Source organism: Gopherus evgoodei, chromosome 3 (assembly GCF_007399415.2).
Source record: "Gopherus evgoodei ecotype Sinaloan lineage chromosome 3, rGopEvg1_v1.p, whole genome shotgun sequence".
Lineage (NCBI taxonomy): Eukaryota > Metazoa > Chordata > Testudines > Testudinidae > Gopherus > Gopherus evgoodei.
In genome coordinates, this window is record NC_044324.1 from 102,903,366 (window position 1) to 103,191,723 (window position 288,358).

At 40.5% G+C, this 288,358-nt stretch overlaps 2 protein-coding genes across 2 annotated transcripts; one reads left to right on the forward strand and one right to left on the reverse strand.

The window, feature by feature from the left end:
- Window positions 1-25,576: 25,576 nt before the first annotated feature.
- TBC1D32 (TBC1 domain family member 32) lies at window positions 25,577-189,821 on the reverse strand. The gene is given in 35 exon segments (XM_030556208.1): window positions 25,577-30,113; window positions 45,296-45,484; window positions 49,048-49,188; window positions 50,817-50,971; window positions 52,219-52,334; window positions 54,120-54,189; window positions 77,453-77,536; window positions 91,014-91,139; window positions 105,959-106,052; window positions 107,015-107,123; window positions 109,602-109,724; window positions 128,152-128,240; window positions 131,230-131,346; window positions 132,212-132,330; window positions 137,161-137,248; window positions 137,993-138,131; window positions 140,029-140,111; window positions 151,195-151,396; window positions 155,097-155,224; window positions 156,436-156,578; window positions 156,771-156,863; window positions 157,543-157,680; window positions 159,175-159,274; window positions 163,917-163,984; window positions 165,094-165,230; window positions 167,292-167,353; window positions 167,439-167,542; window positions 167,673-167,751; window positions 169,764-169,889; window positions 170,716-170,787; window positions 172,317-172,494; window positions 179,971-180,132; window positions 186,022-186,176; window positions 189,001-189,066; window positions 189,736-189,821. Coding segments are annotated over 34 exon segments (3,921 nt in total). The 5' UTR covers window positions 189,013-189,066; window positions 189,736-189,821; the 3' UTR covers window positions 25,577-29,993.
- Window positions 189,822-268,258: 78,437 nt separating this feature from the next.
- On the forward strand, window positions 268,259-277,856 carry GJA1 (gap junction protein alpha 1). Its single transcript, XM_030556210.1, has 2 exons — window positions 268,259-268,735; window positions 274,799-277,856. The coding sequence occupies exon 2, from the start codon at window positions 274,815-274,817 to the stop codon at window positions 275,958-275,960; it is 1,146 nt and encodes a 381-aa protein (XP_030412070.1). The 5' UTR covers window positions 268,259-268,735; window positions 274,799-274,814; the 3' UTR covers window positions 275,961-277,856.
- The last annotated feature ends 10,502 nt before the right edge of the window (window positions 277,857-288,358 follow it).

Sequence of the window (288,358 nt, forward strand, 5' to 3'; positions counted from 1 at the left end):
TCATTGAGAAGTCATTGCAGATTTTCTCAGCCGTAGTTTTACCAGACTTCTTTGCTGTAGAATACGCTTTGGCAAATTTTGCGAAATTATCTACAATCACCAGGATATATTCATACCCTTCTTTATTCCTCTCCAAATGAAAATAGTCAGTGCACATCATTTCAAAGGGTGTTGTGGAGCTGACACTGTGTAGATGCTCTGCTAGGTACTTAGGCCTTTCTTGCTTCACACATTTACAAACTCTTGTGATACAGTGTTCTGTGTCCTGTCACATATTAGGTCAAAAGAACCTGCCTCTTGCTATGTTATGACTTTTTCTATTCCCAAGTGTAACCTTTTGAGGTTCACTCAAGGCTGAGGAGTGATTCAGGCAACATATGCCTTGTCCTGTCACATATCCTGTCACATATAGTGTTCTATGTCCTGTCACATATTAGGCCAAAAGAACCTGCCTCTTGCTAGATGTATGACTTTTTCTGTTCCCAAGTGTAACCTTTCGAGATTCACTCAAGGCCAAGGAGTGATTCAGGCAACATATGCCTTGTAACCCTGGGTGTCTTGTGGCTGCGTGCTTTGGTCCAGAGCTCTGACCCCAACAGCCTGCCAGCAGGCCACAAACCTCAACCTGGATTTGCTCAAATTGGATACTCCTTGCAGGCTGGTCTTAGTGCCCTTCCAGACCCAAATTCATCCCCAAATCCTTCTCCTTCAGGTCTCTGTCCCCCTCACTGGCCCCTCACAGAAAACATATTAAGTTCACTGTCTTTACAGTGATAGTGTAACATTTTCACCTGTCAGTGCACTAGAAGCACACACTTTACTGAACTCACCCAATATTGATGATTTATAATTAATACAAAACAAGTTTATTAACAAAAGAGCATGGATTAAGTGATACCAAGTAAAAGAGGTAAAGGTAGAGCTGGTTACAGTCAAATAAAAGTGAAAATGGGCACCTACAAGTCTACAACTTAATCTAGCAAAAAGTATTTATTCAAGATGTTTTTTCTCTCATTCACAGCCTTCTTTCCAGCTCCTTAGTGGCTGGCCTTAAGGCAAAGGATATTTTACAGGTTCACTCCCTGTCTCTTTATAGTTCAGTGAACCTATGAAATGTATTCTTTTGAAGGGAACCCCTAGATAAGGTTCATTAGTTGAAACTGAGTAAAGGTGCCATGAGGTCTGGAGAATGAGGCTCCATTCTGGTTCCTCTCCTGCTGGTGGTTGCAACTATGCAAATTATCTGTTCCTGTTTCAACCTCCAGTACAAATGAATAGCCCATTGAATTTGGCCACACATGAGATGTCAGCCTCTTTCCTTGGACTGGAGAAAATGTGTTATCAATTCTCACTGATATGCCTGGGTTTTAGTCATAGACTTTAAAGCATAATATCAATGAGTAGCCATAATTTCACATACAGCATTGTTACATATATTGTACAATGATATTATTGACCAGTGTAGTGTTAGTTTTCAAATGATGCTTCAGAAGGCATATTTTGTTCAAAAATCATTGCAGTAGGTGTGTGGAGTCTGAATGAATTTCTAGGGTCACACCAAGTACGCCATTGCTTCATCCAGTTGTCTATATACGAGCTCCTTATATTGCCTTGGCAACCCAAGTTGGGTCCCATTGGCTTCCTTGTGCCTCAAAATATCATTGCAGTCAATATGACTTGGAGTCAACTTGTTTAACTCCATCGGATTCCATTTTTCTTTGTTTCTTCAGAGTCAATGTATGGGTGCTTTTCTTTAAGGCTATCATTCTGCCAATTGCAGAATTGCTTGTTTGAGCTGATTTTAATTCATTGAACTCTCCCACCCTAACTACTGAGGTCAATATGTTCTATTCATTGGCTTGCAGAGTAGATAGATTTGTTGAAATTCACTCCATGACCCTTATATTGGGCTTTCACAGAGATATTCTCAAGTTCATCCTCTTATGTGTATTCTCCCATATATGCTTCCATATTTAAAGGTTCCCTGGATAAATAGTCTGCAACAATGTTCATTTTCCCAGGAAAATATTTAATGGCAAAGTTGAAATCTGCATGTGTGACTAGAAGCATGTAGTTTAACCAATGTCATCACATACATTAGGGAGTTATTATCACTGCAAACTGTAAAGGAAGATGCATAGAAGAGGTACTCTCTGAACTATTATAAACCACTTCATAGTTAAGAACTCTAATTTCCCAGCATGTGAGTTATAGTTTACCTATGGATCCTGAACCCTAACGAATGAAGAAAAAACCATGTGAAGTTACCCGTCTTGATGCTGATAAAGGGCTGTCCCTATGTCTACATTTTAGACATCAGTTAGCAAGATGAATGGTTTATGGAAATCTGGGTAGGCCAAGATCGAAGGATTGGACAGAGTGTGAAGCAATTGTTTTAAAACTCTGACATAGTTCTCTTCATACCACTGATTGATTGTTCCCTTGACATTTTTGTCTTTTTATTTTTGAAGTCAGGATGTTTGTTTGGGATTGGAAAGCTGATTATATTATGGTTTTGCTATCTTCAAAAGATTATTTATAAATACTCTGTAATAGATAAGGAACCCAGGCATTTTTTTTAATCTTCCTACACTGTTGCAAAGCCTCTACAGCAGCTATGTCTTCCAGGTTCCAACACACCACCTCACACCAAATCACATTTACTTGGTTTCCATTTGAGACTACTTTTCTACTGGCTTTTGAAAATTTTCCTAACATCTTCCACATGGTCCCTGAAATTTTTGTTGTAGATGAGCACATCATCAAGACAGAGTATTCCTATTTTGCCTCTGAAATGCTCCAGGCATTCTTCCTTGCAGCTCTGGAATGCTTCCAGAGCATTAGTGAGTCCCAAAGGAATGTGAAACCATTCATATAATCCTCACAGTGTGATAAACACAGTCAGGGGTATACTTCCCACAGTTATAAACCCCTGATAGTAAGCTTTATCTTGATAAAAGACAGAGAACTTGAAGCATGAGTTTTGGTCTAACCTGTTGAGGGTCTCTTCAATTCTGGGTATAAGATGTTTGTCTGGAATAGTATTTTTGTTTCATTCTTTATAGTCTAGGTATAGTCATAATGTGTCATCTTTTTTCTGATACAAACCATAGGTGAGAAATGTGATGACTTAGACTCTTCATCCAGCCTCCGGGAAAATCTTTGATATAGCTCTTCACTTCATTATACCATGGTCAAGGGACAGCATTGTGTGTTTCTGGACAGGAGTCTTATCAGTCAGTTTAATGTCCATTTTCAAAGTTTCAGTATACCCTACACTGAAATAATCCCTTGCAAAGGTATTGCACCCTTCACACAACATTTCTCTGACCACTTCCTATTCTTCTTCTGTGAGATGTAAATTGACAGAAAGGTCCCATACTTAACTAGGGATTGGTGATGTGTCTTTCTGCTCAGCTAATGTTGATTGGTTATTGTAATGTTCATTACCTTTCAATGGAGGGTCACTTTCTGGTTGGTGTGCATAGAATAAACAGCACTGAAATGCTGTAAATTGTCCTCATAGACTCAGACTTTAAGGCCAGAAGTTATAGTTCTCCCCATTAGTGTGATATCATGTTTAGTGACATTCTCAACATTTATTCCAATCTGATAAGCATTTCCTTTTGGGAGACATGTTTATTCTATAGGTGTATTCTATAAAACTAGACCTTCAGCCCATAGTGCTATTTGATTTGGAATAAATAGTACTATGGTATTTCCTTCTGTGCAAATTGGTTTTTATTATACATTTCACTTCAACTGCTTGTCCTCTTGGAATAGTGATATCTCTTGCTCCTTTCTTAACAGTGCAAATATCCTATGTCCTTTGGCTGTAGGCTTTTGCTCCATTTGCCTCTGTATGAAGTGCTGAGGTTAAGACTTGCATACATTGTAAGAAATGGGCATTAGCTTTTCCTTGAGTCACACTAATAATCTTTTAAATGACACTGAAGCCTTGCTCCATTTCCCACAAGTCACCATCATAGGAACACATATCTTAGTCATATGACTGTCATTAGGTGATGGCAAGCAGAATTCTATTTCAATCCAATCTTCAAAAGGACCTTCGGTACCATTCACTGCTTTTATATCTGGTCTCCCTTCAATACCTAACAGTTCTTCAATAGGTCTTATGTTCCACTCTGGGAAATGGTCCTTTTTCCATTTTTTTACCAATCACTTATACTTGGGCACCTGTGTCCCATAATGCTGTTACTGTCCTATCTTTGAGAACACCATACTAAACACCATTTTCCAGCTAATTTGCAACTTTTCCTTGCTGTCTGCAAGCAATTATGTTAAAGCTTTCAGTTCCAGGTTTGAGTTAGTTATTACTGTTCTCTGTGGAGCCTTGCTGGCTTCGGCAGAGAGTTTTTTATATTTTCTCCAGTGGTGCATTTGATAATCCTTTGAACAATACATTTCCTGAAGATACTTTAAACACTGCATAAGCTGTCCTTCATTTCCTTTTCGTTGGCAAAAAGAGCAAATATACTCCGACTTCTTCTTTCATCAAATCACTTCCTGTTCCGCTGTTGTTGGCCCTCTATCATTACCCAGTTACTGATATTGATGTTGCATGCATATTGATGTTGCATGCAACCCAGTAAAAGCAGCAAAGAATCCTGTGGCACCTTATAGACTAACAGATGTTTTGGAGCATGAGCTTTCGTGGGTGAATACCCACTTCGTCAGATCCATGTAGTGGAAATTTCCAGGGGCAGGTATATATATGCAGGCAAGTTAGAGATAATGAAGTAGTTCAATCAGGGAGGATGAGGCCCTGTTCTAGCAGTTGAGGTGTGAAAACCAAGGGAGGAGAAACTGGTTTTCTAGTTGGCAAGCCATTCACAGTCTTTTTTTTAATCCTGAGCTGATGGTGTCAAATTTGCAGATGAACTGAAGCTCAGCAGTTTCCCTTTGAAGTCTGGTCCTGAAGTTTTTTTGCTGAAGGATGGCCACCTTAAGGTCTGCTATAGTGTGGCCAGGGAGGTTGAAGTGTTCTCTTACCCAGAGTTCATTGCTACCACACTTGTGGCAGTGATCATATCTTTCAGTTCTGTTTCCCTATTGGCACTTCTGACAGCTTCTCTGATCATTATTTTGGATTTGTCCTTTCTGATCAGCATAATTTGGGGAATTTATTATAGGTCTTCCCTGACCTCTGGTCTTTGAGAGCAGCTATTTCAATTGCTAGTTGTTAAATTGCTTCATTTTTCTGTTCCACCTGAGTAACTAACGAATTTTGGTGGCAAGACCTTTATTTTCTCCTCTCTTTCAAAAACAGATTGCATGACATTTATATGTAAAGGCATCTATTGCCCCAATACTCTTAATTTTTTTGCTGGTGTTTCATTTCAGTGCTACAGGTAGTATTCATTTTTTTCCAACAAAAATCTACATTTAAGAATAGTTTTAGGTCAGCTCCAACAGAGTGTAGAAAGTAATTCTGAACCAGTTCAAGCTGATATTTTAATGTAGGCTCTGCTTTCTCTGGTGCAAAGAAAATGTTTTGATGAAGATCCACTGCACACACCAAGAAATCCAGTGGCTTCTCTTTGGGTTTTTGAACTGACCTAATTAATTTTTGATAGAGGTCAGTGGAATTTTCTTCAAAATAATGTATTTGCAGGATCTGCATTAGTTTGGGCAATGTGAGATCACTCTTGCCCTCCAGATCTTCCATTGAGCTAATGGACTCACTTTGTAAATGTTGCAGAATATTCTTCATCAAACCTCTGTGGCTTTTGCCCCTTCTATTTGTTTGATCATCCCCTGATATTGGCAGCTATTCAGTCACAGTCAGGAGATCCTACTTTGCTAGGAAAAACACAGTTTTTAGTCTCAGGCAGCAAATTTTCAATCTCCACCATTTTGTGGCTTGCTCAACTGCACTTCTTCACAAGCACCCAAACCAAATCATCTGGGTGGGACCTCCAGATCTGTTACACCATCCATCAGGAGACTGTGTTTATTCTGAGATTTCAAACCTTTTTCATTAGGAGCTTCTTGCAGGCAGAGACCTCAATACCGACTTACAGCCTGAGGCCTCCTCTTGCAACTGCATACACTCTGCACACATTAACCCTTCCAGTAGCTTACTCACCCTGCTGCACCCACCTTATTCTTAAAGGCACAGCTCCCATTTCTCCTATTATATATATCACTTAACAAAAATATATACAATAATCCATATTCCCATTCATTAAGCATAAACAATATGAATCTATTTCATAGATAGATAGATAGATAGATAGATATTTGTTCCAGGAACTAATAGCTTAAACTAAAAACAAAGTAACTAGCAATATTACGCAATCATACAGCATTATTTCCAAGAAAGTGGCAAATGAGCATGAGGAAGCTTTAGCAGCTACTGTGTACGATGAGAAGGAAAAGGTAGGCTGTAAAGAAACTGTAGTGCACATTTAGCAAGGGATCTAGAGAGGATCCAAAACAATATAGTCTCATCAGTTGGAAAATATGCCAAGAACCATGGGCTAAACTGGAATTGTTTTGTAGTGTTCCATGGAACTTTCTGCATTCCAGCCTCTGTGGTGGCTTCTCTGTAGGGAGACATTATTCTCCTGTAGATGCTTTTGAATTTTTAAAATCTTTGCTTTGCATAAAAATGGCCTAGTTAAGTTCTAACAGACTCAAAAAGACATTTTCTATCAAAACCAAAACTTTACACTGACAACTCTCTCCTCAGCAGGAGTCTAAGGGTATGTCTACACAGCAATTAAACACTCATGGCTGACCTGGGTCAGCTGACTCAGGCTCACAGGGCTTGGGCTGTGGGGCTGTAAAATTGCTGAGTAGGTGTTCAGGCTCAGGCTAGAGCCAAAGCTCTGGGACCCTGCTGTGGGGGACGACGGGGGGTTCCCACAGCTCAAGCTCCAGCCTGAGCCCAAACAGCAACACAGCAATTTTACAGCTCCTAGTCTAAGCCACATGAACCTGAGTCAGCTGATCCAGGCCAACTGCACCCATGCAGCAGGTCTTGCATTCCAGTGTAGATGCTCCCATAGAGGGAAAGTCCAAGTGTGTGTGACTTCATGGGGCCCCTAGTAGTGAGGGTCTTACAGGTCCAGCACCTGCCTCATATCTCTCCGTAACCATGTGATCACAGTCATGGAGATTATAGTAACAACACTGAGCAGAATGGAATAAAAAACTCAATAAGGAAGGGTTTAATTAAGGGTCAGTGTTACACTGTGCCCATTAGCAGGACATCAGCAATGAGGATCAAAGCTGGGACTCAGGATCTTAATTCATGAGACTCTACTAACTGAGCTAGAAGACCTTGGCTAGGGAATTGTGTAAGCCACACCCACTCTGTGTTGCACTCTGTCCCCCAAGTGGTGGCTGGGCCACAGTAGACCACAGGTCAGTCGTGGGCAACCTGTGGCCTGTGAAGATAACCCGCTGGTAGGTTGTGAGACAGTTTTTTTTACATTGACCATCCGCAGACACGGCTGCCTGCAGCTCCCAGTGGCTGCAGTTCTCCGATCCTGGCACAATGGGGGCTGTGGGAAGTGGTGTGGGCCTCAGGGATATGCTGTCCACCACTTTCTGCAGCTCCCATTGGCCACGAATGGCGAATCTGGGGCCGCAGGTTGCCCACCACCACAGGTTCATGAGCCTACTACAGTCATGGCTAATACGAGGAGGTCCCAGAGTTTGGAGTCAATCACTACAAAGGAAGAAGACCAGTGCAATACAGTGGCAAAAAGATTACTATCAATGAAACTCCACAAACCAGTCAAAAAGGACAAGGGATCCTGAGGGATCTTTTAAAAATGTCACACAAATAGTGGTAATGGCTGCATAATAAATTGCTTTTATCATTCACTTTTCAATATATACTCTTTGCATGAATCTAAGCGCACAGAGACACTCTGACATTCACATTTTAGTGCCATCACAGTAGTGGAACTGTGGATTCTCGTCCTCATTCATTAGAATCAGGTGGGGAGCATGCATCCAAATTCATGCTTCAAATGAGCAGAAGCAAAAGCACTTACCACTGCTATACTCCTATTCCTTTTCCTTTTTTGTTTGTAGACTGAGTTCTCTGTAATCAACTCTCTGTGTATGTGTCATCAGAGGCTTGTGCAGATCAAGTTACTCTGTTACAGCAATGCATTGCAGGGAGAGAAGTAGTGGGTTTACTTGCCATTTGACTCTAATCAGGAAAAAACATTCTCCTGAATAAACTCTTTTTGGCAGTGTGTAGTTAATTAAAATCCCTTATTGCTTCTGGTTTGTGCAAAACCATTTGCTTGGATTATTGGTGGCTTGTCAGTGAAACTTGAAAAATGCCAGATTGAGAAAGAGCAAACTCTTTGCAGCCAGATGTTAATTAGAAAGCAGTGTAGTAGCAAGAGCTAACTGGGATTATCAACCACGAAGGATCAGAAAATCAAAGACAGCAAACACTTAGGGTCCAATTTTCAAACCTCCATACATCATTTAAAGAACTGAGCCCATATTTGGCATCTAACCATCCAAACAGGGCTGCCTGGGGAAAGGTGTGGGGGGCAGTTTGCCCCAGGCCCTGGGCCCTGCAGGGGCCCCCATGAGAATATAGAATTCTATAGTATTGCGGCTTTTTTTTATGGAAGGGGCCCCCAAAATTGCGTTGCCCCAGGCCCCTTGAATCCTCTGGGTGGCCCTGCATCCAAATACAAACATTAAACATTTAGCCCTCATCCAGCAGTGGTCACCTGCTTAAATGCTTTGCTGAAGCAGGACTTTATTATGCATGCTGGGCATGTGTGGAACTGAGTGGCCAAATACTGATGCCCAAGCCTGACAACTGGGCTCTCCCAAATAATCTTGAAAGCTGTTTAATACCAGAAACGTTTTTATGCTATTGTACTACATTTCCTTGCACAGTACAAGAGCAAACAGATGATCCTACCTTCCCACTGAGTAAGGGGGTGTATTGTTTTAATTTGCCTTGGGGGTGGGGACAAGGTTGCTTGTGGGGAGGGGGAGACATGGCCTATACTGTTCCTTATCCATTGGGACTTCAAAATGAAATGCTGACAGATATATGGTGCTGTTCTCTGATTATTTTATGAAATGCTTTATTTTATTCCTTCATCCTGACATACTAATTTGCTAGTTATTCCTATTCTAATTTTTAGCACCAGACTACACTTCATCTAATTGTTTTTTTATTAATGCACTGACAGTTTTAAATTCTAGTGTCTTTGTGTAACTTAAGCACCTGGTTGCCAGCACCACATCTTTGCTATACCTCTGTGCACACACTGTTGACTACTTGTATTTGCATAATGAGGTAATCTTTGTTGGCCAATTACTTTGTGGATAGACTTGAATATTTAACTGATAATAATTGCAGTCTATCAAACATAGACTCACCTTCTGTGGCACATTGTACCTCAGAATGGCACCCTGTAACCCCCATATTCATTATTCATATATGGTAGTGGTATTTCATACAAAGCATGCCATGCAAGGTATATCAGATGTCATGATCTGCTGAAATCGGTTGTTCAATCCAAATACGTGTCTCATTAGTGTGTCTAAAGTTATGAGGTTGGGCTGTATGGTTGTAAGGTTGCTAGTGGCGCGCAAAGGATGCCTGCCCAGATAGCTGTTGACAGTCCATTAATCAACTGTGTGATTCAGCTATGCAAGCATCACACAATGGGAGCTGGTCATTCACTGTGACTCAGAAAAGCCCACCAAAACATGCCTGGGATAGTGTCTGCCAAGCACATGGGCCAAGGGCATAAAATAAAAGACAGTTGCAGCAGGCTGGGGCCTTTCTCCTCTACCACCTATGCTGGACACAATTGGGACGCCAAGAAAATGAAGATCTGAGGAGACTGGTTGAGGCTTCAGGAGGGAAGTCTGTGCATTGAGGACTGTAACATCCAGTGGAGTGAGAATTAAAGTCCTGTTTAGTTAATAGAATACAGATTGAGTGCTTATTTTTATTTTCTTTGGTGACAATCTCTGTCCTTTTATGCCCAGTTAAGACTGCTTAAAATCTATCTTTCTGAGGTTAATAAACCTGTTTTATATTTTACTTAAAACAGAGTGTTTTGGTTGAAGTGTTTGGGAAACCTCAGCTCAGGAACAGAAGCTGGTGCACATCTCCACATTGAGGGAGAGGCAGATTGAGTTATGAATTTACACTAGCCAGGCTTCGGACCAGGGCAAGATAGCAGAGCTCTGGGGTCCTAGTCTGGGGAACTGTGGGGAATTGGCTGGAGCCTCTCTGTTGTTAGTTCATGATAAGCATTCATGTAACTCAGCTGGGTGTGTCCCTGCCTATGGATGTCTGTGTAAGTGCAGTACCTGGAGAGGTTTGCAGTTTGTCAACATCACAGTGTGAAAGGCAGCACCGACTGGTAAACCAGAGGGCTCAGAGGTACCCTGCTTCCAGGTTGCACTCAAGGGGACGCATCACAACGTCCAAGTGACTTCACTGTGTTTGGGAAGAACGTATGTTGCATTTTGTATGAGCTTTAAGGAAGTATCCTGGCAGCTGGTTAGAAATGCTTAACACAGAACTCTCTCAGAAGAACACCTGGGATTTCTGCAACTGAATTATTTTGTTTCGCTGAAGACAATAGATTTCTAGTATCAGAGGGTAGCCGTGTTAGTCTGGATCTGTAAAAGCAGCAAAGAATCCTGTGGCACCTTATAGACTAACAGACGTTTTGGAGCATGAGCTTTCGTGGGTGAATACCCACTTCCTCAGTTGCATGTGGAAATCTTTAATAGATTTCTACAAACTCCTTAATCTACTTTTGTATGTGTTCGAGATTCCAAAGAAATCCATTCAGCGCTACTGTTTCATACTCTTTGTTAAATGAATCAACTGTCATATGTTAACATATAACACATATTTGAGATGAATAGGGGAAAGTACACAATTCTGACATTCAGACAGTCAGCAGATTCAGGCAGAGACCCTTTGCCTGCACTTTTTGCAGATCACATTTTGAAGCTGCTTTCTTTTTTTTGCAACCAAAAGAGCTGAAGACTTTTTTTTTTTGGAGAACTTAGATCCTTTCTTGATAGACTTCATGAGTCTAAGGAATGGAAGAAGTCAGAGGAGCAGAATAGGGACAATGGATGGGTGCATGCCATCACTCGCTAGACCCTCTGTGAAAGCTATGGCAGATGCCATACTGCCAGCAGGTGGTGCAGTACGGTGCACTGCCTGTCTCCTGGTACTATGAATCCACCTCACATGTCCTCTGGTCTTTCTATCTACTTTTTTATCTAACCATTTCCCGCCTTTTTTTGTCTACCATGAACTGAGCAGCACAGCTTCTGCAGCAAACTCTGCTCTCCCACTCTTGCATTGCTAGCTAATTTTTCCATGTTGTCGGTCTTGGGCTCCCATGGAAGCTACAGAGCGCAACAATTCCCTGCCGTTTTTTGGCCATCATGAACTCAGAAGCACAGCTTCGTCTGCTTTTTCCATATTGTTGGTCCTGGGCAACCATGGAAGCTACAGATGGCAACAATTCCCTGCCGTTTTTTGGCTATCGTGACCTGAGCTGCACAGCTTCCACTGCAAACTCTGCTCATGCTTCCGCCACAAACTCTCCTGCTCTTGCAGCTCTAGAGAGCTTCCCAACTCCGTGAAAGGTACAGAAGACAACCATTTACGGCCTTTTATTGGCCATCTTGAACCTAACAGGCCTCCTACATTTCTCGCCCTTTTTCCAAGATTACCCATGCAGGCGCCATAGCATGGCAATCATGGAGCCCACTCAGATCTCCACTACAGTTTTGACCATTATAAATACCTCACACATTATCCAGCAGTATGTGCAATACTTGCAAAACTGGGCGAGGAAGTGACGACAGTGCGATTACTATACTGATGAGGACGTGGACACAGATGTTCCTAGAAACACAGCATGTGGTGATAGGGAGATCATGGTGACACTGGGCCAGGTTCATGCCATGAAACGCCAATTCTGGGCCCAGGAAACAAGCACAAACTGGTGGGACCACATAGTGTTGCAGGTCTGTGATTATTCCCAGCGGCTGCAAATCTTCTGTATGCGTAGGGCCACTTTCATGGAACTTTGTGACTTGCTGTCCCCTGCACTGAACGCAAAGATACCAAAATAAGAGCAGCCCTCACAGTTGATAAGCGAGTGGCCATAGCACTGTGGAAGCTTGCAATGCCCGACAGCAACCGGTCAGTCGGGAATCAGTTTAGAGTGGGCAAATCTACTCTAGGGGCTGCTGTGCTGCAAGTAGCCTATGCAATCATTGACCAGCTGCTATCAAGGGTAGTAACTTTGGGTAATGTCCAGACCATTGTGGATGGCTTTAATGTGCTTGGGTTCCCTAACTGCAGCGGGGCGATAGACGGAACGCATATCCCTATCTTGGCCCCAGCGCACCAGGGCAGCCAGTACATAAACTGCAAGGAGTACTTTTCCATGGTGCTGCAAGCACTGGTGGATCACAAGGGATGTTTCACCAACATCAACGTGGGATGGCCGGGAAAGGTGCATGACGCTCGCATCTTCAGGAACTCTGGTCTGTTTGAACAGCTGCAGGAAGGGACTTACTTACTAGACCAGAAAATTACTGTTGGGGATGTTGAAATGCCTATAGTTAGCCTTGGGGACCCAGTCTACCCCTTAATGCCATGGCTTATGAAGCCGTACACAGGCACACTGGACAGTAGTAAGGAGCAGTTCAGCTATAGCCTCAGCAAGTGCAGAATGGTGGTAGAATGTGCTTTTTGATGTTTGAAAGTTTGCTGGCGCAGTTTACTGACTCAGTCAGATCTCAGCACAACCAATATTCCAATTGTAATTGCTGTTTGTTGTGTGCTCCACAATATCTGTGAGAGTTGCTCCAAAGCCCTGTAGTAAAGAGAACAGGATTAGAGATCAAAATAACCTCAGCAAATTGACGCATTGTTTTGAAATCAATGAGATGACATTCAATAAAGGCAACTGTGAAGTACTTCACTTAGGAAGGCAAAGTAACATACACAATTAGAAAATGGGGAAAGACTTACTGAGTGGTAGTACTGCTGAAAGGGATCTGGGATTATAGTGCATCACAAGCTGAATATGTCTTAACAATGTGATGCATCTACAAAAAAGGCTAATCTCATTCTGGCGTGCGTTAGGAGGAGTGTTGTATGTAAGACATGGACTTGATTACTCTAATTTGTAAGAACTGGCTTGACCCTATCTTTTGTGTTATTCTTCAAAGTATAAGTATTGTAAATGTGTTTCTTGGAACACTAAAACACATCTTTAATGTCTAAAATCATATTAGAGCTATATTTTCTTTTTCTCATTGGTGCTTTGACAAGACACAGCTACTATCCTTAGATGAATAGTATTTTAACTTTACTATTGCCAAAATGTTTGAGGGAGATGCCTCAGTGATGTTTCAGATGCTTGAACGATTCCTCCAGAGCTACTCTTCCACTATGTTTATTCAAACCTTGGACAGGCTAAAGAGAAGAAACAAATTTGAAATCACCTATCTGTCAGACTAAAGGATAGAAGTATCTTAAAGAAGAACATGATTATGTTGTGAGATGTCCTATTGCATTTAAAATGATCATAAGAATGGCCATACTGGGTCATACCAAAGGTCCATCTATCCAGTATCCTGTCTTCCAACAGTGGCTAATGCCAGGTGCTTCAGAGAGGATGAACAGAACAGGTAACCATCAAGTGATCCATCCTGTCACCCATTCCCAGCCCCTGGCACCAACCCTGCCCATCCTGGCCAATAGCCATTAATGGATCTATCCTCCATGAATTCATCTAGTTCTTTTTTTAACCTAGTGTCTTGGCCTTCACAACATCATCTGGTAAGGAGTTCTAGAGGTTGACTGTGCGTTGTGTCAAGAAAGACTTCCTTTGTTTGTTTTAAACCTGCTCCCTATTAATTTCATTTGGTGACCCCTAGTTCTTGTGTTGTGAGGAGTAAATCAAACCTCATTTACTTTCTCCGCACCAGTCTTGATTTTAGAGACCTCTATCATATCCCCCCATTAGTTGTCTCTCTTCCAAACTGAAAAGTCCCAGTCTTATTAATCTCACCTCATACGGAAAAATATTTTAGAACTGCGTTTTTTAAAACAATACTTATTTAACAGGCTATTCTTCTATTGTGAAAATATATTATTGAGCTATATGAAAATATTTTAAGAAAGTCTGATGGCACAAATTCACAATTGACCCAATTTTAAAGTCATTATTCATAATGGATGAGATACTAGAAATGTGAAAAATGAACAATGGTATAAACCTAACTGTGTGCTTGAGTGTGCTATTATTGCAATTGAATTGTCAGTGACTAGTGGGAGAAGTATTCTCACAGATCAGAAGTGGCTGGCCCTGAACAAAGGAACACCACACTTGTAGCATGTTGGGAGTGTCTCTGATTTACAACCCTACACACATTCATTTGTTTGAGTATTTGCAGTCCTTCGTCAGATTATACCTATAGAATTATATGCATATGATCAGTTTAATAAAATGTACACAAATGTTGATTTTCAGCAGTAGAATTATTAAGAAAATAATACTTTATGTAGCACCTGTCAACAGGGGATTGTAAAATGTTTGTAAAATGGGTAGGAACTGTGGTATAGCTATTGCATAAAGTTCCATTTTGAATTTAGCTATGAAGCATTTTAAGAGTCCATAAGAAAACTAAGTTTGAAATTACAAAATATAGCTAGTAATATGACTGCTTAAAAAAAATTAAGACAGAGAAAATGTTCAACATAATATAAAACCAGGACTTGAAAATAAAGCAATTTATGTCTAATTTTCATACCACTTCTTTCTGGTTCTGCTGAATAAAAGCACATCATCCTCTTTGTTATTTTTTCAGCAGAGCTCTGATTGTGTTGACTTTTCTAAGGACTTCATCTTGCACTGTGTTCCTAGGGCAGTCTGTGGTTTTATGGGGAAAAAAGCCTTGTTAAGGGGTATCTATGAATCATTTTAAACAGATTAGTCTGAGGACCTGGAGTTTTATCTTAAATGAATTCTGGATAAATGGACTCCATGTCAAATTCATTCACTGAAGCTGAGAGCTCCTTATTGTCTCTTAGTTGTTGCAAGGACTAAATATTCCAAACATTATGAGTCCAACTTATTGAACTGTGTGGATGTGATAATATGTAGGCAACAAACAACTGCTGTTACCTGTTTGTGGTCAGATACTCAAATCTGAGCAACAAATCTATAAAACTTTTGCTACATGTTATCATGGGTTTTGTACAAACCTTTTGAAACAGAGACAGTCAGCCAGAGAGTTGCTTTAAGAAAAAGACAGCTACATGCCTACTTCATAATGAAGTGAAGTTAATGCTTATAAAAGGCATGGCCTGTTGATCACCAAACAGGAAGCTGTGGGGCCATTAGACCTGATCAGCAGTGACCACCAGCAGAGGTGAGTGTATGCTTCAGTTCCCATTCCCATGTATGCATTGCCTTTCTGCAGAAGAATACCAACTGTATTTCCACTGTGAACCTCTTCCTACTAGAAACTGGAAGATTATTGATTGATTTAACTTAGAATAACAGCTGGAAGCTGTGTTTGATCAAACTGACCAGGCCAATAGGGGCAACTAATAATGGAGAGGAAGTAGTTTCACTGTCGTGTTGTCAGACTACTGAAGTGACAGTGATATCTTCCTTCTCCTCCTCCAGCAGCTCTAGAGAGTATTTTTAACATCTGTTCTGTAGAGCAGGAGACAGAATATGTAAATCTTCCATTGAAAAATACGGAGTAGTGAGCTGTGCTACTTTAGCAACTTCCTGGCTGCATCCAGTTAGGACTAGAGGTAGCATCCCCCAAACAGAGTCAGTCAAATGAGTTGCTTCAGGTCACCTAGTCTCTGCACAAAGTTTAAACAAGATAAGAATGGGAAATTTCTTGCTGCACAGAACTTCCTGTTCAAATTCAGCAGCTTAAGTACTGTGGCATGTTTCTTGTTCTGAGATAAAACATGTGTAGCCTTCTTTTGTGACTGGTATTTATCAACTGGGAACCACTCAGTCAAAACATAAACCAGGGATTGGCAACCTTTGGCCCACGACCAGCCAGCATAAGCCCCCTGGGCATGCCAAAGGTTGCCGATCCCTAACAAACTATTAAAAGGTGTAATATCAACAGCAGGAAGTTGACCAACAGGGGAGTGAATCCAAAATGGCGGCCTTCACCCTCTGCAATGTCTTTTCACAGTTCCTGTAATTCAGTGTTCTGTGAGAGTGTCAGTTCCAGCACACAATTAAAGTGAAAGCAATGAATCTGGATACAAAATTAATTTCTCTAAAGGAGAAGTTGTTTCTTTGGCGCCAAATGATTTGGCTGAAACATTCACTAAATTTCATTTTCAGTGGGGTCCTGAAAGGGTTTAGGCATCTGGGGACTGTGGTTTCCCCTCATCTCCCTGATCTATACAAAATGAATTTCCTAAGAGTAATTGAATAAATCCAAACTGCTCTAGCCAGATGGTCTCACTTTCTACTCACTTGCTGTCGGGGGGGCATAATTTCCCCAAAAATGAATTCCTTGCCAGAGACATTGTATTGATTCCAAATCTTGCTTTGCTGTTTCTCCAGCAGGAGACTGAATGAAGTAGAAGCTAAACCCTGTCATGAATGAAAATGGGGAAATAGGTTTGCTGGGCCTAGGGAATTGTCATAATTAATGCTGTAGAGCCTGCAGCTGTAACATCTTGAGTTGTTAATATCAGTGGATTTTAGAAGCAACAATAGAATGAGACTGAAAAATAGTTCTCCAGGAACCCTCCAAGGGAAAACTGCTGCAAGAGATAGGCTGGGTGACTCCAAAGAAGGTACTTTATACAGCCTGTGAAGAATTTGGAGAGCGTTTTATGTTTTTTTTAATTTAAGATTAAAGATATTAATACGATAAAAATGGTGCATAAATTATTGGGTAAATTGGACACAAGATTTGATTTGGTAACAGTCTGAATTCTCTCTGGGTTTTTTTCTCCCTTCTCAGAAGTTTTACCTGGCTTTTGTTCTTTGAAGTAGGCAATTGTGTTATGTTAACAGGAAGCTTTCTCCTTTCAAGAAGTACACTTTTCTGAGCAAGATCTTCAACCTTCTGCTATCTCCCTTGTGATCCCCAAAAAACACCTTCCCTGATGCCCAATGAACAGCTGCCACTCCCTTAAGACACACTTAAAAGAAAACTGAAGACTCTATATACAGCAGTATAGGCTTACTAATGTATATATTAAATTGCATAATGAAAAATCACTAAAATAAATCAAGTCAAATGTAATAAAGGTAATTACACATCCATAAGGAAGCTGCCATCATGATAGGTTGTATCTTAGGATACAGGAAGTGCCAATAGAAAATAAAGTCTTTAAGATTGTAATTTAAAAAAAAAGTAGCTTATCACAAATGTCTCTATTCTTTCAATTTGTTATTCTGAATGAATTTCGTTTATTTCCCATGTCTCATTCTATTTTGAAACACCAAGCCCAGCCTAATGACGTATTTGCAAAGTGTCAGCACCTACTTTTACTCTGTCTAAACTAATTTTTCAGATCATGTTAGCACTTTCGGGTGGCCTTTTTTGTGCTGAACCTGAGTCAAGCAGAATTGTGTTCTGGACCTGCTTTTGAGGAGGGGAGTGGGGGAGGGAAACTTATTTCTCATTGTCTAAGGTGCCAAAATATCACATATGGAACTTGCAAACATACAAATCATTCTTGCTAACATACAAAAGCCAGTATGAGAACACTTCAATCTCCCTGGATACTCAATAAAAGTAGCCATTCTTCAACAAAAAGACTTCAAAAACAGATGTCAAAGAGAAACTGCAGCGCTACAATTCATTAGAAAATTTAACACCATTAATTTGGGCTTGAATAGTGATTAGGAGTGGCTGGCTCACTACAAAAACAATTTTCCCTCTCTTGGTATTGATACCTCCTCATCAATTATTGGGAGTGGACCACATCCACCCCCACTAAATTGGCCTTCAACATTAGTTCTCCACTTGGAAGGTAACTCCCTTCTCTTTATGTGCCAATATATATGTATGCCTGTATCTAATTTTCACTACATACAGCTGAAGAAGTGGGTTTTTTTTTTTACCCAAGAAAGCTTATGCCAAAATAAATCTGTTGGGCTTTAAGGTGCCACCTGACTCCTTGTTGTTTTTATGGATACAGATTAACATGACTACCCCTTTGATACTAGGGAATATGTCACACAGTTTCTGGGTTTTGTAGAACTTCTGTTGTACTCTACAAATGGTTTCCTCTGTGTACACTTTATATGGAGTTTTTAACCAATAACTTTTTTTGACATTCATACAAGGCTATCAGACTCCAACCAGTTTTAATTTTTTTGTTCCATCTGTTCAGGCTGGTTAACACTGTTGCACAATTCAAATCCTACATATTTTTATATACTGTAACTGTTATTTTGAAAATTTTGTATTGTTTTTACCATCCAGTATAAATCCTTTTTAAAAAATGTTCCAGCTAACATTAGCTTCTACCTTGTCCTGTTCTTATTTTGTTAGAATTTCACAAAAAATGTATTGGGAGAATAAGTGTAGACCTTACGCAATCAATTCTATGCTATTTAAATAGCCATTTTTAACAGATTTGGATAGTTTTAAGGCCATAAAAAATCATCATATAGTCTGACCTCCTGCATAACTCAGGCCATACACTATCACCTAGTAATTTCTGTGTTAGACCTGTAACTTCTGTTTGGCTACCTTTCTAAAATATATGCTCTAGCCCAATCTTGATTTAAAGACTTCAAGGCTCAGATCCACAAAGAGACCTAGGTATTGCAACATGGAGCATTGCAATGCCTAACTTTTAAGCACCTAGAAAATCAGTGGAATAACACTAGGATCCACAAAGCTCGAGTTAGATGTCTAGGCTCCCTACACAATGAATGAGGAGAGATAAGTGACTAAGAATGGGATTCACAAAAGCCAGCATGCTTGGCAGCTCCTTGCCTAAACCAGCCAATGGGAGATGCTGATGAGAAGGGTGTATCCTCAGCTCTGCCCCACTCGTAGAGGTAGGTGTCTCTGGGCTTCAAGGCTGCACCTATCTAGTGATCCACAGCTGGCAACCCCCCTCCCTGAATCAGGCAGCTTCTTGAAAAAAAAGTCACTTCTTGAAAAAAAGAAAGAGAAAAAAGGAGGAGGTAGTGACACCCTTATCATTTTTAGCCCACTCAAGAGGGCACTAACCTGGCATATGGGACACCTGGGTTCACCTTCCTCTCCTGCCTAATGGGAAGAAAAGACTTTAAAAGAGGTCTTCTATCTCTAATGTGAGTGCCTTAACAAATAGGCAATGAGACATTCTGATGTGAGGACTCTCTCAATCTCACCTATTGAAGCTGCTCCACTGAGGATACATACTTAGAGTCAATGGATCAAAAAGAGAAAGATTGAGAATGTCTCTGCAGCCTGCTGCTTAGGGCACTTACCTGAGAAGAGGGAAACCCAGTCCCCCTGCTCCAAAGACCCATTCAAACGTGGAAGCAGCTTCAACAGGAGAGAGAGCAGAAGCCCCACATCAGACAGTCCTCCTGCCCAGTGTAAGGTTGGCAACTTTCCAATTGCAGAATATGGAACACCCTTTCCCTGTTCCATCCCTACCCCTTCCCGAGGCCCTGCCCCTACCCTTTCCTTTCTCCAAGGCCTCACTCACGCCATCCCCCCACCCTCCATCACTCACTTTCTCCCACCCTGGCTGACTTGCTCATTTTCACTGAACTGGACAGGGGGTTGGGATGTGGGAGGGGCTGAGGGCTCTGGCTGGGGTTGTGGGCTCTAGAGTGGGGCCAGAAATGAGGGGTTTGGAGTGTAGGAGGGAGCTCTGGGCTGGGGTATGTGGTGTGGGAGGGAGTATATGCTCTGGGATGGGGGTACAGGATCCAGGGTGAGGATGAGGGGTTTGGGGTGCAGGAGGGGCTGCAGGCTCTGGGAGTTTGGATACAGGAAGGTGCTCAGGGATAGGGCAGGGGTTTGGGGTGCAGAAGGGGGTGTGGGCTCCAGGCGACATTTACCTCAGATGGCTCCTGAAAGTGGCTGGCATTTCCCTCTGGCTCCTAGGCAGAGGCATGGCCAGGCTTCTTTGTGTGCTGTCCCCACCTACAGGGGCTGTCCCCACAGCTGCCATTGGCCACGGTTCCTACCGAATGGGAGCTGCAGTCAGCACTCAGGGTGAGGGCAGCATGTGGCACCCCCATGGCCATGCCTCTGTTTAGGAGCCAGAGGGCAATACTGGCCACTTCTGGGAGCTGCATGGAGACAGGGCAGGCAGGGAGCCTGACTTAGCACTGTTGCACTGCTGACCGGCCTGTTAATGGCTGACCAGAGCCACAAGGATCCCTTTTTGACCAGGCGCCTCACAATCCTAGCCCAGTGGTTAAAGCACACTCCAGCAAAGCAGGAGATCCCTGTTTAAATCCTTTTCCCCCTCAGGCAGAGAGGGAGTTGAGGCTGGATTTCTCACATCCTGGTGGAGTATTCTAAGCACTGAGCTGAAATTATATGGGAGGAGGCAGCGCCTTCCTCTACCTGGATTTTAAATGTGGCCCAATCCAGTTGGTGTGCTCTGAGAACACATTCTAAATCAGGTGGGATAGGCATTCCCCACCTATTGTCCCGATTTGAGGCTTGTGATGCGTCTCAGGTGGGAGATAGGCATCCTGCCACCTAGAATGAGGTACCTAAGGGACGTTTATGGCAAAAATGTAGACACTGAAGGAATTTAGATTCCCGCAGACTTTGGCAGCAGTTGAGAGCGAGTTTAGGCACTTCCAAGTGCTTTGTGGATCTAGGCCCAAGTGATGGAGAATCCACCACATGCCCCGGTAAATTATTTCAGTGGTTAATCACCCTCACAATTAAAATGGTTTGCCTTATTTTGAGTCCCAGTTTGTCTGGATCCCATTGTGCCTTTTTCTGCTAGATCAAAGATCAGTCCACTATAAAAAAATCTACGTAGGTACCTGTAGGCCATGATCGTCTCTTATTATTATTCTCTTGAGTAAACTAAATAGACTGAGCTTCATAAGTGTCTCATTATAAAGCAGCTGTTCCAACTGTCTAATAATTCTTGTACTTTTTTCTGATCCAACTTTTCAACCTCTTTTTAGAAGTGTGGCTGACAGAACTGGACATAGAAAAGGAGTCACTGATGCCATATTTAGTGCTAATACCCCCTCCCTACTTCTACTTGACATTTCTCTGCTTATGCTTATGGATTGCATTCATCCTTTTAACTATAATACAGCATTGGCCGCTCAGGCACTACCTTCCAGGATGTTTTCTCTTATCTTTTAAGTCTGACCTATATTCTTTGTTCCTAGATGTGACATGTATTAAAACACATGTTGGGCTGTATTAAAACACATGTTGTTCAAATCAGTCCACCTTACCAAGTGATTCAGATCAATCTGCATAACCATATTACCATCATTATTTACCACTCCAATAATTTGTCATTTTCAAATTGTACCAGCATATCATTAGTTTTCTGACAATTCCTCTTCACTGAGGCCTAAGAATTCTGTACACATGCTTTTACATATGCTTCTCCATGTGGGATGGATAAGACTGATTAGCTGCCCTTTTTCTTAAGAAATGCAGCTTGAAATAATTGCTTCTAATGAATGGTTTCAGCAGTGACATTCAGTGACTTATGTTTTGCTCAACCATTGACAGAATTCATTTCCTTCCCTTGGGAAGAGCTATTGATCTAACTCATATGGATTACCTAGGGCCCCCCCCCCCCACTCTCATCACTGTCACTCTGATAGGGCTAGATGATCCAGGTCTCTGGAGCCCATCTTGAATCTCGGAAGGAGACAGCTCTGCTCCTCCCACCAAATTCCTGCCAACTTTGTAACATCATCTCTATATATGAAAAAAATAGTGATGCAAACAAATAACTAGCATATCATACAGCTCTATTGCTTCTAGCTAGATATGGAGGAAAGGATGATGCGGGGCTTAGCCAAAAACAAAGGAATTGGAAATGAACCACTATGTCACCAATTTGCAACATATCAGGGTACAAGCTTTCCCTATAGGCTTGCTATTGCAACTCCCTCACAACTGCTAAGGTAGACTTACCTCTGCCCTCACTTTGAATGTGGCTTGGGCTCCTCCTATTAGTGAGAACATAAAACAGAAACAAACTGTCCATATTTTTAAAAAAGTGTGTATACTGAATTTATGCTCACTAGGTGGGATTTTCGAAGTTTAGTGTTGGCCTAATACTTCTCCTTCTGAAGTCAGTGAAAGTGTTATCAATTTACTGGGAGCAGATTGAGACCAAGACTGAATGTGTTTTATAATCTCAGTTTCCATTGCCCTAAGCAATGCTTACCTTGAACATCTTAAAATATTGACAAATCAGATTTTACAATTTAAAGAACTGACCTCAATTTTGTTTTCATTGAACTTATACTGCCATTTAAAGTGTTTAACTGTTTTTGTGTCTCCTTCACAATATCATGTGACTAGTGTTTCCTCATTATATTATTTAGTTCTTTTTATTTACAGAGCTGTCTGGGGCAATAGATAGTAGGATTCATCATACCCCCATCTGTTTGCCCACCAGCACCTGCTATTAATACCTTCATGTCCTTCCTTCTGGATCCTGGGGGCATGACTTCACACACTTCTCTGGTTGGAGCCAAAGGCATTTGTTCTGGTTAGCAAACTTCTGTTGCCCCAGCTCGGCAAAGTAATTTTACCAATGCCTTAGCCTCATTTTATAGAGAGGGTAGCTGAAGCAAACACGGGTGAAGTCTACTTTTATAGAATTAAGATAGCCCTGTTCACAACTAGCAACTCTTGAATGGAATCCTTGCTGAAGAGGGTAATATGCTATGCTTTAGGGCCTGATCCAAAGCCCACGGAAGTCAGTGGAAAGACTCCCATTAACTTCAGTGGTTTTAGGAACAGGCCCTTAAGCTGCAAAAGTTATGAGGATGAGGTTAATTAAAAGATACTTAATTTATTCTACATGGGGAAAGGGATCATTTCAAGATGTGGACAAACTGGAGAAAGTCCAGAGAGGAGCAACAAAAATGATTAAAGGTCTGGGAAACATGATCTCTGAGGAAAGATTGAAAAAATTTGGGTTTTGTTTAGTCTGGAGAAGAGAAGGCTGAGGGGAAACACAATAGCAGTTTTCAACTACACAGAAGTTTGTTATAAAGAGGAGAGTGAAAAATGTTCTTGGTAACCTCTGAGGATAAGACAAGAAATAATGAGCTTAAATTGCAGCAGGGCAGGTGTAGATTGGACAGTCGGAAAAAACTTCCTTTCAGGGTAGTTAAGCATTGGAACAAATTTGTTGTGAAATCTCCATCATTGGAGGTTTTTAAGAACAGGAGATAATACCTAGACCATTCCTGACAAGTGTTTATGTAGTCCTACCTTGAGTACCAGGGACTGGACTAGATGACCTATTGAGGTACCTTCCAGTCCTACACTGCTATGATTCTATGTCTGTGACCCTTCATGGTTTCCAGTTAATGAGATTTGGGGTTGGTAGGATTCTGTATTCTTTTTATGGACTTGAACAGCTGATTAATAAAATTGCAGGCTTTTGCCATTTGATGTTGATTCTGATGTATATTCTGTGAACAAAACATTGACATAGGAAGTCAAACCACTTTAAAACAAAACAATTTTTCTGCAATCAGAGGAAGAATCTGGGTTGGCTAAACAGGTGTAGGGGCAGGAGTGGTGCAGGGGACAAGAGGCCATGAATGGAGGTAAAGGCCACTTGGTTAGAAGAAAGGATGAGATAGAGGTGAGAGAATGATAAAAGGGGAGAACTGATACATAAGAAGAAAAAGAAAATATGAAGATGAAAGTGAACAATAGCAAGGGAAGAAGAGAGAGGAGCAGAAGGATAGCACCAGAGAGAGAGAGAGAGAAGTAAATAGACCAGAGAGAAAAAGCAACACCCAACTGTAAAGTTAGAAAACTATATTTTATTTCCTTATTTTCCTGCATTTAATTGTATTTCACTGCTAGAAAAGGGGAATCTCAGCAGAGAGCAGAAGCTATTTTTAAACCCCCCAGGGCTGGAGGGAGGAATATTGCAGCTGAATTTCACTCAGGGAGTGGGTTTACCTTGATATTTGTGGTCCAGGTGGTGTTAGAGTGTTTTAGGCTGATCATCTAGAGAACAAAGCAGCAGTTTTTCCTCTTAGTTCAAGCTCTACTTCCCTCTGTCCCATAGTTGGATGCATGTCAGTGGTGCTGTCTCTCATTCATAAAGCACTCTTGAATCATTTTCATTTTATACTGTCAGATATTAATACTTAGCTCTTATACAGCACTTCTCATTTTCTGAGTGCTCTACAGATATTCCCTAATTAATCATCACAATACCCATATGAAATGACTGTTATTGTTCTCATTTTACAGATGGGGAAATTTGAAGTTAACTGACTTGCCCAAGGCAACACAGCAGGACATTGTCAGAATTAGCATTGGCACTCAGGAACTCCTGAATCTTGGCTCTGTACTCACACCTGTCTTTCTGATTAATTAATGTATTTTTGCAGTACTGTACCTTTTAACTCCTTCAAATCATCCACTGTGTTTTAGTAGCAGTTGTCTTTGAATATATAAATCTTATTATTCCTGATGATTTGAAGATGTGGTGGTGATGCTGAAAGCTGTTTTTGCATTGGAGGCTTTATATATAAGTGGTGTTTGAATGACCTCTTTTCAATGCCTATTATTTGTGCGTGTGGGTGGTTGCTGATAAACTGGTAACAGTCCCCTGGGTATCCCAATGCCTGTGGCAGGAGACATTAATTTCTGTATTGCATATTTGCCAATATGTGGATTAATTGTTATATAACTGAGTAATATAATAGCTATCATCCTCAAGATATCCAAAATGCACAACTTCATTAAATATTCACATTTTAACTGCCTAGCACTCAACAACTGTCTGGACAATTGCTAGCTGGCATAGGTATAGAGCATTGTGGCAATGAAGTTAGGTACTTTAAAAATCAAATAAGAGAGAGTACTAGCATTGAAAACATAGGTTTGACAGTCTGACACTGATTTCAGATAAATATGTGGTAGCATTAACTATTATCATAATTCTTTTATTTCACTCCACAGTATACATAACTGATGTGTGAAATCCACCCAGCAGTTTAAGAAAGACAAACTATTTTAATCAAGTTTAAGAGTTTCAATTTCTTTCTATTAAAAAAGTCCCTACCAAACACATTTTATAGACAGAATGAAGCAGCAGCAATGGAAAATGTCAGTATTTTCTGGCTCATTTCTTACATTTACATATACAAAAAAACCCCAAAACTCCAAACCTGAAAAACTCAGCACTACTGAATGCAAGTATTAGTTAATATTTTACGTTTGAGTGTGTTCATATGTACGTATTCATTTCACACCGGTGGAAATACAGGAAAAAAATCAAGAGCCAGTAAGAGTGGAATTAACTGACCCCAAACTGACAGTACTGCTTCATTCACATTACGAGAAAGTGTTGTGATGACATTGGGTAACCTCAAATACAACACAGACAGGATTTATAGCGCTGAAATGCTTTATTTTTTTCCGCCATAGATTTCAATTTTAAAAAGTTTTGATGAAGCCACGCCTAATTTATATAGCTAGCTTTATTCATAGGTGGCAATCCCTTAGTGCATTGCAACATGTCCTGTAACCAAGTACTTCACACACTTAAACTTTCCTGAGCACCCCATCTCACCTGGTAATTCTGCCCACATATACAGGACTCATTATGGTAGTTTATATTGCTTTGCTGCTAGAACTAACCACAGCATGCCCTTTGTTCCCAATATTAGTGTGTTCTTCAGGATGAACTGTTATGCTGGATACTTGCACCTATCAAAATAGAAAATCTTTGTGGAAAGCCTCTACACTCTTGCACAGTAATCTGACTAAGATTTCTTAGTGCAAAAAGGAAAATGTAGTTTAAACTATCGACGTAATTTGTGCCTTCTTGTTATTTTAGAGACTGTATTCAGAATGGCAGAAATAGAAGCTGCCATCATGAATATCACACACACCCAAATCTATCACTTAAGTGGGGAATAAAACCCCATTATAGCGTGCTGACATTAGCCACATGCACAGATCAACTTAGAGAAACCACATCATTTTTCTTCCATTCTGAGACATTACTGTAATAGATGATGGCATAAGAACAACTGTTGCAGTATACTGAATTTTCTCTCTTTGTGGTTTTTTATTTTTGGCAGATAGTACGCAATTATCTTGAACTGTCTATCCACATTTAAAGTTCACAGTCAATATGGCTCATCCAGGTATTGTAAAGGTTAGGTTTCTACCTGAAATTTTCTTCTTGAAATTTTGATAAACAGATTTGATAGACAACAATTCATCATCCTGTGACCTTTTTATCTTTTCAGTGTCTATCTAAATCCTTTGCTGATTCAGCAGATGTTGGGTAAAAAGCCCTCCTGTTTGCTAACAGTACAATAATCTTGAGTGAAATACAAATCTGATGTTCTCTAATGACTAGTGGGACTACTGCAGTGTTCAGTTGGAACATGTCACTTAGCTGCTAATGTTCCTTATTGACTCAACATCCTGCTCACTGCTGCAAGACTTGGCTTCAGAAAGGTGACTGAAATCAGTGCACAAAGATTGTACTGCCTTTTTTTTTTTAAATTTCCGATCTCTAGGGCCAGATTATGGCTTTTGTGAAGGGGCAGGGGAAAGAGGGTTCTGGGAATCTCTTCCAAGGGCACCCACACAATTCTCTCCCACACCAATTCTTCAAAGTCAATGAAGAAAGACAGGATGCAATTCTGGCCCCAGTGAAGTCAATGGGAGTTTTGCCACTGATTTCAATGGGAACAAGATTTCACCAATGACATGATGGTTTTTGATAGTCCTATTACTGATGAGACGCAATAGGAGATGAAGCCCCTTCTGATGAGATCTCTCTCCATTCTGAAGAAGAGATGGAGAGTGATGCTGCTTCTTACTGAAGGGGAGAAACGGGGGTATGAAGTCCCTCTAAATGAAGAGAAGTAGCTTTTGTCACTTGATCATAACCCCGGTCTAGAAAGTCAGTAGCAGATGTCATCTCGTCCACTGAATCACAGACTTTGTAAAGGGTAAGGGGTTGTTTACTCAAGTCTGACTCCTTGTGGTTTGATGGATTTAAAGATGTGATTATCCTCCAGATCATGTTTCAACATTTCATATTACTTGTCCTGGTGTTTGAAATGTTTTTTTAAAAAAAGAATAATTAATAACTTTTCTGCATTTACTCCATATTTGGCCTACAACAAAACAATTTGATCAAAATTATTATTGGCTCTGTATTTCTAAGGGACATCTAATGGAAAAAAGAATGCATATACAGGTGCTCAAAACTACAATATATAAATAAATAGCTTTGGCTGAGATCACAAATGTGAACAGCCCTCAGTATGCTAAAACAGGGAACCATTTTTAGAGGTATGCAGGTAAATACATCATCTACAGTTATGAGACTAATAGTTGTCTGTCAGGGAAAGAAAACTGGAACAAGATACATATTACTGAATCTGGAATAAATTGGTACATTCAAGTTACATTTCTGAATTTAAATGAGATAAAATAATGACCTCCTCCTACTGATGTACACGAATAAAATTCCAATTGGAGTTCATCTTCTGCATATGCAAGCACATACATGCGTACCCACTTAGCCTTTGACAAGTCAACATTTGCTAGCTTGCCCCACAGTCATTTCCTGTTGTAAGTACAGGTGAAAACTCTTCTCTTAGATTTCACTGTGGAATGAAAGTGAGCAAAAATGAACATTTAGCACCCAATCTTCTCCCAGCATGCTAGGACAAGACGTAGCCAAAATACCATCTTTCTTATATGTTAATGGGGCAGGCAATGGAGAACCAGCCAAAGGAGACTCTATAACCTCGTGTTCACTATGGACATATGAGTAATCTACATAGTTACAGGAAAGATGGAGAGCGATGGCTGTTGCTAGTGAGTCTGCACAGAGCACAAATCTGTATATCTCAAATTCAGTGGAGTAGCTGAACAGTGCTCTGCTTTGTCTCCTCCCTTTGATACCTGGGGCAACATCCCGGCTGTGAGAGCCTTTGGGATCTTACCAGCAGGTAAGCACTGAAAATCCAATTCCTTTGCTATTCCAGGAAAGCACAAACCTTCGTTCATAACTACATGGTACTTAAGCCTTAGAAATCCAAGAAACTGTTGACGTTTATTTTTGGCCTTGACTCAGCTGTTAAAATCAGAGGATGTGTATGGTACAAAATTAAGGTGAAAAAGATTCTCAGTAGTTGGCAGCTGTTATCAACTAATCAAACTGTCATATATGTACTCACAAGACTTTCCTTGGTGACATAAAATTTGGCCTCTCAACATAAGATGAATTCAGATTGTTACCTGCTTCATCTTCCCTCAGATCCCAATCAAGAGAGGGAGAGAACATTTGAAAATTAATTTATAGCCCCTTTTTTCTATTCAGTTTTTCCTGTCGTATGCAGCTTTTTAAAAACAGTAACAAAGCACAGCAAGATTCTCTACACCAAATACAATAACTCACCAGTATAATGGGAAGAAAGGGAACCATAAACTTATATTATACATTAGGAAACAAGTTTGAAAAATGTAATTTTAAAGTAGTTCTTTTGCTTTTAGTACCATTTTTAGGACTCCTTTGTTAAATTCATATCAGTTGGGGCAAAAAGTCCAGTATGTCAAGCTAACTCACTGAATTTTCTTTTACAGACTTACCATGCTATCATAACAACAGAACTATAGGTTACATTGTAATGGAATTATTTTTATATACTCCAATTTTCAAGTCAGTATTTTAACTGTCGAAGTCACAATGAACAGAAAAGGTAAAACAAGTAAATGAACCTTAATGAACATTTGTTTTGCAAAAAGTATTTTAGATTAATTTCCATTTTTTTTTATTAGGGATACATAACAAAATTATTTTGACTTATGTTTCAGAAACCCAGGCTTATACACACCAAAACACGCATTTCGGAATGTTGAAATCAATCATTGTATAAAAACACAAATGCATCACTAATTTCCAGAATTGATGTAGCAATCATCTTCTTTGACATGTTTTCTGAAGTTGACTCCAGATTGGACAGAAGAGTAATCCACACTGCTCATTTATTTACCTCAGAATCACCTTGCTTTTATTAGTGTGAGTTTTTTTATATAATGGTAATATGTACAAATCAAACCAATCGATAAAATGACTGTACTGAATACTGCATATTTTAGTAATCCGCCTTCCCATTTATCCATTCTGAGAATATAAAATTAGCATATAAGATTACAAATATATATTTATGGTTTAGAAACCATTATGGCTGAGGGCAATATCAGTCCTTTGTTCCACTTGGATTTAACTATTCTTCCTCAGCCAAACCATAAGGTCAGATCAGCTGCATCCAGGAAAGCTGCTTTGCTTTTGCTCATCCCCATTCACATAACTACAGGATACTCAAGTGATTATTCTCAGTATTGCTTCTTATTGCCAGACCTGTGCAGAATTTTAAAGTTTTAGATAAGATGGTGTGGGCAGGAGATGACCAAAATGTATTAGTTTGGGAACAGCTTCCAGAGAATACAAACAAGACCCCTACGTTAGCTACGGGCAGATTCTCAAGCAATCTACCAAATAAAAATAAGACAGTACATACAGTATGGAGAAATAAATTATTTTTCAGTTGATCCAATTCAGATGATGTCCCCTTGAAAAACCTATATTCTGAAAACATTTATTATGGTTTTTAACATACGTATATTTCCACAGCATGAATTTTTATGGAGACTGATATAAAACAATCGGCATTCCCTTTCAGAACTTAACTAAAGCTTGAAGATGAAATGCTTGTTTGCTTGATCTATGTGCTCTGCATTCTAATGTTCCTCATGTCTCTCAGCAGCACTGGCCTGTAGGTTGCCTCCAAGCTTTCCATGTATTCTAAATAATCACTCACTCGAAATCTATGGAGTGCTTCTTCCTGCACAAATATACAAAAAAAAATTATTAGCTATGAAAAAAGATGCAGTATTACAGTGTAATGAATTTTAGATGTTTGAAGGTAGCTTATTTTACTTTTGCATGTCACTGCCTTGGTGTTTTATGGTGCAAACAGATACTCTATTTCCCTTTGTTTAAAAGTGAAAAATCAGTGTGCTCAAGTTCAGACAGCTCTTCCTAATTAGAAATTTGCTAACAAATGGCTTTTTCAGACTGAACCCATTTCTTCACTATTAGGAGAGCATTCCATTTGATGATTTCAAGGAATACAAAATAAGCCTTAAATAGAAAATGACAGGTTACAAAAACACTCTTTTCTCAAAGTGTATACTAACTCTGGAAGCCCTAACGTTGTTAATGTGCTAGGTATAAAGAATAGGTTCCCGGTACATTGATCTGCCTTTTTTGCTAACAGCTAGCTAGGAGAATAGCACTAGTTATATATTTAAAAAACCAGTTATGAACACTGATCTTCAAAATATGCCCGTTTAAGGCAGGCTAAGATACTATTGCTTCATCGTCATCATAAATAACAATTAACATTTTATAAAGCTCTGGATTTCATGTCCATATTTAACAGGGCAAAATAAGTCTGTCCAAAAAAAAAAAAAAAAAGATAATCAGGCCAAGGGACTGACAAGGCCAAGGGACTGACAAGGTAGACAAGGGAGACGGATGCTGGCAGATGTATCCTCCGCAAAAAGAAACCGAGAGTAGAGCTGGATTCAACAGGGACACCAAGAAAATACTCTCTGGTGCACTTGATACTCCTTAGAGCAGGAACAACCTGTGTGCTGATCATCTGCTGGGCAGTGTTATTGCTAAGGCAGCATATGCTGTAACAAGCATTTAGGAGCTAGACAGTGCTAGGGCACATGGCATACAGGCTGGTGCATTAGCTAAGCATTTCCTCTAGCTAGCAGTCTGTTGAGCCTAGGGTGACCAGATGTCCTGATTTTATTGGGACAGTCCTGAAACTAAGGGTTTTGTCTTATATAGGCACCTATTACTCCCACTCTCTGTCCCGATTTTTCACATTTCCTATCTGGTCACCCTAGCTGAGCCCGTGGAGCACAATTTCCTACCAGCCGAAAGTTTGCACATCCCTGTTTGAATGAGGGTCTGTCACAAACAGATAGTTAAGGGTCAATGTCTCTTTTACCTGTAAAGGGTTAACAAGCTCAGTGAACCTGGCTGACACCTGACCAAAGGACAATTGGGGTACAAGATACTTTTAAATCTTGGTGGAGGAAAGTCTTTGTTTGTGTTTTTTGGGTTGTTCTTTGTTCTCTCTTGGGATTAAGAGGAGCCAGATGTGCAACCAGTTTTCTCCAATCTTTCTGAAACAGTCTCTCATGTTCAACCTAGTAAGTAATAGCTAGAAGGCACAATAGTCTTTTTGTTTGTTTTCTTTATTTGCAAATGTGTATTTTGCTGGAAGGATATTTTACCTCTGTTTGCTGTAACTTATACTTAGGCTAGGGGGGAGGGAGTCCCTCTGGTCTATGCAAAGCTGAGACCCTGTAAACATTTTCCATCTTGATTTTACAGAGATAATTTTTACTTTTTCTTTCTTTAATTAAAAGCTTTTCTTTTTAAGAACCTGTTTGATATTTTTCCTTGTGTAAGACCCAAGGGGACTGGGTCTGAACTCACCAGGGCTAGGTGGGGGGGAAAGGAAGGAGGGGGAATAGTTTATTCCTCTTTGTTTTAAGACCCAAGGAATTTGGGTCTTGGGTTCCCCAGGGATGGTTTTTGGGGGACAGAAAGTGTACCAAACACTATATTTTGGTTGGTGGCAGCATTATCAGATCTAAGCTAAAAATTAAGTTTAGAGGGGTACATGCAGGTCCCCACTTTCTGATGCTAAAGTTCAAAGTGGGAGTAAGACCTTAACAGGGTCTAAGGATGTCCTTGCCCAAGTGCAAACAAGGGCACAATTTTGTCCTATTTTGGGGAATCTTTTTTGCATAATTGGAATGGGAGAAGATTACACTAGGCACTGGAGGAAAAAAAAGCCTGTTGTAGGAGGAGTTTAACTCCCTTTTTCAGGCAGCCAAGTTTGTATTGATTAAATGTGTGTGTGCTCTATACTGTATGTCTAATAGAAACTAAATAAAATAATTGCATTTGTTATTAATTATTCCAGCTAATGTTTATTTCAACTACCTTTGAAACAGTCTGCAAAACTGTTTTGACTCCCTCTGCATATTTTATGCAAGGAAGAATAAGAAGTCATGTAAAGTACCTACTGACCACATAGAAGAGAAAGTTGATGCTACTTCATGGTCATATTTGACTTCTGAAATAAAATGGTCCTTGAGTTAAACTCCTTTTACATTCCCAAGTAGGAACCCACCTTAGTTCCTTAAAAGAAGAAAGAAAAGGTACCTGATATATTCCCTCTCCAGATCCACATTACAGAACCTCTTTGTTGCATGATAAGAACCATGAAACATCCTAAAGCAGTTTGACTGTTAGAAGATGCACACACATCAGTACAAAGAACCAACATATTGCTAAAGGCTGACCAACTGTAATTACAAAAGGCCCCATCCCTGTAACCATTCCTAGTTCCCCTCTGCTTCATCTAAACTAGCTATTATACACCATAGATTCAGAGAAAGATGGACAGTAAATGTGGATTTGCAAAGGCAGTGGGCTAGAGTACTGGGACCCTCATGTGGATGGATGGAAATAGGAAAGGTAAAAGTAGCTTTGCCCCAGCCCTCATGCAAGGGCAAGTGACAATCACAGACCTTGCACTTAAGGAATCACCACAAGACCTGTTGATTGTAGTAATTCTGGTGCTGCAAGACACCTCAAAGACACAGGAGACATAGCCTTCCCCACCATGCTGGCCAGTGGATCAGCTAGACACAGAGAAAGGAAAATGCTGTACTATCTTAAGGGAAAGTGCAGCATGCACAGTCCCCAAATGCTCCCTGGAGATTCGGCCTGTACTGTGCTTCCCAAGACACATCCGCTCTCAAAGTTCTCAGCTTCATAATGCCCCAACTGAATTCAGTTGTGTAATTATACAATCTTCTGGAGAATTCCAGTTACTAAGTATACTTTGTTTCTTCCTGAAGAACTCCACTGTAGGAGGGTAGCAAGCAGAAGCCATTCCCTGGGGGAGGGTTAAGGAATGTTTAACTGAAGAAGGCTGCCTACTCCCTCTGAAAACAAACATCCAATTTAGCTTCAGAATCAGAGAGCATTGCTGAGTAAAAGTGTAAATTTAATTCCAAATGGTGATATGAAGCCTTACAAATCTCAGACATACAGCAGCAGCCAATAAAGTCACCATTTGTCACAAGATACTATAAACTGGTATATAAGCTATGCGGGTTACTTCCTTGTCTAAATATGGACAATAACCTCAGTATTTCAGATACCAATGTGTGATAAATTGTTGGAAAACACTGACCTTCTAACAAAATGAACTTAATGTGGATTATGGAGATGAGCCTTGGAGGGGACTATATCTCTGATAGAATGGACTCTAAAATGGACTCTATTTTAGAATTATGTATTGGAGCCCTTCTACATAATAACAGTCTTTCTGGAATGAGCCTCAGCTAGCTAGATCTCCATTTAAGCCTCTCTGTTGGCTAGACTCTTTCAGGGATGCTTCTAAGTGATGTCAAGTAGACAGAAAATGAAGTCTTATGTCCCAAGAGCCATAAACAGTACATTGAACATAAGGGCCCATACCTGACAAATTTGTTCCCCATATGGCTGGGGAAGATTTGGGAGGAAGATTCTTGCAAATGTGAAGAAACTAAAGTCCCTGAATCATTGGAAATAAGAGCTGAGTAGGAGAGAGACTGATCAATATGAATGGCCTGGGTTTTAGGTTGCACCTAAAGAATAGAAGATCTTCACAACAAAGGCTCTGATTCAATAGAGGTGGTTATGGATGGATGAAGCAGACTTAATGTCTTGGATCTGAGCAGCTATACTTTGTCTCTCAGACACGAAAGCATAAGTAGGAGCCAGAGAATCCTTCCATTTTGGTGAGCATTAGACCAAAGGATTAGCTGTGACCTCTCAAGAAACTTTCCTGATCTCACTGACAACTCCACAAATGGTGAATAGGGTCTTTAAAGGCATCAAATGCAAAACTTCCTCCCATGCTTAACATACACATTGGCACTCTACATTAAACAGTGGCTAAATTCCTTAATCAATAAAACTGAATGTACTGAACCACTTCACATCCCTAAACCACATCTGCAAACAGAAAGTTGAAGAAATCCCCTCCGCCTAGATTTGGAGCTCTTCTTGAAGATCGCTATTTCAGAATGAAACAGAGTCTTGAGTACTGCTTCTGTTTGAGTAAAGACTCTAGGTCTCTTTCACTAATCTATTCACAGAGGTGATAAGTATTTATCTTGGGACCTAGAACAGGTTAGTGGAAGATAAGGTTACTCACTTTGTATAGTAACTGAGGTTCTTCAAGATGGTTGTCCCTTTGGGTGCTCCACTTTAGGTGTTTTGATGCTCTGTGCTTGTAATCGGAGATTTGTGGTAGCAGTGCCCAGTTGGGCTGCACACGCACCGTAGCCGTCTCGTGCCACTCCAAGCAGTTACATAGCGGTGCACAGCCAACTGTTCCCATGTTCCTTCTCTACCTCAGAGAATTGACCTGAAATTCTGAAATAGAGGGGAGGAGGGAGGACAGTGGAGCACTCACAGGGATAACCGTCTCGAAGAACCTCAGTTACCACACTAGGTGGGTGACCCGCTCTTGATCTTTGAGGAGTGTCCCTGTGGGTGCTTCACTTTAGGTGACTGTGGAGCAGTGCCCTTCAGTGGAGGCAAGGGGCTTTGGAGTTGATCTATTGATGGTGGATTACACAGTAATTCCATAGTGTTTAATGAAAGTATGGACTGATACCCAGGCAGCCAGTCTGAAAATGTCAGTGATCGGGATATTATTGAGAAAGGCCACAAATGCTGCTATTGCTCTGCTGGTGTGTGTGTGAACTCTTGGGAGAGGTTGTAGATTGTTGTTTTGGTAGCACAGATGGATACATTCTGATATCCATTTGGACAGCCTCTGTTTTGAGATAGTTTGAACAAATAGTCTACATGATTTTCTAAATGTTTTTATTCTTTCAATGTAGAAAGCTAATGCTCTGAGAACATTCAATGTGTGGAGTGAGGCCTCTTTCTTGTCCGCATGTGGCTTAGGAAAAAATACAGATAAGTAAATGGGTTGGCTTAAATGAAAGGGAGAGGTGACTTTGGGTATGAACTTAGGATGCAGTCATAGGATTATTTTATCTTTAAAGAACATTGTATAAGGTGGGTATGCCATTAGAGTACCTAATTCTGCCACTCATCCAGTGGACATGATGGCAATGAGAAAAGCCACCTTCATGGATAAATGCAACAAAGATCAAGTTGCAAGGGGATCAAGCAGTTTTCCCATGAGTCCTTGTATAACAAGGTCGAGGTCCTACATGGGTGTAGGGTTTATCATTGTCAGATAAGTGTTTTCAATGCCTTTAAGGAAGTGTTTAATTATTGGGTGAGCAAATATGGTGACCCCGTCCACCTTGTCATGGAAGGTGCTAATAATAGCCAAGTGTTCTCTGATGGAGCTTGTGGATAGTCTGTCATCTGATGCAAGTATGGGAACCACATTTGTCTGGGCCACGTGGATGCTATGAAAATGACCCTGGATTTGTTCTGCTTGATCTAGTGAATGACTCGGCTTATGAGTGGGGTCATGCATACATCAGTGGCGCCTTCCATTTTATGAGGAAAGCGTCACCTAGGTATCCCAATCCCTCTCTGGAGCAATATTGTGGGCACTTGGCATTCTGAGCTGTTTCAGATAGATTTATGGTGGGGAACCCCCATCATTTTAATACAGATTTGAGAGTTTGGAGATCCATCTTCCACTCGTGGGTTTGTGAGAAATCCCGGGTTAGTACATCTGCTGTTGAATTCTGACACCCTGGCAGATAGGATGCCAATATCTCTGTGTTGTTGGTGATGCACCATTTCCAAAGGCATATCACCTCTATAAATAGGGAGTATGATTGTGCGCCCCCTTGGCACTTTATATGAATCATGCATGCTATACTGTCCATGAAGATCTTGATTGTATTGTTCTTGATTAGAGGGAGAAAGTGATCAATGCATTTCGGACTGCCCTTAGCTCCAGTAAGTTTATGTGCTGGTTGGACTCCGCTGGGGACTAGCAGCCTTGGACCGTATTGTTGAGTAGATGTGCCCCCCAGCCTATTAGGGAAGCATCTGTCGTGATTGTCATGGTTGGAATTCCTTGTTGGAAATGGACTCCTGAACAGATGTTCTTTGGTGGTGGGCACCATGTTAATAAATCTTTTACTCTGTGTGGCATTATGAGGCATCTGTTGGGAGAGTGTCTGTGTGGTATATACACTGTTGGAAGCCAGGCCTGCAAGCATCTCATGTGGAGTCTGGCATGCTTGACAACAAATGTTGTTGCCAACATGTACTCCAAGAGTTGTAAACATGTTCTGGCGCATGTTTGTGGGCTTTCCCTCACCGTTGAAATTAGGTTGAATAGGGTAAGGAAGCATTGTTGGGGTAGCACTGCTAATACTGTTAGACAGTCGAGACAGGCTCCTATGGATTCCAAATTTTGGCCAGGAACCAATGTGGACTTTTGCACATTTATTTGCAGTCCTAGGTTTGTGAAAAGTGTTATCATGCTCTGTGTGGCTTTTATTGTGTTTAGTGTGCCAGTATGAGGCAGTCATCCAAGTGTAGAAATATCAGTACTCTGTGTCAGCATAGGTGAATTGCAGTGACAGCAAGAACCTTGGATAGGTCAAAAGGTAGTACTCTGTGGTGGAAATACTGTTTCCCTAGGGTGAATCTCAGGAATCTTCTGTGTGACGAGTAGATGGTAATATGAAAATTAGCGTCCTGAAGGTCAAGGGCTGAGAGTCAATCTCCTTTCTCTAATGCTGGAATTATTGTGCTTAGAGTCACCATTTTTAAATGTGTTCTCACAAATGTGTTAAGTTGTTGTAAATCCAGGATGGGTCTCCACCCACTAGTCTTTTTCTGAATTATTAAGTAATGTGAATAAAAACCTCTCTCCCATGTTGTAATGGTACAGGTTCACGGCACCTAATTGTACGAGGTGGTTTATTTCCTAGTGTAACAAGTGCTTGTGGGAGGGGACCCTGAAGAGTGACAAGGAAGGGGGATGAGTAGGTGGGAGAGAAATAAAGGGGATGGAGTAGCCCTTCTGGATAATCTCTAAAACTAATTTGTCTGTCGTGATATTGTCCCAGACTGAGTAGCATGGTGACAGACAGTCTCCAAATGCAGCAAAGAATTCTGTGGCACCTTAGAGACTAACAGACATTTTGGAGCATGAGCTTTCATGGGTGAATACCCACTTCATCAGATGCATGATATGACATGCATCTGATGAAGTGGGTATTCACTCACGAAAGCTTATGCTCCAAAACACGTTAGTCTATAAGGTGCTACAGGATTCTTCGCTGCTTTTACAGATCCAGACTAACACGGCTACCTCTCTGATACTAGTCTCCAAATGGGTGGGGGACCGTTTCTGGTTCCGGAGTCAGAGAGTGTGGTGGTCTTGTGCCCTTGACCACACCTTCAAAATAATTCTTTAGAGGTGGATTGTTGAGATGTCAAAGACTGATCTTGGTTCTGCCAACATCTGTTTTGTTTTTGTTTACGCAGTTGGTCACACTGTCTTTGGGGCTGACAGTATGGTGTAGACTGGAATCTGATTGTAAAACCAGCTCTGTTTCTTTTTGTTTGCAGGTATGTAAATGCCATGGGTTTTTAAGGTTGCTCTTGAGTTTTTAAGGGTGTGTAATGAAATATTGGTTTTGTCTGCAAATAGTTTTCGCCCCTTGAAGGATAAGTCCTCGACCGTTGCCTGAACTTCCCTTGGGAACAGGAAGAGATGGAGCCCATGACCACAGATATCACAATGGGTCATGCTGTTGTGTCTGGCAGAGTCAAGGGAGGCCTGGAGGGCTGTCCTGGAGATGAGAGACCCTTCAGAAAAGTTTGTCTTGTAATGTACTTTTTTGTCATTTGGTAAATTTTCAATAAAAGTTGACATTTTGGTGAGCAACTTGTGTGTATATTTGACTGGAAGAGAAGCATAGTTGGCTAGGAAGAACTGAAGTGTAGCTGAGGAATAAGCTTTCTGCCTGAAAAGGTCTAGCCTTTTCCAGTTCTTGTCGTATGGGGTCATTCGAGACTGGTATTGTTTCCCCCCTTTGGTTGACCACTTCTACTATTAAGAAATTTGGTGTGGGGTGTGTAAATAGGAACTCAAGGCCTTTTGGTGGTATGTAATTTTTTTTTGTTAGATCTTTTACATGAGGGTGGTGCTGTAGCAGGTGTCTGCCAGACTATTTTTGAAGGCTCCATGATTGCATCATTAATTGGCATAGCTATCTTTTCTTATGGGGATGCCTGGAGTATGTCTGTGAGCTTGTGCTGGGCTTCTGGTAGCTGAGCCAATGAAATGTCCAGGAATTCAGCATCCCTTTGAAGAGGTCCTGGAAGGATTTTAAATAATCCCCCATGGTGTGTGTGTGGGGGGACATTATGGTTTCATCCAGTGTCGAAGATGAGAGGTGAGTAGGCAGCAAAGTGTCATGTTTGGCTGAGTCCTCAGGTTCCTCAGTGTCTTCCTCTGGTGTTTTGGAGGGTGCCGAGACTGTTGGTGAAGGGAACCAGGATGTTCTGGACCTAGGCAGGCTAGGGGGGCTGCAATTTTCATTCCTATACATTGCCCATGGATCCCAGTATGACCAGTAAGGTGGGAATGGTGTGGGGGGTGGTGCCCATGGGTGACCATACCATCCTCATGTATCTGCAGGTGGTTGGCGAAGAGATGGTCCTGGCTTGGGTGAGAAGTGGAAAAGAGTATTTATTACTGCATCATCCTCTTCTTCCTCAACACCAACCACCTTCAGATATATGGTGGGGGGAGCTGAGTTGCAAGGAGTAGTCAGCTGGCTTACTACTGATCTAGATGGGGTACCCTTGGTGCCAAGTAGAGGAGATTCAGGAGTTGAGGCCACTATCAGGTCCACATGCCTCAGGAATGGCTGTGGAACCGTGAAGCTCAGCATGAGTTGAAACTGCTGGTGCCAAGGATTTAGAGCTGTGCAGCATAGGTACAGCAGGTGGCACCATTGTAATGCTCAGTGCCAAGACTTTTTTCAGTTCCGTGGGTGCCAAGCTGGACGATTTCACTTTAGCGTGTGAACCCTGGGTTCGTCTTCAAAGAGTGTCCCTGTGGGTGGTTCGCTTTAGGTGCCTTGACATCCTGCACTTGCAATCGGAGATTTGTGGTAGCAGTGTCCAGTTGTGCCATGCATGCACTGTTGCCATCTCGCGCCGCTCTGACTCTACAACATTTGGCTTGAATCGGTGCAATCAGCAGTGCCCTATCTTACCTCAGATAAGATTTACAGTAAATAGTTCAGAGTGATAGTGTTAGCTTAGTTGTAGTTAGTTTCTCTAGCCCCTTGCATTACTCTAATTCCTTTAAAAAAAATTTTAAAAAATCTTTTACCTTCCCTATCTATCCCTGCCTCTCTCGCAGGCATACAGCCTTAGTCTCAGGCCTGGTCTACACTATGCGTTTATATCGATTTTAGCAGCATTAAACCGATTTAACGCTGCACCCGTCCACACAACGAGGCCCTTTATATCGATATAAAGGGCTCTTTAAACCGGTTTCTGTACTCCTCCCCGACGAGAGGAGTAGCGCTGAAATCGGTATTACCATATTGGATAAGGGTTAGTGTGGCCGCAAATCGACGGTATTGGCCTCCGGGCGATATCCCACAGTGCACCAATGTGACCGCTCTGGACAGCAATCTGAACTCGGAGGCACTGGTCAGGTAGACAGGAAAAGCCCCACAAACTTTTGAATTTCATTTCCTGTTTGGCCAGTGTGGAGACCTCACCATCACAGGTGATCACGCAGAGCTCATCAGCACAGGTAACAATGCACTCTCCAGAGAATTGAAAAAGAGCTCCAGCATGGACCGCACGGGAGGTACTGGATCTGATCGCTATATGGGGAGAGGATTCTGTGCTAACAGAACTCTGTTCCAAAAGACGAAATGAAAAAACATTTGAAAAAATTTCCAAGGCTACGATGGAGAAAGGCCACACCAGGGACTCAGTGCAGTGCAGAGTGAAAGTTAAGGAGCTCAGACAGGCCTACTAGAAAAGCAAAGAAGCAAATGGAAGGTCCAGGGCAGGGCCACAAACATGCCGCTTCTATGCTGAGCTGCATGCAATTCAAGTGGGGTCCGCAACCACTACCCCACCCCTGTCCATGGATTCCGAGGTGGGGGTGGTAATCTCAGCCATGCCTGAGGATTCTGCGGATGGGGAAGATGAGGAGGAGGAAGAGGAGGACGAGCTTGCAGAGAGCACCCAGCACTCCGTTCTCCCCAACAGCCAGGAGCTTTTTCTCACCCAGACGAAATTATCCTCTCAGCCCTCCCAAGCCAGTAGCCCAGACAATGAAGCCATGGAAGCGACCTCTGGTGAGTGTACCTTTGTAAATATAAAACATGGTTTAAAAGCAAGCATTTTTTAATGATTGATTTGCCCTGAGGACTTGGGATGCATTCGCGGCTAGTACAGTTATTGAAAAAGTTTGTTAACGTGTCTGGGGATGGAGCAGAAATCCTCCAGGGACATCTCCATGAAGCTCTTCTGGAGGTACTCCAAAAGCCTTTGCAGAAGGTTTCTGGGCAAGGCAGCCTTATTCCGTCCACCATGGTAGGACACTTGACCATGCCATGCATGTAGCAAGTAATCTGGTATCATTGCATGACAAAGCCTAGCTGTGTATGGTCCCGGTGGTTGCCGGCATTCAAGCAACATCCGTTCTTTATCTCGCTGTGTGATCCTCAGGAGGATGATATCATTCATGGTAACCTGGTTGAAATTCAGGAATTTAATTAAGGGGACAGAGATGGCCATTCCTACTGGCCTGTTTGCCTGTTGCTTAAAAGAAATACTTCCTTGCAGGTAGCCAAGCGGGGGGAGGAGAGGTGCCGGCAGGAAGATCAGAGGTGTAGGCAGGAAGATCAGCGGTGGCGGGATGCAAAGCCGGGGTGCTGCGTGATCAAACTGACATCCTTTGACGTCTGGTGGAGCTTTAGGAACAGCAGCGGGGTCACAGAGTGCAGCTTCAGCCCCTGTGTAACCACCCTCACCACTCATCATGTTCCATATCTTTCTCACTCAGACGTGTAAGAACGCGTGGGGGAAGGCACCCGCCCACTCCACCCCCATGGACAGCCCAACCAAAAGGCTCTCATTACTTGGAAATATTTTTAGTGGCCTTTTCCTTCCCTCCTATTCTCCTCCCAAACCACACCCGGGATACCTTGTCAGTTCTCTCTCTCTTTTTATAAAGACTTTTTAATAAAGAATACATGATTTTTAAACAATAGTGACTTTATTTCCCTAAGCAAGCTGTAATCGAAGGGGGAGGGTGGGTTGCTTACAGAGAATGAGTCAATCAATGGGGGGGGGCGTTCATCAAGGGGAAAAAACACAACAGTCACACCGTACCCTGGCCCGTGATGAAGTCTGTCCATCTTGCTCCTTGCCCGTGCCACTTCCCCCAGCTCCCATTGGCCAGGAATGGCGAACCATGGGCATTGGGAGCTTACTTTCCTATACCAGCTACCTCTTGTATTGCTACACAGGTAGCAGCACAAAAGGGGAAGCAAACTCAACACAGCCACTACATCCCTTTCCTTTGCAAGTGGGAGCAAGATATAGGTAGAGTTTTGATCTTGGCCAACCAATTTGCCCGCCAAAACAGCTATGTTGGTGTGTTCAGGAGTATATGCTGTGGCAGGGATAGATGGCATGAAAATTAATCTGATTATTTTAAAATTATTAATTCTTTTTACCATAATACATAGGATTTACTTCAAGTATTTTAATTAAGTACTGTGCTTTTCAAAAGCCTGATTTTTACTGGAGCAGAGTACAGTCTTTCTTCCATGGTCAGGGATTCATTGAATCTCATTTCCTTGGTGCATGTAGAGATGGTTGTTGAGTCCACCTGCTGATGCTTAGTCTTTTCACGTATCTTGCCAATGTACTGGTTATATTGATAGGGAAGCAGAGTATTTTGTTCAATTATTTTGATCTATATTTTCACAAAAACAAACAGGAAACATTCACCATATGTGTTTCTGAATCAAAATATACTGCCTGCTTCTCCATCAGCATGGTATACAAGTTTTGTGCTTTTTATGTTTGTCATGGCAGTGGTTCTCTAATGATGCTAATCGTTAAAGCTCACCACCATCTGGAATATTTCAGTGTCAACATAGAAACCTGATCTCTGTCCATCCCCAGAAGAAGAAAATCAAAGACCAAAGATATGAGTGGAGAAAAGGGAAAGTCCAGAACAGAATAGTGGTTGGTGCAGCTACTAACTTTAAATAATGGCTTCTTGAACAAGGACTCAAACCATTACTTTGTTTAGAGGAAGCTGGCACCTTCACCCCCTAAAGTGAAGCATTAACAATCTATAGAGAACATGGAGGTTGGATAAGGGGGTTGAATCCCATAGATCATAGTTTGCAGATTCCTTAGAACATCTAGAACCACTGTTTTAAAAAAAAAAAAAAGAATGAAACTCAGCCAGCCAAGATGGTATGTTTGTCTTGTTCCTGTTTCTATAACTGCTCTCACAGACATAGCCAAATTGATCTTGAACCAGTCATTATTACCCGTGAACTAGGAGGAAAACTACCCATTGAAAGTAATGTGCAACTTTGTTTATCAAGTCTACAAATCAAAATCTATATTTTAATCATTTAAATTAGATTTCAAATTCTCAATTCACCTTCTTTCTCCAAATGTTAAACTGGTGGGATGCTGTACAAACAATATTTGTGGAAATGAATGAAGGGTAAAGATCATCTTGGCAGCTGTTCAAGGTTTAGTATAAAATATCTTAAGATTTTATTGAAAAGACAGTTTCCCTCCCAGGCTTTGTAACCCATTCAGGTGATATTCATGGCAACAGGAACGCTAACTATAAGCCTACAATAATATAAATGAGCAAACCTTGCAAAGTCCTTCTAAAGAGGCAGCTATCAAAATAACAATGATCTGAAGGGAAAACTTTGTGATTCAAATGTTTTCAAGCTTCAGTAAGAGGATACTGCATAACTTTACACCTCTGAAACACACCTAATTCGAAAGGAAGCCACATACATACACGGAAAGTTAGAGTCCAATCCACTTCCCACTGGCGTCAATAGGAATTTTCCCACTAATTCCAATAGGAGCTGGAAAAGGCCTATATATATAAGTATTTTTCTTTGGAGAACACTACTCTTTTTTGCCCTGCTTGATGAAGAAATACAACTACAGTATAAGTGAATGACAAGTGTAAAAGGGGTCATATAATGAAGCTTCCAAAGAAAGGAGACTTCAGGAAGGGTAAAAACTGGAGGGGCATTCAGTTGCGTTCTATTCCAAGTAAGGCATTTAAAGGTATTATTCTAGACAGAATAAAGGAAGTGGTAGGGTCCCAGTTTCAACAAGAAGAGATATTATTCAAACAAGAGAAATCATGTATAGATCAAACAGTAACCCTATGTGTCATCATAGAACTGTTGATCAAATGGCATTTACCACTTTACATTGATTTTATAGATTTCCAAAAAGCCATACAGAGGATAAAACTGTTTTATGGAAGTTACTGTGCCACTATGGAAATTTTCCTCAGAAATATGTGAACATCATTCAGAGCTTCTATGAAAATATGACGTTCTAAGTAATACATAGCAGTTAACTGATTAAATCATTCAAGATTACTACAGGTGTCAGACAAGAATGTCTTATGTCACCTATGATCTTTTTTACTGGTAGGGGATAGGGTAATGAGAAAGACCACAGGGTCAGACAATGGACTGCTGCACAAGTTAACAGGAGACTGACTTTGCAGATGACATCAACTTGCTATACCATACTCACAGAGACATGAAAGTTCCAACATATAATCACCATGCCTCTGCCCAGTTAGTAAGATTGAAAAATCAACACCAAGAAAACTAAAACCATAAGAATTAACATACAACACAGAACACCAACAGAAATTTCCGAGACTGATGAAGAAGCCTGCTATTTCAAATATCTTGGCAACACTGTAAATACAACGGGTGGAACAGACAAAGACTTTAAAACCAGAAGAGTAAAAGCCAGATGTGTTTGTAACTCTAAGCCAATCAAGAGAAAAGAAATCTTTCCCTGCAAACTAAACTTTGAATATATAACACCACTATACAGTTGGTCTTACTATGTGGCACTGAAACTTGGAGACTTATTATGATCTATTATTTAAATTCCAAGTTTCCATCAACTTAGACAAATCTTCAATATCAGACGGCTAGAAAAAAAGTCACAAATAAACAACTCTGGAGAATGACAAAACAGAAACCAATAGGAAAGGAAATTACATAAAAAAATTGAGATGGCTAGGACATAGATCAGGGGTGGGCAAACTACGGCCCACGGGCCACATCCAGCCCATGGGGAACGAGGCTATGTGGATGGGGCAGGGGTCCCAGAGGGGCCGTCAGGGAACAGGGGGGTTGGATGGGGCAGGAGTCTTGGGGGGTGGGGGCAGCTAGGAGGTGGGGGCCAGGCCATGACACCCTCCCCTAACCAGCCCACCATACAATTTACAAAAGCCGATGCAGCCCTCAAGCCAAAAGGTTTGCCCACCTCTGACATAGATGGAGGAAAGACCTGAATAACAGCAGTAGAGGCCTTGGACTGGAATTCCCAGGGTAAGAGACAATGTTGTAGACAAAGGATAACATGAAAATGCACGAAAGAAACAGAACTGAAAGCTATCAGAATGACATGGAAACAAGCTAAGAATGCAGCAGGAGATCAGCAAAGATAGCAGGTAGTGGTGAAGGCCCTTTGTTCCTCATGGAAAACAGACATGAGAGAGAGAAAGAGAGATGAATGAGTCTAAAATAAAATCAATACTGGAAATTCAGTTGTTTGGCAAAATAATATCTCTTTTCAGTCTGGAAAGTGTAGCTTTCCTTTAATCTGGTAATCTAAAGAAAAAAACATTACTTTGAGAAAAACCTGTAGATCTTGGGTCTGTGTGTGCTGCAGAATATCTTGCTGAAGATGTTTGAACACAGATATACACATATAGATCTGATAATCAGGACCAAGGAAAATACATGTAGCAATGTAGTGACAGATCTCACTCCAGTCCAAGTAATTCCAGAAACACTGAGCTAGCCACTGCTGACAAATCTAGAAAAATACAAAAACAAATTCAATTTATTACAGTAATTCAGTGATTAATTAATAACTTTTCTAAACCACAAACCCCTTTTCCACACCAAGACCATCCCATGCCCCCTTCACATCCAGCCAGGATCTACCCAGATCCCCTACCCAACCCATAAGTTGGTGGTCATGACTAACAGGCAGAGAACCCCCGCTTAATATAGGCATTTTAAAATGATACACTTCGTGGTTGGTATATTGAATAAAACATATTATTTACCATAGTAACTGTGGTTCTTGAAGAGAGGCCTGTGTAGATCCTCACTCTTAAGAAAAATGTGCCTCTACTGCACAAACCCATAAGTTTGTAGCAAGCAGTGTTGGTCTTAAACTCTTCCCTTGTACTCGGTTGTAAGAGCATAAAAGAGGCATGGCTCCCAATGCCCTTTAGTCATTCCCAAAGTCATGTATTCAAGACTCCTTCACCTGAGGCTCTAAAGAAGGTACACAGGGAGTCTGAATTCCTATGGGCAACCATCTCAAAGAACTGCTGTTACCACACTAAGATCAGTAATCATTTTCCTCCTTTGAGAACTTCCCATTTGGCTCACAATTCTTGGGAGTTTAAAAAGAACAAGTGACTCTCCAGGAGGTGGTCAGAGAAGGATAAGATCAAAAATAATTCAAAGCCAGCTACTGGCTTCAGACATGTTGGTCTCAATATTGTCTGGCTTGGAACGATGGAAAAGCGATACATAACAGTGCTGTCCTAACCAATAAAGTCAATCCAACAAAACAAATTGACCCCAAAAGTGAAAAAAACCTCCAGATTAATTGTCCTAAACATATTCCCTTCTTAACAACTATTGTTCTGCTAACAGGAAAAAGGGATTTTGAAAAAGGATAATGAAGTGAGCTTTGAAGTTTGGCCTCACTGCTTATAATGGTTAAAAAGAACTGAGGTGCAGCAGGGACCATGATCCTCATTTGATATCAATGGCCCTGAAATAATGCATGTACAGCCCCGATGGACACTGCTATATAGAAGAACCCAATGCATGTATTCCAGTAATGTACATCTATACAGGCAACTGTTTAAGTTGAAACACAAATTTCAAAGTTTAATGACAGAAAAAACAAACTAGTCTTTATGTACTGAATTTTCTTAAGATCTTTTTAAATGGCATGGATATCTTTGAAGGTGTATTTAATGTGTATTTCCCTTTAAATTAAAGAACTTCTGTGCCTTGTAAATGAATGGTAGGTCCTTCCCTGAGGTACCTTTGGATTTAATTGAATGGTATGGAAGACATGGGCTTTAGCAGCTCTTGTTTTTTCCATTTCTAAATCACAATTTGTTGCTTAATCCCTTGCGTATAGCACACTTCATTTAGCTCTAGACCACAAATCCTTTGTTAATCAGCCCCTAAGTGTTTAAAAATATGCAGCAGCAGAAAGTACTGTGTTTCTAATTGGATTACAACGGCTATGCTTTGGAATGAGATTGCATTCAGTTGTGTATTCTTATACACTGACTTTTATATATGTTAAAGTTGCTTTCATAGTTAATTGAAGCATTATTTTTTGCAATAAAATAACACAATAATGTAGCCAGAGGATGTGTGCTTATTACAGTGGTGTCCATTCTATGTGTTTCCATTAAAAACTTATTCTTGCCGTGGGTATTACTATGAATTGTGATAAAACTTGGCATACAGGTTATCTTATATATTTTTCTAAAGACAGATTATTTATTATTTTTAAAAGCAAGTGCAGTGTCTGTGAGAGAGAGATCCCTGGAAGGAAAGCCTCTATTCCACTCAATAGCCTGCATTCTTGCTGCTTATGCAGTACCTTTCGCCACACTGTCCCACCAATATACCTCAACCCTGACCTTGGAAGGACTGCATGGAGGCTAGTTCAATCTCCATGTTCATTCAGTCTTTAACATCCCTGCTGAGACTTCCAATAAGGGTGTTAATGCCAATATTGATTTATTTAGTTAATACATTGTTCAACTGCTCATTGCTGTAGTATTTCAACATTTCACGTACAATGATTTTATCCACATAACACCCCTGTGGAGGTAGGGAAATATTATTACCTCCACTTAACAGATGGGGAACTGAAGAATAAAGAAATTAAGGAACTGATTTTCAGATAAGTTGAGCAGCAACAACTCTCACTGAGTTGGGATTCTTGATCACAACACCTTTGATAATGAGGCCTTAAAGTGACTTGCTCAAGATTGCACAGGAAGGCTTTGGGACAGATGGGAACAGAACCCAGATCTCCTGAATCCCAGTCCAATGTTTTAATACTATGACATTCATTTCCCTCATGTGAGGTTTTCTGTGATAAGAACATCTGTCCTGTAGGAACTAGAATCCAGTGGGAGTTGGGAATGCTCAGCATCTCTGAAACTCAGGCAATTAGCTTTTACTGGGGCCTGATCCTGTGCACTATGCTTGTCTAAAGGAGGATAAAAGGTGTGCTGTAAGGATATGTTCATTAACGGGTACTAACAACACATTTTTGATCCTAAACTAGACAAAGACAGTTGACTTCAATGACAGCTGGATCAGGTCATGTATGAAATGATGACTTGTGCTATTACACTTCCTTCCCTGTCTAATTTTTAAAAAATAGTCCATTCCTTTCACTCTGAAAGGCAGTTTTTTCTTATATTTTAAAATTTATCCTTTATAGGTAAGACTGAGCAGTACACGTAAGGAAGTAGAATCAAATTCAGTCATTGTAAATCTTGATAAGTTCATGTTTTCTCTTTTAATCAATCAATTCTTGCACCACATCCACACTCATTCCCATAAAGAACACACTTGGGCCCCCAAGTCTTGGCACATAATGACCTTTCTAATGAGTTATGCCCAGGGCAAAGAAGAGCCTGGGTGTTTGTTCATCCATAGCCTTGAGTAAATCTCTAGAAGCAACAGCACTTACGTGGGACTTTACATCTTCAACACACAAGGGGGGCTATGGTTGTTGTGCTTGAGTCAAATCTCAGCCTTAATAGTACATTAATATATGGATTTGGGTTTACTTTTTCACCTAATTGTAATGATTGATTGTGATATCAGGAACTTTAACTCCAATATAAACTGAATTGTCTTATATCATACACCATACAAACGTACTACAAAATTTAAGCCCCTACTGGAAATGATCATGCCAGTGAGATTTTTTTTATCCCTTATGATTCCATTTAAAAATCCTGCACATTTTGGTCAAGTTTTTGCATAAACCAGGAAGGGGTAGCTCCTCAGCTGAAGTTCCACTGAAGTCAACTGTTTTCCATTTTAAAATGTTTTAACTGTGTACTTTTAGTCCTAAACACAAAAATGTATATTAAAAAAACCTACAAAATGAATAGTTACCTGATTTTCATAACAATTTACTTTGTATGGCTGAAGACTAAAACTTTATTCTTTAGTCATTTTATTGTGGCTGGGTTTTATAGCTTGTTACGTAGCTGAGCCATAGTAGCTTCAACCTTTTCTGAATATCCTTGATTTTGTGGATTTAAGTCAAACATTTAAACAATCCTTTAATATGCTTTTGTAAATTACCTGTGATGGAGTGAAACCAGACATGTGGAAAGCTGAAAAGACAAGTGGCAACTCAGCCTTCAGCAACATCTCAATGTAGTGAGCACTGCAAAAATAGATGGGGTGAATGCCAGATTCTGCTGTGTCAATAGGTAGGTGTACCTGACCAACAAAGCAAACAACAAATAATAATTGTTACTTACTATAAAAGAAAATGTATGATTTTACTTTAAAAGATACTACTAAGTAAGTAAATATTCTTTGGTACCAGAAGCAGGAGAAAAGTGTGGTAAAATGTGTGGAAAACTTTAAAGAGAGAAACTGATACAAACATGTTTACAAGATATTTATCTCGGTTGACAGCCCAATTCCTTATTACATATATGGTTTAATGAATGTTACCTTTGTGAGTAGGAAGTGTAATTCCTCCCCCCATCTGTTGCCCAATCAGACACACAGAAACTGTTGTTTTATAAATGAAGGAGCAGAGAATACAAGAGGGTTTCTTTCTGCAATCCTATATAGGGGGTAGAAAATTGGACGGAGCTGTCATGATTTGCCCAGGTATGGTGTGTGTATGTGGAGGGGAATATATATGGAAGGTAGGAGTGAAGTTCTATTTGAATGGGAGAAGGGAATGAGAGGTTACCAGTGTGGAATGTTCTGGGTAGACGGATGTGTGGTTTGTAAGTAATGTGTTTTTGACTTGGGGAAGATGTGCATTCCTTTGAACTTTTCCTTCTTTCGCCTTTGGGTCCTGGCTCACAGGAGGTTGCACGTATACTACAATCTCCTACTCCATATAGTAACACCTCAGTTGGGATTGGGAGTTACATAATGGGAGAGATTAAGATTCCTGTTTGGGGCAAGAAGGAGGTAGTGGTGGGTTCTGGATTGTACGTTAATGTTTTGTTAGAGCTAATTAACATTTAATGTGGGGCTCTTTAGCCTAAAACTGCTTTGTACTTTTGCCTGGAAGTTCCACACTTGTTAATTTAGCTATGAAGATACCAAACTCCTCAGTATGGAGGATGGTCAGCACAAACAGACTCACAAAATGAAGCCAACCTTCTCAGTGCTGGAACAGCTGCAGAACTGGACCAGGTGCTACGTACTATAAGTGGGAATATATAAAACATCCTCTTGAAAAAGAGCTAGAGAATCATCTAACAAGCCCACAATTTTCTAGTGACTGACTTTAGCTGATAATGTAATTTACACCAGTCGCAGAACTTGACAAAGTACAATACCTAACCAAGCAAAAAAAGATTTTTTAAAATAGATGACATTATATTTAACAAAGGATGAAAATTATAGAGCTTGCGTAACTAGCTTGATTTAAATACATAAATACAAAAAATACTAAACGCATTTTAGTATTTTTCTGTACAACTCTGATATTTTGTGCGGTTTATTGATTTTAAAATACAACTAAGCTGATAATCAAAACAATGAACTTGCACAGTGTAATAATAATAAAAAAGGCCACTCAATAAGTACCTTCTCTCTATACAAGGAATTTAACACAACTAATAAAGTTTACTTTATTGCCAACTTTAACATTCAATAACACTGCCATTACCATTAGTCTACTCGTTATTTCACTGCCTTTAAACAACCATTTGAACAAACGTCAAATCTGTATATTTATTTCTGAGAGAATTTTAAGGGACAGGCATTCAGTTAGAGGATATTAATGAAAAGTGAAACAACAACTCAGTAAAACTGATAAATATTCCTTTTAAAAATTTCAAAGCCACTTTTAAAAAGAAAAGCTTTTAAAGTCTTACAGAAACATGCAATCTTCGCAGCCAGAGAAAAGCTGAGATGAGAAGATTAGAAAATTGCTGAAGAAATGTTAATGTTTTCTCTGTCTCTCCTGACATTATCAGAAATACAGACGATGCAAACCAGTCATAGCCAGCATAACCTTCCTGCAGACAACCTGTAGGAGAATGTTAAGGAACTCTGACAAACAACCAACTACTGCTGGCATACAAGCACGTTTCTTTTCTCCGAGGAACAAAGAATCAGCTAAATAAAAAAACAAACAAACAAACAAACAAACAATAGATTAGATTGTGAATCACAACAAATCAGGTATTTAAAAAAAAATGCGATTCTGAAAGTTAATATAACAATTCAAACAGAACAAGATGTGTAGACCTAGGGTCTTATTGCAGAAGCTTCAGTGTTGCACCAGTGTAGCTACACTGAAGATGGTTTCTTGAACATAAAAAGTCCATTAACATTAAATCAGTATAAAACTGGAGTAAAATTAACTGTGATAAATTAGGCCCCTAGACTTTGAACTGTCTAATTTTCCTCTCCGCAAAGTCCACATAATTCTTCCATGACCCTTGGAAAAACACAAACAAAACCACCAAACCTAGGTGCTTGAATGTTTATTTTAAGTTAATGCCAGTAGCCCAACACCCATAAGTACTTTTATAACAGTAAACAAGTGTGTGCATGTAATAAAGAGGAGGGTGAAAAAAAACATTTTAGTAAGAAAACAGGTTGCAGCTTCCAAACTTCCAAGGAGACATAAAACAACAGTAAACATAAAAAATTGAAAGGCTTTAAAAATGAAGTATATTTTGCCAGCGTCCTTAAATATTTTATAAAATAATAAATCAAACACGTTACTAGGTAAGATATCCTGTCAAAGCACTTTTTTGTTTTGTGTTTCTTTTATACAAACAAGTAAAATACACAATTATATGAAAAAATGTTAGCTCAAAACCTTAATGCAAATCAAATTATAATTACAGATGACTAAATGTTCAATATTAATAATATTATCATCAATATTACAGAAGAAACTAGCAGACCTAATGGGGATTAGAGCTAATTGCTGAAAGCATACTGAAAGACATGATTCTGCCCCAAAGAGCTTAAAATTAAAACCAGACAAGACACACAAGCAAGTTTAATAATCAAATGAAAGAAAAGGATGAGGGTTGCAGTCAAAGATCATATAGTTGTTCTGTCAAGTTCACATTTTAGTGATAGAAAGGTTTCATAATAATGGATTTTTCTTTTGTGTGTGCACAAAATGTAATGAAAAATACTATGTAGTCTGCACCACCACCAGGAATTCAAAGAACAAGATAAATGAAAAATTTCTTTGACAGTTCAACTGTCACTAATGTCCTAGTCAATCTAACTTGTGTCATCAAAAAAGGATACGAAGTGAGGACTTTACAGATGTTTGCTGTTGTTTCAGAAATTTGTCACAGTCCATTAACACCAGGCACAGATCATTTTCAGCACCATCTTTCAGCAAATTTAAATATTTACCATACCTAATAAAATAAAATTTAAACAAACTTAGATACTTAAGTTTAAATAAAAGTAAAACATACAATATCTATTCTTTAAAAACAAGAACACATTTTCCTGGATGCATTTCATATAGTTCTAGAATTTATGAAACGTTGAGAACTCATAGCCCTATATGTCATTAAGAGTATACTGTGGTTAGGGCAGGGGACTCAAACTGGTGAACTGGTCTAGATTTTATTGAAGGAGCACAGCAGACATTTGTTACTAAGGGCTTGTCTACATTACCCGCTGGATCGATGGGCAGTGATCGATCCAGCGGGGGTCAATTTATCGTGTCTAGTCTAGATGCGATAAATTGACTGCCAAGTGCTCTCCCGTCGACTCTGGTACTCCATCAGGGCGAAAGGCACAGCCGTCGACTTTCCGCAATGAAGACACCATGGTAAGTAGATCTTCAGCTATGTTATTCACGTAGCTGAAGTTGTGTAACTTAGGGTACGCTACATTTGGAATTTCAAAGAGCTGCCCCTGCAGCGCTACGGCAGCGCTTTGAAGTGTGAGTGTAGTCGGAGCGGCAGCGCTGGGAGAGAGCTCTCCCAGCGCTGCATGTAAACCACATCCTTTACGGGTGTAGCCGCCCTGATTACACTGACGCTTTACAGCGCTGTATCTTGCAGCACTCGGGGGGGTGTTTTTTCACACCCCTGAGCGCGAAAGTTGCAGCGCTGTAAAGTGTGAGTGTAGCCATGGCCTTAGACTGAAACACTCCCCTCCCTCCCCCACCGGCCTAAGGTTTGCAATCTATTATAGGAGTCTCATTATATCCTCAGCTGTCCCTGGACATTCAGATTGCAGCCATTGACAAAACTGCATTTTTTTTCAAACTGCACTGTGCTAGAAGGCCTCAACCATTTGTTTCAGACACAGACCTTGTTTCCATTATCCATGTCTTTGTGATTTCAAGATAAGACTATTGTAAAGTCCTACATATGAGGAAATTCTTTAAGGTCATTTGCAAATTTATGCCTCAAACCTTCACATACTTATGCAACCTCGCTCACATGAGCTCTCCTATTGACTTTAATAGGATTACATGTGTTTAAAGTTAAGCATGGATGTGATCCTTTGCAACGTCTGGGTCTGAAATTCCTATAGAAAGTGGTATAGAAATTTGGTAAAGAAATAATCTGCTTAATCTGCAGCAAGGGAGATTTAGGTTAGATATTAGGAAAATATTTCTAATAGAAGGATAGTCAAGCATTGGAATACAGGGCTTTGGAGCGGAGCCCGGACCTGGACCATGGAGCAGCTCTGGAGCAGTGGAACTGCAGGTTTTTGCCTGGAACGGAGCCGGAGCACAGCTCCAAAGCCCTGTTGGAATAGGCTTCTAAGGGAGGCAGTGGAATCTCCATTGTGGGAGGTTTTTAAGAACAGGTTAGACAAGCACCTGTCAGGGACGTTCTTTGTCCTGCCTCAGAGCAGAGGGATGGACTAAATGACCTCTCGTCCTTTCCAGTCCTATATTTCAATGATTCTATAATGTTAGTTTAGCTGTAAATCTTGCTAAACAAGTTACAATTAGCCTTTAGAACAATAATGAATAACCTATTTAATTTGTTGCAGATAGTTTAATCATGTAGTAATACCTATTCATCTTTAAAATAAGAATTCATTCTCTCAAAAATGATCTTTAGATTTAAATGGTACAAAACGTTGAGTTGATGGATTAAATATCATTAAAGTCATCGCAAAGAAACCAAACAAACTCTACAAATACACAAGGGAAATATTTTAATACAATGTACCTGACTGTCATTTTAATGCCAAGCTGCTGCACAGATGAAAGGCTTTCATTCTTCACATTTGCATTATCAGCTAAAAACAAAAGAAAAAAGAAATATAAACATGTAAAAAGTCTGCATTATAATGATGATTTTAATTGAAAATGGATGAAAGTAATATTTTTACATATTTTAATGCCAAGTCCAGAACACTGTTTTGTATCTGAAGTGCTGTCAGTAATCTCTGCAAAGATTATTACAGGAAACTATATACAACTGAACCCTCTGATTTTTTAATCTAAAAAAGATGTTTGAAAACAAAAAGCAAGTATGTGCATGTTTCTCATGGTCACAACCAGCCTTCAGCACAACCGGAACAACAACTAATTGAGGCCTTACTTGTTGATACCTCCATTCTCAGCATCATATCCTCTCTCTGGCAGGTGAAACAGACAAAACTGGAACTCCTGGCCCAATTGCCTCCCTTCCAGCAGTTTGAGACCTCACAAGTATAAAGCCAGCCTTGTTTTCACACACAGTGTTCTAAATCTCACCAAATATATTAAAAACATTGAACTGAAAGGGACCTACAATTACTTTCATAATTTCTTTAAAATGTTTTTGTGGAAACAGACAAACATGGCTACCCCTCTGATACTTGTTCATTATTTATTATTCTGCGTGACTGTAATATACACATCTGCTTTATGCACTTTGTATTGGATTAAAAAGCTGTAAAGTAGAGCAAAAAACTATCAAATCTGGTGCATTAAAACTAAGCATCCTCTATAAATGTTATTTTTTCATACATTTAAATCCTAAATGTAAAAGACCTAACAAAAGGATATTCTCTCACACACTCATTATAATCAAAGACAAGTGTAGGTTCCTCAGCAAACAATTAGCACATAATAAATGTTCTGAGTGGGAGAGGTCCAGGGTCTAACAAGTTCTAATTTTAATTTTCTAGTTTCGTTTCTGTTCCTGGCTAGAAAGTACTAATAAATTTACACTAAGCAAATTTTTGTCATCTATCCAGTGGATGGCATGATTCTCTTAATATATGTGATTGTTTTTCACATTTTTAATATATCTCAGCAGAAACCAATATTTACCTTTTTCCCAGAATGTAAGTGATAATTCTGTGATGGATCAGATCACTTTCTAATTTGATGGGTATTTTCTCCCATTCCACTTGAACAGGCATAAGAAACTAAAGTAAAGGACCTACTAATACCAATTTAAGTGAGCTCTCTAGTTTCCTTGTTTGCATACAAGCCATGGACACCATTGCACTAAAGATAAAATATTTACAAGCTGGGAGAGGTGAAGCCCTGACTTGAATGAAAAAGGTTAAGAAGAGAAACCAAGAAAATAAGCCCTCCATTTGGCTCAGAGGAAATAGATCAAAATGTTATTGAAAGAGTGAAGAAAACACAATACAGGAAAATTACATTTAACAAAGAAGAGAGACAGTTCAATGGTAGAACAGTGATAAGAAAACACAAGCTGTGTATTAAAACATTAATAAAATATAACCATCAAAGAATGACGGCCATTAGAAACTGACCTCGTCCATCTGTGAAACATCATTTATAGATAAGAAAAATCATTTGTTCTCCAAGCAAGACAAGGTCTTTCTCTAATGGTCTCTAAATAGCAAACCCACAACAATAGGAGGAAATTATTTTTTTTTCCAGGCACCCAAGTCAGAATGCTTTATGAAATTAGGGCCAATGATACTATGAAATATGATTGCATCAAAGCCCAGAATCCGAGACTCTTTCTCAATTTACAACAGTGAGTTATTATTGTCCACTTGGTATTCAAAGAACATAATTGATTTCATTGATTTTATTTGCCTTTTATTCTCCATTGTAATAATTTCTTAGTTGCTGGAAAATATTTTTCCCTTTATCATATTCCCTTTTATATTTTTCTCTGCATTTTAAAAGAAGATAAAATTAACATGGGGTTTGGATTTAATAACAATTCCACATTATATAGGACCTTGTCAAGCCAAAAACTCTTGCTTTTGTGTACTAGCTTATCTGATGTAATCATAGTCCTGAACATAGTGCAGGTTAACTGCAAATCCAGTGCTAGCAAAGGGAACATAAAACTTGTACTTTCCACCCTATGTAAAGAGTCATGACTTTTCATTTTTCAGTTAATCCACTGGAAGTGAAGATTTAACAAAACAAAACATTTAGAATCCAGAGGACTATCACCATCTACTTAAAAAACAGGAGCTATAAAACCTTAGTGTTCTTTTAAGATTACCCAAAATTGTATGGGATACTTAAATATTGTAGATCACAATCCACGGACAACAGGTGGATTATTGTTCTTGGGAAGAAAGATTGACTGTGATTTAAATGAAGTCCAAACTGTGTCTGATTCAATATGCACAATTTAATTTTCCACAAAACTGATCTGACAGACATTTATCAATAAAACTTATCTTTAACTATCTTGAAACACTATGGTTTTCAACACTCAACCATCAAAAGATCAATTTTCTCAATAAGAACATGATTTCTCCTCAAACAAAAGGCAGAACACCTCTGACATGTCAATTTGATGGAGAGGTGATACAGGAACAGTAATTAAACAGTAGAAAATAGGCTATGAAAGCATTTTCCTATACGTCAAATCCAGCGAAAGAATTAAACATAAGGGACAGATTCACTTTCCTCTCACAGTTCATAGGAAAAAAAGAACTATACTGAACATGCGTAATCCTATTTTTTAAAAGAATGAAATGTAAAATAGATGTTACTTAATCCATGTAAAATTTTATGATTTGATGGATGTCAGAATTCCACACATACATCCTTTAAAAATTCATACTGAGAATAATACAATATATAGCAATAAAAAAATCAGATAATCTTTCCCACTCTATGACACAGACTGGACAATTTATTAGTAGGGGAGAGAGATTTTTGAAATACATATGTTACGTGCTCTTTGAATGAAAATACCCATTATTTAGTGCAATCCAGTTAATTAAAAAAATACAATTTTCTTCAGAATATCTTTATAAACCAAGGACAGAAGTCATCCCTGGCAATGAATAGTTTAGCAACAACCAGAAAAGGGGATAAATTCTACAAGAGATTTTTTTTCTTCTTTTTTTAAAATCTGAAAATATTTTTATCATCTGTACCTCTCACATCTAATTTCCAAGAATACCATGTTGCCAAGTATCAGAGGGTAGCCGTATTAGTCTGTATCCATAAAAACAACAAGGAATCTGGTGGCACCTTAAAGACTAACCGATTTATTGGGGCATAAGCTTTTGTGGGTAAAAAACCCCATTTCTTCAGATGCACAGAGTGAAAATTACAGATACAGGCATAAAGATACTGACACACGAAGAGAAGGAGGTTACCTTACAAGTGGAGAACCAATGTTGACAAGGCCAATTCAATCAGGGTGGATGTAGTCCACTCTCAATAATTGATGTGGAGGTGTCAATACCAAGAGAGGGGAAAATTGATTTTGTAGTGAGCCAGCCATTCCCAGTTCCTTTTCAAGCCCAAATAATGGTGTTAAATTTGCAAATGAATTATACGTCTGCATTTTCTCTTTGAAGTCGATTTTTCAAGATTTTTTTGTTGAAGAAGGATGACTACTTTCAAATCTGCTACTGAACATCCAGGGAGATTGAAGTATTCTCCTACTGGCTTTCGTATGTTACCAATCCTGATGTCTCATTTGTGTCCATTTATTCTTTTACATAGAGACTGTCTAGTTTGGCCAATGTACATGGCAGAGGGGCATTGCTGGCACGTGATGGTATATATCATCAGTTATTGGGAGTGGACCACATCAACCCTGCTTGAATTGGCCTTGTCAACACTGGTTCTCCACTTGTAAGATAACTCCCTTCTCTTCACGTGTCAGTATATTTATGCCTGCATCTGTAATTCTTACTCTATGCAGCTGAAGAAGTGTTTTTTTTTTAAACCCATGAAAGCTTTTGCCCAAATACATCTGTTAGTCTTTAAAGTGTCACCGGACTCCTTGTTGTTTTTTTTTAAGAATACCATGTCTTTTTCTTTCTTACTACAGATTCCACTGGCTAATAAAGTAATACAACTGTGCAAACAAAATAAAAAAAACCCATGAACTACTAGCAACCGTCAGACAGCAGACAGAGAAAGCAGAATGACTGTACTGATAGGTCTGGCATGAAAAAACAAGCAAGAGTAGTTTGTAACAAAAATTCTTGCTGACTTAAAGACTAGACTGGATAGAACTGACAGTTTGTTCCATTAAACTGTCTGAACAGGAGACCTAGCCTGAAGATCTTGAGATGTTATCTCTTAGTTTAGTGGAAACTAATCAAGTTATAAAGGTACCAACCACATCCCTCTTTAGCACACTGCAGTGGCCAATTAACTGAATATGAATAAATCCAGTTATTCATTAAGTCATGCATGCTTATCTTCCAAAGCTACAACAGCAGTCAGGAGCCTAAAGATTTACAGTACCAAATAGCAATGGAGGTTATGCTTGGATACCAGTCTCCTTGCTGATAAAAATATAGCTAGTAAAACTGATAATGACTGAAAGACAAGAACTTTCTAAAATTATTATAATAATTTCTGAATGAAACTGTGCAATAAGTTGTATTGTATTTTAGTGCTGGGGAAAAAACAGACAGTTTACTATTTAACTTAAATTAGTATTAATTTCCATTTCATATCATTCTGCTTCATAACATCTTCACTAGTCTATCTCCTCTACAGTTAAACTGGAAAAACCTCAAGTTCAACAAAGCTATTAGTTGCATTGACAGCCATTGACAGCAACTCAGACATTCTGATCCAGATTATCACATAAATTGACTCAGCTCCACTGACTTCAGTGGAATTACACCAGTTTACTCCCACATAAGGATCTGGCTTTCTCTCTTTCCAGCAGGAGGACTGTGTGGTGGCAGCAAGCTTATCAACTGCGGTTTATTAGTATAATTTAGTATTAATAATACAGTCAGAAACAGGGCCCAATGTCTTGGTTCTGTATGTAGACAAATATGTTTAGGGCCCTACCTATATCACAGCCATGAAAAATGCATCAGACCATGAAATCTGGTCTTTTGTATGTGTTTTTACCTTATATGATACAGATTTCATGGGGGAGACCAGTGTTTCTCAAATTGGGGGTACTGACCCAAAAGGAAGTTGAAGAGGAGTCACAGGGTTATTTTATGGAGGGCCACAATATTGCCACCCCTTACGTCTCTGCTGCCTTCAGAGCTGGGTGGTTGGAAAGTGGTGGCTGTTAGCAAGGCACCCAGTTCTGAAGGCAGCGCCCTCCCAGCAGCAGCACAGAAGTAAGGGTGGTAATACCACATCATGCCACCCTTACTTCTGTGCTGCTGCCTTCAGAGCTGGGTGGCCAGAGAGTGGTGGCTTCTGACTGAGGGCCCAGCTCTGCAGGCAACAGCACAGAAGTAAAGGTGGCAATACCTTACCATGAAAACCTTATTTCTGCACTGCTTTTGGCAGTGGCTCTGCCCTCATAGGTGGGCTTCTGGCCAACAAGTGCTGCTCTCCAGTTGCTCAGCTCTGAAGGCAGCACTGCTGCCAGCAGCACTGCAGAAGTAAGGGTAGCAGTATTACCCCCCCCCATAGCCTTGTGATCCCCCACAACTCCTTTTTGGGTCAGAACCCCTACAATTACAATACTGTGAAATTTCAGATTTAAATAGATGAAATCATGAAATTGATGATTTTTAAAATCCTATTACCATGAAATTGACGAAAAAATGAATTTGGTAGGGCCCTAGATATATTTCCTGATAGCAGGAATTTGTAATCTAAGACAAACAACATAAGAAGGTCAGTGTGGTTGCAGTTTAACATATATTTGTATTTTTTATTTTAAACAATTATAAATAAAGGACCAACCTCTTCCCAACCTGTCAAGCTATCATTAATTGGCTGATTTCTTATAGACATTATTACATAATCCACATTCATGTTTGATATTTACCTCTTATACAAAAAAAAATCTTTATTTGTATTACATGTGGATTGATTATTTTGGTGGGTTGTGTTAGAATCTTGCTGGAACTCTCTTTATTGATACCTCTCCTCTTTCCCCACTATGCAACACCATGACAGAGCTCACAAACAAGCACAGCTCCAAGGCAACTAAGTGTTCCATTTGTGGGGCAGCTACTGAATCCTCAGCAAACACGGAATTATGCCTACCCTGTTCTCAGCTCATGAATCCATAATCTGCCAGAGAAAAGGGTCCCAAGTCTGATGCAGAACAAGGCCTCCTCCACACGACATAGCCAGGATTCCACAAAATGGTACATGGAACACTCAGGGTGGCCTCTACTCAGATTAGAATTACACATAGGGCTAGTCAACATGGGGGAAAAGCCCACAGTAGGTGGTATGCAGCAGCTCCCTGCACAGTCAGAGTGTGCACACGGGAGTTAGTGCAGAGATGCTAATGGACTTTAGGGCACCGAGGGCACACTCCAGAGTGCCTTAACTAATGATTTAAAGTGCATTTCTGCGAAAATCTCTTTACAGAAGCATAGCAAGGAGCAGAAAAATTCCCCAGATCTTCAGTTGGATACTATGTAATCTTGGCAAACAGACATCCACTCTGAGTCCCAGAAGGAACTGCCTGCCTTAAGAGGTTTCCCCCCAATATTCATTAATTTTATGTCTCACAATGATTAAAAACCAAGCAAGTCTGTTCTCTTTTCAGATCCATTGGTGTATTGGGACACTTTTAGAAAACACAAAGCTTCCCCCATCTCCGAATGGCATGTGGTTCCACTTAAGAAATAATAAAATAAAGCAAAAACAATCTAAAAGCACCCCTAAAATAGAATCATTCCTCCCCAATAAGCTCCTTCCTGAAAGCGGACACATTTTCCAGTTCTAAGCATCAGCAGATATAACCAGACAGAGGATTTCTTCACCTTCCAAACATGTAAACAATACACTAAATGGTGATTGCTACTTAGACATCCTGCTGGCAAAAGTAAAAACTAGAGGGAAGAAGAGAAAGATCAAAACCAAAATGAAAATAACAAGTTATTTTAGGTAGTGGTTTTCGTATTTTTTATAAACTATTATTTATTTCAAAGTTAGAAAACCTAGACCAAAATCGAAAGAGAAAATAAACAGTTCATTACATTTGATAAGTTTCAGGATTTCAAACTCTGATGGCTAAGGCCACTAAGGTCAAGAATCAGTTTCAATGGAAAAGGAAATGACCAATACCATCTGAAAGAGTTTTTCCCCAATGATATCTCTTGATTGGAAATGCTAAGCATACTCTGAAGCAGGGGTTGACAACCCTTCAGAAGTGGTGTGCTGAGTCTTCATTTATTCACTCTAATTTAAGGTTTCGCTTGCCAGTAATACATTTTAACCTTTTTAGAAGGTCTCTCTATATAAGTTTATAAACTATTGTTGTATGTACAGTAAATAAGTTTTTTAAAATGTTTAAAAAGCTTCGTTTAAAATTAAATTAAAATTCAGATCTCATCAGCTTACTGCAGTGGTTCTTAACTGGGGTGCACGCATACCCTGGGGCAGAGCCGATGCACGGATATTTTGCACCCTAGGTGAAACTTCCACCTTGCACCCCCCCATTTGCACATTGGTTCATTGTGGGTAAATCCCAATGAGCCTTTATAGACCCCAGGGGCCAGCCGTGGGGCCAGCCATGCCCAGGGGGTGCTCCCCAGACCAGGTTCCCCACTCCCCACCACCTGAACTCCACCGGAGGGTTCACACTCCCCCCGCGAGCCCTCCCCTCTCCACTCCACCCCAGTGGCCCCCGCCCTAAGTCCACCCACTGGCTTTGCTGGGCTTGGGCCACTGCAGCAGCTCGGCAGGGAGGAGCCGCCTTCTGGAGGCACCGGAGACCCAGAGTGTTGCGCGTGCGGCAGCAGCGAGCCCCAGCCCTGCAAAGGCGGCGGTGGCATCACTTTCGGGGAACAGCTGCGGCCCCCCCACTCCTCCTGCCCAGGCTGCGGTCTGGCACCCCCCCGGGGGACTCTTACAAGCTGCAGTGGATGTATACGGGCACCAGCCCCCATGCGCCCCCAGCTTCCCCCTCGCCTAGGGTTACCATATTTCAACAATCAAAAAAGAGGGGAGAGCCCTGCCCTAGCCCCGCCCCCATCCACTTCCTCCCACTTCCCACTCTGACTGCTCCCATCAGAACTTCCAACCCCCATTCCTTGTCCCCTGACTGCCCCCTCCTGGGACCCCTGCCCTTAACTGCCCCCCAGAACTCCACCCCCTACCCTAGTCTCCCTGCTCCTTGTCCCCTGACTGCCCCCTCCTGAGACCCCCCCCCCTAACTGCCCCCCCCGGACCCTACCTGTCCCGACTGCCCCAACCCTTATCCACACCCTCACCCCCAGACAGACCCCCGGGACTCCCATGCCCCATCCAACCAGTCCCTGCCCCGACAGGACCCCCAGAACTCCCGACCCATCCAACCCCCCCGACTCCCTGACTGCCCCCTCTTACCAAGCCCATAGCGGTCAGATGCTGGCTCCATGTGGAGGCAAAACATGCTGCTGGGCTGCTTCACGCACAGCCCCTCCCCCGCAAAGTGCTGAGGCAGTGTGAAGGGGGAGCTGCGGGAGGGGCAGTGGCGGCTTACACTTCTGGGAGCTGCAGAACTCCAGCACAGTGAGGGGGGAGCCCGGGGGCACATGCCCAGACTGAGGCCCAGTGCCCGCCCTCCCTGGGGGCTTCTGCAGCGGTTGCATGCGGGCAGCAGTCCCTGTGCGCCCCATGCCCCGGAGGCTCACACTCCCAGGAGTCACAGAACCCGAGCGTGGTGAGGGGGAAACCGGGGGGCATGCCTGTTGCTGATCTAGGGTCCTGGCCGCTAGCATCGCTCAGCCTCCTGCTGGCCTGGGGTTCTGTTCACTCAACCGGCAGCCGGCTGAGCGGGGCTGGCAGCCGGGACCCCAGCTGGCAGCTCCGTGCCAGGTAAAATCGACACACATGCTGTAGGTTGCTGACCCCTGCGAGTCTGAAGAATGTGTGTCTCGTGTCTCTGGCAAGAATTGGATTCACAATTTGTCCTGATGCAATGACTTAAAGAACACAAACTTCGAACCAACAAGTATTCCTACCAGTAGTGAAGGAAATTGGTTGTGCACTTACTAACTGTAAAGGTTTATTTACTAAATTAGGTTTCATAACATTATACTTTATTTGAACTGATGTTAAATTTTGTGCAAGGATATCTTTAGCTGTCTAGGTATTAATACGAAGTGGCAGCGCTAAATGGACAAATTGCTAATCAACATCTTGAGCCACACCCACTCACCTCTAAAGAGGAGAGACAACCAAGTATTTTGGACTAATGGACTATGTTCAGAACAGAAATAAATGATTAGATAATAAACTTTACTGCATACTTTATGGTATTGAGTACAGGCATTCCCTCAATCATTCAGCATCAAATCAGGTTCATACAACAAAACGGTTTCAATATGCCCCTTCCCTTTGCCCCATTTTGTTTTTCCTTTGTTCTTTTCACTCACCATTAAGAGATTAAAAGGCTGCTGTTGCAGCCACTGAATCATCATTCGTGTTTATTTTTCTCCTCAATAAAGTTGACTAGACATCTAAAGGGCACTTTTTAGTTAATAGTGAAATAATTCAAGTTTAAGAAAAACTATTTAAAGTGTTGGCAGATTTAATACCACATGAGATATGGGTAGATTTCTGTAGTTTAAGATGAACATTGTTCTATCTACACATCTCTCATTTAATTAGATATGGAATTATGAGATATGCCATGCAATTTAGAAGTTAACCTTTAATTTTTGGATTACTTAAACTACACCCACAACTCTTTTAGTAAAAATACAAGATTGCCCATCTGATGGCTAATCTGTTCAAGAACTTGCTCTAGAAAAGAAAAAAAATGCATGAAGAAACAAACATAAATTTACAAATGGATTTTAATATAAAGCCAGGTGTCAGGCTGAAGCCTTGTCTAATGTGAAGTGAATTCTATGCTCTGCTTTTGTATGATTGAGCAATTGTATTATTGCTCTCAGAAGGCTTTTCTAGTTGCAGATTATTGAGCTTGGACAGCCCTCTCTGCATATTCTCACTTGTGGGATGCACTTCTGTGCTGCTGTGTTTCAAGAACTTTCTTGAAAAGCTCTGCCCATTGTGAGTTGTGGAATGGGCATGGGAATAAAAGCTAGCACAAATGTCCACCCTTCACCCCCTTCCACAGCCTCAGAGGTGGGGAAATGTTGCTCCAGCAGTGGAAAGAAACCCCTAGTGCCACTTTAAGGATTGCCCCCTTTTCCCTCCCTCTCTTCATGGATTTGGAATGGAGGAACAGTGGGGAAAAGGGGACTCCCTAAATTATTGGCAACACTGAAGGGAGCAGCTCTGTGCACCCAAGATGAGGATTTAAAACCTCTTTACCATCCAGGGGCATCATTCTGCACCCTAGTTCTAAAGATCCCATTACAGTCCTTGGGTAGGATGCCTCTTTTGAGACCCTCTCCTATTCCCGAGTGCATGTATTTCAAGTAGTAGCCCCATGCCTCCACTTCTTTTTAGGGTGGGTCTCTGCAATCCAACCACACTCCAACTGCATCTCCAGCTTACACCTCCCTGGTTGCCAGCTGTATTACCTAGTTTCCTAGTAGGTCTAAGTGGGGTTGGACCAAAGTTCTACTTTAGGAGCCTCTGATCAGCAATCCAGTATCCAGTGACACAGAAACAGTTTCCCCAAAACAAAGTATGATTTTTTTTGTCAAACTGGTACACAGAGCTTAGAGAGGTAGGTTTAAAGTAACAGAGACCTATATGCATATTGTCTTAACTACACTTGTTATTCCCCTCAAAACCCTAGTCACAGCTAGTCACAGCTGTGCCTTGGTGCCCCTCCATTCTCTTTGCAGACAGGGCAGGTAAACAAAACAGCCTGGCCCGCCAGGGGCTTTCACTACACAAGCAGCGATCCCAGTTTGAAAAACACTGCAATAAGGGTTCAGGCGTTTATGAGACTCTACTCGCCAAGCCGTGTCTCACCCTCTATGCTGCTCTTTATACCCAAGCTAGCTGCCTGTATTCTCCACATGACTATAACTGCAGATGTAGCCTTTGCATCAAATTGTATCTGCTCCTGAGCAGGTAGGAGGAAAGGAACAGAGGACTGGCACTCAATGCCTCAGCCCACTGCAACTGTGATGGAGGCAGCCATAATGAGGTTGCTTGTACTTCCTGCATGTAAGGAGAGGCTGCTAGAGCTACTGGCATATTCCAAGAAGGGCATGTCTGGCTGGGGGTTGGGCTAGGAAGTCAGCATTGGGACAAAGGGAAAACTACATCTGTGCTACAAGTATAGGAAGTGACTGGGGTCTCCTTTCCCTTCTGGAGATGCTATACTTCCCCCTCCACCACCACTGCAATTTCTCATTTCTTGCCCTGCTCAGTGCTACACTTGCTACAAGAACCATGGTTTAGCTCTAGATTATTCATTTTTTAGGTCAGAGGAAAATAAAAGCAAAAAGGAAAGTACCAATGGCAGCAGGAGGATAGAGAGAATTCATTAACTTGTAATGCCATACTATGTGCATGTGCTCTCATCTGAGTACAAATCAGAATCCATTTTCAATGCTGATAATAAAAAGTTAACTTCAGTTAAGATTGTGTTGCTGTTTATAATTAAGTATTGCAACTGCATAAAGATTTATCGGTTATTTTTTCTCCTCTGATCTTTAAAGGGATAACAACCCAACCTAATTTGATTTTTTCAGATTTGCACATTTTACAATAGATTGAAATCCTGAGGGAGTCCACAACAGATGGATGATTGTGTTATTCTAATTTCAGCTATCTAAGGGCTGTCATTTTTTTTAAAGATAATGAATTTCTTATTTCAAGGAACATGATAAACACTGAGTATCCATGCATTGTACTGAAACTATTTTCATACAAATTGTAGCTTCTGTTTATTAAAATAAAACATCTGGCTTCTGTTAAAGCCTCTGTTGTTCAACGTTCAAATCCCAAGGAGTAATGTCAGAGGGAGGTTGGAGCATACCACCATCCATCAGATATTCTGTGAGCTTCTTTGGAGGTGGGGGTGGGAGAGCTGTTTGGGAAGAGATGTGATCCTAAAATCTACTTATACATTATTGGTTATATATTATATAGTAATTCTTGTGGAAGGTCTGTCTTCTTATATTTTTGTTTCTGTAGATTGACTGATTTGTTTTTATTTTTTTGCGAACAGGGGCTGCTAACAGGGAGTTTCGCAAGGGAGTTCTCCAGGTGAAGGAGGAGCAAATACAGCATTTGTGGGGTAAGTGACTGTCTGTAGTGTGTGTTTGTTTGTGTTTAGGGGTTACTTGCTGTGTGCTGAGCTTGTGTTTGTCAGCCTGTTTGTTTGTTTGTTTGAAGGACCGTGTGCTGTGGCTGGCAGTTGGAGGCTGTGAGCTTCAAACGAAGGTTTGAAAGTTAGAAGCCTCTGGTAATTGGCTGAGCCTTAATCAGTGGGCGGGGCATTCACTCAGGCCAGGGCTTTATAAAGTCACGCACAAGCGACCAGGGAGTGCTAACAGGGAGTTTCGCAAGACAGTTTGGGAAGGGAGTGGAAAGGGAGTGGGGATCCTTTGTCTGTGCCCCTTTAGTCCCCTTAAAACCTATAAACCAAACTACATTCAAAACCTATTTCTTTAAACCACCCTTTCATTAACTAGGAGACAATGCAGGCAGAAGACCTGCAGCAGAGTGGGGGCTATCCAGTTTATTGTGCTGAGTGTAACATGTATGATATCCTGCCCTGTGGCCTGGTGGCATGTGTGTGCAATTGGTGCAAGGAGCTCCTGGCCCTCAGAGACCACATACAGACTTTGGAGGCCAGGGTGGCGGAACTGGAGGAGCTAAGAAAGGCAGAGAGGTATGTTGATGAGGCTTTCCGGGACACTGTAGAATTGTCCCATCTCCGCTCAGACAGCCTCTGTGCTGTTGAGGAGGAAGAAAGGCCCAGGGAAGCAGAGCAGTCAATGGGAGTAGAGGGAAACCTTCCCATAGTTGGGATCCTCCTTCCAGATGGTGCTGAGGTTGCCTCTTGCACTGAGGATGCCTCCCCGGGGGAGGGAACTCCAGTTTCTAGGAAAAGGCATGTGTTAGTAATGGGAGATTCGATCATTAGAAACATAGATAGCTGGGTTTGTGATGACCGGGAGAACTGCATGGTGACTTGGCTGCTTGGTGCGAAGGTTGCGGATCTCTCGAGGCATCTAGACAGACTTATGTGTAGTGCTGGGGAGGAGTCGGTGATCGTGGTACATGTAGATACCAATGATATAGGGAAGGGTAGGAGAGATTTCCTTAGCAGCCTAAATTTGGCTTCCAGGACGAGACTGAAATCCAGGACCTCTATGGTGGCATTCTCAGAAATGTTCCCAGTTCCAAGCACAGGGCCAAGTAGGCAGGCAAAGCTTCAGAGTCTCAATGCGTGGTTGAGACGATGGTGTAGAGAGGAAGGGTTTACGTTCATTAGGAACTGGGGAAAGTTTTGGGATGGGGGGAGCATATACAGGAGAGATGGGCTCCACCTAAACCAAAGTGGAATCAGACTGCTGGCACTAAACATTAAAAAGGTTGTAGAGCAGTTTTTAAACTAGGTGATGGGGGAAAGCTGACTGCTGCAGAGGAGCCTGTGGATCGGACACAGACTTCTCTTAGGGGAGAGTCTGATGATAGAGAATCTCCAGAGTATAGTCAGGAGCAGAGGATGGAAGAGGATAATGTAAGGGCCAGACCAGATGATAAACAGTCACATAAAAAAGAATCTAGCACAACAGAAAAGGGCAGACAAATAAACAGGGACAAGTTTTTAAAGTGCTTGTACACAAATGCTAGAAATCTAAATAATAAGATGGGTGAACTAGAGTGCCTTGTGATTAACGGAGGATATTGATATAATAGGCATCACAGAAACTTGGTGGACTGAGAGCAATCAATGGGACACAATCATTCCAGGGTACAAAATATATTGGAAGGACAGAACAGGTCATGCAGGGGGAGGAGTGGCACTATATGTGAAAGAAAACGTAGATTCAAATAAAGTAAAAATCTTAAGTGAATCCACATGTTCCATAGAATCTCTATGGATAGAAATGTCATGCTCTAATAAAAATATAACATTAGAGATCTATTATCGACCATCTGACCAGGGCAGTAATAGTGATGATGAAATGCTAAGGGAAATTAGAGAGGCTATCAAAATTAAGACCCCAATAATAGTGGGGGATTTCAATTATCCCCATATTGACTGGGAACATTTCACTTCAGGACAAAATGCAGAGATAAAATTTCTCGATACTTTAAATGACTGCTTCATGGAGCAGCTGGTATGGGAGCCCACAAGGGGAGAGGCAACTCTAGATTTAATCCTGAGTGGAGCCCAGGAGCTGGTCCAAGAGGTAACTATAGCAGAACTGCTTGCAAATAGTGACCATAATATAACAACATTTAACATCTCTGTGGTGGGAAGAACATCTCAACAGCCCAACACTGTAGCATTTAATTTCAAAAGGGGGAACTATACAAAAATGAGGGGGTTAGTTAAATAAAAGTTAAAAGGTACAGTGACTAAAGTGAAATCCCTGCAAGCTGCATGGGTGCTTTTTAAAATAGAGGCCCAACTTCAATGTATACCCCAAATTAAGAAACACAGTAAAAGAACTAAAAAAGAGCCACGGTGGCTTAACAATCATGTAAAAGAAGCAGTGAGAGATAAAAAGACTTCCTTTAAAAAGTGGAAGTCAAATCCTAGTGAGGCAAATAGAAAGGAGCACAAACACTGCCAAATTAAGTGCAAGAGTGTAATAAGAAAAGCCAAAGAGGAGTTTGAAGAACGGCTAGCCAAAAACTCCAAAGATAATAACAAAATGTTTTTCAAGTACATAAGATGCAGGAAGCCTGCTAAACAACCAGTGGGGCCCCTTGACAATCGAAATGTAAAAGGAGCACTTAAAGACGATAAAGTCATTGCGGAGAAACTAAATGGATTCTTTGCTTCAGTCTTCACGGCTGAGGATGTTAGGGAGATTCCCAAACCTGAGCTGGCTTTTGTAGGTGATAAATCTGAGGAACAGTCACAGATTGAAGTGTCACTAGAGGAGGTATTGGAATTAATTGATAAACTCAACATTAACAAATCACCGGGACCCGATGGCATTCACTCAAGAGTTCTGAAAGAACTCAAATGTGAAGTTACGGAACTATTTACTAAGGTTTGTAACCCGTCCTTTAAATCAGCTTCGGTACCCAATGACTGGAAGTTACCTAATGTAATGCCAATATTTAAAAAGGGCTCTAGCAGTGATCCCGGCAATTACAGACCGGTAAGTCTAACGTCGGTACCGAGCAAACTAGTCAAAACAATAGTAAAGAATAAAATTGTCAGACACATAGAAAAACATAAACTGTTGAGCAACAGTCAACATGGTTTCTGTAAAGGGAAATCGTGTCTTACTAATCTATTAAGAGTTCTTTGAAGGGGTCAACAAACATGTGGACAAGGGGGATCCAGTGAACATAGTGTACTTAGATTTCCAGAAAGCCTTTGACAAGGTCTCTCACCAAAGGCTCTTACGTAAGTTAAGCTGTCATGGGATAAAAGGGAAGGTCCTTTCATGGACTGAGAACTGGTTAAAAGACAGGGAACAAAGGGTAGGAATTAATGGTAAATTCTCAGAATGGAGACAGGTAACTAGCGGTGTTCCCCAAGGTCAGTCCTAAGACCAATCCTATTCAATTTATTCATAAATGATCTGGAGAAAAGGGTAAACAGTGAGGTGGCAAAGTTTGCAGATGATACTAAACTACTCAAGATAGTTAAGACCAAAGCAGATTGTGAAGAACTTCAAAAAGATCTCACAAAACTAAGTGATTGGGCAACAAAATGGCAAATGAAATTTAATGTGGATAAATGTAAAGTAATGCACATTGGAAAAAATAACCCTAACTATACATACAATATGATGGGGGCTAACTTAGCTACAACAAGTCAGGAAAAAGATCTTGGAGTCATCATGGATAGTTCTCTGAAGATGTCCACGCAGTGTGCAGAGGTGGTCAAAAAAGCAAACAGGATTTTAGGAATCATTCAAAAGGGGATAGAGAGTAAGACAGAGAATATCTTATTGCCCTTATATAAATCCATGGTACGCCCACATCTTGAATACTGTGTACAGATGTGGTCTCCTCACCTCAAAAAAGATATTCTAGCACTAGAAAAGCTTCAGAAAAGGGCAACTAAAATGATTAGGGGTTTGGAGAGGGTACCATATGAGGAAAGATTAAAGAGGCTAGGACTCTTCAGCTTGGAAAAGAGGAGACTAAGGGGAGATATGATAGAGGTATATAAAATCATGAGTGATGTTGAGAAAGTGGATAAGGAAAAGTTATTTACTTATTCCCATAATACAAGAACTAGGGGTCAACAAATGAAATTAATAGGCAGTAGGTTTAAAACAAATAAAAGCAAGTTCTTCTTCACGCAGTGCACAGTCAACTTGTGGAACTCCTTACCTGAGGAGGTTGTGAAGACTAGGACTATAACAGTGTTTAAAAGAAAACTGGATAAATTCATAGTGGTTAAGTCCATAAATGGCTATTAGCCAGGATGGGTAAAGAATGGTGTCCCTAGCCTCTGTTTGTCAGAGGATAGAGATGAATGGCAGGAGAGAGATCACTTGATCATTGCCTGTTAGATTCACTCCCTCTGGGGCACCTGGCATTGGCCACTGTCGGTAGACAGATACTGGGCTAGATGGACCTTTGGTCTGACCCGGTACGGCCATTCTTATGTTTTTATGTTCTTATTTTGGGCTGATTCTTTTTTTACACACACCTCCATGGGCTAATTCCTTAAAAATGCACTAGCTGGTAGGGAAGAAGCCATTCCTTATTTTTGTATTAAATATTAGTATTTTTAAGACTTGGTTGAGATTGTATTAACAGGCTAGTGAAGGAACGACAGTATCATGTAACACAAGTAATACAATTAGTCTTGGTCAAGAATCAGTTGTCCCCTTTCTTAGAAAATTTTTTCCAAAAGACCTTCGGACAGAGGATCTTGGAATGGCTGGATATTAAGGTGGTCATTCATTATCAGAAAAAAGAACAGGAGTACTTGTGGCACCTTAGAGATGGCTGCTACTCTGAAACCATTCATTATCAGATCAGAGAGTGGCAAACTTGATATCCAAGAGATAAGGAAACTCAGTTCTTAATGATCATGGGTTTCTATTTTTATTTCATTATTTTGCCGCTGGAACCTAACATTTAAATTTGTCATGGAAGCATATGTCCTGATTCCCATTTCATTCAGCACTGGAAAAAAAAGTTACAAACCTTGAAAGCTTTCAAGAAACAGAATTGCTTTCTGCTGGCCCTACTCATTTCACAGCATATGAAGGGAAAAGAGCTTACTTTTTGCCCTTAAGTGTATTAATTTGTAAGCAGAGACTGAATGAGTTCTCCCCTGACAGCTAGCTGGGAGGAAGAGAGACTTCAAGAGAAAATTATATTTATGAATGAATCCCACCTTTCCAACGGAATCTAGGGCTTACATCTAGATCTGAAAGATCTTGAGACAGAACTTTAAAATCATGAACACACCTACTGTGCCTAGATATCCAGCAGATAGAGAAGTGTTGCTCAAAGTGATCAACTTTGGCTGGTGCTGGGTTACAAAATCAGTTTAGTACTGAATGCAGGGGTAGTGAAATGTTATGAGTGTTGTTGTCTTTATTGTATAAATAAAGGGGAGCAGAATTGTGCTTAACCTGTCCCAAATGAGGGGGTCACCCTCAGCTGAAAGGACCTCATTAAATCAGGGGCTCTAATGCCAGACCCCTGTGAAAGTAAGAGGGTGGGGACAGATATCCCAGCCAGGAGGTGCAGATTCTCCCTCAGGATCCCCGGTCTGATTTTACCTGTTCTTCTACACTGTTCAAAGATAGAGCTAAACAGGCTCCATCAGGAGCCTTCTGTTATTTTAAGTGCTCAAAAGAGCTGACAATAACTTGTAGTGGGACAGCATATCTGCCTAGCCTAAGAGCTGAAAATCACCGAGAGCTGGGTGAAACCTCAAGAGACTGACCTGCAGGAGTCATAGTAGCAAGGTGGCCAGCAGAGAGGAACTACAGTTAGTGGGATGGCCCGAAGAGAGGAACCACGGCTGGCAGGGCAGCCAGACAGAGCAAGTGGTCAGATGGCGAAGCAAGCAAGCTGCCTTCTTCCCCGGGTAGGAGGTGAACTCACACACATGAACCTCTGAGCCCTGGCTCCTCACAGATCAAGGACAGCCACTGTGAATGGTGTATGAGGAGAGAGCAGAGAGGGGCACAGAAAAGAAACTTTTGGCTGTACAAATCAAGAACATGAAGCAGAAGACACTGCCCCATGTACTCTGGGGTGGGTGTCCTGCTCACAGTTTTATGATTATGAATCATGCTTGTAGCATTTTCCCTAATTAATGTTAGGTGACTTCACTCCTTTCAATTTAAAGTTTCTTTTCTACACTCAGTGCTTGTGAGTGGGGAAGTTTTGTCTCTCAGAGGAACCCAGGGGTGGTGTGTAATTTTCCCAGGTTACTGGGTGGGGGCTTGAGCTGGTTCTGTATTGTATTGTTGAAAAGGAACCTCTAGATATTGAGCCCGGCCCTGGCTGCTGCTGGCTCCACCTGTCAGAAGGGTTACACGTGACTTTCACACTTCCGTATGTCACAAAACTGTCTAATACTATCTTCTTCATAATCATAACAAATGTTTTATGACCTAGACGGAGTGGAGGACTTTATACAGGGCAAGAATAAGAAATCTAATAAAATTAGGAGTATCACTATTTGTGACAATGGCACAGATACAACTGTGGAAAAGAGACTGATAAGAACTAATGCTTTACAGATTAATGAATTCTGAGAGAGCCTGGTACCAGTAATGTTAAGGAACAATATAATGTATACGTGAATGTTTGTTTTGAGAACTGAACATTCAGTCATGTTCCAAGAATGTGTGTCTAACTTTGCTTTGTTTATAAGAATGATTGGGTTAAAATACTGCTGGGAAACTCTGAAAAGGGCTGTCATGCAGCCTGAGTTGTTTACCATGGAAAGAGGAAGTGTAAAACCCAAGGTAACCCAGAAATGAGGCCTTTGCTTTTGTCAGTTTTGTTTTCTTACTGTGTCCATACTTCTTTACTTTTTCCAGTTCTGAGTAATGAATATAACTGGGTATAAAGTCTACTGAATTCCCAAGCCTAACATGCATTCTAATATTTCCCCTGGCTATCCACTCTTTCTGCTGTACTTTGACATGTGCAGGAGAAACTCCATCATATCTAAAAATTGATCAGAATTAGGCTTGTCTTTTGATCTCGCTTTCTAACCTCCCACACTTCAGAGAGACCAGGATGCAGTGCCTGCTTGAAAGACTTCTCTCTCAGGAGGAAGCTGGTAACTATTATCCAAACCTCTTTCATTCACAGCTTTACTGTAGGGTTTTGAGAATAAAGCCTAAAATATATGGTTTTGAGTGGATAATTAAATTATACTGTAGTCCTGGCGTTTCTGTTCAAAGTAATGCAAAATCATACAGTAATTCTACATGCATTTACATAATTCTATACATCATTAAAACTGCGATTAGAATCCAAGAATATAATATATTTAGATTGGCAATATACTACTGATAAATTGGCTAGGCTTGTACAATTTTTCACATGCTTATAGCTGTATCGCTTGCTTACTAACCCCTGGATTTATTCTAACATTCCAAATTCCTGAGCAGCTTTTAAAGCGTGTCATTTAAAAAAGAAAAATCAGTCCATCAAGGAAATATTTCTTCTCTCTCTCCAGAAATGTGGAACAACCCTCTCTCCTTCCACCAGCCCAAGGTTAGAACAGGCAAGATTGGGTGTGTCTACACAGCAATTAAAAACCCATGGCTGACCCGTGCCAGCTAACTCATGCTTCTGGGGCTCAGGCTAAGGGGCTGTTTAATTGTGATGTAGATATTCAGACTCAGACTGCAGCCCAAGCTCTGGAACTCTCCCCTCTTGCAGGGTTCTACATCGCATTTCTACACAATTATACAGCCCCTTAGACCAAGCCCTGAGAGCCCGAGACAGCTGGCATGGGTCAGTCACAGGTTTTTAATTGAAGAGTGTCATAAACAGATAGCTAAGGGTTAATGTCTCTTTCACCTGAAGCACCTGACCAGAGGACCAATCAGGAAACCGGATTTTTTCAACTTTGGGTGGAGGGAATTTTGTGTCTGAGGTCTTTGTTTTCTGCCTGCCTGCTTTCTCTGAGCTTTGGAGAAGTAGTTTCTACTTTCTAGTCTTCTGTTTCTAAAGTAAGGACAAAGATATCAGATAGTAAGTTATATGGTTTCTTTTCTTTGGTATTTGCATGAATATAAGTGCTGGAGTGCTTTGATTTGTATTCTTTTTGAATAAGGCTGTTTATTCAATATTCTTTTAAGCAATCGACCCCGTATTCGTCACCTTAATACAGAGAGACCATTTGTATGTATTTTTTCTTTCTTTTTTATATAAAGCTTTCTTTTAAGACCTGTTGGAGTTTTTCTTTACTTCAGGGAAATTGAGTCTGTACTCACCAGGGAATTGGTGGGAGGAAGAAATCAGGGGAGATCTGTGTGTGTTGAATTGGCTAGCCTGATTTTGCATTCCCTCTGGGTGAAGAGGAAAGTACTTTTTGTTCCAGGACTGGGAACAGAGAGGGGGAGTCACTCTGTTTGGATTCACAGAGCTTGTGTCTGTGTATCTCTTTCTCTCCAGGAGCACCTGGAGGGGGGAAGGGAAAAAGGATTATTTCCCTTTGTTGTGAGACTCAAGGGATTTGGGTCTTGGGGTCCCCAGGGAAGGTTTTTCAGGGGGACCAGAGTGCCCCAAAACACTCTAATTTTTTGGGTGGTGGCAGCAAGTACCAGGTCCAAGCTGGTAGCTAAGCTTGGAGGTTTTCATGCTAACCCCCATATTTTGGACGCTAAGGTCCAAATCTGGGACTAAGGTTATGACAAAGAGTAGTCATATCCACTAAGACCTGGCCCAAATTTTCTATACATACAAATGTCACAACTCTGAATTCTGATACCTTGCGTCCCTACAGGGCTATTCATGTAAATTTTATACCACTAGAAAGTGGGTTGAATCCCACCTTTCCAACGGAATTTAGGACTTACATCTAGCGCTGAAAGATCTTGAGACACAGAACTTTAAAATCATGATATTTCTGATCTAGAAAAAATATTTCAACTTGTGATTAGAAATATTTTACATTTATTAGTTTTTATTTCCTCAGTCTCTGAGCCAGCACAGTTGAACACATGGTAAATAAAAGAATAAAGAAATAATCTCAATGATGTGTTTTAAAAATCTCAAAAAACCTTCCTAAAATAGTTTATGTAACAAAGATGGTATATGCAAAATACATTATGATAGGATGTGCAAAGAGATTTGGGGCCAACTGGAGCTAGAGAAATTTACATTAACCAAGTTTCTGTTCCTTTAGCTGTATTGATTTGGGTTGATGATAAAATTTTCAGAAGTACCTAAGTCTCTTAGGAGGCTAAGCTAGATTCATTTTCAATAGGACACAGGCGCTTTTGAAAATTTTACTTCATAAAACTCATTCATGAATAATAACTACCCTAAGCTCACAAAAAATAGATGAAGCTGGGCAGAAAATGGTAATTCCAGTTCATGGAGGATTTAAAGATCTTTAAATTTTGGGATTACTCTGATTTGGAATAAAACCAAAATTTTTTAAAATGTTTTGAGAAACTGTTCTCCACCCAGCTATACAGGGAGCCTTGGCTCCAAGGCAGTCTGCCTGGGTTCTGTCAGAATTTAAGCAAAAACAAGCCATTTCTGCAACATATTTAGATTTCAACAACTTGGCAAATTTTAATACAAAATGTCTTACTTAATTTTTTCTGACCAGCTCTCAATTAACTCTGATGCTATGCTACATATTTTGTGGCAATAAAAATGACATTAAACTGCAGAGCCAGGTGATAAAATTTTATGTATCCTTTATCTCTGACTAACTCGCCTGCACTCTGCTCACTAATCTATATGCATCAATATTTATTCAAATATTAATAACTTCTGGGTAGTTTCCAAGAGCTGCAATTAAACAAAAACAAACCCCTTACCAAAAAAAAAAAAAAAGAAAAAAGAGTCTTTCTTCCTTCACTAAATTCTCCCTATGAACCTCTACCGGGGTTCAGGATGGACAACATCGCACAAGAAACAGATTTAAGGTAAGGTATCTTCTGATCTAGCAGGGATAGAAAAAGGAGCTTAAGACTATTCAAAATGGGAAGATTACCAGCTTTCCAATAGGACACACAATATTTCCTTCTAGTATGGAGAAAAATTAATTATAGTCTTGGCATTTAATGTATGGGAAAGTAAGTTTGGATCATTCTTAGAGTTTTAAAAAGTGTGTTAATTGTATTTTAGTTCCCTGACACATGTAGATGGACTCACAGTAATTAGAAGGGAGCGCTGGCATTAAAAAAAAACAAAAAAAAAACAGCCCTCACTTGCAATTAAACTATATAAGACATTTCTAAAATAGCTGTTGGTTAAATGTGTGACTTATAAACAATAAATATATGATGGGTTTTACTGGCATTTGTTATGTCATTAATTCCTAAACAAGCATTCATAAAACCTTTATACCACACCATCATGTATTCTGTCTCTCTCTTTATGTACTGTACATATACTACAAGAAGGTTCAAAATTTCATTAACATTAGCCATAGTATGCTTCAACAAACAGGTCCTGTTCTAGGGTATGTCTACACTACCCGCCGGATTGGTGGGAAGTGATCAATCTATTGGGGATTGATGTATCGTGTCTCGTCTAGACAATCATTGTTCCCTGAACGCACTCCCCGCCAACTCCAGAACTCCACCAGGGTGAGAGGCAGAAGCGGAGTTGACGGGGGAGCGGCGGCCGTCGATCCCGCGCCGCGAGGATGTGAAGTAAGTCAATCTAAGTTGATCTAAGATACATCGACTTCAGCTACGCTATTCTCATAGCTGAAGTTGCGTATCTTAGATCGACCCCTCCACACCCTCTCAGTGTAGACCAAGCCCCAGAAGGACATTAAATGTTTCCCATGATTTGAATAACGAATACATGAACTGTTAAACAAAGAATATTAAAGATGTCTAGCTACTTTTTTAATAGTCAAAAAGCTTTGGATATATTATTTTTCTTTTAAATTCATATACGAAGTGTCTGCAAACTTACCTTCATATTTTTCAGTGCTGAAGTAACATTCTGATGGGTTTTCAGAAAGATGCAACACAAACTTTTCAATTAATTCTGCCAAAACTGTAATAAGCAAAAAATCCATTAAAACATTAGCGGCAATGAATGGAATGTGGAACTACATTCAAATATTAATAACAAAATTACAACATGTGGACAACTAAAGCAATTTGAACTCCTGAATGTTTATGCACATTTGTATGGGGAAACAATTCAAAGTATTGTGCTCTTGGATTCATAACATTCCTGATTCAAATTAAATTTTTAATAGCTTCACTGAGAATCTATTCAGTGTTAACTGAAAGGGAATTATTTATTATCTTTAGATCCTCCAAGGAATACTTCAGAATTTGTTACATAGTTTCAATATACAAAGAAAATTAACTCTAATTAGGCTACAGTACCTTACCACATTTGTATGTGGATGTAGACTGTGGATAAAAATGTTACTTGAAGACACAAGACAAGAGACAATGCACCCTAAGGGTTCTGTACCTCCTTTTGATAAACAGTGCAAAATCAATTGTTCGCATATTTATACAACAGTAATTGCCAACTTTCCAAAACATGAAAAATACAGCGTATACTATTAGATATTAGAGGGAAAAAACAAATCTCAAGGGATGCTTCTACGCGTTATTATTATTACAATCTTACTCAAAGATCTGCTCCTTCCATGGAAGCTCCCGTGGGGATTGTGCTTCACTCTGAATGTCTGTATTGTGAGGTTGAGCAGGATGCTGGAACTTGGTCACTACTCGTGGCCCTAAGCACCCCTCTACAAAATATGCCGTGTGATACATCATTTGAAAACTAATAACTTGCAGGTTAATAACATCATGGTAAAATGTATATAGCAACATAATATGTAAATTTATGCATTCCCTTTATAGGATGTCATTGTCATATGTTCAAGACCGGGTTCCCTAGACTAGGTAAAGGTATTAAACAAGTTTATCTTAAACAAAGGAATGTAGTTTTCCTCACCTGGGAGTTACTTCCATAGTACTTTGTAAGACAATGAGACTACATTTACATATTGTGTGAATAGATCCATCAAGCTAACAAGTGGTGGAGGCAAACCCTACATCATCATGACAGAGGAGGACATTTTTAATATTCATTAAGTTGCACCAGAAGGGGCAGGAACTAAAGTAATTTCCATTTTAGCAGACAACTCCAGAAGGGGAAGAAGCAACAGAAAACTTCCTTCAAGTTGCTGGGAATAGACTTATCTGACATATTATTCAGAAGAATCCATTTCAAAGATTTATTGGACTATAAAAGAGAGGGACCAAGAAACCCCAAGTAATCTATCTTTCATCTAAGAAGACAATGATACTAGTCCTTTGACACACGAGGAGATAGATCTTGGCCCAGGGGTTCGGTCAGCCATCTTGGTGAAAGCACATGGTGAGGATTTTACTTTGAATTAAGTCTAGCTTTTTAAGTTTTAGTTGCTAGAAAGCATTTTATCTTTATTTCTCCTGTAACCATTTCTGACTTTAATCCTTATACTTGTACTCACTTAATCTCTTTGGAATTAAATAAACTTGCTTTATTTTTAATCTAAACCAACCCAGTGCTGTGTTTGAACTGAACTGTTTGGTAACTCCAGTTAAAGTATCAAACTGTTGTATATTGACTCCTCAAAGGAGCAACGAACCCTATAATTCTTCTGTTTGTTCCAACATTTCACAACACATGTTTTGGGGAAAAATTCGGGGCTGGGGAGAGTCTAGGGTCACCTTACCAGTTGTTAACTAAGGCAGGGGCGCGGGGGGGTAAGTGGAAGTCTAGTATCCTGGGCAGAGGACTACAGCAGCAAGACATTGTGAGGTTCTCAGGGTTACAGGCTAAGAGGTGACAATTCCTCACTGGTCTGTATTTCACCCCAGAATGTGACACTACCCAAGGAATTGTACCTTCCTCCCTTGTACGATAATAGCCAATAACTTAGTGCTCACCCTGTAAGCATTAGCTTCCCCTGCTTTTCTCGATCATGTAGAATGGGTCCTGAAGAACTGCTAAGAGATTGAGAGCCACTACAATTGCACAGGCTTTTCTCAAAAGTAAAATTACCTGTAGGTTTGGGGAGGCTGCATCCCATTATACTTCTGTAGTTGGGCAAAGTACATCACTACTTTAAACAGAAGAATGCAAATGAAGATTTCCCATCTCCTCCATGGGAATATCCCATGTAGGGAACAATACTGACCTACATTAAAAACTCAAGGTAGCACCAGTGAAAATGTAACAAGGAGAGCATGACCCAAAGCCATGTATCATCACCAGGACAATTCAGATTTAAAAAGGCTTTGATCTTACCCTCAATATCCTCTCACCTCTCCTAAAACTAACAATTAAAAAACCATAAAAACAATCATTTTTATAGTTTCTCCAGCCACTGTTTAACGTAATATTTTCTCGTTAAATTATACACATTGCTGGTTTAATTGTCCAAAAGGTTCACAGAAATCACATTTTTACAGATCCAGTCTATTAAAAATGCCTCAATTAAGGAAGAAAAATGCCACTAAGAAAGACTGTCTATTTTTGCATACAGAAATCTATGTCTTGTCAATCCACAGTTGTAAATATTGTAGGAAGTTGCTGGGAGATTACAGACTGTACTCTGTGTGCCAGAATTTTCCCCATTGGGGAAACAGACCCATATGGAACTTTAATGCATAGGAATCATCTCAAAAGAAGTCTTCAAGAATTTAATCATACCACTATTGATTTCACTGCAGTAGTAACAAGGAGAGTACATGCAGTGGAAGTTGGTACAGAAAATGATGATTGTTGCAACACCAAGTTCACATTGAGAAGCATTACATTTTTATTGAGAAAGATCAGTCTCTTGCTACATCAAAGCAATAGAGACTGCACAGAAATTGGGTTATTCCCCTCTTCTGCTTGAATAGGATGGTTGAATATATTTAATATCATTTTTTCCCTGAAATTATGCCTCTAAAAATTAACGTAGACAGCACAAGCATATTTATTCTATGAGACTCATTAAAGCACAGCCTTATGTTCATTTTGTGGTTACCTGAAAAAAATCAATTGAGAGACTGTAGTATTTTCTAATCAAGAGCATAGGAGTTTGGATCCCTGAGGATGGCAAACTCTCCGAAACTGTTGCTTGTTCAGTATGTTTTTCAAAAGAAATATTATTTTCAGAACTATCACATAAAAGCCCCTTCTGCTGCTGCCATAGTTCAGCCACTCCGCGATCCAGCATTTGCCTTTGAAATTAGCCATTTGTAAAAGCTGTCTTCTTCCTCCTCTTCTTGGAATCAAGTAAATCCTCCAATATAGATTAACATGTTCATATTTATGTTGCAGCAGCGACCCCACTCTTGAAAAAATATATGCATGTGTTTAACTTTACATTCTGAGAGTAACCCTACCATTGTACTTAAGCCTTTGTATGATTGGGGCCACAATTAGCATAACATACTTAAAATCACAAAAAATTACTGCTTAGACTTAGACATGGAAACTAAAGAGTTTCTCTTGGGAAAACTTGCAGTTCACTTGTAACAGTACATTTAATATATGACTGTTCACATTCAGATCAATGAAATATGTTATGCTTGAGTAATAAATAGGAGCAACGTTGCAAGATTAAAATATTGCATAATTCACAAAATTTAAAGTCAATACAGAATATTTTAATTTGATCTTTTTTATTGAAAGGCGTCCATATGCTTGACCCAACAGCTAAATACTTCAGTTCAGTGATTGAGTTAATGCACGAAGTGACAGTTCAATTGCTAAGCAATTGTTTTTTTTCCAAATTCTAGAACAAAATTGATTTCAGCCATCTGTAAGTATTCATATAAGTGTCCAGCAGGGGTCTGTGAAAACTCAATCAAATTTGTGAGAGAGAAAAATATGTAAGTGGAGTGTATTGAAATAAACTTGGTTATGAAATAAATTGAGGGCTGTCACAAGACACGACATTTCTTTTGAGATAATATTTATGTAAAATGATAGGCTGTTCTGAGTTGCTGTAGCTTGTGTGCTTTAACATCTAAAAGTTTACTTTAGCTACTTATGCTTAAGCTACTTTCATTTGGGCACCTTCTGGAATCCAGAGCGCTCTGGTTTCAGAAGTAATAAATATTGCAAAGTAAATCTTTATTAAAATGAAAATTAACTCAGTGATTGGTCATTTTTTTAAACCAGATCAAAAAAAAACTGTGGCATACTTAGAATTGCTACATTACTGCAAGTAATACAGTTTACTGCAAGACACAACCACTGTTCCATTGCTATCCGTCATGGTACTGTGCGTAGAACTATACCTGGACAGAAAGTTTCATACACTCCCTTCTCTAAACTCCCTTCAAAACTCAATGTTTGTTGCTTTTGTTCACCTTCATAAACAAAAAAAAAGGGAAAAAATAATCCTAATAAATTTATCCACTCATAAAACACATGCAGAGTAAACAGCATACCAAGTCTCCCATAAAATATATTTTATTAAAAAACCAAGCATTCCCAAACCAACACAGTTAGCTAGAATTTTGCTGTTTCTGAACGAGCCCCATTCAGATGTACTGTATTTGAAAAAGAGCTTTTAGCACCCTGGGGTTAGCAGTATCTTCCTCAGTTAAAGTATTATCTTGTGGTAGTATTTTGGGGAATAATTAAATTGCTTTTCAAGTCATTCAATTTCCATTGCTGTAATGTTATCTTCATGTACCATAACATTTCTTTATGCATTTCCAGAATCCATGTGATATATGCTTTTATGGGTACTTTCTTGTAGCTATTCCCCATGCTGTTCAATGCAAAGATATTTATACAGTATAGAGCTTTTGGATTCATGTAAACAAAATGGAATATTTGCTTTAAATTCTCAGTTGTCACTTTTGATATCTTTTCAGTGATGTTATGGAAAATAATGCGCATCAGCTTTTGACATTGGATATGGCCTACTACAAAGCACAAAAGAATAAATCTCTGTTCTTTCTTTTGGAAGCTTACTGTTTAAAACATCAAGTGTTCTGTTTTCAGATTAAAATTGTATTTCTTCACAGCTGTTTGTTTCTTTTTATACTCAATAGGATACACTGACAATTTTCGACACTAATTTCATATAGCTCAAGCAAAGAGAGCAAACTAGTAAAAATGCTGTGTTCAAATAAATTGATTATGCACACATTCTAATTATTTTATATTCTGCATGATGCACAACTTTTAAGAAAAACTGCTTAGAAGGCTGGGAGGTCAATGTGAGAGATGCAAGAAAGTAGGTGTAAAAAAGTCAGCATATTTTTATGCTAGAAAAGTATCTATTTTAAAATGTATTACATTTCAATTTATCTTTATTATACTGACAGAAATTCCTATAAAATACACTTACTGGTTTGAGTTGTGGACCTCTATTTATTTATCCTTTCTATAGAGTGCTTGGGGAAAAAAAATCCTGACTCTCAGTGAACTACAGTCATCAAAAACTATAAACTCGTAACACAGAGTTTATGAGAAGGAAAAGCCTGAGAATTTAGCAACTTTTGGTCACTGCTGACTTGAGCCATATTAGAACAAACTAATAGTGGAAAGTTCCTTATTTCATTATCTTTACACTGAGTCTCTTCCTTTACAGATTACTTACTAAGTTTTCTGTTACTTTGGCACTAAAGCCCCTAGATTATTTTACCTTATAAGTAAAGGTGAAATTCAGGTCCCCTGGGTTGCACTCTCTCTCTGTAAAGGGAACACATATTGGCTTTCCTTTAAGCTTTCTTATGTTTGTTAGTTATATTGACCACCTTTCTAAAGTATAACATACTTTGAAAAGTGACTTTCTGAAAATGCCACCTTTTCACTCAACAGTTCTGTTCCTATGTGAGTTGTATCTGTTCCTACTTTAGTGGCAAAAATATTTATACTTTTTACTCTCATCAGCACTGAAGAGGCAACTCAGTTAAGACAGATTGAGGTGGATTCCATTCCTTTTTGTGCATCACCAACACAGAAGTTTATATTCCCATCTACACACTCATTCACCAGCCTTCCAAGTTGGAGAGAGATTTCATCAGGTTAGAGGCTTTCTTCCATAGCTTCACCTGGCCATTGTCTAAGAAGCTCTGGTAATCTACAGCTCTGAGGACTGCAATCATGGCTTGGTAAAAATGACACCAAAAAAATCCCAACACTGAAGGTCATGGTTTTGGGTGCAGTACCATGAGAAAAGTTTGCCCTCTCTCCAGCTAACCATCTGTCTAAAGTAGCTTATCTCACCACAAATGTCCTTTGCAGCATTTCCAAATGTTTTGATAAATGTAAACATGTTATCCATTTACTTGCTTGTTGCAGAACATGGTGCTTTTCTGTCTTCCTCTTAAATTTTCCAAAGTTCACTGTCTGCCTCATGAGACAGGACAACCCCTTGTGGTTCAATTTCATGTGTCTTGTCTCTCTATTGACTTCCAACACTCCTGTTGACTTCCGACGTAAATGGGGCTTCACTGTGCTAGCTTACAATGCTTAATTTACATTTTGACAGAGATACACATCTTACCTCCTGTCTGGAAGAAACCTATTTCTCTCTTTGGTTGGTGACAGACTTTAAATCATATTTTTAGTACATATACACAACTCCTTATATATGATTTGTATATATTTGTTATTATTATGACAAATGCTTTTATTAGAGACCTCACATGACATTTGTGAGAGACTGTAACAGGGTGGTCTGACCAAGTGGTCAGAACCAAGGATAGAATCTGGATCATGGTTGGGAGTCACACCAAATTGAAAACCAAAGTCAGAGGCCACACCAAGTGTCAAAGCCAGAGTCATGCTAAGGATTAAGGATTAAGCCGTAATCAGACTCAAAAGTTACAAAGGTCAAGGATAGAGACAGCTGCAGGGGTCAGGGAAAGGAATCAGGAACAAGGAGCAGGGCATGGTAGAAGGAGAAAGGATGAGGAGAGGTGAAAGGAACATGGAGTAGAAGCCAAGCAAAGAAGCAAAAACTTGGTCTCAGACAGCTTGGTGGTAACAGACATAGGAACTGGTTGTTCAGACAAAGGGTGGGGTCCCAGAGGGGTCCAAGCGGCAGTCTGCTTCTAGTCATTTGATTCCATTGATTCAGCAGGTGTAACCTCTGGTACTGGGGTCTCAGTTGTTGCTCCCTCATCTGACCTTGCAATGTTATGGCACAGAGGGTAAGGCTCTCAACACCTAAGGGGCCTGACAACACCATTGATGGGCAAATACCATGAAAGTGATATGTCAGATACAGTGAATTTGTCAGGCCTGTTAGGAGGAGTTGTTGCTGTTAGGAGTTGCTAACCTACTAAATGTGATATGTAATCTATCACTTAAATCAGCCTCTGCACCAGATGACTGGAGGATAGCTAACACCACCAACTTTTTAAAGTGTCTCCATGGGCGATTCTGGCAATTATAGGCTGGTAAACCTGACCTCAGTACCAAGCAAATTGATCAAAACTACAATAAAGAACAAAATTATCAGACACACAGATGATCACAACTTGCATGGGAAGAGTCAACATGGCTTTTGTAAAGGGAAAGTAAGCCTCACAACTCTATTAGAATTCTTGGAAGGGGTCAGCAAACACATAGTCAAGGGTGATCCAGTGGATATAGGGTAGTATTTTCAAAAAGCCTTTGACAAGGTCCCTCACCAAAGGCTCTTTAGCAAAGTAAGCAGTCAGAAGATAAGAGGAAAGGTCCTCTCATGGATCAGTAATAGGTTAAAAGACAGGAAAGAATGGGTAGGAGGAATAAGTGGTCAGTTTTCACAATGGAGAGTAATAAATAGTCAGGTCCCTCAGGAATCTGTACTGGGTTCAGTGCTTTTCAACATATTCATAAATGTTCTGGAAAAAAAGGATCAACGGTGAGATGCCAAAATCTGCAGACAACACAAAACTACTCAAGATAGTTAAGTCCAAAGAAGACTGTGAAGAGGCTCTCACAAAACTGGGAGACTGGGCAAGAAATTGGCAGATGCAATTCAATATTGATAAATGCAAAGCAGTGCATTTTGGAAAACATAATCCCAACTACAAATACAAAATGATGGAGTCGAAATTAACTCTTATCGTTCAATAAAGAGATCTTGAAATCAGTCACTGTGGATAGGTCTCTAACACCATCCACACAATGCGCAGCTGCAGTCAAAAAGCTAACTATGTTGGGAAACATCAAGAAAGGAATAGATAATAAGACAGTACATATCATAATGCCACTACATTAATCCAAAGGTACTCCCACTCCTTGATTACTGCATATAATCTGTGGTTGCTCCATCTCAGAAAAATTATACTGGAATTGGAAAAGGTACAGACAAGGGCAATAAAAATGATTAGGGATATGGAAAAGTTTCCATATGACAAAAGATTAAAAAGACTGGGACTGTTCAGCTTGGAAAAGAGACGGCTGAGGAGGATATGATATAGGTCTATAAAATCATGAATGGTGTGGTGAAAGTGAATAAGGAAATGTTATCTACCCCTTCACATAACACAAGAACCAGGGGTCACCTGATGAAATTAATAGGCAGCAGGTTTAAAACAAACAAAAGGAAGTATTTCTTCAAACAATGCATGATCAATCTGTGGAACTTCTTGCCACTGGATGCTGTGAAGGCCAAAAGTATAACTGGGTTCAAAAAAGAATCAGATAAGTGCATGGAGGATAGGTCCATCAATGGCTATTAGCCAAGATGGTCATGAATGCAACCTCATGCTCTAGGTGTCCCTAAACCTCTGACAGCAAGATGCTGGAACTGGATGAAGGGATAGACCATTTGATAATTGCCCTGTTCTGTGAATTCCTTCTGATGTTCCCCTAGTATTATCTGGACCAGTGATCTGCTAGGTACTCCAATCCCTGACTCTGGGAGCCCACTCCTGAGCTGTTCACGCACAGCCTCTAGCATGTAAGCTGCTCCTTGGATTTTAAAACCGAATGACATTAGCCAATATCTTCAATCCCAGACACAACCCTAGGAACTTCCATCTTGGAGTGTCCAGTTATGCCCACTGGACACTGCAAGCTTATATGAGTTCATCAATTTGACAAAGAAAATTGATATGTACCAGGCTTGTTATCCCAAGGGGAGTCTCTGACATGCTTCAAACCAAACACTGATTCCAGTAGAATAAATGAACAAATGTATTAACTACAAAATAGATTTTAAGTAATTATAAGTCAAAGCACAAAAAGTAGGATTTGGTCAAATGAAATAAAAGCAAAACACATTCTAAGCTGATCTTAACACTTTCAGTGCCCTTACAAACTTAGAAGCTTCTCATCACAGGCTGGCTGGTTGCCCTTCAGCCAGGCTCTCCTCTTTGATCAGTGCTTCAGTCCCTTCTCTTTACGTGTCATTATATAATGCCTGCATCTGTAACTTTCACTCCATGCATCTGAAGAAGTGAGGGTTTTTACCCATGAAAGCTTATGCCCAAATAAATCTGTTTGGATAGAGACTCATGCAGCTACCCTCTGATAAATGAATAGCAAATGTAACTTTTCTTGTCTGCATAGTAAACACTGGCATTTTTATCTGTTTGAATAATCAAAGTGGTGTTTTCTGTGCCTTCTTGGTTGCAAAGATTTGAACTGTTTCCTGCTGAAGGTCCATAGTCTGGACCAGCTCATGCTTTACTGAGAGGGTTGCAAGGCCAAACAGCCTCTCCTGTGTCATTGTAGAGCATAGATGTGTTTTTATTAACTTCAGCTTGGAGAAGCTGCATTCTCCACTGGCAACTGTTACAGGAAGTGTTAGAAGTATGCACAGAGCAACAAAAGCATTTGGAAAGAGGGTGGTCATCTTACATATGCACATATATTCCAGAACAGCCTTTGGAGTTTGTCCTGCTGAAATGTATCTTGAAAGGGCTCTCAGTTCATCACCTAAATCACTTGCATCAATATTGCACATGTCAGCATGTGTCAACACTGTCTCTAGCATCCTGCATTGCTGGTGTAGATCTTCTTCAGGTATAGTGAAGAGTTTTGGAATATCATACAACATCCCAAATATACTGTTGTGTTCCTTGAGCTGCATGAAAGGTTCTTCAACTGACTGTATTGCACAATCTAGCACCTGCTTAAAGAATTCAACATTGTATTGTTGTCTGGGGTCTCTTATGGGATTATCTGATGCCTCATAATCAAAATGTCTTCTTCTTCAGTGACTCCTGTATTCTTGAATGGGTGGGAAAACAGCTTCAGTGTGAAGTTCGTCTGTCAACTTCTGTGCACTCTTCAGAATGTTTTGAAATCCCTCATCTGACCAGTAACACTGTAGATATGACTTTGCTTTGTCCAGTTGTTCCATTGCTCCAGATATATCAAGGTCAACACCTTGGAGTCTCTTGCTTACAACATTTATTTCAAACAGTATGTCATGCCACAACACTAAGCCACATGGAAATTTGAAGTTATGCATGTTTCTGGTGATTCCATTTACCTCTGCCACTGTTCTCCCACGAACAGTTCCTGTTATAGTATTATCCTCCATGATGGCAACTATAGCATCATCTATCTTCCCAATTCGGTGTTTGATAGGCTTTATCGCCTCCACTCGACTTTCCCATTGTGTGGCACTCAGCGGTTTCAGTGTCAGAGAGGATGTTCCCAGATGTTGCTTCAAAATTTGCCATCGATGTGTTGATGCAGAGAAAAAAATACACAGATGCTTTGAATTACATTAAAAAATTTAGCAGCCTCACTAGAAGCTGATGCTGCATCACTGACCACCAAGTTTAATGAATGAGAACTGCATGGGACAAAAAATGCTTGAGGGTTTAACTCTCAGATCTGTGTCTGCACTCCTCTGTTATTTCCTTTCATGTTCGCACCATTATCATAGCCCTGACCTCTCGTGTCAGCTATTGTAATTCCCATATCTTGCAGATTTTTAAGAAGCACATTTGTCATACCGGCTCCTGTTGTATCATCAATGTCAAATTCTAGAAAATGCTCTCTGACAGTCACCATTGCAGGGACATTTTCACTAGGTTCTGTTGTTGTTACAAAACATACCATTAAAGTCATTTATTCCGTATGGCTGATGTCAGGTGTGCAGTCCAGAATAACAGAGTAATATCTTGCTGACTTCAGATCTGCCACAATCCTCTGTTTGACTTTTGTTGCCAGTAACTGTATGATCTCATTTTGAATTGTTTTTCCAAGGTAGTGGGGTGTGTGTACATTTTTTGGGTGGTGACTCTTCTTAGATGCTCCTAGAGTACATCATCAAACTCAGCCATCAGCTCCACAGTTTTAAGGAAGTTTCCATTGATTGGCACACACAGCTGATTTAAAGTTCCACATGGTGCTAGGTTTTGTGTAGCAAGAATTCTCAAAATGGCAATGAAATGTTTCAGAACATTTTGCCAGTAAAGAGCCTCTGATGCAACCTTCTCTTGATGCTGATCATCTGTGGTGGCCTTTAACCTTAGTCTCATCTCAAGCTCTTTCCACCTATGGAATGCTCTCTGGTGATTTGCTACCTTCTCATTGCATGCTAGATTTCTAACCCGATTCTTCCAGTCCTTTTTTCCGTAGAATCCAGTGTGGCTGGAACATTAGACTGGAAGAGTTTGCAACAAAAACAGTATGCAACATTCTGGGATTTTGAGTACATAAGCCACGGCCTCTCCACTTTGTCACTATTGCGGATTTCACGCCAGTAATGTGTTTGATGGAAACTTCTATTTTCATTGTCTTTGGGAAACATGAAGTTTTTCCACTTGCTGTGGCCCATGCAGTACAAAGAAGTCCTTCAGGCTAGTGCTCAAGTGGGTCCACAGTCCTGGATCATCTAGACTTAAGGAACTAAACTCAGCAGCAGCTGCTTCTTGCGCCTCTTGGATGCTGCAGTAACTGTCAGGTCACCTGCACTCTGACTAACTGGAAGATCAGGCATCTCCTCACTGGGGCCAGAAGCCTCACCGTGAACATTTGCATCTATGTATCTAAGGAGAGCTCCTTCCTGCTAGATAGAAAAGCTTCCTTTGCTTTCTTTATTTTTCTGAATGCTGCCCCAGAGGGAAGTTTTCTTCATTTACTCATGACTGCTGTTCTGTGCCAGCTATAGTGGCTCTCAACACTCAACTGAAGGGGACAAATAAACAAGCTGGTAGCAGGGCCTGACTGAGGGAAGATATCAGCGTCTTAAAGGCCTAACTGGCTTCTACTACTTCCATTGACTGCCTGTTCTCCTCAAGTGTTTTCAGGGAAACAGCAGGAAACAGGAAGCTGGCGTTAATCAGTCCAAGCTCCTGGGGGTGCTAGCGAGGCTCCTCCTCCTTTCTCTCCCTGTTGCTCCTGCTGTTTTCTGTTATTCCCTCTCACCTTTTCTCCTGCCTGCCTGTTATGTCTCTTGGGCCCACCTTCCTCCAACACAGCACTCCACCATCTCTGTGCATCTAGAGCAGAGAGAATACATATGCACCAGCAGCAGACACAATTTTCTGCACTCTGAGTCCTAGTGGCGCCCCACCACAGTCTGGCTCCTGATGTGGCCACCTCAGTTCACCTCATGGTAAGGCCAGCGCTGTCCATCACAGACTTTAAATCCTTCCTAAACTTCTGAATGTGTTCAGCCACTGGCCCCCCTTTAACCTCAGTACCTCTCTGCCAGGAGTCTATGATGAAATCAAAGGGACTTTTGACCTTTCTCCCACACAGGATATCAAATGGGAGTCCGTGTGGATTCTTGGTTTACTTCACGCTAAGCTAATAACAGATAGGGTAACATTATATCCCAGGCATTTGCCCTCTTGGTTCCATTTATTCCCAGGAGAGTTTTTAGAGTCCCATAAAACCTTTCAACTGAACCATCTGTCTCTGGGTGATAAGGAGTAGACCGCAGCTGTTTTACCCCACATATTCACCATAATTTAGTAGATAACTAAATGTTATGAAGAAATATAGGAGATGAAACAAGGAGATGAAATCTGATCCATAATCTGACACGGTCTCCTTTGGAAAAAATCTACTCAGCTGAAAATAGTGAACAGAGCCATAGCCACTGTGTCAGCCTCTAGATTAGACAGAGCAACTCCCTCTGGGTATCTGTGGAATACACCAAAAATGACATGTGTAATAGTCATAAAAATGGTACTGAGTGCATTAGTCCACCAGTATTTCCAGTGCTGCCTTATCCCTGATGTTCCCCGATGTTCTACTTTAAGATGTGCTAACCTGAGACTACAAGCAAAATACCAATCCTTGTTCTTCCTAAACAGTGCTGTTAAAAGAAATGAAACTTTTCTCATCAGTTTGGTCCTTTTCTAAAACGTACTGGCTGAACCTTGGGAAACAGTAATTTGCCGATAGTAAGGGAGGCGGAGGGGGGAAAGCCAGACAATGCATAATTAGATACAGTAAAAGCAATGCAGTCCTCAGTGAAAATGTGAAAAATAGTTGTTTACAAGTGCCTAAAGGGGGACTATATATTATATATATATATATATATATATATATATATATATATATATACACACACACATATACACACACACATACTCACTGGTTCCACTGATGACATCAGGTTTGGCTTTCATGATTTTACAAAACTGTTTTCTACAGTTTTCAATCCACACTAGCTGTTTATCTGGATTTTTTAAGAATGCCAACAGCTTGTTGAGATCACTATCTAAAATAAAAATAAAAAGACACATTGTGATTTTCTATAACACAAATCAGCTTTATTATAGCAACATTTTTAAAAATAAACAGTAAAAAAGCTACAAGTTACAGATAGCCCTGAGGGCTACAGCTCCTTAGCTTCATAGGGAGTGAGTACAGGCACTAGTACTGTTCAGAAAGGAACAGGAAACTCAGCTGACTCCTCCATCTCTTTGCTATCATCTTAGCCAGTGTTTGGGCAGCCCTCAAATGCTCTTACAAAAAAAAGATTGTTACTCATGGAGTGCTGAACAATCATGTATATCCCATGCTGGCTGTTCACTATCACATGGGAGACGTAACCAATCCAACTGTGGAGACAGAAAGCAGGATTTTTTGTGCTTTATCTCAGGTCTTTGTACCCACCACATCTGATGGGGGGACTCTGGGTCATGTCTCACCTCCAGAATTCCCACATCACCTCCAACTGAGAATGGGGAAGTGCCTTGACAATGGCATTCGTTAAGTGCTGCAGTTGAAGAGTATTCGGCTTTTTTCAGGAGTGCACTTGACCCTGGACACGTCTTACTAAAGGATCAGGGCCTTGACTATCCCCTTTCTAGGTTTTAAAAGTAACTTCAGAATTGAAGTCATGCAATTGCAAGTGACTTATCTTTAGGAATCAACAAGCTATCTTGTTTATTTACCAAGGAAATGACCTTTTACAAATGTTCTTATTTTTTATAATACCTTAATATTCAATTTTAAATTATCCTACAGCAAAAACACTTGCAAGTAATCTTATTGCTTTGAATTGAGCGAGAATATTTATTTTTTGGTTTTCACAGAATTATTACATTGCACGCCATTTATTTCAAGCCAATCTCAGGATTTTAACAGTGTACTCATTATAAATCGTTCCTCTGTCACTGGGATTTATTTAGCCAATTCAAAATAAATCAGAAAGGCTGATTACACTACTTAACTATTAACATTAATAATTCTTCCAAATTAATTAACAAGGAAATTCCCTTGTTATCTCCAAATAATTAAATCCTCAGTCAATGTCCTTCCAAATAATATGTGCTGACTTTAATAGTTGGTTATGAGAGCCTGAATATTTAATGTGAGGCAGGATTATAGGACTTGTAGTTGTTTCTTTCCCCTTTGCTGTAATATGTTGCAAAGGCTAGGGTTTAAGATAATTTCAGAACAGTGCAGAAATATCAGTTTGCAAGTTAATTAGTTATTTTGCTTTACAAAGTCCTCTGGTGGAATTAAAGTTGGAAAATAAGGATAGGCTGGTATGTAGTTATACTCAGATGTACAGACACTCTTTTCTTAACCTGTGTATTATATAACAAAAATTTAAAATCTGAGATTTTTGTTGCAGGAGAACAGAATAAAAGATCAGGGTGAAATTCTGATTCCATTGAAGTCAATGGCACAGTTCCCAATGACTCAACAGAGCTAGGACTTTATCCATTTCACCATCGCTGCTGGTTCCTCCTGGTCTCTTAATCTGATCTTTTGTCTCTCATCTCTCTTCACATAGTTACTCAGTCAGTCTCCATGGCTCTTTCAGTAATGTTTTTCTACATATGCTGTTTTATTCCTGTCTCTTGCCTACAATCTTTACAACAACTGAGTCTTCACTGTGCTAGGTTATGCCTCCCAGAATTCTGCATCCACTTTATATCCACACAATCTCTTCACCAGTCACATTCAATCATGCTGATATTGTTTAGTGCTAAACTCATCCTTGGAACTTCATTCCCCAAAACATTTAATCTTATCCTGCAAAAGCAGCTAGCATCTGGCTTGCTCATGTCTCATACAGCTGATATGCACAAAAAGTATCAGTGGAGTCAGTGGACACAGGACCTTGCAATGTAACTTTTTTGTGGGTGTAACATTTTGCAATTCTATGTCACATGATCAGAGCAAAAAAGACCAGACTCTAATCAGCATCCCTGTACATAACACCCTTACTGTAGCACAGGTAGAAGTTTCTCTCGGCGCTTGGAAAGAGTCCATATGTCAGACAAGCACCTTTCAGAAGATACTATCTTGTTTTCCTGAATATCAGCTCTTTTTTTTTCCCCCTTTTACTTTATTAAAAAAAAAAATCTCCAAGTGGAAGGAAAATCTCAAAAATGTGAACAAAGTATAGCTGATGTAGAGATGCCTACTTGAGTCTGCAGATGGTCTGGAAAAGTGAATGGCTCTGAGAGGTGTAAATTGCCCCATTTCACCTCACTGAAGTATTAACTCGGACAGACAGAGATTACAATTTATATGTCGATATTATTAACTTTCCCTTCTCATGTAACGAAGGACAGATCTGAACAATTCACTGTGAGTGACATCTCACTTTGATGCTACAAATGGTGTTTGGGGGATATTCCTCCCCTCCTCCTCCCCCCCAAAAAACGGTGAAAGAACCAAACTCAAGGAGCCTAGTACAGTTCAGAGGCATATTCATGCTCCACCAATGGGGAGCCAAGCTTTAGGAGCCAAGAGGCACACATAATCATGTTTAGATACACCTCTACCCTGATATAACGTGACCAGATATAACACGAATTTGGATATAACGCGGTAAAACAGCACTCCGGGGGAAGGGGGGCTGCGTGCTCCGGCGGACCAAACCAAGTTCGATATAATGTGGTTTCACCTATAACACGGTAAGATTTTTTTAGCTCCTGAGGACAGCGTTATATAGGGGTAGAGGTGTATTAAAGGTGTACTGTGAGAACGGTCTCATTTTGGCACATGGATGGAGTTTATTTTATGGACAGAATTTCAAAGATTATCACCATCTCTTTTCCTCCATCCAGGTTTCTCTTAACAGTTTGTAGTTAAATAGACAAAGCCATTTCTTCCAACTTAGAATGTAAAATATATTTCAGTTGATTCTGTAATAAACCAATGTATCTTGATTTAACTTTTGAATTGCAATGGTTATCTCCAACAGAACTTGTGAGAAAATACTTAAGTTTCAGAAATTGCTAGGTAAGAATATCCTGCCCTAAAGGTACGATCAGTCAGTTAGAACTCCAACTACATAATATACCTATGATGAGCTTTATTGGTTAAGTGGGTCAGTACTCAACTTCCTGCAGTGTATTTGTATATGTACAGTTTCTCTGAAACTGGTCTGAACCAGAACATTGTAGCTCTCCTAAAGTTAAATAATCTCTCTCCATAAAAGAAACTACTTTCTAATTCTCCTCCAAACTCTACTATTACTCAGATAGCTTTTTGTGTCTAAAGTGTCTTGGCATGAACTGGGGAACATAAATACCACAAGCCTTTATATCTGATTGCTTTTATTGTGAAAATCTGAATGAGTTTCTACTGCATTCAAGGGACAATAGCAAAGACTCACTGTGATCAATTTAAAACCTGCAAATTCACATGGATAATAACCAAAATAATAAGCCTAATGGGCAAAGTGTCCAACTTATAATTCACAAGCTATTGAATACAAATCCTGCTGAGGGTATTTTTTAACTAAAGACTTTATATAAGGTTTTTCTCTTAGTGTCAAGTGGGTTGCCATTTAATTATCTTTATCAGCTGTTCTTAAAATGGTGGACAAAGGACGGAAGCAGGGAAGGAAGACCAGGTCATAGAAGAGAAATGCAGGTGAGGAAGATAGCTGTGTTCAGAGCTTTAAGCAGGGCACCAGGAAAACAGAAGTAGCTGGTAACTGGAGTGAGAGAGGGAAGAGCAGGACAGCTTGATGATAGGATTGAGGAGTATGTAAAGGGTGTGGGACTGGGTAAAGGAGAGAAGCAGAATCCATAAAGGGCAAGTCCTTAGAGCAGTAGGTGCTCCCCACCCCAAAAGATGAAGGAAAAGCTCTAGATAGAGAGAGGGGAAAGCTCAGGGAACAAGGGCTGAGGGGGTGTATGGGTAAAAGGTTCTGAGCAGAGAAATAGGGTTGGGAACAGGATCTGAAGAGGTTTGCTGTGGGGATTCTAGGCTTTGAGAGGCAGAAAAAGAAGGAAGCTTTGGGAGCAGTGGCTGATGAGGTGTGTGTGTGGAGGGTCCTGAGCTGTGGGATTGCTGCTCTAGGAACTTCATGAACTCTATATGGCTAGATTTCCAGTCTTGCACAGGTCCTGAAGTATACTGGAGGCCTAAAGCTCCCACTTTGCAAAGTTCCTTAGCTAGAGAGGAGAGAATGACAGTGAGGTCTTTGGCATAATAGAGGAGCAAATGTTACTGTGGACAACATGAGGGTGTTGTACACTCACAATGGAAAACCAGAAAAGTTGGGAGAGGAGGTGGTCCATGCAATTCTAAATAGAAAAGAAGTGTCAGTGAGATAACCTCCTCGCGAGGAGGTTATCTACACACAAGAACGTTTGAGAAACCCTGATCTTTATCATCAAAACATACTGCTCGTGAAAATTAGACAATGCATCTATTAAATGTAATTTTGCATGTGACAAGAAATGCAAAATGAAAATTAAAAGCATAAATCATGTTAAGTTAATTTAATTTTTAGTATTATTTTGCTTTGAATAACTTATGGTATTGTTAATACCACAGATAAAGAAATCTCACTTATTTTTAATTTGGTATTGCCCCTAAACAAGAAGACTGTGTGTATTATTCTAAACACTTACCCCTTAGCAGTTCTACCCCAAGTTATATTACTGAAATATAATTGAACACTTAAGGTAAAAGAAAAGTAACAGGGTATCTTGCTACAGTTTAAACAGGTGGAATTTACATAATTTATTTCCTCATGCAAATAATGACCTTTCTAAATCATTTGAAGTTTCATCATAAATTATCAAAGAATCCTGTGGCACCTTATAGACTAACAGACGTTTTGGAGCATGAGCTTTCGTGGGTGAATACCCACTTCCTCAGATGCCATCCCTGATGATGCCACAGCACAACTGATGATGCCACAGCACAACTGGCTGCTGAGCTCTGTGCCTTTATACTTACACACAACTATTTCAAATTTGATGACAATATATATCTCCAGGTCAGTGGCACTGCTATGGGCACCCGCATGGCCCCACAATATGCCAATATCTTCATGGCCGACCTGGAACAACGCTTCCTCAGCTCTCGTCCACTCACACCCCTTCTCTATCTACGCTACATTGATGACATCTTCATCATCTGGACCCATGGGAAGGAGACTCTGGAAAAATTCCACCACGATTTCAACAGCTTCCACCCCACCATCAACCTCAGCCTGGACCAATCTACACGGGAGGTCCACTTTCTTGACACCACGGTGCAAATAAGTGATGGTCACATTAACACCACCCTATATCGAAAACCCACCGACCGCTATGCCTACCTTCATGCCTCCAGCTTCCATCCCGGGCACATCACACGATCCATTGTCTACAGCCAAGCACTGAGGTACAACCGCATCTGCTCTAACCCCTCAGACAGAGACCAACACCTACAAAATCTCCACCAAGCATTCTCAAAACTACAATACCCGCATGAGGAAATAAGGAAACAGATCAACAGAGCCAGACGTGTACCCAGAAGCCTCCTACTGCAAGACAAACCCAAGAGAGAAACCAACAGGACTCCACTGGCCATCACATACAGCCCCCAGCTAAAACCCCTCCAACGCATCATCAAGGATCTACAACCCATCCTGGACAATGATCCCACACTTTCACAGGCCTTGGGTGGCAGGCCAATCCTTGCCCACAGACAACCTGCCAACCTGAAGCATATTCTCACCAGTAACTGCACACCACACCATAATAACTCTAGCTCAGGAACCAATCCATGCAACAAACCTCGATGCCAACTCTGCCCACATATCTACACCAGCGACACCATCACAGGACCTAACCAGATCAGCCACACCATCACTGGTTCATTCACCTGCACATCCACCAATGTAATATACGCCATCATATGCCAGCAATGCCCCTCTGCTATGTACATCGGCCAAACTGGACAGTCTCTAAGGAAAAGGATAAATGGACACAAATCAGACATTAGGAATGGCAGTATACAAAAACCTGTAGGAGAGCACTTCAACCTCCCTGGCCACACTATAGCAGACCTTAAGGTGGCCATCCTGCAGCAAAAAAACTTCAGGACCAGACTTCAAAGAGAAACTGCTGAGCTTCAGTTCATCTGCAAATTTGACACCATCAGCTCAGGATTGAACAAAGACTGTGAATGGCTTGCCAATTACAGAACCAGTTTCTCCTCTCTTGGTTTTCACACCTCAACTGCTAGAACAGGGCCTCATCCTCCCTGATTGAACTGACCTCGTTATCTCTAGCTTGCTTGCTAGCACACATATATATACCTGCCCCTGGATATTTCCATTACATGCATCTGAGGAAGTGGGTATTCACCCACGAAAGCTCATGCTCCAAAACGTCTGTTAGTCTATAAGGTGCCACAGGATTCTTTGCTGCTTTTACAGATCCAGACTAACACGGCTACCCTCTGATACTTGACATCATAAATTATGTTTCAAATTCACAGTAACAGAAGAGACACACAATATATTATTGTCCAGTGCTTCAGCCTGTAGGTTTCTAACTCCTGGCTGTGATAATTCATACAAATAAATCACATCTTATGATTCTATTTTCCACATATCCCTTCCTAACAAAACAGAAACCACATGGACAAATGCCTAGCACCTGCCAGAAGAGAGTAGCTTCTTGGAAAGTTTGAAGCAGTATGTCCTTTGGGTAAATCCTGCCAGCTCAAGTTTCTGCCATAAAGGGGAGATGGGTAAACTTGCCTGCATCACAAGAACCTTATTTTCAATCCAGTAAACAAAGATGTCTGCTTGCCACGAAGGGCTCTCTTCCTTCATATTCCCCATTTATTGAAATGGTATGTTCTGCACAAGGCAGGTTAAAACCACTGGAAATGTTTTTGACTATAATCTTTCCATGCAAAGCTACAGGTCCAAGATGGCATGAATATGTTCTCACTTTTCACAGAATGCACATGTATTCATCTTTCAACAGCTTCACAACAGCTACAAATGAGTTCAGGGTGACAAGGCTTGAATATTTTAATTCCCTTTTAGTAGGCTTCCATCAGCTTCTCACCTTACAATAAATACTGAGTCCAACTGTACACCTGCTGAGTAGCTGTGATAATGTTACGCACATCCTGCATTCTTTGATGGCTGTCTATAAAGTGACAGACTGACTTTAAATTTTCTTTGGTGGTCTATAAACTCTTACAACAGGGGAGAAATCTAGCTATGTTTGGGAACTCCTCTGTGAATCTGACAGGTATCTACATGCTGACACTACCCACAATAGCTTTGCAGATGATTTGGTTTTACTTTAGCAACAACAAAATGTAGAACTTGCTCCCTTGGATATCCATCCATCTTAGCTTATTCACCCCTGCATTGTAACATGGTATCACAGAACTTTACTTTTTCAGGCATTTGCAGCTTTAAATCATTTTGAAGTCCCTGCATTCCTTTTAAATATCATGAAATTGTTTGGCTTTTTAAAATAGTTTATCCAGTTTTCTTATATTTGTTTTACAAAACTGTTAGTCACAAATTCTTTAAAATGGTTGTGAGCACCTTAGCAAGGGGGAAGTGGTGACAAAGGAGTAACTACAGTATTATTACTGTTATCAATAGTTACTGGATGTCAAGAAGCTTGACATCTAAAATGAGTCTGATATGAGGGCTTGCTATGCTAAGTAATGAATGAGCTCAATGACTATGGCAGACAAATTTCATGTAAGTGGATGAATCGCAGAAATAATAACCCATTTGAATCTTTCTGACAACTGTTATTTTAAAAGGAATCTATTTTCCATTTTTTGGTGTTTTTACTCCCAGAAGGCACAAGCTTGTCTTTAAGAAGAGAGTTATGAACTAGAATTCACTTAATGTGTACCACCCCTTCAAAGGATTTATAAACTCATACCTGAGAGTTGACAGCTGGGATTCAGTGACCCCAGTGGAATCCCATTAAACTTATTCTATTTATTTATGTATTTATTAAGTAAACAAATCAATAAATAAAATATCATTCCTCACCCAGGAACTTTCACTGTCTTCCACCCATGCAAAATGTATTTATTTTAACAAGTAAACAGTATCAGGCTGCTGTCTGCATCTCATAACAATGCCATCCTTGGAATGTGCATGTGCATAACAAGAATGGTCAGCAGTGCTTCCCTTGTTATAGGCTTCAGGCCTGATGCACCGCAGGCTTCTTCAACAAAAGACAAACAGGAGCCACTGCTCTGCTTCTTCCAGTGGGAAAAAAGGGAAAAGCTGCCCTTGAGATCCTTGCCAGAGGGGACAGCAAAGAGGAGACACTGGTCCAGACTTCCTCCTCTTCTCCACAGGGTTGGAGAGAGAAGTGGCACAGACCACCAGTGAACTGTAAGAGAGGTGAGAAAAAATTTTTGCACTCCTGGCCGGCAGATAATAACGTTTCTCTTCCCCTTTAGGACTAGAAGCACAGGTGTGTGTGTGTGTATGTGGGGGAGGGAACTGTCTTAGCTGGTTCCAGTATGGCTTCATTAATGGAGAGAGCTATTCTGTTGGGTCTGGGAGCATGCAGAATGCCTACGAGTTTGTGCTGGGAGCAGGGGCAGTTCTACGTATTTTGCCACCCCAAGCACGGCAGGCAGGCTGCCTTCGGCGGCCTGCCTGTGGGAGGTCTCTGGTCCCGCGGATTCAGCGGCATGCCTGCGGGAGGTCCGCTGAAGCCACGGGACCAGCAGACCCTCCACAGGCATGCTGCCAAATTCAACCTGCCTGCCGCCCTTGCAGCGACTGGCAGAGCGCCCCCTGTGGATTGCCACCTCAGGCACACGCGTGGCATGCTGGTGCCTGGAGCCATCCCTGGCTGGGAGTCTTGGATCTCCTTGAAAGGAATCTAAAGTTATCCAGCAACTCTGCAGAGAAGGTCCTGGAATTTCCTGAAGTCATGGGGGGCGAGGAGGTTATATAGAAGTCACCATTTGTCTTGGGATGACAGTGTCAGTCTTGCAGGTTCTGGCGGAACCACTGGATCTGGAGCTTAATGTTCCTCCTCATCTGTCAGACCTGGAGACAGATCTGAGCATGCCCTTGGTGGGAGGGGAGACAAGAAGTGACTCCCTGGCAGATTGGATCGACTCTGTAGGAGGTACTCTTCCCAAGGCCTCCAAAATGGCCAGTTGGAGGGGTCGATAGGTGGTTGCAGGGGCCCCAATTGCATGGAGTACCAGCAGCCCTGAGTTAGATGAGGTGGAGGTTGGTTTCAAACCAGTGCAGGTCTTCTGGGTAGTGGAGAACATGTAGGGTAAGGGAAAAGTGTTTCATTGGATGGCTCAGAATCTGACAATGAGGAGAAGGCTGATTCTCATTCCAGTGGCAACACCATTGGTGCTGCTGAAGGGGTGGGGTATTCTGTGTATGGGCCGGATGATCAGCTCCTTCCAGCAGTCAATTCTCTCAGGCCTGGTCTACACTACGACTTTAGGTCGAATTTAGCAGGGTTACCTCGATTTAACCTTGGACCTGTCCACACAATGAACTCCCTTTTTTTTCTTTAAAGGGTTCTTTAAATTGATTTCTTTACTCCACCTCCGACGAGGGGATTAGCGCTGAAGTCGGCCTTGCCAGGTTGAATTTGGGGTAGTGTGGGCGCAATTTAATGGTATTGGCCCCCGAGAGCTCTCTCAGAGTGCTCCATTGCGACCGCTCTGGACAGTGCTCTCAACTTAGATACACTGGCCAGGTAGACAGGAAAAGGCCCGCGAACTTTTGAATTTCATTTCCTGTTTGGCCAGCGTGGCAAGCTGATCAGCACAGATGACCATGCAGAGCTCATCAGCATGATATGCACATTGCCAGGACACACTGTCCAGCCTGTACTTTGTGAGAAGTCTATGATGATGTCTATGTCCTCATTACTCTTGTCACCGCGCTGCTGTCACCTCCTCGCCTGGTTTTGCACAAAACAATTATCTGTCATTGTTGGATGGAGGGGCGACTGATGACATGGCTTACAGGGAATTAAAATCAACAAAAGGGGTGGCTTTGCATCAAGGAGAAACACAAACAACTGTCACACAGAATGGCCCCCTCAAGGACTGAGCTCAAAAACCTGAGTTCAGCAGGCTGTGATTTCACAAAACAAATCGAGTCAATTTCTTGTTTTGATCCACTCTATCTATCTTTTACATCTGAGGCTGGCAGCAGACGGTGCAGTACGACTGCTAGTCATCATCGTCTCCTGGGTGCTCGGCAGAAGATGCTTCATTATGATTGCTAGCCATCATCATCTCCTAGCTCTAGCCAGAAGAGGGTGCAGTACAAGTGCCAGCCATCGTCAGAGGGTGCTCGTCAGAAGATGGAAATGACCTGGCTGAGTCACTCCCATGTCTGCCCAGGCGCCCCGACCGACCTCACTGAGGTCGGCTAAAAGAGCACCCAGGAATATAACGACGATGGCTACCAATCGTAATGCACTGTCTGCTGCCAAAAGGCAATGAGCTGCTGTTGTGTAGCAACGAAGTCCCACATCTGCCAGCACCCAGGAGACGTACGGTGACGATGAGCAGAAACGGCTCCATGCTTGCCGTGGTATGGCATCTGCTCAGGTAACCCAGGAAAAAAGCCGCAAAACGATTGTCTGCCGTTGCTTTCGTGGAGCGAGTGAGAGAGGGAATAAGGGTCCTGACGACATGCACCTAGAACCACCCGCAACACTATTTTTGCCCCATCAGGCATTGGGTTCTCATCCCAGAATTCCAATGGGCGGCGGAGATTGAGGGAACTGTGGGATAGCTACCTATAGCTATCCACAGTGCAACGCTCTGGAAGTCAACGCTAGCCTCGGTACTGTGGATGCAGTCCGCCAACTTAATGCACTTAGAGCATTTTGTGTGGAGATACACACAATCAACTGTATAAAAATGATTTATAAAAAAACAACTTCTATAAATTTGACCTAATTTTGTAGCATAGACATACCCTCAGAGGTGATATTATCTCCCTGGAAACGGAGCGCCCCAATGGAGAAGGGGATTCTGGATTCAGAAGAGCGAAAATGTCTTGTGGGGATGGCCACAGATTCAGCTCTCCCCAATGTGAGAGGGGTTCTTCTTGTCCAGACCATCGGAGCCGGCAAGGATGGTGGTATCTGAAGTTGGCAGTGATTGGAATCCGTTGGTGCTGACAGATCCTGGGGTTTGGGAGGAGCTGGGGATAACTGTACTAATGGAACATTGTTCTTTCTGGTCATGCAACTGGAACTTAGTATGTCTTAAGTCCTCATAGGCTGAGTTGTGGGTTTGTTTACAGCCAAATCCAATTTCTTTGAAGTGGACTTAGAGGAAAACTCATGCTTATGAGAGTACTTCCTAGCTTCCCAACAATACCCGACCTTGGGGTCTGTGGGGGGTAATTCTCCCACACCAGAGCTGGACTTCACAGCAGGAGGCCCACTCCTTGCTGAATCAGGCTGAATCGCAGCCACTGGGAGCTGCGGGCAGCCATGCCTGAGGACAGTCAATGTAAACACTGTCTCGCAGCCCACCAACAGATTACCTTGACAGGATGCAGATTGCCCACCACTGCCTTATAATCACTTAAAATCCTATCTTTTGTAGGTAACAATCTTGTTTTGTTTTGTCTAAAACCAGTGTGCTGAAATCATAAATTGGAGCAGAAAGCTGTGTATATTCCTCTCCACACTGAGAGAGAGGGAGAATTTCACGAGCTTATGCTGTACAGTTCTCTGTGCAGCACAAGACGGTATAATTTTGGGTTTACACTCCAGAAGCGGGTGCATGCCTTAGGAACTGGGAAGTGCCTTAGCTGAGCCTTCTCATTCCCTACCTGTTTATGTGCTGGTAAAGTGCAGTGTAAATGGAACTCAGGGTGGTGGGCTCAGTAGTACCCCAGTTCCAGGTGACAAAGTTCCCACTCTTCTCAGGTACAGCTAAGGAACAATTGGAAGATACCGCATCTTACCAATGTGAGCTTCCCCAAGGCCGTACAGGCAGTGTTGGTGGTCATCACTGACATAGAAGAATCACAGGCAGGAAGCAGAGAGTTCAAATTCTGGAGTATTGGGCATAGTCCAGTAACTGAACTGGGTATGGGGATGGAAGGGGAAATGCCCCCTGGAAACTATTCTAATGCTAAACAATTAAAACTATTAAAAACTATTTACAAACTAGATTATTTTTATTTAGCAGAATGAAGCCAATGATGCAGACAATGAAAGGTCTCAATCCAGACCATGAAGTGGTGAGAAGGAACTCGAGAGGCAGTCATTCCTCCCAACACTTTATTTCCTCGGTTGGAGGCACATGGTGAGCGAGGGCACATGCATGGACCAACAGAGACTGGTTTCAAATTCCCCAGCTCCTGGCACATGGCGCATAACCCACGGTGGAATACCATAGGGACCATCACTCAAAGAAGAATTCCTCTTTTTCAAATGACAAGGAATCTGAAGAGGAGGAGAGAGAAACGGCTGGTTTTTAACCCATATTTCTTTGACTTCCCCTCAGATTATCAATACTTTTGGTGGTTTTGTTACGAAAAAACGGTCTCCTTTTTTAAGTTTATTACTACCTCCTTGCCATTACTAATGCAGTGACTGCTGGAGATCTTAAGGAAAAAAAGTTACTAGTCCATAGCTACTCTCTACAGATGAGAGGCCCTAACAGTGCAGAGCAGTAACTGCCACTGAATCCTGTTGCCATCAGCATCCAAGGCATGCTGAACAAGAGGGAGGGGGCACTGAGGTGGTTGGAAAGGTAGCTGGGGAAGAAAGGATTTCTAACCACTTTCAGGGCTACTAGAGACTTACACCATACGCTCTTTGTAAATTTGTCCTGCTATAGTTCATAAGTTTCTTTAGAAGTGGTACCTACTGCTCCTGTGTGCTCTACATGACTTCTGCTATTTTTCTGCTGGTAATAGTCTCTGGCTGAAGAACAATTTTTGTTCTCTTGCTCAGAGAGAACACCAGGTTCTCTTGCTACTAATTCTTCCTGATCTGACATTTATACGCAGTTGCATGTGGTAGCAAGAAGATGACAGAACTGGTGTCTAACTAGTAACTGACTTGCATAACTTCTAACATATTTTAATATATCAGAAAGACTAGTAAGGGCCTCACATTTAATTTGAAGAGGAAGACCTCTGAGTTAGCTAACAGGAGAATTCTGCCACATTTACGGCTTGTTCTCTACTAACGTTCAGTGTCATTCTTTGGATCTTCATTTCCGTTTCTCTTCCTTTTTCTCCACTTTTTACTTTAGCCTTGTCCTTTTTCTTTCTAGTGTTTTTTTAGCTTTTTCTTGTTCTTTGTTCTTATTGTTGGCTTTTGATAAAGTTTTCTTTCCTCTCCTCTCTGGCTTGTCTTTCCCTTGTTTTCCATATTCTTTAGGTTCAGAGTTCTTCAAGGGGCTTGCTCACAATTTTGTTTTAATTAAAACAACCACTTAGACCATCCTCTTCTCCACCACCAGTATCATTGTCAGAGGCAGCTCTAAAGTTCTAATTATGTCTTTCATTATAGCTTCATGCACACATTATGTAAAGTATGGGGTTGTGGAAAAGAAGCTCATTGTTCCTGACTTCAGTAGTCTTAAAGCTTTCCATGGAGCTAGACTTTTTTAAAATCCAGATTGGGCCCAAAATATTTGCTGGTCGGTTCTAATTTGTGCTCAATAAGGACTCTTACATTTGACCACAAGCCAGAGAAAGGGGAGAAGTGGATCTGCTATCATATTAATCCTTGTGCACCAGCTCATGGGCTGGAGAGAAGAGGACCCTGTCTAAAGTCTGCCATAACATTTGAGCAGCCTTGCAAAACGAATGTTTGCCATTTCCAATACTCACTCCACAAATATAACTTATTTTTGTTTCAACCTTAGAAACTCGTTCACATCAGTTTATGTTTTCAAAGCTAACATAATAAAAAAGGGGGATAGTGCTAGAAACTATCTTAAAAATACAAAATTGAGATTCTTATCAACTACATTTCCTAGATTGGGCAGTGGGGTGGAGAATGAAGGGGGGCACGGTGCACAGATGCAGACTGTGGTTTCCAAAAGGCAACTTCTGCTATAACCAAATCTCAGGCCAGGAAATGAAGAAAGCAGTAATCATGGCCACCTTAGTCTAATTTCCGAGTATTCACGAACTGAATAATTGTGAATGACCAAGAGGGAAAGAATTACTTGCTGAATAAATTTACAAAGAATTTCTCATCATGAATACATTTGAGTATGTTGTGATCTGCTGACAGATAACTGAACAGGCAAATTCCACATGAGAAATTATTCATTATAAATTATTCACTAAGTTCTAGTTTACTATGTGCTCAATATAAAACCTTAAAATGGTTTCTGTATATGCTTTGTCTAGATGAATCTACAACAGACTACTCACTTTGCATACATTCCACACTGATTCTCAGTGCAAGAACCAACTGTTATAAACACTGTGTATTTCACACACCACCACTCTTCTGCAAACAGAGACCCAAATCAAGAAACAGAGTACAAAAGAAATCCTGTATCTTAAACATATTGTTTTACTCCAGCTGCCAAACAAGATGATATGTTTATGTCTCATGTGTCTCCCACCTGAGATCAGCCAAAACGTTAATCTTGAGGTTTGCATAAGAAATGGATTACTAAACAGAGCTTTTCAGAATGATTGGTATACAAAGCAACAACTAAAAACAAATTCACCCACTTGGCCACAAATACTTCCAATAATATAAATCCCAGGCTATTTATAAGATTTCATTCTAAGAAAAGAATGAAAATAAACTGACATAAAATGTTTGTTTGGAATCTGAACTGTAATATATTTAGTACCTTGTCTAAAATCAGCTTTCCTAGGAGCTTCTGAAAGATAGCACCTTGGCAAGGGGTATGATGAAAACATTGACCAAGGATATGGATCAGTGCCCTAGAAAAAAGAATCAGAACAAAGTGATATTAGAAGGTAAATTAATAGTAGTTTACCCGACTCATCTACAGGTAAAATTTGCTTATTGTACAATGAATCTCCAACAGATTTGTCAGAATTATTGATACTACAATTTAATTGTATGATTTTGTATAATTAAAAGTAATATGAAATCCAATAAGTATATGAGCCAGAAGGTTTAAGCAATTTGCTCTGGTAACTATTGTTAACAATTCTGAATTTAATATTTTTTTCATTGAAAGGAAAATTATAGCTTTCAAAAGAAATACTGTATTTCCAATTTTATACATTGATCTAGTTGTCTTTTCTGTGCTGACAGTAATTTCCATCTTCTCTTTCTGAGAGTGACAGTCTGTAGAAAACCATAGCACTTAATAAAAGAACCTGCTTAACAAATACTGCACTGTGAGAATACTGATGAAAGATACAGGTATTTGATAGTGCAGATGAAATGCAAGCAGGTTAAAACCAGAGGCATATATTTGAGAGGGAAGTTCTAGCTTGGACAACGGGGCCGCGCATGGGGGACAAATTCTGTACCTGCCCAAGGCTTGCAGTTTCAGGGGGTCACGCCCCCCATTCTACTCACAAACTATGCCCATAGGTAAAAAAAAATCTGATAAAAGGAAGATGTTGCAGATAGAAATCTATTAAAGAATTAAAAAATCACTTCTAGAGTTAGAGAAACAGGTATTTATTTTAAAAAATTGATAACCTGGCATGAACATGGCATTACCTGAGCACTTAGTAGCCCATTGACACTAGAAATAACATCTTTGCTAAGCAAATCTCTTTTCTTGCAATGGAAGGTGTTAACACTCTTGATGTGCAAGCAGTTGTTGTCTCTTGATGCTAAATAATATTTATATTGTGAATAAGCAGTAGGAATACTGAAGTCCTACGACCAGCACAAGAACAATTGTTAGACGTTCCCCTCTAACCTTATTTAGTACTCTCTGAGGCAAAATCCGTTCCGCTGGTCCTCCCGTAAGACTTATCCTAACAAGAATATGGTTTCTCTCTACCGACAGACCATCAATTATAAAATTTCTGAAAAAACAAAACAAACAAACTTGATTTACCTTTGAGTGCTGCTCTCAGCAAATATTCTTAAGGATGCTACTAATTCTAGGGACAAACTATAATTATAGACCTAGATTGTGACTAGGACTACATACTTGTGTAAGGAAAAATCTATAAAATAAGATTCCAGGATTGTCACTCTAAGACTAGAATGTCTGTTGAGTCAGACTGAAGCAACAGCTACAAGCATGGTTGAGTGTTCTTTTTGTTCAGACTATCCCAAGAGTCAATCATCACTGGGATCTGCAGTTCATGTCTATTTGTTTTTTAAGTTCTCAGCCATTTTGACTTTATGAATTTTACCTACATGACAGCAAGCCATGTATCTATTCCATGCCAAGAGTCCTAGATCATTGTGATATCAGAGGTAACTCAATCAATCACCACCTTAAAGACAATTTGCATGCAACAATTTCATTAGCTGTATGAGAGAGACTGCACAGACTGTGGATTACTTGTCCCAACTGCCCCATGTAAAGCATCCATCCACACAACAAAACCAGCACTCACAATAACCCCGAACACACACAGCCTCTCATGACAGTACACATCCCTCATTTGCAACTCACACAACAAAAATCTCCCAGCTCAGCCCTCCAGAGACAAATCAACACAGCCAGCACACAGAATAACCCCAAACACACAACTCTTTTTCACCACCCAAACAAATCAACAGAAAACTACCAGCCAACACACATTCCCCAGCCCTCAGACATACTTACCATAAAACCATAAACTTGAGTAGCAAAGTCATTCTGACTTCACAGATTACATCTGTGCTACAGCATGGACTTTCAGCTACTAGTAGGGCAGTAAAAACAACTTCACATCCCTAAGTTGGCTAAAGGAACCTGGGGTCTTGGGCACATAGGAATAAGTAGGCTCTGCATGCCTACTTCTCACCCGAGGCAGATGAGAAGCAGGTGGGTGGGTCGGGATGGAGAATTTGGGGGACCCTTGGTTACACCTGCCAATTCAGTCGCTAGAGCACCTGAGCTCAAGTGGGGGGGTTAAAATTTGCTGCTGATATAGGCCAGAAGCATATTACTACTCCAGGAGCAAAACAAAGCATGGAGGGCATAGTGATTCAGAGCGTACATGCCACTCGTTGCTCAAGACTGTGCCTAAAGTCACAATCTAGCCCAAAAGAAATTTGTTTTAGAAAGGAAAAACACTTTCACTTTTCATATAAAGAGTCTGCTATAAGAACAGTGTAGAGCCATTATTTAGAAAGATAATAGGCCCAATCCTTACTTGGTATAAATCAGCGACATAAACCAGTTGAGGATCTAGGCCATATTGTTAGAGTCTCAGCTCTATACCGATCATATATGTAAACACTGTGACAAGTTCTTAATGTGCAACATACTGAGCTAAAGAACAAACTGACTTCTAATTTTAGTAATGTTTCATCACTCTGTGCTGTATGGAGCTGCTCTCTTTAAGGAGAATGTGGCCTATTTACACAAGATAATTTTACTTTGGTAATTAGCAATTAGAAGTCATAAGAGGAGGAGAGAGGGCTGAGGTTACAAAGAGGAAAATTCAATATATATTTATTTGTACATATCAGAACTTGTAGCGGGGTGGTCACCCTGCTCCAGCTAAGAAGGGGTTAAAAGCCAGCCCCTGGAGAGGGCCAGGGCTGAGAGAAAAGGCTAGGCTGATTGGGGAAACAGTCACATCTGAGGCCATGCCCCAATCAGGCCACAGCTGGCCCTATAACTGGGCTGTAAGCCAGGAGCTCTCACACACACACTTTCTCTAGCTTATGAGAGAGAAGGACCTGGCTATGTAGGAGCTGCGTAGGGTCCTTGAGGTGGGACAGTGCTGGGGAAGGGCAGAGGGAGCTGCAGAGCTCCAGCTGGATAAAACCCCAGGCTGCAGGCAAGGTGGGGATAGGGGGTTGGGGGTTCCCCAGGGAGGGGATACCCAGATTGTGAGTTACTGCAGCGGGAAGAACTCTGATGTAAAAGGGCACTGGGGTCCAGGACGGACACGGGGGCCAGCGACAGGAGAGACATCGGCCTACAGAGGGCGCTCTGGGCCTGGTGAACAGCTAATTCCCAGGACTACCAGCAGGAGGCGCTGCACAGGTGAGTCCTCACACCACCACAGATCTTTATATGGGTCCTTTAATAACACAACACATTTACATCTGAAAGTGTTGTGTCTGCTATTATTACAAGTTGCCTTTAGGATTACTGTATATTAAAGAGATTAAAGGCAACACATTTCTCTTTTTTTCAGTTTGTAATTTTGCATATTTTTTACTATTAAAGATTAAGGCCTCAATCTTGCAAACATGCATGTAAATAATTTTACATATGTTAGGAGTCTAGTTGATTTCAGTTTGAGTATTTATATGAATAAAGCTATTCAAATGTGTAAGTATTTGCTGGACTGAGTCTAAATAACATCATATTTATACTGATCATTTCTTACCCAGGTCCTTCAGAAGTTTCTATGATGTTCTCCTTCTGGGCATTTAGAAGCACTTGTGATAGTTTATATTGAGACTCTAAAAGTAGAAGTATATCTAGATCACAGCACAGCACACTTAACAACCTGTAGAAGGACACACATTGAAATAACAGCATGATTTAGGAATCTGTTAATACAGACTAAGGCAGACCAGAATAAACATGAGATCTCAAAGTAAAAAAAAAGTGCTTTAAGACATAGGCGCTGGAACTAGAAGTGCTGGGGGAGAGGCAGCACTCCCTGGTTTGAAGTGGTTTCCATCATTTGGAGGATTTACAATTTTGTTTTAATGGCTTTCATCACCCTCACTATAAAAGTTGTTCCAGTATCTATGCTTTAAGAAACTCGGACAGAACTAAGAGACAAAACATTCCTTTATATCCCTTTAGTAGCCACTCTGTTTACTAAGGGTTATGCAACTCGAGATTAGCTCCCAATAGATTTTTAATTTATACTGAACAACTGTAAAAAAACATTCACAAACACATGCTGGTCAGTTTAGTCTGCTGACTGCACCTCACAGAAAACAAGCATGATGTGAAATTAATAAAACAACCAATGCTCTGAAATGTCAAGAAATGATACAACACTAAGTTCCTAATGTAAATTCTAATTAAGTTCAGTTGAAAAAGAGTCAAGATAAAAAACACACATTTATATTCTCTACTGTAAGTACTCTATTGTTTAGTCAAATTTTATGCAAAGATCAAAGACAACAAAAGTTTTAGCATGCGAGTAAAACAATGTATCTGGGTTTTTTTTTTATGTCAGAACACTCTGGTAGGTAAAGGTAATCTCCAGAACACATGACAGCAAGTTAAGTACCATTTTATTTTATAATATCAGGCAAAATTAACAATGATAATGCTCTCTTTCTAGCTTGATGTTACCTATGGTAGAATCTGAGGTATCACCAGGATAATATATGAAGCACTGAAATTGTAAACTTTTTTGTATTTTTTGCATAAATCTGGTTACTGTAACATCACATCAAAAATTATTTAATCGGAAGTGCCCTATTTACGGAAAAATATATCACTAAAATTCTTGTTGCTGCTTTCATTCTTTTATCATAGAAGTAAAACATCATGAATAACATCTGATTAGCATTACATTTTGCATTCATATAGTATCTGCTGTAACCTAGGAAATACATATTATTTGACATTTGTATTTGTTAGTCCATGTTTTCAATATGTTTCTTTTGAAAACAGGAAAAATTCAGGAGTCATACTCCCAATAATTTAATACCTGCATATTCAAGTGATAATAACCAAGGAATGCATAACCAAAATGACTATTCTTAACTCAGATATGCTCAGTTTACATCCTGTTAAAATTGTATTTCTATTTATTTTCTTTTAACTTGTGCCTATCTATGAGATCATAGGTTCATTCTGAGCATTTTTCTAAAGGACAAAAAGAAACAGTAACATCTGGACTGCAATATTTCATGTGTTTAAAATAGCCAAGTTAGAAAAAGAAAACTTCAACTATTATAAAGATGTCAGGCTGAATTTAGTCCAGAATGGACGGTAGCTTTCACCAGCATATAACCTGACTGAGCTCCCCGATAGAGAGAACTACCAGGAGTAGAGTTTGACAGTGTACAACAGTCATAAGATCCCCACTTGTGGGCAGAAGAGAGTAACAACCCCCAAAGTGGGCAGATCTGGCCCAGGAAAGAGAATGACATTGCACTGATTCAAAACATTCCATGAGTAATCTCCACTGGGGTATTCATCCGGAACTCGGCTATGTTACACAAGATTAGCCGTTAAAAGGATCAAATTAATCAATATACTATATATAAACAATATACTTCAAGCTAACATTCCCCTCCTCTACCTCTCGAGTTTGAATCACAGGTGGTCTGGCTTAGTGGCTGGAGCAAGAGTCAGGACTAGTAGATAGCACAGGAGTCAGAACCAGGAATCAGAGCCAGAGTCCAAATACCAGAGCCAAGGGTCAAGACAGAGTCAGAACCAGTAATAGGAAACAGGGATCAGAACCGGATTACCTGAAGTCAGGGAAGGCAGAAGCAGGGCTGGTTCCAAGGCAGAAAATAAGCTGAGAGAGGACTGGAAAAAGGCTGGGTGCGGGGCAGGGTCTAGGCCACATCAGGACAGAAGCAAGACAGTAGCAGGCTTGGAATGCCACAAGCACAGGGAGGCAAAGAATCCACAAATGTGTGCTTTTAGCAGCCAGAAAGCTACTGCTCCTGCTGGGCGTAAGAACCAGACTGCTAGTTTCCTCAACCAATCAGGCACGGTGGTCCACCAGGCTGCTTAGCTTATTTGTAAACTTGTCAGGAGATGCAACACCTGCAGGGCCTTACTCCTGATAGAACGTGTAACAATTTGGGAAATATGTCTGTACAACTCATGAATTCTATGTGAGATTAACAACTCTTCCTATATATCTTTACCAAGCTGAAAACTCCATTTTGAATGTACAGCCCTTTGCCTAATCTGATTTCTGTTAGTAGCATAGTGGTTTTATATTTGATTTACTCATAAAATGTTCCCTTCAAGACAAATACTGATTTGTCAATGTATTCCAAGTATGAATGCAGATATGCTGAGGATATCAACACTTATATTTGATGTTTTATAAAGATTCATTGAACCAAAAGAAATAAGATCATATTTCTTTAGCTACTCTTGTGAAATATTTGTGCTATGAAAGTTATCTTGGATTACTTATGAGTAATCAAAGACATTTTATTGCAATGCATTCAACAGCAATGCTATATCAAAATCATTTTTTATGTACAGGTTTGCTTATTAGAAACTTGTTGGAATACCTTTGACAATTTGCTTTGAAGGTTGTCAGAAGTGTCAAAAGCAACCAAGACTACAATAACTTTGTGTATAAGAGATTGTAACTTATGAACTAAAACAAATGGCTACATCTAAAATTGTTAAGTGCAGAAGAATCTGCCTTTGAAATTTGCAAGGTGGCCACTTGGTTATCTCCTTATATTTTGATCTGCCATTGTATCTGTTTCTCTTCTGCTGACTTTTGTTGGCTGTTAGGTGTTCCAAAAGCTACCATGAGGTAAACTCACTCCTCTGACTCTCTGCTCTCAACATCTGCTCTCTTTAATTGTCACTATATAGGATGGGAGAGGAAGGAATGAACAAGGGGAATTACTAATGAGTAATTCTGTTTGTTACATCATCTTTCCTCTCAGCCTATATCACTTCTCTCTCTACTTGGAAGCATCTCTTGGTTTATTTTTTTTTCCCCTTAATTTCTCATCCCTTACTTTGCTCTGGAAATTTTTAACTAGAAAGGAATTTGGTAGATAGGTTCTTTATATACTAGTTTTGACTGATGGAGCTTTTGCCTCGTTGCTTGCTGTGGTGACCCAGCTAGGCTAGGCTATGCTAACTGTGAAAGAGACAAAGGCAAAGCCAAAAAGGAATAATTTTAAATGGTTAAAACTTTATAAGGGAAACCCCAAAAATTGTATCAGGAGCATCAATAATATTGAATATTACCAAAGACTTACTACTTATAATAATAAACTGTAGGTTACCAACTCATTAACCTTTGTGAGCTTGTACATGCGGTGTAGGTAGTGCCAAATGCATTGCTAGTAACAAGAACAAGAGAGATTACTTAAAAATATACTGTGTCCCTTCAAAGAATAAACTTTTCCTCTCCTTGGCTGTAGGTCCAGCTCTGCTCTTGCTGTCCTGTTCTTTGTTTCTCTTTGACTTCAGTGTTCCCATGGCTTAATCTCTTTGAATCAAGTTTATCCACAAGTGGGGTTTCTTCACCTAGTGGGCCCTCACTTGTCCATTAGACACCTTTGAACTGTACTCCTTCAATAAATGTTCAAACGGTCACTCTCTCTACTCATTTACTGTAGGTCATTTGTGGGTGGGCTTCTCATTTACTGTTGGATCTGTTTTCATCTAATGCAGCTTTTTGATCAATTCCCTTTTTCACCTATTATATTTCCTTTCAGATTTTTCACTTTAGACACTCTCCCCAATATATCTGTAGATTTTATTTCCCCCTACAGCCTTTCTCTAATAGTGCCTTCTCACATACCTACATCTATTTTTTCTACTTTTCCTAATCTGAAACCTTTCCTATTTTCCTTCCTTCCTCCTTCTCACTTCCCACTATTTTTAGTCTCCTGTTCTTTTATTTTATCGCCTCCTCTCCTACCCAGACACCAGTGCTCATGCTACCTCAGCGTCTACATTCTTCTCCTTGTAACAGATTTTATTCCAACTGCCCATTCAGGTGGATTTCAAGCACCCTCCCCAGCTTGAGCTGTCCTCTCATTGGCTCAAGATAGCATTCTGTGATGCTGCATCACAGCTAGTGCCAGGGACTGGGTTACTACAATGCTATCTGTAACTATTGTTGCTAGCTAAAATGGGAGAAGGAATTATGATAAACAGAATTCCTGGTGAATAATTTTCCTATATGAAACCTAGCTTGTCAGTTTTGGCCCTTCATTTAAATTTTTCACATTTGAAAAACAAAATTGGAAGTACAGTCAGATTACCTAAAACTTGTTTTTATTTATTAAATGAAGATATCTGAAACAGCTATAAGGATAGCTAGTTTATAAAATAGTAGCTTGACTTTTTTTTTTCTAATTTGATTAAGTATCAACAAATGTGAGTTGGAAGGATTATGTAAAGCAACAAGGTTTGAATTAGTATTTTTCATGGTAAGGTTACATTAACCCTTAGGGTCACTTGTGATATGGAAGTAGTCGTCATCTATTGTTCACTGACTGAAAGCCTACATTATCACAGTATGTCACACATCCTTGAAAGTCTTATAAAATTGCCCCAGAATGTATGTGCTTTTCTTAAAAAAAATGCAAGTATGCATTACTTTCTAGACAGAAAACACATCTACAATAATAACCAGAATATCTAACAATAAATTAACAAAATACTAATTAGGAATGACTGAATATAAACTGGGATTTGGTGGCAATAAAACCAAAGCACTAGGAAGTGTCTTTTGCTTTCAAAAGATCTAGTGATCTTAAAATGGGGTTGAGAGAGGGAAGAAGTACCTCCTCCAGGAGTTGTTCTTCCCTTCCTGGACCATAAGAAAGACCCTCTATGAGTGTACCATAGATCCCAAGGATGCAAGTCATGGGGCAGGAGAAGCCACTGTCTATGGCCTTCTTTCCTTCATGGAGACATAGTTATGCCTAAGTAAAAGTAAATTCAAAGGGATTTTGCGAAGCATGAGGGTAACTGACCAATAGCATCACAGGATTCTTTGTAGGAGTAGGCATTAATCAAATTTTAGTAATCGTAAGAGTTATCAGACCCATCAGCCACTCTTAGTGGCTGACTGTCAAGCTGTTTAAAAATGGAGATAACTGCATTGCCCATATAGTGCTGCTGGTGTATCTGCATGTTTGCAGAACAGGGCCGGGGGAGAATATCTGAAACTAATGAGAGAATTTATGATTCAACAATGAAAAACAAGGTCCACAAATGGAAAGGAATATATTACAAACATTTAAAAATGAAAAATTACATATGGAAACTACTTTATGGAAAAGTGTCACTGTGGTTTAAATGGAATCATTTTTAATTTTTAAAAAAGTAAACATTATTAATTTTAAAATTTGTTGATGAGCATAATGTAAGAGGCATTGTTTTAAAAGAAAAAAAAGGCCAACTTAAATAGTATACTGACCTGACAGAGGAATGTGGAAGGTTGAAGGCTTCCCTCTTACAGAACAAATTAATTAATATTCTCTTCATTGTGTTTCAGACATTAGTTCACACACTTAGCTCATTAACAATACACATACTACAGGTACAATTAATTGAACAAATTATTTAAAGTAATACTATTATGCCCATCATTAAGATGCAATTGTGGATAAAAGAGTGAATATTACAGTGCAAAAGAAGAGAGAATCATCTTTAAAGCACAACTGAAAAGCACGTTACAGTGTTTAGTATTTTGATCTCCTAAACCCTCGAAGCTATGTCAAATTCATAACATTTGTCTAACAAATGTATGTCTGCACATCTCATAGCTTCTGTGGAATTTAATGCATTCATTTGAATTTGAATAGAGTGAACTAGATGAAATATTGACTAACGCATACAGCTCTGAGCCATATTTCAATAGACTGCTTGATTTTCAGATAGACGTACACTGTAAGCCGTTAAAGCTCCCATTCCTAAATCTGTTTCCTGACTTGTTCTGTAAATCATTGGAAATATATATATGAGATACATTTCTGTATTATTCTGCATTTTTGCCACTAAAATGGAAATGAATGAAAAGGAAAAAGCACATTAACCATGGTGTATCGTATGACAGCCTAATATACTGTAACATTGCAAAATATTTACTGTAAAAATTTGGAAATAATTATCTTATTCCTCTTTTCAATGTAGAGCCATACTCCTGGGAAAAAGTATCAGAGGGGTAGCCATGTTAGTCTAGATCTGTAAAAAGTGACAAAGAGTCCTGTGGCACTTTATAGACTAACAGACGTATTGGAGCATAAGCTTTCGTGGGTAAATAGCCACTTCGTCAGACACTCTGCTCCAATACGTCTGTTAGTCTATAAGGTGCCACAAGACTCTTTGTTACTCTTGAGAAATATATTCCTAAACAAGGTTTGTTTCAAAAGCCACATAACAGTTTTCTAGAATTCCATATAAGCATAACTGTGCTTAAAGGGGAAAAAATGCATATAGGACACTGTAACTGTAAGGAGAGCTAACTCACTTTGTGCAACAACTGGAGTTCTTCAAGATGCATGTCACTGTGGTGCTTCATTTCAGGTGCACATGTGCCCTGCATCTTTGACTGGAAATTTGGTAGCAGTGCCTATTCAGCACATCCTTGTGCCCCATACTGAGGCTATATAGGGTGAGCATGTGAACTGCCCTTTTTTCTTTCTCTACCACAAAGTCCTACAGAGAAAACTGAAGCAGAGGGGAAGGAGGGCAGGTAGTGGAACACTCACAAGAACAGAGATCTGAAAGAAATCCAGTTACTGCACAAGGTGAGTGACAGCTCCATCTTCTTTGAGTAGTGCCCCTGTGGGTACTCCACTTCAGGTGACTCCCTAAGTAATAACCCCCTTAAGCAGGTGGGAGATTTGGAAAAGAGTCCAGCACTGAAGAGAACTGTGTTGCCTACTGCAGCATGCAATCTAGCAGCATGAACCAAAGTGCAATGGCTGGAAAAAGTATGCACCGAAGTCTGCATTGCAAGTTTGCAAATCTCAGCAACTGGAATGTCCTTGAATAGGGCTACAGAGGTAGACTGTGATCTAGTAGAATGTGCAATCACTCATAGAGGAAATTGAGCATCAGCCAAATCATTTCAAGTCATAATACAGCCAAAGATCCTTTTAGAGAGTCTCTGTGTGGAGATAATGGATCCCCTAGACCTAACCACAATAAAAACAAAAAGTCTAGGGGACTTCCTGAATGGTCTAGTTCTGCACAAGTAAAAGGCCAATGCCCTCTAAACATCTAGTGTATGGAAGGTAGCTTCCTGTGTAGACTGATGCAGCTTAGGAAAGAAAACTGGAAGGTAATAGTCCAGTTAATATGAAACTCAGAAGAAACTTTAGGTAAAAATTTTGGATAGGGTCATAATGATATCTTCCTCTTGCAGAACATAGTAAATGTAGGGCTTATCAGTAGAGCCCCAATCTCTCCAACCCTTCAAAACAGAAGTGATGGGCACCAAAAAAGCTGTTTTTGTAGACAAATGTAACAGAACATGTAGCTAGTGGCTCAAAAGACTGTTTCATTAGACAATTAAGAACAAGATTTAGATCCCAAAGTGGAGCAGGATCTCTAACTTGCAGAAAAAGGATCATAAGACCTTTCAGGAACCTTGTTGTGGTCAGATGTGTGAAAACTGAGATACCTCCTACTGGCAAGCAGTAACTTGTTATTGACACTAAGTGAATCTTGACTGAACCTTGATTTGAGACACATGATGTTTTCAATTCCAGCAGATAATCCAAGAGCATAAAAAGAGACAACTGGACAAGTGACATATGACAACAGTTACACTAAAGATGATATCTTCTTCATTTCTGGAGGAAAGTGAGTTTTGTCGATTCCTTCCTGTTATTTAAGAGCACATACTCCTGATGAACAGAATGCCTTAAGTCCCAAGAACTACTGAGGACCCATGCTTGGAGTTGCAGAACATTCAAAATGGGGTGGAGTGTCGGACCCACATTCTGATACAACAGTTGAGAACTGATCAGAAGCCACCAGGAAGGGCAAGAAATAAGTCTGATGTAAGAAAACCAAACTTGTCTTGGCGAAGTTGGTGCAATCAAAATAGCCCTGGCTTGGTCTTGCTTGATCTTGTTGAGAACCTTTAAAAGCAACAGCGTTGATGAATATGCATTAAAAAACAAAACAAAAAACACACACAAAATAAGAAAAAAACATCTACAAGAGTTGGAGATTGAATCCTCCTTTGGAACAAAATTTTCTGCACCTCGTGGTGGCTGCAGTGAGACAGGGTCCACCTCTGGAAACCCCCTAGCTAGGAATATTTTGTTGAGGACTTGAGAGTCCCATTCATAATTTAGGGGGAAATGTCTGCTGAGGTCGTCTGCCATGGTGTTTTACATACCCAAGAGATAAGAAGCTGAAATGACTATCTGCTTCAGTGCAGAGCAACAGGGAAGAAGTTACTCACTTTGTGCAGTAACGATGGTTCTTTAAGATATCTGTCCCTATGGGTGCTCCACTGTAGGTGTGCTTGCGTCCTTGAGCTGCTAATCAACGAATTTTGGACAGCACATGCACTACCTTTCCTCACGCCCTGCTACGAGGCTAGCCAGTGCATGTGGCCTAACACCCCCTCAGCTCCTTGTCTACAGCAGAGTCATAGACAAGAACTCTGAAGTAGAGGGGAGGAGGGTGGGTTTTGATGCACCCAGAGGGACACACATCTTGAAGAATCATTGTTAGTGCACAAGGTGAGTAACTTCTTCTTTTTCCCCCGAGTAGTGTCCCTATGGGTGCTCCCCTGTAGGTGACTCCTGAGCAGCATCCCTACTGGATGGCTGGGGCTTTGGAGTTTGGTTACAGATGACAGTACTGTGGAGCCAAAAATCGCATCGGAGATGGAATCATTAGTGATTGCATAGTGTTCAGTGAAGGTACGGACTGATGTCCATGTCACCGCTCTACAGATTTCTCATATAGGGACATTCTTGAAGAAAGCAACGGATGAGGAGATCGACCTCATGGAGTGTGCACGAATCCTATCTGGAGGGGTCACTCTTATTCAGTTTGAGACCCATTTGGAGAGCCTCTGGGATGATATTGCTGAGCCCTTGGATCTTTCTGCAATAGAGAGGAAAAGTTTAGGAGACTTCTTGAAAGCCTTTGTCCTATCCAGGTATTCCTCCCTATTCTTTTGGTGAGGCTTGGGGCAGAAGGTTGGAAGATGACTTAATTGGCTCATGTGGAATGGGGCAGTTCTCATAGGGATGAATTTTGGATGTGGTCTGAACATAACCTTGTCCCAAAAGAATACTGTGAAAGAGGGATGTGCCATCAGAGCTGCTGTTTCCCTTATTCTCCTAGCTGAGGTGATTGCTATCAGGAAGGCTGCTTTTACTGAGAGATGTGAAGGTGAACAGATGCCATAGGTTTGAAGGGAGGCCTAGTTAGTCCTTTCAATACCAGATTTAGGTCTCGTGGGGATAGGAAGTCAGGGTTGTGGGGAAAGGTTAACTCTATCTGTGAGGAATCTTTTAGTGCTCAGGTGTGATAGCACTGAGTATCCCTCTACTTGTTGGGGAAAGGCTACTATAGCTGCTCTGTAGACTCAGAGAGCTAAGAGACAGTTCCAATCTTATTAAGGTCAGTATATAGTCAAGGATCTTTGGCAGAGCCATGGATTTCAGGAAGATTTTCTGGGAAGTTCACCAAATCTGGAACCTGAACCATTTTTGCAAGTATGGTGTGTTGAGGACTGTGTGATGTTGTGGACGATACAACAATTTCATAGTTTTATCGCTTCCACACAGAGGGAGGGTGACCTGGCTCCCCCTTGTCAGTCTATGTAGTACATACATGCCATATGGTCTGTAAGGACTCTCGTGTGTGATCCCTTGATTAGTGAGAGGAAATGGGCACAGGCATTTCTAACTACCCTTAGCTCAAGGAGGTTGATATGAAAGGATGTTTCCATAGATGACCACCTGCCTTGTGTTTTGAGGTCGCTTAGATGTCAACTCCATCCTCTGAGCATTGCATTGGTGGTAAGAAGCAAAGAAAGGGGGAAAGGTTGCGAAAAGGGGAGCCCCGTGCAAACATTATCTGGGTCTTTCCACCAGTCAAAGGAGTTCTTGATCCTGTGGGTAGTGACAGATTTGTCTAGTCTGCACTCTGTTCCTGTTTGGTCTGTAAACTAAGCTGAACCAGATCTGGAGGCATCATATGTGAAGCCTAGCAGGTGGTATTAATGCTGTGCCCACTGCTCTATGCCTAGGGTCCCACCAAATTCCCAGTAATTTAAAGCGTCATGGACCGTGAAATCTGGTCTCCCCCATGAAATCTGGTCTTTTTTGTACTTTTCCCCTAATACGGATTTCACAGGGGAAACCAGCATTTCTCAAACAGGGGGTCCTGATCCAAAAGGGATTGAGGGTGAGGGGACTGTAAGGTTATTGTAAGGGTGTCATTGTATTGCAATCCTTCTGTGCTGTCTTCAGAGCTGGGTGGATGGAGAGTGGTGGCTGCTGGCCGAGGGCCCAGCTCTGAAGACACCAGTGCAGAAGGGTCACAACACCATACCATACCATACCATACCATACCATACCATACCATCATTACTTCTACACTGCTGCTGGCAGTCGCACTGCCTTCAGAGCTGGAGTCCCATCCAGCAGCTGCTGCTTTCTGGCCACCCAACTCTGAAGTCAGCGCCGCTGCCAGCAGCGGTGCAGATTTAAGGGTACCAATATCAAGACCTCTCCCCCCCAAAAAAAAACCTTGTGACCACCCCATAACCCCCTCCAGTTACACCACAACGAAAATTCAGATTTAAATATCTGAAAAAATGAAATTTATGATTTTTAAAATCCTATGACTCTAATATTGCCCAAATTGGACTGTGAATTTGGTAGGGCCCTACATATGCCCCAAGAGTTGAAGGCAGTGTCTGGCTGATATTTGTGTGCTCTTCTGAATGGTCTCTACAAGTGTGGCCAAGGAGAAGAATCTGTGTTGAGGTAGGAGAGCTCTGGCCTGTACTGAGTCGAAGTCAACTCCTATAAATTCCAGGCGCTGTACCAGAAAGATGGTTGATTTCTGGGCATTGATCTGGACATCCAGCTCCATTAACAAGTTCATTGCAGATTTCGTGACTTGGCAAGCCTCTTGTCACAGGCGCTGAGGAGGAAATCATCCAGGTGGGGTAAAATCGTGATCCCTTGGGAGCATAAGTGTACTGCCATTACTGAAAGAACCTTGGAGAATACTCTCGGAGCAGATGATAGCCAGAAAGGGAGTATTTTGTACTGGTAATGTTCTTGTCCCAGGGTAAATCTGAGGAACCATCTGTGAGATGGAAAGATTGAGATACGGAAGTAGGTGTCCTGAAGGTTGAGGGCTGAAAATCATCTTCCTGTTCCAATATTGGAATACTCATATTTAGCATGACCATCTTGAATTTTCGAGCTTTGACAAACTTGTTGAGTGCTCTGATGTCTAGTATGGGTCTCCAACCTCCCTTCCCGTTGGGTATTAGGAAATAACAAGAATAAAAAGCTTTGCCTCACACATTGAGGGACTGGTTCCAGACTTCTAACTGGAGGAGACTATCTATCTCTTGTCATAGTAAACTTTTGTAAGAAGGGTCCCTGAAGAGTGATGGGGAAGTGTGTTGTGGAGGGAGAAGGGAAGTAAAATGGATGGAATACCCATTGTGAACAATCTCCAGGACCCCCTCAACTAATAGATTGGTGAGATGTGATTTCCCTTTACAAAAACCATGTTGACTCTTCCCCATGTTCATCTATGTGTATGAAAATTCTGTTGTTTACTATAGTTTTAACCAGTTTGCCCAGCACTGATGTCAGGTTTACTGACCTGTAATTGTCGGCCACCTACATTGGGGCCCTTTTTTATGGATTTTGAGACACTGACAGCTCAAAGGCATGTCTTATTTTCTTTACTGTGACTTCTACTATGCATTTCTACCAAGCATTTTCTCTACCTTGATTTCTATACTGCTGAAAAGATAGACACTTAAAAAAGGATGCTGATAATGGGGTCCACACAATGTCATCTTTAATCTATCTTCATCACAACCAACAAGGAGATCTGACCCTCAACTCAGGAACAATGGTCATGCTTACTCAAAAGAAAACAGTAACAACAGTAACACCAGAAAATATAACATAAAAGCTTAAAAGATTAGATACCTGTATACCTTCCAGCTGAAAAAAGGTTACTATTATAGGAAATGATCTATAACAACTGTATTAAAACTATATTAAAAACTAAGACTGAGGGAGACTAGAGTTTTTAACCCAAAACTTGTGTTTGAAATGCAAGAAAGCAAATTTAGAATTTCTGTGCTCTAGGTGGAAGATTTGTAAGAATTCTGTTTATTAACCACGAGTTAAAACTAAATTGACCAACATTGCTTTCAAAGAGTGAGATGCATACAGGCTTTCAAATGACCATCCCAACAACCAACAGCAGTATAGAACACATGATGAAAGCTACTTTAGCATATTTTCTTGGTCACATATTCTCCTGTTCTCTTGATATCGAAAGAGAGAAAGACTTTAGAGCCTTTTTATATAAGTTTGTTAAGTCTACTACACTGATTTAAAAAAAATCACTAAAAACATGCTGTGATAGATTGTTCTCAATCTTCAGCTGCTACTGATTTTTACAATATTTGATTTCTCTTCATTGTCAATTTAACTAGATATTTGTGTCTACACTGATCCTTTATCCATTATAACTAACCTGCTGCTCCTACCAGCTTTGTTCAATGATGCCACAATTCAGTGCTTGACATTACAGTTGCTTCATATACTAGCAAATTTGATATCAGTGAAGGAATTAGGCAGGGGAGCATGCTGACTATACAAGACAATGTTTCTTTTGAAAAAGCCAGACATCTTTGTACTCAGCAATTTTAGGAAAGTAGATCAAAATTAATTTCAAATGGATTCTAGTGAAATATATATCTTTCAAGTTTGCCTCCATGGAGTTGAGAGGTGCAGGAACTTGAAATGAGTATGTAATGGTACAGATTCCTTGTATAAGGAACTGAATTAGTCAGAATAAAAGTTGTATTTATGAATTCTAATACTATTACCAATTAAATAGTATGTGTGCACCTTCCAAAACTCATGAAAACAATTAGAAAACATTCAGGCTATTTACTAACAATTTTCAAACTTAAGGTACAAAAGGGAAATGTAACATGAAACTGGATGCTTCAAACACACTCAAGAATAGACAGTATTCAGCTGAAATGTGTTACTGATGTTATAAATGTGCAACATAAAACTAGAGGATACTAAGAATATTTTCATTTTTTCTCAGCTTTAACCCACTATCCTGTACACTTTATAAGGAATGCATTTTGTAGTCTGATTTTTAAAAGTATTAAAACATCAGAGACCATCAGTACAGTAAAGGGATAAGCTTAAACAGTTTTGAAAACAGTTTCCAAAATATTAATATATTGCTTTAAAATATATTTGGGTAAGAAATAGAAGACTGTCTCTGATTTGTGGTGCTTTTGGTCTCAACTAAGCCATTCACTTAAGACCATAAATACAGAAGAAAGCTATGTAATAAATCATAACAATATCTGTTATGAAGTGTTTTCTTGTGGTAAAACACTTGTCAAAACACCCTTCAAATTACTCTTTTCATAAATACTGTAGCTATTGTTTGACAATAATATATACAGTTTTCTCTTTAATCAAATTGACAGCTTAAGAAAGCATATTTAAGCCACGTGAGATATCACAAAGCAGACAGACATCATAGACTTTGCTAATTTTTCTTCAGATACCTATTTAATGGAAACTAAATGCCAAGCTTACTACTATGGCTAAAAATATTTGAAAAGAAGGTGACAAGTCATTTAATATAGAGATCATGGCTTGTACTCCCACCTCTGATATTGTATACCCTTATATGGGGTTTAGAGTTTGTTAGAGATCAGAGGACTTAGTGACTCACTTTGTCATTCTAATAAATGTAATGAGCAGTGTTGAAAGGCTCTAGAGTGAGTTGCATCTTCCCTTCTTTTAACGGAAGGAAAGTTGGCAATAAACAGGGCCTTTGAGGGAAGACAGGAGAAGGGGGGACGTTTGTGGGAAATGGTAGATCCAAGGATCACTGAGGTTATAAAAGGAGCTTAGGCGGCCCCACCGAAATTATGGTTCAGTAGTTAAAGAATCTTTCCTTAGATTTCTTAATGTAGCAGCCATTTAATATTATGTTAAAACATTACTTACTTTGATATGCAGGACATTTTCATATTGTGAATAGCACATCACTTATTTTTTCTCTAAAATAATAGTAGCAACAATAATACTACTACTACTATCTGGTTTATATAGAGTTTTTCATCAGTAGATCTCAAACAACTTTACAAAGGAGTTCAGCATCATTACTAGTGGAGAAATAAAAATGCATAGGCTTGGAAAAATTAAATGTTTATCAGTAAATGCTGATAAATGTTGATTTCACTATATACATTGTGGCAGAGTTCCGACCTTGTCCTCATGAGTCCCGTCCTTCCAGGAGGTTAATGCTAACCTCAGAGGCTCACTGTGACCCTCCAAATAGCCTTTTTCTCTCTAGGGCGAGGGTTACAGTCTACTGAGCCCCTTTCATCATAAGCTAGCAAGGAGATTGATGAGAGAACTCCCAGTCTCTGTTGTCCCTACAGGCTTATTCAAGAACAGTTGAGTTTCCTGTCCTGACAGGGACCTGCCTTCCCTTCCCAGGAGGTATTTTTGTAGTGGTGCATTGGGGGGAACCCGGGCCCACGCTCTACTCCGGGTTCCGGCCCAGGACCCTAATCGCAGCAGCTGTTGGCAGCTGACCTTTCACTGTCAGAGTTGCTACATTTCCCTGGGCCACTTCCCCATAGCTCCCCCACTGCTCTCTCTCTCAATGCCTTCTTCACGCTTACCTCAGGGCTCCCTTTCCAGTGGTTTCAGGGTGTCTTCATTACCCAGCCCTTCAGCCATACTTCCTCTCCTCTGGCTCCCTGGCTCTCTTTGGCCTGACTGGAGTGAGCCCTTTTATAGCATCAGAGGGGCCTTAATTAGAGTCAGGTGCTTAACAGCCTCACCTGACTCTTAGAAGGTTAACTGTGTAGTAAGTACAGGCCCTGATAAAGGCCCAGTATGAGGCCTGAGGCCTTAACTAAAGTAATGGTCAAGACTTTGCTAATATAAAGCAAAGTTAAGCTGTGAGCTAGAGGCAAGCCCTGCTCACAGAAGCTGGCAAGGAAAGGGCTGATGCTGCAAGAAGATACGTACCTAAAAGGTACTGAACACTAGATAACAGAACATTCACATACTTGCACATTCTACGAGTAGTAGAAGGCAGATATACTGGCCACTGGATAAGAGTTTTCTGTTCTCTGACTACAGCAGGGGCTGCTCCAGGCTAATGAGAACACCTGACTCCAGTTTGTTGTCAGAGGTGTTGTCAGATGCTACCGGTGTGGTGCTCTGCTCTCTCCTTGTTGGTATCACTCGGCTGCGTTCCCATCCCAATGACAGGGGTAAAAGGGTAATATGATGGATAGAGTTGTTTTTGTTCAAACCAACATGTACAAGGTGAGAGGCGGCACCTTACTACGTAGAGGGGTTGTACCTGGCTACGTACAGGGGTTGCACCTCAATACGTCAGGGGTGATGTGTAACTTGTTTGTACCTGTGTATAAGAATGCATCCCTGGGGCGGTGTCTTTGTCCGGCCGAGGGGGCAGTGGAAAGTCCCACCACTGACTGAGCTGGGTCCATTGCCTAGAGGCACTTTCTCGTAGTATGCCCGGTAGACTAAGTAATCTACGGGGAACTGCCATTGTGTCCAAGATCACAATAAACCTAGCCAACATGACTTCGAACCTTACTAGACTCTGTGGTCATTGGGGGTTCTCTTCGGGTCTGCTGTGTGAGCTATCTGCACAGAGCTGGGGCAGCACACAGAGGGAACACACGCACGCAGCCGAGTGATACCAACAAGGAGAGAGCAGAGCACCACACCGGTAGCATCTGACAACACCTCTGACAACAAACTGGAGTCAGGTGTTCTCATTAGCCTGGAACAGCCCCTGCTATAGTCAGTCAGAGAACAGAAAACTCTTATCCAGTGGCCAGTATATCTGCCTTCTACTACTCGGCAGTTACCTGTGGATCTTCCCCTTAGGATAGGGGGAGGTCCTTTATCCACTCCCTGGATACCAACAGGATTACTCTGCTGTTCCCAACTGGCCTGGGTCTATCACAACACACAGACCAACAAAAAAATATTTCCATCAGTAATAGCTGAAATCTACAGATAGACAAAGCAAGAAAAATTGCTGCTTGAGAATTAATTAGAGTTTGATTTAAGGCTATTTACTTTGTACATTCTGACATGTGATGTTGACAATTTTTTGGTTTCATAGTTCTAAAAATAACTTTTTGAATATCAGTGTCTACAGTCATTAAATAATTAATGTCTAGCCCCCTCTCCCATTGTCTGACCACCCATAATTTCCAGGAATTGAGAAAAATCCAATTAACAAAAAAAAAATGCTTAACACTCATCATTTTTCACAACTGTGAAAATTTAAAATAAATAAATATAGAAAAAATGATTAAAACTAAATATTGATATCTGTCAAAATTATAAAAAATAAGTGTTCTACCAAGCCTAAAAATGAGAAACAGAACAACTTCCTTATCCTCAGAAGCTTTCACTTGCTTTCTGTCCTTTTCATAATCCAGTGCAAAATTTCCTTCTATGCTTCAAGTTTTTTATTAAATGTTAAGACCCCTCTAATCTACTTAAATAGGTGTTCTTAAAATGTTTTCAAATGTCATGGTTGTGGTACCCATGTACACAGAGTACAAGATTGCTAAACACACTTTTTTAAAGCATTCACAATCAGGTTGGAATATGTGTACTTGTTTAATTTTGTCAATCTAAAAGGAATCAGGGAGTCAGCTCTGAACCCACTCAAAGAGATTAGCTGAAAGTTTTACCTTTGTGTATAAAACAAATTGGAGTTCATGATTTTATGGTTCAATGAACACCCCATTTATTTATTTATGTTTGCAGTGCAGACAGGGCCTTAATGAAAACCTCAATATAAACACACAGACAAAACTCATAGTTCCTTTTTAGAACAGACTGTCCAACTGGGAGTGAAATCCTGGCTCTACTGAAATCAAAGGGAGTTTTGCCATTGACTTCAATGGTGCTAGGATTTCACAGTTGTGCCTAAGTAACTACTAGTTTTTCAAATGTTATCTGCGGATTCATCACTTCTATCTAATTTAAGACTCCTATAGTCCTATATTATTTTATGAAACAATCTCTGACTCCCACTTTCATGGTACAAACTGTACTTCTCATATCTCAGAACTTTGCACTGTACATCTCATACCTGTCCTGCCAGATGAAAGATGTTACCTGGATTATTTGATGTAATCTACAGTACATAGTTCACTATTATTTGCATGTACAGTACAGATTAATTTACTCTGATATTTTGTATAAGTAAGGCTATAGAAAACTAACTTTGGACTTCATAAACCATTGAGACCATTATTTTGTCCAATCAGACATTATCAAACTTTTTCACAGTATGGATCACATCTTAGTAGAGATATCCTAAGCAAATTATTTATCCTTCAGGCTAGGAAAGCAGAAAGAAAACTATAGATTGTTATTTCTATTTTAAAATACTTGGAAACCACACAGACACTATATTGATGAGCATCATAGTCAGTAGACACATTTAAAATGTTCATTCAAGTTCTAGACATATTACTAGTTCTAGTGGTACCTCCCATTTTAAGCAGAGAGAATATTGCTGGAATTGGTAATATAATTAAAACAGAATGAACTTCTGAAATACATTCATTGTAGATAAATTAAATATATAAAAGATGCACATGGTAATGTAAAATCCTCAATTTATTTCAGTATTGTAGCAAGAAGTTTGTTTCACATGTCATGATGGATGTACTACATTTGCTTTTCAACCATCTAAGCTAAATAACCTTGTGCAACTGCTTTTATTGCATCAGATATAGGAATAACTAAATAAATATTGGCTTTGCTGGTTTCCTAATTCTGTATAATGCATTTTTCATTCAACTTTTCCATGCTAAAAAAAAAACCAACTAACTGAATTTCACTTTCATGCACAAGAAGAAGCAATAATATAGGTTTATTGGAAACAGACAGAAATTTGCTGTACTGTATTCTCATTTTAACAAGAGTGGATCTTACCTCAGACCAAAGATGTGTGATTGTTCATAATTGAATAAGGAGTGAATTTTAGCGTCTGAATTCAAAATTATAAGTCTGTCAATTACATCCTGAAAAAATAAGGCATTGTAAAATTATTATGCATCTTCTTATATTTCTTACACTTAAGGTTAATTTATGTGTAAAGATATAGCATTATTTTTTCTAAATGTTACAAATATGTATACATATACACATACACATATTTATTTTTTAAAAAATATGTATCTATATATGTCCGTGCTTAATGTTCTTGCTTCCATTAAAGTCAATGGTGCGGAATCAAGGCTTTGATAGATATATATAATATATATAATATAAAGCCAGAAACACATAACTCAGTTAAATACATGTCAAGGCACAGAGATATTAAGCATTTTAAATCACTATTGAATGTTAATATTGGAGTAAAATGGTAAAGTGTATGCTTAGTGTTTCTGAAATATGTAGTTCTTTCCATTTCAAGCTAATTTAATAAAAATTTCAGGTATTAAATAATTCTGTACATAGAAACGTAAGTACCAACTAAGACTAGATAATGGTCCATCTAGTCCAGTATTCTATCTCTAACTATGGTGAGTACCAGATGCTTCAAAGAAAGGTTCAAGAAACCTGATAGTGGACAATTATGGAATAACTTGCCCAACAAGAAAGTTTTGCGGGTTATTTTTGTTTATTTTTGTTTTTTGCAAACCCTGTCTAATCATCAGCTTGTTTATGATGTGAAGTAAGAGTGTTTTATATGGGCAATTTTATTTTTATCCTACAGTGCTTGACAAAACTGTAAATGACCAGTGGACTGCTCACTGTTTTATCTACAGTTCAGATTGTATTATCCCTCTCTCTAGTTCATCTCATATATTGCTTCCAAAGTAATAATTTCATTTTAAAGAATGCACAAAATGCACAGAAATTCCACTGACATCATTCTCTTGGACTCAGACTGTTGTAGTAAACTCAAAAGAACTAAAACCAATGAAATCCTTAGGGGCTTTGTTTGCATCAAATGAAATCCATTTTTATTTATTTATTAAATTATGTTTTAGAAGTATGGCCTCGGAAACAGCAGGGAGAATTACTGTCTGACTCTTCAGATCAATGAGTCACTTCAAGACCACATCAGAGAGAAAAATTATGAACTTAATTTCATAAAATCCATAACAAATTATACTTCATTTTTTATAAAATAAAGTCACCACTACCAGTAAAATAACATTGGTGAAAGCAGAATCGCCTTTATTTAAAATGTATTCTTATTTAAAGATAGTGGGATCCTCTGACACCAAATTATTCCCCTCCCCCACAGAACAACTTCACTGTAAGTGAAACTGCTACTTTACACTGCAATGCAACTAAAAAATTTAACATTTATTCTAAATCACTGGAAATTCGATTTTATTGGATCATTTGTGTATACAAAGATTCTTTCGAATATAATTTCCTTTAACCCCAAGATTGCTGCTGCCTTTTCAGTCAGTTGGTTGGCCATGAACTCAGTAATGTAAATAATTCATAAGGGACTTAATGCAATTGGTTATTTGTGTGCACAAAGAAAGTGATGCTGAGGGATGTTTGTCTGACAACTGCAGCCTCTTCTGCCATCTGTATGTTTTAGCAAGGAGCCAAGAAGCAAGGAGCCAAGAGGATTGGAACACTGCAGAGACACCAGGGTTCTAAAGAGTGACCCAGGGACATCTGAGCCACGGTTTTGGGGGTTATGAGGGAATGGAGATCTGGAGAGTAACACAGGGAAGGAGTGCAGACGTACAGGGGTCAAGAGAAGATCCTGGGCTGTGGAGGTCTAGTGCAAACACCAAGGCTCTGAAGGTGGAGAGAGCATAATTTGGAGAATATATAAGAATTTTTACTACTATCCATGTGAGCAACTATTAGCACTGAAATAACACTTCTTTACAAACCTAAGAAATTTCTGAAACAAAAGTCTTTATTAAAAAATCAGTTAAAGGTGCTCCAGAGTATATTCCACGAACTCAGATTTATAAAGCTATGAAATCACCACTTAAGTCTCCCATAGAACCTTCAAACATGATTTCTCTTTCATATTACATCACTTGCATACACTACCCTCAACAAAGGACTACTCCTTTCCTATGACTCACAGAATATGCAATTTTGACTCTGAAGACAAATAACTACTGAAAACAGAAAATAGCACCATACTGCCTCATTAATCATGTAAATAGTGATTCAAAGATTTCAAAATAGTCACTTCCAAACATGACAGACAATTTTACAAACTATTTCAACTTTTAAAAATATTCCCCGCACTAACAGTCATCCAAGACTCTCATGCATAACTAAAAATATGAACCATAAACACTAAGCAAATATTTTAATACAATATTCAACAGTTTGACCAATTAACAAACATCCAATTGTAACCACTTTGTGTGGTTAGAGTTGAAGTTTAAGCATGAGGTGTAAAAGAGGAGGGCAGGGAATATGGATAAAATAATGTGGAGAATGAGCATAGCTTACCAGGACTGGGTAGGGATTTACCTAGTAACTTCCTGACATTTTATGTTGTGTTGGTAGTTTATGGACTTCAGCAACTCTAACCTATTCTTAACTAATTTTTTGTTAAAAGGTTAAATATTTGTCACTACAATGGGTGTGGTATAAGACTCTCTCTATATATATAGTCCCTCCTCCCTCCACTTAATAATATATCTATCACATACATACACACATGCAATAATGTATGATACAAATACATGCATACATATGCACATGCGCACACACACACACAAAATTGGAAATGTTCATATATATCATTATTATCCCTGGGAACAGATTTATAACACAAGTGAGGAAGGAAAGTAAGACCTTCAAATTATGTAAAGATTTTATATTACCCAATATACTATGTGTATATGCTGCCCTCATGCTGCACACAATAAAAAATGCAAAAATACTTTAAAATCTATCATTGAGCAGAAAATAGAGCATGTTTTTAATTATTAACATAATACTTGCTCAGATAAAGTGTCTAACTATATTGTAGCATTTTGAAAAAAAATCAAAGAAAAAGTTACTTACAGTAATATTTGTAGGAACTTCACGGAGAGAATATTCTGATTTATTTGGTATCTCCTGATCACCTATCAGTTCATAAATAGCAGGATAGGATAGCAAATTTACCAGCGCTAGAAAAGACTTTAAAAGGTTGCTCTTGTGAACTTTTGTATTTATATAACCAAACATTTGATAGCATGTAATTGGCAGTTAATTACATCAATGTAAAGAAGTTAGGCCCAGATCTCAGCCTCACTACGCTCTTCAGTGTGAAGTTTAAAACAGGCAGAGCTGCCCAAACAAATGTGGAACATTACTCATATCCTAATGAGAGACACATTTATGCTATCCTAAGGGTAGTGCCCATGCACCTTGTGAGAACTGTGTGAACTGATGGGCTGTCACACTGCAGAAACAAATGGCTCAGTGAAAGTTGAGAATTCTTCCATGGGTCTGAATGAAGTACAATTATGGCAATAAATGTTGAATGATTTTCAAATGCTATCCTACTTATATCATCCCATGCTTGTAAAATTTGACAAAGTAAGACAAAGTAACCACTATCAGAAAGAGAGCTTTCCACTTGCAAGAATGTAACCTCATGAAAATCAAACTAACTGAAAATCAAATATAAAATCAAATCATATACCATCTAAAACATTAGCCAGTTTAGGTATACGTTTATATGCTGTTCTACAAAACTGCTCATAAATTTCAATTTATGCTATTATAAGACCTCATTTTGTCAAGATGATCCTCTTTATCGCTCTTTTTATGATATAGTTTTAAATGGACTTAAATGACCCTTGCAATTGTGACCCTCCATATAAACACAGGAACCTATTTCATTAAGTCATTGTTTTGCTTGTTGTACTACACCAATTTTGCCTTAAGTGGCTAAATTAGAAACAATGCTGATGAAATGTCTCATTTAGGATATTAATGAAACCACTTGTGTATTTATACACAGTAGTAATAAATTGCACAAAATAAGATAATTTCTCACCTTCTGACAGCTTCGGTCAATAGGATCTACTGGAGTAGAACTGGGGTGAGTTACTCTAAGATCATCTCTTCCACACTCCAGAACAGCCCATAATTCAGTTATAAGTGCTTTTATAAACCCTAAAAATTAATATTTGATTTAGTCATAAAAAGGCTTAAATAACAAGTAAAATAAAACTCAAAACTCTATACAATGTGGACCAAATTTTAAACAGAGATTGCCTCAGGGACTACTCTCCTCTTCTATCCATAATATGGTAGGTACCCCACCGTACTTCCCACTGATGATCAAATAACATCATTATGACAACTACACCAACTGTTTACAAGGAAAAGTAATATTACCGTAGGTAATATATTTTTCCATTTTTGTTTGTTTTTTAAACGATTAAGTAGCTGGAAACAAAGACGACTCAGTATTTTGTCACAAGCTAGCTTTTATAGACCACAGTTTGGGAACGATATATTACACAATATCACCGAGTTTAAAGACACAGGATTTAAGACAACTTATCTGGAAACAACTCACTTGCACTTGCATAATAAAGTCAACTAGATTTACCTAAAGAGAGAGAGTGGTTTTGCACAGCTGCCCATGCCAGTCTACTGTAATATACAGGGTCAGATTTGGGAACAGGTGATCCAGGCGACTACCTGGGGTGCTGAGCTTTGGGGGCTCTGTGCCAGGGGTGCTGTTTTTGTTGCTAGCAACAAAAGGGAAAATAGAATGTTTGAAGTAAAATGTTTCAAGTATTCTGCACGAGGATTAATTTTTCACTAACCCCCTAGAATGTTTTGGACCTTTGTAGAAACTCATGGAACCCTCCAGACTTTCTGAGAACTACATTTTCCCTGACCCTCCTACATTGTTGTTAGCCATGTCCTCGTGGATTTTTAATGGACAGGGCATCTCCAATCAGTCAATGAGATATAAGAATGAAGTGAGAGCCCAACTGCGATATAGCAAACCTTGTTTTATTGTGTAATTGTGAAAGTGTAGTTGTATTTTAAGACTTGAAGAGTGTAAGTAGTGACTAATAAAGGACATATCTAATGAGATGCCAGAAATACCTATCGAACCCCTATCTATGCAACGATATAAAAGAAATACTGTTATTTCTTTTGCCATGCTTACCATGTAATGTTTGATTACTTTCTAAGTCTCCGGAACACAGACTTTTGCCCTCCCTAATGCTGACTGTTTCCCCCCCATAGAAAAAAAAATGCCCCTAAAGAAGCCTTCAGGAGCTCACTATAGGAAGTGAAAAGCTCAATTCAATCTAGTTTGCAGCAATGGACAAATCTGATAGGAAAATATCTGTAATAGAACGACACAGACTGGGCTTTAGGCAGTAGCAATCATCCCAGTGCAGAAGAAAATGAGAAGTAAAGCGTAAATGATGGCAGTCCTATTAGTAAGGAATTAGCAGATTTACTTGAAGAAAAAGAATGGAAACATGAGGAAAGTGATGGAAAATCGTCCAGTTTTCCGGGCAGCATAAAGGAGAGTGATGATAAAGAAAAATCTGTTTTACATGAAAAGGAGAGAAACAATAATGAAGAATCAGCCTTGCATGATGACAGAAACAGAAGTGAGAAAAACTGCATATCACAAATCAATACCTCAGATCCTGCTTTATGACCAGCAATCCTAAAATCTGAAGATAACGATCAGAATTTTGAATGAGGGTATGACGTTTCCAGTAAATGACAGAAGCAACACTTCTCAAAGTCAGATAAGTTGTTCATTAAACACAATGGTAATTTTCTTAGTTTGGTAGAACTCCTGGAGAAATATGATATCATCATACGTGAACACCTATGTCAAGTAGCTTGTAAAGAAGATGTGGACCATTACTGCAGCAAAACAATTCAAAATTGATTGACTTTATGGCAAGCAGGTGCTTGATAACATATTGATGCGGCTTGGCAAAGCAAAGTACTATGCCATAATAATGAACTGCACTCCTGACATTAGTCACAGTAAAGGAACATTTTTATCTGTTTCCTGTCTGTGGATTACACTACTGGAAAAGGCCTAATAGAACTGTTTATGAACATTTTGAACAAAAATAAAGATTCAGGACTGCCGCAGCCAAGGCTACAACAATGGCGTAAACATGAAGGGAAGAAAAAGTGGCATCCAGGCAAAGATCCTTGTGTTGAATCCAAGAGTTTTCTTCGCGCCCTGTGGCTGCCATTCCCACAACCTGATTGTGTCAGATGCAGCATCATCTGCGTTAGATTCAATATCTCTTTGGAGTACTGCAAAGGATATATATCTTGCTTTCAGCAACAATTATAAGGTAAAAAGAACAGGAGAACTTGTGGCACCTTAGAGACTAAAAATTCTTTTTGCGGATACAGACTAACACGACTGCTACTCTGAAAACTATCAGGTAGTAGATCCTTACAGACAGTGTTACAAGTCTGACTAGGAAGTCAGTAAGAGACACTCACCAGGAGAGCCATATTAACAGTGAGGTACCAAATGACTGAGATTTATGATGCTCTGATGGAACTGGTGCAGTTGAGTAAAGCTGCGACCAGAATCCGACACGAGATGCAAAGCAAACTAGATCACTGACTTCAAATTTCTGATCTTAACTGTGGTTTGGCATAATATCCTGTTCCAAGTAAACACTGGAAGCAAGGCATTAGAAACTCAGTTGATGGACTACTTTGATGAGAAGTTGCCTTGATTTCGTTGTGGACTATAGAAACAACGGATTTGAAGATGCCATCACTGCTAACAAAGAAATGGCATAAATCTTAGGAGTTGAGCCTGTATTCAAGGATACTCATATTGATCAGAAGAAGAAACAATTTGTTTACAAGGGTAGAGATTAGGTGATAGGAAGCGCGGAAGAAAAAATCAAGAGGGAACTTTTTTGCTCACTTGTTGACACTGCTACAGTGTCCACTGAAGAAAGGTTTGGACAAATGAAGCACCACTAAAAGACCTGGGAATTTTTGTATGACCTTAATAAGCTGCTGGCGGACAGGAAAATTGTACGGACCTTCACCAGATGCTGACACATGGGGAATGTTCAGACATCATTGATAAAGATTTCTACGTTGTATTGGACAACATCTGTGACATTTGGCAACACCGGAAGCCCTCTCGACTGCAAGTTCTCCAATTCATTCATGATGCAGAGCTCAAGGACACGCTTCCTAAATGTATGGATAGCTTTGAGGATTCTGCTCATGCTGCTGGTCACAGTTGCAAGTGGTGAGTGCAGCTTTTCAATGCTCAGACTTGTTAAAACATATCTTCGACCGATGATGGTTGACAAGAGACTGACATCACTTGTTATTTTATCACCTGAAAATGCCATTGGCCAGTCTTTGGAACTCTTCAACACTGTGCTTCAATGTGAGAGGGCAAGGGCGAGAAAAGTGACCTTTTGAAGTAAAAGACTAGGGTTAACATTCTAAGCTGTCACCTACCGTAACACTATTTAATACTGGTTCACCCAGTGTTGGCGCACAGTTCAATTTCTTGATATTAGTACATTTCTGTTATTCTTAAAATTTCTATAAGCTTAGGAAACTAATTTATTTTTTATTTGCTTATATATGGCATGAATAAATACAGATTTACAGTGTGCAAATTTATCTTCTTATATGCCAGGGATAAATCATGCATGCAAATTGTGCATCAAAGTCGTGAAATAGGCTATAACTGCAATAAAAAAATAAGATATTCAAAAGATTAATAAATGGGGGGGGCACCAAAGATGCTCCTCATCTGGGACTCATATGGTCTAAGGCTTGTTCTGGTAATGTATATTGCTAGCTGATTGTAAAATATGTTAAGAAATCTTAATATATATCTTAAAATGAACATTAAGGGAAAGATAAGTAGAAATACATATCTTCTGAATACTATCTACTGTAAATGATAAACTGATAATTATGACCTTCATCATGTTTGTATAAATGCCTTCTGGTACGGGAGAAGATCTGGGCTGATTCTTTCAGGTATTTCATTTGCCTTCAATACTATTAACCATAGGATGTGTCGTGGCTGTGGACCATAGAGGAACAGAAGGAGTCATTCAAATTAATCTGATCCTCATTTCTTGAGAGACTCCAGAAAGTAGTAGTGGGCTTTTTTTTTTTTTTTTCAATCAGCCACAAGGTTTCTCTTATGTTACAATAGGGCTCCATTCTGTTGTGCAGGAGCTGAAATATGTATACAGATAATTTTAAAAGATTAGTGAGAAAATTGGAACTGTTGTGTCTTCAGTATGAGGACTACACTGGTTGCAATTCAAGTTATCAGTTTTAATCTTTGAAACACTATATGGTTTAGGTGCAGGCTATTTGAGTTGTGATGATAGTCTCTGGTTTAACTTAGAGAAGCTTTCTGACAGCATTTTTAGTGAAGAATCCTTGATTCTGGAACTCATTTCCTCACCAATCAGTGTTCCTAAAGAGCTAGTTTCTTTTTGTTCAGATCTATCCATCTTCCCAAGCTTTTGAGAAGTGAGTGGGTCATGAAGATGGTATATCAGTGAAAGAAGCTGGTATTTATTAATTATGATTTTTGATGAATGAGGAAGGTTTGTGATTTATTACCAGTTTATCCTGCAACATTCATTAATGTATTCATGCATTTAGGTGAAAGGATAGATACATTTCTTTCAAATCAGAACAAATGAAATAAAAATAAAAACAGGAACATTCTTTTACTATGAATATACAAGATCATATTCTTCCATATGCAAAAACTTAAATGCATAAGGTATTTCTGTACTTAAGAAAAAAGCATTTAAAAGAATAATTTTCCAAGAAAAAAACAGCAGGCTCCAAACTAGTCATTGCTAGTGTTGCATATCTATCTTAATCACATCTGACTTTATTTTGTTTAGAATTATATTATCTTAATTCATGATATTACAATGTGTTAGTGCCGATGATAAAGTTCACCCTTAAAATTACCTGAATGCTGCAGAGCTACTGCACCTGGAGATGTCGCTGCCATTTGTGTAACCATCACTCCATAACCAAACCTTTCATATCCACTCACCTATTCATAATAAATGTAAGAGATAAAGGAAGTTTGGAGAATACAACCAAGACACTCATATTCTCAAATGTTCTCTTACGTATTTTTACTTGTTCCCTGCAAAACTTTAAATTCTGTAAACAAATGTATATAGACCAGTCAGGGACAGATTACAACACAAGCATGTTTGTTTAGCAAGTAAAAGAATCTCTCCTTTTGCTATTTCAAAGTATAAATAGCATAATATAAAGCACATGCAACTTCTGCACACAGAACAACGATTTATTAAGACTATAACCTCCCAAATCCTTTGCACTCACCGATTAAGACTAGGGGCCACAAAACCTTTTAAAATTCCATGTGGTAACATATTTTCCTCCATAGTTGAATGCATAATTCCCTATGTAATTTGATGTCTGGCGTGTTAGATCTTGCCGTTTTACTGGCAACCACTGTACATATATTTCAATGTACATACATCACTGACTCTGACTAAGGATTAGGTTCCAAAATTAAATGTAGTGTAAAAAGTATCCTTTTGCTTAACATTTTGAGCTAAAAAGCAACAGTGTCGATATATGACATTATTATTGACATTTTGCAGAGTAACAACTGAAATAAAATCTATGTACCATACATTTAGAATGTCAGATTACATTTTAACTCAACTCTTCCAATAAGATAACAGATAAACAATGGTTTATGGTTTTCCCTTCTAATTACCTTAATTAAATAAGTGATTGTACTAGACTCTGACATGCGTACCTGGAGTTTTTTGGAAAATCTGCTGAACATAAAGGTTACACATTCATTGAGGGCTCCTGTATTCTGAAGCAGAAGAAGACCTTTTGGAGTGGCAGCAAAGTTTAATAAATCATCTAATAAAGTCTCTTCCCATACCATACTGAAAATGATAGAAAAATTAAATGAATCAAAAAAGATTTAAAAATAAAAAAAGTGAAAAACAAGAGAAAATATAAACTTTTCAGGTTAAAAAAAATCTCTCTTTCACTGGACCTGTGTGTATAGTAGCAAGTTCAACTACTTCTTGGGGGTTAAACTGTGTACAGAACAGCTGCATAGTATACAAATACTGCATCGAAATTCGAGATCACAGAAAAGATCTCACATGCTAAGATAGGATGGTCTAGTGGATAGATAACATGACCAAGAGCCAGAAGACTTGGGCTCTAATTCTCAAATCTACTGCTGACTTACTGTGTGACTTTGGGTAAGTCACCTCTCAGTGTCTCAATTTCCCCATCTATAAAGTGGGAATGAGATTGCTTTCTCACCACTGTAAAGCATATTGAGAACTACAGATAAAAAGCACTATATAACTGCAAAATATTATTAAAACTCTTTTGTAGGTGTTATACTAGACATGAAACAATGCTAGAAAATGGGGGCACTGTTTATGAAAATGAGGTGCTGTTACATACAATAAACCACATCTGGGCTCAGTAAGCATATGTGCATTCTTTCCAAATTATTCCATTTTTGAGAGGAATTAAAATGTGCCCACAAACCAGTGACTCCCGTGAGAAACATACTATATATATGAATTGGTAGGGTGACAGGGGAAAAGATGACTATTAGAAGCAAGTGTGAACACACCTGAACCATCCTCTACCCAAGAAAGAGAAGCCCAGCACTGAAACAATCTCTCACCAGACACCCTCCCATCACCATGGGATTCACCTTGTAATCCTGCTTCCCTGAACACATTGTCTTACTGAATTCTCATTTCTGGGTCTGAGCTTCCTTGGTGGATGTTTGATTCCCACCAGCAGCAGTGGCAGAAATAAGCAGAAACCACACTTCCAGCAACAGTCATACACCACCCTAGACTTTAGTCACTGTACCTAGAATCTTGAAGTCATTTCTTGTTTAGTGGGAAGCAACAGCTTCATCTAAAAATAATTCATTGGAGTCTCTTATTCCATAAAAAAACTGTCAAATTCAGCAGTTAGGAAGGGATTGTAGTTTATAATTCACTGAAATTGACTATTGATAGGTATCTCCAGCAGAGCACTTCATGTAGAGTTTCTTTACTCAACACCGATTTAAAATTACTACAGTCACTTCACAAAAGGGAAAAAAATACACCAACAACAAATATTGTAATTTCCTATACAAATTACATATGGAAGCTTTTAGAAAGTATCCCACAGCAATTAAAAGGAAAAAAAAAAGACACAGACAAGTCTATCAAGACTGTTTAATTATATATTTTTACACCCCACATTCACAAGCAGTATAGAGTTCATGTATTTCTCATCATGTAAAACTTAACATACAAACATCTACTGGGAAAATGAAGTTTGTATTAACATCAAAAAGAGAGATGCCTTTTCTCTCACTGTGTGACTGGCTTTCAGCCAGTATTCTGGTAATCTCCCTATATGATGTTTTGAAGGCATTGATGGTATTCTACAATACAGGATTTTTAATTAATAACACAATCAAAGACACAGAAAAACTGTGTCAACTATCTGTCTTGTAACTGATATTTTCCCAGACAAATTTTGATACACATAGACAGCAAATTATGAGCCACATCTACATAGAACTTAGTATAACTACACAGAGCTGGGAAGAACTTTATAATTCTATGAGCTAGGAAGGTCTAAAATGAGAAACCTCAGCTCAAGATATGTACCTTCTTGTAGCTACCAACCTGCTCCTGGCAAAAGCCTAAGAAAACAGATGGGCCTAATAACTGTCTTGAAGGTCAACAAATCTGGGCTGCGATGGACTTATGTATTTTACCCAAATATGATAGACACAGCTGTACTTACATGTTTTGTGACTCTTGATTTCCTGATGGAATAGAGTCTGTTCCAGGTACAGGAGTAGGAATCCTTTCTGAAAGTGAACTAGCCTATGAAATAAAAACTACAGTTATTATTACATCATTCTTAGAAGTTCTGACTACCAATAACAAAAAGGATGGAAGGATGGTCCAGTGGTTAGGGCATTAGCCTGGCACTTGGGAGATCTGAATTCCATTTCCTGCTCGATCAACAGGCTTCCCGTGTGCCTGTACACAAGGCACTTAAGGACAAATTTTAAAAGGTATTTAGGCTTCTATCTGCAACTTTAGGTACCTAAATACCTTTACAAATCTGGCCCTTAGTCTCTGTGCGCCACAGATTCCCATATGTAAAATGGGGGTAAATAGTCCTTCTCTGCTTCACAGGGGTATTGTGAGGATAAAGACATTAAAGATTCTGAGGCATTCAACTACTATAGTAATGGGGCCATATAAATGCCTCAGTTAGATAAAATAAAATAGATTAGATTAAATAAATCCTGAATATGTTCTAAAGGGAATATATTTCAAAAGCTTGCAAGATTTCGTACCTTATTTCAAGGTGACACTATAATTTCTGCAAAGAGTCCTGTGGCACCTTATAGACTAACAGACGTATTGGAGCATGAGCTGCATCAGCATCCAATACGGCTGCTAGTATACATGGTACCACAGGAGTCTTTGCTGCTTTTATAGATCCAGATTAACACGGCTACCCCTCTGATACTATAATTTGTCACAATTGACCCAGAAATGTAAGTGAGGCCATGGTCTCCAAATAACCTGTAACTCTCCAATCAGGCCTTTTTTTTTTATGTCCTGTAAATGTGTTGGTACTTTTTTTTCCTCAATGCTTTCTTTGTTTTTTTTAAAAAACCACCAAAACTCCTATGCTTTCCTTTGACAATGACACCGTATAATTCAAAACATGATGACTGTCACTATACTGAGATATTATCAGTACCCTTATATGTGAGGTAAGGAAATTCAGTGTCAGGAAATAACACCTAACATTACAATATACAAAATAAAGCAAAATTTATATGCTCCAAAATAAACGCTTAGATCCAGAATGTCCTGGCATAGTGTGCCAGAATTCTGAATCAGAGAAGTTCAATTACATTAATAAACACCTGTCTGCCAAGTTGTAAAACACTGTGGACTATTTATAAGAGGTGTGAAAATATTAAGGTTGTTAAGTAAATATTTTCTATACCACTTATTTATCAGCAGAGCGAAAAAATCCTGAAAAAAATCTGAAAATTTGTACTTCTATTTCCATATCTTCTGTGGTATAGAAAGAATAGCAAATAACATATTTTTCCAATCTTGCTTAAAATAAAACTACACACTCTGAAATGTTGTAGATAACTTAGTTTTGTTTTTTAATTACAAAATTTCACACACAAAAAGAATGAACTTTTTAATTCCATTTGCATCTATAGAGATCAGTGTTCTTAACTGTAGGATACTGGTCTCCTTACTGATTATGAGCTTTGATCTGATCTGAAGTAAGAAGTACCTTCTGAATCGATACAAAATTAAATACACCAAACAACCCTATCAACATTCAGCAAAAGTCAACAACTTTGATGGGGATGCTAATGTAAAAGATATCTGATTTTTTTTTTTGAAGAAAATATGTTATTTAGGATCAATGATTTACGATTTTCAGGTTTTAAGCAATGATGGGGACATTACACTATTTAATCAAATGATAGTGGATGTTATAGATTATACAACTTCAGATGTATAATTTCAATGAGCGTAATGAAGTTATATTGTAACATATACAAGATCAAATACATCCATAATATCATTGTGTAGTATGCTATTGCTTTTTCTGGGTCTGTCAACTCTCCTCCTTTTCAATCATGTCAGCATCTGTCCCAGAATTCTACTACTGCCATATACTTGATCATGAGCACTTTTTAGTGGCTTTGCCTGCAGAGTGAAACTGTTCCTTATCTGTCTTACTGAAAAGTGCTCCTGTTCAGAAGGGCAGTGCTAAAACAGTTACTAGAGCAAGCAAGTCCATTAGTTGGGAAAGAGATACCATGATCAAAATATTTGTAAGTACAAAAAATTGAGATTTATAAGTGTCCCAACAGTGAGTCCACCTATTAGTATCAAGAAAAGGCTGACACATTTGGGTTATATTTTCAAACTACTTTTACAGTTTTTATTTTGGAGGGTAGTAATGGGATTCTCCCATTGCCCCCCCTTAGCAGCTGTCGGAACCTTGCAAGGATCTACAGGTTTCTTAATGCTAACACTGTGGAAGAGAAATGGGAGTATTGCCCTAGCCAGGGAAATTAGGGTTTGAGCCAGACAGGTCCTGAAAGAGAGAACCCTAAAAACAACCAACCCTGGGAAAAAGTGCTTAGGTTGAGGGGTGGCGCACACTGTTACTTTGGAATTACCTTTTAATAATAAACTACTCCACATGAGTAACCTCTTTTCACTTTATGAGTAAGTAAAAGACAGTTACTCACCTTTGTAACTGTTGTTCTTTGAGATGTGTTGTTCATATCCATTCCAATTAGGTGTGCACACACCGCGTGCACGTTCGTCGGAAGATTTTTACCCTAGCAACACTCGGTGGGTCGGCTGGGCACCCCCGGGAGTGGCGCCGCTATGGCGCCGGATATATACCCTTGCCAACCCAACCATCTCTCAGTTCCTTCTTGCCGGCTACTCCGACAGTGGGGAAGGAGGGCGGGTTTGGAATGGATATGAGCAACACATCTCGAAGAATAACAGTTACGAAGGTGAGTAACCGTCTTTTCTTCTTCGAGTGCTTGCTCATATCCATTCCAATTAGGTGATTCCCAAGCCTTACCTAGGCAGTGGGGTCAGAGTGAGATGTTGCAGAATGCAAAACTGCTGAGCCAAAGGCTGCATCATCTCTGGACTGTTGAACCAGAGCATAATGTGAAGCAAAGGTGTGGACCAAGGACCAGGTAGCTGTGCGACATATCTCCTGGATAGGTACATGAGCCAGGAAGGCAGCAGATGAAGCCTGAGCCCTGGTAGAATGCGCGGTGATGTGGCTTGGGGAAATATGAGCCAAATCATAACAAGTGCGGATGCACACCGTCACCCAAGATGAGATCCTCTAAGAGGAAACAGATAAGCCTTTCATTCGGTCTGCTACCATGACAAAGAGTTGGGGTGTGTTACGAAAGGGTTTTGTCCGCTCAATATAAAATGCGAGTGCTCTATGGACATCCAAGGAGTGCAATTATTGCTCCCATCGCGTTGAGTATGGCTTCGGGAAGAAGACCGGGAGAAAGATGTCCTGGTTAACATGAAAGGCCAAAACCACCTTAGGGAGGAATACCGGGTGTGGTCATAACTGCACCTTGTCCCTGTGGAACACAGTGTACGGCGGATCCACCGTAAGAGCCCTAAGCTCGGAGACTCGTCTGGCCGATGTAATGGCTACGAGGAAAGCTGTCTTCCAAGACAGGTATAGTAGTGAGCAGGTTGCTAATGGCTCGAATGGGGGAGACATAAGTCTGGTTAAAACCAGGTTGAAGTCCCAGGTCGGGGCTGGGCAGCGTACTTGGGGGTATAAGCGCTCCAAGCTCTTGAGGAACCTTGAAACAATAGGGTGAGAGAATACGGAACGCCACCTTCACCTGGGTGGAAGGTAGAGATGGCTGCCAAGTGTACCCTCAGTGATGATACTGCTAGGCCCTGCTGTTTGAGAGACCAGAGGTAGTCCAAAATAGAGGGGATCGAGACCTCATTGGGAGTAAGATTAAGCGTTTCGCACCAGCAGGAGAAATGCTTTCACTTGGCCAGATTCGTTGACTGGGTGGAAGGTTGCCTGCTACCCAGGAGAACTTGTCATACTGATGCAGAGCAACGTAACTCTGACTGATTTAGCCACGCAGCAGCCGCGCCATGAGGTGAAGGGCCTGCAGATCCGGCTGGCGAAGTCTGCCGTGCTCCTGAGTTATGAGGTCTGGGTGGAGTGGCAGGGTAATTGGGTTGGCTATCGACAGGTCGAGCAACGTGGTGTACCAGTGCCGCCTAGGCCACGCTGGAGCGATCATGATGATGCGTGCTCTGTCTCTGTGGAGTTTCAGCAGGACCTTCTGAACCAGCAGGAACGGTGGGAAGGTATAAAGGAGCTGGCTCTTCCACGGCATCAGGAAAGCGTCCAAGATCGATCTTGGGGAGAGACCTTGGAAGGAGCAGAACATCTAGCATTTCCTGTTCTCGCAGGAAGCGAACAGGTCTATTGGGGAAATCTCCAGTTCTGGAAAATGGAATGAATAATGTCCGGGCAGATCGACCACTCGTGAGACTGGAAAGACCTGCTGAGTCGATCCGCCAGAGTGTTCCAAACGCCTGGGAAAAAGGACGCTACCAGATCTATCAAGTGGGCTATGCAAAAGTCCCAGAGTTTGTTGGCCTCCTGACAAAGGGGGGAGGATTGTGTCCCTCCCTGTTTGTTTATGTAATACACGGCCGTTGTGTTGTCTGTAAACACTGACACACAACGGCCTTGCAACTGTTGCTGGAATGCCTGGCACGCCAGGCAGACTGCTCTCAGTTCTCGGACATTTATGTGTAATGCCAGCTCCTGATATGACCAAAGGCCTTGAGTATGGAGGTGATCGAGGTGAGCACCCCAGCCGAGAGATGATGCGTCCGTCATCAGGGACATTGAGGGTTGGGGCGGATGGAACGGCATCCCAGCACACACCAAGGAGGGAGTTAGCCACCATTCTAGGGAGCCTAGGGTGCTTGGGGGAATGGTGACTATCGTGTCTATTGGGTCTCTGCCCGGGCGGTATACCGAGTTGAGCCAAACTTGGAGAGGACGGAGGCAGAGCCTGGCATATTTGGTTACAAACGTGCAGGCAGCCATGTGACCCAGGAGACCGAGACAAGTGCGAGCCAAGGTCGTCGGGAAATTCTGTAGACCTCGGACGTAGACCTCGGATGATTGTTGCCATCGCCTGAAACCGCGGCTATGGTAAGCAGGCTCTGGCTAGATTGGAGTCCAGGATAGCTCCTATGAAGTCTAACCTCTGCATGGGAACCAGAGTGGATTTTTCAAAATTGATCATCAGGCCAAGACATGTGAATTGGTCCTTGACGATGCCCACATGCTGAGTGACTTGTGTCTCGGAGGCCCCTCGGATGAGCCAATCATCCAGATACGGAAAAACGTCTATCCGACATCGGCGGAGGTAGGCGGCGACTACAGCCATACACTTTGTAAATACCCTTGGGGCTGTAGAAAGGCCAAACGGCAGGACCTTAAACTGGAAGTGCTGATGGTTAGCTACACAGTGAAGGTATCTCCTGTGCGGAGGAAAAATGGTGATGCGAAAGTACGCGTCCTTCATATCTAGGGCGGCATACCAGTCTCCAGGATCCAAGGACTGGATAACGGTCCCCAGGGATACCATGCGGAACTTCAACTTTATCATAAATTGGTTGAGTCCTCGCAGGTCTAGGATAGGTCTGAGACCTCCCTTTGACTTGGGGATTAGGAAATAAAGGGAGTAAAACCCCTTGCCCCTTTCGTCCATTGGTACCTCCTCTATAACTCCCATGGCGAGGAGAGTCCGCACCTCTTGTAAGAGGAATTGCTCATGAGAGGGGTCCCTGAAGAAGGACAGGGTTGGAGGGCGGGTTTGAAATAAATTGGAGGTGGTACCCATATCCACCGTGTGTAGGACCGAGCGATCTGAAGTTAACTGGGACCACGCCGGGAGAAAGTAGGAGAGATGGCTGAAGAAGGGAGGAGAGGGATCCTGGCCTGTAACTGGTACGCTGCCCTCGGGCATACCTCCAAAAGTTGGTCTTTGGTCCCGGTGGTGGTTTTGAGGGACCTTGATTTTGGCCCCCTTGGGGTCCTGATGGTCGTCTGCGACCAACTTGGCAGCACCGCCTGCCAAAGTCTTGTCTTTGTCTAGAAGCAGAGTACGGGTGGTGAGGCTGGGGACAGAAAGGCCTGCGTTGGGCCACCGGCGTATGCATGCCGAGAGAGCGCATTATGACCCTGTTGTCCTTCTGGCTTTGCACCCTGGGGTCAGTCTTATCCGAGAAGAGGCCTTTACCATCAAATGGCAAGTCTGAATGGTATATTGCAGCTCCGGTGGGAGGCTTGAAACCTGAAGCCATGAGATGCGCCTCATGGCAACACCCGAGGCCAGAGTCCTGGCTGCTGAGTCAGCTGCATCCAACAAGGCCTGGAGGGAAGTTCTGGACACCTTTTTCCCTTCCTCCAAGAGGGCAGCGAACTTGAGGGAGAAGCTCCGTTAACTTACCCTCCGCCACCCAGGTGTTATAATTATAGTGGCTAAGCAAGGCTTGTTGATTTGCCACCCGGAGTTGTAGGGCACCTGCTGAGTACACTTTGCGGCCGAGTAAGTCCATTCGCCTAGCCTCCTTCGATTTTGGGGCTGGCGCCTGCTGGCCATGGTGTTCCCTCTCATTAACAGACTGGACAACTAGTGAGCAGGGAGGAGGATGGACATACAAATACTTGTACCCTTTAGAGGGCACCATATATTTACGCTCAACTCCCCTGGCCACAGGAGGGATAGAGGCTGGAGACTGCCATATAGTATCGGCATTGGCCTGGATGATCCGAATAAACGGAAGGGCCACTCTAGTGGGGGCATCCACTGATAGAATGTCCACTACCAGGTCCTCTACCTCCGGGACTTCCTCCACCTGGAGGTTCATATTGAGTGCTACCCTCCTTAGGAGGTCCTGATGGGCTCTCAGGTCGATTGGAGGAGGGCCCGAGGAGGATGTTCCTGTCACCGCCTCATTTGGAGAAGAGGAAGAGGAGATGCCAGCGACAAGCGGGTTCTGTGTAGCCTCTTTCTCTTGGGTGACCTCCTGCTCCAGTGGAACCTGGGAGTCCAGTGGGTGAACTGGGCCTTCCTCCGTAGCAGTCGGAGGAGGACGGCTAACTGTCGCCTCTGGCACTCGGTGCTCTGATGGGACAGAGCGGGACGGAACTACTGGTACGTCTTGGGCCTGGTGGTACACCCAAGGTGTCCAGAAAGACCACTGATGGGGTCCTTGGTCCTGGGCCTGGGTCTCTTGGAAGACTCTGGTGGGCACATCAGAATCGCAGTCCTGTGCATAAGAGCTGTCCGTGTGGGACGACACTGATGCGTGTCTGGATGGCCATGGAGGGGCTGAAAAGCCCTGAGCAGAGTCTCTGGCTCTAGCGGACCTTGCTCTACTCGGCACCGGGGACCGGTACTGGGAGGCATACCGGCACCGGGAATGAGATCGGGACCTGCGACCGGAACAGTGCCGGGAGGTTGACCAAGATCTCGAGGCTCAATGTCAGCAGCGGCTACGGGAGTCACACTGCCTGGAGCGATGCCGGGAGCTGGAACGGTGCTGAGAGTAGCGGGCTGGTAAATGGGATACTGAACGGTGCTGTGACTGCAACTGGTATCGAGGAAGAGAATGGTGCTGGGACTGCGAGTAGCATTGGGAACGGGAGCACCGACGGGACCTAGAAAGTCTCCAGGACTGTGATCATGAATGATGCCACTCTGCTGTGCCGACAGAGGATGGTCTTGTCAAGGCAGGCCTGCCGATAGACTGTATTACCCGCACCGGCGGTGCCGGGGGTTGAGGCCTCATTGACTCTGTCATGGCAAATCAGATCCCTCGCTGTTGAGAATGTCTCCGGCGTGGATGGAATAGTAAGCTCAACCATAGCTCACGCCAGGGAGCTGACAGGCACCAGACTCAACGGCCCTTGTGAGACCGAAATCAACGGTGCCGATATCTTCGGTGCCGTGGCAGGTGTCAGTGGCGGGCAATCCGACTTAGACGAGCTCTCTGGCAGCGGTGCAGGTGGCACGGAAGCAGCAGGAGTCTTAGGCTTTCTCGACCTCGGGAGAGAGGGAGCGGTGCTGAGTTGACTTCGGTGCCGGCGACGGCTGGTGCCAAGAGGCCTTGGCAGTACCAGCGTGGTCTGGTGCTGAGGAGGCGCTTCTGCCCGCCAATTGACCAGTGCTCAGTGCCGAAGGTGGAGGGGTAAGAGCTGTCTCCGTGAGGAGCTGCTTTAGCCAAAAGTCTCACTCTTTTTTCGTTCTTGGCTTAAAAGCCTTGCAAATGCGACACTTATCTGTCAAGTGAGATTCCCCGGGGCACTTAAGGCAAGAATCGTGTGGATCTCCTGTTGGCATCTGCTTATGACAGGCTGAGCACGGTTTGAAACCCAGTGAACCGGGCATAGGCCCTGGCACTGGGTGCAGGGAAGGGGCTAATCCCCGAACCCCTCTTAACTATATACTAACTATGAACAATAAAAATTAACTAAAACTAAACTATATACACAAAAAAATAACTAGAGAACTACGAGTAGCTAGGGAGGTGGACGTCAGTAAAACTGCACTCCACTGTTCCAACGACCGACATGGGCAGTAAGAAGGAACTGAGGGGCGGTTGGGTCGGCAGGGGTATATATCCGGAGCCATAGCAGCGCCACTCCAGGGGGCGCCCAGCCGACCCACCGAATCTTGCTAAAGTAAAAATCTTCCGACGAATGTGCATGTGGTGTGCGCACACCTAATTGGAATGGATATGAGCAAGCACTCGAAGAAGAATTTATGTTTGTTGCTGGGTGAGGACTCCAACACCTTACAAAATAGCAATGTGCTTGCCTCTGATACTCCTAGAACCTTTTAAAAATCATCAGATTTATCCTTTAAAACCAGCAACTCCTAATTTCAGAGATTTATCACCTGTTCAAACACTTTGGTACACTACCAATGTCTGGAACTCATAAAGCTTTTTATAAGTTGAAGCTAATTTTAAGAAACCAGGAATGGAAAACTACAAAGAAAAATACCCAAGATGGCGAAGCTAAAAACTCAGTTTGTTTTACTAGTTTATTCAGTTCATTAGGGCACATTCACTCTGTAATCTCAACTTGGCCTCTGATGTGGGATACCGGAACAGCAGTTGTATCACAGTTACATGTTTGATGGAATTTTCATTCTCAATATTCTTCATATTCATCTTCTGTACATCAAATTTAGGTTTTATGTCCAAATGATGTTCTGTGCAATGACAAGATAATTTAATGTGCATAGAGGCGTGTATGTATGCCTAGCTATATCACTTGTAGCACTTCATCACAGCAGGTAATTGAAAATGCCCATCAAAAGCTTGCAAGATTTCATACTTAATTTAATTTTTACGATGTAAGACAGACTATTTAAGCTAGACTGAATAGCATCCTCATCACAAGGATAGACAACTTGCTGTGTTATATAAATTACAGCACAATATATGTAAACTAGTTCACTTAAGTCAGCAGAATTCTAGTCCAGCGTTCTCAACGCAACAGACAGCACTAGCTTCAAGATCAGCTTTGTTCAATTAGAAATCTAATTTATCATTATAAAATAGAGATTCTAGTAATAACTTATTTTATTTTCACTATTTTGGATAATTAACCTTTGCCTTTCACTGCAGTACCTGTGCGCAACAGGGATAGGAAATATCCAAGATAAACTGATGATTCAAAGTATCTCTTATTCAGACTTTAGATTACTGTAAATAAATGAATGCTTAAATTTGGATTTGTGACTGTTTACATTACTTTAAATTATTATTTAATATTGTACACATATATATATTATATTCACATTAATCATAGGGTGTATATACAGTAATGTAGTGGAAGCTGTAGCTGTTCCATTCTAACTCCTCCCTTCCCCACATTTTCAGTCTCATATCTTTCTGAAAATTTAACCTTCAAAGCCTTTTTCCCACCCAAGATTAGGCTGGTTTCTGTCTGTAAGTTAATATTTTGGGAACATTTGAGCCAAAATATTCCATTCATTTTTGAGCGTGAAGGAAAATAAAAAATTCTATCACTTTCAAAATTGAAATATTTCAATGACTTACTTGAAATCAACTCTAGCCTCAAAGTGCTTGAGGGAAGAAAATTGAAATTCGGCATGAAAATCTTCATTCTCTTAAACATTTGTTTTGATTTGACTAAGTTATGAACGGTTTGACAACTATACTCTCAGAATGTGCAACAACTGTTTTTTTTTCTTTTCACAATGACTATGCTAAGCTTACAACATGCTTAGATAAGAACATGTAGCTCATGTGTGCATGACTAGCCTATCTGAGCAATAAAAATATTAATCAATGAAATAGGCAGGGCCATCCTTATCCATACGCAAAGTACGCAGCTGTGTACGGCACCAGGCAATTTGGGGCACCAAATTTCCTGGTGCCCTACACAGCTGCGTGCTGCTCCAGCCCCTGTTCCACCGCAGCACCTGCCCCTGCTTCGCTCCAGCCCCACCCCCACTCCATGGACTGCAGCAGGTGGCAGGCCTGCACTCAACAGCAGCGGGAAATGCAGTGACCCAGCCCCAGTCGCACCACCAGTGAATTCTGGGGGGCAGTTACCCTCTGTCCCCCCAAAGCTGGGAGTCAGGGGATCAGAGTGGAGTGGGCTGGGGCCGGGTCACTCCACTTCCTGCCGCCTCATGAGTGCAGGGACGGGCCTGCCCTGCATTTTGTGAACCCCAGTTTGGGAACCACGGGTCTAAACAATAATTTCAGTTTGAAATTCCTTTTTTGTGTGTCTTTCCCCACCCCCTCAAAAAAAAGAAAAATTCATTTTAAAAAATGACTAAAGCATTTTTTTGTTTTAATTTTACAAGACCAGGAACCAAGAGTGGCGATTAGGAATGATTGGTGATAGAAAGGGATACTTTGAAATCTTCCTTTGAAATGTGATGAGCACTGACCAGTGGCGAGTCACAACCCCAGAGGAGCTCTTTCATAGACAATCGTCAAAAATAAATTCATGTGTGGACAACTGAGGGCAGCCTATGTACCTCATCAGGTATGGTATAAAATTTCCCAGTTTAATCCAAAGGAATAAAACTTCCAAGCTATAAATGGGATCCTGCCATGCCTCATGCAAATGAATCGACTCAGGAATGGGAATTATCTGTAGAGCACAATGTTGTATAATAAAGGGTCTTCTCAAGCACACCAGTGTCCCTACTACAGTGTAAATTAAATATAAAGGATTTAATATAAAGAACAATATAACAGTAAAGATATATTTTTATTGTTCACAAAAAATGTATGTTTGCAATAAGATCGTTACCTTCTTCCAAGCGTCAGCAATGGATTCATGCAAACCATAAGGAATCAGCACCTGCAGACCTTCACAGTTACCATACATCTGACGACACACAAAAATGAAAGCTCCTTTAAGGGCTGGTAACATCTCGGTTCCAGACAAAACAGAAATATTTTCATCCAGGAGTTTCTTTGTAAATTGAACAATTGTATGAGCTGCTGTAAGACTAGAAACAAAATAGCCCTTTTAAAACATTGTTTTGTAGTCACTAGTAAACAGCATAAAATTAACCATTTTGATTAGCTCATGCAATTTCTACAGCAAGAAGTACCAAACTAAGTGTAAAGTGAAGTTATAGCTAATTGCAGATCAACATATTTTAATGGTTATCAAGCAATGATAATCAACCTTTCGTTAGGAAAATAACTGAAAAGTGCAAGGGTTGTAAAGCAAGATTAAAATCAGTGATTTAAACCACTTTCCTCCAAGTGCCCACAAACCACACAAAGCTGCTTTCTTCAGCTAAGAATCTGGTTGGGAAAAGCAACAAAAGACAGTTCTTAGAATGGTTACAGTCTCTGAGCATCTGGGGTGAACACACCCCACACTGGACGGAGACGGGTTAACTCCTCACTGTGGGCAGAAGAAGCCATGTCCCTATGTCCCTACTGGGCATGCTCCAGGTGTAGCACCAGTATAAGGGAGCAGCCCAGCTCAGTCTGGGCTGACCCCTGGAGAGGAAGGATGCTCCTTGCTGGCTCCTGCCCAGGAGCAGTAGGAACCCTGGACTGCAGAAGCCAGAGGCACTGAGACCCAAGCACACATCCAGCTACCTGTGGACACCCCATGGAAGTCTGAGCTACAGGGAGTTGCACCAGCTGAGGAACCCAGAGACCCCGAAGACACACAGACCACCACCAGTGGAAGTAGCCTGGGAGGGTGACTAGCTATTGGCCAAACGACAGTCAGTGTGTTGTATACGGATCTCCGCTAACTCGGTGGCAGACACCCTCGCCACTGACCAAGGCTCTGGTCTGGGACCCAGTGGAGCAGGGAGGTCCCGGATCCCCCCAAACCTGGCTGTCACTCACCCCCCTGAGTGGCAGCTCCCACCCCTTAACTGGTTGCCAGGCCATACAGCCCCACCCGCCCTGGAGGGCAACTTTATTGACTCTGGCCACTAAGCCATACAGCCCTACTCCAGGGGTCAACTTTATTGACAATGGCTGTTAGGCCATACAGTCCCGCCCCAGAGAGGCGCTCTACTGAATCTGACCTGTAGACCACACTGCCCTGCAAACTGAAGTAATTGTATGGACTCTGGCCAGTAGGGTGTCTTGATGCCCTGCAAACCCAGGGTATCTCTACTGACTCTGGCCACTAGGCCTCACTGCAGAGAAGGGCTTCCCCATTGGCATGGATCATGAGACTCTACCACCTTGCAGATCAGGACGATTATATAGACTCTGGCCATTGGGCCTTACAGCCCTGCGGCCCAGGGCAACACTAATGACTTGAGCCTTTAGGTTCCACTGCCTAGAAACAGAGTGCAGCTCGAAGGATGGGGTGAACTTACCGCACACTGAATGAGGTCTCATCACCCTGCCACAGCATCACTATAATCCTCACCAGTATAATCCAGGTAAACAGTTACTCCTTTTCCTTACCTGGGGGCTGGGTTCAGAAGTCTCCCAGGTTAGAAGATAATGACCTCCTCTCCCTAGTCAGAAACACTTTGCTCTTACTTTACCTTTCTCTCCACCCCACCCCAAAAAATTGCTATCTTTTTATGACTTCCCTCACTTAGGAAGTATATTTATTAGTTCCATCTCCAAACAGCCTAAGGGTATGTCTACATCTACAATTTTGCAGCGCTGGTTGTTACAGCTGTATTAGTACAGCTGTATAGGGCCAGCGCTGCAGAGTGGCCACACTTACAGCAACCAGCGCTGCAAGTGGTGTTAGATGTGGCCACACTGCAGCGCTGTTGGGTGGCTTCAAGGGGGGTTCGGGGAACGCGAGAGCAAACCGGGGAAGGAGACCAGCTTCGCCGCGGTTTGCTCTCGCGTTCCCCGAACCCCCCTGCAAACCGCAGGGAAGGAGACCTGCTTGCTCGGGGGTTCGGGGAACGCGAGAGCAAACCGCAGGGAAGGAGACCTGCTTGCACGGGGGTTCGGGGAACGCGAGAGCAAACCGGGGAAGGAGACTAGCTTCACCGCGGTTTGCTCTCGCGATCCCCGAACCCCCCTGCAAACCGCAGGAAAGGAGACCTGCTTGCTCGGGTATTCGGGGAACGCGAGAGCAAACCGCAGGGAAGGAGACCTGCTTGCATGGGGGTTCGGGGAACGCGAGAGCAAACCGGGGAAGGAGACCAGCTTCACCGCGGTTTGCTCTCGCGTTCCCCGAACCCCCCTGCAAACCGCAGGGAAGGAGACCTGCTTGCACGGGGGTTCGGGGAACGCGAGAGCAAACCGGGGAAGGAGACCAGCTTCGCCGCGGTTTGCTCTCGCGTTCCCCGAACCCCCCTGCAAACCGCAGGGAAGGAGACCTGCTTGCTCGGGGATTCGGGGAACGCGAGAGCAAACTGCAGGGAAGGAGACCTGCTTGCTCGGGGGTTCGGGGAACGCGAGAGCAAACCGGGGAAGGAGACCTGCTTGATTACCAGAGGCTTCCTCAGGTATGCTGGGATACCTACTTATTCCACGGAGGTCAAGAAAAGCACTGGTAAGTGTCTACACTTGATTACCAGCGCTGGATCACCAGCGCTGGATCCTCTACACCCGAGACAAAACAGGAGTACGGCCAGCGCTGCAAACAGGGAGTTGCAGCGCTGGTGATGCCCTGCAGATGTGTACACCTCCTAAGTTGCAGCGCTGTAACCCCCTCACCAGCGCTGCAACTTTGTGATGTAGACAAGCCCTAACAAGCCATTGCTGTCAGCTCTTCTCTCCAGAACTTGCAGCTCAGTCTTTAAAGGCTAGTTTCCATTTGTCTGCCCAGTAGCTGGGTTTAAGCCCTACCACTCATTACAGGGATGGAGCACACACAGCCTGTAATAGAGAAATAATCATCTATGTAAAACTGCTGATCAAATCTCTATAATACCTCCTTTCTCCCTACAAAATAAGTTAATTCATTTTGCAAAATTATTTTGTTTTATAGATCAATATGTCAAAGATAACAGAGGCTGATAGCCTACGTGGCAATGCAATACACTGGATCTAAGTTCAGATACCAAGACCTCCAGAAAGGGAATGCTGTGGAGGCAGTATGCACTGCACTGAGAAGAAAGCTCACACTTTATGTCAATCTTCAATCAATATATACTACATTAAGTTTGGGTAATCTTATTGTTGATGGACAACAGTTCAACCAGTCAGAAAGCATCCTTTTCACAAGAAACAGTAAATGTAAACTACATTTTTATCAGTCAGCTGGTTTTTGTTTTTGTTTTTATTATGCTAGGCAGATAGCTGATTTTAGCTGAGAGAAAAATGCAAAAATCTAAAGTTGGCACAGACAGACGGATGCAGGGGGCATGTGATCGACCTTCCCAGAGCTGACTCTGTTCCAACACTATTTACTCCTCACTTTCACAAGCATTAAATTGACCCAAGAATTCTCCAATTACTTTTTTTAAAAATCTGTTGAAAGGACAAAGCCCTCATGTTACAAAGGAAAATTTTAAACAGTCAAAATCTGCTGCTTCTTTGCTTTCTATAAAAGTGCCCCTTCACCTTGCCATTCACACTACAGTGTCCTGTCAGAGTTCATTCCATTGATACAGTCCCTTAATGTATCTGGTAATTAGACTTTGTTATTTAAAGCAAAAACAAACTGTATGTACTTTATATATAACAGGGGGACAATACATGACTTCAAGCTCATATGTAGCGGAGTAACAATTTTTTTAAGTACTCTCTTACCTATCCTTTTTGGCAGTGTTCATGTTTCCTCCATAAAGGAGAAGAGAAAGGCCATCTTCTACAGCAGCAATCCTTGCCAAAATATCAGCTATACGTATTAAACAGGTTTCAGGGCAATTTATATACATCTGTTTTGTTAAAAAAAAAAACATTAGTTTTTCAGGTAAATGGCTTATAAAGTTTCTTTTTACATTTGTAATATGTTTCTGTAAAATATGATTGTACAGGTCTGGCTCAGGTCTGTAATGACCGATGGTTACCTTTATGATGGATGTTCAATGGCCTAAACCTGTGATAGCTTCAGTTTGGGTATGTCTACACTATTGGCTAAATTGGCAGTGCTGCGATTGATGCAGCGGTGTCAATTTAGCAGGTCTGGTGAAGACACACTAAGTCAATGGGAAAGCGTTCTCCCATCGACGTCTGTACTCCACCTCCCCAAGAGGTGGAAGCTATGTCAATGGGAGAGCATCTCTTGTCAACATAGCACGGTGGAGATACCACTGTAAGCTGATCCAAATTACGACAACTTCAGTTACGTAACTTACATAACTGACCTAGTTTAATTTAGATTGATTTATAGTGCTAGTGTAGACCAGCCCTGATGCTTGCGAGCCACAAGGGGCTCTTTAATGTGTCTTCTGCGGCTCTTTGCAACACGTGATATTAAAACAATATGTGATTTCATTATTAACCAATTTAAATTATTACTAACATAGTAAAAGCATCCTGACTTGTCAATCAATTAAGTTATTAACTTATTTGCTATGAGAGTATGCGTGTGTCATTACTATAGTAAATGAAACAATGAATTCACACTACTCTGGCTCTTTTGGGTAATGTTGATAGCTAATTTGGCTCCTGAACTACTGAGATCTGAGTTTCACTGGCATAAACAAAATTAGTAAATTGCCTCTGTTCAAACTGAAGCATGTACACATCCTCATCATAATTATCACCTTTAATGATACTGCCAGGAAAGATTTCAGAGTGGTAGCCTGCTCCTGTATTTTCCACTCCATGCATCTGATGAAGTGGGTTCTAGCCCACCAAAGCTTAAACCCAAATAAATTTGTTAGTCTGTAAGGTGCCACAAGGACTTCTTGTTGTATTTGCCAGGAAAGGAGTCCATGGGCAGAATCAGCATAGAGAATGGACTATCCGTACACTAAAGGTGATACTGTAATGAAAATAAACTATACCAATTAAGCACCTTTTTAATGGATAACAACATCCACAGAATACACTTTAACAAAAATACTGATTTTTCACACACATCTCTTTGATATGGTAAGATTTAAACAAACATTTAAAGTTTATTTAGGGGAACACTACAAACCTCTGTTCCATTCAGTAAATTATGAATGGGATGAAGAAGTGCATCTATCACTGTACTAGTATATAAACATTCAGTAGCACATTCAGTTCGGTCACACAGAATTTGCAGCACCTCTGTAACAAGGAATGCTGGAGAATAATTGCCTGACAAACACAAGAAGTATTAGTTTACATTTTTAATATAAATATTATAAAAAGAAAGAAAACAAAAAAAAATTTGCAAAGCTGTTATTTAAAATGTCCAAATTAAAAGTAACCAGATACAAAAAGTATTGAATTCTTCCTTTATTCACAAAGTGATACAATTAAGAAATTAATTAAAAGGGGCAATATTACCTGTGTGCACTGTCTGAGTTGTCGTTGGGCAAGTGGGAGAGCAATAAATAAATCGAATAAATAGTACCAACAGGTCGGTTAGGGATATGAAATCTACAAAAATCACAAAGGAAAAAAGGAGTCTATAAAAAAAACTATATTAATCTCAAAACAAAATGAACTTTCTAAACATAGGTAAGCAACTTCTTGTTTTATTGTGATTAATGGCTTTATATACAGATGACACACTACAGTAATTCTGGACTGTAGCCACTTAGCTAAACACTGTAAATACTTCCAGATCATCTTATATGGCTTGATCCTCTCCCATTTAAATCAACTGAACTTCTACCACATCTTCTGTGGAAGTAGGAGGTAACCTATAATTTAAAGGTATTGAATACATGTATGATATTTATGAATAGTTGGACAAACTTCATCAAGACTATTACAAGTTGAAGTTAATTGTAAATGGAATTTTCCATAAATTTGCAACAAGACTGTGGATTTAACTTCTTATCTCCATGTCGTCATAATTTAACCATTCTTAGTACATTAACTGCTCCATTACTACTTTCACTACTCAGACAACAATACAAATTTACTTACTATCAAGGATGAAGAAATTAGGCCCCACTATGTCTAACAAAGACTCCCAGTGCTGAATAATAGGAATAATAATAATAATAACAGGAACAATCTAACTAACATCTACAATACCACATTTGAAACACAGCTGAACTACAAACACATTGTCATTAAACACCTTTCTTTTTCCTCCACTTGCCCATACCTTTTCTATTTTCCAGCTGCACAGGAAATAGGTTTCTGCCTTGTTTATATATCAACAATCTTCCTAAAAGGCACAGTGAATGAACAAAATAGATATACTGTAATTCTTTTCCTGAGTAGAAAGTCTTCTGGTTGTTGCCTTAAAAAAAAAAAAAAAACGAACATTTCTCACAATTCAATTATAATTTTCAGTACCATATCTGTCTATTATGTATTCCTGTTTGAACCACCAATAAATGTGTAGTACTATATCTGTAAAGAAAATTTCCCAGACAGCATAAATAAGCAAATATCACTGAAATATATTTTTTTTCCATTTCAAGTGAAAAAGACAGAGAGAGCTATTCCAAAAGATTATATATAAAGAGGTTTTTGTGGGGTAAAAGCATGAGGGTATATTCTTCTTTTGCCATGTGGAGCTCAGATATCACAGTAATAAGCATGGTATAAAAATCTAGGTTTTATACATATATACACACACACACACACACACACACACACACACACACACACACACACACACACACACATAATTGTACAACCAGGGCCGCCCGGGGGAGGGGGCAAGTGGGGCAATTTGCCCCATGCCCCGGGCCCCGCAGGGGCCCCCAGGAAAATATAATATTCTATAATATTGCAACTTTTTTAATGGAAGTTGTCATATACAGATAGCTAAGGGTTAATGACTCTTAACTGTAAAGGGTTAACAAACAGGGACCCAAACACCTGACCAGAGGACCAATCAGGAAACAAGATACTTTCAAATCTCAGTGGAGGGAAGCCTTTGTTTGTGTTTTTGGGTTTGGTTTTGTTCTCTCTGGGCTCTGAGAGTGACCACACGTACCTACAGGCTCTCTAATCTTCTATTCCAATTTTGTGAGTACAAATGTAGAAAGGCAGTATAGTCTTTTTATTGTTTTCCTTTACTTGCAATTGTGTAGTTTGCTGGAAGTATTTTAAATTGTATTTGCTGGGAGGAGGCTTCTTTTTAGTTTCTATAAGCTGACAGACCCTGTAACTTTTTACCATCTAAATTGCAAAGATAGACCTTTTACTTTTTATTTTCTTTTTATTAAAAGTTTTGCTTTTAAGACCTGTCTGATTTTTTCCCCTTGTTAAGGCTCAAGGGAATTGAGTCTGTACTTAACAGAGAGGGAGGGGAGAAGGGGGAATCCCTTTGTTTTAGATTCACGGAGCTTGAATCTGGATTGCCTCTGGGGGAAGGTATCATTCCTCTCAGTGCGGTGATTCAAGGAGTTGAATCACGGTGATCTCCTAGTGTACCCAGGGCGGGAAAGAGCTGGGAGGAAGAAAGGAGGGGGGAAGGGAAATGGTTTATTCCCCTTTGTTGTGAGACTCAAGGAATTTAGGTCTTGGGGTCCCAGGGAAGGTTTTGGGGGAGACCAGAGTCTGTCAGGCTCTCTACTCTAAGTCCTGATTGGTGGCAGCATTACAGGATCTAAGCTGGTAATTAAGCTTAGGGGAATTCATGCTAGTACCCATATTTTGGACGCTAAGGTCCAGATTTGGGAATTATACTATGACAGGAGGGGCCCCCAAAATTGCTTTGCCCCAGGCCCCCTGAATCTTCTGGACAGCCCTGTGTGCAATATATGATAAAATAATTACTTACTGCTGTACTGCTGGGGCAAAACATTAACTCTGAAAGTTGCATCAACTGCTGATTCACATGATTCAAAGTAGTAAACACACTGTTGAACAGATGCATTAATCTGAAAAAAGCACAATACAATAAAACTTTTAACATCTCACAATAAATTAATTCTCCTTTAGATCCAAGGATTGCCTCTTAACAACAGGGCCTGAATTTTCATATGATTGCACATCAGCCATTTACCAAAAGGAGTGAAAATTTTCCAAAGCAATTTAAGTGCAACTGAAAAGTCAATAATGTTTATCAATAGAAACCTCTGATCTACAGCTATCAAAAGGATTATTCTGTGAAAAGCGTCCTGTGTAGATATTTATGAAAGCTAAAAGTAGTACAGTATTTAGTGTTATACAGGAACAATGACACGGAAACTGTGTAGTGGGAATTATTTCGGACTGTCAAGAAGTTCAGCAGACCAATCTAAATCACAACATAGTTCAGTTATACTGGAACAACAACAAAGACACTGGGTATGGTTTAATCAGCCCCCAACTTTATTATTAGATGTCTGAGATAACCCAGCAGATAAAATAATATAGGGCAGGTAACTCCATGTTCATTTCAATATCTACCTGGGGGCTTCCGCCAGTCCCCCTTTTTCCAGCCAACTCATTGCTGTTCCACCTGGTCTGGTGAAAAGGGGCTTCTCTTTCTGAGCTTGCCTTTATCAGCTCTCCAGCTCTTCCAGTCCCTGGGGGATGAGTCAACTGACTCCTGATGCTTTTGCAACAGGGTCTGTGCCTCTCTTCCCCGCACTTAAAGTGATATACCCCTTCTTTCTGCAAGCCAGACAACGCCTCCCATCCCACCGCTTAACTAAATAAAAACATGTTGTAGGGTAGCGTCGTAAAGATGTCAGGAGAATAAGCTACAAATGACCAAAAAGCCAACTGCTTTCTTTAACTTATCTCACGTTTTAATCACCCTTTTAAAATAATTTCACTCATGGACTCTTTTCACATTTAATAGCCATGTTTTAAAGTCACTTTGCCCACGACATATGTAGACGTTTTTCTCCTTCTTCAAAAGAACCCCTAATCTGGTTTTCAAAGCCTCAAACTATTTCTTCTTTTTCTTCTCCCTCCCAATGTACCATACAATGGTATCTATATCACTGAATATGACTGATCAAATTCAGCACTGGCTTAAATGTGTATGCTGCTATAGGCTAGATATTTGATTAAGATGATCTGAAAGATTGTGGTCAACATTTTCAAACCTATGTGTTTAACTTTAGGCTTATAAATTGATGTTTAATCATTTAAATAAGTGGCCTGATTTTCAAAGGTAGAGAGCACTTGCGCTCTCATTGATTTTGATGGGATTAGTTGGTGGCCAGCAATTCTGAATATCGACTACATTTATTTAGGTGCTTAAATATGGACTTAGAAGCCTAAGTTTTGTGATCCAAATGTGAAATGTTTGGTCAGAGGATCCATCTATATTAATCAAATGTATAAAGCCTGAACAATATTGCTAGCACTGATGGTCTATGCAAAAGGGCAGTGTGTGTATGCTAATGTAGAGGAATGCGGAAGACTGTGTCATGGCCTAGCTAGGGTATCTCCGCTTTCTCGGCGGCCTTGTGGAAAGCCCGTGCTTGCTAAGTGGCCGGTCATTGTAGGACACGGCATGCCAATTATAACTTGCTTTTAACTGGTTGAAACCAGTTTGTATGGCCTTAGGCCAAAGGGCAGGCATAGCTTGTAGGAAGTCCCTTTTTGCATATGTATGAGTTGTTTTTGTATCGTGTATATATAGCTGTATGCTCCCAGTCCCGCCTTTGGACTCCGACCCAGGCCGAGCTGAGCTTCGGTGCTGGGTTCCCCGCCAAAGTGACAGCAACGCCCAGGGTCCTCGTTGCAAATGTGTCACTTTACCTTCATTAAAGCCAAATAACTCACAGTGTGTGTGGGCCTTGTTCTTGCAGAGCATCCAAGCACATTACAGCTACCAAATAATTTTTTTGTTTAAAAACAAGGGTTTTCAACACAAAGCAGTCTACTCAACAGGTGCTGCAATCAAAACTGCAGAGGTACACCTCCTCAGAAACATGTTTTTTAAATTACTAAATAATGTAAGAGTAGGCATGAAGTTATATTTGCAATTATTTTAATACCGGGGTGTCATAAACAGATAGCTAAGGGTTAATGTCTCTTTCACCTGAAGCACCTGACCAGAGGACCAATCAGGAAACCGGATTTTTTTCAACTCTGGGTGGAGGGAAGTTTGTGTCTGAGTCTTTTGTCTGTCTGCTTGCTTTCTCTGAGCTTTGGAGAAGTAGTTTCTGCTTTCTAATCTTCTGTTTCTAAGTGTAAGGACAAAGAGATCAGATAGTAAGTTATATGGTTTCTTTTCTTTGGTATTTGCATGAATATAAGTGCTGGAGTGCTTTGATTTGTATTCTTTTTGAATAAGGCTGTTTATTCAATATTCTTTTAAGCAATTGACCCTGTATTTTGTCACCTTAATAGAGAGAGACCATTTGTATGTATTTTTTCTTTCTTTTTATATAAAGCTTTCTTTTTGAGACCTGTTGGAGTTTTCTTTTCTGGGAAATTTCAGGGAAATTGAGTCTGTACTCACCAGGGAATTGGTGGGAGGAAGAAATCAGGGGGAGATCTGTGTGTGTTGGATTTGCTAGCCTGATTTTGCATTCCCTCTGGGTGAAGAGGAAAGTGCTTTTGTTTCCAGGACTGGGAACGGGGAGGGGGAGTCACTCTGTTTGGATTCACAGAGCTTGTGTCTGTGTATCTCTCCGGGAGCACCTGGAGGGGGGAAGGGAAAAAGGATTATTTCCCTTTGTTGTGAGACTCAAGAGATTTGGGTCTTGGGGTCCCCAGGGAAGGTTTTTCAGGGGGACCAGAGTGCCCCAAAACACTCTAATTTTTTGGGTGGTGGCAGCAAGTACCAGGTCCAAGCTGGTAACTAAGCTTGGAGGTTTTCATGCTAACCCCCATATTTTGGACGCTAAGGTCCAAATCTGGGACTAGAGTTATGACACGGGGTGCCAACATGTCTCTTTTACTATTGAACCACGTATTGCATATACATTGAAAAAAAGTAAAATAAATGCACAACCTGGTAGTGGGCCTAACTTATACTTATGGATGTTTAACTGTATTGTGTGTACACTTTATATTCTGAACTCTTTGGGGCATGGATCACATTTTCCTTTATGTTTTCAGAGAGCCGAGCATGATGTTGATACACAACTAATAAACCTAGATGCACCTGATATAAAAGGTATTTTTATGTTTTTTCTGTATTTTATTTAATATATTATAATTTTAGCAATTTTATATATATATTGCATCAAATTTCTTCATTTGTATCAACCTATTTTTTAAATTACAGCCCCAATCCTGCAACACGTTCCATACAGATGGACCCCCACCGCACGGAGCCCCACTGAAATCAGCAAAGCTTTGTGCAAGTGCAGGGGGTCACAGTTTCAGAGTCAACTGCACCTTTGACTCTCCTCTTGGTCTTTCTCAAGGGCACCCATTCAAGGTTTTAGGCTTCCCAGCTGTCATCTCTTTTAGGGTAGAGACCTGCATCTCTCTTCCTTGAGACTGGGGGTTTAGGTTTACAGTCCCTTTGCAACTCGCTGTAATTTTCCAGTAGATCTGATCAGGATGCAGCACCTGCAGTTAACTCTTTCTCCAAAGGCTGTAACAGGTAACAGTATACACCAACTACCAACTGGCCTTCACAAGGCAAATTGCATTTATTCTTCAAGCAAAAACATTATAGAGAAAACATATAAAACCAAAAGAGAACCTACATGAATGCTAAACGTTTACCAGTGGTCACCCTAATTCAAACACAGGGTTCTGGCAGGTGTTAGTCTTTCAAACCCCACAGCTGGGTTTGCCCCCTTGATTACAAGTTCATGTCAGTTTTTAGACCAGGAACCAGACCCCAGTGGACAGTTCAGCTGTTTCTTACAGAGCTTGAGCCAAGGTAATTTGTCAGTAGCCATCTTTTTTGGCTTTTGCATGGCCCAGGCTGTGGAATTTGCATTATTCACTCTCCAAGGATTCCCCAGGAAACCCACTTAACACATTGTGCTAAAAGTCCATGTCCGCTGCCACATTTCAATATAGTCGTTTGAACTCCTTACACTTCCCAGGCCCCATAACTGTCACACAGGGGTCTGCTCACATGGAACAAGTTGCAGCATTGGTGCTTTACATATTTGATATGTTCTGCCCTAGCCTTACAATTTTTGATTGATGATGCTTGATTTCATAATCTTAATATTGCATTAACAGGAGGGGTCTTTTTTCATTAAATAGTTTAAAACCAAACTCAAGACGTTTGTTTTTATGACAATTTTCCACATGTTTATCATCATCTATATGTATGTCTTATGCAACAAATCTATAATACAACATGTATAAATAGTATTAAACGACAGTCTCATTTATTAAATAGCTGATATCAAACTTTCCAATTTCCCCTTATTCAAATCTGCTCGCATGCCCCATATTGCATTTAGCACTGACAAAAGACTATCAGATTCTAAAACAATTTTTTTAAACCAAAGAGTTGGCCAATTTAAAAAACTATCACATGGTCCACCAAAGGAAGAAAGACCAGCCGCAATGGAGGACAGGAACAAACAACTGCTCAAACCACGAGGAACAAAATGGAAATAAATTCCAAGCAGAATATGGCAACCACAAATATACACTTACCAGAGATTTATATTTCTTTTCAAGGAGCCTTAGTACCACTGTTCTGCTATAATTTGCATGCTAAAATTGTAAAATGGAAATAGTGTGAACATCTAATCATTTGATTTAATTTTTACTTTGCAACACAAAAATCAAAAAACTCTCCAATTCTATTCCAAAAATTACTGCACAGAATTCAGTTCCAACTCATGTTAATCACTATTGCATACAGGTATGTTTTTCTATTGCCATTAGATTAGAGTAGCCATAAAAAAGAGAGGATTACAATAAAACTACAGTAGTTCTAGATATAGGCCAGAATGAAAATAAACACAATGTGCAGTTACACATGTACCAAACTAGAAAACTAGTAACTATTCTTAGATGACAGGATATGGCTTCATATGGAGCTATGCAAATCCTGAATGGTACAGTTGTGAGTGGCAGAATGCAAATTGATCCTTGTTTGCTCCCTTGGAAGATAGCTAATTCTAACTTCAAAAGGAACCTAAACCACACCTTTCCAATGAAGCTATTCTCTATCCTTCCACCTGTACCCTTCTCTTTAACATGGCCCAGGACTATTGCCACACACAACTTTTGATATATGTTTCTCATTGTTTCATGATGTTTAAATTTTAACCCTTCATTTCAATATAACCGCCTTTACTTAAAAACTGTCACAAAACATGCATTTTAAACTACTTCTGCACCAATTACTTTCTGCCTCCAAAACCCTTTAGTAGGTATATATACTATATGTCATAGTCTATAGCAATGTTTCCCAAACTTGGGATGCCGCTTGTGTAGGGAAAGCCAGTGGCAGGCCAGGTCAATTTGTTTACCTGCCACGTTCACAGGTTCGGCTGATTCACTGCTCCAGGCCCATGAGACCTGCTGGAAGCAGCACGGGCCGAGAGATGTGCTGGCTGCTGCTTCCAGCAGCTCCCATTGGCCTGGAGCAGCAAACCGCAGCCAGTCGGAGCTGCGATCAGCTGGACCTGTGGATGAGGCAGGTAAACAAACCTGCCCAGGCCGCCAGGGCCTTTCCCTACACAAGCAGCCTCCCAAGTTTGGGAAACACTGGTCTATAGAATTTGTTACAACCTGGAATCACTGTTTCCAATCTTTATGAGTTAAACATTCTGAAATACATAAAATTCATCAGCAGATCCTTCTGTTTTTCCTTACCATCCATTTTTAAACCACACAGCTTTGATATCAAGCAGAGCTAAGAAGTAGACTGGATCCAAAGGTTTTGGAGAGACAAGGTGTCTTTGCTCACGTTTTACTGACAACAGCAATAAGGTACTCTCAACTATTTCTTCCATATACCTTAAGAAATTATTAGAAAAAAAATTGGTCAAGTGTTAAATCGAATTAAATTTTATATTGGTACCATTCAAAAATAATCTTGCTTATAATTTTGGAAAACTTTTTGAACTGAGAAATATTATATATACACTGTAAATGGAAACTGAATTACATTTAATTTGATCTTTAAAAGTTCTTTTTCAGCCTTGGTGTGTTACAGGGAATAAAAAGGATAACATGCATGTTTTTGTATAGCATCTTCCCAATAGTATATAAAACAGTATATAAAAGTTAGCTAGTAATTATTATTATTAATTGTTTACCCACCATTGAAATGCAGTCTCCTCCAAGACAAAAGAAGGTAAATGTTTAACTACACATAAAAAACTACTACCCAAATTGTTAGGAAAAAGAATATACTATCCTTCAATTGAAACTGCAGGGGAATTTAAGTAGGTAGAATTTAATTACTCAGACTTGGATTTGGCCAGAATCCTGGTGCCAAAGCCTCTGATTGTTGGGGAAAATGCTACTGATCTTTTAATTAAAGTGATTAGCCACTTCTCTCATCTGAAAGAAAACACCTCCATAAGAAAGCACCTCTGATATGCTGTGGCACTGGACCATCAATGACTTGGAATTAAGAGTGCTACATACTCAATCACCAATACTTCCTGCATCATGCAGTCCTACTGAGTATTGGAGATCCTGAAATCTGTTGGCATATGCTAGAAGATGCAAGGACAGGATAAGGTTTCCAGAGACTCTGGAGAAGAGGTAGATTATTTTGAGTGCACTCACGGAGAACTGATATCATGCAACTGATGCCAAGCTGCAATGGAACTAGCAGGGAAAAGTGTTTGCCTGCTTCCCCAAAGGTAGGGGCCCTGAAAGCTGAAAGACAGTAGGAGAAAAGGCTGAAAGGCACAGAAGACTAAAAACCAGAAGCTGAACTCGCTATGGAGAGAAGAAAGCTAGGGTTATTTGTCAAATGATTCTTTATGATTAGAAAATAAGGATGACGGGAATGGAAAGAGTATACATGGAAAAATATATCTACACTAAGACACCTGCATAGCTGATAGCAGTTGAGAGAGATAATGAAGTAATAGCCCTGAACTGGCAGATGGGAAATGGAAAGGGACTTTCTCTAAGACTGTGACTAATTAATTTGAAGAAATTGAGTAGTATACTAAATTAAAGCGGAAAAGGATATGATACCAAAAAAAAAAAAAAAGGCATGGGGGGCACAAAAATGTTTTGTACATGCAGTAATCATCCTACATGTTTATTCAGAGATTCACAAATTTTAAAGCCAAAAGGAACCACAATGATAATCAAGCCTGACCCTCTCTGTAACATGGGTCATAGAATTTCACCAAATGATTCCTGAATCAATCCATAACTATGCAGTGAAACAGTTGAAAATGCAGATCACTATGAAATCTGTCAAGCAAGGACAGACTAAAAGGGTTACTGAAATCACACAGAGTGAATTCATTCCCTCAAGTGTCTACACAGCTGGACTTCACCCATTACTATAACCTACGGATAGCATCACTCCTTTAAACTAATTTCTTCAGCACAGCCCTTTAACTCCTTTTTCCTCATTCCCATCCAAAAAGTGCTTTCCTTATATAGACCCTTTGTATGTGCACAAGAGAAAGAAAACAAGGAACAATAAGACATACACTGAATATCACTAGCAGTTCCACCACTTCCTTTGTCACCCTCCAGCCCCAGTTCCTCGTGTGTTCTTTGTTTAGGTTATAAAATTCTCAGCATAGGGGCCTTGCCTCTTGATTTGTAAAGAATCAAATCAAATCAAATCAAATAGTAATGAAGGGAAGGAGTAGTAGACCACTATCCACAGTGAGCCTCTAAGTAGTTTTGTGACCAATGGATCCATGCCATGACGGATCCACTGGCTATTCCCTTGTCCCATGTTTAACCAGCTCTCAGTCTCTCTCCATCATCCCCACAATCCAGACATTTCGACACACATTACTGTTTAAAAGCATAGAATTTTATCAGAAGATTAGTAATGTAAAAAATATTTATCTTAGAAAAAAGATGACATACTTTTCTGGATGACGAATCCAGAAAGAGGGAACCTCTCTTTGGTACTCATTTAGAAGACGCACCTGTGAATATAAAATTTATCATTTTTTTAAAATTAATAATATTTTAATAATTAAAAAATAAAAGGGATAGAATGCTAACTTATACCTTTTTAAGTAAACGAATTATTTCTGGGTTAGTTATGTCTATACCATCTGAAATAGTAGGAACACAATTTTCTCCAGAAAGAAAGTACAATTCTAAGTGTTTCGCTGAAAAGAGGGGGAGAAAAACAGTATTACTAGTAATATAGACTTTCATTAGGTTGTGATTTTTTTAAAGTGATTTCAGAAAAGCATATGAAAGATGAAAAACTCTTAAAACATGATTAAATGCACATACCTAGGCTTGTATAGACTTCCCTTGTCATATTTAGCGGAGAAGATGAAAAGGCCTTTGCATAGAATCTCAAAATTTTGTCCTAAGAGGAAAAATATAAAATTAGTAACCTATGCTCAAATAATCTTATTAGCACGGTGCATAATATGGTGCAGTTAAAATGTATTGTGTGTTATGCTCAATATTACATACTACTTAAATAGCACTAAAGATGCACTTGGTGCATTACCAGGATACAAAACAGGTCTCAAGATCCTACAATCTAAAAGGAACAGCACCCTGATCTTGCAATTTGCTGCTCCCGCATGGAACTGCACTGATTTATGCAGGCACAAGATCAGGGCCTATATTAGTATATTTTAATTGTTTTAATGTCATACAAAATGCAAGTAACTTACACAGTAACACTAATGATATGAAGATTATCCACGGCTTTTAAACCAATGAAAGCACTTCTTAGGAACAAGGAGAGAGATAAATGACAGCACTTGGCACAGCTTTCACAATTTTAGTTTTGGCAGATATGAAGGGCACTTCCACACTGGGAAAAAAAAATCACTTAATTTGCATTGCTTTTTCCACAGATGTGCCCCAGAGATCATGCCAAAAGTAATAAAGAAAGCATCATTTTTTTTTTCTGGACAGTGCACATGCAACACTGTATCTTCATGATGTATCATATCTTTTGTGACAATGAGAAAATACACCGCTTTACTGTGAGAGATTACTATCACATTTTATATAGTAGTTAGGCAATCTGTTTAACAAAATAATAAATATATTTTATTTTTTATGTTGTTGCAGAGAACAAAGCAAAAGATACAACTTAAATAACATTCCATACATTTAACTTTTAAAGTGCAAATTTAATATATAGTACCACAGTCAGCATTATGATACAGAAATAATGAAGTTCTCTTCTGAATAGAAAAAAAAAATCTTTACTATATTCATTTTAAAATTAGCCCAGTCAAGATCAGTCTACACAAAGCAAAATTTGGATAACAGTTATATACCCACTGATTTAAATGTGAATTTAACTGGCTGTGTAAAGCTTGTCTGAAAAATGGCAACTGAATGCAAATACCGCACTATATACCTGTGAGGTTTCAACAAACATATGTAAACTCTATGCGGAGTAATTTGTTGGGTCTGATGTGAATTCCAGTAATCTCTGCCAATTTATCTCACTTTTTAAGATCCTTTATCTCTTCGCACGCTAGCTCAAGTCATAGCCTCTTAAACAATGATCTTCAGGTTCAGAGAATCAGAACTGGACTCATCTTGTACCACATTCTACTGGAATGGAAAGCATGGTACATTCTCCAACTGATTGATGATATAACATGTAGATCAGTTTTCACAGAAATTCATTTGACTGCCTAAAACTAACGTAGGCTGACATTTTCACAAGGATCTAAAGAAATTAGGCACCAAACTCCCACTAAAAGACAATGGAAGATGGGCATGTTGCTCAAATTTATGCCTTTGAAAATTTCTCTCTCTAATAGCACTTCGAAGAGTTGTGGAACTCCTCCAGGCTATACTGGAGTGAAATTACTGAATAAAGCAGTGTGCAGTACACTAGATAGATATAGTAACTAAAAAGTGTTACTTTTTACTTTAACTTCAATGACTAATGAAATAATATTGGAGAAAGGAAGTCTTTGTTAAAGATTCAATACAAACACCCACACCCTTTCAATTAAAGTATGAGAACACACAATACATATCCTCTGAGATCTCTAGCAAAACCAGGAAAAAACAGATATTTCCAAGGGGAAAATAATCAGAAAAAAAATATATATAAAACCCAAAAACAATATTTAGGCATCTTCATACATCACAAACAAAAAAATCAATAGAGGGAACAAGTCCAGTTATTACAAAATCCTGTGTCAGTCATCTTTAAATCAAGTGCTGGACAAACGTGGTAAGTTGTTTTACCTCAAGAACAATTTAATTGATAAATATACAACTTAGTTACCTCTTGCCAGACCACTGGATTACCATGTCACAAATGTACATGTTTATTCCTGTGAACTGTTTAGAATGGATAAACATCTGATTGCTACATATAAACCATTTGCTTACACTGAATGTGGAATCAGGATCCGAGAGAGACATTGTCAGATGTTTACGCAAATTAGACCAACTCTCACAGTTTAGTACATCAGAGGGAGGCGCAGAACACAATGTCTGCATTGCTTCCTGGCGCACCTGAAATAATCAAGAAATATAAACAAAACAATGCTGTCAACAACACCATTACAATTAAATACTTAAAAATGTGATTTTTGTGGGGAAACAGTCCATAGTGACAGGACAAAAAAAGCAAGAATTAAAAAAAACAAAAAAAACACATCTCTTCTGCTAGTAGATTGTTAAGATAATTTGGACAAAACAGTGAGGACAACACAAAAGCATACACTTTTTAAAATACATAATTAAACTAATCTAAGGATTATGTTGTTTCCTATTAGTATTTTGCTCTCCCATAGCAACTATATATTTTGTTATCAAATACAAGATTTATACTACATCATTAAATTGCTTTACTTTATTACTGAAATGCCACAACCTGGAGTAATAGCACTGCAAAAAATAAACAACAAAATATATGAAGCAATTTACTGCCAGACATCTTTCATTGACATGCTGGCCGCTGCTTCCCACAGCTCCCATTGGCCAGGAACACCAAATCGCAGCCACTGGGAGCTGCAGGGAGCCATGGCTGCTGATAGTTAACGTAAAAAAAAAAGTCTCACACCCCACCAGCAGATTATCCTGATGGGCCGCAAGCCAAAGGCTGCCGACCCCTGAAATGGAATGATGATTGCAACTGTAACTATTGTTATTATTATTTGTATTATTGGAACTATAAAGCTGAAGTCCATAAGAGGAAATCATTGACCAATTGAAGTATTTATAGTTTTGCCATTCATTTCAGTGGAGCCAGGATTTCACCCGTTTATCTACCATATTCTCAAATATACCATAAGTTTTCATTTATATGAATGATATTTTAGACATTCTTTTGACTTACCTCCTTAGGTTGAGCAGGGTCAAGCCTTTCCACAAGTAGCTGTAATTGTTCTTGATTCAAGAATGTATAACTCTGTAACACACAATGTAAAATGTTCACTAAGTAAATCCTATTAAAATGCACCACTAATGACTAAAATCATCAGACTTCATGGATATAAAATTTATTTTTGAACAATTAGAATGTTAGCATTTATCTTAATGCAACATCAAAGTTGAGATTTTAAATGGCCAAAGTTCAGAAAACACAAACTTAAAGGTCCAGTAATAAGATTCTGTCTTCTCCATTCTGCCTCTGTAGTATAGAACTATTATACAATTCTAGGTAATGTGGCATGCAGTTAATAAAACAGCATAGTATTGCATGTTGGAAAATAAATTCATATACAGTATTTTACTGTTCTTCCAGTAAAAATGCAAAAAGTTAAACTGAATATTGTGTTTATGTAAACTTCAACTTTTTCTCACATTATTTGCACATATTTTGCAGATTATATATGTCCACGCACTTGCATGCTCACAGACATTGTAAATGCAAGGAACCATGTTTTCCATGACTCTAAGGCAACAGAACTGCAGAAGAATTGACCCTTTGCAGAAGAATCTGGCTGCAGAATCTAGGCTTTCAATTTTTAAAAACGATTCAATTCTGCTACTGCTCAACTGAAAAGATTCTTTAGACATCATCTTTAAAAAAATCACTTCATGGTTGAGACCACATGTGAGGATACTCAAACAGGGAACTTTTTGAAAAAAGGTGTATCAATTGAAAACTGGGGTTTACAGTGAAATTGCCATCTCATCACTATTCACTACTCTGATGGAGAACCATAAACATCAAATTAATCAAGATCACAAGTGTGGTTACATATTAATAGATGTTTGGCTGTGTGCATGTGATCCCTTTGTGTGCTGCCCCAGCCCTGCACAGACAGCTGGCACAGCAGACTTCGAGTGAACCTCCCAATGACCACAAGATCCGTTAAGGGATGAAGGAACCCAGCCAGGTTTATTGTCAATGAGGCACTAGTATCCTGCACACTCTACCAGACCAGTACTACATGTACGCCTGTAACAATGCACCAGCTCAGTGAATGGCAAGACTTTCCGTTCCTCTCTTGGCTAGACAAAGATACTCCCTCTGAGATATATCTTCATACCCCAATACAAACAAGCTAGTACTGCCCCTCTGACACAGTTAGTTACTGCCCCCTGAAGTGGCTAGTTATCACCCAGCACCTTGTACATGCTGGTTTGATTAAAACATTTATATTACATTCTGTCAGCCTGACCTTATATTTTAAGAGGGGTCAGTGTGTTCCTGTTATCCTTGGGGAATGTTTTTGTACCATTCTTGATATTTGGATATTCTCGTACTGGTACCACTTGATATTGGGATGTGTTTGCATGAGTACTTTGTGACTAGCACTTCTTAGGAACATGTATTTCTGCAATATTAGCCCTGTTCTTGCTAGATTCTGTGAGTAGGTCCGGTCTCATACCAGGCCTCTGATACAAAGGCTTATGTCTCAAGCTCTCTTTCTGCTACAAGTATAAGTTTCTTAGTATTTCACAATACAAGTCCAGATCATAATATCATACCTGATTGAATGATGAGTCACTATCAGAGCAGTTGTCTGTATGGTAAGCACTATGTTGCTCTTTCTTGGTTTTCCTATGCATCTCCTTATTACGCATCTGATCTTCTTCAAATTTGTTAATCAGAGATTCCACCACCACCATCATGACATTCTTCAAGGAATGCATCATTTCTCTGTACCTTCAAAGTCAAGGTAATGTTAATACTAAATAATATAAAAAACACTAATTAAATTATGAATAATGGACTAAGGTGTGCTATTATTTACATTTCACTGAATTTACTCAGTGAACTAAAAACGTTTTAAAATAAATACAAAACACTATATAGATCCTACGTAATTAACAGAATGTGTGTGCAAACTTAAAAACTACAGATATATACATTTTAAAAATAAACCAAAAAGCTTTTAAATTTTGTGGCTCTCCTACAACTATTCAAATAACAATACTAAAATTTATAACAGAACAGAACAGGGACCTGCATTCCCAGTTTTGTCACTAATCTGTATTCTGCACTGAGATGTCTTTCAATAGGAACAATGTGCAAGCCATCAGCAGAATACGGCCCTAACAAAATACAAGAGACCAAATCTGATCCTCATTACCGTTTCTGTCTCCACAAGTTTAATTAAGGTTTTTTCTTCCACAAAAGTCCTCTGCAGAAGCAGCAGTAAAGAATGCATGGACGGATAACCAAGTTAATCTAAAATGTGTAATGTTTAATAAGCAGAAGATTTACACGGCTATAAAGTAGCTAGCCATGGTGCTGCGCAGAATGAACTTCCACCTCAAATATTCTCTTGAAAGTCTTCTTCCTTCATCAAGAGTCAGTATGGGAAGAGTTCGGCTTCTTAAACCCCTCAATTTCATCTTCCAACCTCATTTGTTGTTCACCTCCTGTTCTGCTTCCTTTTACCTAAGTTCCATAAACCTTCATTAGAACTGTATCTTCTTCTGTATGTTGGGCATGACTCCACCATTAGAGTTGTCTTGTTCTCAGCTGGTATAAGACTGCAACTTACCAGGATTGTCTGTGACAAAATCAAACTAATGGGTGTTACGAATACTGTGTAACTTCTGACACTGAAAACTATTTAGTTTTCTCTCCTCAGCTGTTTCTAATGGACACGTTTCTGCTCCCTGTAAAGGGTTGTTGTGATGAGGTGTCCACCCCACACTAGCATGTAAGGGGTTAATAGAGCCCTAGAGGGGCTACATAGGAAGTGGCCAATAGAAGAGGCTGTGAGGTGCAGGCAATCCGGGCTCAGCAGGCCCATATACGAAGAGCTGCAGAGGAGACGGGGCAGTTACTCCCTGGAGCTCAAGGAGGGAGAACTGGGTGCCACGGAGGTGGATGGTAGCTAGCACCCTGGACAGAACAGTACTGGGCAGGAACAGGGAAGCAAGAGAGAGCTCCTGGCTGGCCACTAGGACTAGTATGCTGAGGCCCTGAGATAAGGGCAAAGAAGGTGCTGGGGGTTGGGGAAAGTGGCCCAGGGAAATATACTGAGGACTTGGAGGGGATGCAGCACATGGCTGCGCATCGACAGAGTCCCTGGGCTGGGACCCAAAGTAGTGGGTCCCAGCTGTATCATGCAGTCCTTTGAGTGATGTGGGTCCAAGAACAGACATGACGGGGGCAAGGCACCATCAAAAGGCATACCGATATGGGGAGCTAATCTCCAAGATGGCCAGCAGGTAGCGCCACTGTGATAAGTCACACCCATCACATTTGTTATCAGTACCACTGCATTAAACACATGCATCTTTGTTGTCACAGAAATCCTGCTGCCCCAAGACAGGCTTTGAAGATGCTGAAATACCACTGATGTAAAACGAATCCAACATGTGACTTCAGTTATAGAACCGCCTGCTGTCAACCAAATATTCAGATAGATAAAACTCTTCACCCATTTGTTGTCATTACCATCATCTACCTGTAGTGTTGGTGAGACATTTTATATGCAGAGTGCATAACTTCCGTTTTATCACCACTGATCTTAAGTTCCACTGAGTCTACAATTCTTAACAGCCTTTCCAGCATTAGCTGTAGTTGGTCAGTAGTCTCTCCAAATAAAGCAACTGCATACTCAAGAGCCTCTAAAAATGAATCTTTACATTTCACACTGCCTACTTTGGCCTCCTTCAGCTTTGTCATCAGACAGTCTATTAGAATATCAAATGATGTAGGTGAGAGAATGCATCTCTAGCCTATTCCTGATTCTACTGAAAACTAGTCTGTAATAACTGTTTACCCTTGCCCAACTAACTGTACCATGGAAAAGTGTTTATTAGGCACACTAAATCATGAAGTACCCCATCCTGACATAGCAATAACCATAGTGCTCATTGATGCACTGAGTCAAAAGCAGCTGCAAAGACAATAAAGGCAATGTTAACTTTTTTTTTTTTTTTTTTGCACTAGTCATTTTACCATAGCATTCCACAAGGCATACACAGAATGGATTGTAGATCACCTTTATGGAAACCACACTGGTTGCCTCTTGTTACAGAGTCGAGACAATATTTGATCATAAAATATGGTAAATAATGTAATATGATCATAAAATCATTCACTGGGACTGATAACATTGCTGTTCCACAATAATTTGAGCAATATGATTGCTTTTCAAGGCATGATGCAGCCCCTTTTCCAGTCTTCTGGAATGTGACTGATTTCCCAAACTTTTAAGACAACTCAATGAAGCCAGTGAACTAAACCCAGACAACCACTCTTTAGCAATTCATTGAAATGTTATCCAGGCCAGGTACTTTATCATTTGATAAACTGTTTGACCACAGGTATCTCTTCCTCTAATGTCACTGGCATATTTTCTACTGAGTTTATTTTTGGATTAAGTTGTAATTTACATCTTGATAGGGATCTGTTCATTAATCCTCAAAAATGCTCATACCAACATTTAAAATGTGCATCAATATCCTGGTAATATTTTCCATTTTTGTTCTTAATTGGTGTAAGTCATGAGAATGGATGTCTTATTATGACAGTCAAAATCTCAAATATGCATTTCTGGTCATGTCTTTCAGAGGTTTCCTCAATGTGCTGTGCCATACTATTCCACCACTGACCATGGTAATTTTGGTGGACCCTTTTAACTATTTGTTCAACACATTTCTTCTCCTGTATTGTTCATTTCCTCCTTTCTTCATTAACCTGCCTCAACTTTTATTGCACCCATTCTACACTGCACTTCTCTTTTTTCCCCATAATTTGATGGTATCATCTGTAATCCTATGTTGCTTTTTCATACTCCTTAGTTCTAGCTGTTCTCCAGTGATTTCTGTATCAGATTCCCAAAATAAAGTCCACTCTTCCTCTGTGATAGACAACCAGACATCCAATACAGAATATTTATTGGAAATCGCTACCACGTAACTGTTAGTGATAGCTTCAACATAAAGCTTATCAACACTGGAGTATTTTGATGCAGTAGGTACTAAAACAGAACATCATTTCTACTATTAGGAGTCCATGATCAGGTTCCAGAGCAAGATGAGTATTCCTAAATACCTGTACATCCCAGGTGACTTTAGTCACATGGTTCCAAAGTAGAATGTGATCCAAGGTTGAACTGTTGCCCGATGGATACTGAAATATATACTAATGATAATTACTGTCATGAAACCAGGTAGTTAAATTCAAATAAACGCACATCACTATCTAGTCTCTCTTCCAGTAAACTGTGTGGCCCCAAATACCAATTCAAATCCATTTCTGTAATGACCAAAGTTAATGTTTAATAAACCCCCTCCATTCAAGAAACAGAATGGAAATGGAGAAAAATAGTCAATTGTCAGACCTTTGTGAAGTCAATACTGTATGTACATGCAAGAAAACAAAACGATCTGTAAAAGGGAATTATGCAATAATGTTGTATTTTACATGTATAATAGTGGTTTTCATTCTGAAGGAGGTCAAGGCACTTCATAGACTATATATGCTCAGCGCCTCTAAAATGGGATGGAGGGCAGCAGCCCAGTACAAAATTTGCATGCTGCACAACACTGGGCAAGGAGCAACTTTGGTCAAGCATTGGTATGAAAAAAAAGTCACTGAGATCTTTGGTGCCTCTATACAACAGGTATAGCTTGTATATTTAAGGTTTGCCCAAAGACCCAACAGACAGTAAACTGCACTAAACTGTGTTTATATACACCACAAAATGATAAAAATCTTAACTACCCAGAGACTCAGCGAATAGCACATTCACACTTGCTGTGCACTAAGTCACCATGTGAACCCTGCTACCGTGCACTAAAAGTTCCATAGGGCACTTTGACAAATTACAGTTTCAGTCTGAACTTTTAGTGACCCACATGGCCAGTTAGTGCATGAGAAGCTAGTGCGCTGTAGATTTACATCCTGGCTTGTTGCATACTAAATCTCTATGCAGAAAAGCCCAAAAGAACTGAGTTAATGCTGCTGGGTTTTGAACCTAGGAATTTAAGGAGTTGGGATATTTCAAACTTAATGCTTAAAGCATTAAACTACTCCCACTGGAATTATGCTAATGTAACCTAGTATATCTTTTGAGGGAGAGACAGCTAAAGACTTCACATTAAAGAACAAAACTGGCATTGCAATTGCTCAGGAAGGCCCTGGGCCCTGATCCTGCATAATTAAAGTCAATGGGAGCTTTGCCCTAATCCTGCAAGACTTAGACACATGGGTAACTTTACACATATGAAGTTCAAAAGCTTCGTTCAAAAGCACATCCCACAAACTATTGTATTTAGTGTCAAAAGGAGAGCCAACAGTGGTTGGTTAAGAACTGATTTGTAGTCTCTAAATGTAAATGATTGACTTATAAAATATATTTTTGCTACCTGTTTCTAAAGTAATTTGTCAATAACAATTAGGCACTAATTAATGAACTTGCTCATGCAATGATTTCATCCTGCAATAAAACTTCAAATTTCTTCTTAAGAACGTAAGAATGAGAACATAAGTATGACCATACTGGGTCAGACCAAAGGTCCATTCAGCCCAGTATCCTGTCTGTCAACAGTGGCCAATGCCAGGTGCCCCAGAGGGAGTGAATCTAACAGCTAATGATCAAGTGATCTCTCTCCTGCCATCCATCTCCACCCTCTGACAAACAGAAGCTAGGGACACCATTCCTCACCCATCCTGGCTAATAGCCATTATTGGACTTAACCACCATGCATTTATCTAGTTCTCTTTTAAACTCTGTTATAATCCTAGCCTTCACAACCTCCTCAGGTAAGGAGTTACACAGGTTGACTGTGCGCTGTGTGAGGAAGAACATCCTTTTATTTGTTTTAAACCTGCTGCCTATTAATTTCATTTGGTGGCCCCTAGTTCTTGTATTATGGGAATAAATAAATAACTTTTCCTTATTCACTTTCTTCACACCACTCATGATTTTACATACCTCTATCATATCCCCCTAGTCTCCTCTTTTCCAAGCTGAAAAGTCCTAGCCTCTTCAATCTCTCTTCATATGGAACCCTTTCCAAAGCCTAATCATTTTAGTTGTCTCTCTGAACCTTTTCTAATGCCAGCATATCTTTTTTGAGATGAGAAGACCACATTTGTACACAGTATTCAAGATGCGGGTGTACCATGGATTTATATAAGGGCAATAAAATATTCTCTATCCTTTTTTTAATAATCCTAACATCTTGTTTGCTTTTTTGACTGCCACTGCACACTGTGTGGACATCTTCAGAGAACTACCCACGATGACTCCAAGATCTCTTTCCTGATTAGTTGTAGCTAAATTAGCCCCCATCATATTGTATGTATAGTTGGGGGTATTTTTTCCAATGTGCATTACTTTACATTTATCCACATTAAATTTCATTTGCCCTTTTGTTGCCCCATCACTTAGTTTTGTGAGGTCTTTCTGAAGTTCTTCACAGTCAGCTTTGGTCTTAACTATCTTGAGCAGTTTAGTATCATCTGCAAACTTTGCCACCTCACTGTTTACCCCTTTCTCCAGATCATTTATAAATAAGTTGAATAGGACTGGTCCTAGGGCTGACCCTTGGGGAACACCACTAGTTACCCCTCTCCATTCTGAAAATTTCCCATTTATTCCTACCCTTTGTTCCCTGTCTTTTAACCAGTTCTCAGTCCATGAAAGGATCTTCCCTCTTAGCCCATGACAACTTAATTTACGTAAAAGCCTTTGGTGAAGGACCTTGTCAAAGGCTTTCTGGAATTCTAAGTACACTATGTCCACTGGATCCCCCTCGTCCACATGTTTGTTGACCCCTTCAAAGAAGTCTAATAGATTAGTAAGACATGATTTCCCTTTACAGAAACCATGTTGACTTTTGCCCAACAATTTATATTCTTCTATGTGTCCGACAATTGTAGTATGACCTACCTATATATTACCAAAATTATTTCAGAAGTATTATCATTAAATGTATAGCTCATAATCAAAAGGTCAAATTCCCAAGACAGACCCCCCCCATCCACTTAAATAGTTATATTTCAAGCTAATAACAGGGAGACTACAGTTCTCCACAATAGGGGCTACAATAGTCTTGAAATCATAACTACTAGACTGTGAGACCCAAACAGAACATTATCAGAGCACTGAATTTCTTGCAGTCATAATGTGACAAATTTTGGAACAGGTGGCATGTAGAAGACACTATTTAAACATAGTTTAAAACTTCCGTTGTTTTGTTTCCTTTTAGATGTGAAGTCTTCTGAAAGCAAGCATTTAAAAATGAATTTCTATCAACACAGAAACAAACCTGGATTGTTTTTACTTCCTGATGAACTGAGAACTTAAAATCAAAACAAATGGGTTTCGTAACAAAATCACTTTCTATTCACAACACAACAAATAGAGATGAAGTTCATACTATGCAAGAGAATCAAGAGAATCTGCAAAAAAGGGATGGCTAACCAGGTTGTAAGAATTATCTGGCATATACTTGGGCTTTCCATTTAAGGTCATGCCTTCACTAAACAAACCACTGTCTCAAGAAATCTGGCTACAAATCACATGTCCCCTAACAAGATTATAAATATGGTTCTGATGTGTAACATAGACCAGAGAATTTGTATGCAGACACGATTTTTTAAAAGTGCAACTAATCCACTTCAGTTGAATTACAGCTTTCAACATATGTATATCTAGATAATCATGTTCAGTGTCCACTTAAATCTACAAGGAAATTTAAAAATTGTGCATAAACCAATTATTTCTCAGATACACACATCTATATTTGACAAAGACCTCATATATCATATAGGACTATTTGTAAATCAAGTGTGAAATTTAAAATACAGCTATTTGAATTTAAGTGCCACCAAAATCCTAAATAATCCCCTAACCACACAAAGTCAGAAATCTTAAACAGTTCAATGGATTGTCTTCAAACCTTCCTAGACAGCAATATAGTTTCATTTTCAAGATAAGACAATTATGAGGAGTTTCAACCCAACAGATAATCTGTGAGGAAAGTTATAAAGGACAAAAAAATAGATTTTAGAACCAAAGTACCTTCATCCATAAATTTTACAATTAAGAATTATTGACTGAAAAAATATGAAAGGAAAAAAAAAAGAGTAAGATGGGCCAGATAATCCTGCCAACTGCATATTTTTTTAAATGGAATTTTATATGTATCCTGTGCACATACTCACTCTTTTGATTCCCGAGTCTTCTTTGTAACATGTTGGACAAGAGTGTCATAACCAGATCCTTCACCCTGATTTTGAGCAGAGGTACATTTTTCTGTTTCTTCTTCAATCACAGAGCCCAGAATGCTACATATGTATTGTCTAAGGTATTTCACAAACTCATAGCTGAAACAAATATCCAAAAAATAAAATGCAATGTATTTCATGATATTCATCTTCCAAACATTTTCAACATTACATTTGCAACATTTTTCCAGCAGACACATCTCTAGAAGCATCAATACTTTTAAGAATTAAAGAGTTTTTCAGCCGAGTGAAAAGTTCAGACACCAACCCAGAGGTGCTGGAACAATTTGTATAGGTGAGGTGCTGAGAGCCATAGAACCAAACTGTAAATCTTGTATATGATGGACACCACTTCAAATCAGGGAGTGCTGCCACACCCCCAGCACCCCTAATTCCAGAATCTATGCATCAAAAAAACAATTTTGCTTTTCTTGAATGTCTTCAGTATCGATATATCATATGAAAAGAATATCTCAGTAAGTCATAATTCCCTTTTGTGCCTATGAAAATCTTCCCCTAAATGCAAAGATCTATACTGATGACAAATTAAGGCTGCCACAGTCAAAAATCATAAAGTGTTAGGAAATGCAAAAGTTAAGGTTCCAAGAACATTAATCTTAATGCACTGATAAAAAAAGTACCTTGAAGCACACGTTATGACAATTAGTAATAATGGATCCAAGTTATACATGTAATTAGGAAAATTGGTAGAGAAAATGACACCACACCTTTAAGCAGGAAGTAGGAGGATCTGTCTGGCTAGCCTGTTGAAGGGAAAAGTGTTTTATGGCTGGGAGAAGAGAGAGAGGAAAACTGCTGCAAAAGGGAACAAGGAACCAATATGATGACGCTGACTCATCCCCTCGGAACTAGATGAGCAGAAGGGTTTAAATGGAGCAGCCCTGTGTGTGAAGGGCCCTTTTACATGGAGCAAGCAGAGGCAGCACCCACTTTCCCTCCCCTCCCCTTTAGGTGTTGAGATACCAGGTTTGGTCAAGACCTGATGTGGGCAGTGCACTAGCCACCCCTTCTTTAGGGGAGATGGGAAGGAATTTTTCCTTTACCACCAGATTAGCGTAGGTGGATTTGGGTTTTTTTCATGTTCCCCACAGTGGGTTCAGGAAGTGCTTTTTTCATGCATGGCATGAAGGGCAGTCAGCTGTATGTCACAACTCATTATTTAAGTGTGGGGCAGATGTCCAGTGCAGGTACTCCACAGGGAAGGTATACAGTGACCAGATAAATGGCTTGGAAAAGGACTTAAAAAGAAAAGGGGGATGGGGACTCCAATGATTGGTATGGCAGGGAACCAACTCCCTTTTCTTAGAGCTCACCTTAACCCTCCTACAAGGGAGAGTGGATGGTAAAGTCCCAGCAATGGATTTGCTGGGTGGATCTGGATGGAAAAAGAGGGGGAGCTGGCAGAAGCCCCCTGGGTAATTCTGGAATTAAATTGGGGTTACCTGCAATGCATAATTTTATCTGCCAAGTAGTCCCAGACATCTAATAATAAAGTTGCAGCCTGATTAAACCCATATCAAATATCTTCTGTCCTTCTTTCAGTATAGCTGGACAACAGCACATAAATGCTATGCAGTTGAGTTAAAACCTGTTGAAAGCTTAACTTTTGAGTTTCCTGACTTTTTGATTTTAGCTTTGCAATCTTCACATCACATTAATGCAATCTTTTGCATATAAATTACTGGAGTTTGTCAAGGAAAAAATCTGAACTCCGTTTACAAGCTCTTCCAGCAGAACTAGTGAGCTCTTGAACCAACCAGTGCACAATTCACTAGTTGCATGATCATGCCCCTCCATGCAAGAAAACATCCCTATTCAGGACAAAAGTTGCTTACGTCATTAAAGCAAATGGGACATAAGCATGAGCTTAAGTGCTTTACGAAATCTTAAGGAAATTTTCTATGTTGTAGTTTCATTAAGCAATTTTCACAGTCATAACTTTGTTAAATTAGAATCACTGGCTTTCAAATGAACAAAAAGCAACAGTCCGCATTGAGGACTAGTCTGTAGCTTCAGGCTTATTTGAAGTAACTTTTTAAAAAGATGTCCACATTACATGAACAATGTAATCCTGATAATATGTTTATTCTGCATTAGGGGCAAGACATACAGCACGTTACCACAACAGCGACTGCACAACAGTTGTTTGTAGGATTATACTACATTTTCATTATATCAAATGTGGATGCAAAGTGACAGTAGGTGAGCAGGTACTTTCTATGAATTGAGAAGGATCAATATATGGAGTGAACGTGCTTATATACGATATACTGGCTTTATTACATGAACTGTCCAATCCTGGAAAGTGCACATGAAAACAAAAGCAGCTGTTGCAGTTGCTGCCGTAGTTTCTTTTTTCTTGAACATTTTAAAAACGAGTAAGAGAGTCAAGTCATTTTTATACCAACTAATTTCATATAATGTTCTTTTCATCAGATTAAACTCCTGACTACCTTAAGTCACTTTAAGTGTAATGGCTCTAAATTATTTCCTCTTCCATTTATTCCCTTTCATATTTTGTCACTGCTAGTAGAGGCAACATAATGGCATTTCAAGGAAAAAGGTAACTAACTTCTCCCTTCATTTTCTGTCTTTTTCTCCTTTCACTTGTTTATAAGATTAGCTCAGCCATTATTATTACTATAAAAAAACAGCACTGTGACAGTCTGTTGAACGAAAGCTTTCATAAGCCTTTTTTCTCTTCTTTTTTTTTTATGGCTGGGGTGTTTGCAGAAAACATATTTTTTGCAGTAACTGCTTCATTCTCTCAAATAATAAGAATAATTTAGAGATCACAGCACAGTGTATTTGCTGCAGAGAAAGATGGTAGTCCTAAAGAGAGACTAAATGTATTTCATAGTCGACACTACAGTGTTGCTCCTTGCAGCATTCTTTCATCTTTTTCACTAGTCTGCAACAAAATAATGGAGAAGTCAAATTTCTGCATGGGCATACAAGTTCCAATCAAGCTATACTGTTAGTGTTCCCCAAGTCTGAAGAAAACAAAGTAAATCTGAATATTTAAAAAAAAAATCTAAGGTCCTGGATTATTGATGTGAATCAGCTTTGACTGAACTTTGAAAAAGAGAAGTGTTATCCATTCTGTCCTTTTGCAGCAGACTCGAATTAAGGGCTCCATGTTTCCTGCTGTTCAACATCAAAGAAGAAGAAAAGGGTAAAGGAACTGGGGGAGCAGTGTCTCCATGGCATATTGCCATTCCTTCGCGAACCAATGAAAGCCCATCACACCACTAGGGATCTATGGTACAGTTGAAAGAAGAACTTCACAGCGGTACAACTCCAGTACAATGACTGTGATGCGTGCTCCATCAAGCATTACTAGATTACTGAAATTCATTGCAAGTTAATTCTGGTAAGATTAGAATTAAGTATCTTTGACTCCTAACTGTGTTATACCACAGGCACAAGTGGTGGGGGACAGTCAATAGCAGTATGGCTCACACAGAAACTTGCTAAGAAGAGTGAAAAGCGAAGGACCCCCAAGAAGCTAACCCTCATCTTTGCTGCTCCAGATTGAGACTGCTTTCCCCACTGCATTTCTAGGATCATCTCCTTTCCTCTCTTTCAATCCCTCAACTCATTTTCTTTGAGCACAATGAGCTCAAAAAGATGAACCTTGTAGAATTTTCTGTGTACTTTTACACCATTTGTGGAGGGAAGTATGTTGCCAGAAGCTACAAATGCTTCTTCAGAAACATCAGAAAACTTAATTTCACATTTTATAATGTGCAAGTCACTTTAATTAAAATGTGTTACTGTCCAGAAATTAAAATGTAATTGTAAAAATGATATCTGTACAATCACTTTCCTTCTCGTGTTCAACACTCACTGATCTAGAGCAGCAGTTCTCAGTTGGGGGTCTGGGTCCCCCTCAGGGGCTGTGAACAAGTTTCAGGGAGTCCATCAAGTAGGGTCAACATTAGACTCACTGAGGTCCAAGGCAAAAAGCTGAAGCCGGAGCCCCGCCGCAGCAGGGCTGAAGCCCAATCCCAAGTGCAAGCAACTTAGCTTCATGGGGCCTCCTGCGGCCCATGGCCACAGACAATTGCCCTGCTTGATACACCCTAATGCTGGCTCTGGATTTTATATACAGAACAACAACTGTGGCACAGGTGGGCTGTGGAATCTTTATAGCATGTTGGAAGGGCCTCAGAAAGAAAAAGATTGAGAACCCCTGATTTAGAGCTCAAATTCTGAGTGGCTGCAGCGATATTAGCATTAAAATGGCATTAACAATTGCATAATACAAGTTACAGGTGAAAAATAAATTTTAAAAATAAAACCATTTAAGACATAAATAGGCTTGGAAAGCCAGTCTTGACCAGTTAAATAGTGTCAGATAACTGCCTATTATTTGATCATGGCCAAATATTGTCAAATATTCCAGCAAGAATTCCTCAATGTAGGCAATGGACTATCTTTTTTGATTGCATCCTGGTCCTTCTTTCATTTTTAAAGCTTCATTTCATTGTTTTTCACATTTTTCTAAGTTAAAATAACATAGTTAAGTAATTTTTCTTTTGTAATTAGGCATAAGCATCTAAGACTAAGCCTGTTGGAGGCCATAAAAATCTTACTTTTTGTTTATTTTTTACTGTTCTAATTAATTAGTACTTTAAAATACTTTGACGAACATTTGACTGGTCCACTGACCATTTATTTTTGGACTGCTCAAATGCACAACCCTAAATCTAAAATCGTTAAAAGAAAATGTGAAGGCATTAAAATTCTGAATTTAGTTTAAAAAATAGCCTAGAGTCATTTCTGTTTTTTACTTTACTTACTTGCTATCACCCACGTTCAGAGATGTCGGGTAGCTTGCTACTGACAACACATCACTGACACCTAGTTAAAGTATAAGGAGTGCAGTTAATGCACTGCCTTGCATTATTTAAAGATATTTTTGAGGTCACTGGCTTTTGCAGAAGAAACGAGGTCACAGAACCCGGGTTTTAACAATTAAACATTTTTCAGTATCAGAGGAGTAGCTGTGTTAGTCTGGATCTGTAAAAAGCAACAGAGTCCTGCGGCACTTTATAGACTAACAGACATATTGGAGCATAAGCTTTCGTGGGTGAATACCCACTTTGTCAGATGCATATAGTCATCATCTGAGAAAGTGGGTATTCACCCACGAAAGCTTAAACATCATTCAGTTCATATAAGTTAGATGGCTTCTCTCAGACCTCACAACTGTGTCATAAAATCTGCCATCTAGCAAAATACATTATATTAGCTAGAAGCCTGAGTACAAAACCATTACAATATTGTGTTTGTGTAATGGAGGTGAAGTGCAAAGATGAGTGTGGCCTCAGGAGAATTTGAGCACAGTAGGTAGGTAAATATGCGAGTGTGCATCAGCACAAGTTGGACATACAAAAGTCATTACAGGTAATAGAGAAGATTTTCAGTTTTATTCAAAATGTAATAAATTCTAGTTTCTAACAGAAATCCTATCAAATATATAAAAAGAGTTGGCTAATGACTGTGAAAAGTGCCTGTAAAACATCATATTTTAGCCGTCTTGCTTGTATTTCATCTACATGAGGAACAATAATAAGGACCCCAACAGCAATTACAAAAATCGTCTGGCAACCTTCAATTACGATTTTTTTCCTAGCTCGTTTGTTTCTGAATATAACACTTTTATCAGAGTTAATTAAATAAATTTAGAGACAATGGATTTTCCCTGAAGAATCATTTACTCTATTGATATTTCAGCCAAAGAAGAAAGAAAATACCAACAGAAGAAAAAAAATAAGAACTAGTAAAATATAGTTTATTAAATCTCTGAAGTAACATTCTTCCAGAGCTCATTGGTAATAGGGAAATTAAAAATATTTTCTTATATATAAGTCAATATAGGTAGCAAACATTTTCCCTTCATAGAACAATTGACAGCACTCAGATGACTCCATAAAATTAAAACAACAAAAATATTTTTACTTGTGAAAATTTTCATCTGTTTCTTCCAAATGTAAAAGAATCTCTTCGGCACATTCCACTGACGGTGCTCCTGTGATTTTTTCCTTCACACTCTGCAGTAATTGTCTGAGCATAGACTGTAACAGAGCTTCATCTTCACAAGAGAAATGAGACATCTGTGTGAAACATATGAAAGTACTGTAACTGTACATTTCCTATGTCTGTTTTCTCAATATCCTAAAATAAGAGTACTAATCTCTCATACAAATATCACTTTTTTTCCTCTAGTCACCAATAATATGAAGTTATACCCTCACTTTGCCAAAAATTGTAATACATATATAATTGTATTCATACAGAGAAAGGATTTAAGAAGTTTATTTCCATTTATGAGTGCCCTACTTCAAAACAGCAAATCAATTTCTTATCTACTTAATTTAAATTGAAATAGGACATTCTTAATCTGAAATAAAGATGCCCACACTCAGCCTTACACTGAAATAACTAAAGGTGAGAGAACTACAACCGATTTGTTTCCAGTTTTTATGCAGACAAGCCCTTGAACACTTACTACTCAGAGGACTAAGCCTGTTAGATAGCAGCAGATATAAAAATATAGGGGCCTCCTCAACAATAAGATCTAGAGATAATACCTTGACGAGAAACCCAGAACCCATCTCTCAACCCTTCATATACATAAGCATATCTGAAAAATGAAAGGGTGTTGGGAGTCTTATTAGGAAGATGCCCTGGGACTGGAACCCCTCTTATAAAGCACCTTCTTTCATACCAGCCTCTGACTAATATGTGCTTGATAAATTTACAGCATGGATCAGTTTGCATGTTCAAAGAAGAAATTACTTTCTTTTCTCAGTCCACCACAGGGCCTTCTATAGTCCAAAGGATCTCTCCTATTCAACATCCTCCCACAACCTCTGATTTTTGGATTCTCCTCCCCAAGAATAGCTCCAGGGCCTGACTTGGCTGGTGCTCATAGTTTTCCCAACATCAAGAGCAAAGTGAAATCAACATCATTTTTTAAACTGTCCACATGGCTGTCAATATCACAGTGGCCTGACCAGAGACTTGTAAATTTCACTCTACAGCGGCATAAGAAAACTGAGCAGCAAAAGTAAGATGTTAGAGCTGTTTGTATGCCAAAGCAGCAAGACGTCCTTGCGTCAGCTCATGTTGTGAAGGTTTACTCTTTCTAAGGAAGGAAGGAAAGCTTTATTTCTGCCTAGAGTAATGGCTTAAGCGTCTCAGTTTCCAAAGAAAGTTTCCTACTCCCCAGTGGTGATTGGATTTTTCATAATCTGTATCAAGGAAGGATGATTTTGAGACTATTAGTGCTTTGTTATCATTTGAAAAAAAGGAAACTAAAAACTTTTAAACTTCTGTATATAAATGAGATATGCAAAAGTTAATATAATCTCTACAATGAATAATTGCCACTAACAACCACTATTAACCAATCCACAAAAAGATACCCAGAACAATTTAAGGACCCACTTTCCACAGAAGATTTCTAATATTTAAAACCTGAACAATATTTCAACAACAGTCAATAACATTCACAATTTGAATCATTTATCTAATGATAGTGGAGATTTTTATATTTCAAAAGTGAATTCAAATTGTGGCAAAACATCATTGATTAGAGTCATACTTTATACAATCCAGGGCTTGCAACTCTACTAAAATACTATTTTCAGGCATTATTTTAATTGGTTTAACAGTTTTCTTTGCCAAACTAGTAAACTCATACAACAACATTTCATTTTGATCAAACACAATTCAAAATTAGCTCAGGTTTCTTGCTACCAAAAAAAGCATGTCAGAAATAGCTTTAAAATAGGCTGCATTCCCTGTCCTATCCTTACAACTCCATGGTATCCATTCCCTATTTTTAAAAACCTCCGTTTTTCTAAAAAATTAATCAAACTCAATGCATTCCAAGGAGGTAAATGACACACCCTCACAAGTGTTTCTATTATCAGTTTGTGAATTTGATATTTCCACATGTAATCTTCAACCCCTTAGTAAGAGTCATTTAACATTTTAATGTTTTTTTATATATACACAACACATATATATACATATACACATACACGCACAAACAAGTTGGTGTTTTTAAATTGTGTAAAAATTTAGAGTATTGGTTAACAGGCACATCTAAAAATTAAAACAAAGGAAGAAAGAGACCATTGCAAAGTGTTTGTAAAAACATCATGAATACCGTTTCTAGTTTGCTCTGAATTAACTCATTTGGTTTAAAACACCATCAGCTGAAAGGGACAACATAAAAGTGGTTTTTTTTTAATTTACACTTTTTTTGTTTGTTTGTTTGTTTTTTGATTCCCTGAAAGATTTAGATCTACCTTTTAACTGAAGGTTAACTGAAATGTCAAGTCTAGTTTTCCCTGGTTTTGATATAGGATCTCTCAGTTGTGATGTCTATGACCTGTCCTGTAAAATGATCCATGTAGTCAGATCCCTGTTCACAGCTCCATAAGAATAAGGGTCCATCCGTGAGAAAAAGCTCGTAGGACTAAACTTTAACATTCTAAACAAAGGAGTAGGGGTATGAATTTTACCAAAAGCCATGTTAATCCAAAATGTTAAAATCAATTTAGCTTCAATAATAAATTAACAGCATTTTAAAACTGTCTGATTAAAAATTCCTATTCCATTCAATTGCTCAACATGTACTCTTGACACCTATGATATAATCATTTTGCTATGAGTCCAGACTAGAAATTATCTGAATTTCTAATGGAAACAAGTGGAGGTAACGTGTGGGGAGGGTGTTTTTTGAGGGGTGGAGCAGTTTTTCAGACCTTTCTTACATATTATAAAGAAACATAAATGGGCACATACCCATTATTCATTTTGGCAAGGTCCCTTTCAAATTTTTGAGAAAACAGCCTGATTTTTAATTTACCGTGGTTACAAATAACAGTACTCTGTGCACTTGACAACATAAGTGATGTCAATTACCTTCATCCACATCAATTGCTGAAATCAAAATATGGGCCCTTGTCACTCCCCGCCTAAGGAAGGTGCCTGTCAAACATACAGATTTGAACTCAGCTGCTTTTTAAAAACCGCACAATTGAACTGCTGGCTGCCCCGGACGCTTCTACCCCGTTAATGCACAGTGCCCATGACGCCCGGAAACCCGCGGGGGGGGCGGGAGAGTTTATTCTGCCGGCTCGCGGCCGCCTCACCGCTGCCCAGGGGGGAGGAAACCCCCTTGATTCGTGGGGCTGCGAACGCGGCTCCCCCGGCCTGGCTAAGGCTCCGCAGCGTCCTGGAGCCGCTTCGACGGGGGCTGCCCGGACATTAGGTGACGGGGGCTGGGGCCTTAACTCAGCGCGGCTGTTCCAGCGTTACCAGGGGGCGGGGGGCTGAACATCACCACACTACGCGTGACCCACGGAGACCCCTCCGGGTGCGGGGCCTGGCAGCGGGGCCAGGCTGAGCCCGCCCGCCCCGAGCAGCATCGCCCGGTTGGTTCGCACAGGAGCAGGCCCGGCAGGCCGGCCACAGACACCCCCTTCCCCGCCGGGATCCCAGCCCGGGCAGGGCCTGGGAGGGAGTCACTGCGCCAGGCCCGGCAGAGGGGCAGGTGCCAGCCCGGGAGCCAGGCCCCGGGAGGTCTCCAGTGCAAAGGAGCGGACATGGGGCTGGTGGTTCCCCCGCAGCGCCGCGCTCCCAGGGGGCGGGAGTCACCTTGGGACAACGGCGGGGGCTCCAGCGCCGCTTTCCGCAACTGCTCGCAGCGACCGTTCGCCGAAGCTCCGACCCTTAGCAACTAGCCACGCGCCTGCTGCACTGTCTCGCGGCCCCCTTAGCAACATCGCGAGAGGCGGGGCGGGGCGACTGAGACACGGGCCGGCTGTGAGGGACTGGCCCAGCTGCGCGGCGGGCGGTGGGATCATTGTGCAGGAGGAGGGAGGGAAGTCACTGCTAAGTAACACATATCCGAATCCACCCCACTTCCTCCCTCTCTCCATCCCACTATCACATCTCCTGGTTACCTTCTCCAAGCTCTGTGAAGCTTGTCCCTTCCAGCAGAAGTTGGTGCAATACAGCATATTATCTCTCTCCCACTTTGTTGCGTTCACATCCAGGGACCAGCAGGGCTGGAACATGGCTGCACACAACTCCTGCTTTCAGCCATACTCTCATGCTGTCAGCTTTCTCCGGGAATCTCCTGATATCTGTTCTAGATCATTGTGCAAAGCAGAGGAAGTCTGTCTCTGTACAGTGTCCATCTGCTCTCTTGCCTGTCTGCCCTCTAAACACTTAGGGAATTTATCTGCCCCATATAGGGTGACCAGACAGCAAATGTGAAAAATCGGGATGGGGGTGGGGGGTAATAAGACCCCATATAAGAAAAAGACCCCAAAATCGGGATTGTCCCTATAAAATTGGGACATCTGGTCACCCTAGCCCCATACACTCACTCTTTATCGTAAAGTAATGGCAAGAGAGCAGAAATCATGGGTTACTTTTGCCCATGGGTCAGTAATTTGGAGAACTTTCCAGGGAAGTCCAGAGTTTATGGAAGAACAACCAGGCACTACCTAAAACATTTTCAGAAAAAATCTTCTCTGCATCTCCAACGTTAAGGAATAAAGACTCCGACCTGCCCACTCTCACTCAGAGGAGAAGCTAGTGGACCTGAATATCCTGTCCCTTACTTCGCTTTTACATTGGTGTGGTTTCGTTTGATTTTAGTGCTATTAGTACAGATTTACACCAGTAGGAGAACAGATTCAGGTACAATGGGGTTACCTGCCCGTACAAGGATTTATAGTGTTGTAGGACAACAGAATTTTCCATGAGAAGACGGAAATATAATAAGTGCATTAAAATTGATACCTACTGAAATTTTCTTTCCTTCGAATAAATGAGCAACAAGCAAGAGTGGAAGCAGGACTGCACCATAAACTCATTTCCATATCATTTTTCAGTAGATGGTTGCAATAAACAATACAGTGATATGGTACAATACATGTACATTGTGGAGAAAAAGATAAAGTTGATACATATTAAATTTCATGCTACATAAATATATTTTTAAAACTTGTATAGTCATTTTATTGATTATCAAATTATCAGTGTTACTAATATTCTTTTTAAGGCCCTGATCCCGCAAATGACTGGGCAAGCTTTGAGTCAACAGGGCTCTGCAGGGATTAACCTGCATGGACTCACTTGCAGGTTGGAGTTCAAGTGAGCAATAGGTACTTACTAATTATCTGTTATGAAGTGATAAAAAATAATGTATCAGACTGAAACATCCACTTGTCCTATCAAGTAGGGTTTAAGAAACTTACTCAGGTGCGTGGATGACAACTGTCAGCAGTGAAAGGAAATTGACAATATTTTGGCCATTCACACTGCCTGTTCCTAACAAGCTTGGGAAACGCAGTAAAACTAACTGAAGTCTTGTCAGTTTCTGGCTTTCAATCTGCAGTCATTTAAAAAGCTAGATGAGCTCCTGCAGAAGTTAGGGGGATGAAACAAACTGGGTAGGAGGGAGAGGAAGAGACTAGAAAGAAGACCCCAAAAATGAAGGTAAAGAGAATATAGTTTCAAAGTTGTGATAACGACCAGTCAGCTTAATAGGGAAGGTACAGGCACCTAACTCACCCACTCTCACCTTTCTTAGCAGCTGGAGAAGGATGCTGGGCTTCTTACTTGCTCACTGCCCTTGGCACCTGCTGGCTTTCTCCATATTTTCCATACTGTCCCTGCCTATCAGTTTCTGATAGACTTTTTAAGTCTTGAGAATAATATAGGATTATATTGTACTTCCCCGCCCTTCATTAAAAATCTGTGGGTGAGTAAGCTTCACAAGGTTCACTTTCAAGATTTGCCTTGGAATGTTCCTATCAAAGTGTTACCAGAAGATTTGAGACCAATTATATCGAACCAATAAGTTTTCCTAAAAACACTATTTTTAATTTAAAACCTTTATTCTTAATTTATCTATTCCGGTAATTAAGGAATTTCCAGGGAAAGCTGTGGCAAGCTAACGTCCCTTGAAAGGACACGAATACAGCGCTCTGATCAAGAATAGACAGTTAAGCAGTAAATCTTTGAAAGCAAAAGTAATATTTATTTAGAAGTGAGTGGTGACAGTGAAAGAATAGAGATAGAATAGGGTTACAGTTAGAAAGGGAATGAAACGGCATGGCAAATAAAAAATGCAACACTATAATAATTTCAATTAACTCTATGGCTTATAACTATATAACAGAATCATTTGCTTACTACTCTATCCCTTATAACACTCAAGCATGTAACAATAGGTTAATTAAACATTCAATATTAAATACTTAAACTAAGCATCTTGTAAGTACTGGCCTGGTGGTTACTAAATGAGTAGGAGCAGATCTCACTCAGACCACAAACATCCAGCTTTATTTTCACTTGAGGGCCATACATTCTAGGATGGTAAAATAAAAGAAAGACTGGACTTATAAGGGCTTTCTTAATAATCCCTCTGAATCATGTTAGAGGTCCTTCTGTTCTGTCTATGCCTGGGGTCTCAAACTCAATTTAGCTTAGGGTCAGTGCCAGTCCTCAAGTCCTCCAAGTGGGCCAATAATGTCACTCATGCCACCCCTCAAAATTCTGCCCCCGCCCCAACTCCACACTCCACCTGGCTACGGTTCTGGGAAGGTGTTTGGGTGGGGGAGGAGGCCTGGGGTAGGAGATTTGTGTGCAGAAGGGGTGAGAGGTTGGGCTCTGGGAGGGAGTTTGGGTGGGGGAGGGGCCCTGGTGTGCTGGCTTTAGGATGGAATTTGGGTGCTGGGTGCAGGCTCTGGCCTGAGGCAGGGGATGGCGGTGCAGGAGTGGGGGGGTCGCAGAGTCTGGGAGGGAGTTTGGAGGCGGGATGGTGTGTGTGAGAAGGGAGGGTGCAGGCTCTGGGAGGGAGTTTGGGGGCAGGAGGGGTATGTGGGAAAGGGGTGGGGGTTCAGGCTCTAGGATGGGGTCGGGGGGGTGGCGCTTACCTGGGGCTCCAAGGTGGGGTGGGAGGCCTCCCAGGCACCACCCCTGCAGGTTCTCATTGGCCTCGGGTGCTCGGGACAGGGGCAGCGCACGGAGGCATAGCCTCGCCCTGCTCTGGGGCCGCAGGGAGGGGCCAGCAGACAAATGGAGCGAGCAGGCAGATGCCGCTCAGCTCCGCTGCGCTGCCAGGGCCCCAGGCCATTGTAAATCACCTGGGGGGTGGGGCCAAGGGAGACACCCAGCCCTAAAACTGCTGGAGCCCCGCAGGCCACGTTGGAGAGGTTCGCAGACTGCAGATGGCCCATGGGCCAGGAGTTTCAGACCCCTGATCTATGCTTTGGGAGCAATGTTCAGGGAGCACTGATGGCAAACTGTGCTGTTGTTCAAGGGGCTGCCTGCTTCCACTGAGGTAAAGTTTCTCCTCAGGGAGCATATATAGGAGCCTGCTTGGCTTCTGCAGAGGTACAGAGGATTGCCTGTATATATTGGGGTTGTGTTCTTGAAAAGGTATACACAACATATACCGGGGAATTGTTCCCCATAAGAAATAATAGAATAACGGGGGGATCCATTCACAACTTCACCACACTCACCTATGACAATGCTCTTTTTGCCTAAACAGTGTACCTTTTTGCAATGACAGGTTAAATAATACACATTTTACACATAAAACATTTAATAAAATAATGTAGAACCCTACCATTCAAACACATAGAAAATTTTAATATAGTAAATACGGTACAGTAATATAGTGTAACGCTTCTGCCCCTCTGAGTTGGCAGCAACAAGGGCCGGGTTCAGTATCCAGGGGTTCCGTTTCAGTAACACAATGCATAACCGGCTCGAGCCCCCACCCAGTGACCTGGGACACTCACATACCACACCCCCTGGGCGCCTCTAGGAGGCAATACTTCCCCTCTCGCAAGCACGGAGTCTGAGTGTAGCAAAATCTTTTTAATAAAGGAAGGAATTAATGCGACATCCCATTGGAAAAACACCACAAACAGGGTTATAACACAAACCATAAACAAAAACCCACCTCCAAGTACTTTTGGCACTGTCCTTTTTCCCCTTAGGGGAAAAACCCCTTAGGGTTTTAAGTCCAATCACCCCAAAGTCCAACAACCCAAAAGTCTCTGGTCAATGCCACCCCAGAGTTCGAGAGTTTATCTGTAGAGGTCCCTCCCCCCAGCCTGGATAGAAAGGGGCACCTTACGTGGTCCTGGGCCAACTGCCCTGCCTCTCCGTGGGTTCTGCTTCCGCCTTCTTCACGAACTGCTCCGCTTTACCAGCCACTGCACGCTGCTCCTCCAGCCGTCCTCAGAAACTGCTCCGCTCCACCAGCTGCTCTGCTCCATGAGCTGCTCCGGTTCTCTCTGCAAACTGCTCAGCTCCGCTCGCTCTGTGGGCCGCTCCACCCGTCCCACAGCTACTCCGCTCTGTCAGCCACTCTGCTGCCACCAGCTGTCCCTTGATCCGCTCCACTCCACTCCGCCAGCAGCTCTGTTCCACAGTATAGCTTTGGGCTCCCCCCTAGTTAGCACCATATTCAGTGCTCTCAGCTCAGTGATTTTAGCTTTTTAGTGATTTTCAGCTCTTAGTGATTCCGGCTCATAGTAGGGGAGCCCCAGTGCTAGTGCACCATTAGCCCAAAGTGATTTCAGCTCAGTAACATGTATTTAAATTCTTGAGGGAATAAAAAAATCATCTCTGACATTCCACAGTGGAGAGAGGAGGGGCTGCAACTGGTGCTTCTGGCACCACAAGGAGACTGTACCACCAGGCACAAATACCTAGCCCCAGCCTCTCTCAATTCTCTGGGGTTTGGAACCCATGTCCCATGTCTAGCCAGTACCGCCCAACTGAGGGTGAGCAATTTGTCACCAAGCAGTCCCACAGCTTGGGAGTCTGGGATAGGGTAGGCGTGCCTATGCAAATACACTCTCTGAAATTCTTTCCACCAGATGTCAGTGTAGAGCTTATCCTGACTCTGCTTACATCCTCCTCCTAGCCAAGAATTTGTCATCCCGACAAATCACATTCCCTACTATACCAACTTATTGGTCCCCTCCAAAAGGCATTAGATAGCCCACTTTAGCTTTCACAAACCTGTGTGCTAAATGTATAGGCTCCTCACTAATCACCCCAAGTGCATCGTAAGTTAACCGTTTCACTGGTCTTATTACCCTGTCTCGCCTATTGAGAATCTCTGTTGCTATGGTAAAGGGGACATCCTCTTGACTGACGGATGGGGAAGTTTCCTGTGAGTTCTCCTCGGGTACTGGCATAGGCCCCTGCATTTCTAGTTCTAACAGTGGAGGGTCGCAGGTGCTCTGGACATCCTCCATCTGTATGTAACCACTGTCCAATAGTCTGTGTAAGTCATTACACGGGGGTCCCACCAGTGGCTCAGGGATGTCAGGAATGGGCCTAAATACTTCTGCCATAGGGTTTAGGGCGGAAGAGGATGTGCTCTCTTCTGATTCAGCGGATCGAGACTGAAATCTTGTCTTGATCCCAGGATACACCATGGTTGTGTCTTCCTCCTCAGACTCACTGTCAGATGTGCTGAGTAGGGGTAGGTTAGCTGCAGGAGGCCGGCTGTCCACGTTGGAAGGCGGCTTTGGTACAGCACCTTCGTTCTGCCCAGTTGCCCTGTTGTGGCCCATCTCATAAGGGCTGCCTACCAATTCTCCCACAGGAAGCAAAAGGTTTCTATGCACGGTTTTGGTCTGCCCTGGACCCTCTTCAGGTTTGATCTTGTAGACCGGCAGGTCTCCTAGCTTTTCCATCACTAAGTAAGGTATTGCCTTCCATCTGTCAGCTATCTTGTGCTTGCCAGCAATACCCAAATTTCGCAGCAGGACTCTGTCCCCTGGCTGGAGCTCTTGCAGACGCACCCTAGCATCATATCGCTGTTTGTTGCGGTCTGCGTTCTTCCGAGCTGCAGACGTAGCTAAGTGATAAGCATCCCGTAGCTTTTCTCATAGTCGAGATACATATTGCTGATGGGTTTCATAGCTATCGCCATCCTCTGATACACCAAAGCACAAATCTATGGGTAGTCTTGGTTCTCGCCCAAACATCAAGAGATATGGGGTGACCCCCGTAGCATCGTTCTTTGTGGCATTGTAGGCGTGCACCGGAAATGCAACATGTTGGCTCCAGGTTGCCTTCTGCTCTGGCCGCAAAGTCCCTAACATATCCAATAGGGTTCGGTTGAACCTCTCTGTCTGAGGGTCACCTTGTGGGTGGTAAGGCGTTGTCCTCGACTTTTTAATACCTGCTATCCTCAGCACCTCCTTCAGAAGGTGACTCTCAAAATCTCGTCCCTGATCTGAGTGTATCCGGGCTGGGAATCCATAAACTGAGAAATATTTTTCCCACAGTACTCGAGCAACGGTAGTGGCCTTCTGATCACGTGTGGGGTATGCCTGTGCATATCGCGTATAATGGTCGGTCACTACTAGGATGTTCCCAATATTCCTCTTGTCTACTTCTAAGGACAAGAAATCAATGCAAACCAGCTCCAGAGGTTTGTTGCTGGTGATGTTCTTCAGATATGCGGCCCTTGTGGCCAGAGTTTGCCTTTGAACACATCGAGCGCAGGTGTCACATTTTCTGCGAACATCTTCGGCCATCCGAGGCCAATAGAACCTACTGGGAATAAGTTCCAGGGTCCTCTCCATCCCTAAATGTCCAAAGTCATCATGCAGGGCCCTCATGGCCAGGGCTCTGTACTCTTTTGGCAGCACTAGTTGATTCCATTGCTTTTGTAGAGGGTCTGTGGTCACGCGGTGTAGCACTCCCTGAATCAGTTTCAGTTTGGTCCATTCTCTCAATAGTACTTTACCCTCTGGGGTAGGTGGGACAACCGCAGCTGGGCCTCGCCCCTCTCTTTTGGCAAGTAGTGTATCACGAATGTCAACATCTTGCAGCTGGGCTTCCTGCCAGTCAGCTGCATAGAGCATGGGCAAGGGAGATTGGTCCAAAGCAATATAGTTCACTGAAGCAGAAGGCACGCATTCAGGGGGCAGGCCCAAAGCTTCAGCAACACATCCATGAAGGCTCTCAGGGGCCTCCGGCTCTCGGCGACTCACACTGCAGATAGCTCTCACGCCATCCGTGGGTATCACAGCGACATCAGGTGCCTGCGGACGTCTGGACAAGACATCTGCATCTACATTGCTCCTCCCTGATCGGTATTGAATGCTGAACTCATAGCTAGCCAAGGCGGACACCCATCTCTGGCCTGTAGCATCCAATTTATCACTTGTTAACACATAGGTCAGTGGGTTGTTATCTGTCCACACCTGGAACTGAGCACCGTACAAGTAGTCTCGAAATTTCTCAGTGATGGCCCATTTCAAGGCCAAGAACTCCAGCTTGTGGATGGGGTAGCGAGTTTTACTGTCAGACAGTCCTCGGCTGGCAAAGGCTACCGGTTTGCGTTTGCCTTCCACTTCCTGATACAGTACTGCTCCCAGACCCTCCAAACTGGCATCAGTATGCAGGATAAACGGTTTGCTTGGGTCAGCAAAGACTAGGATGGGAGCATGAGTTAGGCAAGTAATGATTTCCCGAAAAGCTCTCTCACATCTTTCATCCCACCGCGGCCCTAATGGTTCGAAGGGGCCATAGTGTCTCTGCAAAGGAGGCTTTGGAGGCCTCCGCTTATTCTGGGTCTTAGATTTGTTCTTGTTGGACTGGTATCCCCTGGTAAGATCATTCAGAGGTTTTACAATCGTAGCATAGTTCTTCACAAATCTGCGGTATTAGCCACTAAATCCAAGAAACGTCTTGAGTTCTCTGTAGTTACTGGGACGTGGCCAGGTAGTGAGTGCTTCTATTTTATCGGGGTCAGTACTCACACCCTCTTGGGACACGATGTGACCTACATACTTCACTGAGGTTTGGCAGAACTGGCATTTATCGATTGAAAGCTTCAAACTGTATGCCTCCAACCTATCGAGCACTTTAAGAAGTCTTTCTTCATGTTCCTCCAGGGTTCTTCCAAACACAATCAGGTCATCCAAGTAAACTAACACCTGCAGTAAATTCATGTCTCCCACGACTTTTTCCATAAGTCGTTGAAATGTGGCAGGGGCCCCAGAAATCCCTTGTGGCATGCGTTCGAACTGGTAGAACCCTAACGGGCAGATGAAGGCTGTCTTCTCCTTATCCTCTTCTCCCAGAGGGATCTGGTAGTATCCACTTCGAAGATCCAACACAGAGAACCACTGACTACCCAGCAAACAGTCCAAGGCATCTTGTACTCGAGGCATGGTGTATTGATCAACTGTAGTGCGCCTGTTTAGGGTGCGGTAGTCAATACACATCCGGATTTTTCCACTCTTCTTACGAACGACCACAATGGGTGAGGCATAGGGGCTTCGTGACTCTGTGATGATACCATTCGCGATCAGCTCTTGAAGATGATGGCGCACGTCTTCCATCTCAGAGAGGGCAATCCTCCTAGACCTCTCCCTGAAGGGTCGGGGATCTTGTAGCCTGATATGGTGTTCCACTCCCTTTGCACATCCCACGTCCCACTCATGTAGTGAGAACACCTTGGATCTCTCGCAAAGCTTCTTCCTCAGGCGATCCTTCCACTCCTCAGACAGTGGTGAGTCCCCGAATCAAACTTCGCAGGATCTATCATTGGAACTTCAGCTTCACACTGGGGTCTCACAACGCTTTTAGGCTCAAATATGTCTGCAATCTTCTGCCCTGGTTTTACAAACACATCACGGTGTGTTTCATTAGCAACCAGTATCGTCACCTCCTCCTGGGCTTCAACAGGTAGGGTTATGACTCCACTGAGAACCAGCACTCCTTCTGGGAGCCCTCCCTTGGTTGGCTGCTCTACCACAGCTAATGTTCCCTTACTGCCTTTTAGGCAGGTACTCCTGACAATCACCTCCTTTTCTGACATGGCAGGCACCACTAAAGGGACCAGGCCCGCATACCTCAGTGCTCCTACTGGCAAATCAGGCATCACTTTTCTTGTGTCCTCAATTTTTCTGTAAGCCGCAGCACAGTGTGTGTGTATCACCAAGGTGTTCAAATATTGGTCTCCTGCTTGCTGTCTGCAGTAATCGGCCAGTATCCTAAAGAGGCTGGAGTTGGTCCCTATCAGCACAGACACATCAGAGGTCCCTTTCGGGTCAGAGCATATTAAGGCAGCGGTGTCTACCTCTTGCCTTACCCCAGCAACCTCCTCTGGGAATTCCAGGTGCACTATGACATACCCTTGATAGGGGTATTCATCCATGCTGAGGCCACACAGACCAATGCCAGTCAGTGGCTGTATGGGCAGGTGCCTAAGCATCTGTTGGTAGAATGACTGAAATATAATAGTCACTTGAGATCCAGTGTCAAGCACGGCTTTACACTCCGCCCCTTCAATCCTCACCATGACCTCTACTCGAGGCCCTATCAGTCCTGCAGGGATCCCAGCTGGATGGTCTCTTCTGGGGGAATCTTCAAATCCTCTAGGCCTAGGTGGTCTCTGTCCCCGGACCTTCTGACAGCTACTGGATCTCTTCCAACTAATCCTCAGCTTTTCATACACTAAAGAGGGGTTCTCTTCCTTATGGCAGTTAGCAGCACTGTGCCCATCCTGACCACACCGGTAGCAAAAGAATTGTCCTTTCCCCATTCGGCAAGGTGGGACGGTGACTCTAGATACTGACTTCTCTATCGTCACAGTCTGAGGCTCCTTATTCCTGGAAATCTTAGCTTGGTCAATGATGCTTTGCAGCTCAGCTATCCGTTCTGTCAGGACCTGCATTTGTTTGGCAAGTTCCTCTGTGGTGCTCACCTTCAGTACACTGGCCATTGGCGGTGGCGTCGTGCTGGCTGGTTCCAATGTTTGGGCTTCCCAACACTCGCTGGCCGCCTGCCTTTCTTCTTCTTCCCTGACCTCCTTTATCAGCTGGGAGTAACTTGGGGGATGTTCCTGCCGTTCTCTTAGTCGGAGGTGAAGTAGGATTGGGTTCTGATACTGAGTCCCTCTTTGAACTTGAGCCAGTCTGGTCTGATCCATCTGCTCGACAGTCACTGCTCCCCTCATAACAGCTCTCTGAAGTAGTCTCTCCAGCCTCTGTATATAGGCTGAAATTTTCTCACCCCTTTGCTGTTGGGAATTAATGAATTTACAGTAACTGTCCTCAGGGCCCTCTACGCTCCCAAAGGTATTATCAAGGGCCTCTAGGCAGTCCTTCACACTGACCTCAGGGTCAATGAGCTTCAGGGTGCAAATTACATCTAATGCTGGGCCACTAAGGCTCTCTATTAGACATCGTCGCTTTTCTACATCGGGTACGGCCCAATCCCGCAGCATTTCAGTAGTATGCTCCGACCAGAGTTCAAACTCCTCTTCCCCATCAAATAACCTTAACTTACGACAAGAGTTCGACGTAGCATAGGCCAACACAATCTTTTCCAATATATGCCCCAGTGCGTTTGCCCAATCATAGGCTGAATCTGCCACCCCTGAGCTAGAGGCTGCAGGACTGGAGCCCAACAAACCCGACATATTAGCCATTATACAAACAGTAGTTCCCTCAAAATATAAACACAATTATTTCCCATTACAGTGGAACACTCAACAGGTGCTTGCGAGGGGTACTGACCCAGGTATCCCGGACAAGCCCCCAAAAATGTAACCCTTCTGCCCCTCTGAGTTGGCAGCAACAAGGGCCGGGTTCAGTATCCAGGGGTTCCGTTTCAGTAACACAATGCATAACCGGCTCGAGCCCCCACCCAGTGACCTGGGACACTCACATACCACACCCCCTGGGCGCCTCTAGGAGGCAATACTTCCCCTCTCGCAAGCACGGAGTCTGAGTGTAGCAAAATCTTTTTAATAAAGGAAGGAATTAATGCGACATCCCATTGGAAAAACACCACAAACAGGGTTATAACACAAACCATAAACAAAAACCCACCTCCAAGTACTTTTGGCACTGTCCTTTTTCCCCTTAGGGGAAAAACCCCTTAGGGTTTTAAGTCCAATCACCCCAAAGTCCAACAACCCAAAAGTCTCTGGTCAATGCCACCCCAGAGTTCGAGAGTTTATCTGTAGAGGTCCCTCCCCCCAGCCTGGATAGAAAGGGGCACCTTACGTAGTCCTGGGCCAACTGCCCTGCCTCTCCGTGGGTTCTGCTTCCGCCTTCTTCACGAACTGCTCCGCTTTACCAGCCACTGCACGCTGCTCCTCCAGCCGTCCTCAGAAACTGCTCCGCTCCACCAGCTGCTCTGCTCCATGAGCTGCTCCGGTTCTCTCTGCAAACTGCTCAGCTCCGCTCGCTCTGTGGGCCGCTCCACCCGTCCCACAGCTACTCCGCTCTGTCAGCCACTCTGCTGCCACCAGCTGTCCCTTGATCCGCTCCACTCCACTCCGCCAGCAGCTCTGTTCCACAGTATAGCTTTGGGCTCCCCCCTAGTTAGCACCATATTCAGTGCTCTCAGCTCAGTGATTTTAGCTTTTTAGTGATTTTCAGCTCTTAGTGATTCCGGCTCATAGTAGGGGAGCCCCAGTGCTAGTGCACCATTAGCCCAAAGTGATTTCAGCTCAGTAACATGTATTTAAATTCTTGAGGGAATAAAAAAATCATCTCTGACATTCCACAGTGGAGAGAGGAGGGGCTGCAACTGGTGCTTCTGGCACCACAAGGAGACTGTACCACCAGGCACAAATACCTAGCCCCAGCCTCTCTCAATTCTCTGGGGTTTGGAACCCATGTCCCATGTCTAGCCAGTACCGCCCAACTGAGGGTGAGCAATTTGTCACCAAGCAGTCCCACAGCTTGGGAGTCTGGGATAGGGTAGGCGTGCCTATGCAAATACACTCTCTGAAATTCTTTCCACCAGATGTCAGTGTAGAGCTTATCCTGACTCTGCTTACATCAGTATAAAACTGTCAATTACGTTAAACTTAGTTAGGGGTGGTGGCTGGGTTTTCTTGGGCTGGTTTTTCCGTGGCTGACTTTTTGGTTGCAGAATCCTTATAAAAGGATTTTATCAATCTGTTCTCCTGCATGAATTTTTGAATGATAGATCTCCCTGTAGCAAGCCAGTGCATCATTGAGAGCCCTGGGGACATGGGTACATTAATGAAAAGGATCACTGCTCTGTATGATTTCCGTCATCTCATCCATCAATCCAAAGAAACAGGAGAGATTTTTTGTTGCCAAACTCCTGGTTTCCTGCCCTACATCATCATCATCATCATCATCATCATCTTTGCTTTCTTCAGATATCCATTGTTGGTCCAGCTCAGTCCATTCCTCATTTGTCAGTTGTTCAGCATGAGACTCCAACAACTTCTGTACATCATCCTTCTTCACCTCCTTGAAGCTGACATCCTTTGCCAACGTGACAATTTCTTGCTCAAGAGCAGGAACAGCATCAAATCCCATGAAGCTGTGGACAGCATCTGGGCATGCACGGCACCAAACGCTGTTCATACATTGCAAAGTGACCTCTTCCCATGACGCGTCAATGTTTTCCATGCTGTGCAAGATGTTGTAGGACTTCCAAAACTCCTTTACACTGAGCTTTCCTTCACCTGCCGTCTCCTTAATCAGCATGGAGAACGTCCTCAGTAGATAGTAAGCCTTGAATGTGGCCATTACACACTGGTCCATAAGCTGCAGCAACGATGTGGTATTGTGTGGCAAAAATAGGACCTTGACGTTCGGGCAGAGGGCTTCATAGTCCAGTTCATGGGCACTTGCATTATCCAGCAGAAGCAAATTATCCAGCAAACTACGGGGAGACAAGACTTGACGTAGCCCCTCATTGCTCTTGAGTTTTCACTGTGGTAAACAAGCAATGGCTTTAACTTGTAATTGCCTTCTGCGTTTCCCCTAAGCAGAAGAGTTAAGTGATCTTTTGAGGCTTTGCACTAAGGGGCAGTCTTTTCAGCATGAGAAATACAAGTCCTCGTTGGTATCTTCTCCCAGTGAAGGCCCCTCTCATGAATGTTAAAAACTTGTTTTGAAGAGTAGCCATCTTCAGAAACAATTGTGTATAGCTGCATAGAAAACATTTCAGCTGCTTCTTCATCCGCACTAGCCGCTTCTCCTGTGACTTTTACATTATGTAGATTGGCACACTTCTGAAATCTGTAGTACCACCCACAACTAGCATTGAAGGCCTCCTTTTCTGCTCTTTAGCTCTTTCCCTCTCTTTCCTTTAAATCAGTGTACAGGCTTTTGGCCTTCTCCTGAATCAAGCTTAATTCACAGGCATTTTCTTTTCATGGAGGTCATCAATCCAATCAGCAAACATTCTATCTTCTCCATTGTACTGCTTCTCTCTTTCATTATCTTCATTGATGACAATTTTGTAGCACTTTTAGTGCTTTCATGAATTCAAGCAGCACTCTTAAAAATTGAATGTACCATTGAAGCGAGTAAACCGAGAATACGAGCAACATCAGCTGCATGCTCACCTCTTTCAATATGCTTTATAACATCTAATTTAACTTCTAATGTTACACTCTTTTGTTGCCTCTGAGACACAGGCCCACTCTTAACACTTTGGATGCATTTTGCACTCATGATGAGTACAGGACAGTATTGTACTCTGGGCCACCTTGCCTCTTCCCATCCAGTTCCGCCTTCTCCTCCAAGCACCCCATTCCCACTTCTCCCCCTCCCTCCGTGCTTCCTGAATGCCACTTAATGGCGGAGCACAGCAGGCAGGAGGCACTGGGAGGGACGGGAAGGAGTCTCCCATTCCCGCTACTCCCCCACCTCCTCCTCGCCTCTTGAACACCGCCTAACAGCTGATTACAGCAGGCAGGAGGCACATGAGGAAGGAAGGGGGAGGAGTTAATTGGCGGCCCTGTCGGCCACTGGTGGATGCAAATACTGTACTGTATAATAGGGGAACATGTTCCAATTTACGTTGTTCCCGATCTGTGGAAACCACAGATATGCAGATCAGGACCAACATGAATCAGAATGCATTCCCCTATTGATTAGCGATGGATATCCGAAACAACGGAAAAGGGGATGTATACCAGGGACCCCCTGTAGCTGCAACGGTGTCCTCTGCTGTCTGAGTGGTAGAAATGGCCATTGCCAGGGCAACCTTGGAACTCTGCATGGACTGCTGTTACTGCTGCTGCAAGAGCTGCTTGGGAACGATGCTAGCAAGTGTGGGTTGCAATGCTGTTTTAACTGCTTTGCTAGGATGGAAAGGCCATTAGCTACTTAGAGAAGCCATTGCTATGGCTTGTGATGCTGCTACAATAATAGCTGCTTTGTGAACGATTGCCACTAGTGAGCGTTGTCTGAGGCTAATGGGCATTGTCAATGGTTGTAATCATGGGTAGCTAGCTATTCTGCTGCTGTAAGGCAATAGTTAGCTTTCTTACCCAGCAGGGTTCTGCTGGTGTGGTTGCTGCAGCTCTGTGAGTCCACTCTCCTGTCCTCTACAAGGTTTTAGCCTGCGGGCTGTCTCCTTTATATACAATTGGCAGCTCATTAGCTATAATTTATTATCATAATTCAGCCAATCAACTCTCAGGGATTTATGTCATGTGCACCGACATGTGACACTCAAGCTCAACCAATCAGCTTCTAGATATTAGCATATGTTAATTAAATGCTAATTAGGCATGTGTACTAGTAGCCCCTCCTTCTCCCATAGACTTTTATGGGCTCAATGTATCCCTGTGGAGTTTTTCATCTGACCTTTGGATGAACCCTAGCTACTTCCTGTTTGAAAGCCCCATGTATTTCTATGGGCTTCAATGGATTGCTATGGAATTTTACTGAGTCATTCCCCACAGAAAATGGAATTTACCATTGCATCACAGGAAGTGGAATCATTACATCATAGGCAATGGACCCCCTTGTGTCCTAAAAATGGGATCTTCCACTATATTAAATCACCCGATAGCCGCCTTTATTAGATTTTCTAATTTAAACTATTCTTAATTTTTATTAATTAAAGATTTATTCCTAAAAGTAATTACTGTTCTGAGCATTCCAAAGGATCCTGATACTATCATCACTCATTTTATGTCCAGTTAAGCACTTTATAATTTTTCTGAATTTAAACCCTTTCTCGAGGTTTCTGCAAATCTTCAATCTAAAATGTTGTAAGGAATTTTGGGCAACAGAGGCAAAAATCTCTGGTCACAAAAGGTGAGAGACATGAGGCCAGACAGCAAGACTTTCATCCATGCAAATTCTGGGGATCAATGCAGAAAGCTCTCTTTGAGACTGCAGCATACTTTCTAGGGTGATAATTGGCCCTCATTAAGGAAGTGCAGGAGATTTCTCCCTTCACTACAGAGGTTGCATACTTGGAATAGAATTTAAGCTTCTTGAAGCAGTATTAATTTTTGTGCAGTCAATCATCAAGCTTGAAGGACAGGATGCAGCAGAGAACAGCTGCTTTCTGGCATGCTTCTTCCAGTATACAGACGTCCTGTCCTACAATCTCTGGGGCAAACACTTCTAGGTTCTCATGCGGAGCCCAAAGAGGAACTGATGTTTTCCCTCTCATGCCTTCTAACCCAGTTCTGTTGGCTTTTGCTCCCTTCTGCAGAAGTTAGTTGAAGTAAATTACTGTACAAGCTTTAATTCTTTTTCTTTCTTTCTTTCTTCACAAACTATCTACAGAAAAACTTCCTATAAAATGTATGTGGCAAAATCACAGGTTGTGAACACATGAACCTACATTTTTATCAATAAAGTTCATATTTGTGATCTGACTTGGAAGCCCTGAGTAGGTACTCAGCACTGTTATGCAAGAGTCCTTTCTGATTTGTTGTCCCAATCTCTAACCTCTCCTGGAATAGGAGAGGCCAGGAATAACAATTTTAGGCCTGATCTACATACAAAATGGTACCAATATAAAGGTGTGATTTTATAATGTAGTTAAATTGGTGCAATGTTTGTTTGTGGACTCTAGTACATCAGTTTAAACTTGGTTTGTATATGTTTAGCTATCACCAGTGAAATAGAAACTGAACTGATATTAGCCATTTTAAACTGATATAATAAACAAAAATGGCACCAGTTTAACTAAACCAATCTAAGTTAAACTGGTGCAACTGCTGTAGACAAGCCCTAAGACAGGCCTTCTTCCAAGTGGCAATGGAAAACGCTAACACTAAGCTAACTGTGGCAGGCTTTCCCTTAAAAACAAAACAAACAGACAAAATTTGTATTTATGCATTCACCATGAGTTCTCTTTGTGTTTGTTTTAATACAGAGTCTTTGAATATAATTACATTAGTGCAGACATCTAGGAACTGCGTTCAGTGTTTCCTCATGATTTCAGGCAAAGGTGAAATAAATATTATCAGAGAAAGGTAATGACAGATGGAAAAACTGTGGTCCATGAAAGGGAAAATTATCTTTGGAGTTGTTTTAAAGAAGCTGTTTCCAATAAATAAGTAAATAAATTTATTCCATGTGTGAAACTCTGTGACATTGTAGCAGAAATTTTGGAAGCCTTCATAATCCATTGCTAACTTTGGGCAATCAGCAGCTTACCTTCCCATGATATGCATGCTACACACCATCCATCCATCTCCTTTCAAGTTTTCCCCTTCTATGATGTCACACACCCCTATACTTTCCATGCTGACTTTCTCAGTGTTATTTTCCTTGTTATGCCTAATGTGACCAAAGTACATAAGTTTGTGTCTGTTGATTTCTGACTTCAGGGTATGCTTCTCTCCAACAGTATTTCTAACATAGGCATTCAATCTTTTTTTTTCCCACCCAGAAGATACATAAGAGCCTTCGCCAGCACTACTTTTCAAAAGCTTCAGTTTTCTTTGTCAGCAGTATCAACTTCCCATGATTCATGCCCATAAATGGTTATGGAAAAAATTGGGTTTTTCCGCAGTCACACCTTCATACATTTTGAGATGCTCTCATTTTTCGACACTTTCTTAAGGGAGGCCATAGCAGACCAAGCTATCTCTAGTCATCTTCTGATTTCTTTGAAACAGCATCCTTGGCTGGATATAGACGATTTCAGACATTATAATAAATTACTATATTTTAGAATAGTTTTATTTTGTATTCTAATTGGCTACCAAAATAGTTTGATTGTTCATCTCTATATGTGAGTATAAATCTCAGTAGTTAAAAGGTATCAGGCATCAGCATTAGGTCAGTTATTTGTGCTTTTCTCTTTTCCCCCATCTCATTGAATTATTGCAGTACCTAATAATGTTTTTGATCACTGCTTATTGATTTGGTCTGTAACTAGTTTAAGCTATTCTATTTACTGCACTACAGAATAGGTAAGAATGAAGGCCTTTATCAGCATTATAGTGACTAAGAGGCAGAGCCAAGATTAAAACCCAGAACTTTCTTGCTCCCAGCTTGGGGCTTAGTCCTTAATAACACCACACATCAAGTCTTTCACCCTGTACAATACAGTACAGAGAAAACACTCTGCACTTAAATAATGAATAACAATCTCAATGAGTCAATAGCAAAACAAGTCTCAGTGGCAGTAGTACATGTCTGGATGGCCAAGGCAAAGATTTAATGGACCAAATTCTTCTTTAGTATAACTTTAGGGGAAGCAAGAACTTAATCTTGGGTATGTCACTGTTTTTGTATGGTTTGAGGCAAATTGCTTAGTACCCCAAAAAGAACAGGAGTACTTGTGGCACCTTAGAGACTAACAAATTTATTTCAGCATGAGCTTTCGTGGGCTACAGCTCACTTCTTTGGATGCATAGAATGGAACACACAGATAGGAGATATTTATACATACAGAGAACATGAAAAGGTGGAAGTACGCATACCAACTGGACGAGTCCTGTCTGGTTTCTTAGTTTTCTCATTGGTAAAGTGAAGATAATAAAATCTACTTCACATTGCTAATGTGAAAAGTACTATGAACATGTAAAACACAATATAAGTGCTAACTGGTGGTTTTATCATGATTCTTCAATATAATCTAACAGTAATTTTTCTTCTAATTATTTTTTGTGGTTTATACCATCTGTAACCTGAAAGTGGCAATATTTAACTGCTGCCATGCACATCTCAGATTTTTGAAGCTATTGACCTGAAATCTGACATTTGTTTAAGCATTAGTTTATTAAGGAAAAGAATATGACAGTGTGGTGTTTTTTTTTGTTGCAATTACTACACAAAAAGAACTCCCATTGTGATTTTTCTTTTGTAGTGGAATTACTAAAAGGTGTGATTTAAATTCATTCTTTGTAGTTAATGTATGCAAGATAAAGCAATAAACTATAAATAAAAACAGAGTTGTACCAATCATCATGCCACTTGAATGTGGTATATTAAAACTACAGCTTGATGTCTCAGATACCAAAGTGAGCACATTATACAAGCATGGAATAAATACAAAGTAAAGAATAAAACACAGATTATTATTGTTTGCTTGCTTTTAGAAAATCTCTGATAGAAATTCACAGATTAAAGGGGTTGTTTTCTGGAGAAGTTTCCTAAAGTACTAAAATGTTTTGTGTTAATAAAACACTCTGCTCTCCCACACAGTTAAAATTATTCATTCCATTGACTTCAGGGAGCTTTGGATTACTGAACATTGTGGGGTGAGTTGCCTAACCGATGTCTGGGCATCTCTCCCATTAACACTACAAAAATTATCTATGGACAGCAAGTGGAGAATATAAATGGTGCTGTGGAATCCCACTCAGTCCTTCTTCACAGTTTGATTTTGCACCATTTATAATCACTTTGTTTCTAGTCAGTCAGCCAATTTTATCTCCATACCAGCCACCATAGTATTTTAATTCAAACAACATCCTTTTGATCTACCTCCTCACATCACATTGTTTTCAAGCATTTTTGTTACAGGCTGGGGAAAAGCAGTTATTGGTGGTTTCATCTATTGTAAAGTCATCTGATAAATATTATCCCCATTGGGAGACTTATGTGCACTTCTCCAAGCAGAGTGGATTGGGACCTGCAGATCCCAGCTGCTGTATAGTGGGAGAGTCATCATGGAAGAGAGAAATGATATCTGCAGGAAACTCTCCCCATTTACCACTCCTTAGAAGCCACTTTTGTAGTGCTTTGTGGAGTTCCCGCTCTGCAGAAGGGAAGGAGCCATACTGCTAAGGGTGGTTTGGAAGCAGTACAAAAGCTGAGGGTTTCCGCATGGATGCTCATTGCCTCCAGTGGATCCCCGATAGCCTCACTTATGTTGTCAGTTGAGCAACCACAGCTGATGGAAAAATAAGGAAGAAACTCCATGGGTATAAATTTGCATATTCCTATGGGAGTTATCCCTATGTAGGGACGCATGGAGGCCTCAGATTTTTAAATAAATCTTTACTGCCCTTCTGTTTTATAAGGAATCTGCTGGATGGTCACAATGTACTTCTCCTATTCTTTTACTGAACATCCTTCTATTAAGTCCTTATTTAGTATCCATAAGATCCTGCCACACTGTCCTTTTAATTTCAGCAGGTTTGCCTTTCAGAAGCTGAATACCTTTATAACTGCCTGCATTTAGTCTTGTCTTCCTTACAGTGAATGAGTACAACTAGTCAATGATCTCTTGCTCAAGATTTTTCTTACTAATTCCTAAATTAGTAAATTAGCTAAATACTAATTCCTCTGAGAGTGTCAAACTAGTATTTTTCAGAAGCAATTCATTAACTCCCCCTCTTTCGTGATGTGGTGTTCTGCAGCTGACACTTATGTGAATTCCCTTTTGTTTTCTGTCTGTCTCAATTTAACCTGTACAATGTGTCATTGTTATCAATAACTTCATTGTTTCATCTGAGTTACAATGCTTTTGTATAGAGAAACCACACTCTCTCTACCTTTGCTCTGTCCCCCATCCTTACACAAATTGTATTCTTTAATGTGAACTATAACATTCCATGCAGAGGGTTTTCCCACTAAAGTTCTGTAATACCAGTACCCAACAAGACAGAATTTCCTCTCTAGCATCACCTCAAGTGTTTCCCATCTTCCTTCTATTTGTACGTAGAGCCAGACACTTAAGATATCTGCTTCCTTAGCATTTAATGTGTAATGTTCATATTTAGTGACCTGTACCTTTCCTTTCAGGGGGAATACAAAGGGGTGGGGAGATCTAATTAGAAATGATACACAAGTAGGTTTGCTTGGTTCATTTTTAAAGTGCTTCAGAAATGCTTTCTGAGATTACTCAGCTAAAGCGGAGTGCCCCAAGGGTCGGTCCTGAGGCTGGTTTTGTTCCATACCTTCATTAGTTATATCTCGAGGACGGCATGGACTGCACCCTCTGCAAGTTTGCAGACGACACTAAACTGGGAGAAGTAGTAGATATGCTGGAGGGTAGGGATAGGATACAGAGGGACCTAGACAAATTAGAGGATTGGGCAAAAAAAAATCTGATGAGGTTCAACCGGACAAGTCCTGCACTTAGGACGGAAGAATCCTATGCACTTCTACAGACTAGGGACCGAATGGCTAGGAAGCAGTTCTACAGAAAAGGATCTAGGGGTTACAGTGGATGACAAGCTGGATATGAGTCAACAGTGTGCCCTTGTTGCCAGGAAGGCTAACGGTGTTTTGGGCTGTATAAGTAGGGGCATTGCCAGCAGATCGAGGGATGTGATGATTCCCCTCTATTCGACATTGGTGAGGCCTCATCTGGAGTGCTGTGTCCAGTTTTGGGCCCCACACTACAAGAAGGATGTGGAAAAATTGGAAAGAGTCTGGTGGAGGGCAACAAAAATGATTAGGGGGCTGGAGCACATGACTTATGAGGAGAGGCTGAGGGAACTGGGATTGTTTGGTCTGCAGAAGAGAAGAATGAGGGGGGATTTGATAGCTGCTTTCAATTTCCTGAAAGGGGGTTCCAAAGAGGATGGATCTAGACTGTTCTCAGTGGTACCAGATGACAGAACAAGAAGTAATGGTCTCAAGTTGCAGTGGAGGAGGTTTAGGATGGATATTAGGATAAAGCTTTTCACTAGGAGGGTGGTGAAGCAGTGGAATGGGTTATGTAGGGAGGTGGTGGAATCTCCTTCCTTAGAGGTTTTTAAGGTCAGGCTTGACAAAGCCTTGGCTGGGATGATTTAGTTAGGGACTGGTCCTGCTTTGAGCATGGGGTTGGACTAGATGACCTCCTGAGGTCCTGTCCAACCCTGATATTCTATGATTCTCCTTGGACTGAATTCTGCTCTCAGATGCTTATGCTCACTTTAATAATGTGTGTGTATGTGTGGGCAGAATTTGGCCCTTAGTTTTCCAGACTATGTCAAGCTATATCAACTTTTTAGTGCAAGTGTGTATATATAGGACCATGAAAGAATTATGCTTTGTTTCTGAAGTATTTTGAATGACAGTAAACAAGCTATGATGTCTGCAACTGCCCAAGTGCTGTTAAAAAAATTAAAAGCATTATGAATAGTAACACCAGTGTTTATTTCAATTTAGGAAGACAATATTTTGTACTTTTATTTTCTTTTAGTTGTTTAATATCTCTTGAAGACTGCTATAATTTTACATCTAGAAAAGATTTTAGATCTCATGTAAACAGCTGCTGGTGTGAAGTAGTGGAAAAAGGAGAAGGAATTTTACAACAAAAATAGCTTTAATGCCTTCTCACCATAACATTTTGCTCTTTTATCCATACACTGAAGTTAGTATTTGGTTCCTAAGTGAATTATAGGCTGGTCTACGCTACGCGTTTAAACCGATTTTAGCAGCATTAAACCGATTTAACGCTGTACCCGTCCACACTATGAGGCCCTTTATATCGATATAAAGGGCTCTTTAAATCAGTTTCTGTACTCCTCCCTGACGAGAGGAGTAGCGCTAAAATCGGCATTACCATATCAGATTAGGGTTACTGTGGCCACAAATCGACGGTATTGGCCTCTGGGCGGTATCCCACAGTGCACCACTGTGACCACTCTGGACAGCAATCTCAGCTCAGATGCAGTGGCCAGGTAAACAGGAAAAGCCCCGCGAAATTTTGATTTTCATTTCCTGTTTGCCCAGCATGGAGCTCTGATCAGCACAGGTGGCAATGCAGTCCCAAATCCAAAAAGAGCTCCAGCATGGACCGTACGGGTGATACTGAATCTGATCGCTGTATGGGGAAACAAATCTGTTCTATCAGAGCTCAATTACAGGCTACACACTGCTGCGTGACAAGCGTAATGGGAAGCCAGAGACTCAAACGGACCGACGGAGGGAGGGGGTACTGAGGACTCCAGCTATCCCACAGTCCCCAGCAGTCTCCAAAAAGTATTTGCATTCTTGGCTGAGCTCCCAATGCCTGTAGGGTCAAACACGTTGTCCGGCGTGGTTCAGGGAATAGCTCGTCAATTTACTCCCTCCCTGCCCCATATGAAAGAAAAGGGAAAGAAATCGTTTCTTGACTTTTTTCAATGTCACCCTATGTCTACTGAATGCTGCTGGTAGATGCGATGCTGCAGAAGTGAAGAGCAGTATATGCTCTGCTCCTCTCCCCTCCCCGGTGGCAGACAGTGCAGTAGGACTGGTAACTGTCCTTCTTATCAACCCATGAGTGCTCCTGGCTGGCTTCAGGTGAGGCTGGCTGGGGGTGCCTGGGTGAAAATAGGAATGACTCCTGGTCATTCCCAGTAGATGGTACAGAATGGCAGGTAACTGTCTTCATCTAGCAACTGGGGGCTGAGCTTCAATCAGCCCCCTCCCTTTCAGGTGAAAAGAAAAGATTCTGTACTACCTAGACTATCATAGCAGTGGGATGCTGGACTCCTCTCCCCCACACTGCTTAATGTCCTGCCTAGACTATCATAGCACCAGGAGGCTGCCTCCCCCTCATTTTATCTCACTAACAAGTCACTGTTTCTTATTCCTGCATTCTTTATAACTTCATGACACAAATGGGGGGGACACTGCCACGGTAGCCCAGGAAGGTTGGGGGAGGAGGGAAGCAACGGGTGGGGTTGTTGCAGGGGCATCCCCCATGAATAGCATGTAGCTCATCATTTCTGCAGAATCTGACACAGAGCAGCTGTACTCTCTGATACACTGCTTCCCTAGTACACTTGCCCCAAATTCTATGCAGGACTGACTCTATTTTTAGAAACCATAAAGGAGGAATTGACTCAGGGAGTCATTCCCAGTTTTGCTTTTGTGCCCCCAGCTGATCTCAGCCAGGGGCACCCATGATAGCAGCAGACAGTACAGAAGGACAGATAACCATATCTCATTGCCAAATTACACTGGCAGCATACGGTACAGAACGACTGGTAGCTATCTGCTATCATGCAAAAGCAAATGAATGCTGCTGTGTAGCGCTGGAGTATCGCCTCTGTCAGCGGCATCCAGTACACATACGGTGACTGTAAAAAAAAAAAAAAAGCTGAATGTGCTCCAGGGTTGCCGTGCTATGGCGTCTGCCAGGGCAATCCAGGGAAAAAGGGCATGAAATGATTGTCTGCCATTGCTTTCCCGGAGGAAGGAATGACTGACGACATTTACCCAGAACCACCCGCGACAATGATTTTTGCCCCATCAGCCACTGGGCTCTCAACCCAGAATTCTAAGGGGCAGGGAAGACTGCGGGAACTATGGGATAGCTATGGAATAGCTACCCACAGTGCAACGCTCCGGAAATCGACGCTAGCCTCAGACCATGGACGCACACTGCCGAATTAATGTGCTTAGTGTGGCCGTGTGCACTCGACTTTATACAATCTGTTTTATAAAACCGGTTTATGTAAAATCAGAATAATCCTGTAGTGTAGACATAACCAGAGAAGATAATTAGCGCACCAAACACACACACACACACACACACACATATATATAATTAATCCTAATCGCTTGGAGAGAAAAAATGCATTACATGTATGTCTTTTCTAAGGTTAATTAGTATAATTCCAATAAATTCATTGGAATTATGTTATGGATGAATTTGGCCCAATAAATCTGCAAATATATTTCATTACTATGCATCATAAAATAAGCTCCAGGTAAGAAAAAGAATAGTTAATATTTTACTGATAGTTACTGTAGCAGTTTGTGGCATAAGTAAAGGTCCAGCAGACATGGCTGTATCCATCAAATTCATTCCCATTTGTGGTCTAATTCCAGATTTGATTCCAGGTGCCTACAAGTGAAAAGCTATCTATTAACTCCCTTATATACTTATACTGCAGAGTTAACCCCTTTGCACAGTTTTTCTCAGGCTGAAACTAGTATATTGACAAGGAAGTAATGTTTTATTTTTAGTACTTTTAAAAGTAAATATAATGTTCATAAAAATGCCACATGGATACCACTGCAGAATTAAGTCTCCTGTTAGCCACAGAACAAGTATAGCATAGAAAGTAACAGTGCAGACTTCCCTGCCACTACCTTACAAATGTGCTTCCACCCTGAGGCTTCGTCTACACTACGCGTTTAAACCGATTTTGGCAGCGTCAAACCGATTTAACACTGTACCCGTCCACCCTACGAGGCCCTTTATATCGATATAGAGGGCTCTTTAAATCGGTTTCTGTACTCCTCCCTGACGAGAAGAGTAGCGCTAAAATCGGTATTACCATATCGGATTAGGGTTACTGTGGCCGCAAATCGACGGTATTGGCCTCTGGGCGGTATCCCACAGTGCACCACTGTGACCACTCTGGACAGCAATCTCAGCTCAGATGCAGTGGCCAGGTAAACAGGAAAAGCCTCGCGAAATTTTGATTTTCATTTCCTGTTTGCCCAGCGTGGAGCTCTGATCAGCACGGTTGGCAATGCAGTCCCAAATCCAAAAAGAGCTCCAGCATGGACCATACGGGAGATACTGGATCTGATCGCTGTATAGGGAAACAAATCTGTTCTATCAAAGCTCCGTTACAGAAGATGAAATGCCAAAGCGTTTGAAAAAAAAATCTACAGGCTACACACTGCTGCGTGACAAGCGTAACAGGAAGCCAGAGACTCAAACGGAGGCTCATGGAGGGAGGGAGGGAGGGGGTACTGAGGACTCCAGCTATCCCACAGTCCCCAGCAGTCTCCAAAAAGTATTTGCATTCTTGGCTGAGCTCCCAAGGCCTGTAGGTTCAAACACATTGTCCGGTGTGGTTCAGGGAATAGCTCATCAATTTACTCCCCCACCCACCCACCCACGTGAAAGAAAAGGGAAAGACATTGTTTCTTGACATCTTTCAATGTCATCCTATGTCTACTGAATGCTGCTGGTAGACGCGATGCTGCAGCAGTCAAGAGCAGTATCCACTCCTCTCCCCTGCCTGGTGGTAGATGGTGCAGTAGGACTGGTAGCCGTCCTTGTTATCAACCCTTGAGTGCTCCTGGCTGGCTTTAGGTGAGGCTGGCCGGGGGTGCCTGGGTGAAAATAGGAATGATTCTCGGTCATTCCCAGTAGATGGTACAGAACGGCTGGTAACCATCCTCATCATAGCAACTGGGGGCTGAGCTCTAGGGGCAAGAAGTATGAATCATCTTGAAGTTAAAGTGTGGCACTGAGATTCAGCTGATCAAGGTTTATTCCTGGCTGTCCTACAGATTTCTTATTTGATTTTAGCTGAGACTTTTAGGTCTGGTTCCTCAAAGGTTTTGATTTCCATCAGCGTATAAAATAACTTTGAGGATCTGGGTTTAATTCCTCTATTCCTTGGTTTCCTCATCTGTAAAATGGGGGCATATGGATGTTGTGAGTTTTTATTAGTTGATTAATGTTTATAAAGGTCTCAGGATTCTCAGATGAGTGACGCTACACAAGAGTAAAGTATGATTATAATTTCTGTAAGTAAATGAATATTTTTTCTCTATTCCTCTTCCCAGCCTCCCCACCTTACTCAGTACTGTTTTCTTGCCTGAGCACTATGCTTGCCTTAGAAAGTGATGGGCTAACTGAAGGGATGAAGAAATCAGGGGAAGAGCCTCAGCTGATGTAAATTGCCCTAGGTCCAGTAACTTTAATCAAAACCCTCTGGTTTTAAGAAGGATGGACCCAAATCCCCATATTTGATTTCAGTGGAAGTTGGGCTCCTAAATGCCTTTGGGGAAGAATTTTAATGAAATGTCCCTGCTCAGTGTATAGCATTTTAATGTCACTAGCTTCCTTTGATGCTTTGTAGCACTAAATAATTGTAATGTCAATGTGTTTCATATTCATTACCTTATTTTTATATACCTTATGGTAGTGATGTGTAATATATTGCATAGAACTCAATACAATAAATGTAGTGATGAAATCAATCACTTTAAAAAAATCATTTTAATAGGTGCCCTAGTTGTGACGAAATTTATATATATAAAATGTAAGCAAATCTTCCTCCTCCTCCTCCCACTTTTTTATTGAAGAAACAAATAACAGTAAATTAACTGTAATTTTTGTGAAATTTAATAGAAAACTAGATCTTGATATGAATTAGAGAATAACCTTTCATTGAATTCCATAGCTTTTAAACCTGCTTTTTAAAATTCATTTTATCCTTGTAATGCTCTGTTTCAAGTATAATTTGAAGCTCAGTCCTGAGAATTGCTGCACACTCTCAACTACTGAAGTTAATCAGTGTCTGACCTTGCAGAATTGTGTCCTTGATCTTTCTCCTATCTGCTCACATATGGTCAAGGTTTCTTTAATTATAGAAACCATAGAAATGTGGAAATGGAACGAACCTCAAAAGATCATCTAGTCCATCTTCCTGCACTGAGACAGTATTAAATATACCTAAACCATCTCTGACATGTGTTTGTCAAACTTGTTCTTAAAAGCCTCTAAGGATGGAGATTCTACAACCTCCTTAGGTAACCTTTTCCAGTACTTAATTATCCTTATACCATAGTTAGAAATATCTTAACAATATATAACCTAAATCTCCCTTACTGTGAACTAACCTTATTACTTATTGTCTTGTCCTTTGTGGACAGGGAGAAAAATTGATCACTGTCCTTTCACAAACAGCCCCTTCAAACATATTTGAAGTCTTATCATGTCCTCTTTCAGCCTTCTTTTCTTTAGACTAAACATGCCAATTTCTTTCAACCTTTCCTCATAAGTAATGATTTCTAAAATAATTACCATTTTTGTTGACATCCTGTTTAACTGGACCATTTTAATCCCCAGTCCTGCAAAGATTTCACTCGTACTTAACCTTACTCATGTGAGTAGTCCTATTGAAATCTACTCCCATACATAAAGTTAAATATATATATGCAAGTTTTTGCAAGATTGAGGCCTAAATGTCTACCATTTTTCATGGTTTTTTGTTTTGTTTTGTTTTTACAGAAGGTCAGTGGTGACTCTTATGATTAATAATAAAGTATTACTCTATCATATCTTTATATAGCTAAGCTATTTTTTCTAACTTGGCTTTTGTTTTGCATATTTGATAGGCTTTGAGTCAGATAGATATTACAGCAAATTACAACCAAAATGATGAAATGAAGGAACTGAAAGCAAAACAGTACTGGACCATATGGAACAAAATGGATTTTGCTTCAGTGTGGATATGCATTGGAAGTTTGAGGTTTTATATGACTGATAGGTAGGATGCTTGAAATTCAGCCAGTCCTTTATGACATTTTTCTAGCAAAGTGAGTTTTCATGTTTCTCAAAAAGTCAGTTTAACCTTTCATGCCTTAACAGTATGTTTTTTGTATCCTGTTATGAAAGCATTGGTGTATAATTCATTATGCAGATTCTACTATCTTGAATAATTCTCACAACATCGTTAATATTGGCTTTTTTGTAAATGGATAACAATGTGAGACAAATGGAGATACCAAGGTCTGGTCTACACTATGACTTTAGGTCGAATTTAGCAGCATTAACCCTGGACCTGTCCACACAACGAAGCCCTTTTTTTCAACTTAAAGGGCTCTTTAAATTGATTTCTTTACTCCACTCCAACAAGGGGATTAGCGCTGAAATCGGCCTTGCCGGGTTGAATTTGGGATAGTGTGGATACAATTCGACAGTATTAGCCTCCGGGAGCTATCCCAGAGTGCTCCATTGTGACTGTTCTGGACAGCGCTCTCAACTCAGATGCACTGGCCAGGTAGACAGGAAAAGGCCCGCGAACTTTTGAATTTCATTTCCTGTTTGGCCAGCACGTTTGCAGAGCTCATGCAGAGTTCATCAGCATGATGTGCACATTGCTGGGGCACATTGCCCAGCCCATACTTTGTGAGAAGTCTATGACCATGTCCCTCTCCTCACCATGCTGCCATCACCTCCTTGCCTAGTTTTGCACAAAACAATTGTCTGTCATTGCTCCGATGGAGGGAGGGGCGACTGACGACATGGCTTACAGGGAATTAAAATCAACAGAAGGGGTGGCTTTGCATTAAGAAGAAACACAAACAATTGTCACACAGAATGGTCTCCTCAAGGGTTGAACTCAAAACCCTGGGTTTAACAAGTCATTGATTTCACAAAACAAATCAGGTCAATTTCTTGTTTTGACCCACTCCATATATCTTTTACATTTTAGGCTGGCAGCAGATGGTGCAGTACAACTGCTAGCCATCCTCATCTCCCATCTGCCAGCACCCAGCAGAAGATGCTGCATTACGATTGCTAGCCATCATCATCTCCTGGCTGCTTGCCAGAAAACAGTGCAGTAGGACTGCTAGCCATCGTCATCTCCTGGGTGCTCAGCAGAAGATGGAAATGACCTGGCTGAGTCACTCCCATGTCTGCCCAGGTGCCCCTGACTGAGGTCAGCAAAAGGAGCACCTGGGAATAAGACGATGATAGCTACCAATCGTAATGCACCGTCTGCTGCCAAAAGACTGTGAGCTCATGCTGTGTAGCAATGCAGTCCCACGTCTGCCAGCACCCAGGAGACGTACAGTGACGGTGAGCTGAGTGGACTCCATGCTTGCCATGGTATGACATCTTGTCAGGTAACCCAGGAAAAAAGGCACGAAACAATTGTCTGCTGTTGCTTTCATGGAGGGAGGGAGGGAGAGGGGGGTCTGACGACATGTACCCAGAACCACCCGCGACACTGTTTTTGCCCCATCAGGCATTGGGATCTCAACCCAGAATCCCAATGGGTGGCAGAGACTGTGGGAACTGTGGGATAGCTACTCGCAGCTACTCACAGTGCAATGCTCTGGAAGTTGGTGCTAGCCTCGGTACTGTGGACAAGTCTGCTGACTTAATGCACTTAGAGCATTTTGCGTGGGGACACACACAATCGACTGTATAAAAATGATTTCTAAAAAAAGACTTCTATAAATTCGACCTAATTCCATAGTGTAGACATACCCCTGCTCATTCTCTTTTTGCTCCAATATAACTCCACTGATGTCAATAAAATTACACCTGATTTATGCTAATATTAGTGAGAGAATCACACCTAGTACTTTTAGTGTGAGTGCAGTGTATGTGCTATAATGTGAAAGACTGGCACAAGAGCTCTTTGATCATTACTATTCAGGCTGGTGCATTTATGGCCCCATGGATTTTTAAGCAGACAGACTGCAGAGGCTCATTGAAAACAAATGAAGCTGTACAAGTGCTGATTATTCCAGAAAAGTCTGACCAAATTAATTAATACTTAGGTGTGAAATGAACTTATGCCTTCTGTTTTCCCTAATACATCTCCTAAGGTACTAATTTATTTTCAGTATACGTTGGTACAGAATCGATGTAAGGAACATATGTGAGGCTGAGTTAAAACCTTCATTAGATAAGCATTGCCACATTTCTTGTAAGTTTTAGTAACATAGCTGGTGCCTTAGCCTTAGTTCTTTAAGAAGTGTAACTTACTGATACTTAAACACTGTTAGTGGTTTTCTAAATGAGGTATCTTTTGATGATAACAAAGAGAAATTGGTATTTAGCAGTTATATTATAGCACAGTATTGTATCATTCCACAATTTTCTACAGTGTACATTTGAGTTTAAAATAGGTTATTTGAAGGTTTTTGTTGAGGTTGTGTTAAATGGAAATTGTATGAGTGGATGTTATAGCTGCAATCTTGCGTGCAGTGTAATACTATGTTGCTGGAGGGGCTTTATGTTTATGTGTGTGTTAAGCAGATTTTTTATGGCTATGGTTGTCTCTTGTGCATTTTTAGTATGAGAGATCCACAAAATGAAGCTGAATGGTCCCGATGCTTTTAGTATGAGCAAAAAGGCACTTAACCATAGAGTGTTCCAAAGTGCATTATAAATATTATAGACATTTCGGTCAGTGCTTTAAGACACAATCTGCATTTTAATGGGGTGTGGAAGAACCTCCTGGGACTCTGATTTAGCATAAGCTAGAATGAGAGCTGTGCTACATTTTGAAAGGGGCAGCATGTGCTTCTGCCTATGGGGGGCCAACTTTGGGCCTGATATAGAGGATTAGCAAGGGGAATAGTCCTGCCCCAAATTACACTACCATTTGGGTACTAGCTGAGAGCAGGTAGTGGCAGTAGCCCTCCATAGGCTAGTTCTTCTGCTTTCCCCTGGGACTGTGGTAGGCTCCTGCACAAGGGAAGATGATGGGGACAAAAACACTTTGGTCTAGCCTTTGGGAATTCATGCATGGCCTGATACAATCTAGTCTTTAATTAAACTAGAAATTTAAAAATACAAGTTAACGATTACTGGTAAAGAACTTCTCAAGACACACATATCAAAGTGTTCACACCATCATCAGATGACAAGTCATCTGGAGAGGAAAGCTCTGTGGTCCTTCCCTAGGACAAAGCATCTTTAGGGGGAGAAGGAGACCCAAGGATCTTCTGCTAGTCTCATCATCCTCCTGGAGTCTGCTGAGCCAGAGAAGCCTAACAGGATTTTTCTGGGCTCCTCAGTTACTTGTTTTGAATTTGGTGTTATTCTGGATTTTCACCTTGTGTTCCAGCCCAAGTATATAACATGCTTCTGGGAAGCCCCAAAATAGGAGGAAACTCTTCCTAAAAATCTCACTGTAGATGCTTCTTCTCCTGCTTCCTGAGATAGGTGTAACCCTTCTGCCAGTTGGAGAGGGCAGCAAGAAGAGCCAGGTTCAAAATCTAGGGGGTTCCTTTTCAATAATATAACCCAAACTGGTTTGAGCCCCCACGCAGTAGCCTGAGAAAATTTCACTCTACCCTCTGGGTGCCTCTAAGAGTCAATTCTTCCTCTCTTGGAAGCACAGAGTCTGAAGTAGAAAGAGTTTCCTTAGTAAAAGTTACCTAGAATTAATCTGAGAAAACAGCACACAGAGTATTCATAATCATAAAAGCATGAGCAAGACACCCACCCCAGAACATGCTGGGCAGTGTCCTTTGCTTCAGGTTCTTGAGTCCAACACCCAAGTTCTTGTAGTGGGCCCCCCCCCACCCCTTAACACCCCAGTCACAGATGTTGTGCCAGTTCAGCACAGACCCAGAGTTCAAAGGTACATTTGTGTGAATTCTCCTCTGGCCAGGAGTGTGTGTGTATGTGTGTCGGGGGGGAGGGTAAATGTCACCAAGATCGCTCTGCTGCCCGAATTCCTGCTGGCCACCAGCTTGCTCACTGCTCTTGCCAGCCACCCCTGCCAGCCACCTGCTTGCTGCTCCGAGGGTGGCCTCTGCCCATCAGTCTCTTACTTATTTTAGCTCTAGGCAGAAACACAGTCTTGCCACAAGTGATTTCAGCTCTCAGTGATTTCAGTTCTGGGAAGGCAGGGCAGAAGCACAGTCCTACCTAAACTGGTTTCAGCTCTGATTGAGCAATTAAAATAACAAAGAGCTGCCTAATGAAATCTATTTAACTCGGGGGTGGGGGGAGAGGAAATGTGTTCAACCAGTCTAGAGAGGATGTGCAGTCCCCCTGCAGGAGCACTGCCAGCTTTTTTGCTGCCCTAGGTGGCAGAAGGTCCTGCCCCTGACAGAGGTGGCAGAAGGTCTGGCTGCCATGATCACTACCCCCAAATGTTGGCACTCTGGGCAATTGCCTAATGGGTTGTGCCAGCCCTGGTCTCTGACTGGGATCCTGGTGCCCACCCTTCTTACTTTCACAGAGCTCTAACATTTGAGGCTTTGGCTTAAGGAGGAGGGTAGCTACCTCATTTGGGAATGGTTAATGACAGTCATAGATTAGCAGGGTTGGAAGGGACCTCAAGAGGTCATCTAGTCCAATCCCCTGCTCAAATCAGGACCAATCTCCACACAGATTTTTACCCCAGTTCTCTAAATGCTCCCCTTAAGAATTGAACTCACAACCCTGGGTTTAGGAGGCCAATGCTCAAACTACCAAGCTATCCCTCCCCGCAATACAGATGGCTTTCCTGTATTCCTACAATAATTACAACATTGGTAACCATATTTCACTATCCCTGCTTTCAGTATTAAGGTGATTTGTACTCAGCAACAGCCAAAGTTGATTACTTTGACATGGCTGTATCTGCTGAATATGTAAGCAGAGAAGGAGCAAACTGTATTTACATAAACACACCCAAAGTCTTTCCCCCTCCCAGTTAGCTGTCAGGGAAGCATTCATTCAGACCCTGCTTACACAGATTTCCATTTTGGTCCACTATGCACAGAGAATAGTGAGAATATCTTAACATCTTTCAGCAGCAGTTTTTGATGTAACCACTCTCTCATAAAGTGAAAATAAAGCCTCTCTCTTGTATCTACTATATAAATCATATTAATTAGGTCAACATTGCCAGTCTTGTATAAATTAGCCTTGCTGTTAAACCTGTCAGTACCTTAGCAGAGGGACCTTTCTGGTCCCAGACCTTGTTTCTTTTATTGCTCTAATAAAAGGCAACACATTCTCTACTTTGGCTGCTATTTAGCATCATGAAACACAGGAAGAAAATAAGCTAAAAGGTAAATAATTACTTAAGCATCTTGTAAACAATACTATGCAATGATGAGAAGATGGAATACATTCCAACAATTATAATTACAAAGGGAGAATGTATATATATTAACCCAAATAACAACTTATGCAAAGATTTTTGAAAAGCTGGTTCATCAAAAACAAATTACAAAAATAGAGGTTAGAATTAAATAAAGTAAATATTATGACTAGATTTAAGCTATTTGCTAATAGTTGAAAATGTCTGTCATGCTGTGTATTTCCACAGTCCTAATGACTTACTTTCTCTTTGCTCCTAAATTAGTTCCACTAGCTATGCATGGGGTAAATATTCTTATAGGGCCAAATCTGCTCTTAGGCATGCAAAACTCCCACTGGAATCTCAGCTTGCCAAATCCTAGTGCAGCCATTGACCCATGCGACAGTAATCCAGTTCTGACAGAGGAGGGCCCCTCAGCCGTAACCCTGGAACTGCCCTTTAGCTATCTAGCCTTTTCACCTTCTGTGAAGGCAGATTTCCAGACTCTGTGCTTGTGTGGGAGAGGAAGAGGAAGACTGAATAAGAGCCAGGCCCCATCACTACCAACACCAGAGCCAGCTAACAGCTGTGAAATGGAGCTGTCAGCCAGGGATGGCAGCAAAGAATCCTGTGGCACCTTATAGACTAACAGACGTTTTGGAGCATGAGCTTTCGTGGGTGAATACCCACTTCCTCAGATGCATGTAATGGAAATATCCAGGGGCAGGTATATATATATGTGTGCTAGCAAGCAAGCTAGAGATAACGAGGTCAGTTCAATCAGGGAGGATGAGGCCCTGTTCTAGCAGTTGAGGTGTGAAAACCAAGAGAGGAGAAACTGGTTCTGTAATTGGCAAGCCATTCACAGTCTTTGTTCAATCCTGAGCTGATGGTGTCAAATTTGCAGATGAACTGAAGCTCAGCAGTTTCTCTTTGAAGTCTGGTCCTGAAGTTTTTTTGCTGCAGGATGGCCACCTTAAGGTCTGCTATAGTGTGGCCAGGGAGGTTGAAGTGCTCTCCTACAGGTTTTTGTATATTGCCATTCCTAATGTCTGATTTGTGTCCATTTATCCTTTTCCGTAGAGACTGTCCAGTTTGGCCGATGTACATAGCAGAGGGGCATTGCTGGCATATGATGGCGTATATTACATTGGTAGATGTGCAGGTGAATGAACCAGTGATGGTGTGGCTGATCTGGTTAGGTCCTGTGATGGTGTCGTTGGTGTAGATATGTGGGCAGAGTTGGCATCGAGGTTTGTTGCATGGATTGGTTCCTGAGCTAGAGTTATTATGGTGTGGTGTGCAGTTACTGGTGAGAATATGTTTCAGGTTGGCAGGTTGTCTGTGGGCAAGGATTGGCCTGCCACCCAAGGCCTGTGAAAGTGTGGGATCATTGTCCAGGATGGGTTGTAGATCCTTGATGATGCGTTGGAGGGGTTTTAGCTGGGGGCTGTATGTGATGGCCAGTGGAGTCCTGTTGGTTTCTCTCTTGGGTTTGTCTTGCAGTATGGTGGATGGTGGTCCACCCAGGGATGGTGGTCCACCCAGAAGGAAAATACCCCCCATACCTCAAAGAAAGGTAAATAGGGAAGAACAGCAAACCCTCTTCAATATCTCCCTCCCTTTCCGTGGATGTTATTGTTGCCACTAGACAACAGTATTCTCTGTGGTCCTTGAACAGCAAAGAGAAGGATCAGGATCTATCGCAAGTCAGTGAAGGAGATGTGAGCTCATTTATACGAGCTCCCAGACACTCCTTAGATTAAGCAGGTTCCAACCACAGAGCAGCCTAACCTTATCCTAAATATTGGTCAGTTTAGTGTACATGACTTAAAGCCCTACCAGAATACTGCTTGTTTAGCTGCAGTGAACACTGCAGGATTTAGCTCATGGGCAGCAAATTACAAACTTTTACATTCATTGCTAACTTGTGCTAAACTCTGTAGCACAAGACAGTGGGACAATCCTCTCCCCAAGACACTTTTGTCCATTCAGCATTACAGAATGCTACTTTGAACCAGAGCCATCCCATGATATGAGAAAAAGTGATGAGCTGTATTTGAGCTGCTCTCATGGATGTCAGTTCCCGTATCTAAACTTCACTTCACTCATCCTCCTGTAGATTAATGAATCAGTTATTTTCTCCATGAACCAAAATGAACTTCTGTTTTAATACAATGGTGTATAATGTTGTTTCCCTAGAGATATTACAACTTAAGTCTTATTATGTGATTGGACTTCTGGTACTCATGTGTTCTTTCTCCTTCCTACTACATTTACTATGCTTAAAACTTGCTTACGGCTTAAAGTCACATATAAATGGCCTGGTTTTTCTCCCACTATGCTCGTGTAAATTGTAATACTCTAACTCAACTGAAAGCAGAAGAATTGAAGTATACTAATGCAAGACTAGTGGTACAGCCTGATCCAATTCCCACGCTAAAGATAATGGCGATATTTCCACTGACTTCAGTGGGCTTTGGATCAAGCCCTAAATGAGACAGGATCAGTCCTCATATCTGCAGCAAAGTCAGAAATAAAATACATATCTGCTTACTCCCAACCCTGTGCTTTCATCATAAAACCATCCTTCTTCATATGTGACACCTCTAGTATTATATCTTCATAAGCAACCAACACATCACATATTTTATCCTGCAAAAATCAATGGGTGTAATCTGGTAGAAGTTCAGCAGCCATCGTACAACTAAAATATCTGACAAAATGTCCAGCTCAAGCATTCTCTTCCTCCATAAATGACATTATCTACCCTTAAGGACCTAATTTAAAGAAGCAAAACCAGAATAATTCAGAATTGCATCTGATGAACGATCCACAAAAAATTACACAGAAGAAGTGGATGAGATATGGAAAAATCAATGGAAGCAGCAAATGCAGCATCATTAAGTATGAAATCCTCGGTATTAGGTACCACCCTATACAGGAAGGAAGCCATTGTTTCCATGCTATATTTAGTCAGTCTTTTTTCTGGCTATACAGTCACTCAGGTCAGCATGTTGTCTTTTGTAGTAAGTTTCACCTTGACTGTAAACAGTTTTTGGGCAGAGACCCTTGTCATATTGTGTTTGTCTGTATTATGCATACTTACAGGATTGTAGAGCTAATAATTAATATTTTTTTCAGATTCTGTGAGCAAACACCTAGAAAAACCTGCTTTCATGTGTAACAGGTACAGACTGGTCATTTAGCTGATGTTCACTTTCTGTAGGACAAGCTGTCTGCAAATAGCTTGGCATAAGGATAGTAAATGTGAGATCTACCCTCCATTTGGCTTCGTCTTACCTCATTTAGTAGATTTGGTGGAACTTTGTGAAAATCAGCATTTTACTTGTCAAAATATAAATCCTCTTGAAGAGGAAGAGGAAATATTACTGAACTAATTCATCATACTTATCGTATAGGATAACTGTATATCTTAGATTGTATCATAACAAATCTTTCACCATCTAGGATTTCATGCTATGATGCACATGATAGCTTTATGGTAGCATCACTTACAGAACTCAGATCCTCTTCATTGAGCACCAGCCTCCATGCCACTGAAACGCAAGAAAAAATCTCCATTAGCTGTTAGCAGGACAGGACCTATGATCCATACTTGAATAGTTCTGATTCTATCCAGTAGAGGGCGGTAGTACATACACAAACTATCCAAGTTCATTACCTTATTCTTGATGTTTCATTTTCAGTGGCTTGGGGATTAACTTAATGAACATTCTGGGGACTGGTTTTCTTTAAAGTGCTCAGCTAACTAGACTGTTGGTGAGTGTAAAACAGGACTTTTCTTTAAGACTCTGCCCACTGAAAATCATTGCTAATCTGAGAAAATTATCTTCTGTTGCAATGAGAATGCTTTTTTCCTATGTAAGCTTATTTAGTCCTATCATTTTAAAGGAAAGACCACTAATAACTCTGTTCAACTGTGCTAAATGTGAGATCTTGCTGTGATGGGAACAATAGTCTCTCAGAAAGGGAATTAAAAGCACTAAACTTCTTTTCCTTAATACTGGCCAGAGTTGAATTTAAACTGGCTGTCGAGGCAAAAAGCCAGGAACATGTCTTTTTTGACATCCAGCTGTTAGTACTTTCAGTCTTTGAATTGGAAAACGAAATAAATGATCTACTGCAAACAATCAGATATCAGAATGTATCATTCTTTTCTCTACTTTAAATATGATTGGTGTTTTTTTTCATATGCATTTCCAGCACATTCCTGTTTGTGTGCAGCCTAAAGAAGTCCTAGGTTTTACAAGTCTGGAGTGCCAGGAGCATAAAATTATATACTGTATAAAATTGTAGTAGTGTAGATATGTATACTAATTATATGTGTCTATAGCAGACATTATTATTAGTTATCCCATCTTTGTCCCAGATCCTTCTCTTCTGACATAAAAGCAGTGGAAGGGGAAAGTTATTTAGGAGGGAAAAAAACTTACTTTGTTTTTGCCTCATCTCCTGCACAACCTCCATTTTTAAATTTGGAATAGTGGCCTAGCAGAAGGAAAATTGGGAGGAGATTCATAGGCTACTCAGGACCTGATCTCAGATCTCTGATCAGACACACACAGCTTCCCTATGTATGGAAGCTACCACTAGCTTCTTCATTCCAATCTGCTAACTTCCATAATAAAACTGGCAAGGGAGGTTATTCACTTCCTTAGGGGATTAGAGCACATATTTGCTTCTTTGCTTGGCAATCTTGCAAACTGCCCCGTCTTCTAGCCCCCTCCAAATTTCAAGCAGATCCTCAACATATTGTTCCCAAGGATGAGCTTCAGGAGAGAGGGAACATGCACTGTAGCTGTTACTTCCCTTTACAAGGTCTCCCCAACCCATCTCTTCACTATTTTAATTTCCCTCTTAGTAAACAAAGAGCGTTCAGAATCTAACTTCTTGGGATTTCCTGATCCTTGGGCCTTGGTTTGGGTTTTATTTCATTATGAAATGATTAAGAGTCCATTGAAGTCAGTGGAAAGACTTTCATTGACTTCTGCAGGGTTTGGATCATTGTTTAAAAGGAACATAGGATTAGCTATACTATATCAGGTCTTCAGCCCCATATGAGAAATCTGCCTCTGGCAATGACCCATATCTGATGCTTCAGAGGAAGGTGAAAATCCACCATAACTCTCCAAGCCAATTGTGCAATATTGTAATTGATGGTGGCGAGGGATTTTTTCTTGACTTCTCTTCTGAGGACTTTGGTCCCCCTTGCCAATTTAGTTCTAAAACAAGAATGCTGTGACTTAAATTTATAATTTACAGAACAAAAAGACCAATACATTCATGCAATCCACCTATCTTCCAATGCAGGATTACTCCCTAGAGTAAATTTTCTAATGCTTAGTCTCATCTAGTTTCAAAATTCCAAAGTTATGGAAATTTCTCCGCTTCCCTTCAGAGAACAGTCCACCATTGGAAGGATTTTCCCCCCTAAATTTAGTCTAAATTTTCCATTACTCTTGCTTTTACCCATATGTGCCACCGTGAAGTCTTCAGATACCTGTGGGTTGTTATGTTGCCACTTAGTCAGCTCTTTGCTAAATTATACATATTAACTCCCTTAATCCTTCTTTAAGAATTAGTCATAGCCCTCTGACTATTCTTGTTGCTCTTATCTGAACCTCTTTTTAATGCACTATTTTTCTGTTATAGAAATTCATTTAAAAAATCCCCATGTATAAAATTTACAAACAACAATATAATTATTATGGATAACTTAATTATAATTATTTGAATTACAATTTTAAAATAACAAATTGTGTGTACAATGTAGTCTTACAACCACACTGTCACTTTTTAATAGCCTTTTCAAGAAATTAGTTTGTAAATCTTAAGACGCAAAACTGGCTTTCTCCCTGGAATGTGACTTTTAATTTGGTGCACCTGAATATTTTTGTTACATTGGCTTAACTTTTATAGCCAAGATACTAGTTTTATCCTCTGTAAAGGTCTTTGGAAACTATTTTTGTCCTCAAGACTCAACTTTGCAATTTTTTTAAGACATTAACTGTAGGCAAAATATCCTCTCAGACATTTTATTCATTGTTAATAACTGAATTTAGTGTATGACAATACACTGTGTCAAACAAATGGAGAATGCAAGCTATGTAGACTAAATCACACATATTGTTTTGTTGCATTTTTATAACCCCTTTCTCTCTCCTATTTCATCAGAATGTCTTGACTCAGCAAGAGTTTTGCACTGCTGTATCATTCCCAAGTAATACGTTCAAAGTAATTTGGATGCTGGAAATAAAATCCAGCAGCTTCCTTCACCCAGGAGAAAAGGAGAACTGTAGCGAAGATGATTTTGTTATTTTAAGCAACCAGAATTTACACAGAGAATCATCATGGGAGTTGGATCATCAGTCTCCACAGTACTAATTGTGAATTTCAATCAAAAGGGGAAGCTCAGTCATTGTCAAGCCCAAGTACTCAAGTAATTTATAATAACTGATAGACTCTCCGTGAAAATCTGAAACTAGAATGAGACAAACTTAGAAGATAACCATTAATTTTGGTGACGTCAAATAGATCTGTTTTCCCTTTCAGGCATGCAAATGGTGAATTGCTTCCAAACTTCAGTTTTTGATGGGATTCATACAGTTCACTGCATATACAAAGCTGTCATGCTATGAAGACATATGCAGACCAGCTGTATCCAATTTTGAGCAGTGGAGCTAAAAATGTTCTAGAATATTTATCATGCACCAAATAAGAAATCCATAGTATGAAATCAAGCAGAATTGAAACCCAGTATTCCACTGACATTGACTGAACTGCACCAGAGATGAATTGTCCCCCTCTCTTCTAATGTACACTCCCCTCCCCCGAAGTCTTTGGTGCTGTATTTTCATAGTATAAAGTGCAGTTGCTCTCTGTTTTGATGCTAGCTGTGCTTTCCAGGAACAAGACTGACCATGTGGATGATGGCTGAAGCAGAAGAGCCCTACACTTATTACACAAATTAACTTAATATGTCTTGTATTATGTCAACAGTAGCAGTTCTCATTCCCTTTGATGCCTACACCAGATAGAAAATAAATTCTGCAGGTATTGGTAGTTGAAGAATTAGATATATTCATGGAGGATAGGTCCATAAGTGGCTGTTAGCTACAATAGTGAAAGATGTAACAATATGCTCTGGGTGTCCCTAAGCCTCTTACTGCTAGATGCTGGGACTGGATGACAGGGGATGGATCATTTGATAGTTGCCTGTTCTGAAGCATCTGGCATTGGCCACTGTCCAAAGATAGGATACTGGGCTAGATGAACCATTGTTCTAACCTAGTAGGACCATTCATATGTTCTTGATTATGCCTGTCTCTTAAATAGTTGTGCAAGAAGAACTAAGGATTTCCCTCCCACTTTGCATCACTACTTAAGGGCTACCTGGATTACAACTCTGCGCTTGGAGGAATCCTAGGACTGCACACCAGAAGCACCCCGAGGAGCAACTGGGTGGGAGTTACATGGCTCTGCCCCCAGCTCACCATGTACACATGCCCCACCCATTATCACAATAGGGAAGCCCCAGAGTCTATATCTGAGGAATGGTGTCTTTCTGGGATGGTGTGCCTGTGCACCAGCCATAACTATGGGCAGCATGAAAATAGCCTGACTTAGCCAACAGTAAGTGCATTTTATTTTACCTTTAAAAAAATAATCTGCTGTCTTGGGGCCTGATGCAAAGCCCTACGTCAACAGGAGTTTTTCTACTAGACTTTAGGGGGATTTGGATCTGATCCTGTAGGTTGTATGTATATCTAAGAAAGATTTGCACAACTGTCTTGTGAAGAATGCAATCCTACCAAATCACATGATGCCATTCTGTGGCTTTAAGAACTGGAAAAATAAATTACTAACATTCACAAAAAGTAAAAGTTCTGACAGCATGTGTGCTGTGGCCCGCAGCAGTTTTATGAGAGAGAGAAAGCAAGACTATTAAACTGTGCAAGAAAGGCAATAAAAATGGTTTGGAAGACAAGAAAGTCACAAGCAGTTTGAAAGCTAAGCATCCTAAATGATCCGTGCAGGTGGTCTACCTAAGGGCATAAATATACAGGAATTTGGGGCATTTTTGTTGTTTTTTTTGTTTAATGCAACTTTCTTGTATAGATTTGAAAAGGATGAAGAAATGGGTAGATGGAAGGTTGAAATAAATGGAAAATGAAAGTTTCTGTCCGATGTTTAAAACATACCTTTTTGCAAGGCTTGGCCATTAATTTTTAGTTTTGTTTGGTGCTCTGGAGAGTGTCAGTGCTCCTTGGAGGCACTATGTATTTTATACAAAATGTTATAAAACAGCATCTTTCACAATTTTGTCAGATCTGAATCAAAAATAGTGTGGAGAAAACATCCTCTGATGCAACTCTACTGCCTTCAATTAATTTATACTACGGGATGAGTTTGACCCACTATCTCATAAATTATCATCTTTTTGTCAACTCCTGTTGGACTTTCAGCCAAGAAATGTGAAGGAAGAACAAAGTAAATTGGTTATGAATCGAATGCTGAACATTTCTTGCTGGGCAAATTTGAAAGTGACTTTGTGGAAACCTTTAAAAATATCTCAGGGCTCAGTTTCTTAGAATCACATATTCATTTATGTTATCTAATGGCACTTCCCAGGGTCATTACAAATATCATGCTGGGGATACATTTTCAAAGTTGTGCATGGGTAGTTGTTAGTACAACTTCAGTAATCAGCTATAAGTGTGTTACTCCCTGTTCTCCTCTATTAACTTTGAATAATCTTTCTTTCTTTCTTCAAATTATTAGCTTTTTTCTATAGGGAGCTGGTAGTGACCTCATAGACTCATAGACTCTAGGACTGGAAGGGACCTCGAGAGGTCATCGAGTCCAGTCCCCTGCCCTCATGGCAGGACCAAATACTGTCTAGACCATCCCTAATAGACATTTATCTAACCTACTCTTAAATATCTCCAGAGATGGAGATTCCACAACTTCCCTAGGCAATCTATTCCAGTGTTTAACTACCCTGACAGTTAGGAACTTTTTCCTAATGTCCAACCTAAATCTCCCTTGCTGCAGTTTAAGCCCATTGCTTCTTGTTCTATCATTGGAGGCTAAGGTGAATAAGTTTTCTCCCTCCTCCTGATGACACCCTTTTAGATACCTGAAAACTGCTATCATGTCCCCTCTCAGTCTTCTCTTTTCCAAACTAAACAAACCCAATTCCTTCAGCCTTCCTTCATAGGTCATGTTCTCAAGACCTTTAATCATTCTTGTTGCTCTTCTCTGCACCCTCTCCAATTTCTCCACATCTTTCTTGAAATGCGGTGCCCAGAACTGGACACAATACTCCAGTTGAGGCCTAACCAGCGCAGAGTAAAGCGGAAGAATGACTTCTCGTGTCTTGTTTACAACACACCTGTTAATGCATCCCAGAATCATGTTTGCTTTTTTTGCAACAGTATCACACTGTTGACTCATAGTAAGCTTGTGGTCTACTATGACCCCTAGATCTCTCTCTGCCATACTCCTTCCTAGACAGTCTCTTCCCATTCTGTATGTGTGAAACTGATTGTTCCTTCCTAGGTGGAGCACTTTGCATTTATCCTTATTGAACTTCATCCTGTTTACCTCAGACCATTTCTCCAATTTGTCCAGATCATTTTGAATTTTGACCCTGTCCTCCAAAGCAGTTGCAATCCCTCCCAGTTTGGTATCGTCCGCAAACTTAGTAAGCGTACTTTCTATGCCAACATCTAAATCGTTGATGAAGATATTGAACAGAACCGGTCCCAAAACAGACCCCTGCAGAACCCCACTTGTTATACCTTTCCAGTAGGATTGGGAGCCATTAACAACTACTCTCTGAGTATGGTTATCCAGCCAGTTATGCACCCACCTTATAGTAGCCCCATCTAAATTGTACTTTCCTAGTTTATCTATAAGAATATCATGCGAGACTGTATCAAATGCCTTACTAAAGTCTAGGTATATCACATCAACCGCTTCTCCCTTATCCACAAGGCTCGTTATCCTATCAAAGAACGCTATCAGATTAGTTTGACACGATTTGTTCTTTACAAACCCTTGCTGGCTATTCCCTATCACCTTACCACCTTCCAAGTGTTTGCAGATGATTTCTTTGATTACCTGCTCCATTATCTTCCCTGGCACAGAAGTTAAACTGACTGGTCTGTAGTTTCCTGGGTTGTTTTTATTTCCCTTTTTATAGATGGGCACTATATTTGCCCCCTTCCAGTCTTCTGGAATCTCCCCCGTCTCCCATGATTTCCCAAAGATAATAGCTAGAGGCTCAGATACCTCTTCTATTAACTCCTTGAGTATTCTAGGATGCATTTCATCAGCCCCTGGTGACTTGCAGGCTTTTCTAAGTGATTTTTTACTTGCTCTTTTTTTATTTTATCTTCTAAACCTACCCTCTTCCCGTAAGCATTCACTATACTAGACATTCCTTCAGACTTCTCAGTGAAGACCGAAACAAAGAAGTCATTAAGCATCTCTGCCATTTCCAAGTCTCCCGTTACTGTTTCCCCCTCCTCATTGAGCAGTGGGCCTACCCTGTCCTTAGTCTTCCTCTTGCTTCTAATGTATTGATAAAAAGTCTTCTTGTTTCCCTTTATTCCCATAGCTAGTTTGAGTTCATTCTGTGCCTTTGCTTTTCTAATCTTGCCTCTGCATTCCTGTGTTATTTGCCTATATTCATCCTTCATGATCTGACCTAGTTTCCATTTTTTATATGACGCCTTTTTATTTTGTAGGTCACGCAAGATCTCAAGGGTAAGCCAAGGTGGTCTTTTGCCACATTTTCTATCTTTCCTAACCATCGGAATAACTTGCTTTTGGGCCCTTAATAGTGTCCCTTTGAAAAACTGCCAACTTTCCTCAGTTGTTTTTCCCCTCAGTCTTAATTCCCATGGGACCTTACCTATCAGCTCTCTGAGCTTACCAAAATCCGCCTTCCTGAAATCCATTGTCTCTATTCTGCTGTACTCCCTTCTACCCTTCCTTAGAATTGCAAATTCTATGATTTCATGATCACTTTCACCCAAGCTTCCTTCTACTTTCAAATTCTCAACATGTTCCTCCCTATTTGTTAAAATTAAGTCTAGAACAGCTTCCCCCCAGCAGCTTTTTCAACTTTCTGAAATAAAAAGTTGTCTGCTATGCAGTCCAGGAACTTATTGGATAGTCTGTGCCCCGCGGTGTTATTTTCCCAACATATATCTGGATAGTTGAAGTCCCCCATCACCACCAAATCTTGGGCTTTGGATGATTTTGTTAGTTGTTTGAAAAAAGTCTCATCCACCTCTTCCACCTGATTAGGTGGCCTGTAGTAGACTCCCAGCACGACATCACCCGTGTTTTTTACCCCTTTTATCCTAACCCAGAGACTCTCAACACTTCCGTCTCCTATGTCCATCTCCACCTCAGTCCAAGTGTGTACATTTTTAATATATAAGGCAACACCTCCTCCCTTTTTCCCCTATCTATCCTTCCTGAGCAAACTATACCCATCCACACCAACATTCCAGTCGTGTGTATTATCCCACCAAGTTTCAGTAATGCCAATAATGTCATAGTTGTATTTATTTATTAGCACTTCCAGTTCCTCCTGCTTATTACCCATACTTCTTGCATTTGTATATAGGCATCTAAGATACTGGTTTGATCTTGCCTCCCAGCTTTGCCCTGACCCTCCTTCCTCTCTGCCATTATAGCCCGTGCTTCCTCCTGTTTCCAACCCATCTCCCAGGTCTTGTTCCCCACTTACCTGTGGGCTTTGCTCACCTGTCCCCGTCGAACCTAGTTTAAAGCCCTCCTTACTAGGTTAGCCAGTCTGTGCGCAAATAAGGCCTTTCCCCTCTTCGAAAGGTGAACGTCATCTGTTCCTAGCAGTCCTTCCTCGAATAGCATCCCGTGGTCGAGGAAGCCAAAGCCCTCCTGGCAACACCATCTTCGCAGCCAGGCATTCACCTCCACGATGCATCTGTCTCTGCCCGGGCCCCTACCTTCGACAGGAAGAATCAAAGAGAATACCACCTGAGCTCCAAACTCCTTAACCCGTACTCCCAGAGCCCTGTAGTCACTCTTGATCTGCTCAGTGTCACACCTCACAGTATCATTTGTGCCCACATGGATGAGTAGTATGGGGTAGTAGTCAGAAGGCCGGATAATCCTCGACAATGCCTCTGTAACATCTCAGATACAGGCCCCTGGCAGGCAGCATACCTCCCGGGATGAACAGTCAGGGCGACAGATGGGTGTCTCCGTCCCCCTCAGCAGAGTCTCCAACCACCACTACCCTACATTTCTTACGAGTGGTGGCAGCAGACCTCCAAGCCTTAGGGGTACGAGGCTTCACCTCCTTAACTGTTGGGGGTGATTCCTTCTCTCCTGTATCAGGAAGAGCATAACGGTTATCTTTTACCACAGCAGGAGGGTTCGCAGCAGTGGTGGAGCGCTGCCTGCTGCTAGAAGTAACCAGCTGGCTGTGTCCACCCTGAGCCTCCTCCTCCACTGGTGTGTCAGACACACCCTGAGGCATCTCCTCCTCCACTGGTGTGTCGGTAGTCCTGTCAACTGGGACAGCTACGTCAGCTGTCTCCACATGGATACTGTCCAGGAATTGCTCATGGATATAGATGTTCCTCAGCCTAGCCACCTCCTCCTGTAGCTCTCCCACCTGCTGCCTGAGAGATTCCACCAGTAGGCACCTTTCACATTGGATGCCACCCCCAGCCTGGATATCAGTAAGTGGAAATTGCAAATTACAATCTTTGCAAGCCCACACCAGAATCTGGGTAAAAGCATCCATGCTTTGGTCCTCTGTCTGGCTACAGGCGCAGGTGGAGGAGACAGAAGCAGTGCTGGCACAGGTGTTGCAGGTCCTCCTCACCATTGTAAGCCTCCCTCTGTCAAACTCTCTCAAATTCCTGTCTACAGCTCCCTGTCAGCTCTGCTCTGCTGTAAACAGAAAGGTTTTGGATGTGGCTCAGTTTATAGGTTCAGGGGACCAATGGGTCACAGATGAAACCAACAAGGGACCCCCCCTCCCTTCCTACTCCCCTTCCAAACTCCCTTGCAAAACTCCCTGTTAGCAGCTCCTGTTCACTAAGCTCCCTGGTCGCTTGTGCGCAGCTTTATAAAGCCCTGGCCTGAGTGAATGCCCCGCCCACTGGTTAAGGCTCAGCCAATTACCAGAGGCTTCTAGCTTTCAAACCTTCCTAGTAGCTCCACCTCCAACTGCCAGCTACAGTACATGGTCCTTCAAACAAACAAACCAAACAGACTGACAAACACAAGCTCACTGACCTCTATAGATAGGTTGTTTTATGCTTTCATTATAGGACATTCTTGCAATCTTTTCTCTGAGAAGTTCTCACACTTCAATTGTTTGCAGCAGGCCTTCAATTGTTGACAGTGGGCTAGCCCTCTTAATGTGTCCCCTGAAATTCTCTTCAGCATAAGGTCCCAGAAGCCCATGCACCCCTTTGGTGCCAACTTCTGTGGAGCTGGAGAAAGAAGGTACCAGGCCAATCTTCCCACCCCCAGCCACTACCTACCAGATGCATAACATGGCTCTGGCAGTCCATTGCCCTCTCCCTCCACTCTTGGTGGCATCATCTTATGGCACCACCTAGTAGGCATTGCAGCGAGAAAAGAGAGTTGGCAAACCCAACTTGGGTTCCTGAATCAGTTTCCCACATTCTGTGGAGAATGGAGCAGTGTTTTGTGATACATCATTTTTGTGGTATATTTTGTGGCACATCCAACTGGTTGAGTAGAGCTCAGAAGTTTGGAATGGAAAGAAAGCAACAAAAACACATATTGTGAAAATCATGGGAGTTTAGAGTCTGTTTGAATGTGGCTAGTATCTCATCTTGCTTTGGTTTTAAATGACATCTATTAAGGCTCAATACTATATATTCTTTCCCTTGTAAAGGGAAAAGCTAATCTGGTTGTGTGATATGAGCAGCTCTCAGAAATGTAGTTTTAATTTTTTTCTTTGATTTAAGAAAAAAATAAAACTAAACTTGAGTAAAAATGAATTGATCTATTCATTAATCAAGAATTATCTGTTTTGCTTATTCTTTAAAAAACAAAACTCAACATCGTAATAGCCAGACTAAGTGCTGAGTCACAGAAATCCATTCTGAAACAGGATCAACACAAAGGGCCAAATTTGGCACTGAAATACATGCACACAGCCCACACTGACTGGGAACAGCATTTGGCTCAGAGGATGGAAATATAGTACTCTCTGCCAAATTTCAGAAACCGCAACATGGGAACATTTCTTAAGTGTGACTGTGGTTGTGGTCCAGTGGTCTGCAAAAGTGAAAGAGAACAGAGAAGCATGAAATCAGCAAAACAGATGTGTCCACAAGGCATTGAGTATCAAGAGGGACGTAGCACAGAGTGTAGGGAGCCAGTAAACCATGCCTTACTGTTTGTCTGACGTTCTGAAATGGTTTGAAAAGCATTAAAGGAAAATAATGTTGTTCTTCAGTACCATTTAAAGAATTCTAACATACCCTTACTATGATAAAGATTACATTTTTGTTTATTGACTCCTAGAGGTATTGACAATGAATGGATGCCATCCTATGCTTATGTTTTTCTATGCACAAGAATGTATTAAAGTAAATACTATGGTAATAGTCATTCAACCTACAGGTGCACATTATATTTTAAATGTGTTGCAGAAGGTAATTATTAGTTGCTTGGATGATGACTGGGAAAGAAAAATGAAAATGTCTAATTGTATGTTATGCTGATCATATCAAATAAATATTTTTAATATACTTTTAGGGTACATTTGGTATAATTACTAGCCTAAACCAGCCTCAGCAAGTCAGTGAAAACCTGTCAAAATATGTCCAAATTATGAGGACGAAACTGGAAATCTAAGCCAGATTTGTTTGTTAAATGAATATTTGGTCACAACTTTTAAGGAGGGAGTTGGAGAATCTTAGGAAACATTTTTATTGCTCAAATGAACTAACTGTATCTTTTAGACTGAGATAATTTTATTCATGTTTCTATATTATTTTCTAGCTGTTTTCCGTGGGGCCAGAGAAGGAAAGATGGGCACCCTCCTTGCTCCAACAACTGCATCCCTTTCCCTGTGCAGCCCAAGCCATGGAGCTCTCAGAAGGTTTCATGGGCCTGGGGACTGTGCCACTGAGATAGCTGAGCCTTGCTGTTATTCAGGTGAGAGATCTATGTACAGAGGTCCCCTTTAATTTGTAGTTCTTTCTCAGGGACAATCCAGACACAGCTTTGGCAGTGCCAGTCCATCCTGACCGCTAAACTCCTGTTATTCTGCAGCACAATCTGATACTGCTTTACTCATTTGAGCAAGATTAGTCATGGAAATAAAGCTTTACATGACTGAAATCATAGTCTTGGGTCTCTCCTGAGCATAAGACACATGGAGTGAAATTTTGGCCGCACTGAAAACAATGGCAAAACTCCCACTAACTTCAGTGGTGCCAGGTTTTCTCCCCAATTGTGATGAATTGTACATAATTAGGATTAGGAAGGTTTAGTCTATCTTTTTTTCATCATGTGTACAGTATACAAGAAAACTCATACAACCATCCGTACAAGCAACAGTGAAATGTGATAAGTTGATGATTTTCTGTGTTTGCTTTTAAAATCTATGAAGGTACCAGGAACACATTATTTGTAATAATGTTTAGAAAAAGTCAGCTAATACTTTTTATGTAAACTTAAAAATAAATGCTAAAGACTTTACATTTGCTGTTTAACATACTCCAGCCAGATGCTGGATATTCCTGTCTACACTAACCTTGTCCTGCATATTGGTGGTAGCTAAGGTTTTTACCTTAACTCCAATTTTTTTGGCTTTGATGAGTTAAATGAATCCCACAGAGTTATCCTTTCATTTCCTCTCTATTAATTTCAGGTAGTAATGAAACAAACAAACAAACAAACCCCATAACTTCTGGATGAAACTTTTGAGAGAGGGCCAGATCATCCCCTCCTGGTGGTAAAACTGTAGCAGGAGGCTCTGGTGATGGCATGTTCAATGTCATGAAAGGGCATGCAGTAGGAACGAGGGAGATCAGAAGGGATTAGTTCAGAGTAGTCAAAGCAAGATATGGTGAGGAAATGGGCTACAGTTTTGGTAGTGTTGGAACACAAAAGATCCATTTTGGAGATGTAAGGACAGACAGATAGGTTTTAATGTCAGGCTGGATAGGAGATGAGTCAAAGATGATGCCAAGGTTGTGACAGGGAGGATGATGAACAGAAATAGAGAAGAGAGGGAGAAGGCAGGATTTGGGGGGGTCAGAAGCTCAATTTTTGCAATGTTGAATTTTACTTGGCAGTGAGATGAGATTTGGGAGAAACAGTTGATGATGTAGGACTGGATCAAGCAGGAGAATTCTCCGTAAATGTCTCTTGAAACTGGGTAGATTTCTCAAGTTCTCCTCTGCTACTAAACAATAACAGCACTCATCTTAGCATTAGGTACTCTTTCTTAACTGCAGAGAGCCAGGCTGTAATCCTTGTGTTCACACTGAGCAGAACTTTATGCCATAAGCAACCAGAATGACTTCTGTAGGACTGCTCATCGTGTAAGGCAGTGGTTCTCAAAGCCGGTCCACTGCTTGTTCAAGGAAAGCCTTTGGCGGGCCGGGCTGATTTGTTTACCTGCTGCATCCATAGGTTCAGCTGATTGCAGCTCCCACTGCCCATGGTTTGCCACTCCAGACCAATGGGGGAGGCGGGAAGCAGCGGCCAGCACATCTCCCAGCCCACATTGGTGTAAGGTACTGTTCAGCATGTTGTCACCTGGCCCTTCAGAGTGGCTCTGTCACAGTACGATAATACTCTATGGCTAACATTTTCCCAAGTGATAACTGATTTTGGGTGCCTCAGTTTTTGGATGCCCAACTTGAGAAACCTTAGAGGGGCCTAATTTCCAGGAAGTGCCGAGCATCCATCCTCTGGAACTTGATGTACATCAAATTAAGCACCCAAAAATGCTAGTTGCCTTTGAAAATCTTGCCCTACATATCTACAATCCTATGACTGTCTGCTACCAACATTAGTTCTAAAAGATGGAATGAAAAAAAAAAACCTTACAAAAATAAATAAGTTAAGAAGTTATTGCAGCAGCATGAGGGAAACACATTTTACAGCTGAAACTCTCCAGTTTTTTCTTTTTTTATACCCTTCCTTTCTAAGCAATGGCATGTGCTCTTTGAATCTGCCAGTGTATACTCTTGTGCTTGTCAATAGTAGCAATAGCTTTAAAGTTGCAATTTCTATTTAAGGAAGCTCAACCAAGAGTTTTAATACTCCCACTTCAGTATTTTTGAATATAAAACCACAGCTTTAGAGCTGCCAAAAAACAGAATAGAAGCCTGAAGTCAGTGGCAGACAAAGAGCCAATGTGTTTGACTGGAGCAGAAGGGAGAAATGAGAGAGGCAGATGAGCATAGGAAAACAAGAAGAAAGAAGACAACAATCAGGGACAGCTGAGAAGAAGGAAGTAAGAGAAAATAAAGTGTGGTGATACAGATGTGAAAATTCATTATTTATCGTAGTGTAAATAATGACATATTCTTCACCAAACAAACGAGCCCAAGGTTGTAAGTCCACCTTAAGCTTTAAGATAATACAAATGAACCTAATGATATTGATGAATATCTCATGTTGTTTGATGTTATGAGAACTCATTGATGGAAATACCACCTTACTGTTTGCAGACAGCTGGACAGTATTTAGTATGTTAATGTTTGTGAAATGTTTATAGATTAATATACACTACTAGAAAATCATTAGAGTTAGAAAAAGAAGTGATCTGTCATGCCTACTTTTCAAAGGGGTATCGATAGCTATTTGTGTGTATTGCACACAGTCAAGTACTTGGTGTTTGAAGATCTAATAAAATCCATTTTAAAGCCATGGAACCTGTTTGTGCCTACAGACTGTATATTTAATTTACACTCAAAGCTGAAACCTCTTTGAAGGTTTGGTCCTTGAGCTCATGTTGTCTCTCTGCATGCTTGTGCAGGTTTTCTTTCTCATGGGATATTTCAGATGGTGTTTCCAGTCCATGCTTTTTTTGTTTTGTCTAGTTTGTTTTCCGTGTGGTTTCTGCCACAACCCATGGGAAAGTATTCTGCATTCTACTAGACAAGGGCATTGTGGAAACTTTTCTGATAAACAACCTACATTTTCCTTTGCCCAGTTTCATACAATTACTTCTATTGTGATTGTAGCTCATAAATCTAATCTGTTTTATACTGCTGCCCATTCGTGTAGAATCTGTGTGTCTCATTGATTAGGTGGTATATTGGTAAGTGGATGTAAAGGTGTCTAAATGAGGCTAAAATGGCCTGATTCTTCTCCCACTTATCCCTGTTTTACACCAGCGTAACTCCATTAGGGAGTCACTCTTCATTTACACTGGGATAAGTGAGAGGAGAATCATTCTAAAGGAATATCTAAGAGTCTGAGTGAGTGGAGGGGTGATTAAAATGGTGTTAATCATATGACCAAGGGTCAGAAGAAAGTGCAAGAAAAAGTAAATTAAGTAGGGAGTTATCCATGTAAACGTGTATATTCATAGACTCTCACGTAAGTCACTTTTTTCTGCTACACCTCTATTTATATATGAGTAACAACAACATAGACAGTGCCTCACCCTTAATTAGGGTACATCTACACAGCAGCTGGGAGGAGTAATTTCCAGCTGAGACAGATGAAAACATGTTAGCTCTGCTCAAGGTAGTGCCTGAAAATCACAGCGTGGCCACAGTGGCTCAGGCGGCAACAAGCTGCCCAAGTATGCACCCGGAAGGGTTGGGCAAGACTGTACTCAGGCAGTTAGGCCAAGCTGCCACTTGTGTAGCAAAAGCTACACCCTAGCTGCTTTGTAGTCATACATTTAGACTCCCTGTGACTCATTTGCATCCACATACATCATTTCTGAGTTTGCGAATTCAGTGACAATATGGTCAACTGCCCTCAGTAACTTCCACTGGTTATCTTCAGGAGCTCTGCCAAGGAGAGGAAATGAATCATTGCATGCCCTGACCCATCCGTTCCTGCCTACTGTTCTGGCAGCAGAGGCCCTCTTTCTCCCCCACAACGGGGAATTTGCTGCTGCTGTTACAGCCTTGCAACCTCCCACTGTGCATTATCAATCACTGGACTCCACTGACGTTTAGGCCAGCATTGACTGGCATAACATATAGATAAATCTGGGCTATTAAATGGAAATCATAGAATTATCAATAAAATAAAATCAGAAAAAGCAGAAGTGTTCGATATTTGGGGAAAAACAGGTGATGTAGTCTCATCATATGGCCATAGTAACATTCTTTCTCTGGGGGATGTTAAACAAAAGCTCCTGAAGTTAGACATTTTTAAATCAGCAGGTCCAGATTAATGTGCATCCAAGAGTTTTGAAATAGTTGGCTGAGGAGCTCACTGGATCATTAATATTGATTTTAGGTAGGTGTTAGAAAACTGGGGAAGTGCCAGAAGACTGCAAGAAAGCTAATGGTGTGCCAATTTTTAAAAAGGGTAAACAGGATGACTCAGATAATTGTAGGTCTGTCAGCCTGACATCAGTCTTGGGCAAGATATACAGCAGCTGATATGAGACTCAATTAATAAAGAATTAAAGGAGAGTAATGTAATTCATGTAAATCAACATGGGTTTATGGAAAATAGATTCTGCCAAAATAATTTTATATCTTTTTTTGGATGAGATTACAAGTTTGGCTAATAAAAATAATAATGTTGACTTCTGCTTAAGACTTCTATAAGACATTTTACTTAGTATTGCATAACATTTTGATTAAAAAACTAAAACAGTATCATAACATGGCACACATTAAATGGATTAAAAACTGAATAACTGAGAGGTCTCAAAATATAATTGTAAATGGGGAATTTCCGTTGAGTGGGCATGTTTCTAGTGGGGTCCTGCAGTTGTAGGTTCTTGGCCTTATGCTATTTGACATTTTCATTGATGACCTGGAAGAAAACATAAAATCATTACTGATAAAGTTTGCAGATGACACAAAACATGGGGAAGTGGTAAATAAATAAGAGGCCAGGTCACTGATTCAGGGTGATCTGGAATGCTTGGTAAACTGGGTGCAAGCAAATAATATTTGTTTTAACATGGCTAAAAATAAACGTATACATCTAGTAACAAAGAAAGTAGGCCATACTTACAGGATCACCCTTTTCTGGGACCCATTGACTGCAAAAAGATTTGGGGGGTCGTGCTGAATAAGGAGCTGAATACAAGGTGTGATGTCATGGCCAAAAGAACTAATGAGATCCTGGAATTTATAAAAATGGGAATCTCGAGTAGAAATAGAGATGTTATTTTTACTTCTATATTTGGCACTGCTGTGAACGCTGCTGGAATACTGTGTTCAGTTCTGATGCCTACAATTCAATAAGAATGTTGATCAATTGTAGAGGGTTCAGAGAATGATTAAAGGATTAGAAAACATGTGTTATAGTGATAGACTCAAGTAGCTATTAAGTTTAACAAAGAGAAGGTTAAGCTGTGAATTGATTACAGTCTATAAGTATCATGGGGAACAAATATTTAATAATGGGCTCTTCAGTCTAGCAGAGAAAGGTATTACACAGTCCAATAACTGGAAGTTGAAGCTAGACAAAATCAGACTGGAAATAAGGTGTAAATTTTTGACAGTGAATGTAATGAGCCACTGTCAAACAGTGGTGGTAGATTCTCCATCACTGACAATTTTAAAATCAAGATTGGATGATTTTCTAAAAGATTTGCTCTAGGAATTATTTAGAGCAGTGGTTCCCAAACTTGTTCCGCCACTTGTGCAGGGAAAGCCTCTGGTGAGCCAGGCTGGTTTGTTTACCTGCTGTGTCGGCAGGTTCATCTGATCGCGGCTCCCAGTGGCTGCTGTTTTCTGCTCCAGGCCAATGGGAGCTGCTGGAAGTGGCGTGGGTGGAGGGACGTTGCAGCAAGTGTTAACTGGTCATTCACCGAGCTATGTGAAACACACTGATGTGCAGAATTGTGCAATGCAAAGCAATCCTGCTTAGTCTTTGCAAGTTGTCCTTGGCAGTGAGGATTGTAAATAACCCTGAAGATGTACTGAACATGCTTTGGAACAATTTTAAGATAATGATTGAAAATAATCTGTTAATAAAATCCAGCTTTTAAACTGGACCAATTTAACTTAAAATACACTGCTTAAGAACTGTCTTCCTGATATTTTATTGCTGTAACAGAATAGTGTGGCAAATGAATTCTAAACTATTTTATTTATTTAATCTTCCTATTCATATATTTTGTTTCTATATTCCTTATGTGCTCTACCCTCTTTTGGTGGTCTAAGTGGATATTTTATCTAAAACATCAGAGTAGATATATATCTTTAAAGTTTACTGGAGAAAGTAGAAAAATGCCAGACAAAAATGGAACACTTCATTTGGACAAGGCTTTTATAGAAAACCACTCAACAGAATGTAAACCACTTAACTATGAGATAAATCAGTTCTAGTTTTGTGTAAAATCATTATTTGTTTTTCATACTGTGTACATAGAGAACTCAATCAATTCTAGAGGTACTACATACATATTTAGAGAAACTTTAGTTACTCCAAATAGTTTACAATCTAAATAGCTAAATCAGACAAAGGCTGCGAGAAACAAATTATTATTATCCCCATTCTACAGATGGAGAACTGAGCCACAGAAAGATTAATTGACTTGCCCAAGTTCATACAGGAATTCTGTGGTGGAATTCAACTCAGATCTCCTGAGTCCCAATGCAGTATCTTAACCACAAGTCCATCCTTCAACTTTAAATCACATAGTTTTAACGTTTATAGAGAACTTTTCCTTTTGAGGATTACTATAGTGTTCGTTTGTAAAGACTAAATACAGGGATCACTTAATCTAAGATGCAGCCACTTACTGTGTGAAAAGCAGTAGCTATTCCATTCCAGACACATTACATGACAGTGGTATGAGGACAGTGAATTAGTGAATACTAATTTCTCTGATGGAAACACAAGGGAAGACTTAAACAGAATTATTGTAATTGAAATTTGGCCAGGGCTTGCACTATTTTTAGCAATTATTATTTTATTTTGGTATCATCATCTTACGGTTCCTGTGGATTGATACAAATATAATGATCCCGACCATTAACTAGTAACTATTTGTATGGAGGCCTTGCAGAAGTGCACCTACTGTGATGAATAAGATTTCACAAACACGCAGGTTAATAAAGAACTGTTCGGCCATATAACAATATTCAACCAAATTTTCATCTCAGTGGAATTACAAGAGTGTAACTGAGAGGAAAATTTAGTTTGTGCTATTTTCACTAAACAGCAGCATGTACAAGCCTTTGCCATTTAGGCCCCAAGCCTACAACTGGAGCTGTTACATATTCTGTACCCATGCAGAGCCCCACTGATTTCTAAGCCACTCCATGCAGACATAAGAGCCTGCCCATGCAGATCTGATGCAGGATCAGGGCCATGAAAGGTAAAGTTACATGCAGCAAAATTAAGGCTAATTTTCCATGTCAGAGCTAAAATGTAGGTATTTATGGATCCTTGTAGGTGGATCAGTTTATCCCACTGTCTTTTTTAACTTGACCATGGACCACAGCAAGCTTTTTCTAATATAGCTATTTCTCAAGCAATTATATCTTTATTTGCCTAAATTATTTTTAGCTGTTTTGAATTCAGTCTTGTAAACAATATTTGTCAGTTGAATATGGAGTTATCATTCAAATTAGAAGTTGCAGTTATTTGTTTTCCCTGGAGGCAAGAAAGTAGGCAGCTAGCTGCAATGGCTCTTGAAATATCAAGAAAATACTTCTTCACAGACGACAGAGAAAACGGGCTTAGCTGTTTGGCATATTAGAAACTGACTGTAGTTATATTTCAAAGAATGAATACAGAGCACATAAATGTGATACTTGTCAGGTTCCTAATGCAAGAACATATTTCAAAGCAACACAATTCAACTCACCTTGAAGAACTATTTGTTTTGCTGTAGGAAGAGAATTGTCCCAGTGAACATCAAAAATGATGGTGTGATAGATAGGGTAATTTCCCACCATATCCTTGAAAAACTTTATTCAATTAAGTGTCTTTGAAGTATGTTGCGTTGAATGCAAAGTTTATGTATTATTATGGGATTAGCTGTAACTTCTGTAGGGAGGAGATATGGCCAATGTAAACCCAGCAACGTGTTAAAAGCTTCAAAGGATTATTTTATACAATGTATCAGACAAGAAGAAACTTTTGGGACAAAGTTAAATAGATTTCCTAGGAAAAACCTGAGGGTGTGTAGGGGTGGTGGTGTGGAGGAGGGGGATGCAAGAAAATTCCCACCTCCAGATCCAACCTTTTGAAGCTACACCTTGAAGAGAGAACCATTGTTTGCAAATTCCCAGAATCTGAAGATCAAAGGTCCAAGCTGTATAAAGGACAGACTGGGTTATTTATGTGGGTGTTTATTCTGAGCAGAGGCTGTTATGAATTTGTAACCACAGAAAAAACCCTAGTGTGGTTTGAAGGGCTGCCAGAGCCCTGCTCCATGTGTTTGTGTGTGTGTGTGTGGGGGGGATTTCTGGTAAGCATATTGCAGGGGTTCTCAAACTGGGGGTCAGGACCCCTCAGGGGGTCGCGAGGTTATTACATGGGGGGATCGCGAGCTGTCAACCTCTACCTCAACCCCGCTTTACCTCCAGCATTTATAATGGTGTTAAATATATTAAAAAGTGTTTTTAATTTATAAGGGGGGGGTCGCACTCAGAGGCTTGCTATGTGAAAGGACTCACCAGTAAAAAAGTTTGAGAACCACTGGCTTATTGGCACGTGTGTACATTCTTTTATTCTTTGTAATATGTTTTTTCTGCAATGCTTCCAAGTTAAGAATAAATGTGCTTGCTTAAAAAGGGCTGTGAGATAACTTATAACTGTGGGCAATCACAACTGCTCATAGCTTTTGAGGAGAAAACAAAGCACAGACACAGGCCTGCTTAAGCAGCCTAGTTTGCTGGGGAAAACACAGCATAGGCAGGGGACTATGCAGTCTGAAAAAAAAACTGTTAGAAGGTGATGATGTCTGGGAAGCCGGAGCATAGAGTGTGTACCCTTACTGGACCACAGAGCGGGAATATAGGTCCAGTTGTCATGAACCTGACAGGTGGAAGTTTCATAATGGATACCTATAACTTGATTCATCCTTCTCCAATTTATACTCAGGCAATTAGAATATATAAATGATATCAATTTGCTATGACACAATATGCTAGAAATAATGTAGAGGTAGATTGTGAACCCCTTACTCCTTAATTGACTTCAGTCTGACTATTCATGTGAATAATCAGACACCAGTAAGACTAAGTGGGTCACAGTCTGGTCCATAATTAATGAGGGATCAAATTCAAATTCAAAATCATTATATCTGAAGAGTGACTTTGGAATGAGAAAGGAAACTGTTATCCTAATTTTATGTTGCCCAAGTGTGGATTATTTGTCCTATAGATCACAAGTTACTCTAGGTATGGGGTGGTAACTTGGCATGGATATTTGAGCATGAAAACCTTGTTTTATGAAGAGTAACATATATTGCATATTATCTTTCAATTGATTTGTCTCACTTTTGCTCCTGGCATATCCCTCATTTTAAGCCTAATTCTGCCACCCATGCTCACTCTGAGTAGTACCTTAACCCAGAAGTCTCTAAGATGTCACAAGTACTCCTATATCAGAGGGGTAGCCATGTTAGTCTGGATCTGTAAAAGCAGCAAAGAGTCCTGTGGCACTTATAGACTAACAGACGTTTTAGAGCATGAGCTTTTGTGGGTGAATACCCACTTTGTCGGATACCCGCAAGTACTCCTGTTCTTTTAACCCAGAAGTAGTCCCATTTAATTGCAATAGGAATTCTAGTGCAGTAAGTTTCTACTTATTTATCTGAAATCAGTGAGACTACTTGCAGAGTAAGATATTGCTCTGCATGAGTAAGGGTGGTAGAATAAGGCTTTTTAAGATCAGATTCCACAACCATTATGCTGACAGCAACATATGTGGCAATCTGACAATGACATTATACCATGCATCCTGTGCATTCATGTGGATGCCGTTAGATCGAAATTGCTCAAGTTCAGACTATTTTCCAGTTGTGCAGCTGTTGGGAACATATGGGCCTTAATGTTCTGGTACTTAGTGATGCTTCTCTCACATACACAGACACAGTCTGGCTTCCCCTGTACACACTAAAATATTCTAAAAAACATATTTGCATTAGGAATGGAATAATGATACACTCAACTTCCTATAAATATTTAATTGCTCCATTGGTTTGGAACAATTTGAATCTGTTGCCAACTCTCGTGTCTGTTTCTTTAGTACTGTTTAAGATTTTTCTCAGCATATTCACACAGACAAATGGGAGAGTCTCAAAACTCAGCAGGGAGAGCCGTATTTTCTGAGCAAAGCTGACTCTCATTTCTTAATTCTATAGAATGGTTTCCATTTACCCACAATCATTACATTTTAAATAGCTATGATAACCCAAGGGATAATTAGTCATTCTGAAATTAAGTTCTTATCAAAGTAGTGAAGCATGTGCTTAGCTTTGAAATCTATAGGACTACTCACCTGTTTAAAGTCACAATGGAAAATAAAAGGAAAATATCATGGTCTATTTCTCAGTTCAGTTGTACAGATCTGTCTACAGAATTACTTCCATTTAATTTTTAGCACAACTGCAGTATTTTTTATAGAACTATGTGCCTCATCTTTCAAACGCAGGATAAATCCAACCCACATTTTATAGTTATGACCCAAGTCTGACTCCTAAAAGATTCTCTGGGATGTAAAGAACAAGTTTGTATCACTAAAATATTTTCCTGCTACCAAAGAAGAAATGATAATGAACTAAAACAGAATCTCACTGAAAGGGCAGGTATGTGTGGGTGGGTGGGTAGAGGTGGAAATAGCCTTTCATTATTATGGTTTCCATATTATTTTGATCTGTATTATGACGAGTATAAAGCCATCAAGGGTCTTGCCTCTATTTTGACACACTGTCCTGATTTATAGTTGGCCACTTATAGGGCCCTGATCTGAATTCCTGTTAAAAACTTTGAAAAAGTTGTCTCATTGTCTTTAATGGCAAATCAGGAAACACTGCATTCGGCCGTAGCACTATTTCATAAATTGCACTCATTCAAAATTATAGCAATAGTCAGAATGTTAATAATGAAGCTCCAAAGTAAAATACAATTGCATGCCAGCTGTTTTTGCACCACCAGATTCATAGTAATGAGAAAATCCAACAGTGTTTCCCTTTGGCAAACAATGCTTTGCATGGCAGAAAATGAAGGAATAGGAAGGGATTTTTAATATGGTAGCTGAGTGATTACTGAAAAACATTATCCATATTTGCTCAAATCTAAAAATGGCTGTGACCCTTTTTTTTTGTGGCAGTTCTTGTGCCCCATTTAGTGTTTGCTTTCCAACTTGGTTTTTTAAAGGAATCTGAGGGAGGTAGGTGCTCAGCTCCCATTAAAATCCAGAGGGAGTTGAGTGCCTAATTCCCTTGAAGGTCCCTGCTTCCATGAACATTCACCTGATCAAGTTTTACTTATAGGAATGTTCATGCAAGGTGAATGTTAAGTTTGTATGCTCAAATATCAGTACCAGCATGAGTGTAGTTTGTGTGGAACACAACACTGTGTGACAGCAGGGGGACAGGGTTCCCAAAACTCTGGCACATGGGCAATTAAATGAGCTAGACAAGGAGCTGCCCAAACCATCCACAAATAGCATTGCAGGTGTAGGTGCTGTCACATGAAATTGACAAGCGAAAGCTACATTTTCACTCTGCATCCAACTCTAAGCCTTGCAGTATCCTAATGCTTCTAAGAATGATACTTCAGAAAAGGCCTATCTGGCCCAGAAAGAGAAAGGTTGCAAGTGTTCTAAACTTCTTTAAACCTGCTTATCTGCTTCTTCTCCCTGAGAGATTTAAAGTCCCTTTAAATTGCGCAAGTCCTGCATTTGATTTTAAGAGTTATGCTAGGCCCATGAGCAGACAGAAACAACACATGTGACTTACATGATCTACCAAAAACACCTAATGTGGTTCAAATTTTAACCCTCCTACTGTTTTGGGGTCTATTTGACCCCAATGTGTAAATAAGATTTTTACTGTCAAATCTGTGCTTCTTCATACATCAAGTATTCTTCATTGGTTTTATCATCCTACTTATTGTGGTTTCTGTGTAGCAAAAAAGTCACTAAAAAGGTACTGGGATGAATTAGACCCATGAATGTTAATCAATGGGGAAAATAAAAGTACTATACTTCCACGGTGTTTGTGGGAATCTTGGATGCCAAACTCATATAAACATCTAAGTAAAACATGATATGCAAATGGCTACCTCTTCTTTCTTCAAGAATTCTCAAACTATGATGTGAACAACCTGTTAGTGTTAGTTTTCTCTGTATACCTGTTGTGATTTTAATTTAATGAAAAAAGTCACTACCTAACTCATAGAGCTGGAAGGGACCCTGAAAAGTCATCAAGTCCATCCCTCTGCCTTCACTAACAGGACCAAGTAGTGATTTTGCCCCAGATCTCTAAGCGGCCCATTCAAGTATTGAACTCACAACACTGGGTTTAGCAGGCCAAGGCACTGAGTCAGTTAAAACCCACATTAATTACTCAGGTATTCCAGCATCAAATTGTTTTTGTTTTGAGGCCAGTTATGATTTGATTATACGATTCTTTCAGTATTGTTTTTATCATTGTAGTTTCAGTGTTTTGGAGCTTTCATAAAATGCACCAAAAGGGTCATGGAGGTGGGGGGGAGGGATGTGTCTCTGAAATCCAGATAACATATGTGTCCTGTATCATAACAATTGTCCAGCAAATTGAGTTTCTTTGAGATAAAGCCATCATATTATTTTCTCAGAAGCCTACACTTGCTAGAAAGAGTTTCTGGGGAAACCCCAATTGTCAGACACATATTCTGGCAAGCCCACAATTGACAGATGCTATTGCTGAGGCAAAGTCAGTCGGTGTTGCTGGGGAAAAGACTCACTGTTGCATTGCACATGTGCATGGCATGTCTGAATACATATATTGTTTGAATTTTGTTGAATTGCACATAGCATAATAAATCTTTGAGTAAGTGACAGCTGTTTCTCAGAGACCTAGGTGCAGAAATGGTGAAGCCACTGATATAGGAAAGGAACATCGCAGCCCTGCCTCAGGCTTCCAGGGAAATATTGTCTAATGTACTGGTTACTGATGCATAGTCTAAGAAATGGGGAAGATGTTACATATGCTCCAGAGAACTAGACAGAAAAACACATACAAATGTACAAAGTGTATGAACCTTGTACATTCAGAACATGTCACCTATTCACTCAATTTTTTTTAAATAGTAGGCCATTTACTGCCACTTTGCTTTGTTTATGCCTTTTATATTGTTACTGTTGCTATATATTTTCATTCTGTAAACATGGCTTCAGTCAGACCCCAACATCTGCATAGTATGTAGCTTTTTTAAAATATGTTTGATCATGGGGTCAGTTAAACTCCAACACAAGTACTGCGTAGTATTCTTCTGAATATAGGAAAGATTTGACTTGTTCATAGTTTTATAGTTTGCTAGTTAGAATAAGTCAGTTTTAAATGCATCCCATTTGTTTTTGTTTTTCCAATGTTGAGATACAAAGGGTCTCCAAGACCGCAATTTGGCAATAGCTGGGTAATATTTGGTCCAATATGAGAGTTAATTACTGAGTAATGAATACTTGAAGTAAACTGCTTACAATCAATCCAAGTAGAAACCAAAACAAATATTTTGCAACAAGCTAACAGAGTCTATATGAATAATGACTACAACCAAGGAAATCTCAGTCTTATTGCAGACATTCAGCGAGCACAAAATGAGACTAAATTTGTCAAGTATGATATTTGCTGTGAATTATTGCTTAAAATGTCACTATTGGGCCATTTTATTATTGTTATTGATGCCTAACATATATTTAGGGGCATTTTTAAAAACATTGTCAGTACAAACCACCCACATTCATATAGCTTCCATCCTATTAGGTGTAATTCTTTACTGATTGACTAATGGGAAGTTTTGAATATATATGCTGTCTTCTTCCAGAGATTACAGTTTACTAGCGTGCTGTGCTTTGAATGAATCTGTGCTCACCCATCACGCAGTGCATGACTTTCAGTAAGAAGTTTTTATCTTTATCTGATGTTTCTTTTTTAGGTGAATATTTCATCTTCTTTGTGTCAATGTTTAAAAATCACTCACTGATTTGACAATATCCTGTTCCACTGTTCACTTCATGGTGATAAATCTCTGCAACCTTCAAAGAGGACACAATCAAAACACAACCTGGTCTGATTTTCCTGTGACTACATTTTACATTCACATCCCACAAAGAATGAATGTAAAATAATAAGAATTAGAATGGAAATAACATATTAGGTCATCTCATTTATCCTTTTGCCATTGGAGGGCTTGTTCCCTACAGCATACTGTCTTGCGCTTTGTCCAGTTTAGTTTTAAATAATGCAAGCTATGAAAAGAAAAATATGATAACCTAGTGTATGTGACATTTTTTTTTATTATTTTAGTTTTGAGCTCCTCAACAGTTCTTTAAAGAATGTTTTCATTCCTGAGCTCCTTCCTTCAGTACAGAAAGTTCTTGGCAGTTTGTCCTTTATTTTTCATTTCTTGTTTTTGCACTAAAAATTATTTTGCTGCTACCATCTTCATTCTCAATTTGTATATCACTGACTTGAATTGTAAATTCCACTGACCTTCTTACCTTTTTGTTTTATCTAGACTACTAACACACCCACCACTAGAGTAGATGTGATATCCTTAAATAAACACTGCAAGAAAGTGTTTATGAAAACTTACTTCAATAAAAAACACAAATCTGCTTCAACAGCATTCATAGATGAATAAGATTCATAGTGTTTAAGGCCAGAAGGGACCATTAAAACGTATAGTCTGACATTCTGCATATGACAGGTCATTACGTTAAATCGAGGTACCTTTGCATTGAGCTTAATAATGTAACGTGTTTGATTAAAGCATAACTTGTATTTGGCTAATGCATATTCATAACACTTTACAGCTTTTTGTAGATATTAGCGAAAGGAAAACATTGTTTGAAAGAATATTTGTTGAAAGGCAAAGTGTCAGAAATATTCACGTGCATGTGCATTTACACAAGTATTTGTACCAGAAGTGTTCATTTAGGTGGACATAGTTCAGGATGTGCATTCCTTAGGCTGAAATATATTCACATAAACCTTTAGCTGAATTATTCTGAATAATCAATAAATTTGTAACAATCAAAGCCTGTTTGAAAATCATTTATGAACAGGAAAAGGATTTAAATTCATCAAGTATAATGTTTACGGTGGATATTGCAGCCAGCTCAGCATGACTAATACTATCACTTAAATTCAGTGGTGGAAATAGTACGATTTATAGATTTCTGATTTCCTGGTTTGTTGTCCTTTATAGTAACTTTCACTTTCCTCAATAGAGTGGGACAGATACCCATTATTTAACTAAATGTTATATTTTTTGTTTTATGAACAGAAATGAGTAGGATTTGAAATTCCTGTCACCTACATGTGCCAGGAATGCACCATATTATCTATGTATTCGCTGACCCATTTTGCTTGTACAGCATCCCTGAATGTCTCAAATGTATAAAGTGGTATTTCTGGAAGTGATTTACAATGCTAGCAAATTAAGCTTTTTTCTTCTGTGACATTAAATCCCAAACTATTAGTATCCAGAGGTGTTGCTTCTATTAATTTATTTTAAAAGAATTGCAGTGCCTTTGTAGATAGACAAAGGTGCAGGGATCTAAATCCTCAGCCTTCTTGCTCAGCAGCATTACCCCGTTACTGAAACTTCAGCGCTTGTCAGAAATTCTTGTGAGATTTAAACAGTTGGTAACGCAACTAGTTCCACAATAGTTAAATACTTCCCAATTGGATTAGATCAAATCAGTTGTCAGGGATCTCCTATCAGCTTATTATAGATAGATCATTGACAGATTAGACTACAGACTGCAATGCATGATGTGTTTTTATTGATGCTAGAATACAGCATGATGCTAAAAGCTTGAATATTTGTATGAATTAAAATGCAACCATAGTAAAGAACATACAATGCAGTGGATATGATTGTTTCACAACAAGTCATTGGAAAGACTTGGGTGCAAGCCCAAATGGTTGTACAATATATGTAATATGCTTTGTAGATGTTACAGAGATGCATAGGCGAGAGGCAAATTAAGAGAGGCACCGAGTCACAATATATGGTATTATCATATTCATGTTCTTGGCGAACCCAGAGTGATTTTGTAGAGTGGCCACAGTGAGTTGTAGTAGAGTTGTGAAAAAAATTCAAAAACTCACCTTACGTTTCTTTGGAAAATCAAAACTGAATCAGCTTTGTAGAGCTTTGTCAGGGTCTGTAACCTTTTGGCAAATGTAGTGCATGGTTCCAACAAGCCTGTGATAAGTTTCAAAAAACTGAACTGAGTTTCAAGCAACTTGGAGTCAACTTATAGTTTCAGGTGGAACCCATTCAAGACATTGTGTGGGGGTTTGTGATTTTAGTTTCATTCAAACCTAAAGGTCAAAGTGAAAGGAGAAGAGGGAGAATCTACTGAAAGCACAATGATTCACCTCTGCAAACAAAATGCTGATGAGTTTTGCTTGTCAATAGCGGATACCCACAGCCAAGTATTTCTTGCAACAACACCACCACCACCACAACACTTTTTAAAAAAGTATTTGCTGAAAATATTGGTTTTTTTTGTTTTGTTTTGTTATCTCAAACAGGGATCAATAAATAATAAAAAGTGTGCAGGTCATGAATAAGTGTTTTTGTAAACCACAATTACTGGGAAGATTTAGAGCAGATGTACTGGGATTGGGAGGGATTTTGGGGGTGGGAGGAAAGGGAGGAAGAGCTTGTTATGTAACATCTCCCCCTAGTGGGAAGTGATGTGAAATGTTACATCCAGTAGTTTCTAGAGAACCCAAACTTTCTAAACTTCACTTCTATTCCTAAACCAATAAATAAATAAATAAATAAATATTTTTTCCCCTTTGAAGAAGAGCCTCACACTAGGGGAAAGCACTCATTGATTCACAACTGATTCACAACTGTTTTAGTGATATTTAAAAAAAAACCTGGAGGAAAATTCTAATTTAATAAATTTGAGTTTTATTTAATAATTTAAAATTGTGTTTTAAAATCTGAAAGGAGACTGTAAAAATTGCACTGTGGCATGCCATGCTTCCTTTCTCTCAGTGTATTCCCTGTTACATTTGCTCAGTTTGCAGTGATGTTTTTTTCTAAGTGCCAATGCAGCAAATTGAGTTTGGGACCTGAAAGTCAAGATGTACTTCATGCATTATCACTAGGAATAAAGATTCTGTGGGGTAAACTCTATCCTTAGTCATACTTGTCTCTTTAAAAATCAACCAAAGTCTGAAAATTTTGTATAACAATCTGTAACTTTTTATCTGTGAAGTTGTTCGGAAATTCCAGCTTGTATTAATTGACAAATAATTTGTAATGGCATAAAGATAGACCATACTTCAAGGCATAAGTACAAGGGACAGAGTTAAGATTCAGAATTAACACTGAACACAGTATTATTACTGTGCATGCATTTTCTAAATTATATCATGAACATAAGAAAAAGTACTCATGTTTGTAGTTTACTCTTTCATGACCTTTCCTTTCTTCTGAGATAAAGATGTTGCCATCTAGTCTTGGATGCCATGGGACTAAGGGTCTGAACTTTTCTTCAGGACAACCTATAAAATAAAAGGGAAACAAGTGCATGATTATTCCCTGGACCGCCAAGCCCACATTTGTGAGGTTATAGAGAAGTCAAAACTGACTGTTGTACATTGTTTAGTGTACAGTGCTATTTAGAATGTGTTTTCCAAAAACTAATGTATATTTAGACTAGCTATGAAAGGTTATGTTGTAGCCTGATTTGGGGTGTGTTAGTAGTGTTGATGTAATTTATCCACTGAATTTAATGTTCTAATTTAATTCTATATGCTTTAACTAAAATAAAACATAAGGGAAATTAAATCACTTTTCACTTACAGTTTGAAAAGAAATAATACTATGGCCTCTTAATAGTTAATAGTTGTCGTAGATGGGTAGCATCGATACGTAGTTGAAGGTAGAGGCAATGAAGAGTAGACAGGAGCAGATAGATGGGTAGATTGCCTGCCTAATGGTGAGCTATCTCACCTTTTTATAGGGCATTAGTCGGAAATCCTTCCTCCTTTGCCCAAATTTCATTTTTCCCCAGCGGAAATGTTAGGATACATTTGCCCCATAGGCTAGTATGTATGTGCATATGAATGACAGGTATATATGCATTTGTGGTGTACTTATGGGCAAAAATCATCTTTTTCCACCCTTTACTGTTATTGGCTCAGTTAAAGGTCTCCAGACATCTGCGTAGGTAGTTTGTCTATTATTACTTTTCTGAGTAAGGGTCCCAAAATGTGCTAAAGTTGCCTTAGCGTCATACAGGATGTTTGACTTGTAGGTGTCTTGCATTACAGCCACTTATTCTTAATATAAATCTATAAGCCTATTACATCAAATACTTAAATTTATAAGAAAGATATTTATACAGACCAGCAGATTAATCCTTAGGGCTACAATGTATATCCACATAACTCACGTTTGCCTGTCTTTTGTTTTATATATATATAATACACATGGCCACTCAAAGGGCAAAATTCTTCTTTCTGAACTACAGTATGGTTTTCTACAGCATAGACCATGTTTGTTTTGTATGTAGAATTCTTGTTGACATCATTGGGAATTCTGTGCATGGAACAAATGTTGAGTATGCGATGGAGATCTGCCAGTGGGAATTAGACAGAATAATTTTGCCCTTTGTTTGAATAGGTTTCACTTTACACTAAGTGGACATTGAGTCATGAAATGATTTGATATGTATATAGCATACCCATATATTTGTTACTGAAATAATACAAATAGGATTCATCTTGGTTTTAACACTGGGATTGCAGCAATTGCTTTGTGTTCTCACTTTCCTAGGATTTAGACTGTCTTTAATCTTTCTAGCTCAGTGGCACGGTTCCACTTCCTTTATCTAGAAGTCTTTTTGGCAAGCTCTTTCCACCTTTATCAGGCTAACTGGCTCCACACCTGAGACTAATTTCTATATTTCAAGAAAGGAATCTACTCTGTGGGATGCTAAACTATTAGCAAGCATAAACAGAGACTTACAAAGATTGCCTGTTCCCGAAATATCTTAAGCATTCACCATTTCCAGAAGTTAATATGTCATGGGTACATCTGAGAGTTACCAGATATATACAGATTGTATTTGTTTGTTCTGTGCACATCTTTAAATATCAGAGATGAACAAAATATTTTATTCACACACCTTTCTATGATTCGGTACCTTAAGTTTTTTATTTTATGTCTGGAAACAGATGTTAAAAAAACAAGTATCAATGTTTTGGCTTCACAGTACATTGCCAAAAATTAAAAGAGATCATTGTCACGCTATATAAGACAAAGATCTTTAGTTATAGCTAGCATATAGCTTATACACATGAAGCTGGGGAAAATAACTTTGCTAATAGATATTAAAATTGGAGTTGGTCAAAATTTCTCCAGATATGAAGTTGTATTATATTATATATTGTAATAACTATTTGTATTATTTATTATTATTGTATTTGTTGTTATTATTATGTACTGTGTGCCAGCAATGTGCTTTGCATTGCAGAGCACATAAAGGAAGACCTTGTCTCTTGTTTATAGGTTCACATTATCTGGAACTATTATTTGCTTTTTTGAAAGAGAAATACATTGCTTGGAAGAAGAACAGACAACCAACCTTCTCTCATCTTTGAAACCTTCTCAGCGGCAAGTCATGCAAGAAAAAAGATTTACCCTCTACTTCATCCTGGGTTCAATATTATATATCTGGGTTCAAAAAATAGTTAGATAAGTTCATGGAGGATAGGTCCATCTAGGGTGATTAGATGTCTTGATTTTATAGGGACAGTCCCGATTTTTGGGTCTTTTTCTTATATAGGCTCCTATTACCCCCCACACACACACACTCTGCCCTGATTTTTCACATTTGCTGTCTGGTCACCCTAGGTCCATCAATGACAATTAACCCAACCCCAAGCTCTGGGTGCCTCTAAACCTCTGACTGCCAGAAGTTGGGACTGAATGACAGGGTATGGATCACTCGATAATTGCCCTGTTCTGTTGATTCCCTCTGAAACATCTGGTACTGGCCACTGTCAGAGACACTGGGCTAGATGAACCATTGGTCATTCTTATGTTCTTATGTACCAACCACAAAGTAAATATCTGTCATAGAGACATCAAAATAATACCATAATTTAGGCATCTATACTAGGTACACAAATAATTATTTTTAGTAAGATTTCTACAGTTACGCTTAAGGGGTCTATGATGGGATGTCCACTCCTCAAAAGGCACAGCAGGTTAAATTAGGTCAATTAACCTTATAAGCCACAGCTGGAAGAGATTCAAGGACCAGTAAAGCTTAATGGAACATGAAGTCCTGTTGAGAAGTAGCAGGTTGGGCTTGTATAAAGGGATGAAGCTGAGAACAGAAGGGGCTTCAGGGGAAGTGGTCTGCAGTCACTTCTTGTGAGAAAGGAGATTTATTTGGGGCTACAGAGTCTGGCAAGAAGTCAGAGCTGGAAAGTAGTCTCCAATTACTCACTGGTAGGAGAGAGTTTGGGTTGGTAAACCCAGAGTGGGGTGGTAGTGGGGATTGGGGCAGAAGATAGAGAAGTAGGAAGGAGTCCAGGGAGATAGTGGCATGGTCGGGGAGAAAACAGACCATAGTTGCTGGACATAGGGTTCCTGGACTGGAATTCCCAGTTGGGCCCAGGTTCCCCAACTAGCTGCTAGGAAAACGGCACAGGACCTGGCCTTGGGTTGGAAAACTGTATGAAATGGCATGTGGATTGTTCATCTAGTGGGACTTCGATACCCCAGAAGAGGGCTGGGTCACAAAGAGGAAACAGTGCGAGTCCTGGAGAGTGGGGGGCGGGGGGCGTAAATGCAATGTAAACAACCATCAGAAGGGAGGCACCAGCCCTGAAAGACCCAGCCACAAGAAGGTACCCCATTACTACAGAGTCATAATTAAAATATAGTCAAAATACTGGAGAAACTAGATGGGAATTAGTATTGAAATAAAGCAGGTTCTCATCTTTGTTTTGAATAGAGCTGGCTGGAAAATGGAAGTCCCTTCCCATGAGAAATTTCACTTTTTTGAAAGTTTTCCATCCTGAATCAAGCTGAAAAGTCAAATATACCAAAAATAAATCCATTTTGGGAGACCTAAATGCAGAATTTTTAGCATGCTGGCTGCTTTTCTGCCTCCCTGCAGGCAGAAAGTGCAATTGTCAAGAGCCATACAGGTGGGCTGCTGGAGGCTGAGAAATCAGACTTTCCATGTCCCTATCTGTCTGCCTCATGCCTATCCCCACAAAGAAAGTTGTTTACTGCATTAATTCTGGTTAAGGTAAAAGTGTTTAATTTGAAATGGCAAAGAGTATTTTGGTGTTTGGAACTTAAATGTTAATTTGATAATGAGCCTTGGAAGTTGTTCAATGTTTAGCAAACTTTGGGGATAACCTTTCCTATATTTGAGGCTGGAACAGATAAATTTACCTGGAACTGAAGTTAGTTTTAAGTAAATGAAAAATGAACTTTAAGCTTCAAGACTGAAGGAGTTTAAGAGTATTGTACGTATACAACAGAATGCAAAGAGACTGCTACAGCTGTTCTTGAATGTTAGAAAACAAATTAACAGCAGAAAACAGAACTAAAAGACCTCAGAATAATACTGTTTGCATAATATTTTGAATTATCTTTTAGAATTATGAGATTCTAGAAAGCACCTTTGTGCGGTCTGAATGCCAGCTATTGTATGGGTGGAAAGAAGTCAGTCACCCCCGATTAGCCTAAGTGATGGATATTATCTATAACCTGAAGAATGGTTATCCCACAAATTTGCTCTATCCAATGGTAAAAGTGTTGATATCAGAAGATGGTCCACAAGGGGATGTCCCAAAACCATCTATGCAACTGAATGGAAAATTTGTGCAGAAAAGAAGACCTTCACCTCCACTGGTTGGTGGAGTAGCAGCCTCATCTAAAGATCCATACACCCTGAGTGAAGAGTTGTCTTGATCCTGATCCAGAGAGTCTCTACTCACTTCTCATAGTCCTGAAAAGGTAATCTTCCTCACCCCAAAACAGAATCATTTCTTTAACCAAATCCTCCATGTACAAAACTTTTGGAGGATTTTGAGTACTAGGATCCCATATCCTAACCAAAGTTGCCTTGGGAAATAGAATCTTTCCTAAAGATTGAGGACATGAAAAACACCTCTACGCAGAGATTCCAGAAGACTTCAGAGTGGAGGATGAGATTGTCTTATCCTGCTTCAGTGTAGAGATGTTGAACAAAACAATATGTCACTCATATTCTACAGGTGAACACTGTGTTATGAAGGGAGTGAAAGATTTTAACTGGGGAAAGAGGAAAGTACTGCTTTCCTAAACAGCTGAAAAAACTGGAATTAGAATCTTTGTCAAACCAATTTTCAGTATCCGTTTTGGTTTGAACTGTAATGAAGTGTGCTAGAATTGCACTTGTAATGGTTTCAGCTACCTACATGTAGATGAATATTAGCATTGAGCTATATGGTTGTAAGTTTTTGCTTTTGAATATTGATTGAAAGTTTTTGCTTTTGAGTACTGGATTAAGCTTTAGAAACTCCTTATTTCTTTCTAAGGCAGTATAGAAAGAATTATTAGACAAACCTATTTTGGTTTAATAACGTGTTTATGGTATTAATATAGTTTTTCTCACTTTATTTTTTATATCTTGTGTTTGTTTCTAGGATGATTAGACTATACTTCAGGTTATATTAGAATATGATGATTTAAGTATATCTGGATTGATTACAACATTCAGCTAAATAACTGCTATTCAATACATTACTATGACTAAAATGATTAAAAACCACATAAAGAAATATAAATTCAGTCTTTTTTGTTTCTTTACACATAGTGCTACTTTGACTCAGTTATTTACCTTGTATACTATGCAATTCAATTGTACATCCTTGACAGTTCAGTTACGTTTACAATTTTGTTTAAGTTTTGTTTCAAAGTTAAACTGTTTTGTCTATTTGGTTGGTGTGCCTTAAAGAACTCAGTGGTATTATGTGGAACCACCTTTTTGGGATAGTCTCATAAATATTATCAATATCATCTATTGATTTTGTTTCCCCTGAACTAGTCCTAAAAGAAAGAGTGAGTTAGTTAAAAGTCATCCCACCAATTACTGTTTCTCTCAGTCGTCAATCTTGTCTTTTTTTTTGTAATTTTAATCAGGTCATGTGATGTTACTCTTATCTGCACCACAAACAAGTTACAGTGTGGCATATTACCAACTGTCTTTCATGTCATGGTTGTTGAATAAGAAGAGGGCATTAAAGTTACCAACATATGCTGCATGCTGGTGAGTGCCCACGTTTACCAAGTTACATTTGGATGAGCTAGTCAATCTAAATATAACCGTGTGCACACAAAAGTGCTGCCTAAAACTTTTTTCTAATTTTGATATGATAAAAATAAAGCTAGTAATTAAGTTAGATCATGGTCTTCCTATAGGGAAGGAATAACAAATGTACAACTGACAAATGATTGGCTCTCACTGTCTCTTTTGTAATTTACAGCATGGACTCAAAGAAAAAATGTATTTCCAAACACCTCTTGGTACTAAGTCATTTGTAGAACACTATAATTAAATTCTCTAGTTTGATCTTGTGGATAAAACACTTTGTCTCCTACCCTCACACTCATATATCCAGATGGCCAAATGAAAAACTCGGTTTCAATAATCTGAAGGATTTGAATGAAACTCAGAAAACCCAGAAAATTCTAAATTCAGGGTGAAAAGAATCAGTTCTCCTAGGTTCTCTTCCCCATGCATACTATTAACACTCTGTAAGATTTCCCAACCCTGCCTTGTGAGATATTGTAGATATTGGTGTTACCAGATATGAATTAATATTTGCAATCCTTGGAGAAAAAACAGCTATGTAAATACTCTGGTAAGTATTATTATTTACATGTTAATCATTTCATTTATTATAACTACCATGAGCATGCAGATTATTATGCAAACTAATTTTGCACCAAATTATAAGAGCATTCAAATGATAATGAAAGCATTTTTAAAATAATATAACTTCAAAAATGTCTTACACTGCTAAATCTTTAGGGTTTTTGCAACCTCTTCTCCCTGTATTCATACATAAGGTTCTAGTTAGTGTTCTGACTTTGGAGCCCTTGCTCACTACAGCAAGCAGTTGCTCGTGGGCAGAGTCCTAAGAAATTCAATGGGATTATTAATGAGTAAATATTTACCAATGTAAGTAAGTGCTGCACAGTCTGCTCTAAATTCTAACATACCCTAATTGAATGACTCTCACTCACCCTCTACACAGCAAAAAAGTCTAAAAGAATCTAAAGATCACACATCTTTAAATAGTCCCAGCCGCTACCCTGACTTCAATTCCCTAACGTACGTGAATTAAAAATACTCCCATATAAAATTATAAATTAAAGTGAATTATAAATACTCCCAAATAAATAATTCTCCCACTCTTTGGAACTGAATTACTGAAAAACCTCTACTTCAACACGTAGAGATGAAGATTCACTAAAACACATGAGAACCTATCTGGGTAAGCTTTTGAAACTGAACTGGGAAGTAAAAACAATAACAAGTAAAAATGGCATTCAAGACACAATTTAATTCATGTTTATTTTCACTGTGTACAGAAGGTGGAGCCAAATTCATAAGTATCTATAGACACATTCTTCTTTTCCTGCTTGAAATGCTCTTCTGACTGGCTTTTTAATTTATACAACTGCTTTGATGGAGGGTGGTTTGTTCGGGGGATGGGAGGGTGCATATTAACCAGAATCAGTTACACTGGTCAGTTAATTTTTTATTTTATTTGAACAGAGCCACCACTTTTCAGTCTTTAAGTTCTCTTCATGAAGCTCTGCTAGCTCTGCTAGCACAGTCAAAAGGAATCAGAGGAACTATTCGTTACCCTCCCCACATTCTGTCCACCAACCAGTGAATAAAATTGGGGTGAATTAGTATGTCTCAGGATATGGCACGAGAAGAGGGCAAGCAGCGCTGAGTACACTGCCATGATCGAACAGTGGTGAGATCTCAGTTGTGAAGAATGCTGTTTATTTGCATGCTGTGATACTGGGAGTGGGTGGGGAGAGCCACATCCCCTGCAGCCTGTCCTCACTTCAAACCTCGATTTACTTCAGTAACGCCTGTTGTAATTTAAAAAACAAAAAAAAACCTGGATTTAATTGTTCTTATTGCTTAAACAGTATTTCAGAAAGATTAGAGAGAGGTGCTGTACTTCGTAGATCTCAGATCTAGTTCTGTCTTTGCCAATGGCTGGCTGTGTGGCCGTGGGCAAGTTGCGTAATTTCTCCATGCTTCAGTTTTCCTATGTGTTAAAATATTTCATACTACATAGCTCTTGGGGTAGAGTAAGGCTTAACTTTCATTGATGTTTGTAAAACACTCTGAGATCCTAGACAGATGTCAGGATAGAATCACAAAATGTTACTACAGCAGGAGTGACAGTGATTGTTATAGTTAAGGTTGAATAATGGATTCTTTTCCAACCACCTGGTTTTAGTCACTTCTAACTTTTGGAAAACTTCAGCTGAAATTCTTCAATCTTGATCTCTGCCCAAAGATGATATCCTATATTTTTAACTGTAATGTTTGATCAAAAATAGTTTACCTGATTTTGAGTAAAAGGAGAGTAAAAAACATTAGAAAAGATTGTTGCTACCTTTTTTTGAACAGCCCTACAGTCACAACACCTTGAGGGTGGAAAGGAATGGCAATAATACTTGCTAAGAAGGAATCTTTTGAATATCCCAATTGTTTTTCATTCTCAGTAAATATTTATAATAATAGTAGCACCCAAAGAACTCCGTCAGGACTGGGGCCCGAGTGTGCTGTACAAGCATAGAAAAGAGATAATTCCTGCCCCCTGGGTTTACAATCTAAAGACTTTTGTGCTTGTATTTGACCTGTGCGTTTTGTGGTGCTCCCTCCTGCAGTGCTAAATTGTGTGGGATAAGATCTTCTGGGGTGTTCTAGCCCAAAGGTCCTAGATTATGGAAATTACCAGGGCTATGGTCAATTTGTTGGACACAAGCAGTACTTCAAAGCTATGAAGAATATAATTCTTCCTTTTGTTAATTTCACAAAATAAAAACAAAACCCCACTAATTTAAAAGAATGTTAAGGTTGCATATTTAAGAACTAAGATAAGCAAGATACCATGTACAGTTATGGTAACGTGCATTTTGAATCAGCAAGATGTGGGGCATTCCAGCTCTGTACCAGCCATAAGCATACAACAAAGAATGATGTTGAAATTTTTCTGGTCATCTAGGGTCATAGTTACATTACTTTCCTGGTTAGAGGCCTAATTCCCCTGTAATGCACCCAAAAAAAAACCCAGTGTTGTGCATGTGTGCACAGCTGAGTGTACTTTGCATTGAATGGCCTCATTCTCTGAACTGCAGTTAAGGAGCTTTGAGCAGCACAGGGGAGTACAGTGAAGTTAGATTTGCAGTCAACACACTCAGGCTTTGTCTACACTAACCCCCTTTTAGCGACACACAGATGTGCCACTACAACTGTGCCACTAAAAGGCATGAAGTATAGCTGCTGTTTGTTGGCGGGAGAAATCTCTCCCACCAACAGAAAACTTCCACCCTCAACGAGTGGCAGCCTTGTCGGTAGGAGAGCGCTCCTGCTGACAAAGCGCTGTTCACACACCAGCGCTTTTGTTCGTTAAAACTTTGGTTGTTGGGTGTGTGTATGTGTGTTTTTTAACACCCCTGAATGACAAAAGTTGTGCAGACAAAGTTTCAGTGTAGACAAAGCCACATGCTCAGATTGCAGTTCAGGAAGAATGTGCTGTGCATCCACAGCACCAATAGGATAGTGACACCCCTTTGCTCTGAGTGGATATTAGAAGTCAATGGGAAATTTTGCCTCTGTAATGCTGCACCAATTTGTACGCACAGATTTTAACATCAGTGACCTGATACAAACATATTAATGCTATATTTCAAATGAAACTCAGTTATTCAGCCTTTCCTGGTGAACCAGCTGATTAAAAAAATAGTGTCTTGCAGAATAAAGCCTTTGTGTAGAATTATATATGTTCACCATACCATACCATATGTGTGTGTAAGAAACAGAAAAGGAATACTGGACTGAGTGCTGTATTAAAGACAATAAATATTAAATAAACTGTCAGAATGTGTAGTTAATTTCCTCTCTCTGATAAATATGAGTCCTGGACTGAAAAAATTGAAACAGAACTGCAATCTCTGAACTATTTCCCTACTATTAAGGATTTTACTCTTGTGATTACTGAACAGAGAATTAAAGGAAATACTGCATAAATTGACTCTGAGTTTTAGTCATAATCATCTATGAAACAGAAGCTGAGTGAGGATAAAATGTTTGGGTAGGAACCTGAACTTGCCTGCACTGGTTGCATTCTAGCTTGCCAGATCAAACCCAGACATGTTTGCCACGCTCAAGTGTTGCTTCATGACAGCATGACTTTTGCTTCAAAATGCAGACATCATCAGATGACAATACTGGTCCCAGTAGTCTATGCTCTAAGATCTCATTCCAAAAAAGTGAAAGATGTTGGCGTTCAATAACAGCAAATCTCCATGTGAGAGCCCAAGTCCATCTTTTCATTCACCCCGTAGTCCTTTTTAGTTAGGAACAGACTTACGAATAACACAGCTCTGACATCCTTCAAAATTTCTGCTGAACACTGAGGAGTCCTGACTGGAGGGCAGCTGGATGAAAATGTTCACTTGGTTTGAAAAAGTTAGTTTAATTTGTCACACAAATAAAGAGTGGAATTTTGGCCCCTTTTATGGCTGAAGTGGTAAAATCAAACCATGAAACATGAATTCAGTGACAAACAAGTCTAATTCTTAAAGAGACATTGGCAAGGTATTTGCCATAAAATAACAACAGTAAGAATAATATTTCTTATTTCTTTACAACATCCTGTTGGAAGTTTGAAACAGAACACTGTCCTTTCAGATGGAAATGCCAAGTATTTACCATTTACTATTATTACCAAATTTCTTTTTCCTATAGAGTTTATATGCACTGGCTCATTATTGTATGGTTGCACTATGAAGTTGGATTGCTGACATTTACTGTTGGTTTATTTAGATGGGGAAACACTTCTAAGTTTTTTTCTTTTGAGAACAACATGCATGAAGAATTACAAAGGCCTTCCAGGCAGATATAGGAGAAAAAAATAAAGTATGTCAAATTTGGGCCCAAGGACCCAGAAAGTATCTCATATAGGTTACAGCACTGTATTCCAGCATGCCAGATTGTAGGACTGTAGGGGAAGATCTGATTCCCTCTCAAGTTAAGGCAATCTTCAGGAGGAACAATACTTCTCCCAATGGCAAACAAGCCACTCCAAATCTCCTCACCCACCTTAGTAGGTGTGGGGCCTTCTGGGTCCAGCTAATACTCCCATGCTCACCTAATATGAGCTTTGTATCCATATGCCACTTAATAACTAAAGTCTATACAAGGTTGCATTAGGAACATTTTATTTACTTAAGTGGCTGGCCTCACCCATTTTCAGGGAGGGAGGGAAGAAGGGACCCAACTCCATGGCTTGTAAATTATTTTAACTCTCAACAAGGTTTCAGGGCCCTCTAATGCACATAGTCCCAATCCTCCTACCCTGCTGCTCTCTCTCTCTCCAGAGCTAAAGTTCCCAGTAAAGAAAAAACAATACTCACAGGGCTTGGTAACTACAATAATAACTAAAAAAACTCTCACACAACAGCCCAATATCAAGGGAAACCAGACAAGATGGAGAATCAAGTGTATCAGGCTGTGGCTGCAGGAAAAGGAGGGTTTAGGGGTGTATGGATAACCCGTATGTTATCTTTTTAAAACAGGAGACAGTGTGAGCACTGGACTGGGAGTCAGTATATTTAGGTTCCTTGCCAGCCCTGCCACTAACCTGTTGTGTGTTTGTGGACAAATATCTTTGCCTTGTTTTTCCCATCTGAGTAATGATATTTACCTTAATCTGTAAAGTACTTTGAGAGCTCTGGGTAAAAAGCACTATATAAGAGCTAAGCAAAAGACTATGATATTATCCATGTTTTGACATCCATAGTTCCAAGACAAAGATGAGTAGAGAACTTACCTAAAATCAGAGTATTATTTTGTCGTCTCCCCGTTCTTAGTCTCTTAAGTGAAACCAGATGCTGTGGACCCTGAATGAATCCAGAAGTATCCTTCCCTGAGGATTAGGGCCCAAAATGAACCTGTAAAACCCTACCTGTAGAGCATCACAGAAGAATGGTCCTGGGGAGCTGTCCAGTTACTTGGAGCTATTGGAGTAGTTGTTAAACCATCCTAGTCATTGCCCAGGCCAGGGCAATAAAGGAGCCAACACTACATGATACAGAAAAATTAAAAATAAAATTCCTAATGTAGCGTCCAGAATGGTCCAGTTCATAGGGACACTTGTTTGACTCTGTGTCTGAGAAACCTCACTATAATGGACAGTACAAAATTCACTGTGTTTTACAGAGAAAGCATTTGTTGTAAGGGGGTTTATCACAAGCAGGTCGGGGCAAAAGCCAGTTTGGCTTCAATCCAACTGGAAGGTTTTGTTTTTTTTTATTGTGTGCATTCAGTGAAATGAACTGAAATGCTATGACTACTCAGTGCTGCTCACTATTTGAGATTGAATGCCCTGCATTATTTTGTGGATGTTGTACTGAAGTTTCCTGGCATGAATTTTCTGGAATGTAAGTTTGCTGCTCCCCTGGAATCTTCACCAAATATATAATGTGCTGTGTATCTCTTGCAGCAACCAGAGGGCTGAAAAAGTAACATTAACAAACACACTGTTACTTTCTGTTGAGCACCTAAGGGAAATGGAAGCAAGTAAACTAAAGATATGCCAAGAAACTAAAGATAAACTTCTTATGTAGTTCCTGCCACTCCACAGGGAGGAGAATGAAGAGGACAAAATAGTCTATCGCAAGCCAGAGCCTGGCAGGCTGGCTCAGGTTACAAACTGATTCCTCTCACTCTGTTCCCTTTTCCTAAGACTCCACACTCCTTAAGAAAGTTAAACCACCTCATTTGTCCCAGGTAACCCTGAGTCCCATTCTGGATAAACTACCACTCAGTGTATCACTTAGTATATCTCAAATATTCCTTACTGAGTGACCCTTCATTTGTTCAACTTCAATACACTCAAAATGCTCTCTTTTATTCCAAAATGTTTTCTGCAGTCTCTTCTTGCTTTTCCTCCTCCCCCTTTTCTCCTCCCCATTCCCTAGCTTTCCCTCCTCTCCCCTCCTCCCTTCAGTGGCTGGTTAAAAGCTCTCCCAATGTTCCAAGTTAGAAAAAAACTTTTTACGAGGTATCAGCACTTTTCTTTCATTAGTGGGTAAGGAAGGATGAAAACTACAAAACAGCAGTAGACTTTTAAAGTTTAAATAGACAGGTCTGAAAGCCTGAACTTGCTTTTCCACTTTAGCTCACTCTTCCAAAGAGGCACTTGTTTGCTTGCTTCACTGATCATCAGCAGGGGTAAGTTGGAAAGTTTTTACTTTGTTTGATTTCAGGAGTTTTCTACTGTTTTCCCCATTATTGGAGTATTTAAACCACAACTGTAAAAAACAGCACAACATTTTAACATTTCTGGAGATTTATTGTTTGTTTTTGTTACATTTTGAACATTTTCCTAAATAATTTTAATTTTCAACTACTAACCTAGTTCTACAACAGGTAAACTATGGCAAAACTTCATCTGCAAAACTGGATTATGAGACTCTGTATTGGATTTGGGTAAAATAATTCAATGTGAACAATTTTCTAGGTCTAAATTTGCTAGCTTAAGAAAAAAATAGTAATTTAAAAGTAATCAGTGTGCTGGAATCCCTTGTTCTACTGAAAAAGTCTCAGAAGTTAATAACAGAGAGACCATATCCTAAGTGTTTCCCATTTGCCCCCCCCCCCCATTTTGCTTTCATATGGAAATCTTGATTGATGTTTAATAGTTTGTGCAAAGCAAGGTTATTAATTGCTAGCTTTGTTAAAATGCTGCTGCTACTAATCTGGTGACTTTCACGTTGTCTTATTGAATTTTTCCCCCTTCTTTTAAATGGATGTGATAAAATCCAGAAGTGTGTTAAGGATTTCTTTAAACCAGTTTGTATATAGGTACTCTGTGTTAGCAACCCCAGTTAGGGATTTTAGAGGAGCCGTGCAGCACTCAGACATCTGCCTCACCACGCTGGCAATGCCTGTGAGAGTTCTTAAGGGAAGCAGTCTGAGAATACTCCCAATATGTGTCCGGATACATTTCTGATAATCTGCCTTGAAAGCTGTAGAGGAAGAAGAATGGAATTCTTGGGCAGCATCTTTCACAGAACTGACTCTTGTCTGAAGTTATAGCAGATTGCAAAACTCTGGTGTGATTCTTTATTGTTGTTGTTGCCTGGGTGCTTGCCAGTAATTAAAGAACAAAACAAGGGGGATGAAGAAGGGGCTTCAGTGGGACATTGCAATTGTGTTTTATTGTGCCTAGCTCGGATTTTCCCCCATCTGTCCTAGAACGACTGACTGGCCCTGCAATCTGGGATATTTTCCTAATAGAATGTTCACTGAGAGTCTTCTAAGTGAGTTTCATTAAAACCAACAACAAAACAGACCTGAGAAACAACTCTTGTCTCTGATTTCTCTGTGTCTTTGCACGTGGAGGGAACTTGCACTAAGCCTTCATCTTGCCATCTTAACATCTGGACAGCACACACTGCACTGTAGAACTCCTGAAGTCCCCTGACTTTGAAATGTTTATTGAAGTGTTTCCCTCAAAACCTTCAAAGCTAAACATTGGCACTGACCCATGATACCTAACAAGCATACAAATAGGAGAAGGATGAGCAACAGGCTGAGTTCAAATGGGGAAAAGGAAGGATGAAATGGATTTGATTTGTAGCCAATATGTGTATACACACACTAAATATTGTAAAGGGCTTTCAGCTCTCATTTGTACCTAGCCTGGAAAATGAGACCAGTCTGATATTGAAATCAAATGAACCTCAGTTTTGGTAAAAAAGACACTTGTGGGGCTGGAAGTCTGTGCAGTATTCCTAGTGAAACAAATAATATTCCCTGCACCCTTTGAATATGGGTACCTGGATACACATTTATATCACATTTTCTTTGCAGGCTTCCTTATTTGAAAATTTGTACATGTTAAATATAGAGGACCAAATTCATGCCTACAATAAGTGGACGCAGCTTTCACTGATTTCAAAGGGATCTGTAGCCACTTACACCACGGATAAATTTGAACCAAAACATAGTGCGTGGTTCATAGGCTGTTAATGGGTTTCATCAGCTGGAGACCTGATCTGTACAACTGGAAGTTCTTGTGTTTTTTCTGTCTTGCATTTGCTCTTTCTGTTAAGCTCCATAGAGGTAGATTGGGTAGAAAAGAATGAGATAGATTTAAAAAAGAGCAGCTAAAGGTAGAGGAGAGGATCCATCAACGGTTATTAGTACTGGAAGACTGGAAAAGAAAACAAATGAACACAAGTTATCTGTTAAGCACCAATTACTGTGCAACCATGTTGGGTGCCCTCACTGTCTTGTGGGTGAAATTCCCTATCCCTGAAGTGCATCTACAGACCTACAGATTGACTCCCAGTGGAATCTGAGTACCATTTCCACCTTCCACCTTCCCAGTGGAACGTAAGAGTACCATTTCCCTAACCTTTATGAGACTGAATATATTTAACATTTTTTTTTAAATCATCCTCAACCCCAAGTCTCGTGCATCTTAGCTCCTTTCTCTCAGCTGTTGGCTGCTCTTGGGGAAGGCTCATGGTGATCGGTGCTGAAGGGGCATGAATCCTCTCAAAGGCTCTTTTTTGTTAGTTATTTCTACTTGCATTTCAAGGGCAGGCTTTTGCAAGAGTTTAGGGGAGGGCCAGTGCTCTTGGCCCATTTCCTAACTGCTCTTGCAGCTGTACAGCCCCATTTCAGCTCCCACACACTTACTGCACTGCAGCCCCACGCCTGATCCACTCATTACCATGTGACCTACTGACATTGCAGGCAGATCTGGACTCTTTAGCAGAGTACCCTATTCCCCCTGGAAAATATGAACCACATGACATGATGAATGCTTTCCATAAAAAAAGTTCTCAAATTTCTCAATTGTGGTGTACAGATCAAATTTCTTTTACATGTGGCCATCCAAAACTCATACAGATGAATATTGTCATATTTCTTTTTTCTGTATAGCATAGTCTCTGTCTCTACGCACATACACTAGAACTGAGAAGGAATCCATCTACTAAAATGCTTTACAGTCCAAGTTTTGTATTAGCCATCGCAAAACAAGTATATCATCATATAAAATAATAATGAGTAAGAACTTAAGCTACTTACATGCCAGACCCATGCTAAAGTACCTTGCTGAATTTGGGGGTGGTCTGACTACTTATCAGTTACATCAGCTACTGTGCTATGATGCAATCATTCCATTAGGATGACATTGCTAAAAGCTGTCTAAATCATAAAAGGTAAGAGATATTAGAGGCTGTTCACTAAAGCAGATCTTTAGTTTTAAAGCAATTTAAAGCAGTAAGAACATTTAAATAATTGTTCATTGCAGAAATGAAGAAAAAACTCTTGTAATATCTGGTAAACAAATATTGTAAATTCATTAATAGAAATGCTCTGTTGGTACACTGAAAGTAAACAACTTAGATCCAATCAATGAATTTTCTCTGCAACAAACTGAAATACTGTGCTTGATAGAACAATAGTCTCTACTTAAGCAAAGGAATAATATGTTTGTGCCCTTTCAAGGTTATCTGCTTAACAGCATAATGTTATGAATTGATGTAGGTGTTTTATCACTGGCAAATGCTGGAGGGTAATTGATCTCTTTTTTAAAAAAAAAAAGTTTGCTTTTCAGAACGATGTATGAGTAATTCAAGCAAGGAATGTGTCCTTCTGGAGTTTGTATTGCCAGAGGATAAAATGAAACAATTTTGCATGCTGAAACAAACTGGAAAATAGGAGATAAATTCTAAAAATACTGCAGGTGTGGGATTAAGTAAATCAAAACTGGAGTATATCATCCTATGTTAATGGACCCAAGTGAAGTGCAATTAAAAAGCAAGCAGCCTATAACTGCCTAGAAGTAACACCTCTTCTGTTTTTTTAATCATACTTTCAATCTGAAATAACATTTACACTGTAACGAAATCCACTGAGCCTGGGGAAAGCCTGCTAATGCAGTATTTTCAAATCATCCAAAAACTGGCCAATAAAATCAAGAAGCTATTATTTGAAAACGAAACAAACAAAAAAAACCCACCCTTGCTTTTGTTCATTTCCACAGCTAGGACATGGAGAAAGGAGTTTGCCTTTTAAACAAACTTCATATATTATACACCGCAACACATTGTTTTCTGTTTCAACAATTATGGCTTGAGAAGCAAAGTTTTATTGACATAGCATAACCTGCCAGCTTTTATGCTAAAAAAATTTGCTGTCAGGCTCATAATCTGTTTTCAGAGACCCTTAAATGAATGTCCCTGTCTTCTTCTCCTCAGTCAAAATGGACCAGTGAGGACAAACGTCTTTTCCCAGAACTAACATGGGAAAGCAAATCAATACTTCCCAGAATCACCATTTTGGAAGTTGATACATGGCCTCTAGTGTTAAATTCTAAAAGAGGCCTGATCCTTCAAAGGACTACTTGCATGAGAAAGGGCTAATCATGTGAAGGGGTTTAAAGGTTATCATGGGGAGTCCTTCATACCCTGAGGAGGATGTGTCCATGTGGGTTAAGGAGGTTAAGAAGGGACTCCCCTCCCCCACCACCCCAAAAGTTTAAAGAAAACAATTTCAATCATTTCTGGATTACAAGTATGTAAAATGTAGAACTTGGCAAGTAAATAGCCCTCACTGAGGAGTACAACCCTAATCCAGCGTGAAAGAAACTGGCCAGGAGTTAATAAAGTTATGAATATTGGAAAATCTTTTACTCAGTTTGCGTGGTACTAAATGTCACTATATCTGACAATTCATGCTTCCAAAGGGATGCTTCTTTTAGGTGCAAAATTTTCAATGCCAGTTAGATCTTCCAGGGTACAGATTTCTAAGTAGGTTATCATGCACCATTTGGCCAAAGGCAACAGTGCTTGTTACCTCTGCCAGGAATTAAGTATGCAAATTTGACCATTTCTTGACATTTTAAGGTATTTGTGTATTTGCAGATATGCTGCATAAGGTACACATAATCTAGAAATGGACACTTCAATATCAAATTGACAGAGACAGTTAAGCTAGCCTTATTTCACTTGAAATGCATACTTATTACTTGCACACTGCAGGGACGGCACATTTGTTGAAGGCACCCATGTGGTACTTATATGGTTAACAATGGGGGAGATAGGAAGGATTTTCTTCCCTTTTTGTTCCATTATTTCCTTTTTCTTTTTCAAAGCAATATATAGAAAGTTAAATGCAAATTTTACATAAACACAAGGCTAAAAACAACACAAAATAAGGAAGCCACATATAAGTCAGGAAATGCAGAAATTAAGGTTTCTTCACTATGTGAACATTAGCTTGGCTACATTTCATATATTTAATATTTTCTGCTCCTGTTGTCTGTGTTAAGTATATACATTACGAGTCACCTAAAGTTAAGCATGTGTGCAAATATTTTCTGCTTTGGGACCTATATTCTTAAACATATCACATATAGTATACTGGATATGAAAGTTGGCTGAGTTAACCTTTCAAAAAGAAGTTTAACGTATGTATTTTGTGATTTTTATTATTTTAATTGTGCAACCTTGCCATTGCTTTTGCATGATATTGCAATGTGTTTACTTTTTTGTTGAAGTGTGAATGTAGTGCTTGTGAAGATTGCTCTAGTTTACTAGCCAAGCATTTGAAATCTTCTGTTTATCCAGAGAATATTTGGGCAGTATCAGTGCAAACTTCCCCAGACTGCTTCCCCGTTGAGCCTTTACTTTGATCTGGCTCATGCAGGCTTTGACACCTGTGCTGAGACTGTGAAAACAAAGATGCCAATTTGTGCCAATGCAGATGGCAACTTTTATGGCAGTGACTGATTTCCACTGAAAAGTGGAATGAAATTTGGCAACACATTTCCCGTAGGGCACTGAAATGCAATGCAATATTTAACTTGTCATATATTTTAGTTATATTAAATACAAGCCTACAAATAGAAGAGAAATAGTTTATGGTGAGCTTCTCAGTCAGTCAGTGTAAATCAGTGTAAATCCAAGTTCCTGGAACTATAGTGGTAGGTTGCCAATTCTACTATCAGCAGAGAATCTGGCTCTATATTTTGTGCACGTGGACTTCCTATAGTGACTTTTGTTAGATACCTCACCAGTGGAACGACTACTCTGAAATACTCTCCTTGCTGTAGAAAGAGAAAGTTTTTCTTGGCCACCTACCTATCTCCCTCTAGACTAATATCCATCAACCAAGATAAAGACCGTGTTATGGTGGCTTACATGCATTATAAACCTACAGGCATGAATACAATTAACATAGCTTTAATTATTACTATTTTTGTTTTGTTTTTAGCCAGCATCCTGTGAAAATGGGTGACTGGAGTGCCCTGGGAAAACTTCTTGACAAGGTTCAAGCTTATTCTACTGCAGGAGGGAAGGTATGGCTCTCTGTCCTCTTTATTTTCCGCATCTTGCTCTTGGGGACAGCAGTGGAATCAGCCTGGGGAGATGAGCAATCTGCTTTCCGGTGCAACACTCAGCAGCCTGGTTGCGAGAACGTCTGCTATGACAAGTCCTTTCCAATATCTCATGTGCGCTTCTGGGTTCTGCAGATCATATTTGTGTCTGTGCCTACCCTCTTGTATCTGGCACATGTGTTCTATGTGATGCGGAAAGAAGAGAAACTGAACAAGAGAGAAGAAGAGCTCAAGGGTGTCCAAAATGATGGCGTGAATGTGGAGATGCGCCTCAAACAAATAGAGATAAAGAAATTCAAGTATGGAATTGAAGAACATGGCAAAGTTAAAATGCGAGGAGGACTGCTCCGTACTTACATCATCACAATTCTCTTTAAATCTGTCTTTGAGGTAGCCTTCTTGGTGATACAATGGTACGTCTATGGGTTTAGCCTGAATGCTATTTACACTTGTGAGCGAGACCCATGCCCACACAGAGTGGACTGCTTCCTCTCCCGTCCAACTGAGAAAACCATCTTCATTATCTTCATGCTGATAGTGTCTTTAGTATCTCTTGCCTTGAACATTATTGAGCTTTTCTATGTGTTTCTCAAGGGTGTCAAGGATCGTGTGAAAGGAAAACCAGACCCCTACTCTCCCACCAGTACTGTGAGTCCCGCCAAGGAATGTGGATCCACGAAATATGCTTATTTCAATGGCTGTTCCTCTCCCACCGCCCCCTTATCACCCATGTCTCCACCAGGTTACAAGCTTGTTACTGGTGACAGGAACAATTCCTCCTGTCGTAACTACAATAAACAAGCCAGTGAGCAAAACTGGGCAAATTACAGTGCTGAGCAGAACAGAATGGGACAGGCTGGTAGCACCATTTCCAACTCTCATGCCCAGCCCTTTGATTTCCATGATGATCCCCAGAACACTAAAAAACTGGCATCAGGGCTTGAGCTGCAGCCCCTCACCCTTGTGGACCAAAGGCCACCTAGCAGAGCCAGCAGCCGAGCCAGTAGTAGACCTAGACCTGATGACCTGGAGATCTAACCATTGCTAGCTGTTCAGCTATGAAATGAAATGCATTGGAAGATGCATGCAGTGTTCACTTTGTTCCAGTGGAGGTGGTACTTAATAGTCTCAACCAGGAATTTTAACAATCATAAAATCTTTTAAGTTACTTGGTGTTTTCTGGGGCTGTAGGGGTGGCATGGGGGTGGTACAGTACATGTTGGTATTTAAAACAGCTGAGTTAAAGAATTTAAATGCTAAAAAGGAAGAGAAGATTAGCCAACACTAAGGTAGGCATTTGTTTTTCTAGAAAGGGTGTAAATATCTAAGTGTGTGTATGCATAATGTGTTCATTTCTAAAGTCTGTTATACTAAAAAAAAAAAGAAATCACTTTTTTCAGAATGAAATGCTGCCTGAAGCTGAAGATATTTTTTTTTCCTGTTGAACAAGTGAAAGACCTAGGATTGTCTTTGATCATTTCCCTGTCAAGAACATTCCATTGTTAAAATTTGCACTTTGAAGGTAAACTTCCTGTTTTGATCCTCTTGGCATCAATAGACTTGTGCATGGATAACTTTATATCCTTTGAATCACATCAGCTAAAATTTCAAACAAGGCTCACCAAAATACATTGATCAGAGGCTTCTCGATTCTTCATACAGGTAGATTTTGTTGTGCGTGGAGTTTGGATGCTCTGCACACCCAGGTCATTCCTACAATATCATCCAAGTTTTGTTTTCTAAAGCAATATTGACATTTGACATCTCACACATAAAGTATAATGAAAGCCTTAAATAAACATTTTGCTACCGCTTGCAGATTTAAAAGTTGGAGTCAGACAATCAAGGCACCTTCAGTTAATTCTATCACATATGTATGTGTTTTTGGGATGTGTGTGGGGAAGGGGGTTCCTTGGAGACATACATACACAAGACACACTCACAAGCATTGAGCATTGAGAAACACACACAGCAAAGTTATAGTTGACATTTTCTGATGGCATTTGTGGAGATGTGGGCCACTATGGTGTTTACATTATATGATTCCTGCAGTGCAGTAAAGCACGTTTGACTTTTTATTTTAATTCAATATCTTATTTTCCATGTATCCTATGATGGATGCTATTATTTTGTTAGGTATGAATAGAAAGGTTCTTTATAAAAGCGCCTAATCCTGTAGATCTTACTCTGGAAAAACTCTCTTGAATGTCAATGAGAGTATTGCCTGAGCAAGGACTGTATGATCAGGTCCAAAAAGTAGCTGTGATGCTCTTGCTGGCATGAAAGATTTTCTTTTGTAGCTGTTAGAGATGGAAAAGACCCATTAGATCATTTAGTCCTTCTCTCTGTTATGTAATAATTGATGCTTGAATGATAGAGATTTTAGTACTGTAAACAAGCTTTAGTCTTTAATGTGAGAAACTTAGAAGAAATGCTTTGAGTTGGATTAATAATAAAATGTGCCTACATGAATTTTTCAGTAACTAGTATTTTTGTGGGGTTTTTTTGTTTTTGTCCTACACACAAACATATACTCAACTGTAAAAGTCTGGTTCAATCCAATATTGACAGTTAAATCTTCTAGATGAATTCAGCAATTTTGATGTTTGCACTTAGATTTTGTTTGGAATGAAAGTAAAGCTGAAAGGGTTTCTAAAGAGTACAATTCTAACTAATTTATTTGAAATATATGCTAATGAAATCTACCAGTTTCTTCAATCACATTGCCTTTAGCTCAACATAGATCAACCAAGGGAATACATTGCTTGGTTTCATTGTGCAGTAACACAGATAAGGGGTTTTGTATAATACAGTATGCTAATTTGTTTGACATTCCATGTTAAACTACTGTCATGTTCAACTTCATTGCATGTATGCAGCCATAGTCCATCAGATCATGTTGTCTGGAGAACATACTTTAGTCAATAAAGTTTAAATTTAGTATAAATCAGCTTTCTAATTATCTTTTACTTTGACACACAATTGTTGTTTATCTTTTGTCTCAAGATTATGGTGCAATGGAACCGTTAAGGATTCATCCAAATCATTTCCCATATAAATGCAGTTTACATGGGTTTATGTGGTGGTTTGTGTTGTGGGTACACATGCATTTTCAAACTGGATTAACTCAGTTTGATCTGATTTAACACCCCTCCCCCAACCCCATGTACTCAAGCCCTAAATTTGCTTTGAATTGAAAGTTCACAGTAATCATAGATTCAGATACTGATTTGAGTGAAATTAAATTAATAGAATCAGTGGGACCACTCTTGCAGAAAGGTGCTATTCCACTGAATCAGAATGTCAGACTCTGACCTATACTTTGGGAATATACAGTTAATTATCTGCAAAATATTAACAAAAGATAGTATCAAGTCATAGCTTCTTTTTAAAAAAATCCTTATATGTGCTACTAATTTCTTAATTATAGAAGCAGACAAAGAATGTCTCTAGTTTTTACATTTCACCAGCTATGCTGTTTGTTTACTTCTTCACTGCTCACAATGAAATTAGACTAGTTAGTTTAACATTCTGGGTAAAATCCTGGCCCCATTATAGTCAATGAGAGTTGTGCTATTGACTTCAAAGGGCACCAGGATTTCTAATCAGTTTCACTTTCTGGTCAGGTCATCCCTGCAGAAAAATATATGCAAGAGGAAGATACCCTGAATATTCTGTGTGGATCACGCCTTTGAGAAGGTGGGGATGGCAATCTTTGTGGAAGAGACAGGAGACAAATGATAGAATCATAGAAATGGAATGTTGGAGGTCACTTATCCATTCCACCACATTAAGGCAGGGCCAATTAAACCTAGACCATCCCTGACAGTTGTTTTTCCAACCTGTTCATGAAAACCTCCAATGATGGGGATTCCACAACCTCCCTTGGAAACCTATTCCAGTACTTAACTATCCTTAGAGTTTTTTTTAATAGCTAACACAGTACCCAGCTGAGGCCTCACCAGTGTCAAGCAGAGCAGAACTGGCCTGTATCTTACATATGACACTCTTGCTAATGCACACTAAAATGATATTAGTCTTTTTCAAAACTGCATCACATTGTTGACTCATATTCAATTTGTGAGCCACTAGAAGCCCAGATGCTTTTCAGCAGTACCATTACCTAGCCAGTTATTCCTCATTTTGTAGTTGTGCATATGATTTTTCTTTCCCAAGGGTAGTACTTTGTATTTGTCTTTATTGACTTTCATCTTGTTAATTTCAGACCTGGTACACCTGGATATATCAGGTTCTGCTGGAAACATTGTCCCAACAGTGAGGATCAGACCTGAACTCAGCATCTCCCCCAGTCCCCATTCACTTGCCATTTCACTGTAATTTCAAGCCCTTCTCTAGGAAGTTTTTCAGCAGTGCCAATAGGCTTTATTTGCTATTTACACAGTTGTTTGCTCTGTCTGTAGGTCATTTTGTTTTTACATAACAGATGTCTATCAGCTACCTCATCCATCACCCCAATTTTCTATGGAGCCTTTTCTGGCCTTTCCACAGGCTCAGAGGTAGGGGAGCATGTGGTATGCCTAGCTTGACCAAATTCTAGAGAGGTTTCTTCCTTTTTTTTTTGCACTTCTTCTCCTCATTATTCTGGGCAGAAGTTGGGAGCATCTGGCCTTAGTTTATATTTGTATTTAAAATATTTTTTTTTTCTGATTTTCCTGTCTACTGAGGGAAACTAGAAGCTGTCCCTGCTGCTGAACTGTGGATGGGGCAGGCACTACCCAGATAGTAGACAGAAATTCCTTGAAGCTTAATTGACAGATGCTGCAGCTAATGAAAATTAACTTGTTTATGATGTAAAAGGGTTGCACTAAGCATCTCAGTATATATGTATCCAACGTTACCCCAAATCTAACATTGTGTTATTTACTGTCTCTGGTTCAGGCCCAGCTCTTCTTTTATACTTAACAATTCTTCCACCACTCCCATTTTCAGTATTTGAACTAAACAGTGTAGGGCAGAGAAGGTGGATGAGGTAATATCTTTTATTGGACCAACTTCTGTGGTGTAAGGAAGAGCATTTACCTTCTTCCTATAAAGTTCTCTTCTCTAAATATGCCCAACAAGGCTCACTTTTATCCTTGGTTAGAAAATGCCTCTGAAGAGCACTTTTTAAAATGCAATAGACTGCACCAAATGATATATTTCCACAATGTTTTTCGAGGGAAGATTGCCCCAAACTTTCTTAAAGTTTGCCACCCCTCTACTAGCTGCTCAGTTCAGACACTTGTCACTAGATCCTCCAGCTGATTCTGACCATAGTGCTGATGTATCTGGCCCTGCAAGGATCATTCCAGCATGTGAAGTATCCTCTGGTGGCACAGAGCTGGTGTAGAGGGTCCCACACTACCCTTATCTTTGCTGCTAACATACAGGGTGTGTCCACACAAATGGGGGTCATTGCTGTGAAACCACTACCCTTAGCCAGGCTCTGGCTGAGGTTTCTGCCCATTGGAGCTATTCCACGATCCTCCAGGTTACTGTAATTTATGCTTGAGGATTAGCTCTGCACATCCGTTGTCCCAAGATCATAAGACTGCAAGGTAAGTTTTATACCACCACTGTAGCCTTTGTCCTCCTCTGATTTGTACTGTGTGCTTCTTGGCCATAACCAAGGATTTCCCAAACTCTGTCTCTCTTGAAAACTTCTTCAAGTATAAATTCCATTATGCTGGTGCATCACTGGGTGAGAACAGCAATAGTATTCTGATCCTAGTAAAAAACTTTAAATGTATCCTTAGCCTTTGGTAGAAGCTAAAGGAACATTGTATAAACATGTCTTGAATACTTATTATTAACAGCAGGAGTAAAGAACTGTCAGAAGAAGCCATTTACAGTGCACAGCTACAAGTTTTATTTGTCCTGTCAAACCTAGGAGCAAGGCTGCCCAGAGGATTCAGGGGGCCTGGGGCAAAGTGGGGGAGCTGCGGCTTGTACTCACCTGGTGGCGGTCCGGGTCTTCGGTGGAATTTCAGTGGTGGGGGACCCTTCAGTCACTCAGCATCTTCATCAGCACTGAAGGGCCCCCCACCACCAAAATGCTGCCGAAGACCCGGACCTACGCCAGGTCAGGGCTCACGGGGCCCCTGCAGGGCCCAGGGCCTGGGGCAAATTGCCCCACTTGCCCCCCCCGCCCCCGAGACGGCCCTGACTAGGAGCTATGCTACTTATCCTTCATCACCATTACTGGCACCCTATTTATTAACTAACTAAATGTATACAGTGATAGAGTACTCTTGTAACATTGACTGGTGCCAAAATGTTAATGTCATTCTGTACCCTCAATAATCCATATGCAGCCGCCGATGCACCAGCATGTTGGGATTTAGGGCTGGAGGTAATTTGGTTGGAGCGGGGTCAGAGTACTAGCAGAGAAACACCCAGAGACAGCCATTCTTGGGATTGTTATTAGGGGTTAGTGTACAGCATATGGGATCATATTGCTGATTACTACCAATGGAATCTGTGTGGCTAAACAAATAAGGAGTCAGGTGGCACCTTAAAGACTAACAGATTTATGGAGTCATGCATCTGAAGAAGTGGGGTTTTTGCCCACAAAAGCTTATGCCCAAATAAATCTGTTAGTCTTTAATGTGCCACCGGACTTCTCGATGTTTTTGTGGATATAGACTAACATACTACCCCTCTGATACTGTGTGGTTAATGAAAAGTTCAATCCCTGCTGCATTATTGAGAAACAGAAGTGGCAGAAGTACCTGGATAATAAAATAAGAAGCAGGACCTGAGGCCTATTTAAGGGGGCAAATGGGCAGACATTTAAACTTTTCCTCAAGACAGATCTAGTCCAGAGTTGCATGTTTCCAACTGGTGGGATAGTGGATAAAATATTCACACATTTTAATCAACATAAAAGCTCCTCTCAACTTCATATGGTCAAATCATCAGGCCAATGAGGAGCTATGATAAAATCCAATGTTCATGACCTTAAGCTCCTCCAGCCTCCTCTGGAAAGTTTGTGCAGCTAAATTGTTTAGTTCTACTTCAGTGAGTTGTGAACATACTCAGAGTCATACAGCTTCCTCATGACTTTTCACTGTAATTTAATTAAGTGGCAAAACAATTTTAAAAAACTTTAGAACCTACTTTGTATAAAAAAGTAGAAGAGAACCATGAATGTAATAAATAGAGAACTTGGTGTCAAATCTAGGAAGAGCTAGATTGGGGCAGTTAGCCACAGTCCCGCGTTGAAGCAATGCCGTGCGGTGCCAATCTAGGGAGTGCCATGCAGTGTTCTGACTCCTGTAGCTCTCCGGATCTGTCACATCACTTTAAGAGGTCCCAGGGCATAGTGACTCCTGTAGCACAGGGCCAGAGCTATGGCTCTGGCTCCTTTCTGCCCCTCCCAGCCCTCCCTGGTTTTTAGAATGCTGCTTACAAAGGGCCCGATGAAACAATTGAGCAGCAGCCCCACACTCCAGAGCTCCAGCTCCTATGTATGCTCCGCAAAGGTGAGGAGGCTCTTTACCCATCCTCCTTTCCCCACAGCATAGCTATGTAAGGGGAATCCATAAACTGGCCCAAAATAAATAAGACTTAGAGAACAATCACATTGGATGAAGAAGGCTCCAGCTGGTGTGATCATGAAACATGCGGATTGTAACTTGTTAGCGACACTGGCCTCTCTTATAACTATACAAGAACTAAATGGGGGAAAACAGCATGGAAAATATTTTAGGGGATTATAGAAACCTCTGGATACTTTAGGATCTTAATACCACTAGTCCCTGCTGAAACAAGCACTTTCAGTCTCAGCTTCTGCTGAATCATGGAATTTGCTGCTTCTGAAGACTCTGAAGTAGTTTGGCTCAAAGTTAAAGTTGTTCTGGAATCAGAACACACTTTAAACACAAGAACAACATTTTCTATACCATTCACAAAGTCATTAACATCTCACCAGGGTACATTCTGCAACACAAACACACAAGCAGGGCCCGTTCAAAATACAGCATCAGCCTTCACTTGGAATATTTCTAGCTTTTGTCTGTGCGTCATAATCCTAACATTGCTTTCATGTATTTTGTTGCCAATAGTCTTAAAGGTTTTCCAGCATTCAGCCTGTATTTATGTGCCTTTGTGTTTTGGCGTCTCGTGGTAGTTGTCTGAAAGCTAAATATAAAGCCAACAAACAGCCATCTATACTTTGGTGCAGATAAAAATATATCTTTTGGGTCATATCCTCAGCTGGTATAAACTGGCATAACTCCACTGAAGTCAATGAAATGAAAAAGTTTGAGATGCAAGTCATGTTTATATCTCTTTATGCATTATTCCCCCAACAACTTCTGGTACTCAATACACTGTCTTCCCTGAGGTTTTACACTAATATAGCTATACTACCACAACCTCCCCAGTGCAGATGCACTGTCTTGGTGTAAGCTGGTGCTTGTGCTACAATGACTTACCCCAGTTTAGAGTGCGTATGTTAGGGTATTGTACTGGTGTAACTGGTTCAAACATACCTCATCTATACACACTCGAGGTCTAATGTTTGAAATGCATTACATCCTATGTCCTGAATCCAGAAAATTTATCTGGTCCTATGGACCTGCACAGAGGCCCTTGAAGCTGATAAGGCTCTGTCCGGGTGCTGGGATACACCTATTCAGAATAACTGGCAACGTCAGGGCCTATTTTTCTTCTCTTACTTCATAAATTATTTTGCCTTACAGTCAAAAGGGGATTTAATTCCTGGGGAACGAGAACAGGATCAAGGTCATGAAACTCATGGATCTTCTGAGATATGCTTGAGAGCAGAACCATTTCCCCAGCAACTCAGGACCTCCATGCTGCCTACTGACCCCTTTAGTCTACATGGACTTTGTGCTTTCCCCTGTACTGGCTATGGAATTTGATCATCCAGTGAGTAAGCGAGGTGTTCAGAGTGCTGAGGAGAAAACTAGATAGATAATCCTGATGGGATTTGTATGCATCATCTGGTTTATTTCCTGTGGGGTTTTAAAGAGAGAAATTGTGAAGATCAACCATGCAAATAGCACTGTTCTGCAGAGTTCTGTCTCCACACAGAAGCTATGGAGGGGCTTCCATGGGATTTAGGGGAAAGGTACAGAGCCCATACTCTCTTCCACTCCATCTGAGTCATCTCCATTGCTGGGACCCAGTGGGATAGTCCAGCTCTATCTATTTGCTCAATAAATGCTCCTACTCCCCTCCCTTATTCATACTGCCCTTCCCCTACCTTACTTACCCACATAACCCTTTACTCTTATGTATTCCCTTCCCTCTCCATACATAGGAATTCAATTTTTTGTACTGTAGCAAATCTCCCCTTCCCTTCTCCTCATATCATCTGGTAAGGAGACATTCAAAAGCTTTAGAATAGGCTGTTTCTCTGAATATCTTTTAATAAACAAATTAGCATTTAAAGCATTTCAGAGCTGCCTAGGTTTGAATGCATCTTGCCAGTTTTAACCATTGTAATTACAGATTTTGGGCTGGGCTACTTGAAAAAAACATTTTACAGCTCTCTTTTCGGCAGCCTACACTTGCCCAGATCTCTTTCTTTTTGGTTGCACTTTATAATTAAGGCAGAAAGCAGAGGAACTGAAAGTGCTAGTTATCTGCATTTCCCAGCTGCACGGATGCAGTGAAAGTAGTGGGATACAGAATTTGTGCAAAGCCTCCTTCCACTTTCATCCCAATTGGACTTAAAGCCAGGCTTCCACTGGTGACTATGCACACTGTATAAATAATAATAATACTTAGAGTAGCACTTATACAGCACTTCGCATCTTCAATGTGCTTTGCAAACATTATGTCATTAATGTGGTTTAGCGTCATCTCTTCTAATAATCTGGGAACTTCTCTAGTATTCATTGTGGGAGCAAAGAAGAGATTCTGAACAGCCACAAAAAACTTCATGTATAACCACCATCATCACTATATTGAAATTAAGTAGAAAAGGCTGACTAAGAGCATTTTAGTGATTAATGAACGTAGAGCTAGCTGGTAGCCAAGCTCACCAAGTTAAGAAAATTGGCGGGTTTGCTGTGCTGGCAATCAGCTAATTGAGATCTCCAAACACATTTCACCTTGACCTGTGTCTCAGTTAGGCTGGTAGCAGATCACAGGTAGGTTATCTCATTTACATGGAATCTTAATCCTCCATTTCTATGTGACTTAGTATGTCCACCTTTTTTTGTTAAACAAAAAGGCCAAGGTGATGCAGACAAGGTACTTCTGAACATGAGCAAGGCATCAGAAGCTGGCCCGTGGTTAACATCCAACTTTAGATCATGATGCACTATTCAGAGAATTTCTAGCATGTGCATTACAGCTTGTTTTGCATCGCCAGCAGCTTACTCTTTTCAACCTGGTGAAGATTTGCCTAAGAAGATCACCCTGTCACAGGTTTGTAATTGGCTCCCACCCTCTTAAAGAGAGTTGACTCTTGGAGGGGGACACATTTTTTAAAAGTGCATTAAGAGATCTGGGTTATCTGCGAATAAACGTGGCACAAAGAGACAGACCATTTTGGATCAAGAGAACTGAAAGTATCGTTGGACTTTTGTCCCCTAATGCTCCTACTCTGCATACTTCACCAGCAGAAAGTTGCTTTTATTAAAGATCTTTTTTCACATATAATGAATAGGGCACACAAATCAGAACTCTGTAATTCTAGAGGAATATTTTATAAAGCTCTCTTAAATCATGAAGCATGTTGAATGGACAGCTGAGATATAATTTTAAACCTGGATGCTAAAAGGTGTGATTGTACAAAAGTAACTATACTTCCCATGCTGTTAATGAAAGCATGCATCACATGCCTTCATTTACACTCTATTTTAAGAGTCAGTGTTTTTTAAAACTTGGTGTCCTTTCCGGTTATTTTTAAGTATCACACAAAACCATAAACTCAGTCATATGTCAGAGTGGGGTTCTGCTCTGATTGACGGTTTAGACTCCGCTTCCCTGCTCTTATTTTGACCACTGAGTTCCATTTATAGTTGGTAAAAATGTATTCTTTCTGTTTCTCATATTCAGCATGTTTGTAGCTGTTGTTGGGCTAGGGAAATATAACTGGAGGAAAAGTCAATGGATGACCTCAAGTGTCTCAAGCTTCAACTTTCTGTTCACTCTCTCTCTCGTCTCCTGGTGCATAAGGCCATGCTCATCAGTTGTGCCAAACATGACTTGGCCTAACCAGTGCCCCTGTGGAGAGGCAGAAAGGCCAGCACCGGGCAGTGGAGCAACAGCAGTGTGGTGAGCCAGGTGGGCTGGACCTGCATGAGTTTAGCAGCTGCTGCTGTGCCAGCTGTCTTACAGCAGAAGGTGACCATGTGCATTGTGGCATGTTGGCTGGCAGGAGGAAGGAGAGTGAGTGAAGAGGCACAGGAGAAGCAAGCAAGGGAACAGAGCTGACCACAGTGAGCTGGGTCTCTGAGAATAAAGGGCTGCAATATAGTGGAAGTGCTGAGCTGTCCTTAACATGAGACTAAAGTGATATATTGCGATTTGGTTCTAAAGTGTTAAAATATGGGAGGTGGGAGAGACTCAAGACTTTACGGCTCACTGGGTTGGTCATACCCTAACATAGCATCTTTCTGAAATATATGACATTCAACATCTAGGCTTGTAACAGATGGGTTCACTTTAAAATGATGCCAAACCTTGTACAGGATTACACAAGAGAACAGTGTTGCTAAAAGTAAGAGGGATGTAATTAAGAAAATCAACCCCCTTCTTCTTCCACAAAGTTTAGATTTCTCATTTTCAAAACGGTCCATAAATCCATGTTTTCCTACATCTTACTTTTATATCCTCCTATACTCCTATGTTCTTGTTATATTTCCTGCATCTGAAGAAGTGGGTATTCACCCATGAAAGCTCATGCTCCAAAATGTCTGTTAGTCTATAAGGTGCCACAGAATTCTTTGCTGCTTTTACAGATCCACACTAACACGGCTACCCCTCTGATACTATTTCCCTTTTGATTACTTCCTCTATCTCCTTCCATTCATAAATCCATACCTTCTTCCATTCTATACCTTCTGGTTGTTTTCCATGTACTTTCTCAAAACTGCACTGTTCTCGGAAGCACTCCAGCAGTAAAGGTCACTAGAGACTCTGTTTGTTCTGTTTTCCATTGTTCTGTATTGTACTCATCCATTCCTTTTAGACTGTAAGCTACTCAGAATAGGAATTCCATTCTTTGGCATGCTTTATCTAATGTAAATAGAAGTGCACATTTATAGCACTATATAAATTAAGAAAAAGGATTTTTCTTCAACAGTGAGATCCATTAAACAGCAGAATATGGTCGATTCTTTAGATATTTAACACTAGACCAACGGTTCTCAAACTGTGGGTTGCAACCCCAAAGGAGGTTGTGGCCCCATTTTAATGGGATTGTCAGGGCTGGTTTAGACTTGCTGGAGCCTGGGGCTGAAGCCTGAGCCTCACCGCCAAAGACAGAAGGCTTCAGCCCTGGTGAGTGGGGCTCAGGTTACAGGCCCTCCTCACCTGGAACAGTGGGGCTCGGGCTTTGGCTTCCTTTCCAGGGTACTGGGGCTTGGGCAGGCTCAGGCTTCAGTCTCCATTCCCGGGGTCATGTAGTAATTTTTGTTGTCAGAAGGGGGTTGCAGTGCAATGAAGTTTGAGAACCCAGCACTAGACTATGCAGCAAGTGTATGTTCTAGGAAATCACCCTGTATTCACAGTAGGATGAACTGGATGACCTATACAGGCTTTTTCTGCAGCTATCTCTCTTGTTTAGTTAGACTGTAGGTCTTCTGGGGTAGAGACTGTCTCTTACTGTGTACATTATGTAGCAGAATATGGCCTCCATTTTGGTTGGGACACATAGGTGTTATTGTAATACAAAGAGTAATAATAAAAAATGTGCATGGTGGTGGTGGTTTCACTGGTAGGCAATGAACTGAAAGTAGAGTTGGTCAGAAAATGTGCTGCTTCCGTGCCCACAAGATAATTTAAACTTTTTGGCAAAAAAACAAAAGTCAGAATTTACTAGAAAAGGTTCAGAAAAGAGCAACTAAAATGTTTAGGGGTTTGGAGAGGGTCCTATAGGAGGAAAGATTAAAGAGGCTAGGCCTCTTCAGCTTGGAAAAGAGGTGAATAAGGGGGAATATGATAGAAGTATATAAAATTATGAATGATGTTGATAAAGTGGATAAGAAAAAGTTATTTACTTATTCTTGTAATACAAGAACTAGGGGCCACCAAATGAAATTAATAGGCAGCAGGTTTAAAACAAATAAAAGGACGTTCTTCACGCAGCGCACAGTTAACTTGTGGAACTCCTTACCTGAGGAGGTTGTGAAGGCTGAGACTATAACAATGTTTAAAAGAGAACTGGATAAATTAATGGTGGCTAAGACCATAAATGGCTATTAGCCAGGATGGGTAAAGAATGGTGTCCCTAG

What these genes read in the sequence shown, in the direction of transcription:
- GJA1 (XM_030556210.1), top strand. Translation starts at nt 274,815, where the DNA reads ATGGGTGACTGGAGTGCCCTGGGAAAACTTCTTGACAAGGTTCAAGCT.